This window comes from Lepidochelys kempii, chromosome 4, assembly GCF_965140285.1.
Source record: "Lepidochelys kempii isolate rLepKem1 chromosome 4, rLepKem1.hap1, whole genome shotgun sequence".
NCBI lineage: Eukaryota > Metazoa > Chordata > Testudines > Cheloniidae > Lepidochelys > Lepidochelys kempii.
The window spans coordinates 73,626,909-73,915,266 of NC_136383.1; the positions used below are offsets into that span (position 1 = coordinate 73,626,909).

Genomic DNA, 288,358 nt, shown 5'->3' on the forward strand with positions numbered 1-288,358 from the left:
GGCTCTCAAAACTTCAGCCTCTACCTTTGAATTAACTAATTCCTTCTGTGAATTAGCTAATTCTCCCTTTAGCTTTTCTTATGCCTCAGATAACTTTTCTGCTTTCATCTTCCATTCATTTATCTCTGTTCTAAAATAGAAAAAGAGGAATTAGTAAACTAACTCGTTTCCTCAGCCTTAAACTATTTATTTCCTTACATAAAACTCCAGCCACCATTTGCAAACTCTGTAAAGCAGCTCACTTTTTCTCCTTTTCACTAGGCTCTCCTGAGAATTCTTTTTTTCTCAGGCTGAACCCATTGCTCACACAGTTGCTGGTAAGCACCAGGTCCAGTGAACGCATTTTTCTTTCCAAGGACCGCATCCTACCTTTCTAACAATCTTCTAAGTTGTTTCCCAACATTATTTCTAAAGTATTATATTGTGCCTCAGTTTCCCTTTTGCTGTCATTCTAATTTATTCCTTGCTTAGCTAGGCACTGGTCTCAGGTATAACCACCTATGTTTTTTTAAGGAAGTTGGGACTTGGGTGTGGCCAGGGTTATAACCCTGATCACTCCGGACTTACAAATTCCTTTAATAAAACTAAATTATTGACAGAACATGGGCTATAACTCTAGTTCTAACCCTTCTTCCTGTGCGGGGATTGGGTTGGGGTTACAAGTGCCTCGTGATAAGGGTGTTGGTGCAGAAGAGGCAAAGCTAGCTTTGCCCTTTATGTACCAATCCTTTACACTGGCTACAATCCTCGCTGCCTCTTATGCCACCGATCCTATTCTCACCTCCCTTTTACCGATCCACACAGGGCATCAGCTATTCGTTAATATAGTGTGATCCTCCATTTTGATGTTTTCTAATAGAGAATTATTGTGGTGGCCATTTTGGATTTTTAACTATAAATGATCATTACTTATTTAAAGCCCTACTTCTAAAACTAACTATATTTTTATGCAAGCTAAGACATTATGATACTGTCACCCACCATTATTATTCAACTCTGGAGAGGTGATTTTCACAATGTTTTAAAACCCCCTTTTCAGTTTTCCTGCAGATCTCTATCTAAGCTGCTGCAAGAGTTTTTTCAGAGCAGCTAAAACAAAATCCATTGTATCTGTGTGACCAAAACCAATGGCTGAGTTCTACATAAATGAAGCTTCAAGGGGATGGAAAGTCCAAAAGAAGGTAAGAACAGCATGAGGTCATTCTGCTTCTTTGGGAGGGTGGGGGAAGTCATTGAACTTTGGAAGATATATGCAAAGACAGAAGCCATCTTTGGCATCCATTAGACCAGTGGTTCTCAAACTTTTTTTTTTTTGTGGACCACTTGAAAATTGCTGAGGGTCTCGGCGGCCCACTTAATGATCTTTCCAAATGTTGTTTGTACCATTAGCCAACTATTGTAAAGTGCTTTGGATAAAAGCACTATATAAAAAAACCTCTTAATAATTAACTTCTTTTGTTCTACCTTTATAATGCAATGGATGTGCTCTCTCTCCCCCACACACACAGCAGCCCCCGAGCTGGGGTTGGGAAGGAGCCGGAGGGGGGGGGGGGGTTGTCGTCTCTCCTGCCACAGCAGTCACAGATCTGAGTCTGGGAAAGAGGGCCAACTCTACCCAGCAGCTGCAGCCCAGGACCTGGGGAAAGTTACCTCTTTCTCTGGTCGCCGCAGCCCTGCATGTCCCAAATTCCCCCCCACCCCCTCTTTTCACCCTACTAACCTCTCCCACCTACCCCCTATTCCCCCCAAGGCCACCACCTCACCTTACATGTACATCTTCTCCAGGGTCCAGGCACCTAATTAGTGGAGCCATGCAGGCATGGATCCACTAATAAGGTGGGTGGCCCTTCATTCTCTCATGTGCAGCTGCCCAGGTGCGCACCTTAGAGGGAACTATTCGTGAACCACCTGAATGGAGCTTGCGGACCACTGGTGGTCCACGGACCACAGTTTCAGAACCTCTGAATTGGGCAGAAGGGAACAAAGCTTTTGCAATCTGAGCAAGGTAAGTCCTTCAAACAAGGTGGCAGGAGTTGAAGTCTCTGGAAACTGATACAGGTGAGAAACCTGATTAGGCAAAGATCTTCCACCTTGTAAGACAAGGGAACCAGTCTCCTATACTTCTGTGGAAGGTCCTGACTGAGCGAAAGTTAACCATGGCTAGGAAGAAGAATGACCGGTCTAAGAAACTATCTTGAACAAAGTCTGTGCCTTGCAAGATTATATTTTAGATTCATGTTTTAAACTTACTTTTTTGTAACACTATCTAACTTTATTCCTTTATTTGGCATCACTTAACTTATGTCCTATTTTTAATAAATTATTTTTATTGTAAACCAACTCAGTACAGTGTTTATGGGGAAAGGTGAATGATTACCATGAAACCTTACTACAAGGAATTCTCTCTCACATATTTGTCTGCTAGGTCTTGCCTACATGCTCAGGGTGGAGCTGACCACCACATTTGGGTTCAGGAAGGACTTTTCCCCTACTGATCATCTCTTACACATATGCATTAATGCAGGGCCAGCTCCCGCCCCCAACGTCTGTTTCCCATTAGTCTAGTATTCCCGCAAGTATTTTCACACTTTCATTTGCATCACACTCACGTACTGTAAAACTGCATGAAGACAGCAGGCCACCCTCCAGACACTCACTCCTGGACACCTGCTGCCCTTGCCTAGTACACCGCCCTCCGGCTGGCGCTGTCACCGTGTGACCGCCTCCCCGCCCTGCCGCAGCGAGCCCCACGCTTAGCTTGGAAGCGCTCCGGGGCAGGGGCTCTCTGCTCCTGCGGGACCCGCAGCCCTTCCCACAATGCACAGCGCAAGGCTCGTTTCACTAGCGCCATGACGTAAAGGGCTTAATCGTACGGGAATGCTGGGCATGCGCCCCAAGACCGCCCCAAGCTCCCCCTGGTTCCCCCGCCCCTTCACGCACAGCTCTTCTTCGTCCGCCTCCCCAGCTGCTCCGTTGCTACGGTAACTAACCCCCGCTCACCACGTGCTCAGATTCGGGCACCGCCTCCTCCTGCCCCCCCCCCCACCCCCGGGACGGTCAAGCGGCTCTCTCCAATCAGCGTGGGTCCGGGCGGAGGAGGCGGGCCCCGCTCGTTGCCTGGGTGACGGGTTTTGTTGGTTTCAGCCCCCGGCCCAGGGGACAGTGGCGGTGCGGGAGCGGCCAGGTAGGAGCTGGGGCCGGTTGGGGGGCGGCTGCTGGGTGACCGCTGGGGGGGCTCGCACTTGCCGTGGGCAGATGCACGGGCCGGGGCCGGGGCGGCGGCTCGGGGTGTCCGTGCCCGTCGGGGGTTTGTGTTTCACATCAGCCGCCTCCGGCCAGCCTGGAAGCGCTTCCTTCGCCTCCGCTCGGCGGCGCCGGGTGCCGGGGGAGGGCGGCCCGGGGGAAGGGTCTCTGATTGGCAGCCTGTCGCACCCCCCCCCCCCCGAATTATTTTCTGATCATCAATAAACTTTCTTTGGGGGACTTTGTGTTCCGCCCCCCCCCCCCCCGTGGGAGTCGCAGGGCGAGAGGGTGGCCGGGAGGAGTGCCTGGCTTCAGAGATACTTGCTGGGTTTGCAGGGAAAAGAGGGAGGGATAAATTTTGTGATGTATTTGGGGAGGTTACTGGATCTATGAAGATAGGTGTGGTAATCTGTGAGTGTCTTGTATATTGTTGTCTGTTGGGTTCCATTGTTGAAGCTGATCGTGGTCTCCAGGAAGTTGACGCTAGCATGGGAGTGTTTGAGAGAGAATTTAATGGACAGATGGTGGTTGAAATTTGTGGTGAAAATCTGAGGGAATTTAAGTCACCTGTCTAGAGGATGAAAATAGCATTGATGTAGCTCAGGTATATCCTTGGTTTTGTGGTGTGCTTGTCTAGAATTTCTTCTTCAAGATGGCCCATGAAGAGCTTGGCATACTGGGGAGCCATCCCAGTACCCATGGCAGTTCCCATGGTTTGGACAAAGTGTTCGTTGTGGAATGTAAAATTGTTATGGGTAAGGATGCAGTGGATGAATTTGGAGTGGATATCTGAGGGCTGTCCATTGTCTTGTAAATATTTGAGGCAGGCAGCTATGCTACCATTGTGAAGGATGTTACTGTATAGGAAAATGAGGTCCAAGGTGACAAGGATGATGTTCTGTGGAAGATTGTTAATGTTGCAAAGTTTGTGGAGGAAGTCAGTTTTGTCTTGGAGGAAGCTGGCCCTTTGCATGATTTGAGGATTGTTTCTACGAGTCCAGATATCTTCTGGAAAGATGTCCAGTTTTGATATTAAGATTGAATGCAGTGATGGAGAATGAACAATCCATGAAGGGATGTAGTGCAAACAGTAAATTCTTCTCACTGTTTAAAATCTGTTTGAATTTGTCTCGTTTAGACTTCTAGCCATTGGCTCGTTTTTACACCTTTGTCTGGTAGATTGAAGAGCCCTCTATTTAAAGTGAATCTTCTCCCAGACTAGGTACATGGATTATAATCAAGTGATCTGTTAATCTTTTATTTGAGAAGATAAATAAATTGTTTTTCTGTCACTGTAAGGCAGACTTTCCAGTCCTCATAACTCAAGTTGCAAAAAGTCAAGAAATGCAAAACCAGTCATAACTCAGTTGCTGTTTGCTTATGCAGAACAACTGTTCCTATTTGTTTCAGCATGATGTATTATTCTGTATTTTAAATTGTGTACTGTAAAATGTATACTTTGGGGAAATTGGTGAATTTAATTTTTGTATTATTATTTTATATTTGTATTGCAGTAGTGACCAAAGGCTCCACTCAGGATCTCAGTCTCCTAGTGCTACTTGCTGAACAAACACACAAGGAGCCATGGTGCCTTGAAGAATTTACAATTAAACAGACAAGATATAAACCTAGTAATAGAGATCATATAAGCAAAATGTCAAAGGTACATGTCTAGTTCTATGGTGTATGGTTGTGGTTTTTTTTTGGTTTTTTTTTTACATTTTCACCTGAATGCCATCTCCCTCCTCTTTTGCCTTTCCTTCTCCATCCTTCTGTTTCAGTTTCTGGATCATGTTGATCCAGTGGTCCAGATCCTGACCCCAGTGTGGCCCATTTGCACTGGTCTGCCTATGCAAAGGGGGCATAAAACTGAAACAAACTAGTAAGAGAGGATTCCCCTGGCATGAGGAAATTTTCAACAGGTATGGTCCCTCTACCCCAAGTAGGAGTTCAGACTGAATGTGGCTAAAGTGAGCTTCGTTCCAGCAAAGAATGGCTGATGTAACAACCCCACTGTTACAAGTTAGCATAAGTTAGACAGGCCCTGATTTGTGCCAGTAGCTGAGCTGTGCTCCAGCATTAGGAAGAAGGCAGAGGTGGTGTACAGCCACCTTTTTCCCCCCACTTGGGTTCTGTACTAAAACACTCCTTAGCTGGGCCAAAGGATCAGGGCCAATGTATCCTCCTTCGCCTTTCCCTGTCATAAATTCAGACTAAGTGTGGAAGGATAAGGGAAAAATGCCTGTGAGCTGGTGCCTCTGGTTCAGTTACTGAAAGTGTCTACAGACATCAAACCTCCTCCTGCATTTTTTGATGGCTGCTCCAGCGGCCTTCTATACTGTGCAGGGAACAGGGTGGAAAGGCTTTTACCTCCACTCTGTGGGGCTGCCTTTCAATGTCGGAAGCCAGCACAGCTTCTTCTTTTTTGGAGTCCAAACTATATAGTATTACTATTGCATGAACACTTTTTCATTTAGTTATATTTGTGGAGAAAAGGGAATGGATTAACCGTATGCTACCTTGCTTTTGCACTTGGGCAATATTTAATGTGGAATTCCAGAAGGTATTTCTGCTTTTTAGACAAAAAAGAATTTTAAATTGGTACATGTTACATACCCCTTGACAAGAAACTGTAGCATGTATAAGAATCAGTAACTCAGGGTTCTACATTTCTATTCATGCATTAAGCACATTTTTCTGTTTAAAAAAGGTACATTCTAATGACTGAGCCACAAAATAAAAACATCCTGTTTATTGCAGAAGGGAGGGGAAACAAAGGAGTTATGAAAACATTTATATAGTAAACATTCATATAGTTGGAGGTATTTATTATTCAAAATTTAGCAAGGCTGAAATTTACCCTTCTCTAGATAAAGATATGTGATTTGTATGCAAGAGATTATACAGGGTTTGACAGATAGGAGTTATACATCTATGCTAGAGGGTTTTGGGTGTGCTGACATTTCTCGACTCACTTGAGAACACAGAATTTAGCAAAACAAAATGGCCAATAGAGTCTTGTTTTTAGTTTTGAAAAAGTAAAAATATTTAATACACAATTTGAAAGATGCGTGGGAAGTGGTTAGCTCAGCACTGCATACAAATATTTTTGTGCAGTAGAGAACACATTGCTTTGCCATATGAAATGTATCAGACTTCATAGTATTACATATTTTCCTTGAGAAACAAGGTAGGTGAAAGTCTGTTTTTAATTGGACCAACTTTTGTCAGTGAAAGAGAAGCTTTTGAGCTTACGCATTGCTCTTCTTCTGGTGTCTTCAGGAGTGTAAGCTCAAAAGTTTGTCTCTCACCAGCAGAAGTTGGTCCAATAAAAGATACTACCTCGCCCACTTTTTCTCTCTAATATCCTGAGACCAATGTGGCTACAACAACACTGCATGTTTTCTTTTAGAAATATTCATATTTACATATGGGAAGGATAGTACTGGTGTAGACCCTATTTTATTATTAAAATTTATAGAGTAGTATCAAGTGGCACTGATCCAGGCAGAATTTCCATTCCCATTGTGGAAATTTAAAGGTAACATTCTTTGATAATATTTCTATTATTTGCATGTTATATTTCTGAAAACCATATCCTATTGTTGATTTTTGCACAAAATGTCAACTGACTTTACTGGGAGTTCTGCACATAAATCTGTATCAAGATATGAAAGGAGTGTGATCAAAAACAGTACTTGAAAATATAAAAAGTCTGAGGATACATCTAATTGTATTATAGTTAAGTCCCTGCTGAAATTGCAGGATCATCATGAAAAAATTGCAGCTAAGTTGCAGATAAGCTATGGAAAATTATGGAAAAGTAATAATGGACCTTATTATTTGTGGTAATGAAGTACATTATTACTTTTCTGAGATTTTCCACTGGTGGCTTCCTGGCTCCGGCGGAGGTGTGGGGGAAAGAAGCCTGATATTGAGGATTCTGCAATATCGCAAGTTAAGTAGGGTCCTAATTATAGTGTCTTCTGACCACTTGTGGGCTGACGGTGGTGGAAAAATGTTTAAAATATTTGTTAGTCTACAAAGTATGTGTTGACCAACATTTTTAGAGATTGAGAAGTTGTTGAATAACATTGCTTTTTTTTATTTGAGGGGGAGGGGTTTTTAGTTACTGCTGATAACGTATGGATTTTCATGAGGTGTTCTTTTGCTGGACAGTGTTTGAGATTTACCTGGCCAAATTCATTTCAGATGCAACTCTTCTGAAGTCAATGGGATGAATTTATCACAAAGTGTCATATGAATTATTTGGGGTTATTGAAGTACCATGTCTTCCTAACTTTGGTTTGATTGATGTTACAAACCATACTCAGAGTGGAACTTACAGTAGTCACTGTGGACATTAAATTTCTTCTCTTATGGTTATCATTCTCTTTTTATGTGGGAAATTGAAACTTAATTTAGCTCAAGCATACTGGCTTTTATTTCAATATGAAAGAGAGGTTGTTTTTTTTAGGGGGGGTAGTGTTTTGAGTTTATTTAAGTAAAGGAGGATCTAAGAGGACTGTCAAGCAACTACAAATTTTTTCTTGCTGCTGCCAAATCACTTAATTCTATTTCCCTTTATCTATTCTAGTTTTGGACCTCTCTTGAAGAGGGACTGTCAGTCTTACCAGACTGAGGTGGTTTTGTAGTGTTCACAACTGGGGGAGTAGGATGAGGTCATCACTCACTTTCACTTGTAGCCTAATAGGATTTGAGTAGGGTGTCCTGAGGGGAAAAGTGTTAACTGCTTTGCCTCCCAGCTTTCAAGATACAGGCTAGTCAAGATATAGAAGTGTGTGTGTGTGTACACACGTATGTTCGTAAACACACACAGACACACAATGGAACATATGGAGATTTGAAATCACACAGCTATTTTGGTGGCTGGTGATGTAGTGAAATTAAATCCTCAATCAAAAAGGCAACTGGCCCCAAATAACTCCAGAAGAACTGTTATATCTGAAGTGGTCCTATTATATGGTCCCTAGTTAGATATCAAGGATAAATTGGGCCATTTTTCTTTAGTTTGTTAGTAAAGAACACTGCCAGTGCCACGTTCTCACTTTCCAAACCTCTTCTCCCAGCAAAATCTTTCTTTGTAGTAAAGTGCAATTTATATAATGAAGTGAAATCCCTTCTAAAAATGTTTCTATAATACAGGTAGCATCTGAGGAGGAGATGGGAGGAGAGAAACTCAGTCACAAAAGTCTTGTACCCACGACACTTGCTTTATGTGCCCAGTTTTCAAGAGACCAACTCCCCCTTTTTTAAAAAAAAAAAATTTAGCATGAGCTAAGGATAAGATGTGACTTTTACCATTACTTTCTCAGATGGTATGTGACTGGAAAGAAAAGGTATGTGCCAACGTACAAGGAGTACAAACAAATCCCTGGTCATCTGTTTGCCGAGTGCTGTAGAAAGCAACTAAGAAACAGAGAGAAATACTGAAAAGTCTATTCTCCCTGAAAATTGTTATAGGAAAAAGCAAAAGCTATGTTATTTGTTTTGTGTGTCCCCACCACTGAGCACTTCCCAAATATTTAAAAGTAGGAGCTTCAATAATAATATCTCTTTCTACCTTCCCAACCTATAGGAGAAATAACTTGTCTAGTTTCTATGATATTTGTTTGTGACTAAATGGGTGTGTTGTCCACATGTGTGAAGACATTATTGAATAAAGGCTCCATCCAAGAAATGAGTTTTGCGATTGGTTCTAGAAGCGATACCCAGGGTTATTTTTTTTTTTTGAAGGAATGTATTCCATACTCTGTCTAGCACCTGTGAAAATTTGGTATTCTGTGCTCATAAGTCTCCCCCTATTGGTTGACAGTGAATTGAACATAGCTGTAGTGGGAGATGATGATGATCGTAGAGGAAGAGAGGATCTCTCAGGTTGCTGGAGCCAATCCCATGGAGAGACTTTAGTATCAGGGCAGAGAATTTGAGTTGGATTTTGTATTTAGTGGAAGATTCTAGTGCAGAGAGGAGCTTCAGGATGACCTGTGTTGCTATGCACATGGGCTGCTGAATTTGTAGTTACTCTGGAGGTCATGAATGCACGAATCGCAGTGTCCAGTTCAGAGTTTCATGGGATTGGAGTACTGTCTTCTAGCGAATAGCAGATGGAAGTGGATGATTTTTGGTGTCATGGTTGTTTGAGCATCCAGTGGCACTGAAGAGTTTAAAAGGACCCCTTAAAGATGCTGAACAATTCTGAGAAGAGATGCCTTCTGTAATTTGTTATGTTATGTGGGAAACAGGTTCTTCAAGGATCTTCTGTCTTCCTAATAGGATCACCCGAATCTTGCAATAAGAAATCTGGGAGATGGTGCACTTTATTTTTGTATAAAGGAGATGTAAAGCTGGATATAATCTATATACTGTTGGCACTTCAGTCCATTTTGTCTCATCAGCTCTCCCAACAATTTCATAAAGATGTGGAATAACATGGGGGAGATGACTGAGCCTTGTGGGACTCTGCATGTGAGTGTTTTGTAGCTGAAGATAGTATTTAAAGTTATTTTTTCCTTTTTATCAAAGTTTTTTTTCTTTCTTTAGATATTTGCAAGATATGCTGTTCTCTGGGGGCTCATTCCTGTTCCCAGTTAAATAAGTGGGAATAGTATCAGGCCACATATTCTCATCTGAACATTATCTTCTTAAATCAGTGTCAGATACTGGACATTTTCCCCTTCAAGAAAGACATAGTATTATACTTAAGATATGCTTTTAGTGTTTCTTCTTTATCTTTATATGTCATACATATAACATGCTTTGAACATTATTAAGAATGCTGTGGCTTGGCTTGACCAGACTGCATACGCCAAATAAAGGTCATACATGCAGAACACAGTAGTTCTTTCTAGGGTTAACCACACGAGATAACATATTTAAACACAGCACCTAGTGTAGACAAGGATAGTTATGTGGTGCTTAAAAAAAGCATTAACTAAAGGATGTTAGTTAATTTTGCACATAGGAATTTGTACCAATTTAACTAAATCTGTTTTAATTTAACCAAAATTAACCATTTGTTAAAATGGTGCAATTTATGATACAGGAAAAGGTCATAGACAAACCCTGTAAGGACAGCACAACATAATGTATGCAACATGACGAACTTACTGAGACAAACTTATCTTTGTGGACTAGACTGGATCAGTACTCATTCTACAGAAACCAGGACAGTCCAGCATTCAGTTGTATACAGAGGAGATAGTTATTTAAACAGCCCCAAGCTAGGACCAGCATTTCAGATCTAGTATACACTAAATGAATAATTTTGCTCCATATATAACATGCAGTCTTGTACATAATGGGTTTAACTATTTTATAATAAACTTTCCTGATTCTTAAATATTCTGTATAACCATAATAGGGTCAGCACCCACCTCTCACAAGTGCCTCCTTGTGTGCCAGCAGTCTCTCCGTTTGTGGAGTGGGGTGGCACCCACCTCTCATGAGCACCCCGGTGGTTGATGGTTTCTTTGGTGGGTCTTCAGTGACTTAGCCCTCCATCCAAGTCTCACACACTATCTGCACATGGATCAGAACAAATCCCTTCTGGGGTATACAGTCTTTACCTCTCCCAGCCTGATATGTGGTGTACCCTCAGAGCAGGTGTGGCCAACCTGAGCCTGAGAAGAAGCCAGAATTTACTAATATACGTTGCCAGAGAGCCACAGTAATATGTCAGCAGCCCCACATCAGCTCCCCCTCCCCGCTCCCAGTGCCTCCCACCCCCGGCAGCCCCACTGATCAGCGTCTCTCCCTCCCTCCCCATCAGCTGTTTTGTGGCGTGCGGGAGGCTCGGCGGGGGAGGGGAAGGAGTGAGGGTGTCACGGGCTCAGGGGAGGGAAGGGGTGGAGTGGGGACAGGGCCTGTGACAGAGCCAGGGGTTGAGCAGTGAGCATCCCCCGGCACATTGGAAAGTTGGTGCCTGTAGCTCCAGCCCCAGAGTCGGTGCCTATACAAGGAGCTGCATATTAACTTCTGAAGAGCTGCATGTGGCTCTGGAGCCACAGGTTGGCCACCCCTGCCCCAGAACTTCCTCCCTGGAGACACTGTCTACCTGCAGCCTTCCCTGGGCTCAGTCCTTACTGAATCCCAGCAGCTAGCCAGGAGCACCTTCTTAGCTCCCCTGGTCCCTGTCCACACTGCTGCTCTTTCAGTCAGCCAGGAACACAATCCTCTCCCAGCTCCAGGCAGCAACTGACTGACTCCGTTTCTGCTGCTCCTTTTTATATGGGCCTCCTGGCCCCGATTGGCTGTTTCCCCTGCAGCCACTCTAAGCTGCTTGGAGCATCTCTCTTCTGCTCCTCTCTGGGATGGGATGGGGCAGGATCCTGAGACCTTCAGCAGAGGGCTTCTGGGCCTAGTCTACCTGTCACAATACCCTTCAGAGAGTTTGAATGAAAATTACTGTTAAGCAGGAGTTGCAATTACATTGTATGAGTATGCATACATATACACAAACATATATATTTTACTTTCTTCCCAGGTATTTAATATGGAAAAAATAACACATAGACTTATACAAAAGCCACAACCAAAAATATGTACCAGGATGTAGGAATGAATAAAAATACATTTTTCATAGTTGAAGTGAAATAATGGGGTTTTAGCAACATGGAAAGACATTGAAAATATAGGGGAAAATGTAACAAGGCCTTGAAAATAATAGATTAAAAAGTTAAAAGGAATGTGACAAGACAAGTTTTGGAAAAATGCTGAGCTGAAAATGTGACTGATAATTAGAGGCTTCTCTTTTTCTTATCAGGAATTGTTCCAAGTAATGTAAACAGTTACCTTTAGTGTATCAGTGTTACCTTAAAGTAGGAGACCCAAGTCATAAATGTCTTGTCTACTCAAGGAAGGGAAAGGGGTCAACCCCAAACTTCCCAAAACTGGATCTTTGCTAAAGTTAGCAATTAGCAATGGCATAACTTGTCTGTTAAAGAATAACTCTTAAAAGATTCATTATTAGGTTGGAGCCAACGAGTCCAACATGGGTTTGAGCACCCATGGCCTAATCATGCTGTAAGTACCAGATCTTTATTTATAACTGTATGTTGTTATGGCTGTGATGATTGCTTAGGCACGGAAGGCACATTTGATGCAACTGGATAAATACAATTTGGCCTTCGAATTTAATAAAGGAATTATGATTAAGGCTGCGAGTTTGACATGGAGGTCACAGATTCCATGACTTTCCAGGACCTCTGTGACTTCTGCAGCGGCTGTTGTGGCTAGCCTGGGGGCCGCCTGAGCAGCTAGGATGGGAGGGGGTGAAGGCCCTGGGCAGCATTTACCTTGGGGGGGGGCCCGGAATTGGTGACATGTCCCTCCCTTCCTCAGCTCCTAGCTCTGCATCCTGCCTCTGCACACAGGCACCAAGCCTGCAGCACCCATTGGCCATGGTTCCCAGCCAATGGGAGCTGCGGAGCTGGTGCTTGGGGCAGGGGCAGCGCATGGAGCTAGGAGCTGAGGGAGGGACGGACATGTCCCTACTTCCAGGAAGTTGTGAGGTGCCAGCCCCACCCACCCACCCCCCAGTACCAGCAGGAGTACCAGCAGGGGTCCCAGGCTGCCCCGCCCCCAAGATTTAGTCTGGGGTGTATAGTAAAAGTCATGGCCAGGTCACGGGCCATGAATTGTTGTTTACTGCCCGTGATCTGGCCATGACTTTTACTAAAAATACCTGTAACTAAAATGTAGCCTTAATTATGGTTAAGTTAATAATGTCTGGTGATATCCTGCATAAACAATAATATGAATAAGCTTCCAGTACAGGCAATAAATTACACCTGTGCAAATTCACTGATGGCAGTGGTGTTGGATGGGTGTTGCTGAGGACTTAATCAGAAGACAGTGGGGTGCCTCAAATGTAATTAAAGGTCAGTATCGCCTGTGGAACCTTTAAAACTTCTTACAAAGGTGCAAGAATAAAGGAGACTGGTTGGCTCTGAGTCCTGGTTGGGTGGGCACAGTTGGCAGTTAGGAAAAAATGTTGAACTGTAAACTGAGTGCATTTGATCTGTAATTATTGAGAAAATTACATGGAACGCTATGGTGCCATTATCACAGAGTTGCTTTTCAGAATAGAACTTCACTTTAAATGATGCTTTTAAGGTATTGTATTTATTTAATACAATATTATGTGTAATAATACTAATTAATAATACATTCCAGGAATTGTACACATCTATCTTCTAGACTTTTGCCATTGCTGGAATTTATCATGGGTGTATACATTCTAATTTCAATGCATTCAAAACAAGTTTTTGTGTTTACTTTTTTCAGTATCCTGCTCTTTAAATATTGACATTCTGAATTTCTTTAGCACAATATTATGGGTAAAGAAGGATCACAGATGATTTTTAGGGTAGAAAAGCATTTTTTAACCCTCAAAGCAATGTTAGGATTTATGAATGTATTTTGTTATGTTCTTCATCAAGAAACAGTTAATCTCTAATTTGCACTTGTTGATTTCAAAATGTCTCAACAGAGATATCAAAAACCTTCTGTAAGATGCTATGCTTTGATATGAGGTCATTAATCTGAGGATAGTATTTTGTGCTATTGTAATGTTTCGGGGTTCAACCCGGATGAGCGAGAGATTGTGTGACAGCCTGCCCTGTAAAGGTGGGTGTCTTAAATGCTCTGTACCTATGTCTCACTGCCTAGGCACCAAAAGCCAGCAGAGGAGCATGTAGTTCCCTGAGTGTCTGTGTGCTGTGTAGCCCTAGTTCAAGTGCTGTGACCCCCGAGGAGCCTGCCTACAACACAGCAGCTTGGGTTAATGCTTGCAGGGTGACCCCAGTACATTTCCCCCCCCCCCCGTCCTGAATTTCCCCCATGCCATCTGTCCTGAAGTGTCTGGTCCTCTCCTGGCACACTCAGGGAAACAATATGGACTATAGTTCCTTTAAAGGGACAAATGTACAGTTTATCAGTTTAACTGTAGTGACAATCCTTTCAGTTTAAACATAGCATTGAGCTGGATTATAGTAAAAAGCCAAGAAGTGTGTTAAAAACAACAAAAATAGGTTAGGTGATACCAGTTAGAAGGGATTGAAGCATAAACATATGCTTTCTAATGGTTAAGATCTAACATAAGCTACAGACTTTGCTCAAGGTAGTTTTCTCACCAGTCATTCTGGCAACTTGGCTGACCAGACCCTCTGGCCAGGACCCAAGGCACAGAGCAAAAAGTGCTTGGGTCTTTTGTCTCGTCAGGTGTAGGCAAAAGATGGAATCTCTCTGTGTGCCTTATATTTCCAACGGGATTTCTTTGTCTTAAAATTCAGAAAGACCTCCTAGAGATGCAGTCTCCTGTGTCTCTCTGGGGTATAGGAGCCATGTTAATTCTCTGTCTCTCGACTACAGGCTCAGGATAACTCCCGCTGGTTTAGTGTGTATAGCTTTGTTTATGGCTAATATGTAAATTGAGGTAAATCCACATTCCTTTGTGTAGGACAGTCCTGTTCATCCAGGTTAGGCTGTTTTTGTGTTAAACATGTTTTCTAGTAACATTATACAAAGGAAATTCATAACTTCATATGTAAGGTTAATACGTGCATTTTACAATGATATTAATAACCAGCATCTTATTAGCTTTCATCTGATACCTCACAAGGCATATTTTGTACAAATATTGCAGAAGTGTGTATGGTGTAAATACAGGGGTGTGTAGGATCACAGCTAGAATTGGGCATATTTTAAAATACTGTTTAACTGTGTTGAAATAGAATTAGACAAGATGAGGCTAAGTTTGAACTCTCACCAATTTTTCACTGGTATAAATACATTGAATTTATTGGCGGTATTCCTAACTCTCAGAAGTGGAAAGCTGGATTGAGTCCAGTGTCATTAAATTACAGACACTACACATCATGTTGGAATTATTTTAAGAAACTAAATAGCTAATTTTCTCTAGAGAAATTAATTATTTTGCTTCATTTTTCTAAAACATAGACAGTAGCAGTAGATATCTTTGACAAATTATAAAGTTTGTAATAATAAATGAATAACAGATTTAGCAACATAATTAATCAACCAATAATAAATGATCTAATACTCTCTTCTATCTCTCTTCCAAAAATACCAACCCAACTTTTCCAAAAGCATGAGGATAATAGATGGGTTTTCCAGTGTGTCCAAAGTCAACATGGTTATTTTGGATCAAGGAGTGAGGGTGAATTCCAGAGGTGAGGGGGCCCTATCAGAAAACATTCTATTGACAGGTCCTGCTTTCATATACAAAGCCGCTCCAACTTGAAATGCCTTTGTGTATCCAGGTGTTACTGTGTCACGTGGAGAGAGAGGCCATCTCTCAAGTACGTAGGTCCCTTGCAATTTGTCTTTATAGCTCAAAATAAACTGTAAATTAAACTACATACAGAAAACAATAGGCAACTGATGAAGATCATGGAGCACTTGTATAATGTGCTTGTGGTGAGAATTTGTAGTAAATAAGAATTGGGTAGATCTTAGTATTCTTTATCAGCTTCGGTTTCCACACTGATTTAAAGTGTGGGTCTATGTAGAGTGCAGTGCAGCAATCTAATCTCAGATTGAGAACGGCATAGTTGATGGTATTAAAGTGTCCAAACAAAAGAAATGGTTGCAACTTCCAGGCTAGATGTATATTGGAGAAGTTGTCCTCTCCACTGTTTCTATATAATTATGTAATAAATAAATTCAACAGTGAAATTCAGATTGTGTGAACTTTACTAACAAATGATGGGCATATATTTTAATTCTAAACAGCAGATATAATTCTTACCATGGTTTCCAACTGCTTTCCCCAGTCTACCAACTTCACCTCAGTTTTATTTTGAGTTTCAATCTACTCTCTCTTATTCATGCACTAGTCATTCTCAGACTTGGGGGCCAGGTACTCAACTGCTCCATCTGGGTCAGAGAAGCGTGAGAGATAGGCACAGACCCTACCTTGGGTTGACTGAGAATTGGTGTACCTTTCCCACTTTCAGGCATTATAGGGATCAAATTATTATAGATTTAATGGCTCCAGTGGTTCCACAATAATAGCTGTGAGGTAAGCTTGGTCAGACTTGGCTGGAAAGTTCTGCTTTCGTCCATTCTTTCATGTAGAGGAGTTCCTATGGAGGAATCCTAGCTTTAAAATTGGTGGCAGACGTTGATGTGCAGGGATTTGATGGAGAGAGGAATTAACTGTGTTGCTGCTGATTGAGAATGATAAATTTAAACCATTTGTAGATCTTCCTCAACAATTTGACTTGCCCTTCTTTGGAGCAGGGAAATATCTCCAATTAAACATTTACTTACAAATGCATTTGGACCTCCAGAACTTCCAGGACTTTTATTATGGAAGTAACTTTCTGGATTTACGTGGCCAGCCATATCCTTTGACAATTTCTGATCCAAAAAACACTACCAAAGATTGAAAATTGTTCAAGTTGCTAGGAATGTTGCTAGGAATAGAGATTTGGATAGACCACTATCTCCAACCCAGTGGAAAACAATTGTGTCTAATATTACAAAAGCAACTGTAGACCTGAGACTACAGCTTATTCACCAAATGACGTTTTTTCAAATATACTTGTTCCCATATAAGTTAATGGTAATGGGCCTCATAAATGCTGACCGCTGTTGAAATGTAACTCCCTTGATGCTACACTACCTCATATGTTTTGGGAGTGCCCCTGTATCAAGAATTTCTTGTATGAGATGGGTCAAATGACCAGGGCCATCCCTAGCAGGATGCAGTGCCCTGGGCAGAAGTGACAGATTTGTCTCTTCCGGGACTGACTGTGCTGGTCAATCGCACCAGCCCGTAGGGCCCGGGGGGCCTGGGACGGAAGTGACGGATTTGTCTCTTCCTGGGACCAACCACGCTGGCCAATTGCACTGGCCCGCAGGGGCCCCCAAAGCGTGGGGCCTAGAGAGGTCACCCCGATTCGCCCTACCCAAGGGATGGCTCTGCAAATGACCAGTTTGATATTGGACACAAAATTGGAGCTCTCCCTCCTTACTTTCATTCTTGGACATATTCCTGATATCTGGAGGTTCCCTAGTAACAAGGTGATGTGGTTCTAACCTGTAACTTGGTTTGCTAAAAAATTAATTCCATAAAAATGCAAAAGTCATTCCCCATCAAATATTGATACTTGATTCAGTGATACCTGGTATCCCTGAACCCCATCAAACATTGATACCTGGCTGAACTTGCAGCTAAATAGAATGAGTGACATTCTGCAGAAGGAATGCCCAATAAATTCAAAGCAATTTGGGCTGACTTGTTAGAGGTCTGTGATTAATGCAGTCCCTGAAGATAGATATGTCACTTCCCCTCTCTTCTCTTTATCCTAACCCTCTTTACTTAATTTGTATATTATGATGAATTTTCTGTTTTGATATATTTGTTAAAGTTGAAAAAAATTAATGAAACAATTATATATAAAAAGGGACATAATCAAATTATTATTAAATTTGTAAAATGAAATTCACCTTGATCCAATCAATAACACCACATCTAGGTTCTTTAAAAATCTAGGATTGAACTAAGTATAGGGCTCATTATGACACAGTGTCATCCTCTGTTTCACTAACTATGGGTGTGATCCCACAAATTGACATAAAATGGGACTACTCACTGTATTAGCACAACTTTGTACAAGCACTGTGCCCCTAACAGATGTTTGTGTGATTGGGCCTGTAGACAGAACCACATTCCCCTAGAATCCAATGGAGGTGGATCTCTGGATGTGGGAAGGACAGTGCTGTGAAGGTGATGCTCCCCTTCAGTGTCAGTGTCCTCCTCGAGACTTCAAGCCATAAGAGTCCCATCTCTTGTGAACACAGAGTGGTTATTCAGGGCCTATGTTAATGCAAAGTTTACAGCTGTACAAAAGACAAGAAAATCAAACTTATTTTTCCAAACCAGCCATAATTCAACACCCTTGCATATGTGTGGTAATTTGTATTCCTGAATAAGGTGGCAACTTTGCCTTAAATGATATCTGATATGCTAGGCACAAATGCTCTGTGACGTAATTGTGGTGGTTGTGGAGCTATAACTTTGGATTTCTTAAACTTTGTACATATAAATCCCCACCAAAATGATGGGTTTAACCATAGTTCTTTGCATTTTATTTCTTCTATCCACAAATAATACTTTGAATTTACATAGCTCTTTCATCAAAAATGAAAAAAAAAAAGAAAGAAAGAAACAATGAACATTTGTATAAATACGCTACTAGGTTAGTATGTAATGTGTATACAGTAATTTGTTCACATTGCATTGTTCCAAATGTTTTGTATAGGATACCCATCCACTCAGCTTACCTCAAGAAGTCTCCAAGATGAGAGAGTTTATTTCTTGAATGACATAGAGCCTAAACCTAATCCCACTGAAGACAATGGAGTTTTGAAATTGATTTCAGTGAAGCAAGTTCAAAGCTAGATCATCCCTTTATATATACTTTAATTGAGTTATTTTACATAGCTCAGTCACGTAAAAAGGGAAAAGTCAAAGTAGCTGGCCCATAAGTAAGCATAGAATATGCCCCTGAGTTTAACTTTCTAAAATGGTCTTTAAAATGTCTTTTTTTCCTATGTTACACAGGCAGTTTTATAAACTCATATTGCAGTGTCTGTGACCTCAGAGTAATAATTCTCCATTCCTGACATGTGGTTTTGACGATTAATAATAAACATACCCTTTCTAATTGATTGAAAAGAGGCAATCAGAATATCAGTAATGTAAGGTATATACTATATAAATAGTAAGAGTAATGTGAAGTGTTTGTTTAGCTTCTAAACTGTAATTGGTTCATCAGAATTGTTTCCTGTATGAATTAAGGTCACGATCCTGTAAGGTGCAGTGTGTCTTACCCCACTGATTTCAAAGAGAATTTAGGGTGCTTAGAATCTAATAGGATCTGAGACATAAACATAGGCATGTGGAATGTCTGTTTGATCACAGGGTTTATCACTATGGTGACACTAATTCCAGAATTAAGCAATTACTTCAGTATTTAAGTGAACATGATTTGTATGTTTTGTATTCCTTTTAGAATGTCAGGAGTACATTCAAAAGATTGTGTATTTTAAGACTGAATATGAGTTTTTAATTTGCTCAGAGGTGTGTATGATGATAGTTTATTAACATTATGTTAACCAACTAAAATGGAAATGAATTAAGTTTTTCCAGTGTGGTATATTACAAGAACTATTATACCAACAGTTCTAAAGCCTGTTCTTAGAGAGAGGGGGGAAAAATGATGATTAAAAGAAATGTAAGAATAGTATCAAAATTCTTTTTTGAATTAAGTATTTTATAAACTATGTATCTAAAATACTAAAAGAAGTTAACCTTCTTTAGGCTAATTTAAAGAGTTTTTTGTTTTGTTTTTGGACTTACATTAACCCATCTTCATATTTTTATTTATTAATTAGGTTATATTCACCTTAAATGAGAACATTGCATGCCATTTGATTACAAAAAGTTTTTGTAAAAATTAGTTTTGACAGCAGGTCAATGAGTGAATGAATATGTTTATCAGTATTTCTAATGTACCCTTGATGTATTGTCTGAGAAGGAGAGCAGTTCAGGCTATTTTTCCCTTTATTATTTTTTATATTTATTTAATTTAGTCTGAAGCCTTCTACTGTATTTAGCTGCATATGGGTACAAGAAGTCATCAGCAGTTAGAACTTCCACACAATATCCTGCCCCCTATTTTAACTTGAGCTGAAGATATCACCACTAGTTGTGTTGAAATGATAATTCAATTTCTGTGTTCATTCAGTCCTTGTCTCCCTGCTGAGACTCTAATGAAAAGTGGGCTTTTGTAATGGTGCCTTTTGTGAGGAGATGCATTTGCCAAACAAGGACTGGATTGAGATCAGAAAACTCATTTTGCATAGGTCACCAGGGCATTGTGTAGTAACAGGCATAAGTGGTAACAACTTGTGGTCACTACTGAACTAATTCAGAACTGAACCAATGATTTACATGAGACAGGTTCTGGTTCCAGCTTAAAAACCCCAGAATCATCGGGAACCCAAAATCCATTTGAAAGGGCAAAGCTGACAGTCTGCAAAAACAATCTTTTCTAAACATACCAGTATTACTTCAAAGTATGAATAACTAGAAGGGGAGGGGAGTAGCAAGCATTAGCAATATGTAAATATGGATATGTTGTGTTTCGTTCACATTCTAAATCTTTGTTCTAAGGAATATATTACAGCTCTCATTTAAAAGACCTAATGCTCATTTCCATGTTAGGGACTGTGGTTTGCTCTACACCTAAAACTAGTTTGACCTAGCTACATTGCTCAGGGCTGTGAAAAATGTCATGCCCTGTATGACGTAGTAAGGTTGTCTTAGTCCCCTGTTGCTTATTTGAATTTAAGAATGATTCAAGATTATCAGTAACAGGCTCAGATGGAATTACTTACTAAAAGATTATTATTATTAATCCTAAAGAGCTGGTCTCTGTCTCTCTCTCCTCTGTAACTGGTGGGATGTTGGCAGTCTGCACTCTCCAAACTAACTTCCAAACCTGTGTCCTTTTATAGGGCGAGACAATGAAACTTATTTTTGGAGGAAAATATACTTTTCCACAATTAATTTTACCCTGTGTTCTGTTTTCCTAATTACTAATGACATTTCTTTTATGCACCTCAGTTTACCTGGTTGATAAGCAAAAAGGAATCTCTAATCTGGTCATTATTACAAGCATCTGTGAGAGCCAATGTGCTTAATGAATTAAAAACATCTTTCAGTGAGTCATTATTTCATCCATTTGCATTATTTCATCCATCTGAAATAACAACTATTCCTTATCAGTCACCCAGTTTTGTATATAATGTACTTGTGTAGACACTTTTCATTAGTTTGAGGGTTCTCTTCCTTGGACACCTGGACTATATTAGTGAAGTTAACATAAAAAGTAGGGTTAAAAGTTTATACACAGTCCATTATTAAGTTCATTTTCCTTCCATCCATTAGGTTCAATTGAAGGACAAAGAACTTTTTAGTTTCAATATATATAGGTAGGGGCCTACCAAATTCACGGTCCATTATGGTCAATTTCACAGTCATAGGATTTGAAAATTGATAAAGTTCACATTTTCAGATGTTTAAATCTGAACTTTCAGTGTTGTAACCTTGGGGCTTGCGACCCAAAAGGGGATTGGGGGAGCGGGGGTGTCACAAACCTGTTGTAGGGAGGTCATGTGATTGCCACCCTCACATCTGTGCTGCCTTCAGAGCTGGACAGAGTGGGGAGGAAGGCGTGCAGAGCTGTCTGCAGCCAGGAAGATACCCAAGAGCAGCCCTGCAGGAAAAGAGCAAGTCCTGCCCTGCCCCAGCCCTGCCTGGACTAGCAGCTAGGAGCCCCCTTTGCTGGGGTGCTCCCAGCATCACAGGGAAGATCAGATTCAACTCCATGAGCCTCCTCCAGCTTCAGGAACCTCTGGGTCTGCTGCACAGGCCCAGAGCGTTCTGCAGCAGGGGGAGGCACCTTGAGTTGGGTCTGGTCTCATCCATCCCCCCTCCCCACCTCCAGTAGCTGTGCAGGGAATGGATAAGTCCTGTCCCTCCCCAGCCTAACCAGAGCTAGGAGCCCCTTTTGCTAGGGCGCTCCTAGGAACAAGGGGACATCAGATTTCACTCATGGTCCGTGTTGCGTTTTTCATGGCTGTGAAATTGGTAGGGCCCTATATATAGGGTACTAAATATATCAATACACAACATAAAAGGCTTTTGGTTGGCACATAAAAGAATTATGAGAATTTAACTTAAAAATAGTAAAGTTAATATTTACTAACACCACTGTAGACGCAGCTAGATTGAAGGAAGAATTGTAGGTTGATGTTAATTCTGTGGCCTCTTGAGGGGGTAGATTTACTAGAGCAATGGAAAAACCTTGACTGTCACTGTCGTAAGTGTGTATGCTACAGCTGCAGTGCTTGTAGCATAGATATACCCTGTTTCTAGATACCTACCTCTCCCTCAGTCCAAGATGTTTGGGTTGTGCTGCTTTTCCAGCATATTCTTTTCCAGACATATCCATAAAGGCTCCAGTGAACCCCTCTCAAGATTTCATCCCTCCCGGCTGAATAGAATGGAGGTATAGCTCTGCTTCCTTTTTCTCTTCTTAGCTCAGGATGAGGGCGGCAGGGAATAGCTCCCCCACTGTCTTTAGAAATAAATCTGAAAAGGTTGCATTCCTGCTGTGAGAGAGCTCTTGCCTTGTTGCTAACAAAGTTCACACATTGTGACTATGCCTCAAATTTGCTCACTTTCTTGGAAGCACCTTTATACCTCAAGAGTACCTGGAGTGACTTAAATAAAATACATAAATCTTAGGTTAATCTTTCTGCTGAGCTGGTTCTAAGGTTTTTCCCCCAATGTAGGACCTGTCTGCCCCCTCTCAGTTCTTTCTGCCTCAAGAAGACACAGAACTTGTTTATGCTACAGGTTTGAATCTAAGGGTATGTCTACACTGCAGTTAAAACCCCACAGCTGGCCTGTGTCAGCCCAAGCCCTGAAAGACTAAGGGCTTGGCTACACTTGCGAGTGAGAGTGCATTAAAGGAGCCCCGGGCGCCCTAGCTCACTACCCGTCCACACTGGCAAGGCACGTAGAGCGCTCCGACTCCGTGGCTAGAGCGCTCCTGGTACTCCACCTCGGCGAGTGGAATAACGTTTGGTGCGCCCACGCTGGAGTGCCGTGGCGCCAGTGTGGATGCCCTGGTCTGTTGTTGCTCTGTGATCAGCTTCCAGAAGTATCCCACAATGCCTGTTGTGGCCACTCTGGTCATCACTTTGAAGTCTAATGTCCTGTCCTCAGGTGACCAACTGTCAGACCCGCCCTTTAAATTCTCTGGGAGTTTTGAAAATCCCCTTCCTGTTTGCTCAGCCAGGTGTGGAGTGCTCTCAGCAAATCTTTCCAGGTGACCATGCCTCCATGCGCCAGGCGGGCCCTAGTATGGAGCAATGGCGAGGTGCTGGACCTCATCAGTGTTCGGGGGGAGGAAGCTGTCCAGTCGCAGCTGCGTTCCAGCCGTAGGAATTAAGATACCTTCGGGCAGATATCAAGGGACATGATGGAAAGGGGCCATGACCAGGATGCACTGCAGTGCAGGATTAAAGTGAAGGAGCTGCAGAATGCTTACTGCAAAGCCCACAAGGCAAACAGCTACTCTGGTGCTGTCCCTGCGACCTGCCATTTCTACAAAGAGCTGGACACGATACTTGGGGGTGACCCCACCTCCATTCCGAGGACCACCATGGACACTTCAGAGCCGAGTTTAACAAGGTAGGAGGAGGAGGAGCAAAGTGGGAGCAAGGGTGCTGAGGCAGAGGAAGACACCCTGGAATTCCTAGATGCATGTAGCGAGGAGCTGTTCTCAAGCCAGGAGGAAGGTAGCCAGTCACGGCAGCTGGTGCTTGGGGAAGGACAAACACCAGAGGAGGTTTCTGGTAAGCCGCTTTTATTTTGGGAAGGAAGTTATTCAGTGCGGGCTCTTGTGGGCAAGGAGGGTTAGGGCTGCATGCATGCCTAGATGCGGAATAGGGCGTTAATGTGCTCTCTCAGATCGCGGTAATCGGCCTCAGTGATCTCTTCAAAGGTCTCATCCAGAACTTGGGCAATACGCTTGCGCAGGTTTCTCGGGAGAGCCACTGTGGTCCTTGTCCCAGTAAGGCTAACTTGTTGGTGCCACTGTGCCATGGGGGCGGGGACTATTGCTGCACACAGGCAAGCTGCATATGGGCCAGGGCGGAAGCCGCACTGCAGTAGAAGACCCTCCCTTGCTTCCCAGGTCACCCTCAGCAGTGAGATATCTTCCAGGACCAACTCCTGTGGAAAATATGGGGACAGTGTTCAGTATAGGGGCCCCCTGCCACTGTTGGCTCTCTCCAAGGCACAGAAACCCAGAAGACAGTACAGCCATGAAACAATCAGTCACGCTTGACCCTGTGCTTACTCACCATTTTGGGGCTCCGGTGGGTTATGTGCGCTCGCTTTGGGATGGGCAAATTATGCTGTTGTTTAGACTGTGCTTGCCCTTAAGTACTGGGGAATCATTGCTCTGCCTGGTGTGAACAATGCTGCCTCTGTTAAGTGTTGGTTGCATTTTGCCTTTACAGATGCAACCTTGAGATCTCAGCTGTCTGTATTATCACCAGCCGAAAGACTCCAAAGAATCAGAAAGAGGCCACGCAGGAGCAAGGAAGACATGTTGCATGAAATAATGCAGCATTCAAGTACTGAAAATCAAAAAGTGCAGGAGTGGCGGGACAGCGAAAGGAGGATCTGCCTGCAGAATGAGGAGCGCTGGCACAAAAGCGCGGTGCTCTAGCAGCAAAGCACGGATCGGCTGATAAGCATAATGGAGAGCCAAGCAGACTCTATCCAGGCGCTCGTAGCCATGCAGGTGGAGCACTACCGTGCCCCCCGACCCCGGCAGCCCTTGTCCCAAAACTCTTTCCCTTGTGCCCCCATGTTATGCTATACAAAGCACACAGGATCTTTTATAAGAGAGAAGGCAAATACGCCATATTTCTTGAAAATACAACAGCATATGCTTTTCAGTCACACACGCATATACGTATCATGCACACAGTCCTGCCAGCTGATGTTTTTATAGTTACCAGTCTGGAGTGTGGCCAGCCAGACTGGGCGCAGAGGGGAGCCGGGCTTTGTTGGGCGCGATCCGATGCTTTTGGAGTAGTGGCAAGACGAACCCAAAATCCCATGGCAAAGCACCCTGTTCTTATAGTTCTTTTTCTGTGCTGAAGTCTATGGATTTTGCTGTGTCAGTCTGTGACAGGTTACTCCTTAATTAGTGTATTTTTTTATGTAAACATTCCAAAACACCTCCGAGAGGGTTATCCTGTCCTGGTTCCGATTTAATCAATTGTCCTGTCTTTAGGGGTGCCAGCCTTCACTTCAGGGTCGTCAATTTGCCTTTCCTTCATTATGGATGCGCGTTGATGATTTTCTGGTGTCATTAGGTCTCTTTACTCCTTTTTCCTTGACCATCTGGTTATAACAATTGCTTTCACACCTTATCTTTTCCTGATGCATGCATTCCTCATTCACACAATCTTTTTACAGAGACCTTTGAGAATACAAACAGTGTCTGTTTATTTTGAATCTCCTTAACATAGACACAATACAAGATCCTATCTTTTACTTACTAAACCTTAAAACAAAGAAATGTATATTTAACTAGAGTGCCTAATTTGTAATACATATAGGAAACCATAGTAGACATAGCTTATCGTAAAACAAAAGGGTGACCATAATCAGTCATAAGGACTGTTTTGGTCTGTCCCTGCCTTAACATCAGTAAAGACACTAGCAGTCCCTCAGGTGCATTCCTACCAATGTCCCAGAGGGTCATTCCTTTCTGCTATTCAAAAAGGGTGGCTGATAAAATGAAATCAAGACATACATTAGTACCTCTATTCTTATAATACAATTATAAAATCCTCCTCCTACACCCATGTCACCTCCAATCCACTTTCCCCAACATCCGGGTTCTTATCGCCACCAGCTGCCTCCAACACCTGTAGCTTCGCTACCCAGCCCTGAAAACTATGACCCTTACCCACTGCACTCAACCCCCATCACCAAGCAGTATAGCCACCCTGAAGTGCAGCACTCATTACACAGCACTCCAGACAGGAAGGCTGAATATGATAACAGGACATACGCAAATCTGTGATTTTACCGTTCCCCACCCCATCTCCTTGCCCTTTCTGTTTCCCAAACAGTTGTGTTTCTTTTCAATAAATGAATTTTCTTTTCAATAAATGGATTTTTTGGCTTTGAAAACATTATTTATTATTGCATAAAGTAAAAGATACCTTAGCCCAAGAAAGAAACAGGTACTGCCAGTCAGCATAGCAAACACAGATTCCTACTAACATTGGAACCACTGCACTTCACTCCCTTTCAGGGCACCAGCCGTTACTGGTGGCTTTCAGCCTCAAATTGCTCCCTCAAGGCATCCCTAATCCTTGCAGCCCCACACTGGGCCCCTCTAATAGTCCTGCTCTCTGGATGTTCAAATTCAGCCTCCAGGTGTTGAACCTCCAAGTTCCATGCCTGAGTGAATTGTTCACCCTTCCCTTCACAAATGTTATGGAGCGTACAGCATGCAGATATAACTGGGGGGATGCTGTCATCGGCCAGGTCCAGCTTCCCATACAGAGAGCGCCTGCGGCCCTTCAAATGGCCAGAAGCACACTCCACAGTCATCCTGCACCGGCTCAGCCTGTTGTTCATAGAATCATAGAATATCAGGGTTGGAAGGGAGGTCATCTAGTCCAACCCCCTGCTCAAAGCAGGACCCATCCCCAACTAAATCATCCCAGCCAGGGCTTTGTCAAGCCTGACCTTGAAAACCTCTAAGGAAGGAGATTCTACCACCTCCCTAAGTAAAAGGACTGCTCCTTGCTGCTGTCAAGGCCCCCTGTATAGGATTTCATGAGCCATGGCATTAAAGGGTAAGCTTGGTCTCCAAGGATCACAATGGGCATTTTGACTTCCCCTACGGTGATCTTCTGGTCTGGGAAAAAAGTCCCATCTTGCAGCTTCCTGAACAGCCCCGTGTTCCAAAAGATGCCTGCGTCATGCACCTTTCCGGGCCAGCCTGCGTTAATGTCAATGAAACGACCATGGTGATCCACAAGCACCTGGAGAACTATAGAGAAATACCCCTTCTGACTAACGTACTCGGAGGCTAGGTGGGCTGGTGCCAGAATTGGAATATGCGTGCCATCTGTCGCCCCTCTGCAGTTAGGGAAACCCATTTGTGCAAAGCCATCCACAATATCATGCACGTTACCCAGAGTCACGGTTCTTGTGAGCAGGATGCAATTAATGGCCCTGCAAACTTGCATCAACATGATTCCAATGGTCGACTTTCCCACTCCAAACTGGTTAGTGACCGATCGGTAGCTATCTGGAGTTTCCAGATTGCAATAGCCACCTGCTTCTCTGCCATCTCTGCTCTCAATCTTGTGTCCTTGCACCGCAGGGTGGGGGCAAGCTCATCACGCAGTCCCATGAAAGTGGCTTTTCTCACCCGAAAGTTCTGCAGCCACTGCTCATTATCCCAGACTTGCATGATGATGTGATCCCACCACTCAGTGCTTGTTTCCCTAGCCTGAAAGCGGCGTTCTGTGGTGGTGAGCATGTCTGTGAATGCCACAAGCAAACTCGTGTCATATGCGTTACTCGAGTCGATATCATCGTCGGAGCCCGCACTGTCACTTTGGATCATAAGGAATAACTGGACTGCCACATGTGACATGCTGGCGAGACTCATCAGCATACTCCTCAGCTGTTCGGGCTCTATTCCCGCAGACCGAAAGGGAAGACAGAGCACGCAGTACAAAAAACGTTGAAAGACGGCACCAAATGTGGACGGAAACACAGGGATTGCTGGGATGTGAACCGATGCATCACGGGGTTTTGGGACAGGACCCAGAATGCCCGGCACCCCCTACCCTCTTCCCACAAGCCACAGCACCAGAATGGGAAGAGGTGCTCTGTGGGATAGCTGCCCATAATGCACCACTCCCAATGCCGCTGCAAGTGCCGTAAATGTGGCCACGCCAGTGCGCTTGCAGCTGTCAGTGTGGACAGACTGCAGCGCTTTTCCTACTGCGCTCTCCCAATGCAGGTTTAACTCAAAGCGCTCTATATCTGCAAGTGTAGCCATGCCCTACGTCAGATAAGGGCCTGTTTAATTGGAGTGTAGATGTTCAGGCTCAGGCTGGAGCCTAAGCTCAGGAACCCTCCCCACTTCTGGGGTCCCAGAGCCTGGGCTCCAGCCCAAACCTGAATGTCTGCACAGCAATTAAACTGTGCCTTAGCCCAAGCCCCTTGAGCCCAAGTCAGCTGGTATGGGCCAGCCCTGGGTGTTTAATTGTAGTGTAGACATATCCAAAAAGAACCAGCCTGCTCTGTGTGACTAAATGAGTCTAGGAAATAGTTACGTAGCATCCTGGAATCTGATATTAGTTACATACCCCCTCAAGAATTTTTGGAATCAGTACAAATATGTGTTAATCACATCTGGCTCCAAGTAGATTTGTATTCAACCCAATTGGTTTTGGTTTGCAAAAGTTAGTGTGAATGAGCATCTTTGTGTTCATACATCTAGAGTTTTGTTTGGAGTGTCCGGTTTGTATTGCTCCTAAAACATGAAGCAGAATTCACTCCTGATTATTGAGTTTTGTCTTGGTTCACATAGAAACCAAATTAATCTAGGAGTTTCAACAGATTTTGGTTTCTGTGTTTCTTAGTAAGGGAACTTTTTGTGCAATCTGCATTGTTTCAAGCTTGTGACTAACCTGGAAACCAGTTCTGTTTTGGGGAAAGGGGGTGGGGGGTTGTCAGGTTTTGTTTTCAAATATTTTTTTGAGACCAGAGAGGAGATCCAGTATTATTTTTCAACTAGAAGTCAGTCCTTATTCCTCTATCTAACAGATAAAAGGAAAGAAAATGATAAAAAGGTAACAGAATGATATAATAATCAGTTGTGGACTCCACACTTAGTGGTTGACTTATGAATCTTGTATATTCTTAGAAGCTAAAAAAGAGAATCTAAAAACTGTCTCTCATTTATGAGAGGAAAATGGCAGCTCTCCTTGTCAAATAAATGTTGCTAAACTTAAATGGTTGAAAAACTTTAATACAACTACATCAGATACATCTCTAGAACTGTCACTTCAGAACAGTCTCCAACTTTGCAGTCCCTTCAGCACACACGTCCACTAGATAGTCTAAATTGATCATCTTGAAAAATATACGGCATAGTTCAAATTGCATATAGAAAGACTATATTAAAAGAATGTTAAGGTTGCAAAATCCAGCATTCAAAAGTTAAGAAATTGTAGAATTAAGGTTGCCCATACAATTCTAATTCAGCCCTCATGTGTGCATTCAATATGACAGGCATTGTTCAGTAATAAGGATCATGAAAGGCACAAAATTATTAACATCAGTTGGTATAAGACATGACACTTGGATTAATTCTGATTTGCAGCTCAGTGCACCTTTCTCCTAAACCATAAGGTGTTTTAAATAGTAGTAAAAGGATGGGGATTCATTATCTCTGCATCCTGTCCAAAGGTTCAGTTCTGGACCCAGGATCCCGAAATGGAATGTGGGAAAGCATGCTCAGTGACAATAGAACATTCAGGGATGTTAGAGGCAACCCTTCAGCAGGGTTAACTGAGCAAAAACAAACTGAAGTGTTTAACAATTATAATTTAGCCAAATCTGAGTGGATTTCTATGGGAACAAGAAAAGGCATCTCCCTGATGATCCCCTGCCAAATGTATCTGTTAATTACCCATCTAATGGCTTTATACTGTTGCCCATCACTGTAGTATATGAGTGCCTTCCACATAAAATCAATAGCAGTAGTGAAGTGGACTTCCTGGAGTCTTTCTCGCTTCTACCTTTTTGGGTAATAATCTACTTGGGGTAGGGTTTTTGTTTTGTTTTTGTTTTACATTGCAAGAGGATTATTGAATAAGATGGGTCTCACTGTTGTGACCTTGGCACTTTATTTATGTGGCTTGTTCTTCTGGAGTGAGTTGAAAATCTAGAGGATTCAGGAATCTTTGGGAGTGGACTAGCATTGGTTATTCGCTACCTTGCTGGGAAAGAGGGAGGACTCTGATCTTCATCTGCACAAGGGAGTGGTCAGACCAAGAGAGTGGTGTATTGGTGACATCTCTAGTATCCACTCCTAAGCTGAAGATAGGGTCCAACGTATATCCAACTGCATATGTACGTGCACAGATGGCCAGAGAATCCCATGGTTTCTGTGTAGGCCATGAGATCAAGTACCATTGCCTCATTTACATGGTGAATGTGGAGGCTGAAGCCACCCACGACAAGGAATCTGGTCAAATCCAGTACTACGCTGGGCAGTAGCTCTGTCAATTCCTTCCAACAACTTGACAGGGTTTCGACTTGGAGGTCTGTACACCACTAGAAGGCCTATGTTTTTCTTGTCCTTTTCATCATGTATCTTATGGATACTGTGACTCAGGGACCTCCTCTTGCCAACTAGCAGAGGGCACAGAGGGTGCACAGGGTTTTACAGGGATCCCATGGGTCAGATATATGCATAATAATTCACTAAAATATGGTATGTGAAGCCTCTACCGAGAGCCAGTAACCCACTGGTCATCATAATCATTGTGAAATATGTACAGATAATATTTAGGGAGCTGTGTCTATACTAAAAATTATGCTCTTAAGGCAGGTAACCAGGAGATGACATGTCTTGGACAGGTTCCTTTCAGGTAGGGGCTAGCAGACACTTATCTCCATGTATGGTCATTGTGTAGTGTGTGCCTCACAATCTATGCCTGTTCACACACTGAGCCAGCTGCCAATTGCAAAATCTATAAGAAAGGAGTATACAGAAAAAAACAACCAGTATGTGGGGGAGTGCCCTGGTTATGAATGAGCACAATGGAGATGCAAACAGACAACCTGGATCGTTCATCAAGGAGGCAAGCTGAGAGTGTCTCATGAAAAGAAGATCACAGCCAAGTCTGGCTGAAAATGCTGAAAGGACTTTGGGTGAGCATTGCTTTTTAAGATGTGCAAGTGTCTAGTTAAATAAGTCTAGGTTCTAGAATGCATCTTATGGTTTCATTTTATGTGTAACCATTTGTTTCCAATACTTTTACTTCCTGTCACTTGAATCTCTGTACTTTAAGAAACTTTTACTTGTTTGTACTGTAAACATAACTAAATCAAGTGTGTCATGGGGAATTGTGAACTGAGGTGAAACTGGTAAGCCAGGGTGTGTGACTTCTTTAAAAGTTCCCCAGCTATGTTCTCGGGTCTGTCTTGGCTTGATATATATATAGAGAGAGTATCCTGTGGGGACCGTCTGTACTAGGGTAAGGTTGGAGATTGGCATTAAACTATGTACCAGTGATGCAAGCAAGCGCTGGTGTTTCATCCAAGAGATTATGAATGATGCTGGTTTTGTTGATGGCCAACTGTGCATTCAGCCGCAGGATTTTCAGATTGTTGTTTTTGTTTTCCTCCTCTCTTTAATGATTTTACTGATTGAACAGTTGGCTTCAGGTGTCCAGCTTTTGGATTTATCCCAATATGGTGGTTTGGAGGAAAGTTTCCTTAACCCAGTGTTATTTGGGAGTGTGCAGGATAATTGGGTCCCACATCTTTGAAGATGCCGATATTCCAGTTTTCCAGATTTTTAGGGTCTGACAGTATTGTTCTGTGCTTTGCTGTAGTCCCTAGAAAAATTTTCATGATAGTCCCTAAATAAGTGCAGCTGACAGAGGGTGGTGTTGAAGTAATGGATTGTGGTGTAGATGGAAGGGGGCATTTCTTCCTTCCTCCTTCTCCCTCTTTGTTAACAGCACTTCATACTCCTGTGACGTGCTGTGGAGAATATGGAACTGAGTGTTGCACCTCATGGCCCAGTAGATAAATCAAAGGAGTGGGTAGCACATAGGTGGAACTATCTCTTTAAATCTGCTTGATACCAAGGGGGAGGAGAGCGAGAGGGAGAAAACAAACACTGCACTTACATGTAAAGTTATGGTGATGACTGTACTTTGAGCTCCTCATCAGCGCGGATGGCTGTGGCAGAGCCCTAGAGATCTCTGTGGCAAACAATGGATATTTTAGAGCTCTTCAAAAACAGATTTATTTTTCTGCTAGAAGTTGCTAGGCAACCTATATGTCGGAGTTGCGACCATTTCTATGTAGTATTATTTGTACCACTGTAAACCACTCTCAACACAACCAAAGCACAGATATTGAAATTGATATTGCCTAATTTATCTAGCCCCATAAAGCTAAAGTTACTTTACATTTTAACACTTCGGTTTTGTGTTCTGGAAACTACCTCTTACAGACCAATTTTATAGTCTAAAACTGAAAACAGAAAATATGTTTTGGAAAATAAATAAGAACCACTTAACAGTCTAGCTCGGTTGTTTTTCACAGCTCAGCAGTGTTTTATAACCCAGCTTGAAACATTAATCAGCTTTTATCTTAAAATACTGAAATATATGATATAGTAATGATTTTGTTTATTTGTTGTTTTCAATTTTCACATTTAGAATTTCTTAAATGGATCGTATTTGTATTCTCATTAAAAGTCTTTCACATGTTCATGAATTTACAGCTTATTATTGTAAGGGAATCATTTCACTAAGCTCAGAACTGATCTCTGTGTAGCTTGGTTTAGTTTGGGTAAATTTTAGCACAGAACCCACGTTGTCCTTACATGTGTTCAGACGCTGAGATATAGTCTTATGATTGTTTGAAATTTAAAACAATTTTGTATCATGGCTTGGATGACTTATATTTCTCACTGGTTTGATGAAGATGATTGGTATGAAGGACACCAAAGAGTAAGAATTCTTCGTTAAAATTACCATTTTCTATTTTACTGTCTTACATTTTTCTTCATTGCACTGCTGTTTCTCTGTGTTACATATACCATTAGCATTATTTGTACTGCAGTACTGAGAATGGATCATTAATATTTATTTATATGGTCTTAACCCTGGCATAAGTATATAATGTCATATTTTGAAGATTTCAGTATAATGTAATATGAATAAAATTTTTCAGTCTTGGAACTTTAGTTGGCAGATAGCTGCATTTTTATTTTTTGGTTGCATACTTTAATGTGTAGTAAATGTTGAAAGATTAAATTAAATGTTCCATTTTAGTCTATTAGAAGGAATGAATGTAATACTTAGGGTTCTAATTAACTAACTACAGCAGAGAACAGAAGAGTGGGGGAAAATCTGAATAAGACAATATTTAAGAAATAGAGCATAGAACTTTACCTAGGGTCATCTCCATGTTGTACTCTGGACATTTGTATAGGACTTTATGGAGCGAGTGACATTATTTCAAAATAAGAAGAGTGGTTGCTATGGCAACCTTTGCAAGATGTCCTGGAAAAAATGTTTAAATGTGTTTTGATAACCATATGCTTCGGGCAAGCTTGGTCTATTTCTGTTTTTCATAGGTTTAAGATAGGAAAATAATGAAAGGCACATACCTTTCTGTATGTTATGGCCTCTTTTAATGTAATTGCTTGGTGTCTTTTTCATATTCTTCTTTTAATGGTATATTTCTCAGTCATTACATCATGTTGCAGCAGGAGTTGCTGGCTTCTCTGTTTTTCAGTAGATCCTTATTAGTCAACTATATGTGTGATTTGTTAAGTGCGAATTATGTGCTCGCTGCTGCAATATAGAGCTAGAAGATTTTAATGTTTTCTCATTCTCATCTATTGTATCGTTTTCGTCACATAGTTGCTTTTGATACAGCCTCATTCTCAAGCAGCCACTCATGAGGTAAGCAGTTGTGAGATTAGTGGTAGCCATATCTCAGACCAGTAATGCTCTAACGGCAAGCAGACAGCAGGAAGGAGGCTATGCTACGGTGTGGCTGGTAACCGTCTCCTGGGAGACTAAAACAGATTCCCTACATCAGGGTTCTCAAATATTTTCGTAGTATGGGACACATCTTGATAATCTTGTGGACTACCTACCTCTCTTTTTTATCATCTACTGTGACTGTGCTGGCCATAGCAATTGTTAGCATGGCAATAGAAAGTATTTAATATATTTAGCTATCTCTTTAATTGCATTTAACATCTGAAAACTATTAATCCTAGTATCATGTGACCAGCCAGCTCTAAAAAGGTGTTAGTTTGAAACCTGTGCAATGTGTTGACTCAAGTTGACATAACTACTTGTATGATTCAACACGTCTGGCTGTGTGCTGTTAGGAATATTAGCGTATATTCAGAAGCTCTGGTATTAACATTTGGCTTTTCATTTTATTGTAGTTCTAGAAGAAAGAATTTGAAGAAGGAAAAGAATAAAATTTTGTGCTGTAGGGCTGAGAAGATATAATAATTATAGATAGCACTGTTAGAGTTGCCTACAGGGCCGGCCCACAACATTTTGGCACCTGAGGCGGGGAGCTCAAATGACGCTCCTATGCCCCCTCGCTTGGGCCAAAACTTTGAAAGGTCTCAATTCTGCCTTCTTCCTGTTCTACTCCTCTCATGGTACTGCTCTGCTACCTACCCCAATAAAGGAGAACTAACAACTTAAAATGCCTTGTTCAACATTTTTAAGTAACACATTTGCTGTTCAGGCGTTTGAAAGTTAACTTTCCTTGTCTGCATAGTAAACACTGGCATTTTTATCTGTTTGAATAATCAAAGTGGTTCTTTCCCTGCCTTGTTGATTGCAAAGATTTGAACTGCTTCCTGAAGGTCCACAGTCTGGGCCAGCTCATGCTCTATTGAGATGGTTGCAAGGCCGATAAATAAATTACAACATTTATTTCAAACGGTATGTCATGCCACCACACTAAGCCACACAGAAATTTAAAGTTATGTATGTTTCTGGTAATTCCATTTCCCTCTGCCACTGTTCTCCCATGAACAGTTCCTGTCATAGCGTTATCCTCCATAATGGCAACTATGGCATCATCTATCTTCCCAATTTGGTGTTTGATAGGCTTTATCGCCTCCACTCAACTTTCCCATCGTGTAGCAGTCAGTGGTTTCAGTGTCAGAGAGAATGTTCTCAGATGTTGCTTCAAAATTTGCAATCGGAGAGTTGATGCAGAGAAAAATACATAGATGCTTTGAATTACGTTTTAAAAATACAGCGCCTCACTAGAAGCTGATGCTGCATCACTGACTACCAAGTTCAATGAATGAGAAGTGCATGGGACAAAAAAAGCTTGAGGATTTAACTCTCTGATCTGGTCTACACTCCTCTGTTCTTTCCTCTCATGTTGGCACCATTATCGTAGCCCTGACCTCTCATGTCAGCTATCGCAATTCCTGTATCTTCCAGCATTTTAAGAAGCACATTTGTCATACCAGCTCCTGTAGTATCATCAATGTCAATAAATTCTAGAAAGTGCTCTCTAACAGTCACCTTTGCAGGGACATTTTCACTAGGTTTTGTTGTTGTTTCAAAACACGCCATTAAAGTCATTTGTTCCATATGGCTGATGTCAGGTGTGCAGTCCAGAATAACAGAGTAATATCTTGCTGACTTCAGATCTGCCACAATCTTGTGTTTGACTTTTGTTGCCAGTAACTGTATGATCTCATTTTGAATTGTTTTTCCAAGGTAGTGGTGTTTGTACATTTCTTGGGTGGTGACTCTTCTGAGATGCTCCTGGAGTACATCATCAAACTCAGCCATCAGCTCCACAGTTTCAAGGAGGTTTCCATTGTTTGGCACATACAGCTGATCTGAAGTGCCACACAGTGCTAGGTTTTGGGTAGCAAGCATTCTCACAATGGCAATGAGCCTTTTCTGAACATTTTGCCAGTAAAGAGACTCTGATGCAATCTTCTCTTGATGCTGATCATCTGTGGTGGCCTTTAACCTTAGTCTCATCTCAAGCTCTTTCCACCTATGGAATGCTCTCTAGTGATTTGCTGAGGAAAAACAAGAGGAAAGTGTGTGTGTGTGTGTGAGAGAGAGCTCCTTGTGCGGTCTTCCTCCTTCTCAGTAGAGCCAGGCATAATCACTTGAAAGTGAGTGCTATGGAAGTTTTGTGTTTTATTTTCTGTGAGGTTTACATTATGAAGCAATTGTTTTATTTTCTGTTGAACACACTAGATAGGTCCTCTTTACCCTACTTTAAAAAATGGTTCCTTAATGCTTTGCCTCTATTTCAAACTGAATATTATGGAAATTTTTGAAACACCATAGCTTCAAAACTCTCTTTTCAGGGAAGTTTGGGGTCAAAAATTAAAACAAACTCTAATATTATATGAAATGTGCCATGTTGAATGTCAGGAGGAAGTATTTACAATCAGTCTGATAACTAAAAGCTCGACTCAACTGCATCTCTGTAAGTATTTTAAATAATCTCCATGCTTTGCAATTACATTTAGAATCTCACAAGTTCCCTTTAGTATTCAGAAACCCATAGCAAATTAATGAATTTTGTGACTGTAGTGAGTGAACAAGTACAGTTGGTGGGGGATGAAGGCAAAGGTGACATAATAAAGTGTACATTGTTCATTTTTTTGACAAATGTATTTTAGTTTTACTTTATAATACTTCATAGTATACATTATTTTACAAAATGTACTACTGTAAATGTGAAGACTTAATGAGATCTCACTACAGCACTTTACTCTTAAGCTCTGTGCTGAGAATTTAGTAGACTGGATATATTTTAATATGAAAAAAAAAAAAACGAGGAGTCCTTGTGGCACCTTAGAGACTAACAAATTAATTTGGGCATAAGCTTTCGTGGGCTAGAACCCATTTCATCAGATGTATGAAATAAAAGATACAGGAGCAGGTATAAATACATGAAAGGATGTGGGTTGCTTTACCAAGTGTTAGGTCAGTCTAATGAGATAAATCAATTAACAGCAGGATACCAAGGGAGGAGAAATAACTTTTGAAGTGGTACAAGAGTGGCCCATTATAGACAGTTGACAAGAAGGTGTGAGTAACAGTGGGGAGAAATTAGTACTGGGGAAATTAAGTTTAGGTTTTGTAATGACCCAACCACTCCCAGTCTTTATTCAGGCCTAATCTGATGGTACCTAGTTTGCAAATTAATTCCAGTTCTGCAGCTTCACGTTGGAGTCTGGTTTTGAATTTTGTTGTTGAGGAATTGCCACTTTGAGGTCTGTTATTGAGTGACCAGAGAAATTGAAGTGTTCTCCTACTGGTTTTTGAATGTTATGATTCCTGATGTCAGATTTGTGTCCATTTATTCTTTTGCGTAGAGACTGTCTGGTTTGGCCAATGTATATGGCAGGGAGGCATTGCTGGCGTATGATGGCATATATCACATTGGTAGATGTGCAGGTGAATGAGCCCTGAATGGTGTGATTGATGTGGTTAGGTCCTGTGATGGTGTCCCTTGAATAGACGTGTCGACAGTGTTGGCACCAGGGTTTGTAGCAGGGTTTGGTCCCTGGGTTGGTGTTTTTGTTGTGTGGTATGTAGTTGCTGGTGAGTATTTGCTTCAAGTTGGGGGGCTGTCTGTAAGCGAGGACTGGCCTGTCTTTCCAAGGTCTGTGAGAATTATGAAGTATATGGAATAGTGAAATGCAGCTCACAAAGATTCTGCTATATCAGTCAATATTTTACGTGTGCAGTTTTTAGTTTGCTAATGCAAACTTTAGTATAGAATTTAGAAAAGTATGCAAACTTCAACCTAAATGGACCATCCCTTTAGAATTAAAAATATTGACTTCTTTAGACAATTAATTGTTCTGTTCAACTCTAGAAGAAATTCAGAATGATCTGGACAAATAGGAGAAATGGTCTGAAGTAAATAGGATGAAATTCAATAAGGACAAATGCAAAGTACTCCACTTAGGAAGGAACAATCAGTTGCACACATACAAAATGGGAAATGACTGCTTAGGAAGGAGTACTGCGGAAAGAGATCTGGGGGTCATAGTGGATCACAAGCTAAATATGAGTGAACAGTGTAACACTGGTGCAAAAAAAGTAAACATCATTCTGGGATGTATTAGAAGGAGTGTTGTAAGGAAGACACGAGAAGTAATTCTTCCGCTCTGCTCCGTGCTGATTAGTCCTCAACTGGTGTATTGTGTCCAGTTCTGGGCACCACATTTCAGGAAGAATGTGGACAAATTGGAGCAAGCCCAGAGAAGAGCAACAAAAATGATTAAAGGTCTAGAAAACAGGACCCAAGAGGGAAGATTGAAAAGATTGGGTTTGTTTAGTCTGGAGAAGAGAAAACTGAGGGGTGACATAACAGTTGTCAAGTACATACAAGGTTGTTACAAGGAGGAGGGAGATATGTTGTTCTCCTTAACCTGTGAGGACAAGAATAAATGAGCTTAAATTGCAGCAAGGCCAGTTTAGGTTGGACATTAGGAAAAATGTTCTAGCTGTCAGGGTGATTAAACACTGGAATAAATTGTGTAAGAAGGTTATGGGATCTCCATCACTGGAGGTTTTTAACTGCAGTTTAGACAAACACCTGTCAGGAATGGTCTAGGTAATACTTAGTCCTGCCTTGAGTGCAGGGGTCTAGACTAGATGACGCCTTGAGGTCACTTCCAGTCCTATGATGCTATGATTTAAGACAGTGTTTCCCAAACTTGGCATGCTGCTTGTTCAGGGAAAGCCCCTGGCGGGTCAGGCCAATTTGTTTACCTGCCACATCTGCAGTATGTCCCTCAGCCCGCACCGCTTCCCGCAGCCCCCATTGGCCGGGCACAGCAAACCGCAGCCACTGGGAGCCACGATTGGCCAAACCTGCTGACGTGGCAGGTAAACAAACCTTTCCCTCAACAAGTGGCATCCCAAGTTTGGGAAAGACTGATTTAAGAGATTAAATTAATTTATTGGCTTTCAGATTATACTTGTCCTGAATATTTCAGTGTTGAGCCCCTGGTACCCTGCATTATCCCTTCTAGAACCGGTACATTTAACATCTGAAAATCAGTTGGGTCTTAATTTTTCTTTGCATCCTCCAGTTCCTTTGGAAGAGGGGTAGTATACCAACTGCACCGTTATTCCTATGTGAAGCTTACTCCCACTGAGGATGGGGGAGAGTGGAAGTGTGTGGAAAGGCTGACTGGACGGTTACCCAGACACCAGTGTTGTACCAATAAAATAAAAACCAGCAGGATCTTATTAAAGGGAAAAAGGCAAAATACCACATTTATTGTGAATACAGAAAGAATCATAGTAAGCAGTTAGTTATAGCTATAACATTCCATTCAATCTCATATTTATTCTCACATTCATTCATACAAACACACACACACACACATACACACACACAGGTTCTGCAAGATTGTTATCATAGTTACCAGCCTTAGAGTTGCTCATGCCAAGCCACTGGCCAGGTGGCCTGGACATGAGGAGGGAGCAGGGCCTTGTCAGATGCTCATCTGATGCTCCTGGAAGTTGGTTTGCAGAATCAGACCCCAAAGTTCTCACTTTTTAGAGTCTATTTTTATAGGAATTTCTTCCTATGCCAGTCTATGGGAATTGCTTCATCATGCTGTTGCTGAATCAATCAGCAGATAGCACATTCCTGACGGCTCCAAGATGTTATCTTGTTCTTTGGTTCTCCCATTCTTGAGGCTGTTGGGTGGATTCCAGTCTGCCCTCTGGGGGGTCCTCTGGTTATTTCCACTTGACGCCTTCTTCAGCCGATGGACACTGGATTCTTAGGCTGGCACCTCCCTGATCATTCAGTTATTATCCACACCAAGCATCCATCCACATACATCCTCTATCTCTATTTTAATCACAATGGTTAATACAACAAAAGGGTGGGGAGTCTCTGGGTGCTGTTTCTGTTGTTCGAGTATTGCTTTGAGTCTCTCTCTCTGTGAATTGCTTTGAGAACAGACTCTGTCTTAGAATGTACTAACACAATTAGCAGCTTGCAAGTTTCACACATAGAGGGAGAGAAACAGTACCAAAAATCAAGAGACCTCTTAATTAGTAATACCCTGGAATTGAAACTATGGGGAATCAAACTCATTTGTGATTTTAATACAGAACTTCTTTAATATGATCCAACACCAGGATGGATAAAACCTTTTGTTTGGTGTTTGTACAGATGTACTAGCACAGTGGGGCTCCTAGGCACTGTGCTAATACAAATAATAATAAAATGATTTTTAAAAATCACTTATTAAATTTAGATTCAATTTAATAATAAACCTATCTTAAAATTTAATTTGAAATTATGACAACTTACGTTAAGGCTTAAACTAACTATAATCTATTAAAATAATTTAAATTAGATAAAAATAATATTAAGCAATACATGTTTGCTGCCAAGTTTCATTGTAAGTCAAACCACTGAAGTGGTGGAGGTCACAAGCTAAGCATCTGCAACTGGAGTTGGAGTGCTCAACCAGCTTTTGATGTCAGCAGTCCCTTCTGCAGGTGAAGAAAGAATATTTTCTTCATTTCAGTTTATTCAGCTAGTTCAGTGACTAGTTCATTCAAAGTTAAGAAACTGATTAGGAATTGAAAATTCAGGAAACATTGTTTTCCTCTCCCAATCTGTGAGTAAAAATTAGGTGTGTGAGGATGACATCTACTAGTTTTAAAATCCTGAAGGATAGTGTGACCTTAGAATATCAGGGTTGGAAGGGAGCTCAGGAGGTCATCTAGTCCAACCCCCTGCTCAAAGCAGGGCCAATCCCCAATTTTTGCCCCAGATCCCTAAATGGCCCCCTCAAGGATTGAACTCACAACCCTGGGTTTAGCAGGCCAACACTCAAACCACTGAGCTATCCCTCCCCCGTAAACAGTCAGTTCAATTTTCTAACAACAGACAATACTTCCTTGGTAGAGATGGGTGAATTTTTTTAGCAAATAGTAAATTTGCTAGAAAATGCATTTTTCAGGGCACCAAATTTCACAAATTTTGGTCAAATTCCACTCATAGTTTCAGCTGAGGGGGTAAAAAGTCTTTTTTTTCGGGGGGGGTCGGGGTCAGAACAGTTACACTCAGCCATTTTGAAACAAATTATTTTGACTTTTTTGTTTTGAATGTTTTGATTCAGCCCATTAACCCAAAAGTCACTTATTGACTTAGCTCTATTTCTTTGTTTAATAAATCAGATAGGTTTAAATGCAAATCATGTTTTGATAAACTTTCTGATAATCATTTTTCCTACGTATCTAGCATGTTTAATGTAGTTTTATTTAACTAATAAAAAAAAACTTTAAATTGTTTTTGAGCATTTTTAACTGAACACAAACTTCCATCAGAAAAGAGACTGACAGAATCAAAAATAACAAATTATCATCTGGTAAATAAGAAATGCATGAGTCATCATTTTCTAACATAAGAAAAGTGTAAAATTTCAGAATCTGAATAAATGTAAGTTAATCTCTAGCGTTGCTTAAATAAACTTGTATAGTTATAATGTATCCCTCTGATTAGACAGAAAGAAAAAGAAAGGCATAAAATTTAATGTAAAGTTTATATGGTAGTTACAAATCAACATGTTTTAATGGTTACCAACCAATGAGAATCAACCTTTCTTTAAGAAAATAACTGAAAAAATGCAAAACAAGATTAAAATCGATTATTTTAATTAACATTTCCTGCTTGTTGATTTTAATTATGATTTAAATCAGTCATCCTGTCAGAGACCCCTGGATTTCCCAGTAATTTTAGGACATCCATGTTGCTAAAGAGGCAGACCCCTGTATCTCTTCTATGTGTCAACTGACTCCTCCCTTGCAAGAGATGATGCACCTGAAACTGCGTGGTTCACAATGCATGTTTTACTCTCCCATTACTTTGTTCACAGAGGTGGGTATCAAGGCCCTCTGTCTTTAAGCAGATATCATCCTATATCTCTATCAGAAGTATGAACTAGATCTTTTAACTGTTATGTTGTCATTGACATGCTGCCAAAAATTAATATTTGTAGCACCAAGAGCCAACTGTTTGGATTCAGAAGTTTATTTTTGAGTATCTATATGTATGCCAAATGTAAATTATTAAAAGCAAACATTTCCTATATGGTCAACACAATAATTCTCGTTTAGTATTTTTAAGTTTCCCAACAGCTGGGAATAATTTGTTTGTGTAATTGGGAGTCAGTGACAAGGGAGTCAATAGAAGGGGAGATGCATTCTATATGGAGATTCAGAAAATGGGGCTTTGGATAATCAGTATCCCTTTGTATAAGTGTATCATAAAGATATAGTATATTCACATTCATGCACTCACACAATAATGTATATATCAGTATGAACAAGATATAGATTCCTCATGGGTCAAAATCACTGGTAGATTGAGGATGTGCAACTGTATTAATTGTGCACTCTCTTGCTCCCTCTCTCTCGTGATATCTATCTATCTATCTTTGCAAAAAAGTAGCCTTTTCAAGTCCAGTAAAGAGGCATGACTGGCACAGTACAGCATGCTTTATGTATTTGTGCGTGTGTGTGTGTGTGTCTGTGTCTCTCTCTCTCTCTAGATAGACACATACACACATGCACACACATATACACCCTGATAAATAAAGGATGTTGTACTGTGCCATTCATGCCTCTTCACTGGACTTAAAAGGCTACTGTTTTGCAAATAACGGTGTAGTACAATCTTGAAAAACAGCAAATAAATGAAATACACAGAGTACATGAAATAGAGGAAAAAGAGTTAGATTAAAATTAAAATGGTACCTCTTAAAGAGCTGCAGTTGCCAGGCTACTGACACTGCCGTTTTGTGTGTGTGGTGCGACACAATGCTCAGGCTTTTCTTCTGCATCCTTTAGTAAGTCTGCATTATTCTTTGAACATCAGGGTTTAGTTCCTTTATCTGTTGAGTAAAGTGATTTCTTTCTACATCCATATCAAGAGATGGTGTATTTCGAGAGCCACAAGGTTTTGGAATGGACATGGAAATTCTTAAGTGGTTCACAAAAAATTATACCTATTCTAAGCTACAGATAATATAGGCATGTATCTATAAATAACTATATAGCTGTAGCCATTCGTCCAATCAATTTTGTCATATGTGTTTATGTTATTTAATAATAGTATCTCTAAGTAAACAGACTTTCAGTTTAATGCTAGTTTCTATATTTAGTAACTAGGAAGGACTTATTATGTTTCAGCTCATGTCAATTAAAAAGAGAAAAGGCTTCGGCTTTTCTCTATCTCCTAGGAAACTGTAGACATTCTTTAATAATAGCTTCCTTAGTACTGTGTACATTTTACATAATTTTTGAGAAAGCAAATTTTTTCTGCATAATTTACATGCTATATATAAATATAAAATAATCATTTATATTTTGAATAGAAATGATGAGTTTAACAGAGGATGACTGAAAAATCAACATTGCTAAAGATGTAACGTAACAGTTTGGATATATTTTTCTAATTTGCTGCCATTTTGTTCACACTGATGTTCTGATGAATGCTGCTTTCTGTCTCATTCTATGAGCATGTTTGACTGAAACCTGCAATGTCTGAGGAAATCTGCAGGATACTGGCTTGATGTGTGGTGTTGATAAGAGACATAATAATCCTTGTAAAATATGATTTAATTTCTTATTAGCTGTAATGGATTTCAGACCAAATACTTCCTTTATAATGAAATAAAACTGAAGTATTTTGCAAACAGACAGTGTCATCGAAACTCTTTATAAATAACAAAAAACAACCAAAAAAAAAAAAGTCAGCAAGTTTACAAGAGATCCTAGAGAGTAAAGTTTTGAAGTACTTTATACATTATAGCTCAGAGTAAATACTAAAATATTCTGAAAACATGGATTTCAATGTAAATGCAAAACAAAAATAGTAAAAACAACTGTGTAATGATTTAATACAGGAATGATGCTGTTTAAGCGTGTGCGATTGTCTTAACAAAATTGTAATAAATCTTAAAATCAAATGTTTTCCTTTTAAATATGCTGTTAAGAGCATAATTTCATTTTGAGAACATATTTTAAGAAAATCACTGACTTAGCAAAGTCAAAAAATATAATATTTTCAGATGACCTGGCTCATCTTGTTGCTGAGTCACCTGTTGCTAAGTCTCTCTAAAATGTATATTTCTATCTTTTTGTAAAGTTACTGTTTGCCTTTTTATAAACATATTCAGAAAGAAAGAGAAAGTACAGCCAGATTCATATTGCAAATAGAAGCACAGTAGTTAATGTGATATATATTTTGTGATATGGACACACATAAATTGTGAACTAGACTGAAAATAAAACTCATTTCACAGCCATCAGATGGCAATGACTCTTGGTCACCATTAATCTGGCCTTCATGCACGCCAGCAACCTAAAGGCTTTGCATCTGTTAATGATACATTCAGCTACCCAGACTTCTTCTTTGTATCATTTAAAAATACAAAGTTCTATGTACAATACACCATGCAAGCACATTGAAGGAAAGAGTGGGGCTGTCTCTAATGCATAATTGCTGTTTTCTTGTGGTTGATGAGGGTAATCTTCAGCCCAGTGTGAGAACCCCTTCCTTTCCCTGCATGAGCTCTGGAATGGAGCTTTAAGCCTTGGAAGTCTCCCTGTCTTTAGGCCTTTAAATTTATATTTTCCTGCTGACTGAATTTCAGTGAGCCAGGGTATAATCCAGCTAAAGGGAAAGGGAACAAGAAATGTTGTTAAAATGAAACCTTTACTTAATACTTTACATTTCAAATGCTTTAACTGTTTTTCCATCTTTTCTGGATCTTAAATAAAAGGTTACAAGGATTTTTAATGGTGTGTTTGCCATAGTACTAAGCAGGCTGAGATATCTTTATATCAAACCCTGGACCTTGTTTAACACTGTTTAATGTTCGACAGTGACTAGGTTATTTAACTCCTTTGGCTCATTTATTCCATCTAACTTTATCTGACAGGCCGCTAGCCCAAAGGGTTACACCACCCTAGAGCACTCTACTCCTAGCAGCGGCAGCCAGTCCTCTTTGCTCCCAACCCCATGCAGCTGTAGCTACCAGGCCTCCCCTTTCCGTAATAATGATGTTGGCTCTGCAGACTTAAGCAGTTGACGTTGCATCAGTTGACACTTAGTTTGTATTTGAGAGGTTATCTTTGTGTAAGAGCTAGAGACTTTAACTTATTTTTTAATGAAAGCTTAGGTCCTGCAGAAGCTGATGGCCCACACTTCAGGAAAGAGTCCTCCTTGCCCTACGTGAGTGAATTTTGCAAGCCACAGGGTGAACCACTTCTTTAGGAATCTTTTCTCCGAGCTTTCCAGTCTGATTTCACACTTTCCCTATTGTACTTGGTTGCATGTTAAAGTAATATTAGGACAGTCTTAATGTGGAAAATAAACAATAAACTCACTGTAATGTGTTACACCCTTATTTTGTATCAGTGCTATTTATTTCCTTTGCTTTGACTTTACCCTGTCAATGCTTAACTAATAGTAATTAGTACTCAATCTCCCCTTAAATACCTGAAGCCCCCACTACTGTAATCTCTCTAAGGGCTTGTCTACACTTGCAAGTTTTGTTGCCAAAAACTGGATTTTGGCGACAAAACAGCAATAGCGTACAATACTGCAAGGTCACTTCTTTAAAAAAAAACAAACCCTAGTTTTGGCAACAAAAAACTTACACCCCTGCGAGAGACTTTTGTCTTTTCCCCTCCCTTTATTGTCGACAAACAGCCAGTATAGAAACCGCAGGGGTTTTTTTCAATTTTATTGGCCTCCAGAAAGTATCCCCTAATTCCCATGCTGTCACTCTGGTCAGTGGTTTGAACTCCACTGCCCTGCAGCCAACCCACCCCTCCCCCTTGCAAGCCCCAGGACTTTTAAATCTCATTTTCTGTTTGCTGGCTTCCCAGAGGAGCTTCCCAGGTGTCTTCCCAGGTCAGCATGGCTGACTATCGCACCAAACGCACTCCTGCTTGGACCACCGCTGAGTTGGATCTGATCAGTGTATGGGGAGAGGAGTCTGTTCAGTCGCAGCTGCGAGTGACCCATAGGAATCAGGACACATATGGGCAAATTTCTCAAGGCTTGTGCTAAAAGGGCTATGATCGGGACACGCAGCAGTGCAGAGCGAAGATAAAGGAACTGAGGCAGGCGTACCATAAGGCACGGGAGGCGAACCATCACTCCAGTGATGCATCTAAGACCTGCCGCTTCTATAAGGAGCTGAATGCTATCTTCAGTGGTGACCCCACTGCTGATTGCCGTGTGGATACTTCGCATGCAGCTGAAAGAGGGGGTAACCTGGAGGCTGAAATCGTGGATGAAGAAGTCAAGCTAGAAGAGGATGCGGTGCTCCCAGCGGGGTTGCCCAGTGGGGCAGACAGTTAGGAACTTTTCTCCACTCCGGAAGAGCTCAGTGGGGAACAGGAAGCAGATGAGTCTTTGGGTAAGTTGCTGTGGCTTGTGTTGGGAATCGAAAAGTGTGAGGCAGGTAGTGTTTTCTGTGAGCTGGACATTGCCTTGTGTAGCTAATCTGCATGGCCAACCAGGGTGTCAATGGACATCGAGACCTGCAGGGAATCCTCCAGAGAGAAGCTCTGGAAAGTTTCCAAGAGGTACTTGTTAATCCTCTGCCACAGATTCCAATGGATTGCAGCCTTGTTAGCTCCCCCATTGTAGGAAACTACTATGCCATTTAGCAATCACTGGAGCTGACTCACCATGATTGGAGTGCTCGCAGAGCTGTGTGTTTGCCTAGAGTCTCAGAGAGAAAGTGATTTCTACTAGCAAAATGCCCTTTTTACTAAAAACAAAAGGAGTACTTGTGGCACCTTAGAGACTAACAAATCTATATGCTCAAACACGGCTGCTACTCTGAAACCTGTCACTTTTTACTAAAACGTTTCATTCGTTTGCTGGAATGTAACAATCCCTCTTCTGTTCAGCACAGACCTTGAAGAACACATCACGCACCCCTGCGGACTGGCTGCGGCAGATAAGAAAAAAACCTAGGCACAGCAAAGAAGACGTGTTCCGCGAGGTTCTACAGCGTGATGAGTCAGACATGGGAACAGAGAGAGTGCTGGGAAACTGAAAGGCAGGACAGAAAAGAGAGTGCTGCTTTTGCTAGGCAAGAGACAGCGCGGATGATAAAAGTTATGGAGGATCGGACAGAGATGCTCAAGTCATTGATACAGCTGCAGACTGAGCAGATCTGAGTTAGAGCGCCACTGCAGGAGATTCACAATTCTTTGCCAGCCCCACCCTCCTCTATGCCCACACATCCCTTTTCACTTCACAGCACTCCTGAGTTTCCCCATCACTCCACCCCCTCTCACAGCTTGCACAATGATCACTGGAGCAACACACAGTTGTGAGGTTTTACCCTTTTTAACAATAGATAAAGGCTAAGGTATTTAATGGTACAGAATTTTTATTCTGTGTGCAGCATGCGGCTATGACCATGGGAATATTATCCTCAGTAAGGTCTAGTCTGCCATTTAAACACCTCCAGCGAGCTTTCAAACGGCCAAAGGCACATTTGACTACCATGCGGCACCTGCTCAGCCTGTTGTTAAAACGCTCCTTGCTGCTGTCCAGGTGCCCTGTGTAAGGTTTCATGAGCCAGGGCTGTAAGGTGATCCACAAGCACCTGCAACACCATGGAGAAGTATCCCTTCCTATTGATGTATTCAGAGACAAGGTGGTCTGGTGCTAAAATTGGAATGTGTGTGCCATCTATCGCCCTGCCAGTTAGGGAAACCCATCTCTGCAAAGCCATCCACTATTTCATGCACGTTTTCCAGAGTCACGGTCCTTTGCAGCAGGATGCGATTTGTTGCCCTGCACACTTGGAGTAATATAGCCCCAAAAGTGGATTTTCCTACTCAAATTGATTTGCAACTGAGTGGTAGCAGTCTGGATTCGCCAGCTTCTACACACCGATTGCAACACGCTTCTCTACCGGAAGGGCAGATATCAATCTGGTGTCCTTGCACCACAGGTCGGGGGACAGCTCAGCACATAGCTGCATGAAGGTTGCTTTATGCATCCTAAAGTTCTGTACCCACTGGTCGTCATCCCACACCTGCGTGACAATGCGATCCCACCAAACCAATATTTCCCTATCCCAAAAGTGACAGTCTACTGTATACAGCTGCTCTGTGAATACACAAAGCACTGATAAGTTGCTGCCATCCATATCACGCTCGGGTGCCTGTGATTCATCCTTTGCTAACTTTGTAACTCTGCGAGTAACTGTGCTGCCATGTGCAATGTCCTCACGACAGCTAACAGTGCATAGGAGAGAAGTGCAGGATCCATCCTCTCTCACTGCAGATTTTGGCGTGCACTACAAAAGAATGACCGTTGGAAAAATGGTGCGAAAGGAAGACAGAGACCTTTGGAGGGGTGGGACACAAAGCGGTGCAGGACGGTACATTTTGCACATCCCAGGATGCACCGCGCTCCGTTTCCGCATTCCCAGATGGTGACGGATGGTGTCGCCAGGCACTGTGGGATACATATCCACAGTCCATTCCTCTTGCTGTCGACAAAGGTGCCCAAAATGTGGACATGATCTGTTGACAGAGGGAGCAAATGTAGACACACTTTGGCAACTTCGTTTTTGTCGATTTTTCCTTGGTGACATTAGTTTCATTGAAAACACTTGCAAGTGTAGATAAGCCCTAAGTCACTTTGGAGTTTGGATCTGTCATCATGTGTGTTTGCTATCCCTCCAGTTTTGGTATCCTCTGCAAATTTAATCCTGGTTGAAATTATGCCAGAGAAACGCACAAAAAGAAAGGCATGAAGCAATGAAGTTGTGTGTTTTGGAATCCCTAAAGTGTCCTAGTCTGGATTAGTCCTACACTAGTAGGAATTTTCACTGCTTGGAAACTAGAGAGACAAGATGGGTGAAGTACTGTCTTTTATTGGACCAACTTCTGATGGTGAAAGAGACAAGTTTTTGAGCTACAAAGAGCTCTTCTTCAGGCAAGCTTGGAAAATGACAGATGCTTCATACTAAGACCGAAATGGAAGCACTTGGAAGTGCTCTGTGGACTAATGGTGGCTGTGAAACGCCACTGATCTAGAGTGCAAAGGATTTCTCTCTCTGTCTCACCTCCCTCCCCTCCCCCATCACTTGGACCATTGATTAATTCATATTTTTACAAAACCTACTATTTCTCATTTAAAAAATTAAATGGGGGCACATGGTCAACTCATGAAAAGTGCCTGTGGATGGGAATTGCACAGCTAATGCACCATGTGTTGAGTTGAGAATATACTTCACTGTTCTTAAAGAACTGTCAAAATATTTTAATCTTCATATTAAATATAAGTTCTATGTATTAATAGAAATGAAAATTGTTTGGGAATTTTTAAGGCATCACTACACTTCATTAGTAAACTGTATCTTCCAATGAGAGTGTGATTGAGGTATCATACCCTCGTTTGTTTTACGCTGCAGTAATTAATTTGTGCGGAGGAATAGAGGTTAAGTGGTTTGTTTTTTGCAATTGCTCTCAGTATAGCAAAGATGATTTATGTGCAGATGTGTGCTGTCTTGGTCATGGGGCACTATATGAAGGGTATGAATGGGCTTAGTCACTATCTCATCCCTGACAAAACTAGTAACTCAGACACAATAACAAAGCATAAATCTCATCTCAAACTTCTTTCCTGAACTTGGTTTTCCCTGTGCGACCTATTCTCTCCACAGAGCCATTCCCATAATGGTTCAGCAGTACTTCTGCAGCTTTATTCATGTGTCTAATACCTACTAACAAGGTGGGTCAACAGGAGAGTCTTGTTACAAAACGTAAGACTGTGTCCACAAAGATGTTTAATGATACGTTAACATATGTCAGTTGTCTTCCTATTTATTTTTCCTGATGCATTTTAAAATCTTTTATTGTAGATGTAGAATACTGAGAAGATATGAAAAATTACCTTTTCATGGCTCCAGAGGGAAAGAGTAGGAATTAAATAATTAGCCCGTAGTGGTTTAAAAATTCAAGAAGAAATATATGTTGCTTAATTTATTTTACATTGAGATGTTTGGCACACGATGTATTTTACCTGCACATTTTTGTGGGGAATTAGATTTAAGAATAGAAAATGTTGAATTTTACTACAGAAGATAAAAAGAAATACTGGGACAGATCCTCAGCTGTTCTAAATCAGCATAGCTCTATTGTCTTCAGTTGTCTCTTCCTGCATGTATGTTTGCCAATGACCTTAAACCCCTTTCCTTGCATAGTATGACTATCTGTGTGGTTTTATTCCTGGTATATTCATTGTATCTTAGAAAACATATGACCTTGATTTATAAAATTAAAGGATATATTTTTAAACATACTGTTGAACGAAAGTGCATTGTTAGCTCATTAAAAAAGTGTCCTGTCTCTATTTCTCAGTTCCATAAATTTATTTTTTATAGGCAAAGATGTCACAGGTTAAGCAAGTGGGCCTTTTAGCTGCTGGATGTCAGCCTTGGAATAAAGATGTATGTGCTGCTAGTGGGGACAGATTTGCTTATTGTGCCACACTTGCTATTTATATTTACCAGGTAAGATTACTTTTTTCTCAAAAGACTACTTACTTTAGAACATTGTTCTTTGCTTTCTCCTTCACGTTCATCCCTTTCAAAAAATGTTCTTGTTGTAGTTTTGAAGTGTGATTATAGTCAGAAAAGTGACTGTGTAGAACTGGCATCTTTTTACTCAACAGATCTACTTCAAAACACTTAAAAACAATATTGTTACAATTTGTTACTCAGGTCAGCTTTGCAGAGCCAGTGTAGGTATGAGAGACGGAGCAAGATTCCATGCTGGCTTGTGCATCACCATCAGAATTGTGTAGCACTGATAATAGGGTGACCAGACATCCCAGTATTATCAGGACAGTCCCGATTTTAACCCATTTGTCCCACTTTCTGACTGCACATCAGTCAGAACACCCTTTGTCCCGCTATCAGGGAGGACTGCTCACCATCACCGCCAAAGTCCCAGGGCTGGCATGGCGGCGCTTCCTGGGGAAGCTCCCGGCGACTCGCACGCCCTCCTGCCCACCAACAGGAGTCTGCAGAGCGGGCGGCTCCTGGGCACAGAGGCGGAGGGGGTCTCCGTGTGCTGCATCAGCTCCCTCCTGCCCAATCAGAGCTGCGGGGGCCGGGCTTGCAGGCGCAGGTGTAGTGTAGTAAAGTGCTCTCTGTCGTAATGTGCTACTTACGGTGTACTGAGCATGCTCAGTTCATCTGAGCATGCTCAGTACATCTGCTGAAGCCACTGCCCTTCACCCTGCCCTTATTAGCTGTAGGATTCTGCGGACTGCTTTTGACAGGGGTTAAAAAGTGGCAAAGAAGGCGAATCGGAGCAGGGGGGTGGCCAGGGTCTGAGCGGGGGGGTGGAAATTTACTGGTCAGGGGGGTCAAGCAGCTGGAGGCAGCATTAGGAGAGGGGCTAAAGGGCAAAATCAGGAATGAGGGGGGGAGGAGGAAGAGTTAAGCCCAGGAGTGAGGCTCTGGCAGAGGGTGTCAGAGGGCAAAACCCAGCACAGGCAGGGGCACAGGGGGTAGCATTTACCCCAGTGGGACTGAGACACCAGTGCTTTGCAAAAATGATGGGGGGCAAAGGGGCTTTTTTTATTTCCCCTCTCAACATTGGCTTCCCAGGGCTGGGTTCTTAAAGGCACAGACATCCCAATGCCTAGTCAATGCAACTCCTCTTTGTCTTATCTAACCTACTGAGGCTATGTCTACACAACAAAGTTCAAAGCGTTGCCGCAGGTGCCAGTGCTCCTGGTAATCCACCTCAATGAGGGGATTAGCTCTGAGCACTGGGAGCCGAGCCTATCCACACTAGCGCTTTAAAGCGCTCAAACTTGCTGGGCTGGGGGGGGGGTGATTTTTCACACCCCTGAGGCAGCAAGTTAGAGTGCTTTACCTTGCCAGTGTAGCTAATCCCTGAGATTTAATTCAGTGAAACATTTAACATATATCCCCTCAGAAACAAAGAATCCCTTATCACTGTATGATTGCAGAGTCTCCTAGCAGTTTCCCAAGTTTTTATCTGCTGCTGGGATTCCCTGAATTCCCTGAATTTTTAAATTTAACTTTTTCTTCTCATTTTAGAGCTGACTGAATTTCTGGCCTAGTGTCAAAACTTTGTTCTAAGTCAATCCACCAATGGGGATTGCAGTTTTGCAACTGTTATTTTGCCTTTCAGTTTAGCCCTTAGTGTTTTTCCTCATGCCATTGTGTACAACTTGATTCTCAAATATTCAATAAAGGCAGTATACTATCTCCTATAATGTCTTTCTTCCTGGAAAAAAAAATATTTTTGTAATTTTTGCAGAAAATTAGAACTGCCATCGTGGGTCAGACCAATAGTCCGCCTAATCTAGTATCCTGTCTTGTGACTGTGGCCAATGCCAGGTGCTTCTAAGGGAATGATCAGACCAGGCAACGACTCACTGAACCATCCAATTGTCCAGTCCCAGCATCTGGCAGTCAAAGGATGGTTTAGGGACATGTAGAGCTTGGGCCTGCATCCCTGATTATCTTGGCTAATAGCCAATGTACTTATCCCGAGGGACTGATCTAATTCTTTGTTCAACCCATTCATAGTTTTGCCTTTCAGAATATAATGAACACACATCTACAACCCTAAGATGCCTTTACAACAACAAGAATTCTAAAATCATGAGTTATACACCCTCGAGTCAAGAAATTTTAATAAATACATGATATCTTTTTTTTTTATGTGCCTCTTTGTTCCTGAGCCTGTAGGGTGCAGTAAGGCCAGTTCCAATGCCTTGAGCCTAAACACCTGTATGAATCTTAGTCTACCCTCATACTGTTCCTGTTACCTCTCCCAAACATTTAATATACCTAAGGCCATATCTACACTTTAAGTGTGTGTTAACTCAAGTTATGTCAGCATAGAGTCACTACGGTTACTATGTCTACCCCCAACCCTCTAAACCCACCTTGCCTCAGTGGCTACTGCCAATCATCATCTAGCCCCTGCTCACTGGGGCAGACTGCAGTCTGTAACGGCCACTCGTCATTAGCAAGGGGTTAGGACCTGCTGCCTTTGCCTATCCCCAGGCTGCCCCTCTGCAGCCGCAGTACTTTTTCATAGGCCTTCATCAAGACCTGCAGCCTGGGGGTTTACCAGGCTGGAGCTCCCCTTGCCCTTCCCCAGCACTGCTCCACTTCAGGTACCTTCCTCCCCTTCCCACTCCAGGGCTAGAGTGAGACTTCTCCAGCTTCTGGCCCACAGCCCTCTTATCAGGGCCAGCTGGGCCCTAATTGAGCTGGCCACAGCTGTGGCTGCTTCCCCCAATCAGCCTAGCTTGGCTGCTTTTAACCCGTGCTTATTGGAGTGGGGAAGCCACCCCACTACAGGCACAGACACAACTTATAGTGATATGCCCCGTGAGGGTTAATGTGTATAAATTAGGTATGTTGGCAACAAGAAGAAAGTCAAGGAAAGTGTGGGCCCCTTACTGAACGAGGGAGGCAACTTAGTGACAGAGGATGTGGAAAAAGCTAATGTACTCAATGCTTTTTTTGCCTCTGTCTTCACGAACAAGGTCAGCTCCCAGACTACTGCACTGGGCAGCACAGCCTGGGGAGGAGGTGACCAGCCCTCTGTGGAGAAAGAAGTGGTTCAGAACTATTTAGAAAAGCTGGACGAGCACAAGTCCACGGGGCCGGATGCACTGCTTCCGAGGGCGCTAAAGGAGTTGGCGGATGTGATTGAAGAGCCATTGGCCATTATCTTTGAAAACTCATGGTGACTGGGGGAGGTCCTGGATGACTAGAAAAAGGCTAATGTAGTGCCAGCCTTTAAAAAAGGGAAGGAGGAGGATCCGGGGAACTACTGGTCAGTCAGCCTCACCTCAATCCCTGGAAAAATCATGGAGCAGGTCCTCAAGGAATCAATTCTGAAGCACTTAGAGGAGAGGAAAGTGATCAGGAACAGTCAGCATGGATTTACCAAGGGAAAGTCATGCCTGACTAACCTAATTGCCTTCTATGACGAGATCACTGGCTCTGTGGATGAGGGGAAAGAAGTGCACGTGTTATTCCTTGACTTTAGCAAAGCTTTTGACATGGTCTACCACAGTATTCTTGCCAGCAAGTTACAGAAGTATGGGCTGGATGAATGGACTATAAGGTGGATAGAAAGCTGGCTAGATCGTCAGGCTCAATGGATAGTGATCAATGGCTCCATGTCTATTTGGCAGCTGGTATCAAGCGGAGTGCCCCAAGGGTCGGTCCTGGGGCTGGTTTTGTTCAATATCTTCATTAATGATCTGGAGGATGGTGTGGACTGCACCCTCAGCAAGTTTGCAGATGACACTAAACTGGAAGGAGTGGTAGATACGCTGGAGGGTAGGGATGGGATATAGAGGGCCCTAGACAAATTAGAGGATTGGGCCAAAAGAAATCTGATGAGGTTCAACAAGGATAAGTGCAGAGTCCTGCACTTAGGATGGAAGAATCCCATGCACTGCTACAGACTAGGGACCGAATGGCTCAGCAGCAGTTCTGCAGAAAAGGACCTAGGGGTTACAGTGAACGAGAAGCTGGATATGAGTCAACAGTGTGCCCTTGTTGCCAAGAAGGCTAACAGCATTTTGGGCTGTATAAGTAGGGGCATTGCCAGCAGACCAAGGGACGTGATCATTCCCCTCTATTCAACATTGGTGAGACTTCATCTGGAGTACTGTGTCCAGTTTTGGGCCCCACACTACAAGAAGGATGTGGAAAAATTGGAAAGCGTCCAGCGGAGGGCAACAAAAATGATTAGGGAACTGGAACACATGACTTATGAGGAGAGGCTGAGGGAAGTGGGATTGTTTAGTCTGCAGTAGAGAAGAATAAGGGGGGATTTGATAGCTGCTTTCAACTACCTGAAAGGGGATTCCAAAGAGGATGGCTCTAGACTGTTCTCAGTGGTAGCAGATGACAGAACGAGGACTAATGGTCTCAAGTTGCAGTGCGGGAGGTTTAGGTTGGATATTAGGAAAAACTTTTTCACTAGGAGGGTGGTGAAGTACTGGAATGGGTTACCTAGGGAGGTGGTGGAATCTCCTTCCTTAGAGGTTTTTAAGGTCAGGCTTGAGAAAGCCCTGGCTGGGATGATTTAGTTGGGGATTGGTCCTGCTTTGAGCAGGGGGTTGGACTAGATGACCTCCTGAGGTCCCTTCCAACCTTGATATTTTATGATTCTACAATTAGATTCCAGGGCCTTGTACCATCCAGAAACATATGCAACAGCGACAGGTCCTACTTTGCTAAAAAAGGGACATCTGATGTAGCTAATTGCTACAGATAGCAGCCTCAGGTACGTGTGGTGTGAGAAACTGCTGTCTGTAGGAATTAGCTTCGTCCGATTGCAGTGTTACAGGTAGCACATCCCTGCAGATGGCAGTTTCTTGTGTGTGTGTGTCTGTAAATGCTATCTGTAGGACCAGGCTACCTGCAGCAGTGTTAGGTACTACTTTGCTAAAAAAGGACATCTGCTGTAGCTAATTCAAGCAGTCTCACATGTAAAACCAAACTGATAGCTTTCTTTAACAGTGTAACAAGCCTTGTGGATGGGGAGGGAAGTGGTTGACATGGTCTATCTTGCCTTTAGTAAGGCTTTTCATACGGTCTCCCATGACCTTCTCATAAACAAACTATGGAAATGCAACCTAGATGGAGCTAAAATAAGATGGGTGCAAAACTAGTCGGAAAACAGTTCCAATAGTAGTTATCAGTGATTCACAGGTGGAAAGGGCATAACGAGTGGTGTTCTCCAGGGATCAGTTCTGGATAAGTTTCTATTCAAAATCTTAATCAATGATTGAGATAATGGCATAGAGAGTACAATTATAAAATTTGTGAATGATAACAAGCTGGATGCATACAAAATGGGAAATGACTTCCTAGGAAGGAGTACTATGGAAAGGGATCTGGGGGTCCTAGTGGACCACAAGCTGAATACGAGTACTGTGGAAAGGGATCTAGGGGTCCTAGTGGACCACAAGCTGAATACGAGTACTGTGGAAAGGGATCTAGGGGTCCTAGTGGACCACAAGCAGAATATGAGTGAACAGTGTAAAGCTGCTGCAAAAAAACAGATCACTCTGGGATGTCCGCTCTACTCCGCGCTGATTAGGCCTCAGCTGGTGTATTGTGTCCAGTTCTGGGCACCACATTTCAGGAAAGATGTGGACAAATTGGAGAGAGTCCAGAGAAGAGAGAGAGGAAAAAAGTAAGGTCTAGAAAACATGACCTATGAGGGAAGTAGCATCTTTTTACAAAAGCTGTTTCTTACAATCTGTACGTATAAATAACTACTACAGATAGCACATTTCTACACACACCAATTTCACATACACTATAGTGCAAGAAACTACTACTGTAGGCATTTGCCACATCAGGTAGCCGTTTACTACAATAGCAGTTTCTTACAATCTATAACATATCAGTAACTGTTGGAGATTATTACATGGAGCAGTTTAATACACTACACCGGCAGTGAGCAGAGAGCCCTCCCCCCCCACCCAACCCAACCCAATCCTAGGAGCCAGAGGGACCTGCTGGGTGCTTCCTGGGAGCTGCCCCAGGTAAGCACTGCTGGGACTCCCCACCTCGCTCCCGGGCAGGTCCCTCTGGCTCTTAGAGTCGGGGCGAGGGGGCAGGCGGCTCTCTGCGCGCTGCTGGCGCCTTCAAGCCCCACTCTACAGCTCCGTCAGCTCCCATTGGTATTTTTCCTGGCCAGTGGGAGCCACAGAGCTCGCACTTGTGGTGGGTGCAGCACGTGGAGAGTCTGGAGACCCCCCATGCCACTCTGACCCTAGGAGTCAGAGACCTCCCAGCAGGGCTGGTGACTGCAGCCAGGGAAGGGGGCAGGATGTGATAGAGTGAGTGTCTGGGAGATGTGTGTGGGGTGCTGGGCTTTGAGGGTGTGGAGGGCGCTGGGCAGTGGGGGAGGTTTGTGTGTTTTGGGGTACTAGGCAGTGGGGGCCTGTTGGGGGTGCTGGGCAGTGGGGGAGATCTTTGTGTGTTAGGGCACTGGGCAGTGGGGGTCTGTGTGGGGCATTGTTTAGTTGTGGTGGTGGGGCTGTGGGGAAAGGCACTGGGAGGGAGGGAGGAAACCTGTGCCCTTGGCCCCGTGGCTTCTGCTGGGGACTGGAGCTGGGGCCTTGAGTCCTTGCCCCGTGACTTGTGGTGCGGGCTGCAGCAGGGGCCATACACCCCTCTTGCAGCTTCCTAGGGCTGTGCGCCCCCTCTCATGGCTCCAGTTGGGGCTGTGCACCCGTGGCTCTCTTTCCCCCCCCCCCACACACACACCACCCCCTTCGCCCAATCAATGTGTCCTGATATTTCACTCTTGCGATCTGGTCACCCTAACTGATAAGGAAATGTCAGGATTAGATTTACTTGCATGCTCTCCCTTAAATGAAACATAGTGGGGAAACAGGAAGTGGGCCCCGGAGGGTTCCTGGTGTATTCTGATGAGACTGAGCTGGTGTGGAGTGAGTGCAAGCTGCATTTGTTTGTTTTTTATATTAACTTTAATAAAACCCCAGTTTTAAATCCATCTCTGGCTTGGGAGTGTAACAATTGTTCATAATAGGATAAAACATCTCTGCAGCAAATAGAGTACGTGAGGTGCATATTATGGAGCGGAAGTGAGGGGATAAACTGAAGCTTTGCCCACTGCCTCTGGGCTGTGGAGTACTAACCATTGCTTCTACTGCCAAAAAAATGAGTATTAAAAATGACATACAATATATAGTTAAAATTATAGAATCCATGAATACAATATGTAGTCCAACGAAGCCTTGTATATCAGAGATTCTCCCTGGGTCATTTCCCCTTCTTTGCTATACTAAACCAAAAAAGCCAGCTAAGGAAACTGAACCACAAAATATACATGAAAGTAATATTAATAGTTTGACTTAAGGTGAAAAAATCAGAGTTAAATCTTTACGAAGTCTTTAATCAATCATGTTCTGTTAATATGAGACAAACGTTGGTTGATCTTACACACTATAAATGCTGGAGCTTCTGGATTTGAAGGGTTGGATACACATTAGTGGCACTAAATAAAGGTTCCTGGAGATTATGTTGATTGCTCAATATTGCAAACATCCACTGAGTTCATTCAAAGCAAGATCAGACCCACTGTATTTTATAAATCACTATATCATGAGTAAATGTTTTAGGTTGCTTCAATAGCTTTCCATTAATTCCAGTGTCAAATTGTTATTTGTCTATGATTAGAGAAAGGTTCCAGGCATCATAAATTCTGTTCCAGCTCTGCCACTGATTGGCCGTGTTACGTAGGTCAAATATCTTTGCGCTCCAGTTTAGCCATCTGTAAAACAGGTGTAATACCTGTAAAGTACTTTAAAATTCTGATATGAACAGTGCTATAGAAATGAAATAAAAGAAGTTACTATATGAAACACATTGAAATATTTTTAGGGGGGAGAGGAGGGGCTTAACTGAATATTGACATCTTTTCCCTGCAATTAAAATTTATATGGATCTAGCTTATTAAAGTTGCAAATACTCAGACTTGTTAAATGCAGTGGAAATCAAGTTGTAGTCTTTTAAGTATGGTAAGCTTCATATTCTTGTCCATTAGTGACTTGAGCTGCTATACTATGCAACTTAGCAATAAATGCCATAGATATTAAGTGAGTTTACTGAAATTTGAGTATCTAAAATAAATTTGTGTATTTTTTTTCAGTTGGATCACCGATACAATGAATTCAAACTCCGGGCAATTATGTCTGAGCATAAGAAGACAATCACAGCAATAGCTTGGTGTCCCCACAACCCTGACATGTTTGCAAGTGCCAGTGCAGATAACTTAGTGATCATTTGGAATGTGGCTGAACAAAAAGCTGTTGCAAAACTGGACAGTACAAAAGGTATCTGAGACTCAGAGGTTTATTTCTTATACCTCTTCATCTTTGAAATAGCAGAAATACTCGCAATGTACTAAATGTTGAATGGTTGGTAGAGAAGGTTTTAGAAGTTGAACAGTTATACATGGAGCACAAAATTCTTTAGCCTCCCTTCTACTGTAGTTCATTGTAGAATATGATAAAACACAGTGTTTTTGTACATTGTTCTGAACTATATAGTAATTGCTGAAAAACTGAACTTTTCCACTCTTCTTACAGCAAAAGCAGCCTTTCAAAATGCCTTATACTCAGGGCACATTTACTTGTTTGTTTTTTATTGGCAAGTAAAATAGTATCAATTATCACCAGTCATCATAGTGAAATGTAGGCAGTTACGATTTATGACTTGGATGTGAATTTTCATGGCAGTTTTGCAAGGCTGAACACAAGTAAAATCTGGTCTACAACAAAGGCTGCTGTTCAGATGAGGCCATTTACTAATAATGATCACACTTCAATTCTAAATGGTAGGTTTTGGTTCAGTTTAGATAAACATCCTAATGTGCAGCTAGCTCTTCTCAAAAGTATGAAACTGTTCATCCTATTCTCTTCCAAATGTGTTTTCCAACAGGCTGAGTGTAATAACTTCCCCTGCAACAAGCCTGAGTTCCTTCCCTGCAACCAGCTAGTGCACCCCAGGTGCTTTTCTGCAAGCAGTTTCTCCAACATGTACCTTCTACGATCCTATACCTTTTCAAGTTCTGTTAGGTCCAGAAGGTCTGGCAGCCTCTCTTGGGTTTCTCAAACTTTCTGGTGCTCTGAGGCTTCCCATTTTGTTATTTTCTAGAATATATGGCATGCCTTTGAAAACCTTACGCACTGTGAGATCTAAAGGTCACATGAAAGCACAAGTAGTGGGCAGGGAAATCTGAATTGATTCAACCCTGATAAAAATTTTACTTTTGCTCAGGATATGGGTTAAAATCACTACTGGTACTTATTTTTTAAGGACCAGTTTATCAATCCTAAATAATTACTGGATTCCATGACTGACTTTGAAAGAGATGGTTTTCATATCCCATTTATGTACCTCCTGTGTTGCTCAACACTTCTATTTTCAGACGTAAAGGGTTTTAACACAAACAGTTTATTAACTTTACACTCATATCAGATATCTCTGATGCTACTGTTACTAAAATGTACCTAAATAAAATGTGCATGAGAGGCTTGGGGAAATGTAGATTATCGAGATTGTTCTTTGATCACACCTTTCAATCTAATTTTTATGATTATGTGGAGTATTGCAGTGTGTGAAATGCTGAGGTCAAACCTACAACTTGGGATACTTGAAGTTAGGTGCCTATGTCCATATTTAAGCATCTAAATAAAAGTAATCTGATTTTCAGAAGTGCTGAGCGCCTACAGCTCCCACTGATTACAAAACTTTAAAGTTTAGGTGCAATTATCTGCTCCTGTAGTCTTAGACCAGGTGTACACTACAACTTGTTTCGGTGTGAATAAGCCACTCCCTGAGCGACATAAGTTACTCTGACCTAAGTGCTGATGTGAACAGCACTATGTCATCAGGAGAACTTCTGCTGACATAGCTACTGCTTTTTGCAGAGGTAGGTTTATTATGCCAACGGGAGAGCTCTCCTCCCGTCAGCATAGAGTGTCTTCACCAGATTCGCTACAGGGGTGCAGCTGCATCGGTGTAGCTGTGCCGATATATCGCTTCTAGTGTAGACTAGCCCACTGTGATTAGAATTCCTGGTTTTTTTTCAAAATGTAAATACATTTTGTAAAAGTTTGCATGTAGTTTTGTTTTTTAACTGATTAATAACAGTTCATTACTCTTACTGTAAGGTAAGTAATTATGTAAGGATGAACATATAGCATATAGGAGCAGGCTAATCTCCAGTCATATACATAATGCCCTTTGGCACTAGTGGAAGGTAAGCATGTTTATCACAGTATAGTCTGCTGCCATGTAGTATATAAAATTTTCACTCTTTGAAAATGCGTAAGTAGAGTTTACTTTTATGCCATACCAAGTACACACAATTGCCTATGCTTAGACTGAAGTCTGTTAAATATTTTTAACATATTACTTTACTAGTAATTTAAGATCCGTAGCTTTTCAAGACCAGTGTCAGTAATGGGCTAAGAATATTTGATAGATAGCATTCTAAATTTCAAATGCTAGTTCTTACACTTTTTCTTTAAATGTTTCAGGGGTTCCTGCCTCACTTAGTTGGTGCTGGAATGCAGGTGATGCAGTTGCATTTGTTTCCCATAGAGGCCCATTGTATATTTGGACTATCTCAGGACCAGACAGTGGGGTAGCTGTACATAAAGAAGCACATAGTTTCTTGTCAGACATTTGTCTATTTAGATGGCATCCAAAGAAGAAAGGAAAAATAGTATTTGGACACACTGATGGAAGTCTTTCTATTTTTCAACCAGGTAAAACTGTACTTGATAAAATAATTATTGACCACTGAACGATTTTTGTTGTTATATTCTCTAGTTTAGATTTTATAAAAACTTTTATATAAAATTTGTTTAGAGTATAGTAGTGTTCCTGCTCACTGCATATGACGGAAATACATCTGATTAGCTCAAGAAAATTGAGAATCTTTTGTCTTTATATTTAATCCTATTTGGTTATCAAATCAACACTGCATCTTTGAAATGTGTATAATAAGCTGATTCTGAGGGTATGATAACAACCCTCTACTCTAAACTTTTGATCTGCCACTATACTGATGTTCGCCAGGAAGTTCTGATCTCCTAATTTTATTCATTTGGATTGTTATTTGTTGAATGTTCTAACTGTTTGAATGTTCAATCCTCTTACCTTTTTTTTTGCTAAACAAATCAGCAATTGTGAACCCAGATCTAAGATTCTGTATCCCATTAAAGCATAGTAGGGCAAAGAACTGTCCTTTTAATTTATCTGTAATGCACCTAGCACATTTTTGGATGCTTTATAAATAGCACAGTGTTGTATTAAATGCACATTCCTTAAAGGAATATGTGGAGATATCCTTGGGAGTTAAGTAGTTAATTCTCTTTTTCATATGTGCCTCACTGCTTGGTGAGGAAAGATGACCCTCTGTGATGACCAGTTTTGTGTCCCGGGGTATGTATTTTTCTCTTGCTCTGACAACTGACTTTGAATATTAGGGGAGGAAGAATCTCCTCTAAACCAGATGTTAGTTTTCGGACAATGCTAAGAACCATGCTAGAATTCTTGTATTTCTCCTGCTGCTGCTCTTTGTACCAAATTAGCACTTCCAAAGGCTATACTTTCTCTGATACTATGTGTTACTTCCAGGAGTGCTGTCTCAGCCTAATGGAAAGCATCAATAAAATGAAAATATATGATTTACTGTTGGGCCATGTACACACATGTGGGTTTGGCCAAAATGATTTGAAGGTGAAAATAGGAGTAGTAGATTTGGGAATTAGATATTTCAAGAATGTAAGAAACTTGCAAAGGTAAGTAGAACTCTGGCTAACATGGCGAACAATAATGTGAGTTTTTACCACTTGATGTTGTCAAAGTCAGATTCAAGACTCACTGAATTTGTCAGACCACTCTGTTTATTAGCAAAGCGCTTTGCCAATGCACCCAGATATATGTGAGCATCTCTCTTAGGCTCAAGCTAACTTATTTATACAAATAAGCCAAAGCCAATTTAACATAAGAGACAAAAGGAAGCAGAAACTGACAAATATACATACATATCTTATATGCATACTAACGTTTACCAATCTCCTAGCTCAGTAGGAGCTCTAAGTTAATTAGTTTGAGGACCCATTGTCTCACACTCCTTAATGTTTCTCTTCCTGACAACTATATTTCAACAAACCCTTCAAGTAGCATTTCTTTAATGAATTATAATTTCAATATAATTCATTCTACTTTTACAATGTCAGCATTATTCATTACTCTTGGGGAAATCTCAGTTCCCAGCAGCATAGAATTGACTTCAGATTAAACCAAGGGGAACAGTGGGGGGCAAAAATCCTAACTTGTTTCAAGACTGATCTTGATAAGTATTTGGAGGGAATAGTATCAGGAGATTGCCTACAATGACAAGTGTCCCATCTGTGACTGCTAGTAGCAAAAATCCCCAAAGACTGGAAATTGGGCCCTAGATGTGGAGGGCTCTGAGTTACTACAGATAATTCTTTCCCAGGCATCTGGCTGGAGGGTCTTACCGGGATGCTCAGGGTTCAACAGGTTGCCATATCTGAGGGTAGGAAGGAATTTTCAGCCAGGTCAGATTGGCAGAGACCCTGTGGGTTTTTCGCCTTCCTTTGCAGCATGGGTCATTTACTGATTTAAACTAGAGTAAATGATGGATTCTCTCTAACCTGATGTCTTTAAATCGTTATTTGAGGACTACAGTATCTCAGCCACAGGTGATGGGGCTATTACAGGAGGGGATAGCTGAAGTTCTGTGTCCTGCAATGTGCAGGTCAGACTAGATGATCATGATGGTCCCTTCTGGCCTTAAAGTTTGTGCGTGTAAACACAGAGGTACAACCTACAGTTTTCTGATTAGGATTGTTTTGGTTTGAGTGAGATCATTATTACAACTTGGACTCATTCACTGGAACCTTTTTCTATAGAGTAAAATCTAGCAATTTTACATCACTCTGCTATATCTAAAATATAAATTCCACACTTTTGCATTCAAGCAGAGAATATAATTAGTTAAGTCTCGTACCCTGCAAACAGTTTAGCATGTGAGTAACTTTACTTACTGGAATAGTCCCATTATAGCAAATAGGACTACTCACAAGAGGAGAGTTAGGCTGTGCATAAGTGGATCAAACCCTTAATAAGAAGGTAAATACCAAATAGTTGCTAGGAAACCCTAATTAAGACAGTCTGAGCCAGAAGATAGTTTAGCTCTCACTGAGGATTGCTCTGATTTGAAAAATTTGCTTACAATAATAAATCTGAATATTTGAATTCACAGGATTTCTTGGATTGGCAACTGTGATGGCTACCATTGTATTACTATTATGACTTTGAAAAGAGAGAAATGGGTTGGTTTGTTTTGTTGTCTAAAAATGTAGCATAGAGCCAATAGCTGATTTTTACCCTTCTATTGATGCCACAAACACAGCCTCCCCAGGTCAACACCACACTGACCTACAGATCCAGGCTTTTCCTGTACATGGTGGAATAGCTATAAATAGTTTCCAAAATGGACAAATTTTATGATCCATCCATCTCATAAAGAAATAGACTTGACCAAGCTCACCATCTACTGTAGAAGATAATACAAAACATAATAAGGTTATATACAAGAATGGTTCATTGATACCCTGAGATCTTGGAATTCTGAAACCAGTGCAACTGAAATTAATTTTCCTAAAATAAATATTGGAGGTGTGCTGAGTTGTTTTAATGAAAAGTGGTGCATAACCCGGCCATGACTGTAGAGGCGATACATAACTGTTGATAATGGGGGGGGGGGCATAATTTATAGGTTCTGTGGGGTATGTGACCTCCCCACAGAGGTTTTCAAACTGTGAGGTGTGTCCCCTCGGGGGGGGGGGGCAGAGGAACATTTGGGGAAGGGGGCAAGTGGTGACGCTAGGTGACTCAGGCCCCAAGCCCTATGCAGTGGGCTTGGGGAGGGAGCGCCACCTTCACCCCCTGACTCATCACAGTGGGCCACCCAGTCTGGGTTTGGGGGCAAAATCAAAAAATCAGGGAGGGGGCATGTTCCCCACCGTGCTTCCCCCACACGTCACCTCTGCATGGTTGGACTATTCTGTTAAAACTGATAAGTCCATTTTATTTTCCTTGGTGGGTGTATGCACACCCTGGCAATGCTGGTGGAATGGGAACTGATATGGTTTTTATCAAATCTGGATTCTGCAATTAGAAAAATGCACTCTATCAAGGCAAAGGTTTAATCAAACATGAAAAATGCTTAGTCCACTTGAATACAATGGCAGATTGGACTGCAACAAGGAAAAGAGAAGCTACAGGTAATTTTTTGCTATTTTTACATTTCACATTTATATTTTCATGTCCTTTTGCTGAGATTCACCTTCTAGTGTCAAATCAGGGGTCTAGACCCGAGTCCTGCACAAAATCATGTGTATAACTCCAAATCCTTAACCTATCTTAAAGCCTTCTGTTTAGCACCTATAAACTTTAAATCCCTTATCTTGAGGAAAACTCCAAAACTTGATGTGGTAGATCCAGCATACAATTTTTTTTACTGTTTTTATGATTTCAGTTTATTAATTTGCTCAATATCATTAATGAATTATGAATTTGATTATATTTATTTCATCATAACTTCCTTTTTCAGATGCCACAATTGCTGCTTTGGTGTCATCCTCACAAATCAAAAGAAAAATGTACTAATTAAAACCTTCCAAAAATGAATCAGTTTGCTGTGATAAATGAGTTGCTTCTGACAGGAGATCAAGATATAATAAACTTCAAGGACGTAGATCTTACTCTGAACAACTCATTAGGAATTTTCATCAACCTACTTAAGTTTACTGTAGGACAAGATTCAACATTCAAGGATGCTCTGAAAACCATTCAGAAAACTGTGAAGTACACTTCTGCTGAAATTCAGCATGAAATAACTGATATAATGAAGAAGGTTTTGAAAGATATTGTTGAAGCTATTCAGAAAAAATAGCAATGTTAAGTTCTTCTGCCTGAAATGTGACACTACAAAGGCTGCTGTTAATGTAGAAAATGTGTCCACTGTTTTACACTACTCTGTTGAGTTCAAAGCCAAAAAGAGATTTATTGGAGTGGCCCGATAACATGGCCTCACTGCTGAAGATATTACACAATACATTTTGAAAGACCTTCATGAACTGTCTTGACCCTCAAAATACTTTGTTCTTGCTTTGATGATGTCAAAGTTATATCGGTGTGCAAAGGAGGTGTTACAAATCCTTTTACAAGAAAGATTAAACAAGCAAATACACGCACTGGTTGAACCACCAGCTACATCTGGTGGTCTCTCATGTGTCTGACAGGAACTCAACAGTGGCTGGCTTGTTCTCAAACTGTAATTTTCTATATAGTTTTTTTTTCACAGGCATGAAATGAGTATTCTGTATAAAGGCTAGCACCTGCAAAGACTCATAGAAGCAAGTTGGACTGGTCACCTGAAAACCATAGAAATAATTCACAATAATTTGGAAGAGATTCAGAGTATTCGTCGGACTTTGTGAATGAATATGGTGCAAGAGGGATGTTGGAAGTTACACAATCACTCAAATTCTTGTTCTTAGCTGAGGTTATGAGAATGATTTTGAAGGTTTTTGCTCATGTGAACAATTAGTTTCAGAAGGAAGTAATGCACCCTGCTAAAGGAGTTTAATTGATTACTATTGCCCGTGAAGAACTTCTTCAAACGTCTCTGTCTTGTTGACTTTTTCCCAGACATTTGATCAAAGTACCATGTTGTGAAAGATGTGTGTGATGAAGCATCAACATTAAGATGTGCCCCAGAAGAGCCATGGTATTGCCCGCAAAATTTCAAGAGTCCATGGTCACTGAGCACTTACCAGAATTCCAAAGTGTAAATGAGCATCAGAGGTCCCAAATTTGACAAAAATTGATTGATGAAACCAGTGAATTGCAAAGGAGATTTTCTGAGAAGAATTCCAAGTTATACAAAAGGTTGCCAGCAGTCTATTTCACCAGCTCTCCAGATATCTTGAAATTGGAATCACTGTGTGCTTTGATTTACTTGCTTGGATTAGATACTGAGAAGGTGACAGTTGAAATGGCTGTATTTAATGCACTGGTAGAAGAGAGAAATTGCAAGGGATTTTAAAAAAGAAAAGGAGTACTTGTGGCACCTTCGAGACTAACAAATTTATTTGAGCATAAGCTTTCGTGAGACTAACACGGCTGCTACTCTGAAACAAGGGATGTTAAGTTTCAGAGTAGCAGCCGTGTTAGTCTGTATTCTCAAAAAGAAAAGGAGTACAAGTGGCAGCTTAGAGACTAAACAATTTATTTGAGCATAAGCTTTCGTGAGCTACAGCTCACTTCATCGGATGCAGTCAGTGGAAAATAGAGTGAGGAGATTAATATACACCCAGAACATGAAAAAATGGGTGTTATCATGCACACTGTAAGGAGAGTGATCACTTAAGATGAGCTACTACCAGCAGGAGAGCGGGGGGGGGGGGGGGGAAGGAGGAGAAGGAGGAGATAGTGATAATCAAGGTGGGCTATTTCCAGCAGTTAACAGGAATGTCCGAGGAGCAGTGGGGGGTGGCAGGGGGAAATGCTCAAATAAATTGGTTAGTCTCTAATGTGCCACTAGTACTCCTTTTCTTTTTGCGAATACAGACTAACACGGCTGCTAATCTGAAACCTGTCATTATGCAAGGCACTGCATTTAGCCGTATGGAGTGGAAATCTATCAACTTCATGAAAAAACTTGTACAGATACAGACAGACATCATCTTCCTTTCCAAATGCGAACAGATGGACATCGTACCAAAAGGACTGAAGGTAAAAAATCCATTACCATCTACATACCACACAGAGTATGCTGACAGCTTGTGCTACATGCTCTCAAAGAAACTGCGGAACCACCTGATCAACATCCTCTACAGCAAACGGGGAAAGATTAAAAATGAGCTCTCAAAACTGGATACTCTCATAAAAAAACAACCTTCCACACAAACTTCCTCGTGGCTGGACTTACTAAAGCTAGATAAGCCATTTACAACACATACTTTGCTTCTCTATAAAAGAAAAAGGACACTAAACTATCTAAACTACTACATGCCACAAGAGGCCACAGCAATGGTTCCCTTAACCCACCCAGCAATACTGTCAATCTATCCAACTGTACTCTTAGCCCAGCAGAAGAATCTGTCCTATCTCAGGGCCTCTCCTTCTGCCCCTCCACCCCCACGAACATGATACAGTTCTGTGGTGACCTAGAATCCTATTTTGACGTCTCCGACTCAAGGAATATTTCCAACACGCCTCTTAACAACATACTAATGCACAGAGATCTTCCTACCACCACTACAAAAAGAAGGATTCTAGGTGGACTCCTCCTGAAGGTCGAGACACCAGACTGGACTTCTACATAGAGTGCTTCCACTGACGTGCACGGGCTGAAATTGTGGAAAAGCAGCATCACTTGTCCCATAACCTCAGCCGTGCAGAACACCATGCCATCCACAGCCTCAGAAACAACTCTGACGTCATAATCTAAAAGGCTGAAAAAGCAGGAATTGTCATCATCATGAATAGGTCGGAATATGAACAAGAGGCTGCTCGGCAGCTCTCCAACACCACTTTCTACAAGCCATTACCCTCTGATCCCTCTGAGGGTTACCAAAAGAAACTACAGCATTTGCACAAGAAGCTCCCTGAAAAAGCACAAGAAGAAATCCGCACAGACACACCCCTGGAAGCCCGACCTGGGGCATTCTATCTGCTACCCAAGATCCATAAGCCTGGAAATCCTGGGCGCCCCATCATCTCAGGCATTGGCACCCTGACAGCAGGATTGTCTGGCTATGTAGACTCCCTCTTCAGGCCCTACGCTACCAGCACTCCAAGCTATCTTCGAGACACCACTGACTTCCTGAGGAAACTACAATCCATCGGTGATCTTCCTGAAAACACCATCCTGGCCACTATGGATATAGAAGCACTCTACACCAACATTCCACACAAAGATGGACTACAAGCCATCAGGAACAGTATCCCCGATAACGTCACGGCAAACCTGGTGGCTGAACTTTGTGACTTTGTCCTCACCCATAACTATTTCACATTTGGGGACAAAGTCAAATTAGTGGCACTGCTATGGGTACCTACATGGCCCCACAGTATGCCAACATTTTTATGGCTGACTTAGAACAATGCTTCCTCAGCTCTCGTCCCCTAATGACCCTACTCTACTTGCGCTACATTGATGACATCTTCATCATCTGAACCGATGGAAAAGAAGCCCTTGAGGAATTCCACCATGATTTCAACAATTTCCATCCCACCATCAACCTCAGCCTGGACCAGTCCACACAAGAGATCCACTTCCTGGACACTGTGGTGCTAATAAGCGATGGTCACATAAACACCACCCTATACCGGAAACCTACTGACCGCTATTCCTACCTACATGCCTCCAGCTTTCACCCAGACCACAGCACACGATCCATCGTCTACAGCCAAGCTGTACGATACAACCACATTTGCTCCAACCCCTCAGACAGAGACAAACACCTACAAGATCTCTATCAAACATTCGTACAACTACAATACCTACCTGCGGAAGTGAAGAAACAAATTGACAGAGCCAGAAGAGTACCCAGAAGTCACCTACTACAGGACAGGCCCAACAAAGATAATCACAGAACGCCACTAGACATCACCTTCAGCCCCCAACTAAAATCTCTCCAACACATCATCAAGGATCTACAACCTATCCTGAAGGACGACCCATCACTCTCACAAATCTTGGGAGACAGGCCAGTCCTTGCCTACAGACAGCCCCCCAACCTGAAGCAAATACTCACCAGCAACCACACAACAGAACAACTAACCCAGGAACCTATCCTTGCAACAAAGCCCGTTGCCAACTGTGTCCGCATATCTATTCAGGGGACGCCATCATAGGGCCTAATCACGTCAGCCACACTATCAGAGGCTCGTTCACCTGCACATCTACCAATGTGATATATGCCATCATGTGCCAGCAATGCCCCTCTGCCATCTACATTGGTCAAACTGGACAGTCTCTACGTAAAAGAATAAATGGACACAAATCAGATGTCAAGAATTATAACATTCATAAACCAGTCGGAGAACACTTCAATCTCTCTGGTCACGCGATTACAGACATGAAAGTTGCGATATTACAACAAAAAAACTTCAAATCCAGACTCCAGCGAGAGACTGCTGAATTGGAATTCATTTGCAAATTGGATACAATTATCTTAGGCTTGAATAGAGACTGGGAGTGGATGTGTCATTACACAAAGTAAAACTATTTCCCCATTTTTATTTCACCACCACCCCGCCCCCCCCACTGCTCCTCGGACGTTCCTGTTAACTGCTGGAAATGGCCCACCTTGATTATCACTACAAAAGGTTTTCTCCCCCCCCCCCCCCCCGCTCTCCTGCTGGTAATAGCTCATCTTAAGTGATCACTCTCCTTACAGTATGTATGATAACACCCATTTTTTCATGTTCTGTGTGTATATAAATCTCCTTACTGTATTTTCCACTGAATGCATCCGATGAAGTGAGCTGTAGCTCACAAAAGCTTATGCTCAAACAAATTGGTTAGTCTCTAAGGTGCCACTAGTATTCCTTTTCTTTTTAAGGGATTTTAAGAAGTTCTTGGTGCTGCCAAGAGATTAAAGGAGGCTTTCCTGTCTATTTTTGAAATGTCTATAGTGGTGTTGTTAGGAGCATCAGCTGCAGTTTGTGAGAATTCCTTTTCTTGTTTGAAAAGAATTTTATCACACCAAAGGATGAGCATCACCCATGACAGAAAGAGAAACCTAATTCTCCTGTCGTAGGAAAGTGATTTGAGTTAAGAACTGAATCTGAATGCCTTTGTGGAAGAATTTAGATGCCATTATCCAAGGAGATTTCAACTTTAGTTTCATGAACAGTCTTTTAGGTACACCTCACTTTCATGTTAAGATCTATATTTTTATATTTCTGAATCTTTGAATGTTGGAATATTTGTTATACTGAACAATCACATAAATATGTATCTTATTTTTCCTTATTTCATACAAAGAAAATAAAAAAAAAATAATCCTCTGACTGAGACTATGGTTTTCACTAAGTACATGAACTTTTGAAGGCAAGCACAACAGCACCTCTTGTCACGTAGTCCTCTACCCCATGTCAACATGCTAGCTATGGGCCTGAGATGAACTAACAGAAATGTATATCAATTTATGCACCTAGTCACTGTTATCCAGTCTGACGTGTATTATTTGCCCCGGCAGCAGCAGCAACAGGTGGTGTTTAATTCTACCACATAAGTACCATACACTTCTAAGTTATAGTGTGAATTATTTTAATACTCAGAGAAAAATGTTCCCCAGTGAACAGACGTTTTGATTCAGTTTTTTAATGCTAATTGAAGTAGTTTTTGTTCTACATCAGTCAGTAAATGAAATCCATCAGAGGGATAACAGATAGCTTTTAGTGTTTGTCAAAATGTGACAAATTAATGGCATTCTTAGTTGTCAAAATTCAAAGGTAGATAAAAGCTGAATAACTTTAGAGATAATTAATTAATTCATTGTTTCTAGGGAAGTAGCACAGCATGTTTGTTTGTTTGTTTGTTTGTTTATTTTGACTAGGATACCATCACTTTGAAAAAAAAAAAAGATTTGTATTATCTGTGAGTGGGATTGTTTTTTGTAATATCAAAAATCAGCGCCAGCTTTCCATAATATGGATAATGACTATCATAACACAAGTTACTGGGCTCACTGCTGGGGTAGATGAGTGATATTTGATGAACTGATATATACTGGATGTCAGTCTAGATGATGTAAGGGTCCCTTCTGGTATCATACTCAGACTTTATTTGTTATTTATCCACTCTTGAATTTGAACAAATGATGTAACAAATATAATTGACCATTTACATTTGAAAAAAAGATTATTACTCTGATTCATTATCACTGTCTTTCTCTGGGTTTATATCACTCTTCTTTTCTTCGCTCATATTTTATTTTGTTTATGCAGATGTATTTACCTAAAACTAGCTTGCATCTGGGGCCTGATGCTGCAAACCCATGAATGAGGGTTTGCAGGATCTAAACCTGTAAACACGAACAGCCATTTCACTCTATTTTTTCCATTATTAAGATAAAAAGGAAGCAGTGGAAATGTCTGCTGGCGTCAGAACGATATTTGTTAGTAAGTGCAGCAGAGGATGTACTACTAGCTTCCGTAGTACAGCCTGTGGAAGAACCTACAGAGTGTGTTGGGGAAAAATATGGATGGTTTGCCAGCCTAAGCAGACACAACAAAACTATGCATAAATCACTGTGATTGAGAAACATTATATCTAATTTAAGGTGGTCTGTTGCCTTTTGCTTTTAAAGGTTCTAAGAGTCAGAAACATGTCCTAAGACCAGAGTCTCTTGAAGGGACAGACGAGGAAGATCCAGTGACAGCCCTGGAATGGGACCCTCTGTCGACTGACTATCTTCTTGTTGCTAATTTACATAATGGCATTCGACTAGTTGATTCTGAGTCTCTCTGCTGTATCACAGCATTTAATTTTCCTAGTGCAGCAGCATCAGTTCAGTGCTTAGCTTGGGTTCCTAGTGCTCCTGGAATGTTTATTACTGGAGGTAATCTTTTCTTATTGTTTATTGTTGAATGGTTATAAATATAGCATTGAATCTCCAAAATAAGTACTCATGTTTAATCTTTTTTATACCTCTGACTTTAATGTCAATAGAAACAGAAATATTTTAACATATTCTAGAAAAAATGAATGCATAAAAACGAAGCAAAGAAAATGACTCCAAACAGTTTTCCATATTTTGTATCTCTTTTTTCCATGAGAACAAATGACAGAGGGTTTATGGCCAGAAACTTTCCTGTTTTTTATTTTAATCCCTATAATGTTTTCTTGATGCAAGCAGCTTTGCCATGAGTTTATCAGCATGGATTACAATTGGCTGGGGGATGGGCCTTCCCCACTCCCCCGCTTCCATTTCTGTTGTTTTTGGAGCTCACTTGTTCCAATCCTTTCTCCTTTCTGAACCTGAGAGCAAAGGGGAAAATGTGGCTGAATTGTGGGAGAATTGTTGTAGTAGTAGAGAGAGAGGAAGAGTGAATGAGAGAATATTTTATGCTGTTTTGATAGGTTTACCCACTGTACTCAAAGAATGAACATCTCTAATTTAAAGTAATATTATTGTGAAGATGAGAGAGCCTGCTTGTAACATTGAATTAAATGTATAATCTTAAAATAATGTTTCACTTTTTGATTAATTGGGTGCTTAAATTATGTACATTGTTTATGCAGAAAAAACATTAATAAATGGAGCTTTTTTTTTAAATCTCAGATTCTCAGGTTGGAGTGTTACGTATTTGGAATGTTTCACGCACAACACCTATAGATAATTTTAAATTGAAGAAAACGGGATTCCATGGTTTACATGTGCTCAATTCTCCTCCAAAGAAAAAGTGTAAGTATACATTTTATTATTGTAATTCATTGCAATGGGTGCAAGTTAAAATAATATAGTCCTTTCTCTTTGTGTCTGATCCTGTACACCCTAAGCAAAACTCCCTGCCTTTGGATCTACTTCTGCAGTCCTTAATCAAAACAGCCATTTACACCAATGCATTTTTGGGCAGACTAAGTGCTATCAAATCAAACCTTTTGTTAAATTCTTTCTTATTAGGCACAGGCAGTCCCTCATGTAGGAATACTACAGTCTTGCTCCCAACCCTGGTGAAGTACGATATACGTTCTCTGTTTATAACAGATACCTCATAACAATATGCAAAGTTTGTAGCCCCTTAGAATAGCTTTATAGAGAAGGAACACAGTAAACAAGGTGAGGCAAGGTTGGTGAGATAATATCTTTTATTGGACCAACTTCTGTTGGTGAGAGAGGCAAGCTTTTGAGCTTATACAGAGATCTTTGTCTGGTTACACTTGACGCTGTCTGGAAGCTTCAAATCTTGTCACTCACACCAACAGAAGTTGGTCTAATAAAAGATATTACCTCACCCACCTTGTCTGTCTAATATCCTGGGACCAACATGGGTACAACAACATTGCATACATGTAAAGATGTGTAATGCAAGTTGTGTATTGATTCCAGTTCTCTAGCCTTAATAGATTAATAGTACAAAAATCAGAAAAGACATTTTGTTGAACACATAATCTCTTACCATGAAAGAGAGAGACTGAAAGGGAAGGTTACCTATTAGCATGTCATCCACTTTCTCCCTTTTATTCTATGAATTCTTCAAACGTCCTAGAACATGTTTTTGCACTCTTTCATCAGCCTAGAGACAGTGTTTTGAGAATGTAACTAGATTGCTGTTGCATCAAATTTAAGCTTCTTACCTCCACCTTCAAAGCTCCATATACTTATCCTCCCTTGTTCAGCACACATTGTTCCTGTCCTCTCCACACTGTTGACTTTCCCACTCTCATCTGCCTGTTTATCAATTTGTCCCATACTCATCTCCCTGCCTTCTTCTATGCAACCTCTATGCATTGTACAGCTTCCAAGTTACCAAGGCATAGACCCATATTTAAGTTCCTTTTAGAGACCCACTTCTGCCCTACTACAGAGAATGAGTCTAATTATCTTGTTGTTCCTGGTTCCTCTAACCTCTTCCTAGCTGTTTGTTTTTCCTTAGACTATGAAATCCCTTCTTGAATGTCTGTACAGCACCTAGCACATCTTGGGCATTTCCAAAAACAAATAATAAAGATGCTAATATTAGCCTTATTTAACTCCTGTTCTTCTGTTTTATGTCAGCCACCATTTTTCTACCACCAGTACCAATTCCTGTCACTTTTGTTACTGTTACCTTGATATTTTGAGGGACGCTATCAACTTAAATTTTTTGAAGAAGACTAATTTTCAAAAATTGTGGATTCTGACACAGCACCCTTTAAATGGTATAACCTGTTATTTTTTAAAAGTTTCTTGAATATTTTTCTAAGGGATTTCTCTTCTCCCCTGTTGATGTTTAGAAGGGTTTATTGGGAGACGCACAATATCAGATATACTCAGGCCCACCCTCTCACCCTGGAAACCTTCCTACTTGTCAACGTTAAATAGGCAAATGAATTTTACAAGCCCTGATGTGAAGTGATGTAATTGCTACTTGTTTTTAAATATGAAAAAAAAACAAAATATGTTAATATGTTTATATCTTTGTATTAAGCACTTTCATCACATTCTCCTACTAAAAATCATCATACATCATCTACCAGTGAGGCCGTTCCACCCCCAACTCTAACCCAAAACCAAGCATTCTCTCTTCCTCCTGGCCATGCTGTCTGCTGTTTTATGGATGGTGGAGTGGGACTTTATGACATGGGAGCCAAGAAATGGGATTTCCTTAGAGATTTGGTATGTCTCCTTTGCCTGTCCAATGTTTTGAATGAAATAATAATTATTAATATACATACAGCATTTTTATGCACAATAATCAAGGACTGAGCATAGAGCCTATAGTGTAGTGTGCAGGCAAATCAGCTTCCATAAATAAAAAGGAGCTGAAGATTTAGAAACCTTATAATAACAGCTCTAGAATGTTGAACTTAATTCTTCACTACAAAGGAAGACTGCCAAATAATGTAGGGCCCAACTTTGAACTACCTTAAAACTAATATTATTTAGTGAGGGAAATACTTCATATTTTAAGTATCAGTTTAACTCTTCCCATCTCCCCTCCTCTCTCACCTCACAAAAAAAAAGAAGTATTACTCCTTCAATAATGGATGAAGAAAAGGAGTATAATAGTTATGTGACCCTTTTTATGCTGCATGTCAATTATCCAGCTAGCACATGCTGAAAATAGTGCTGATGAGTTCACTGATGATGCTCTTAATAAACAAGGAGATAAAAAATGCAGTGTCATGTTGGATTTAAGTAAAAAACTAAAAAGGAGTATTGAGGAAAAAACAGTCTACTCAAATGAAAAACTCTTAGCAAAGCAGGCAAATAAATATTGTTTTCAAACATCTCATAGTGTGATCCTGCAGTCCATATGCAAGCAAAGCATCTAGTGAAACCAGTGAGTTATGTCTGAGTAAGCACTGTGAGAGAACCTATGAAAATGTCATAGAGAAATAGAAAGTAAAACAAAAATGTAAAACTACTAACATTACTTCATAATGTCTTTTTTCAATGATCAGGTAAGAATTAGAATTAGCAAAGCAGTTTCATGCAGCAAAATGTTGGGTCACACTGTGGGTGTGTTTGCAATGGGAAAATTCAGAAATGTAATTCTCTACTGCAGAATTACAGCTCCTTTGGTAACAACCTTGGAAGCTGTAGGATAGATAAGGCACAGGCATTTTTACTACCAGGTCATCTAATCCTGGATTATGGTACGCCACTGGTGGAGAATTACAGGTCTGGGATATTAGAAGTGTAAACAGACATTAACTGTGTATACCTTAGCTCATCCACCACTGGAGATATTCCAGGAGTTTGGTGGAACTTCACCACTTAGTGTTAGTGATTTTGTTAAAAATGGTTTTAATATTTTTAAATTAAGAAAACGAAATATAGTTTATTAAACAAAAGCTTGTTTAAATATACAGACGATTACTGTAAGTATGATTCCAGCATCCATCCATGTCCATGAAAATGGAAGCAGAAATGGGAAACCAGAAAAGAAACTGTTAGAATTCTTGCTGATTTAATCTGTAAGCAGCCAGTTTGTTTATTTCCATTTTTATGGAAACAGACATTATGTCTGAAAACAAAATAAGGGTTTGAAAAGAATGCTTTGGAACTTTCTCTACAACTTATTTTTTCACAAGTCCATTTTCGCAAGAGCAAAAGGTGTCCAGCTACTGAGAATAGTACCTTAGAACTTTCATGTCAATTTCACATACTTGTTTTCCAAAAAGGTCATAAAACAAACACATTTGGAAGAAAAAGAACATAACATAAGAAAATTGAATTTTAAAATAGAAATGACTTCGCATTTAGGTACAGCCCAATTAATAACACTTCAGTCATAATGACTGATGCACAAAGCCAAATTCTGCTCATTTACACCTGTGCAATTCTACAGGGGGTTGGCAGTGTTAATTTCCCCAGTGTGCACAGGTGCTGCTTGGAGCAGAATTTGACCTGTGGCATATTCTATTTTGCTGGGTTTTTTTTAATCCTTTGGAATGAGAGAGAGAGAGAGAGGAGAGATCCAGATGCTTATTATACCTTTTACTATTAACTGATTAGCTGAAAAGTATGGCTCTGTTGGAGCCTGTAGTTGGTTTGGTAGGTTTTATTTTAGTGTCTTGCATTCAAGTGAAGGATCATTAGCTTTTTCTGTTATATTTTTCACTCACATAGTTTTCAGTTACTTAAAACTCAGCAATTCATTTGCTTTGTAGTAAGACTTCTAAAGAAAATATAATGGTGAAAATAGGTTAAACATTTTTTTTAAAATCTAGAAATAAAAAAAGTGTTTTTGGCAATTTAAGGAATTAGCTCTCAACCTTTCAAGACCACTGTACCCTTTTCAGGAGTCTGGTTTGTCTTGTGTACCCGAAATTTCACCTCACTTAAAAACTGCTTGCTTACAAAATCAGATGTAAAAATACAAAAGTGTCACAGAACACTGTTACTGAGAAATTGCTTACTTTCTCATTTTTACCATAGAATTATAAAATAAATCAATTGGAATATAAATATTGTACGTACATTCTAGTGTGTAGTATATAGAACAGTATGAACAAGTCATTGTCTCTATGAAATTTTAGTTTGTACTGGCTTCACTATTGCTTTTTATGTAACTTGTTGTAAAACCAGGCAAATATCTAGATGAGCTGGTGTATCCTCTGGAAGACCGCTGCGTACTCTATGGGGTATATGTACCTCACGTTGAGAATGACTGGTTTAAGGGACTATGTAAATCTCTAAATTGCATGCTAAAATATTAATATAAAATGTTAATATAGACATAAAGATGTTAGAGAACTACAGTAAAGAGGAGTTAAAACTACAGAAAATAGGGTTAGTTTATCAATTAAATCAACTGTGTTCATGTAAGAAATAAATCTTTAATGTACTAGTACTCATTGTTTTTATTCTCTCATTTTAGGGACATATTGAAACCATCTTTGACTGTAAATTCAAACCCAATAACCCTGATCTTCTAGCTACAGCATCATTTGATGGGACAATAAAAGTTTGGGATATAAACACTTTAACAGCAGTCTACACCTCACCTGGGAATGAAGGGGTCATTTATTCTCTTTCTTGGGCTCCAGGTAAGAGTATTTGATTTTAGGCATAAATATTGTTATATGATGATTGAAATTTCCTGCACAAAATGCAGTTGATCTGATGAATTCAAGTAAATGCTCATGTAATTCTCAAGTTGGCAAGCTGGAATGTACATGCTATTCTGTGGAGCTGTCCATCTGTAAGGAAGAATCCTTCCCTCTCCTCAGCATCTATTTGTAAAATGCCCTGACTGCACCACAACCAGGGCATTTTTGCTTCACTGGAGTGGAGGCAGGATTTGAGAAACCTGTGCAAGGGCTTTCTTCATGTGTTCATTGTGGATCTGAAGGGGAGAGGCTACCTACCAACAACAGTTGATCTTAGTGATCCTCTGGGAGATGTGTCCCCAAGCCCATCTAAGGGTGCTGTTCAGTGCTTTTAACTTAGGCAAAACTCCCATTGACTACAGTGTCAGTTTTGCCAAACTGCTGAAAAGGGCCCTTTGGGGGAATCTTCCTCAAAATATCATGTCCACATAGCTATGCTTGCTGCTAGAGAGTCTTCCGGGAACAGGAGGATGAATCTTTCCCTATCCAACAGAGCAACAGCAGAGCTCTTCTGTAATTACGACAACAGCCTCAAATCTGCAGCAGTTACTGCTTAGGTCCTGCCAACCACTCCTTCACCCTTACACAGGGTGACTGGAATCCCCCATTCTTTTCTTTATGCCCTGCATTAGTAGTACTAGGAGATAGGTCATTATCAAAAACAAATAACATACAATAGAAACGTATTTGTAATTTGATTTGTGGGAAAGAAATAACTTTATCTGAAAGAGAAAATGTTGATCCCTTTCCACTTTTTGGCTTGCATCATCCCCCAAATTCATTAGCTCCCACATGTACAATATTTGCCAACATTTGGATTTGATCTGGAGAAAGAACTTTGAACATACTGATTTCTCTTTTGCCTCCTCCATAACTCCACCTACTTGAATATCTTTTCTGCTCCCCGGGGTCCCTCTCCAGATTTTCTCCTCTTAGCCCCTTAAGTATAATCCAAAATTTATTGTTTCTACATCGTATGGGTGTTTTCTATATGAGACATGCATGGTTAACAGCAGCAGTTTCTGTTCTGGGATTGAGTCACAATGGTGAGGAAGTGGAGTCTTGTGGTTCTGTGCCTTAATTCCCCATTGTAGAATATGTACAGTAATGATTCCCTACATCGTAGGAGTACTGTGAAGATGAATTCACAAATGTGTTTGAAGTACTCAGGTATTACAGTGATGGGGACCTATAAGGATAGATAGTAGTGGAATCTGATGGTCCAAGACTGGAAGTAATTTAAAAAGAAAAGTGATTGCTCAAGTGTCCTCACATCTGTCCTATGTGTGCCCAACTATGAGAGAGAGAGAGCACTTTTTCTGCTGTGTTCTGCTGTTCAGACAGGTTTAAAGTGAAACTACATAATTTTATGCAGATGCTTTAAGCACTAGACATTGTGGGGCATTTACAGTTTCAAAGAAAGCCTGTGGACAACTAACTGCTGTCAGGTGTTACATCTTGTCCTCTCTCTGCATTCAATGCAGGGGGTTGGGATGGGAGTTGAGCTCGTGTTTGCAACCAGTCAGCGTCTACCTTGCACAGCGGTGCTTACAGTAGGAGGGTAGAACACACAAGGCTTTTGTTGGAACTGCTGCTTCTGAACTAGTGTCAAATCCCCTGCAAATGCTGGGCTCAAATTGTGAGGGTACGTTGCTAATCTGCTGTTGCTATCATATGGTTATGTATTTCTTTAATTAAAATGAAAAATTATATATGTAAAAATAACACTGACCCTGTACTCATTATAATGTGTCTCTCATGTCTGTTCCTCAAAGGGGATTTGAACTGTATAGCTGGTGCAACCTCCAGGAATGGTGGTTTTATCTGGGATGTCCCTAGAGGCAAAATGGTAACCCGGTTCAGTGAGGTGAGATGCGTTTATTTTGCTTGGTTTCTTAAATGTAAGCTAGTGGCTCCATCTAGTGCTCATCTAGATAAAGCTGGATCAGTGTTTGTATGTTTTAAAGAGGTATTTAACTTAACTTAAAAATATAGCCAAGTTTATTACACCCAGTCTGAGCTCTGGAACAGGTACAACTCACTTCCTTAAATTGGTTTTGTGACATGCTAGGATCCATCACTTCAATATCATTGCTTTACTAGTGACTTACAGAGGATCCAAAAGCAAAGAGGAATATTTCCTCTCAAAAGCGCACACATTCTATTTTATTCTAGTCTATTTTATTAATCTTTGGACTCAAAAATATATCAAAATATAATGTGGTAGTGATGATTGCTAACAGATATAAAACTGAGGTTTAATTTTTAGTCCTAAGGCCTCACTCCAGAATGACAATGCTGCATTAGCAGTGCACTGTGAATTAATTATTGATTTAGACCAATGTTTCCCAAACTGGGGATGCCTGGCAGGCTTTACCTGAACAAGCGGCGTCCCCAGTTTGGGAAACACTGAGTTAGACTTATAAAAAGCTGTAATAAGTGCCCCTCTTATGGGCTTGCATTACTTGGAATCTTAGTGGTGGTCAGTACAGCACTGATGTAATTTGCTCCTGGGATAAAGCTCTGTTTAATAAACTGGTTGCATCATTTTGCATTAACTTCATTTTCCAAGTGGTCTCAATGTGTAGCCCCATGTAGACCGCCTTACAGCAATCTAATCTGGAGGTGACAAAGACATGGATAACTGTGGTAAACTCAGCATCAGAGAAAGAAAAAAGTTGTCTTCTTCTCAGCAGACACAGATGGAAAAATAAAGTTCTTGACCACAGATGCCACTTAGGCATCCAGAAGTAGCCCAAGATCTAAAAACACGCCTAGTGTGCACACCTGTGTTACAAGTTACCTTTCCTCAGTGAGTGGTGTTGATATATATTCCACCAACTTTTCTAGCTGCTTCACACAGACCACTAACTTTCTCAATCTTGTCCAAGTTAAGTACCCAGCAGCCAGCTAACCCCCAGCCAAGTTCATATGGACACAAAGTGCTCACTCTGCAGTTGTGACTCTCTGATCCTGTAGAAGGTTCTGGAGCAGGCCTACCCACAGCATAGTTTAGAGTATCTGGGGATCACTAGAGCACAGTGGGACTCCAGCCGCACTCCCTTTTTCCTGGTCACATAGCCTTCATGGCCCAACAAGGCTAGGGCCTCATTACTGTGTAAAAGTGCAGTGTATATACGGTACTTAGGGAAATGGAGCTGAATCCTACTTGCAAAACCACAGAGAAGTCAGTAACTAAGAGAAAAGGGGGTGAATTATTTCTTATTGATAGGTATTTTGCATTTTTTGAAGCATGGAAAGAATGGAATCTTCTGCATTGCCTGGAGTCATAAAGATTCCAAAAGAATAGCGACCTGCAGTGGTGACGGATTCTGGTGAGTGTCATGTTGAAAAGCAATCCGGTATTTGGGCAGGTGAACTTTGATAGCACCGTATATTTAATGTTTAAGATCTTGGCATAAATAACTATTGGATGTGTTCTGCTTATATATATTAATATAAAGTTACATAGCACTACATCAACAGCAGACAACACAGTAGCAACAGATGCATATATCATGCCACTTGCTAACAAAAATGCAGTATTGTTTCATGTTAATGGTATGTGCACTACGGCTTGCATTATGATCAAGCAGGCGTAGGTATGGAACTCTAGTTCCCCCTAGCTGTGAAGAGACAAAAGGAGGTGTGGCCAAGGAGAACATGAGAATGTTCAGGCACAGTGGAACCATTTCCTTAATGTTTGTTGGTTGGTGTCACACTTGCCTAGGGAAGTTATGGAAGCTCCTTCACTGGAGGTTTCCAAAAGAGGCTGGATAGCCATCTGTCTTGGATGGTTTGGACACAACAAATCCTGCATGTTGGCAGGGTGTTAGATTAGATGACCCTTGTGCAGGGGTGGAAGTAAGGCGGTACGGGTTGGTACTGGTAAAAAGTGGTCGGTGGTACCAGCCCGTACCACTAACTTTAAAGCACTGCCATGGCAGCGCTTTAAGGACCTTGCTTAAAGCGCTGCTGCTGCAGCACTTGAACATCATTGCCCCTTTTGCCACCCCCCGGGCTGCTGACAGGAGGGGGCCAAAAGGAGCAGCTGCCCCGGGGCCGGCGATTTAAAAGGGCCTGGGGCTCCAGCCACAGCTGCCGCTACTGCCCAGCCGCGCCCTGCCTGGTGCCCCACCCCTTCTGGGAGGGCTGGAGCTGGCCCCCGTACTGGTAAGAGTTCAATTTTACTTTCACCCCTGCCCTTGTGGTTCCTTCTAATCCTACGGTTCTATGATCTTATGTCTCTAAGGAAAGGTATACTACCTCTAACCAGCCCTTGTATTTGGGGAAGCACAAGGACTATAACTGTGGCCTTTGTGGGGGCTGCAAAGATGGGAAGCCTTCTTCTGTTCTTCCTTCACTTGTGCACTTCTGCAATCTGACTCCTTATGTTGATTATAGATGCACATAAAATCAATTTTGACCTCGGTTGTCCTACTGAGTATGTTGGGTTTTTTTTCTTATTACCATATTGTAATTGATTTCAGTATTATTCGAACTATTGATGGCAAAGTTCTTCACAAGTACAAACATCCAGCTGCAGTTTTTGGTTGTGATTGGAGCCAAAACAACAAGTGAGTAATAGTTAATTGAATTAATTAATTAACAACATTTACAGCTTACATGAATGACCATCAAGATAATGCAAAGGTATTTAAAATGTGATATCAGTGTATTGACCTAGTTTTGTAAAGGCAAAGAATCCTGGGACCATACTGTAAAAGGCCAATTTACTCTTTCTTATTTATAGACATTATTATTTAACATGAGCTACACTGCCATCCTTGATGTGCAGTTCTGTCTCAATAATAGGACTGTAAAAATATCATTAAATGTCAATCTGGGTGCTGAGGATAACTTCAAATTCTTTTCCTTATGCAGCATCGCCAGTAATATAAAATCTGCAGACCAAATATTCTGCCCTCATTGAAGGCAGTGGGGATACAGGTATAAAAGACATGTTTGGCCTTTAGATCTTGTGTTACTGGTGATGATGTATGAGAAGAAAAGAACTCCACTTCGCTCTGAAATCTGCAGGGCTAGGAGCATGGAAGTCAGTGAGAGACCCAATGCCATGCTTATGAGCCATTTTTCAGAGTAGACCTGCACTGCAAGTCTACTTTGGGGTGCAACGGGAGGCAGAGTGGGACAGGAACCAGTGGCTTGGCTTCCAGAAGAGGAGAGTCTTCAAGACTGTGAGTTTTTTGAAAAAGCTCATGTCACGGTTCCTCCCCCACTCTGAACTCTAGGGTACAGATGTGGGGACCTGCATGAAAAACCTCCTAAGCTTATCTTTACCAGCTTAGGTCAAAACTTCCCCAAGGTACAAAATATTACACCTTGGACTGGCCGCTACCACCACCAAACTAATACTGGTTACTGGGGAAGAGCTGTTTGGACGCGTCCTTCCCCCCAAAATACTTCCCAAAACCTTGCACCCCACTTCCTGGACAAGGTTTGGTAAAAAGCCTCACCAATTTGCTTAGGTGACTACAGATCCAGACCCTTGGATCTTAAGAACACTGAACAATCCTCCCAACACTTGCACCCCCCTTTTCCTGGGAAATGTTGGATAAAAAGCCTCACCAATTTGCATAGGTGACCACAGACCCAAACCCTTGGATCTGAGAACAATGAAAAAGCATTCAGTGTTTTACAAGAAGACTTTTAATAAAAAATAGAAGTAAATAGAAATAAAGAAATCCCCCCTGTAAAATCAGGATGGTAGATATCTTACAGGGTAATTAGATTCAAAAACATAGAGAACCCCTCTAGGCAAAACCTTAAGTTACAAAAAAGATACACAGACAGAAATAGTTATTCTATTCAGCACAATTCTTTTCTCAGCCATTTAAAGAAATCATAATCTAACACATACCTAGCTAGATTACTTACTAAAAGTTCTAAGACTCCATTCCTGTTCTGTCCCCGGCCAAGACGACTACAGACAGACACAGACCCTTTGTTTCTCTCCCTCCTCCCAGCTTTTGAAAGTATCTTGTCTCCTCATTGGTCATTTTGGTCAGGTGCCAGCGAGGTTACCTTTAGCTTCTTAACCCTTTACAGGTGAGAGGAGCTTTCCCCTGGCCAGGAGGGATTTCAAAGGGGTTTACCCTTCCCTTCATATTTATGACACGCCCCCCAAATCTCAGCTAGGGTGAAACACTGGCTGGGATTTCTTCCTGGAGCTCTAGGAAAACAGAGTTAATACGACACATGCATCTCTAAATATACTACCAAGTACATAAAGACTAACAATATTTTCCACATCTCAAGGACAATTTTAACCAGTTGATTCTGGGAAACTTTTACGGGAGAGTGCATCAGCCACTTTGTTAGAAGCTCCTGAGATGCGTTGGATGTCGAAATCAAAATCTTGGAGAGCTAAACTCCACCGAAGAAGTTTTTTGTTAGTTTCTTTGACGGTGTGAAGCCACTTTAGTGCAGCATGGTCGGTTTGCAGGTGGAAACGCCGTCCCCAAACATATGGGCGTAGCTTTTCCAGAGCGTAGACAATGGCATAACATTCTTTTTCAGTGACTGACCAGTTGCTTTCCCTCTCAGATAGTTTTTTGCTGAGAAACACTACAAGGTGGAATTCTTGATCAGGTCCTTTCTGCATTAAAACTGCTCCCACACCACGCTCGGATGCATCTGTGGTTACTAGGAACGGTTTGTCAAAGTCTGGGGCCCTTAGTACAGGGTCAGACATGAGTGTCGCTTTAAGCTTGTTAAAGGCCTTCTGACACTTTCCGGTCCACTGAACAGCATTTGGCTGTTTCTTTTTGGTTAGGTCTGTCAGTGGGGCAGCGATTTGGCTGTAGTGCAGTACAAATCGTCTGTAATAACCGGCCAAGCCTAAGAAGGATTGAACCTGTTTCTTTGACTTTGGGACAGGCCACTTTTGGATAGCATCCACTTTGGCCTGTAGGGGGCTGATAGTTCCTTGACCCACCTGGTGTCCAAGGTAAGTCACTCTGTTTAGGCCTATTTGACACTTCTTAGCCTTAACAGTTAGTCCTGCCTCCCTTATGCGCTCAAGGACTTTTTGTAGATGTTCCAGGTGGTCTGCCCAGGAATCCGAAAATATGGCCACATCGTCAAGGTAGGCGACTGCATATTCTCCTAATCCCGCTAGGAGACCATCTACAAGTCTTTGGAAAGTGGCGGGTGCATTTCGCAGCCCGAAAGGGAGTACATTAAATTCATACAGCCCGAGATGTGTGATGAAGGCTGACCTTTCCTTGGCAGATTCATCTAGCGGTACCTGCCAGTACCCCTTGGTTAAGTCCAAGGTAGAGATGAACTGGGCCCGTCCCAGTTTCTCTAATAGTTCATCAGTGCGTGGCATTGGATAGTTGTCTGGGCGAGTTACAGCATTTAGCTTACGGTAGTCCACGCAAAAACGTATTTCCCCATCTGGTTTGGGAACTAGAACCACTGGAGATGCCCATGCACTTTCAGAGGGGCGGATTACACCCATCTGTAACATATCCTGGATCTCCCGTTCTATAGCAGTTTTAGCTGGAGGAGACATCCGGTAAGGGTGGACCCTAATTGGGTGAGCATTACCTGTGTCAATGGAGTGGTATGCCCGTTCAGTCAGTCCTGGGGTGGCTGAGAACGTTGGCGCGTAGCTAGTGCACAGCTCCTGGATCTGCTGTCGCTGCATACGCCCAAGGGTCATGGAGAGGTTCACCTCTTCCACACCACCAGCACATTTCCCTTCGTAATAGACACCTTCAGGCCACTCAGTGTCGTCTCCTCCCTGGGCTGTAAACTGACAAACCTTTAATTCTCTGGAATAAAAGGGCTTTAGAGAATTAATATGGTACACCTTAGGCTTTCGGTTGGAGGTGGGGAATGCTATGAGATAATTAACAGCTCCCAGGCGCTCCTGGACCACGAATGGCCCTTCCCACGATGCTTCCATTTTATGGGCCTGGAGCGCCTTTAAGACCATGACCTGGTCTCCTACTTTGAAGGAACGCTCTCTGGCATGTTTATCATACCAGGCTTTTTGCTCTTTTTGAGCATCCTGTAAGTTTTCTCTAGCAAGGGCTAAAGAGGTTCGGAGGGTGTTTTGTAGGTTGGTTACAAAGTCCAGAATGTTAGTTCCTGGAGAAGGTGTAAATCCCTCCCATTGCTGCTTCACCAACTGCAATGGCCCCTTAACCTCACGGCCATATACAAGTTCAAATGGGGAAAACCCTAAACTGGGATGTGGTACAGCTCTGTAGGCAAAGAGCAACTGCTGTAATACTAGGTCCCAATCATTGGAGTGCTCATTTACGAATTTACGTATCATGGCCCCCAAAGTTCCATTAAACTTCTCCACCATGCCATTTGTTTGATGATGGTAAGGAGTGGCAACCAAGTGATTTACCCCATGAGCTTCCCAAAGGTTTTCCATAGTTCCTGCCAGGAAATTAGTCCCTGCATCTGTGAGGATGTCGGAGGGCCAACCTACCCTGGCAAAAATGTCTGCTAGTGCCTGGCACACACTTTTAGCCCTGGTGTTGCTTAGAGCTACTGCTTCCGGCCATCGGGTGGCAAAATCCATGAAAGTCAGTATGTACTGCTTTCCTCTGGGTGTCTTTTTCGGAAAAGGACCCAGAATATCCACAGCTACTCGCTGAAATGGAACTTCAATGATGGGGAGTGGCTGGAGAGGGGCTTTGACCTGGTCTTGGGGTTTTCCCACTCTTTGGCACACCTCACAAGACTGGACATAGGTAGAAACATCCTTGCCCATTCCCTCCCAGTGGAATGACCCCCCCAAACGGTCTTTGGTCCTGTTCATCCCAGCATGGCCACTAGGGTGATCATGGGCTAAGCTCAAGAGCTTGGCCCGGTATTTAGTTGGAACTACCAACTGTCTCTGAGGATGCCAGTCTTCCTGGTGTCCACCAGAAAGAGTTTCCTTGTATAAAAGTCCTCTTTCTACAACAAACCTGGATCGATTAGAAGAGCTGAGAGGCGGTGGGTTGCTCCGTGCCGCCGTCCAAGCTCTCTGGAGGCTTTCATCTGCTTCCTGTTCGGTCTGGAACTGTTCCCTTGATGCTGGAGACATCAGTTCCTCATGGGATTGTGGACCTAGGCTTGGTCCCTCTGGAAGCGATATAGGGGATGGAGCTGTTTCTGTTGACTGTGAACCGCGCTCCGCTGGTGCACTATGTTGGGATTCAGGCTCCGGCTGAGCCTCTTGTGTAGGGTTATCGGCTGCTGCCAGTTCAGGTTCGGTGGGGCCCTCTGGTGTTGAGGTTGCAAGTACTGGATTCAGTGCTGGCACGGGGTCTGGTGTTGGTTGTTTGGCTGGTTCCGGTTCTGGGACTGGTTCCGTCTGGGTCTCTGGGACTGGATCCACTACTGCTGTTGCAGACATTGGCCTGGGGTCCGGGTCCATCACCTCTGACCGGGCCCTGATAGAAGTTTCCGGAACAGAGCTAGGCCCCACGGCTTGTTTAGCCTGGCTGCGGGTGACCGTTCCCACCCTCTTGGCCTGCTTCACGTGATTGGCCAAGTCTTCCCCCAACAGCATGGGGATGGGATAATCATCATAGACTGCAAAAGTCCACATTCCTGACCAGCCCTTGTACTGGACAGGCAACTTGGCTGTAGGCAAATTGAAAGAGTTGGACTTGAAGGGTTGAATCGTCACTTGGATCTCTGGGTTGATTAAATTGGGGTCCACTAAGGAAGCATGGATAGCTGACACTTGTGCTCCGGTGTCCCTCCACGCGGTGACCTTCTTCCCGCCCACACTCACAGTTTCCCTCCGTTCCAAGGGTATCTGGGAGGTATCTGGGCCTGTGGACCTCTGGTGTGATTCCGGTGCAATGAACTGTAATCTGTTGGGGTTCTTGGGGCAGTTGGCCTTTACATGCCCCAGCTCATTACACTTAAAACATCGTCCAGCTGACGGGTCACTGGGGCGAGGAGGGTTGCTGGAGAACAGGGTGGTGGGATGATAAGGGGTCTGGAGGGTTCTTTGGGAGGTAGGTGGGGCTTTGGGCGGCCCCCGGTAATAGGGTGTGGTCTGGGGTGGTCCCTTCTGGTCTCCGCTCCAACTGCGACCAGTTTTCTTCTTCTCTGCCACCTCCACCCATCTGGCTCCAATCTCTCCTGCCTCAATTACAGTTTTGGGTTTCCCATCTAGGATGTATCTTTCTATTTCCTCAGGAACACCCTCTAAGAATTGTTCCATTTGCATTAGGAAGGGCAAATTTACTGGAGATTCAACACTTGCTCCTGATATCCAGGCATCCCAATGTTTCACAATGTGGTAGGCATGTCGGGTAAATGACACGTCTGGTTTCCACCTTAGGGCTCGGAACCTCCGACGAGACTGCTCGGGTGTTATCCCCATTCTGACTCTCGCCTTGGATTTAAACAGTTCATACTTGTTCATATGTTCTTTAGGCATTTCAGCTGCCACCTCAGCTAAGGGTCCACTGAACTGCGGCCTCAGCTCTACCATGTATTGGTCAGTAGAGATGTTGTACCCAAGGCAGGCCCTTTCGAAGTTTTCTAAGAAGGCCTCAGTATCATCACCTGCCTTGTAGGTGGGGAACTTTCTGGGATGGGAAGTGGTATCTGGAGAAGGATTGCTAGGGTTTGTTGGTATATTCTGCTGGGCCTTTATCCTCGCCATCTCCTCCACATGCTTCCTTGCCTCCATTTCCCTCTTGTGGGCAGCCTCCTGTACCTCCTTCTTCAGCCGCATGAGTTCTATCTGTCTTTCATGTTCCCTTTGTTTTTCCTCAGCCTGAAATTTGGCTAATTCCAGCTGTAGTCGAGCTGAGGATTTGGCCATTCTAACCTCTCTGTTTTTAACTAACTTTACACCCGAGGTTTAGAAATAAACAAACAAAACGTGGCTGTAAAATTTTGCTGTGCTGGAATAGAATACCTATTCTCTGATAGTGATTGTCAGCCTACAGAAAAAGACAATTCCCTTGTCTCTGCTCTGGGCCCAAATTAAAGCAAAAAACCTCCAACTACTTGGAAACCTGCTTACCCAGCCCAAAGAAAAAAAAAATTTCTTTTCAAACCTGTGCTCCTTGTAAAACAAAAAAAAATCAAAATCCTAAAAAAAACCCTGCCACTTTTGTCTCCAGGCAAATGGGTAGAGCACACACCCCCTATTTACTTTTAGGAAGAAAAGAAAAAAAAAACCTCTGGGTTGGAAGACTGTGAATTTCCCTGCAGGAGTTAAGTACCCTGCCTCCAGGCAAAGAAAACCTGCAATTCACAAGATAATCCCCTTTTGTCTCTGCTTGGCCACAAAGCAGAGAGAAACCAAGCTGCTTTCAGTTTCAAAGCTGCTTCCTGGACTTCCTAAAAATTCCTTTTTAAAATCTGTATTTCTAGTTCAAAAAATCTCAACTGGATCTCAAAATGATTTCAGGTTAATCCCACCACTGTGCCACCATGTCACGGTTCCTCCCCCACTCTGAACTCTAGGGTACAGATGTGGGGACCTGCATGAAAAACCTCCTAAGCTTATCTTTACCAGCTTAGGTCAAAACTTCCCCAAGGTACAAAATATTACACCTTGGACTGGCCGCTACCACCACCAAACTAATACTGGTTACTGGGGAAGAGCTGTTTGGACGCGTCCTTCCCCCCAAAATACTTCCCAAAACCTTGCACCCCACTTCCTGGACAAGGTTTGGTAAAAAGCCTCACCAATTTGCTTAGGTGACTACAGATCCAGACCCTTGGATCTTAAGAACACTGAACAATCCTCCCAACACTTGCACCCCCCTTTTCCTGGGAAATGTTGGATAAAAAGCCTCACCAATTTGCATAGGTGACCACAGACCCAAACCCTTGGATCTGAGAACAATGAAAAAGCATTCAGTGTTTTACAAGAAGACTTTTAATAAAAAATAGAAGTAAATAGAAATAAAGAAATCCCCCCTGTAAAATCAGGATGGTAGATATCTTACAGGGTAATTAGATTCAAAAACATAGAGAACCCCTCTAGGCAAAACCTTAAGTTACAAAAAAGATACACAGACAGAAATAGTTATTCTATTCAGCACAATTCTTTTCTCAGCCATTTAAAGAAATCATAATCTAACACATACCTAGCTAGATTACTTACTAAAAGTTCTAAGACTCCATTCCTGTTCTGTCCCCGGCCAAGACGACTACAGACAGACACAGACCCTTTGTTTCTCTCCCTCCTCCCAGCTTTTGAAAGTATCTTGTCTCCTCATTGGTCATTTTGGTCAGGTGCCAGCGAGGTTACCTTTAGCTTCTTAACCCTTTACAGGTGAGAGGAGCTTTCCCCTGGCCAGGAGGGATTTCAAAGGGGTTTACCCTTCCCTTCATATTTATGACAGCTCACATTAACCATTTGGTCATGTGCTTCATAGGAAAAACTGTATGCTGACGTATGGAATCATGTGCCACTGAAGCTTAGCAGATTTGGCTTCTTCTCATGGCTGAAAAAAAAGCATTATTTAAAATTTACATCATGTATTTTCATATGCTTCATTTTAAAATAAAACCTTGATTGATGTCCCACTTGTGAACAAATAATTTAGAAATGGGTCATGTTAGTATTTAACATCCATAAATCAGAACACACAATTGTACCTCTAAACAGGAGAGTTCCAGTTCTTCAAACTAATAAAGATTCAACAGGTTTCCCATTTGAGATCATCAGAAAGAAGGTGAGGAATAAATGGGAAACCTTGATGGTATATCCACACAGCAGCTGGGGGGATGCTTCCCAGCACAGGAGGGTAGACACACGCTAGCTCTGCTTGAGCTAGTGCAAGTCTTTCTACCCACAATGGGAAGCACCCTCCCAGTTTCTGCATAGACATACCCTCAGTATAGCTAAACTTAAAAAAAAGATGCATTGTGTCAGTGATGCAACTGACTTGGAGAAACATAAATGATTATGTTTAATTTAGCAACACTGATAGGGGCAGAGGTAGCTCAGTGGTTTGAGCATTGGCCTGCTAAACCCAGGGTTTTGAGTTCAATCCTTGAGGGAGCCATTTAGGGATCTGGGCCAAAAATTGGGGATTGGTCCTTCTTTGAGCAGGGGGTTGGACTAGATGACCTCCTGAGGTTCCTTCCAACAGATATTCTATGATTCTATAAAAATATATATAATAAAATATATTCCATTGGAATAATTACAAAAAGTTAGAGCATTTGTAGTGCGTAAATCCAAGAACGGTGTAAATTGGTTACAAAAGGAACAAAAAACACAAAGTCTGCATAATCTTTCCTGAGTGCATACAACTAAAAAAAAATCTATTTGGAAAACCAAGTTTGTATATTTTCTATACAAATATAGACTATGAGCAAGTGTTCCCATAAATATTGGTCAAAATTTTAATGTTTGGCTTTGGGGGAATAATTTTTCAGATATTTGTGAGAAGCTGCAAATAGATAGGAAGCAGAGGGGCCCCTTCCCCATAGAAACTTCAGTGTGGCTAATTTGGCTGTGGCTTCTCCCCAGTTTCCTATAGCTTGTTCTGATGGTGGTCCAGCTTGTCTTAGCGGGGAAACAGAAGTGTCTGCTTCTTTCTGGCCCTTTCATGTGGCAATAGCAAGCCACTTTGTTTCCTTTCCTCCTTGTGGTCCATTCACGTCAAACTCCCCTGTCAAACCATGGGACAGACCTCATCTTACACAAAGAGGTGATTTTAAGAACCCTGGAAGACTTCAGTTTTAAAAGGTGTCTACAGTCTGTGGTGGATAATTTTCTCCCTCCTAGTCTTTGCTAGTATTTTAATATGATCAAAAATATTTGCTTAGAAAAGGCAAACATGAATATCATCATGTAGGCTAACTTATTTTAACTGATAATATAAGAAAAAGATAATTTAGAGTGTGATCTTTAAACTTTCCAGAAAGCACTTTATTTTTTCAAAATAAGAATACTAAACAGCTTTTTTAAAAGTAATCATTTGCAGAACACAGTTAATTGCCAGAATATCTGTAGGAAACGGAGATAACAGTTGAATTGCTTTTTTAAAAAGGAGTGGACTGAAATTTCTTTACATCTGCTGAATCAAACGTTTATGTTCTCTCTGCAGTGCTTGCTCATACTATGCTGATGATAGCACCTTATTAACAATATATAAAAGCAAAAATAATATCTGATCTGTTGTGTTTGTGAGGTTATGAGGTTGACTTAAATTGTAATGTTGAATTTTTAATACTAATCTTGCAGCAATCTGAGTGAATGCTGGGGGAGAGAAAACTGCAGGGGAGTTTGGCAGTTGCAAATGAGATTGTCATAGCTGCTGGATGTGGGTGGAAAGGGAAGGTTCATGGGTTCAGCAACTAGGAGGTCAGATTGGGTGCAGTGAAATAATGGGAGAACTGGACACAGCTGGATAACTTTTCCATAAGGAAATGGTTAAAAATAAAATACATAGTGATGGATATGTGACTTTATCACTTATTTTTCTGTCACTATTTGACCTTCATTTCAAATACCATTTCCATTTATTCTGTTTTTTCAAGTACCGTTTCAATTTATTCCTTTTTTTTAAAATTCTGTAATTATATACATAGCCTAATCCTGAGCACAACACATACAGACAGTATTATTATTTAAAACCTTGTTTTGTAAATATGGCAACCAGGCTTTAAGGAATAGCAGAGAAAAGAACAACAGGAAACAGATCAGTTCATTTATTTTGTAAATTTTTCCTTTAGGCAGAGTTAGTGATAGGTGCAAAAAATTATTCTGTTGTTACTGTGTACTCAGTAGATTTACTGACAAATAATGGGCTAGATTCTGGTGTAAATTTTATAGCTCCATTGAAATTCGTGGAACTTTGCCTATTTACACTAGCTGAGGGTCTATCCCACTGTTTGTAGTTGTATATCATATACTAAAGCATAATTTTAACTGTTAGAGATTAAATGAAAAAAGCAAATACAAGTCAAATTTTCTGAGATATACATTAAAAGGCGTGCTACATTTGTATTTTTTCGAATTAAAAACAATATATTTCTACTGACTCCAATAGCTGATGATTGTACTGTTGTCATTTTGCAGAGATATGATAGCCACTGGATGTGAAGATAAAAATGTTCGTGTTTATTACCTAGCAACTAGCTCTGATCAGCCACTGAAGGTTTTTACGGGGCATACCGCAAAGGTGTTTCATGTAAGGTGGTCTCCTCTGAGAGAAGGAATCCTCTGCAGTGGTTCTGATGATGGGTGTGTATTCTTAGATTCTGAGAGAGACTTAAGGTCTCAAGTTGCACTGGTGCTGACACTATTTAAAAAAAACCCCAACATTACTATCATTGTGTCTGTGAATAACATTTCAGGTCCAAACTGTAGCCCTGCCTCCTCCACATTACAGATCCTGGCTTGGCTCCATGCCTGAGGAGCAGTGCTAGTGTCCTGAGGAAGCCATGTGACAGATACATGACTACAACGCTCTATACTCTACCCAGATAATGGAGTCAGTGACTGCCACCTACCACTTAAAAATTATATTGGGATGATACTAAATACTCACATTGCATCCAAGACCCTGTGAGTGGAGGGAATAAGATTCCCTTGTGTGACTATCTAGAGTATGATAGACTGAATAGCATCTGTGGATGGCCATTGTAGGTGGGTGGTAAAAAGGGCAGTATGTAGGAGAGGACACTTCAAAGTTATGTGGCAAGACCTTTCCCTTTGAATTTCTGCTTGGAAGTCATTCTGAATATTGTTATGCTCCTATAAGGCTTACTCAGAACAATTTGAGTTTATTAGTGAGAAGCATACCATAGAAATTATACATAAACACACAGTAGGATCTTTCATTTTACAAAGGCAAATAAATATGGTAATAAGCATAAGGCTATAAAATACAAGTACCTGTCATGACGTATATTTTAAACAAAGGTATTGTCTGCCCAAATACTTATATTGACAGAATTTGGCAGCATTTTTTGAGCGTATTAAACCTGTACTCCACAATTTGTGCTCTGAGCATGTTCTTTTCCATATTAATTTTAAGATGTTGATTTTGACCTATAAAACTCTAAATGGCCTGGGACCTTTTTTATCGAGGAGTATGCCTCTCTTTTGTGGCAAACTGCCATAGTTGTTGTCAGCAGAGGCATCTGAGATGAAACCCATTCAATATAAGAGAGAAGGGGCAACTGGCAGGATATTCCCCATTAGGGGGCTTGGGACTTCGGAACTGACTTCCTCCCTCAGTCCATAACAGCCTGAGTTTGGTAGCCTTCAAGGTGCACTGCAAGACCCTCTTTCTTTCCATAGTTTGTAAGGAGTGTAGAGCAGGCCTAGGTGTAGGCCTGAGATTGTGCAGGGCAGGAAAGGAGGGCTGACTTGATTTAATTTAATACATTATTTATAGTGATAGACTCAAGAGCTCAATCTGTTCAGTTTAACAAGTTTAGTTAAAGGGTGACTTGATTGACAGTCTGTAAGTACGTACATGGGGAACATATATTTAATAATGGGCTCTGCAATCTAGCACAGGGATTCTCAACCTCTTTCTTTCTGAGTCCCCCCCCCAATATGCTATAAAAATTCCACGGCCCACCTGTGTCTCAACTGGATTTTCTGCATATCCAGTAGGTTAAAAGCCAGGGCCAGTGTTAAGGGGTAGCAAGCAGGGCGATTGCCCAGGGCCCCACACCACAGGGGACCCTGCAAAGCTAAGTTACTTGGGCTTTAGCTTTCAGCCCCATGGAGCAGGGCTCAGGCTTTGGCTTTCTGCCCTGGAACCCAGCAAGTCTAGCGCTGGTCCTGCTCTCTGATTTATTTTGGTGGACCCCCTGAAACCTGCCTGCGGCCCCCCAGAGGGCCGCGGACCACTCATTGAGAACTGCTGATTAGCAGAGAAAGGTGTAATATGACCCAATGGCTAGAAGTTTAAGCTAGACAAATTCAGACTGTTAATCAGGTGTAGTTTTTTTTAACAGTGAGAGTAATTAACCATTGGAACAACTAACCAAGGGTTGTGGCGGATTCTCAATCACTGATAATTTTAAAATCAAGACTGGATGTTTTTCTTAAAGATATGCTCGAGAACAGTGGTCCCCAAACTTTTCAGTGTTGCACCCCTCCTCTTACTCCTGTCTGCAACCCCCCTCCCCGCCCAAACTGGGGCTGGGAGTGGGGCCGTGGCTCCGGAGGATCGGGGGTGGCAGATGGGGTAAGAGGGCCAAGGCTGGGGCCACAGCTGGGGGCGGGTCTGGGACCAGGGCGGGAACAGAGCCCAGCTAGTGGCTGAGGCTAGGGGTGGTGGTGGGGATGGGGCTGGGACTGGGACCTGTGGCTGGGAGGGGAGCCATGGCCAGGCTGTGGCAGGGGCTAGCTGCTGCATCCAGGTGTGGAGCTGGGGCTGGGCTTGGGGCCAGGAGCGGGGATGGAAGCCAGGGCCATGGGTGGGGCCGGGGCCAGGAATGGATCTGGGGGTGGAGTGGGGCTGGATGATGCTCCCTCCACACTCCCCGGGAGGGCTGGCCCGAGCCCCGCCACCCACCCTCCCCAGAATGTTCCTCTGTGCCCCCCCTAGAGAGGTGCACCCCACAGTTTGGGGATGTCGAGCAATTATTTTGGGGAAGTTCTATACCTGTGTTACACAGGAGCCCAGACTGGATTATCACAATGATCCCTTCTGGCTTTGGAATCTTTTAATCTATGAATTTCAGTTATATTTTTGCTGTCATGGTATATTTGAATTGAACTGATGGGTCTCTTTATTTTAGTGTTCTTTTAACAAAGTGTATAGGGTGCCCAAAGCATTGGATAAAAGCTCTTGTATTACAGTGTGTGTAAATCTAGGTAAGTAAATACTCCATGTGAAATATGAACTTCAGAATTTTGCTGAATGTACAGGTGTGTTCATGTTTTGGTATATTGATGGATATATGCTTTTTGTGTCTTGTTTTCAGCACTGTTCGAATATGGGATTATACACAAGATGCTTGTATAAATGTTCTTAGTGGACATACAGCACCAGTACGGGGACTAATGTGGAATACTGAAATCCCTTACCTATTAATATCGGGCAGCTGGGACTATACAATTCGGGTGTGGGACACAAGAAATGGAACCTGTCTAGACACAGTTTATGATCATGGTGCAGATGTATATGGTAATATAGTTTTAAATGTTAATGTTTCCATTCTTATTTTGCTAAAATGTATTTGTGATACCTTAAAAGTCCATAATATATTTTCCTTAAAACTAATTAGCAGATAAATTTAATTGTCTGAATAATGTTTAAAATGGTCTCTCTATTAGGATTAACATGTCATCCTAGTCGTCCATTCACTATGGCCTCTTGTTCTCGTGACTCCACTGTGAGACTTTGGTCTTTAACACCTCTGATAAACCCTCTCCAAATAAATATCCTGGCAGACAGATCTTGGGATGAGATCATTGGCAATACTGGTAGGTAAATTATAAATTCTGTTACTTTCATTTGATTTGTGTTAGACTACCTTTAATAAAATGTTTGTGTGCAAAAACATTTGTGTTGATTAGATCGTGCTGTGGAACCAGGTGCTCCTCCCTTGCTATGTGGTAAAGTATCCAGGGATGTTAAACAGGAGGTGGACAAGCTGATTGGTAATCCTCGAGGGAAAAAACTAAGGTGGTTTTCAGAATGTTTGTCAGTAAGTATTCCACATCAACATGTTGCGCGTGCATATAGTCCTTAAATTAAACTGCAAAAGAAAAGTTTCTTCTTTCTTCTCCCCTCCCCATGTACTATTTCCCTCAATATAGGTTCAGAATATGCAAGGAGGACTTCTGCTTTGTGATAGTTTGTAGATGGAAAAATGTCCCTCCTAGAGCTGATTTAAAAATTTCAAATGATATATTTCCCCATCAGAAAATATTGTGTAATCAGAATCCTAATTTTCCACTGCAGTAGATAAATTTCAGTAGAATTTTCCATTGAGAAAATCAATAAAATTGCTTTAATTTGTCCACCCAAAATTAAACATATTGTTTGTTTGTCAAAGTGAAGTGTTTCAGGTTGGGTTGAGTCTGCATTAAGCTCTACGGTTGTCTGAGCTGCTTCAGGACAGTTGTAATTCCGGGTCACCCAACCCCCCCTTCTCACCTACTGGCCCCATTTGTTTTAGTCAAAAACATAGAAACAAAAAATTCTGAATCAGAATGTTATGGAAATTTGTTCTGCAAAAAATATCAATATTTTGGTGTTTCCTTTTGATTTGGGATTAAAAGAAATGTAAATATATCATAATTTCTCATGCATCAGAAAGTCTCTGGAATTTTTTTCATAAGCTCTCGTCACTACTAGTAAAGTCTGTCCAACTTGAAGTCCTATTCCTAAACTCTTAGGACTAGAATTGGGACCCAGTGCTTGCTCCCAGTTCAGACATTAAACTTATGATACTTTTATCTCTAAAAAGGCTTTTCAGATTACTTTAATGGTGTTTTAATATTTTTTTAGTTTTAATTTAATCTATCTCTGAGCCCTAGACTCATGGTAACCTAGGTACCTGGCTTTACAGGCAGAGGGATGCAAGAATTAGACCCATTAAAACTTTTAAAACTTCACTAAAACATTCCCAAAATAGCCTTTCTGTAATACATATGGCATATAGTAAATGAATGATGGTATAGTGATGAACAAAGGTTTTATCAGCGTTCTTTTAGGATGATGCATATCATTTGTTAGTTTGCCACATATGAGTAGTGCAACCACTTCTAACTCATGGCAGTAAAACCTCCATATGACACCATCATGTGTTCTTTATTTATGACACTTCTGCAATTTTTCATATGCTTCTTCAGTTTTCTACAGATATCCTCTCCACACATGTGGTATGTGTGTGTTCTGTATGTGTATAAGTATGTTGTGCTTTGTGGATATATAACTGACACAGGTCTCATCTTGATACACTTAACTGCACTAATAGTTCTTATTCGAAAGACTGTAGTGTGTGTCTAACCTGATAGACCCGAAAATGTTTACCTTTGAACTGACTAATAAATTCATACCATATCCTTTGCAGGTTTCATTTTAATATCTCTAGCACATTATTGTAATCTGTTTCTTTTTTTTAAATTTTTTCAGCCTCCAGGAGGCAGTAAAAATTTATGGGACCTCGTTGCTGTAATAAAAGGACAGGATGATAGCTTGCTTCCACAAAACTACTGCAAAGGAATTATGCATATGAAACATCTGGTTAGATTTAGAATGGTAAGTGGAGTATGCAGACTATGTGAAACTTGTACATCAGTAGTTTTTATTTTTAGTTATAAAAATATGAAAATCCACTGCTTTACAAAGCTGAACACTTACAATGAAAAGCAGTCACATTTTAGAAAAAAGGTAGACATTTCTTCTTTTTGCAAAAGATCAGATGTGAGGATAAAGCTCATGGACACAAGTGAAACATGGATTATTGACAGAGGCATTGGATCACATCTCCAGTACGGCTCTTCTTTCCTTGTGGACTCTCATGGGGCACTGCCCTCCAGCACACCCCTTCATGGCCCTGCAAATGCTTTGCATGCAGCACCCCCTTGGGTTCTTTCAATCAGTTACCCAGACTAGATTAATTCAAAACATGTACCCCCTTCATGGGGTCTGATTTACTAAATCTTTCTCGAAAGTGTAACTCACTTTTGATAGTCATCTCACTTCACCCCACACTCAGTCTGTATAAGAGTCCTGGTCAGCTCCCTGCCTGTTCAGGAGACCTCTTAGGCCCCCTTCCTGGAGTTGGGGTAGCACTTTACATCATCGCTTTCTCAAAATAGGAGTCCCCAGCTTTCCTTCTGGGACAGGTCAATGAAACAGTCACCCTGTTTCTCTTTAAGCCAGGAGCCACACCCCTCCTCCTGGACCTGGGTAATTCAGATAATTATTACTTCTCTCCTTAAGATAGGAGTTTCCCGTTCTCCTCTCTGGAGCTGGGTTGTAATTTAGCCAACCAGAGGCATTAGCCTCCTTCTCCTTTAGCTGGCCTCTTTTCCTCAGTTAACTCTCAGGCTCAGAGGGTTCAGCATCCAGACTTCTTCTGCTAGCGTCTGCTCTGCAATGACAGAGGAGGCAGTATTTAAGCTGGTCCATTTCCCTCACCTCATCCCCAGTTGGTTGGGTGAGACGGGAGCCTTGTCCTGCCCTCTCTGCAAGGCTCCTGGCCAGTGCCCATAAAGACACAGTGATTGGATTGCCCCAAAAAGCCCAATTATTTCCAGGACCGTTTCCTTTCTTTCGATATCTTAGGTCCTTTTATATACATCTGACCTTTCAAAATCTTGAAGGGCCATGTTACATGATGGGGATGGACTGACCCCTAGGTACCTTATTCTTTAGGGGCAGACTACCCTGTCACAAGGATGTATTGCACTGCCTTTGGTCCTTATCTTTAAGACCTTTCAACAGCTTAGCCCCTGTTAGGTTCTTGTATTTTATGACATTATCTCCCACTCTTGGCTCTACCAATGATGCATAGCCCATTTGTCCACTTCTCCCACAACTAACCACACACTTCCTTTCATGCTATTCTTACTCATGGAACAACCTTCTCATTCCCCACCCACCCCAAAGGCAGTCTGTAAATTTGATCCTTTGATTTCCTTCAAATCCCTCTTAGGATCCAGTCTACAATGATGCCTAAGGGAAACTGCCAGTAGGGGTGTCCAATTGTTTGTTAAATCCACTTACTGTGTCTGGATTATAGGGCAGGAACCATCTTTTACTTTGTTTGTGTAGCACCCAGCACAATGGGATCCTCGCCATGACTGAGACATCTAGTTGCTACTGCTACGGTAATACAAATAATACAAATTTCTCCCATCTCCCATTTTTTCCTTTTTTCTTTTGTAAAAAGCTGTTATTTCTGCCTTGTCCCGGACTCCGCCTGTCTCTCTTCTCACACATTAATAGGAACAACAGGAGTAAATGAAAGCAAAGGTTTGAACACACAGCTACTCTGTTGATTTAGTTGCTATGCAAAGGAGAACTCATGATAAACATTTTACTTGCAGTTCTCTGTACTGTTCTGCCCTGTATTAGAAGCACCTGTGATTACCCCTTATGTTGAGTGGTAAAATGCTAGATTATGGTCTGTTAAAAACAGAGAGAGCGTTTCAAAACAATGGAAAAATGAAAACATTCTAGCAGCCTGCGCTGTGGAGTCAGACTACTAACTCTTGTTATTATGCACTTTGATATTCAATGTGTCAGATAACTTGATTATGTAACCATGATGTTTATAATTGAGCACACATCTTACTCTGATAATATGTTACTGAAAAAGCAAAAGCAAACAGAAAATCTCTTTGTCTTCATAATACCCCTCAGGATCAAACTTCCATAATTACATTTGAATTAGGCACATTCAAATCACAGCTTTAGAAAAAAAGACAAAACATTGAGAGTAGGGCTTGAAACCTCCACTAACATGGCATGTAGGGTTTTTTCTGTGCAAATGCCATCAAATTCTGCAAAACTCTAAACTTTCCCCTAAAAACTTTAAAAAATCCAGCCCTTATGGTTGTGTAGATACACTCAGTTCACATTTTCAGGATTAACTCATCCTCAGTATTGGTTTCCTAAGTCTGCAGACAATGCGCTCTAACACCTATGCTGTTTGCTCTTAGGTTTCCTGAAACTACTGCAAAGTAAAAACTGTCTAGAGTGTTGTTGCTTTTTTCACTGCTGCTATTTCAGAATATTGTAGAGAACAATGAAACTGGCAAGAGTTAGGTCAGTTTTATTCTGTTGCTTCTTGAGAAACATGTAAGCACCTGTAGATGCAGGCAATGGAACTGTTCTCTGAAAGGGTCTCTTTCAGGTCATTAATCAGTGTTAAATAACGTATGGCCAAGAACTGATCCCTGCATTACCCACTTCTGTAAAGGTCTGATTCAATCTCCATCTTTAGTAGGTGGTGCTGTGAAGTCACGAATGCAAAAATTGTCACACATGCAGCTATGACTGGGAGATAGTTGAGATAAAATTAGAGCCCTTTACATGGGAGGAGGGTTAGAAAAATTCACTTTTGCCTTATTTCTCTTACTTAGTTAAGACAATGTGATTTTTGTATTTTACCTCTATATAAATAATTTCTCTTGTATACAGTTAGCACATGGGAAAATTCCTCTTCTCCTTTTATTAGTCATAACTGAAATCTTTACCTCCATTATGGTTAAAAATATAAATAGTCATGGAGGGAATGGGACATGGCAGGTTATGAGGATTCAAGGGCAGAAACAAAACCCACCTACCATAATCCTAGCCTCACTTAGATTCAGCTCCATATTCCCATCAGAACTAAGGGCCTTAGTTACCATCACCACTCCCCCTCCCCCCATTTGTGTGTTTACACAAAATGTGTGTTTAATGAGTTTTCAAAAAAATACAAGGTAATGATTTTTATGGGGTGGCATATGGGTATGTATAAGATATCAACAAGTTCTAAGAATGGAATTAAATGAAAATATATATAATCCAGACAAATATGAATCAGGATAATGGAATGAAAGAAATATATGAGTACAACTAATTAGCCATAATGCAATGGGTGTAGCAATGTAATAGCTCGGTGTAATCTCTTCAATGTTTAAGGTCTTTAGTGAAAAAGCTGTTGTTTAGCTTCTCAAATGGCACTTTTAATATTACCTTTAAAATGTTTGATTTTAATACTTACTTGTCTTAGCAATAATTGTATTAATCAGAAAGAAAATAAGCATAGTGCTTTCTTTCTTTACTAGTCCAAAGCCCAAGAACTAACAACAGTAAAAATGTCCAAATTTGGAGGAGGTATTGGTGCACCTAGCAAGGAGGAAAGGCTAAAGGAAGCCGCGGAAATACACTTAAGATTAGGACAAATTCAGAGATACTGTGAACTTATGGTGGAGCTTGGAGAGGTAAAGTACTAAACCAACTAATGAAGAACTAAATACAGTATAAAAGTCTAGTAAATACTACCTCTGCATGAGAGAAAACAAAAGAGTTATAAATCTAGCAAAGATTGATCTTCCTGCAATTTTGATGTTTTTAACATATACCATGAAACTTGGCTAAAGTAAACACACAAGGGGTTAACAAAATTGGTTGCTCAGAACAGATGACTTTTAACTGAAGTACAAACTAAAATGGTATATTTTCGGGTTTTTGTGTCATAGCATCAGTGAAGACTAAACCATGGTTATTTGTTCTCTGTTAAAATGCTGTTGCTATATCTAAGGTTGGCACTTCGTGATAGCATTTCAGGTATTCCTTATCTATTGTGTCATTTTTGCATTTAATGAAATAGTCACTTAGTTTCAGTAACTAGTAAGAAATACATCTGCTTAAAACAAAGCTAATTGCGCGTGTGTGTGTGTGTGTGTATTCCAATGCTGATCTTGCAGAAAAAACTTTGCAAACGATAAAGAGAAAATTGGATAAATAAATAAACTAACAGAAATAAATAAATTATAAAAACAGTTTGTTTGCATTTCAACATTATGATGATGGGTGCAATAATAGATTTGCTTAAAATAACTCCTAAAACAATCTTATTGAGAAATAATGTACACAACACCCCTTAATTGTGATGCTCTTTATGGTCCATAAGACTGACACAGAATTTAAAGCGTTTTGATGTTCTGAAAAAATAACTCTGTAAATCTGGCCCCAAAAGATGGAAAACATGGAACCGAACATGACATTTTAAACAGGGGTATTTATGCTCTAACAAAGCACATAGGTACCTAACTAGATTTACAAAAGCCCTAACTCACTTAAGTGGGATCTGCAGAAGTGCCCATCTGTATATTTAGGAACGTACCTCAATACCTTTTTAAATCTGGGCATTAGTTACATTCATTCTGGAGTATCCAATTTACAAGTAAAAAGTAGCACAGAATTTTTTGTTCTTTTTTTACCTCATGACAATTTTATTTTTAATGGAAAAGACATGTAATTGATTGAAACTATTTCTAAATGTAAAATTTTCATGTATAACATGTTGTATTTCAGTGGGACAAAGCACTCTCAATTGCACCAGGTGTATCTATGAAATACTGGAAGAAGCTCATGCAAAGGTAAGGCTAAAACACATTATTTTATGCATATTGTAAGTTACAATTGAGCAAAGGACCAAGACAAATATAAATAATCAATACTAGTAAAGTAAACTGTATCTGGCATCTTTTTCAACATTCCAGTGATGTTGCTTTTATTGTTCGTTAAAATTTGTGATGGAATGAGCGAGGATTTCAATAGGGATTCCAGAGAGAGAGAGAGAGAGAGCTTGGAACATTTTAAAACAATATTATTCAGTAAGTTTAAGGGTTGGGTGTAGAATCGGTGATGAGGCTTGAAATCTTTTCATGTGGTGTCTTCATGGGAGAATCTTGTATAGCTTGTAAAGATATGTCTACACAGCCTGGGACAGCAAGCTTCCGAGCCTGTGTTGACAGACTTGGCTTTGTGCTACCATGCTAAAAATAGCTGTGTAGATACAGCAGTTTGGGTTGGAGCTCAGGTTCTGAAGCCTAGAGCATGGGAGGGGAGGTGCTTCACAGCCTGAGCTCCAGCCATAGCCACAACTTCAAAGTGCTGTTTACACAGCAGTTTTTAGCAATGATCCCAAAGCTGTTGACCAGGCTGGGAGGCTCGCTGCTATGAGCTATGTAGACATACCCACCGTGTCTTGGAGTCTGGAAAGGCAGATGGGTACATCTACTGCTAAATATACCACTGGTGTGCTATAAATATATTTAACACCAAATAAAACTAAACAGCCAGGTCATTTTTAATTTCATTTAGGAGAGCTGACCAGTTAATTCAGGAGGAAAATGATGATGTCATCCCATACTGCATAGCTACTGGTGATGTGGAGAAACTAGTCACTTTTTTTACTTCAAGAGGCCAACTTAAAGAGGCTCTGCTTGTCGCACAGGTATTATTGCTGACACGGCTCTTGGTCCATATTTATCACGGGCTAATGCGTCATTGCTCAAACTGGGGGTTCCAATCCAAAAAGGGGTCACAAGCTATTGTAAGGGGGTCACGAGATAAAAAAATGTTTTTGGGAGGAGAGCAAGCTGGGGGAGGAGAGGGGTACAGCAGTCGCTACTCTCTGACCACCCAGCTCTGAAGATAGCGCCACCAGCAGCAGCAGCACAGAAGTAAAGCTGGCAGTATCACGAGTATGCTCCTAGGGGTATGTACAGTAATTTACGATCACTTCTGGGGCGGGGCCGGAGGTCATCCCAGCCTGAAGTATTTTCAGAGGCAGGTCCAGCAAAAAAAGTTTGAGAACCCCAGAGCTAGTGAGTAAATACTTTTGGAGAGGGGGTTAATTTAGTGATTCGTTGCTGACCTTTCCGCATTAAATCTGAAATGAAGAGTATATTTAATGGGTCAGACACATGCACTTCTGTTAAATGGCCAAAAATCCCAACCCCACATGTCACTCGTGTATTCAGCTGGCCAACTCTGACTTGGAAACCATGAAAGGGGTCTCATACTTGGAGATTTTATACCTCATTCTGTTACATGGAAGTAATTGACAAAATTGCCATTGATTTTAATGGGTACAGGATTGGGCCACTGTTAGGATGATTCTGCACTGTTCTAAATGCTATCCTATCTTTCAGAGGATCTTCACAACAAATAGTTTGATTAATATAAATACAAAAAAAAAAAGCAGGATAGTGAATGTATTCAATGAAACTATGCAGCCAAGTGCTAAAAATGTGCTCCTAAAATTCAGAATATTGCAGAAAATGTACAGTTTTAAATACCTGACTTTGTTAATGTGTTCAGTGTGACTATTAGGCCAGCTCTGAAAATATTTGTTCCCCATTTTTGCCTTCTTTGTGCCACCCCAAATTCGTATTTGAGCTCATGGTGCAGAAGGGATATAGGATCATGTCTGTAAGATGATGTTTAGAAGACAGAATATTTTACCTATTTTTTCCGCTGAATGTCAGCTCTCTCTTGCTTTATTCATTGCAAGTGGTTTCCATTGATTTTAAAGAGCTTACATGCATAAATAAGTAAGATGGCCCTAAGGCTTTATCTTGGGCCTGACTACCCTAGAATGCTTTTGTGATCTTAGCTTAAATCATTGTGAACTATTGATGCATGTTTTGTTTTGTTTTTTAAATCCCATGTGTTCACATTGCTTTTGTTCAATAGTTGTTATACTCTGAGGAAAAAGCTTAGATGTATACTTATGCACAGCCTAATTATTTTCCTTGAACCTTAAAGCAATACAGCTAGGATTGATCTTTTTAGTTGTTTGGCACTGGGAAACATCACCATGATGCTTTTGCTGTAGTTCATAGCATTGTTGGCCTTTCTTGTTTTGAAGGCTTAATCAAATAACAGTTTTAAGCAATAAAATCACTAAAGGCTATATTGAGCATTTTGATTCAGCCGTGACTGTTTAGTGGCATATAGCTGCATTGCCCCAGGTGGAGTCCAGGAGGAATTGTCACTGAGTCCTGGGCTGCTCCTGTCTTACTCCAGGTGGGAAGTAATTTTCTGCAGCCCTGAATTTTCACAGGCATCCATCTCTGCTGGCAGGCATATTGAGGAGCAGAGCCACGACTCTGCTTATTCTTCATTCTTTCCATTTGCTTCTAGAAAAGGGAGTATCTGTCATGTAACCCCTGATCTCCACCATTTCCTTGGGCCTGAAATCTGGGAAGACCTACTTCAACTGCATTAGGGATGTGGGGGTATCTTGCTTCCTCTTATGCCCCTGCATGGCTGAGAAGGTCCTGGGAACAGAGTTGTTCTAAACTAGTTTATTAGTTAGAATATTTCCTTTACAGCCCTCAGGTTTCAAAAGGGATTCTTTGTCAAATTATCTGGTTGAAAAAGTATTTTATGGTTGATGGATTAATTTGTTGGTTTCTAGGCAGCTTGTGAGGGAAATATGCAAATCTTACAGCTTTCAGCATCAAATGGATCTTCAAATCCTGAAGGAAATTTGGAAGATTACAATGAGTGAGTCTATAGAGAAGTCACTTCTTTTTAAGTTTTTCAGTAAATTTTTTAGTGCAGAGTATAAAGCACAATTACTACACTGGAAGTCTTGGTACTTGGATTTGACACCAGTAGTGTGGAGTCTAGGAAACAGACATTTGTATGCTCCCATACTTAGTTAATGCAGAGTCTGCTAATAATTAACTGCTACTGCATTAACAGATCCCATCAGTGAATGTTAGCTCCTGGCTCCAAATAGATTTTTCCAGATAAATTAGGCTTGAAATGCTTCTTATGACTACTTTTTAGACTTATTTAATACCAACAGAACTGTCTTAATTTTCATGACACTTAAAACTTTACTAAAATATGTTTTAGTAAGTATCATCAGGTTAATGGCACATAACCCCTCCCCTGCTCCAGAAGGCAACACTGCATTTCACCAAAGAGGAATATGCCACATAGTGAACACTATTGGCCAAATTTTCAAATAGTGAAGGCTGACAAGCTGTCACAGGGTCCACTCACTGCTGGTGGTGCCTGCTCCTAGCCATTCTGGAGAATCAGCTCTTTCCAGGTTTAAGGCTCCCTTCTGCCTGCTCGCTGCATGCCCCGCCGCTACTCTTTCTCATGTGTGGGTGTGCTAGACCAAACTCCCTCCTCCCAAGGAGTGAACTGTGCACTACCCTCAATAGCCCCAGATAACCTCCATTCACTGGAAAGTGACTACAGACTACTTCCCTGCACTCCTCTCTGCTATCAGCCCCCTGGCTTTATAGAAGCCCTACCTGTTCCTGCACAGGTGAGCTTCCCCTAATTAGGGCTGTCCTTTCAGCCTTAATTCTCCCAGTCTGCCACCTAATAGGTGAATTGACCTATCTGGCCTCCATTAACCCCTACAGGGAGAGTGTCGGGTGGACTCCCCATCAAACGTGCCCACAATAAAACCCGTGAACATACCCGTGTTTGCACCTACACTGAAAAACATAAATCATGTAATATTTGCACAGCTGGGCATGTGCAAGTGCAAGCACGAGTATCTGCTTGTGCAGTTATCTGATTTTCATAGTCAGGCTTTTGAGCAAGCAGGTGGATGCTGAGGTAAATTTGAATGTACACAGTGAGTGACCTTCTGAAAATGTAGTGCTGTTGCTCCAGTTCTGAGGACAAATGGACAGACATGGATTGATGCGCACGTAGTAAAATCAGCATCCTGTAAATGCACAGGTGCTTATTCGAAGTAGCGCTTAGTATTTGTTAGAGCTCTCAAGCGATTGAAAAAATGAATTGTGATTAATCATATCATTCAAAATATTTATCACGATTAATCACGCTGTTAAACAATAATAGAATACCATTTGTTTAAATGTTTTTGGGTGTTTTCTACATTTTCAAATGTATTGATTTCAGTTACGACACAGAATACAAAGTGCATAGTGCTCACTTTATATTTATTTTTGGTTACAAGTATTTGCACTGTAAAAATGATAAACAAAGAAATAGTATTTTTCAATTCATTTAATACAAGTACAGTAGTGCCATCTCTTTTTCATAAAAGTTGAACTTACAAATGTGAAATTAATACAAAAAAAGAACTGCATTCAAAAATAAAACAATGTAAAACAGGAGACATACAGGTCTCCCCGAAGGAGTTCAGTCAAAAATTTAATTCACACATTATTTTTTTAACAAGCATCATCAGCATGGAAGCATGTCCTCTGGAATGGTGGCCAAATCGTGAAGGGACATATGATTGTTTAGCATATTTGGCACATAAATACCTTGCAATGCTGGCTACAAAAGTGCCATGCGAATGCCTGTTCTCACTTTCAGGTGACATTGTAAATGAGAAGCGGGCAGCATGATTTCCTGCAAATGTAAACAAACTTGTTTGTCTGGGCGGTTGGCTGAACAAGAAGTAGGACTGAGGTGGACTCACAGGCTCTAAAGTTTTACATTGTTTTGGTTTTGAGTACAATTATGTAACAAAAAAATCTATATTTGTAAGTTGCACTTTCACCATTAAGAGATTGCACTACAGTACTTGTATGAGGTGAATTGAAAAATACTATTTCTTTTGTTTCTCATTTTTACAGTGCAAATATTTGTAATAAAAAATAATATAAAGTGAGCACTGGACACTTTGTATTCTGTGTTGTAGTAGAGATCAATATATTTGAAAATGTAGAAAAACATCCAAAAATATTTAATACATTTCAATTGGTATTCTATTGTTTAATGATATATTGCGATTAACCGCAATTCATTTTTTGAGTTAATTGCGTGAGTTAACTGTGATTAATTGATAGCCCTAGGATCTGTATAACTTTAGGAGCCCTAATCATGGACCAGGACCGTGCTAGGTTCTGTACAAGCACAATACAAAAAGACGGTCTCAGCCCCAAGGAGCTTACAATATAATGGGACTAGACATTTGTGTTTCTAGTCCTCCACTTCGATGCAGTCAAAATTCAGGACCCAAAAAATAGCTTGGTCTGATTATGTTGCTGAAGTCTAGTGCTGTTGATACAATGAATAATCAGAATAGAGTGGGTCAGTAACTCCTCTGGTTTAGTTGTTAGTGTGCTCAACTGTATTCGGTTCCCTTACTTATAAAGATTGCAGGTGTTTTCGTTATTACCTTTAGAAGTGTTCTTGCAGAATTCCTGTTTTGTTGTTACAGACTTCTTCACAGGGTCAGTAAAGAATTGGCAGAGTGGTATTTCCAGGATGGCCGTGCGGTGCTTGCAGCTTGTTGCCATCTAGCTGTTGAGAATATTGAGGTAATATTTTTTCTTTATTCTGTACAAAGGAAAAGACCAATAATAGGTTATTTTTTATATTGCCAGCTGTAGCATATTTTCAAAAACAGACTACATTTATGTAATTTTTAAAATACATTATTTGCATTTAGTATGACTTTTTATTCATTCACATTGATAGATTGAAATCCTGGTTCCATGAAAGTCAATGACAAAACTCCCATTGACTTCAGTGGGGCCAGGATATCACTTTTAGGCAAAGAGAGAAATTATTTTATGTAATATTATATGAATAAATATAAGTTCTAAATATAGGGAAATAGAAATATTAGTGTTTACTGTTTGTGTTGAATAGGGATCTTATTGTGCTACATGAAAACACACAGGAAAATACAAGACTTGCACTCTAAATAGGCAAGACAGGCAAACAGTAATGTTAAAAATACATTTCTTGTTGGTTAATTTATTTTTTAATTCACCTTACTTCGAACCATCACTATCATCTCTCTCTCACTCGGTCCCAGTGCTCCACCATTACTGTCCCATTGTGTCCTTTTTCCACTCTGGCCTCCCCACAGAGATATATTGCAAAATAGTGGGTGATGAGGAGAGAAAGCAGACAATCAGTTGGTGGCTATGTTATAGCATAACTAGAAGTGTTTAAAAGTCTTGTGGCCTCTCCTATCCTCTGCAGTCCTTGCTGGCACCTTAGTTGCTCTTTACCCCAAGGAGAGGGTGGGATGAGGATGGGGAAGCTCCTACCTCCACTCTGAAGTCTCCTGGACTCAGGAGCAGGGGGGCAGCCTGGTTTCTCTCACCCCTGCAGTCTATGCTGGGAACTGAGAATCATAGATTCCATTGAAACAATATTCATTTATATTTGTTTTCTAGACTGTTTGACAGGACAAAGGATGATGTTAGAGTTTGGGCCAAAGGAAAGCAGTTCTGTTCGTAAAAAGATCACAGATATGTGGTAGACAATTATTGAGTCCTCTCAGAAGCAGAACTTTTAAGTTTTAGTTGATGTAATTAATGCATGTTTTGTCACTCTGTAGAAAGCACAATCTCACAAATGAATGTAACATGCTAGTCACAGTGAATCCTAAAAAGTGCTTGTGTCACTTACTGATATGATTTTCTTATTGAGCAAGCTTGCCATGGCAAACCTGATTCGTGGAAATGAACTGGAGTTGGCAGTCAGTGTGGGTACTGTCTTAGGAGAAAGTGCAGCGCAAGCAACACATTATGCTCTAGAGTTACTAGCAAGAAAATGTATGACAGTAACAACATGGTAAGAATTTCTTACTCCAAAGAAGATTTTTTTTTCTAACAAAACACAAAGTTGTTATAACTGACAGAAGTCCATAGGATGATATGAATAAAGCTATCATTTGGAATCCTCTGTAGTTCTATAAGACAGACGCAGACAGAAATGAGATACAAATTGAGATATCATTTAATATATACCAGGTCGAGATGGTGAAATCTGGAATATATAATGCAGAGAAATAGTATGCCAAATGAGATATAGGCCCTTATACTGAAGTCTTTATTCAGGCAAACTATTAAAGGCAGTTAGTGTTTTGCTTAAGCAAGAATAGCAGTATCAGACCTGTAATGCATAAAGAACCCAAATGTTCCTCAATTCCTCATTAATCTCAGAAAACAGACGCATGCGTACATATTGTAAATAAGTAAGCAGGTGCAGTGTTTCCTCAATGATTACCAAACTCTTAACTTGTATTTGAACAGGTAAAGCTCCTTCACTTGCCCCAAATCAAGTTTTTAAAACTAATTTAATAAAAGTGAATAAAAATAGTCACTTGGAGAAAGAAACTTAACAAAAGTCACTTGGAAGAAGTAAGGCCAAAAGTGATCCATAGGTGAAGAGTGAACAGCAGCTTAGATAAAAATTTGTGATGTGGTATTTAAAAGGATTGCAAGGCATAAACACCCAGGAGGGAGAGGGGTAATTTAATATGGCACTGCAAATATAGCTGGGAGAGTTGAGAAGTTATTAAGATCCCACAGAATTGCTGTTTGACTTTCTCCGGGAGAAGGAGGCCATGCCTTTGTGTCATCCAAGGAAATTTCACAAGGTCCTGTATTACAATGTCCTCCATGCACTGGTTTTGCTGTGGCAGGGTACAGTTTTGCCTTATCATTCTGTGATAGACAGCACAACATATAATGGGAGAAAAAGATGATGCCATATGCAGGATCAGCCTTAGGCATGGTTTTAGGACTTGTATTTTGTTTAGAGAAATAGGAATTAATGTGGGACAGTCAGTCTGTTTTTAAAAGGATCTAACAACTAAGTTTTTGTTTTGTTGTCAAAGTTGGTATTTGATCACGCAGTTAGAGATACACCAAGAGTAGCCTAGTTGACCTCCTTTCCACAGGAGAGTAGGTCTAGTTTAATCAAAGAAACCGTTGCAGGAACATTGATTGCATAAAATGATTGGTTTATGGCTCTTGTCTTTACAATGGTTTGGCATGTCAGCACAGCAAAAATTTTGACAAAACTGTTCTGGCATGTCCACATACAACACATCTTACAATAGTAGTTGAATCCCTGCATTCTAAGGGCATGTCTACACTTACCTCCGGAGCAATCGATCCAGCAGGGGTCGATTTATCGCATCTAGTGAAGATGCGATAAATTGACCGCTGAGCGCTCTCCTGTCGACTCTGGTGCTCCACCGGAGCCAGAGGCGCAGGCAGAGTCGACGGGGGAGTGTAAGCAGTTGACTTACCGCAGTGAAGACACCGCGGTAAGTAGATCTAAGTACGTCGACTTCAGCTATGTTATTCATGTAGCTGAAGTTGTGTAACTTTGATCGATCTTCCCCCCACCCTTAGAGTAGACCAGGCCTGAGATTCCTGATTATTCTTATTCTGTAGGACACACCATCATTTTGGGCACAGTTGCTTTTGTGTAACTTCTGAACAGGAAACACTGCAGATAGAATTAGGAAGATAGATGAAATGGTACAATTGTAACACTTTGTAACTTTCCCATGCACACTTAGGGGTTGTCTACACAAACAATTAGACTACTAAAAGCTGAGTCTCTGAATCTATTCTGCACTCGCCTGCTGAGGTCTAACTGTATGTACCCTGTTTCAGAGTAACAGCCGTGTTAGTCTGTATTCGCAAAAAGAAAAGGAGTACTTGTGGCACTTTAGAGACTAAGATTCACATTAGCAGTTCATTAGAGCACTTTGATCTAGTCTGCTTTGAAATGGGACTAGCTGAAAGCACTCTAACAAACTCTTAATGCATGTCAGCAGGGTTCACAGGAGCAGTTAGACCACAGAAGGGTAGCAGGGTAGATTCACACCCCATGTTGCCACATCTAATTGTTCATATAGACAAGCCCTTAGAAGAAACCATTGCATTGAGCTAAAGACCTCATCCCAGTTAATACAACCAACGCTTGTCAATATTACCGGGACAACAGTTGTGTATACATTATACAGTCTTTGTAAACTCAGTGTTCAGAATTACAGTTGTTGCACAAATTTTTAGACAGAGATTGCTGCAACACAGTTCACCACCCCTTTCAGATAGTACAAAATAGCAATAGTAAATACCTATGCTATACCTATATCTCATTATAGTGAGAAGCAGAAATCCTGGCTGCTCGAACATATATGGAACTCCCTTTACCATTAGAAATCTTTACTTTTCCATAACTCAGTCTAAATTTAGAAATACCCACTGTTCTTCTGAAGCACTCTTCTTTTGCTATAGTGCATTTCTCAGAATACTGGAAGATCCCTGATTAACTTATAATTCATAGATTCATAGATATTTAGGTCAGAAGGGACCATTATGGTCATCTAGTCTGACCTCCTGCACTACGCAGGCCACAGAATAGGTTATTGATGGAACATTTTACTATACATTCGTCCAGTGGTATTCTCTCAAAAACAAACACAAAATATATTGGGAAAATTATTTTGAATGTTTGATAATGTCAGCTTAGTTTTGGTTTGTGCCCATCACCTCCTACCACTCCTAAAATGGCACTTCTTTCCCGTAGATGAATCCTAATAATATTTATTTATTGAAAGCTTAACTCCTACTTCACTGGCCTCAGTTGCACTATTTTTGCTAGATCCTGAATTTCTTTTCAAGATTGGTTCTTGAAAAACATTTCAGGTAACACAGTTTTGGATGACAGAGACCTTTGTATTAAACAGTTGTTTTCAATGTATGGTCTCAACTGACTTCTACCAACTTTTTTAAAAACAGTTTTTCCCTGCTTAGGCCAGCACATGCCAGCAAAACTATGTTATGGAAATAGTTTTTAGGAACTGATCTTGAAAGCCATTTCAGGATTCCACAAAGATTGCATTCTGGGTATGGCTTCTGTATATCTTGGAAAATTAGCTGTTATATGTTGAATGACACAAGCTGATATTCCAAATAGCTTGTTGATTCAATTTTGCAGCGGGGGTTAGAATCAAGCCATTGGTGTAATTTGATGCTGCTGTTTCACAAAGCCAAATTTATCTGGTTGTTGGAATGGTTGTGCTGTTTGTTCAGTAATTTGTCCCCTATTTAGTAAACAAAAACTTTTTTTTTTTTTGCTCATTACTGTTTCAATATCTTCCTTTTAGCTTTCCATCTCTTGGATACAGGTACTTTGTTGTTTCTAAAGAGAGAGATTCTAAAAAATCCATTGAAGCGCTATGATTTTGGCATAGGCTAAAAATAATCTTAAAGTATAAGTTTCTTTGTTTTTTTCTAGTGTTGATAAAATATGTATATAAATGTTTTGTAAAACGGTAGATGGGTAGAAGTTGTTTGTAAAGCAACAATTCACTAACATTTTCAAGTGACCACATAACTCTGCAAGTGAAGAGTAAACACATTAGAAGAATAAAAATATAGGGATTTGTATCACTCTGTCTCTCTGTTTTTAACTGAATGTACATTTAGGGTCATATCTTAAAGGTATTAGAACTATTCTAAATCAGGTAGAGCTGGAAAATGAAAACGCACCCCTCAATGGAAGGGAGTGATAAGAAAATGGCAGAATAATGACTAGGACATGCCAGCTTCCCTGGCCCCATCAAAGTATATAGTGCGAAAATTCAACAAGAAGACATTGCACCCTATTTGAGGAGCATTTGAACCTAAATGGTCCTTTTCTCCAATATGAGTTAGAGTGCAGGGAATGAATGGCACCCTTGCTTCACCTCCAGGTGCATTATGCTCTTTGGCAGATGGTAACTGTCCTTATACAGACATATACTTGATACTCTGTGGAAATGTGTATGTGTGGAGAACGGCCTCAATCTGCATTTGCTTGAGGCTAAATTGTGCATTTCCCCATATTTCCCAAAGGTGTCACTCCTGTTTCAGTTCCTGTGTATTCGATTCTGGCCTAATTAATGAATATTTACAATTACTGGCAAAACAAATGTGGGGATCGTAGACTCAGGAACATCAGTCAGAGATAGCTCTGCTGATGAAGAGAGCTAAATTTTATGGCTAACAGCTCCTATTCCCTGGGTAACAAGTGAAGTGTTGTTCAGACCTGGAGGAGTGCCTATTTGGTGCTTGTATTGGTGCAAGGAACAGGCACAGAAAACTGGGGAAAGAGCAGGAGCCAGGATAAGGAAGTATTGGGCACATAAAATAACTATTTAAAAATTTTGCTGTGTTAATTATTTTATAAATAAATATTCCCTATAAGCTATTTTATGTAAGATGAAGTAAAAATAATAGAGGGTGTATTTTCAGCAGTGAGATTCTTGTAAACGGCAAATCCATGTGCACTGGGCTGAAAATGTGTCCCTGTTTCCTGTTTTAAAATCCCATCTTGTAATTACAAGACACTTTTCAGTGAGCTTTAGTGCTGACTAATGTTGATTTCATGAAGTTCTGGGAGCTTTGCACCTTACCAACTTCCTGGAGTTGAACTAGGGCAAAAAGAGGCAGTACTCTCTTTATAAGCCTCATGTATCACACTAATAATGTAGGCTTACTGGACAGATCACCCTTTTCCATTTCCCTAGCAACAACACATATTTCTTCAGTGTAAGAGGAAAGGCGAGTATAAAGAAAACAGTCCTACCTCTGACACTGCATCTCCACCATTACATGTCATTGAGAGTAACTGCCACATTTTCTGTTTGCACAGGGACTTGGCAGCAGATCTTCTCATGATGATTCCCAATAATGAACTGCAGTTAGTAAAGCTATGTGCCTTCTATCCTGGATCCACAGCAGAGATAAATGACCTACATGAAAAGGTACATTTAAGGGGCTTTTATTAATAAAAAAAACCCCTCATTTTACTATTCAAGTAAACGTTTGTATTGATTTGTTTCTTAATATGTAGATAAATTCATAACACTTAAGGACAAATTCATTCCTAGCATGAATTTGGCCCCAATAATATGTTGTATTATCATCTCTCATATCCATTTTTGTTCTGTTTAATCTGCATAATACTTTTACCATCAGTTTATGCACAATAAGAAATGTGTATTTGGTTTCTGGTATGCTATAAAGGCAATTTGATGTAGTGACCATCAGACTGGACTGGGACTCAGGAGACGTAGGTTCTATTCCCAGCTTTGCTGCTGGCCTGCTGGGTGACTGTGGGTAATTCACGTTCACTTCTCCGTGTCTCAGTTTCCACATTTATAAAATGAGAATAATGGGATTTTCCTTCTCTATTAAGCATTTGGAAATCTGCTGATGATTAGAGCTTGGTGGTGGCTGTTCTTATTATGTGTGCAGTAGCAGACTAAGGCCAACTCTATAAGAATCCGGATTCCCCCCAGTGCAGAATGTTTCCAATTGCTCATGGTCATAAGAGTCATCTGTAAATAGGGCTTATAGTCTCCTTGTCTCTGAAGTCATATTAAAGAATGCCTCCTTCCCCCACTACCCTGATCTCTGTGGTACTGCGTCTGGTGCCCACTGGCTCCTTTGCCTGTCAGACTTCCTCTGCAGCCTGGAAGAGTCTGCTTCCTCTGACTACTTTACTTTTGACTCAGACTACTCATCTAGTCACTTCTTAGACAAAAGGTTTGTCACAGAAAGACCTCACAAAGTTCTGAGACACTGAGGCTGACATTCACCAGGCATTTGGCATACTGACTCTACCAGTATGCATCCCTGTACACGGGATCAAAGTGTACTCTCCTAGTGGTGAGTTACATGTCCGTGAAAACAATCTTTATTACATTTAAATAAAGAGAATGATCTTTTCTTCATATCAGAGAAAATCTGTTTTTGTTATGCTTTATGGGAACTTCCATAGTTTCTTGAACCTTACCATGTTCAAACAAAACTATTTATTTCTTGTGTAAAACCTTTGTTTTCTAGTGTAATCTACCAGGTGTAGAAGAATGTATGCAGCTAGCAGAGACTGCTCAGGCAAATGGAGACATATTTGAAACCATAAAATACTATTTGTTAAGTACAGAACCAGAAGAAGCCCTTCCTGTTGGCATTCAGTATATTAAAGGTAGGCTTATGAATGGAAGAACCTGATCTCAATGTAGTCATTTGTTTGGCTTCTTTCTGCTTGGTATTTACCATTTTCATTTTTTGTTTGTATTTTTCAACAGAACAAATTAGTAGCTCAGATTGGACTTTGGATTCAGTGTGTCCCTTTCTTGATCTTCTAAGCTGTATACGCACTGAAAGATTAGTGCTGCATAAATGTAGTGAGTGAGTATGTTTCCCGTAATTATAAAACTGAAGCTTCCCTCTTTTTTAAAGATTACTCTTTCTCCTTGTTTACAGTCGTGTTCTGCTTCTTTCCTACAGCTAGCAATCACTTGGATATCTTTACAACATAGCTCTCAGCTTAGACACCTGAATAAAAATAACAAATACAACCATATGATCTAATCCATCAGCCTTAACATGGGCAAACTTCCTTTGAGCCAATGGGTGTTCTGCAAATGTTGGGACTGAAGGTTAGGTCCTAAATTCAGATTCAGGCCAACCTATCTGCATCTGTAGTAGCAGAGCAGGATCTTGAAGGGACAAATGCAAGATCTTCTCTGGTTGAGTTTCACTGAATTGACAAAGGTGTTGGGAGAACTTCAGGCCACAACCTGTGCATTCCCTATTTTGGGTAGTTATCGAGAAGGTTGTGGTGAGACCACTATCACAATATCTAGCTTCCTCAGAACTCATTGACACTCTAGTCAAAATGGGTATAAACCTAGGTTTAGTACACAGGCTGCACTTCTTGCATTTAATTTTCCCTTTGTGGTAACAATGATCAGGTATTCTTGCTAACTTCTAGATCTGTCAGCTGCCTTTAAAACTGCTGATCATGAAGTGTTGCTGACCCATCTTTGGTCTGAGGCAGGAATTGCTGGGGTGGAGATTGCTTTTTCTTGGCTGAGAAGACCCAAAGAGTTGTAATAGGCAATTATTTGTCAACTGTAAGGGCACTCTCTTGTTGGGTCCTGCAGGATTCCATCTTATTGCCCCTCTTGTATCAATGTGTATATTTGGTCTATTGAAGGAGTTAGTGAAGAGAAGCAGATGGTATTATTTTCAGGCTAATGACCTTAAAGTTTGTCTCCAACTCAAATGATCAAGCTGGAGCTGTTGAGACTAATGCAGGGTTCAGGTGAAATTGGGGAATGGATGAGAGCAAGCTGGCTGAGGCTCAATCCAGACAAGACAGTTGATGCTGGTAGGTTGAGAGAAACAACCCAAAGAGTTAGTGGAGATTTGATTTGCACCAAAGAGGTGGGTGTTCAGCTGCCATTGTTAAATAACTAGAGTCTGGCTAGACCAAAGATTGCATTTAGAAGTGACTGTCATGATCAAAAAGGTGTTTTACTATCTACGTCTGGCCAGATGAGTACGACATACTCTTTCAGATTCAGATATAGCTACTATCATTCATGCCTGTGTCACTGCAAGGTTAGACTATCCCAGTGCAGTCTGTGGGGGATACATCTTAAATTTAATAGGCAGCTGGAACTGGTGCAGAAGGTAGCTGTCTGGTTGATAACTAGACCATTCTGTAGAGAGCACGTGGCTCTGCAGATAGATTTTAAGGTGTTGGCTTGAACTTATAAAGCCTTAAATGGTCAGAGTGTAGCTGAGCACCTCTGTTTCCAGGATACACTGGCTTTGTCTGCACTACGCAGCTTTTAGCGACACAGCTGTGCTGTTAGAAGCTGAGCTGTTAAAAGGCGCGCACGCAGTGTAGCTGTTTTTTGTCAGCAAGAGAGAGCTTTCCTGCCAACACAAATCTTCCACCCCCAACGAGCGGCAGTAGCTTTGTTGGCAGGAGAGCGCTCTTGCCAACAAAGCGCTCTTCACGTTGGCGCTTTTCCTTGACAAAACTTTTGTCTTTTGGAGGGGAGGTGGGGGGGGAGGAGTGTTTTCTTAACACGTCTGAACGACAAAAGTTTTGTCATTCACTTGCCAGTGTAGACAAAGCCACTGTTGCAAGCAGGATCACCAGAGACACTGATGGTAAATCTGCGTAACAGAGAGAGCATTTTCCATAAGAGCCCCAGGGATCTGGTATGCCCTCCTGCTGCTGGTCTGAACTGCCTGGATTTAAGAACTTAAGGAGTACCCTGCAGTGCCTAACGCTCTGTCTACACTGCCAATTGAATGACAAAACTTTTGCCGTTCACAGGTGCTTAAAAAAGCCCCCATGAAAGACAAAAGTTGCAGCGGCAAGTGGCAGTGCAAACAGCTCGTTGTCGGCAGAAGCGCTCTCCTGTCAACACCGTGAACTCCGCTCCTAGGGGGTGGAAGTATTTTGTCAGCAAAGTGCTGACAAACAGTGTTTACACTGCCCAACTTTTAACGACATGGCCGTGTAGCTGTGTTGTGTAGACAAAGCCTAAATGTTTTGCCTGGTTTAGAGAATAAGGGAGTTTTATTATTGGTTATAAATATGATATAATGCATTCAGTTTGCCTAATTGACATTATCCTGCCTGACTGCATAAAATCAGAGGAGGCTTTTGTGGGGGGGAGCAAATAGGAAACAAAACAATGATAGAGAAAAGGCTCCTTCAGGGAATAACAGGGGAAGCTATTAATTGGGGAATGCCCCTGCATGCCTCCATCCAGGCTAACCAGGATTACATTTCCCAGACCTAACCCTACAATCAAAGGGAATACTAAACCTTTAAGAGTTTGTCTATGCTGCAGTCAGACACCCACAGCTGGCCTGTGGCAGCTAACTTGGGCTTGCAGGGCTCAGGCTGCAGGGCTATAAAATTGCAGCTTGTTGCAGGGCTATAAAATTGCAGCAAATTGTAGATGTTCAGGCTCAGACTGGACCATGGGGTCTGGGACCCTGCAACGGGGGAGGGACCCATTGTGACAGATTTTTGTTACCAATCTGCCTGAGGGCATCAGGTGATTAGGCTGAGGCCACAGGATTGTTGGGGGCGGGGGGGAAGATGACCGAGCACATTAAGCAACTGAGTTTTAAAGTTTTATTGATAAAATAATAAAATAACAGCGGAGAGTGATGGGTGCTCCCCACGTCACTTAGAGGAAGGAAGAAAGCGTTAGTGCCCCAACCCACTTTCATACTCACACCCTCACTACCCGAGGCTGGCCAGGCCTGGATGTAACGTTAGAAGAAGAGGGGGAAGGATGGACAGGAGTTCTGGCCTGTGCGCACAGGTTGTTTAGGGTTCGCTGCCAATCTTCAACTTGCTTCAGCTCTTAGGAGGGTTTTAAACCTTAGGATTTTTTGGGGCATTTTGGTTCAGGACTTTTGCTCCCCTGAGCTTTTCGTACCAGTCCGAGACAGCCTTTGGTGGCTTTTTTGGTTTTTTAAAAACATCCTAGCTTTAGGGACACTACATTAGTTTTATTTTTTGTTGGCCTTCACTGTTTTGCTTGGTTTTGCAGCCACTGCAGGTTTATGCAGTTGAATTTTTCTTTTTTTGTGGCTGGTTGGAGTTGGAATTTAGGCTCCCTCCCCGTCTTTCTTGGCAGGCCGCCGAGCGTTGGTTGTGTGCTGTGGCCTTGAGCTGGAGCCAGCGTTTTATTTTTGGACTGAGCTAGCCGAAGTGTTGAGTTAACTTGTTCTCTGCTCTCTTTCTCCTTCCCCCTTTGGCCTCTTGCAGCCTGCAAAAGAATCTTTCACTCCCCACTCACACCTTTGACCCTTCCCAAATTGCCCTACGATGCTTGCAACAGTGTTAGCAATATACAATGCTGATCTGCCTCCCCCAGGGGACCCCCTGGGGGGGTGGGGGCCCTTGGGGTGTGACACCACAGCCTGAACTGCAACCTGAGCCTGGACATCTACACTGCAATTTTATAGCCTTGCAGCCTGAGCCCTGTGAGCCCAAGTGAGCTGACCCAGGCGAGCCACTGGTGTTTTACTGTAGTGTAGACATAGTCTAAAACAGTGTTTCTCAACCTTTTTGATACCAGGGACCATCTTGCTGCCTTTCTAAACTGTGTCAGGGAGATTTTAGGGACTGGCGCCACTCCACAGACTGACTGGTCATTGAGCAACGCTGGTCTAAAAGACCCTGGTGGAACAAAGAAGGGGAGGTGTGAAATATCAAAGGCTGCCTGGTGGAGAGTCTCTGATAGAGGGAGACTCTGCAGCAAGCAGGCTGTTTCTCCTAACCCCAAGATTAATGAATTTATCAAAGCTTGTAAGGAAATGTTAAGAGTTAGGTAAGGGGAAATATACATATAGACCTTCGTTTTTACCCTTTGCTCTGCATAATCTGTACCTTTTGAGTGAATGAATATGTTATGATTTCTTTCGAAGAAGCTGTTTTTGTCACTTTTAGTGACTGCTGTTGCAGGCTCCTGGAGGTAAAGAGTTTACAGGTGCCAAACCCAGTTGACCCTGTCATATTAACACTCTTGAGAAAGAGATGTTGCAACCTAGAGATCCAGTTCCAAAGTGACTGGAACACTGGATTCCACCCTGGAGACGGGTGCAGGGGAGCCAGGCCTGTCAGGAAGGGATGCACCAAGAGGAACTAAAAGGGATCTAAAGTGCAACTTGCCCGGTAACCATGGCCCCTGCTTTTGAGGAGAGGACTGAAGTACTAACTAATATGTGAGGATGATACTGTTTGTATGTGGAGCTGCAGCCTACTGAAAGGAGTGAGCTGTCTGAAATTTTTACTTGAGTTTGTTATTTTAAACAACTGAAAATGCTCAGAGTCCATGTGTGGCGCCTTTTATTCTGAAGTATGAGAAAAAAATAAAAATCAATAAATGGAATCGGTGTTTAGCACATGAAATGTAGTTTACAGTTATCTGGTTTAGAACTTAAATGTAATCAACCAGGCAGCACACACATTCCCTACAGAAATACACAGATCAAGCAATATTTTAAATTATTTAGTAGAGTAATAGTCTGTTTAAAGTTTCTACAGATGATTGAAAAACTCTGATTACTTTTGATCCTTTTCTGTTTTTAGAGTTCGGAATGAGCTGCTGATATTGTCTGGTTACATTGGTGCTTTACTTGCTATTAGAAGACAGTATGCTAGCATTGTACCTGCACTTTATGAATACACAAGGTAATATTAATTATTTACCTACTTGCACTGCAGTAGCACCCAGAAGCCTTGGTCAGGATTATGGTACATAGTAAGAGAGCCCCTATCCCCAGAAGCTTATCAATCTAAAGTCCCATTCTTGCAATGAGCTCATGTGGATTTACTCCTGTGCTCACCCAGAGCTCTATTGGCTTCTTGCATCACACAGGCACAAGGGTCAGCCTGAAAGCAGAATTTGGGCCTCAGTCAAACTGTGTGAAAGAAAAGATTGTCCTGAAAGAAAAGATTGTTTTTATAAGTAGATAGATATTCTAGATCTTGTCCTTGCTTTATCATAAGTTATCAATTATACTTTGTAATTTTATTTGACTGAAATTGATTTGAGAAATAATAACAGGATGAGATATTCTCTTTTATAATAGAAACAAGAAGCTAAGGAAAAATAGGTAGGTAATAACCTATTTGTGGCAATTCAGACATCAAGCTCTGAGGCGTCCTGGGACTCACAGAAGCCATATAGGTTTCAGAAGAACAAGGACCATCTAAAGCTGTATTTCTTTAGCCTGACCCTGCAAGACCTATAAAATCCACCATAATCTGACCTCATAGCTTTTTATGCTCCAATCCAACAAAACACATAAGCACGAGATGTCCCAGTAAAGTCAAATGGCCCTGGATATATGCTTAAACATAAGTACATGCATGCTTGTAGAATCAGGGACTGAGTAAATTGAAAAGCTGTCCCTCTTTTCTTGCTCTGGTATATGTAAAATTAGGTCCAGTGTTAGTTTTCTGAAAATTCCTATGTCCACATGTACTCAGTCAAGACAAGGTTGTTTCAGATATTGTGGAAAATCACATTACTCTGACCCACTTAGCCGTCCAACATCCTCAGATATTGTATTTATCATTTCAGCATACATCAGTCAGTACCAAGACACACAATTCCTATAAGATTCAGTAAATGTCATTTTAAAAAAAGCATATACAGCCTTAAAATATAGGCCTCAAAGGAAAACTCTGCCATTAAATTAAGATAATTATATGTGAAAATATAAAAACTAATCATTCATAAATTTAACTCTAGTGGTATAGCAAAAATATCCAATTTTATGGTCAATTCAACATTTACTCAGACAGATTGATACTGCTAATTTCTAGTTTATTTTCCCTTCAATTCTAACAATGTATATTTTCTTGATTTAAATTTTTTCTGTAGGAAGATATCTTAATTCATTTTTATTTCTTTTTTTAGTCAGCTTTTAAAACGAAGGGAGGTATCTGTACCCCTGAAAATTGAACAGCTTTCTGAGGAACTAGATGCTTGGAGAGCTTGTACTCAGTTAGTCAACAAGTATGTGTGAAATGTAAAGTTATCATAATAGAAATTACTATGATTTAAATATGCTCATTGTAAATAAAATGTTTTATCCCATTTTTTCTTTGTAGAGTATGAATATGTCAATTTATATAAAAATTAAGATACTTCATTTTGAAATAATATTGTTTTTGTTCATCTTGAGGTATACTGCAAATGAAATGCATAGCTTAAAATGAAATATATTTTACTCACAGATCTACTGATGAATTGTCATATACCCTTCCATCCGAATCACAGAGAATGGTTTATTCAACATTGGTATCACGAATAAAAGAAGAACCTCTTAAAGGAATTATTGGACTGGATTACGTCACTGGGTCTAATCTTCCTAGTCACTCAGATGTTCACATCTCTTGTTTGACAGGGTTAAGGATACAGGTACCATTTTATGGAGCCTGAGTGCTTTTTTTGGAACACTTAATAAAATAACAATTACTTTAAAGAGTCAAACCAATTGTTTTCAAGTGAAGAGGTGGAATAAAAATTGAAAATTGTTGAGGCTTGCAGCATTCTCAAAAGAAAACCTCTGAGGAAGGGGAATATTGTTGGAATATTGCTCGAGTACCCTGCACTGGCAAAAGCTGCCATTTTGTCTTGAAGGACACTGTCTTAACTACAGTAGGCTATACAGAGAGAAAAGAAAAAATTCAGGAGGAAAAAATGTTTGAAATCCCCAATTGGAGCAGTCAAAAGTTTTTAGTCTGTATAAGGAATAGAAATTTCTCTTAGCACATGCTCTCTCATTTTTAATGTATGTGACCTATTGCCAACCTTACCGTGGTTTGACTTGAAAACAATTAAAGTTTTATTTTAGACTTCACACTGTCCTTAATGTGTTGTGTTATAATGTGCATTTCTAGAATGCCAACCACTATAGTACCCAGGAGCCATTACATGAATTAAAAACATACATCAGTGATCCTTCAGAGGACAGTTCTCGTCGTCTCCCCATAATTTAATAATATAACGGATACACTTTCAAACATGACAATCAGCTTTCAATTACATTTATCACATATACAGTGCTTTGTGATCAAAGTAGTTAACGTATTTTAATCCTCACTACATCCCTGTGAGGTACGTATCATTATTATTGCCATTTTTACAGATAGGGAAACAGAGACTCTCAATTCTGCCAGGCATGTTTCTCCAGACCATGCTGCAATTTGAAGACACTCTGGGCTTGTACACTCCAGCGCTTACTTTGGTATAACATAAGTCACTCAGGGGTGTGAAAAAGCTACCCCTCCCCCCCCGAGTGACAAGCTCTCCCACTGACATAGCTACTGCTGCTCAGAGAGGTGAAGTAATTATGACAACAGGAGAGTATACATACTCAATAGCCACACAGGAAGAATTCATTAATGATAAGATAGTTTGTAAATATGACAGAATTATTATTTTAAAATGTATCTAACTCAGGAATTTAGGAAATATGAAATTTGGGCTTGCAGATTTTTAGGACACATCTGTTTACCTGATAAGTATAGCATTATAAATTGAGTATGACAGTTTTAATCAGACTTGATTACAACAGGTATAACTTTTTAATGTGGCTGTAGCTATCACATAAATTAGCATTGTATTCTCGATTCATTTTCATATCAGATGAAGTAAAAATGTGCATTTGCTAGACTGCATCTCTTCTGGAAGTATGGGGACATGATGTGTATCTTTTTCCTCCCCTCGAACATTCACAGGGTCCAGTGTTTTTCCTTGAAGATGGAAAATCAGCTATTTCACTGAATGATGCTTTGATGTGGGCCAAAGTGAATCCCTTCTCACCATTAGGAACAGGAATACGACTCAACCCATTCTGATAAGACTTTTTCCTCTGTAGTGCTTAAAACAAGTAACATCCAGCAGGTTAACATTAATTTAACCTTGATTGTTGAAGGACAGAAAGATGGCAGTTGATTCTTCCTGAAGGACAGTTATTTGAATTTTGCAAAATGTAAGTGAGAAAATGAAAAATGGATTTTTATAAAGTTATATAATAATCCAAAGAAAAAATGTCCTTACATAATTGACAGCCATGGTTGTTGTTTTTTTTTAAGACAATAATACTGATGTCACACAACATAAAAATATTTCAGTAAATTTTGGTGAACAAAATTTGGTGAAAAAAGCAAGTAAAGAAATATCTGAACATTACCAAAATACTAGGGTAGCTGAAACTGAAATTCATAAGACATTTTTAATACATCAGTACGCATTTATTTATGCTTTTATGAATTGCCACTGAGATACAGCTGAGTTTCATACATTCTGTATTCCCTTTTATTTGTATCTAATACTTAGTAAAATGTGATTCTAAAGAGTGATAGTGTAAATTAAATGACAACATAGTCAAAATACTTCAATTTTTAATTAAAAAAATCTTTCCATACAACAAATATTTAAGCTTTAACAGGAAAAGAGAAGTCATTTTGATGAATATCTAGATTAGGATAAATTATTATATTTTCTAAGTCCATCTTTAACATTCCCCCATTATATTTTAAATGAGCACTAAAATGTGTTTTATGAACCTTATTTTTTTAATAAATAGCTTGTAAGTAATAAACAGCTTATTTAATGAAAATTATTGAAATACATTATGTAAATTAAAATTCTTGTTTTTTAATTTTGTATAGATTGTAAAAAATTGTATGGTATTGAGGAACTGATACATAAATATGTGGGCATTGCTTTATTTAGTTAGATGGTTAATTCATGTCTAGTATTATGTACACAAATGTCCATGAATGAATTGAAATCTGAAGGATTGACTCAACTGCCACTCTATCCTTTAAATCTTTGGTAATATACTGAAGGTTTATACTGCTGTACTTAAATCTTTTAAATAATTATAAATATGTAGTATAACTGCATCAATTTGTGGAAGTTGTGCCTTAATGTGGAACCTCAGACAAATCTATTCCCTCTTTAGACACTGAGGAAGATAAATTATTTTTTCATTGTTAGGTTTAGAGTATAAAAATTGAGTCAAAGGGCACTTTTTACATTAGAAATATGTCTGCTAATAGTCTTTGTGAACAAAAATTATGTTGTTTTTGCTTTAACGTAGTCCTTACCCTATGTGGGGGAAAAAACATAAGACAAAATATTGTAAAGTGTGCATTTACTGTTACAATATGTAGTCGCAACTGTCAAAACATAGCTGCATCAATGTTTCCCAAAATAATTTCAGGTTGTTTGCTAAAATGTGATTTCATTGTCAAGCAGAACTGCTCAACTATAGTTATTTCCCCTTTAAATTAAAAAAAAACATTTCTGATGTCTTCACCTTCAAATAATTGTGTTTTGTTCTGTACCGTGTCTGAATTTCTCTATAGCTTTCCAGGCAAAAATATTTCAAGCCATACAACTTTTATACTCTGTAACAGGTGCTCTGAAAAAATCTCTTGTAATCTTAATGTTCTTGTAATAAGTGTTAAACTAATAAAATGTCTCTACCAAAGTCACATGTTTGTCAAAATGACGAAAAACATGTCAACTACTTGATATGTTACTAAAAATTAATATCAAAGATTGTAAAAATCAATGTACAATAGTTCAAGATACAAAAGGACACCAAGTATAACTGTCTAATTTATTCAACTCATCACATCACAATGTGCAAAAAGTTTGACCACATCGTCATTACCCATCTTGCACCAATGCAATCTGTAAATTGGAAAATTTCACTGACAAAGAACTTGAAATATTAAAAACAATTCAATCTAGTAAGTAATCAAGTCTAGGAGGAGGCTGACCTGTAAAAGCAACTATGGTAGCAAGTCACTGAAGGAAGCTGTCTAACAATGGGGAAACTACAGAGATGTATATTTTAGATACTGTTTTGTTTAGTGATGATTTCGCTTGTCACACTTCCACAAACATCAGATTTCCAATATGTACTTTGTTTTGGCATTTACTAGAAGAAAATAATGCTCTAATTTAACAGACACTGAAACCAATCAGGCAATTCGCTCCCAATGGATATGGTCAAAGAATTATAGAGATAAAGTTGATCTTGTACGTTTTCAAAGTTGAGGTCTCTTCAACACTTTTTTTCAGTGTTCAGTTAGAATCCTTTTGGCTAGGTGCCTGGAGCTGCCGCATTTATACATCCACAGTAAAAGAGCATCTGTCAGCTTGTTTCACCTGGATTTCTTTGAAATGAACGCCACTTTTGCCTCTGATTTCTGGACGTCCTCGGTCTAAGAAAAGAAGCAATTGAATAATGCACCCATGTACTTTTGCTGCTGATTTATTATCATACAATTTAACTATAAAAACATGTCCTTTGCAATACAATGAAATTTATCTCAAACTGCCAACCACAAGTCTTGTTTACACATAAGGAGTGTACCCATTTAGCTATACTGGTATATAGTTAAACCGGTTGGTTGTACAATCCCCTTAGTATGGATGCAGTTAAATTGGTATAAAGTTGCTTATACCAATATAGCTTATTTCCATTGATATAAGCACCTTTAGACTGATAGAACTGCAGCCATCCTAGGAGCTGGACAAATTTAGCTATCCTGATAGAAAAAAAAAATCACACCTCTAACCAAAACAGTTAAATCTCAACAAAAACTGCAGACCAGACCACAGTATACCTCAAACTATCATAGGAGATTTGTTACTGGACTCTTCTATAATACCATGATCAAGATTCCACATGAAATCACTCACTAGGAGACTCTGCTAATCCACTTCCCATTTCTATTGGAGATTGCAAAGAACAGCTGAACTGTGATACAAAAGTCATTTAGACTATTTAATACCATTATCACAGTATCTGAGGGCATCACTCCAATACATTTATCCTCACGACATCCCTGTGAGGCAGAAAGTACTAGGTGACAGAAGTGAGGGTGAGCTGTAATAATTTATCAATTATACTTTACATGTGTGTCTGATAGAGGTTTACTAGATGAATTCAAAGGGTCAATTCAAGAATAAGCTACCACCACTTAAGGGGCCTGTTAGGGTAAGCACGGTTGATCCAGGGTACTGGAGTCCAGGATCTGATCTGGCAGTGGGAGAACTGCACAGTTTCATCCCACAAGACACTGCACCTGAAGGGGTGCATTCAGACAATGGAGGGGAAGAAAGTGGTGCTAGTCCTGTAACCATAACATTACTACCCCCGTTTTTTTCCCCTCACAAACAGGGACCACAGACATAGAGACCTGCCAAAAATCACACACAAAGTTTGTTGGAACTGAACCATTGGGGAATTGAACTGTTGTCTCCTAAGTACTAGAATAGAGTTCTAACTGCTGGACCTCCTTCCAACTCGTATCCACACTTGCACAGCTCTGACCAGTTTAAACACTGGTCCACTGTGGCCTTCGAACATACAAACTGTCTTGGAACCTTTTCCATTTAACTAGTTACAATTTCTTAGGGGTTTTACATATCCACTACTTTTTTCTTGGTGAGGAAAAGCTTCAACTAATATTCTCAAAGGTTCACTGTCTGCCTTCAAGATATAAATACAAAGGCTATCTATGCAATCAGGGCCACGGCCTACTGTTCTTACTCAGGCAAAATACCCATTGACTTCGTTGGGAGTTCTGTTTGAGTAAGGACTGCAGGATTTGTCCATTGGGGAGCAAGTAAAGAACATCTGTTACCATTACACTGGAGAAGGAACTGCCTTCAGACTGTGCTACTAAGTATGGTGGAAGTTCTGAATCATAAGCCAAAACACTATGGTGTGGAAGAAAAGCAATTTCGACTCCTGAAATATAAGCAGCATCTGTAGATGCTGCCACTGAGGCTCAGAAGAACTTTGTGGAAGCAATGTAGTTAGTTTCTAATAAGGTCCAACAGTTTTAGTAAAAAGACCACTTATCCATGTAATCAATGTAAAATAAAATTTAAAAAAAAACACACTCCAGTGGAAGAGACTGAAATGAAAGCTTACTTGATATAAAAGAAAGTTTCTCTCTCTTGATGTTAACCACACTCCCAGAGGGGTCTACAGCAGCTGGATGACGAACTGCACGCTCTGCCAAGCTTGGTTTAATGTTAAACCGCTCTTCAAAACACAATTACAATTCATTCATTCATTACAGTCCACAGTCATAGCCTTCATACAATTCTTCAGTGATTTTTTTTATTTAAAAGACACTCCCAACTATAAAATCTAAATAAAGAAACCAAGATCATCACAAACTCTAGCAAAAGAAAAAAGTGCTCTGGCAAAAAATACCGTAATTTTATTCTGCAAAAGCTATACACAAGGGGACACACAAAATAAGTTTATGTGGTGGTGGGTTGTTTGTTTGTTTAAGAGGCTATGATATGTTTTAGCAATCACATTGTGGGAAGAGTAAGGATATGTCTACACTTAAACTGCTACAGCAGCAAAACTGCATCTGCTCCACTGTAGACATTACACTGATGGGAATGGTTCTCCCATTGACAAGGGTAATTTGTCTTCCCAAGAGGCAGCTTCTAGGTAAATGGAAGAATTCTTCCTTTGATCCAGTGCTGTGTACACTCAGGTTTTGGTTGGCATAGCTATGTCTTTCAGGGGTGTACATTTTTCACACCCCTGACCAACGTCAGGGGTGTGAAATTCCCAGTGTAGACCAGCCCTTAATCCGAGATAGGTCTTATCCTTAAATAAGCATAAGAAGCTGTTTTGCAACAGATTACAACGTGCTTCTCTGAATAGCCAGGTGTATTAGTGCTGAGTTTGGCCAACTAAATAAAACACTTTGAAGAACAAAAGCAGTATTATTTTTTTGTTCTCATTTATTACTTGACACAGAATATCTGCTGTCATTATAGAAATCCAAACTTTTTGACCCACAAGTTTAAATTTAGACAGATTTTGACCATGTGTCTTTTCTACTGACAATCCGGACTGATGTTCCCATTTGTGCCATATCAATCTGAGTCCTGTAATACTTTCAAACTTTAGCTGTATACTCCTAGAAAATGTTGCTTAGAGCAGCTAACTTAGAGCTTAAGGCACTGAACATGTAAACACTTACTTGTGACCGGGGGAGAGGGGAAGAGGGCTTAGGCTACCCCCACATGGTGCCATGGTCACCGTGCCCCAGTGGGATGCTGTGGGAGTAACTGTGTTCCTCAGATGTATAAAGTGGAGAGTAGGAATAAGGAGGTGATGTTACCTCTGTATATGGCTTTGGTTAGACTGATTCTGGCATACTGTAACCAGTTCTGTTGTCCACATTTTAAAAAAGATGTTGAAAAACTGAAAAGGGTGCAGAAAAAAGGCACAAAAATCACTTGAGGGATGGAAAAAATGCCTTACAGTGTGATATAAAGAGCTCAAGCAGTTTAGCTTATCAAAAAGAAGATTTGAGAGGTGACTTGTTACAGTGTATAAGCACCTTTAGGAGATGAAACTACCAGGTACTAAAAGGGATATTAATGTAGTGGAAAATGGCATAAGAACCAGGAAGCTGAAACCAACCAAGTTCAAATTAAAAAATATTTGTGCCATATTTAGAACAGTAAAGGATGGTTAACCATTAGAACAAACTACGAACGGAAGTGGTACATTCTCCATCCCTTGATGTCTTCAGATCACGACTGGATACCTTTCTGGAAGATATCCTTTAGTCAAAGAAGTTATGGCACTTCATACACAGGTAACTGGGAGAAATTTAACAGCCCTTGACACACGGGGGTCAGACTTGATGTCTTATGGTTTCTTTTGGTCTTAAACTCTATGGATCTATGGTAGTAAAGTTAAACACGTGTCAGTGTTTGCAGGATCAGGGCCTCAAAGAGTAAAGATCAGCTGCGTTTTAGCAAATTCACCTAAGATCATAAAAAGTGAAAAAGAATTAAACAGAATAGTTAAGCAAGCTCAAAGTATGTATTTCACCTTCCACTCTTGAAGGCTTACTGAGAACATTTGAAATATGGGCCAACTCACCGCATTCCCCAGGCCCACTGTCCAATTAAGTTAAATTAACCTGATAAGTGAAAAACTTAGGTTCAATAGTTCCCTGTTTGTATGTTTTTACTAGCAGGAAATCAATGGAGTACCAAGGAAAATCTCTCTGCTCCAGAAACACTTAAACTATTTAGAGTTAAGCCAGCTAAAGTGATCATGGCAGCAGCAGCTTTTAATGCAAAGGAATGGCAAAAAGTGAATGAATCACTTGTAAGTAATATGGCAATGGTGGAAACTTTATCTGTTATTTCAGCTATATTCCATCATTATATCACTAATATTAATATATCATCTAAGTATCACTGTTCACTTTGAATGCAACTGGCTGAAAATGTTTCCTCAAATGATGTAATCAGAAAGTGGTATGATGTTTTCTTTATAATTTCCTAAGCAGTTGCTAATCCTCTTCATGTTACTCACACCAATAGTTCCACTACCTTCAGTGGGGTGACAAGTTGTAGTTAAAGCAAGCATGACTTGGCCCAAAGATCATTCAAATATTTGCCTGTTTTCCATTTTCAATCATCAGACTAACAAAGTAGGACAGTGAACATGGGAAACAATCAGTTGCACTATGTACATCAGTTTTTTATACTTGCTTTGAAAAACCACTCACTTGGGTTCTCTTCCCTCTCTACCAGTCTCTGTTGCATATGCATATTGATGATAGCATTAACCTTTTGTCTATTTTTGTTAATGTTGGGCTCTATCATTATTTCTGTTAGCTTAATGTTGTTCTTGATAGCCTTTGAAGCTGTTGACCTGGCAACCATCGGTAACTGCTCCTGATAATAGTGGTCTGTAAAGTCAACCTCATCCTGAATATTTTTAATTCTGGGGGGGAGAAAAAAAAAGCAAAATGTTAATGAGTCAGTTACGTTACTACTAATAAATACTGAACACATTATTATACTCAACACTTTTCAAGATACTGGTTACATATTACTAAAGAATTCTTACAATTCCATTGTGTGGAATTTATAAATGGGGAAACCTTGACACAGAGATAAGCGATTTGCCCAAACCCACAGAGACAAGTCAGTGTCCCGGCCAGGAAAAGAACACAGGAACTCCTAGTGCTCAGTCCACTAAACCAAAACTCTCAAACATTTTTCCAAAGTATGGACCATTCTTAAGAGAAAGTCTTCTGTGAGCCATCTCCACTCACATTCCGATTCATGATAAAACACATATAAGTCACAGCTGAAGCCAGAGAGCACCAAGAGCTTTCTACAGCTGTCTAACCTGGAAGCCGAACATGCAGACACTTGCTGATGCAAGTTACTTCACTCAAGTAATCATGTGACTAAAGCTGTTCACATGCATAGGACTCTCCACATCTGCCTAAAGATTGCACAGCAATCGGCACTTCAGGCTAACCCCCTATGGTGTGGACTATAAGGGAGGCTAATGTAAGGCTACTTATGTCAGCCCTATGCCACTCCCGTGCTGGGGAAATTCTCTTGCAGCTCACTTATGCCCTCTATATGCCACCAGGGTGAGTCATGGGGCCAAAGTGGAGAGCAGAATTTGGCCATATGAACTTATAAAGCTTGATTATTAGAAACTCATTGTGTTGTCTTGTAATTCTCTTGGTGGACGGTAACACTTAACTCACATATCTCTGAAATCCACTGAAGGGATCAGGGGCATCCATACAAATCTCCCTTAACACCATTTTGCTGCCTGGCCCCAGAAACCACACTGACAGTGGCTTCCCTGATTATGGCTGCCGCTGTAGCCCTCATCAGCGGAGCTCTAAATTGCAGAGCAGTAAGTCGGTGTGTCATAAATATAAAGGGAAGGGTAAACCCCTTTGAAATCCTTCCTGGCCAGGGGAAAGCTCCTCTCACCTGTAAAGGGTTAAGAAGCTAAAGGTAACCTCGCTGGCACCTGACCAAAATGACCAATGAGGAGACAAGATACTTTCAAAAGCTGGGAGGAGGGAGAGAAACAAAGGGTCTGTGTGTCTGTCTATAGTCTGTCTTTGTTGGGGATAGACCAGGAATGGAGTCTTAGAACTTTTAGTAAGTAATCTAGCTAGGTATGTGTTAGATTATGATTTCTTTAAATGGCTGAGAAAAGAATTGTGCTGAATAGAATAACTATTTCTGTCTGTGTATCTTTTTTGTAACTTAAGGTTTTGCCTAGAGGGGTTCTCTATGTTTTTGAATCTAATTACCCTGTAAGATATCTACCATCCTGATTTTACAGGGGGGATTTCTTTATTTCTATTTACTTCTATTTTTTATTAAAAGTCTTCTTGTAAGAAAACTGAATGCTTTTTCATTGTTCTCAGATCCAAGGGTTTGGGTCTGTGGTCACCTATGCAAATTGGTGAGGCTTTTTATCCAACATTTCCCAGGAAAGGGGGGGTGCAAGTGTTGGGAGGATTGTTCATTGTTCTTAAGATCCAAGGGTCTGGGTCTGTAGTCACCTAGGCAAATTGGTGAGGCTTTTTACCAAACCTTGTCCAGGAAGTGGGGTGCAAGGTTTTGGGAAGTATTTTGGGGGGAAGGACGCGTCCAAACAGCTCTTCCCCAGTAACCAGTATTAGTTTGGTGGTGGTAGCGGCCAGTCCAAGGACAACGGGTGTAATATTTTGTACCTTGGGGAAGTTTTGACCTAAGCTGGTAAAGATAAGCTTAGGAGGTTTTTCATGCAGGTCCCCACATCTGTACCCTAGAGTTCAGAGTGGGGGAGGAACCTTGACAAGGTGCTACACATTTTGTCTACAGTAACATACACAAGGTTCCACGGTATGCTGAGGGGTTAAGAATCTAGCAGAACTAGATCGTCGTCAACTCCATTCACAGAATTGGGGTTCTGCTGGGTTGGGGAAAATTAAGCATGTTCTGAAGAAGCAGCACTCCCTCTTGCACATCCCCCCGTTTAGCTCAGTGGGCATAAGCTCCTTTACGCTCACAGAACTGGAGGAGAGCATATGGATTTATGGTTTTATACTTATAAACACCATCTGTTTTATTAATGGGTTTGCTCTTTATACTATTCTTATTTAGTGAATTTCAGGGCTGCTAAGAAGCATGCTGATAACCACTTTAAAGAGATCCTAGGTAATACTATGTGCTCTGTAAGCTTTCACACACAACACTAATTACCTCACTGTCAATTAAACAACTTTGCTTTTTCAATGAATGAACCAGAGCAGGACTGTGGTGATTTTTGTGATGTGGGCAAAGGTTTACTAGGAATTTAAATGTTATTTCTCTCGTGAAGCAGGCATCAGATCCTGGCCCTACTGAAGTCAATGGCAAAACTCCCGTAGACTTCTCGCCAAGGCTTCAGAAATCTGAAGGTTTTGAGTAATATTTAGATACTACTCATTAATATGCTACTAAAATGAATCCTTTACAGAAAACCTGATACATAATATGCTTCTGTAAACAATAGCACCCACCGTCCGTTTGTCAGCATTGAGTAGATGTCTTGTACCAAAATTTCTGCTGCTCCCGGTTTACAGTGAATTGTCCCATCTATTAGTTCTTGGACAGGCTTCAATTTTCTTCTGGAAAAAAACTATAGCAAAAAATAAAAACAGAGAGCATTTCAGTTCCTATTAGTTGAGAGGCACAGGTCTATCCTTCCATGCTATTTACTTGACGTGTGATCACTCACTTTGTTTTCTCTCAGCCCCCTTCCAATCCAATCCCACTCAAACCCTCACCCCTTAACCAAAAAGGAACAGCAATTAAAGAAAATATGCAATATTATGGGTGAGAACTGGAATCTAAACTGAGCAAAAATTCAACCAAAAATTCAATACAAAAACCGCAAGGCCAAGATTTAACCTTGGGTGCCTCACCATGCGCACGGCCCGGCGCCGGGAACAAGTCACCGGGGCTGGCCAGGTGCGTGACGTGTCGTCCGTTCCTCCAGCGCCATCCCCGCGGAGCTCGGCAGCGGCCCCCGGGACTGTCCGCAGGGACCCGCGGAGCGTGCCGGGCTCAGCCGGGCTCCTCCCGCGGCCAATCAATACCTGGGGGAGGGGGGCGGAGCGCCAAGGGGCCGCCATCGCTGCACCAACTTTCCGAGCCCGACGCGCCCGGGGCCATGGCGGGGCAGGGTTCGCACGGAAGGGAACCTCGAGCGCTGGGTGCTCGTTACCAGGCGCACCGTCCCCGCTCCGAGCCGCTGCCCGGGCTCGTGCCCCACGGCGGGGCGGCCCCCTCACCTGGCCGAGCTGGGACCAGTTGCTGAGCTTGGTGGCCAGCGAGGCGCCGTTCTCGTAGCTGTGGCTGTGGATGTCCTCGGGGTAATACCAGGAGAAGATCTCGGCGATGAGGTAGCCGTTAGAGAAGTCCCTAGAGAATAACGACAATAACGGTAAGGCGGAGGGCGGGTGGCGCGCGCGGCGCCGCGCCCGGCTCGGAGCTGCCCCGCCCCGCCCCGCCCCGCCCCCTCTCACCGTCGGAAGTTCCTGGGGAAGAAGCTCAGGTCCAGGCTCTGCAGCCACCTCAGCACGGCGCGGGGCAGCCCCGTGCGCTTGGGGGCGTGCGAGTACGACATAGGGGCGCGAGAGGCTGGGACTGCCCGCGAGCCGCAATAGGTCCTCTAGCCGCTGACCAGTTACCAAGCAACCGCCACAAACTATGGAAGTAGGCGGGGACTCATTCGACTCCGCCCACTGCCCACAGATTCTCCCAGGATGACTAGGGCGCGCACGTGCGCCAGGCAACCCGTGAGCAGTTTTGCCTGAGTGCGCACGCGCCGTGGTCGTAGCTGGAAGCCAATGGACGGCCGGCAGTAGCGGCTGCACGAAACTCTGAGCTACCAGCACGTTATTCGGAGTCGGCGGCTAGCGCTCTACTGGCCGTGCCAGGGGGCGCCATCCTACCACACAGGTCCCCAGGTAGGCGCCTGCGGACCGTCATGTGCCCGTGCCCCAGGTGTTAGCTGTGAGCTCCCCGTACGCACCAACAGCACCCCCCTGTACAGACCAGCGTCATGCACATCAGTTACAGCTCCTCTGGGTGTTTTAGTCTTGATCAGTTGCTACTGTGTTTACGCGTCTAGAAACAGCAGAATTAATTCATCTGAGATGTGGTACAAAAGCACATGCCGGCTGTCTAGAGATCTGATTCTATCTATTTAGTCTCTTTGCAGTGTTCTCCCTTATTTTGCTAGATATCCAAAAACATTAAAAAGTTGATTTTTTTTAATACTATCTAGGTTAAGAGCTAATGATTTTACAGCCATTAGTGAAATTATATCTGTGCATCCACCTCTTCTCTCTAACCCACTCAATTTATCTGAGTATTAGCCTTTTGGCTCGTCTCAAGACATGCATCGTGTTGACTGCCAACAATCATGACTTTGAAAAGGACACTTAGTCACTTTTAAGGATCCATTCACCATGTGTTTGTCCACCTTAGTCACGTACATTCTGCCGTCTTACTGCACTATCTCCTTTCTTATTTCTTAGATCTTGCAATCTTATTCCAAGATTTTTTTGTAATTAGGCCATATCCTGAATTGTTTTACAAGCAAAAAACCCACTAAAGCCAATGGGCTTGAAAGTGTATTGATTGTACAACTGTGGTGTTATGTTCTGTCCAAAATGTCTTGTATGGTTCAGACACAACAAATCCTGCATTTTGGCATGGGGTTAGACTAGATTACCCTTGCGGTTCCTCCTAACTTTCTGATTCTACTATTACATTTATTTTCCCCCCTCACACTTGACCACTGTCTGATTTTTACTTCTAGATATTTAACTGGCTATAACAGCAGTATTGATCAGTCATTCCATTATCAGGCTTAATGTTTGCAGATTGCACAGAACTTCGAAAATGGGAAATTCTGCATAAGGGTAGGTGACCGGGTATCTGGTTTTCGACCGGAACATCTGATTGAAAAGGGACCCTGGTAGTTCTGGTCAGCATCGCCAACCGAGCCATTAAAAATCTGGTCAACGGTGCTGCCTGGCTAAGGCAGTCTAATCCCTACCTGTCCTGGGGCACGATGCTACACCCTGGAAGCGGCCAGCAGGTCCAGGAAGCTCCGCACGCTGCCCCCTCCCTGAGCACCAGCTCCACACTTCCATTGGCTGGTTCCAGTCAATGGGTGTTTGGGGGGCGGGAGGGGGGCGGTGCCTGTGGGCGAGAACAGTGCACGAAGCTTGCTGGGCCCCCCCACCGCCTAGGACCTGGACCTGCTAGCCACTTCCAGGGCACAGTGCAGTGTCCCAGGACAGGCAGGAAGCTTGCCTTAGCCCCCCCGCTGCACTGCTGACCAGGAGCTGCCCATAGTAAGCCCGCACCCCACCCTGAGCCCTAAACCCCCAGCCCTGACCCCCCAAACCCAGAGCCCGTTCATGAACCCCAAAACCCTCATTCCCGGCCCCAGCTCTGAGCCTGCACCCCCAGCCTAGAGCCCTCAGCGCCCCTACCCCCCAACCCTAGTGCCGCAGGCCAGAGGCCCCTCCCACACTCTGAAACCCTCATCCCTGGCCCCACCCCAGAGTCCTCACCCTCTCCCTCACCCCAACCCCCTGCCTCAACCTGCAGCCCTCTCTCACATTCCGAATCCCTCATCCCCACCCCCTGAGCCCCCTCCTACACCCCAAACCCCTCATCCCTGGCCCCACCCCAGAGCCCATACCCCCACCTCAGAGCCATACCGCCTCCCACACTCCACCCCACTGCCTCAACCCACAGCCCCCTCCCACATTCTGAATCCCTCAGCCGCACCCTCCCAGTCTGGAGCCCTCTCCTGCATCCCAAACTCCTCATCCCCAGTCCCACCCCAGAGCCTGCAACCCCAGCTGGAGCCCTCACCCCCTCCTGCACCCCAGCTCCCTACCCCATCCTAGTGCAAGTGAATGAGGATGGGGAAGAGCGAGCCACCGAGGGAGGGGGAATGTAGTAAGCAGAGGGCAGGGCCTCGGGGAAGGGGTGGGGCTAGGGTGTTTGGTTTTGTGCGTTTAGAAAGTTGGCAACCCTACATAAGGGCCTGCACCCACTGGCAGCCAGCTTCCCCCAAGCCCCACCGACCAACTCCTCCTCCTCCCCCCTCTCAGCACCTCCCACTCGCCATGATCAGCTGTTTCCAGCAAGCAGGAGGTGCTGGCGGGAGGTGGAGGAGTGGGCATGGGGCGGAACTGGGCAGGAAGAGGCAGGGTGGGGGTGCGAAGAGGCGGAGTTGAGGCTTGGGGGTGGAGCCATGGGCGGAGCAGGGGGTTGAGCACCCCTGGGGCCCGGAGGAAGCCAGCGCCTGCCAGGGCCTGATTCTGAGAGATCTTGAGCACCTCCTCTGCTGCCATTGAAGTCAGTGGCACTGACACAGGGAGCAGTTTCTGCGTGATAATTATAGTCATCCTAAATATGTCTTTACTAATGTCATATTACAATAAATTCTGCTCAGTTGAAAGGTGTAAATTTTGAGAAGCTATGATTAGCCTGGGTCACCCAATCTTTGCTTAAATGGAAGGGCTGTGCCTACTTTGCAGAAAATGGAGCAGATTGCAGTTGCTCCTGTCTCAGCTACGCAAATGTAGCCGATGGAAGTAAAATGTAGTCATGCTGGTTGGATCCAGAGGAAGCATTGCATATCCTGAAATCCATGGCCTGTGACTGCCAGGGCAGCTGAAATCTGCTCCATTAAATGCAAAATAAGTGAAGTCCTCATATAAAGATAAAGGAAGCAACACTGAACTGTTTAGAATTGGTCAATAAGCTGACTGTCCTTGCTGCTGGAACAATTAAATTTTCTTAATCCCAAACATACGCTTGTACTTGCTTGTATCAGTCATTTTATCTTCCTGCAGTTACTTCTCTCTCATCATGAAATCATGGAACAATCTGAATTCTTCAAAGCAAGATGTGTATGTAGAGGAGGGTTTGAGTTTTTTTTAAAAATCATAGTTACATCCTGTTGGCGTGGATATGCATTGCTCATCTGCATATTTACTTGCTTTTCGGAAGTTATTCTTATTTTCCTTTCGGGAGACTGAGTTATTTTCACTATTCTGTTTTTAAGGTCTCTTGGAAAGACTTTTCCTGGTACACGTAGCAGACATTGGTCCCTATTGCAGTTCGTGCTTGTTTGGTGGAATATATGTTCTGTCTGATTTCCTGTAATTTGTGTATCCCATCAAGGCTGTCATTTGCAGGGGAAAATTACTCCACATAGATTTGGATTGATGCTTTCTCATTCTTGAATTTATTCTTCCATGCAAGTGTTAAAGTAGCAAAAGAAAATCTCTTTTACATATTGTTTAGCTGTACTGCATTGAACTATTGAACCCATTGAGTTTTCTATTCACTGTCTTCTCACTTGAAGAAGGACTAATGTATCTCAGCAGGTTTTTATTTTTTGTCAGTGAGAGAAGCATCCAAAAAGTCAGCTGGTGGATCAGGACAGTTGCAGACATGCAAGAAAAATAAGCAGTGTCAGGATCTCTAGGAATCCAAGTAGGACTTAGTCCCAGATCCTCAAAGGTTTTTAGGCACCTATCTGTCTCTTAGGCACTTAAGTTCATGATTTAGACTCCACTAACATTTTCAAAACTGCTGCTCAACTGCCATTTACCACATAGGATCCTAATTCCCCTTCATGCCTAAAATCCTGCCAGTTGGCATTCACAAAGACTCCTAATCCCTGATGCCTCCCCACAGCTAACGAGCAACTCAGAGCTCTAGCTTAAGCTGAAGCACAGGAGACCCTGAAGTAGGATTCTCAGTCTAGGCAGGGGAACTCCTATATCATCAGCAGGGCCCAATCCTGTATTGTTGCTGTGAGCTCGCCTAAAACTTGATACCTGTCAGACCCCAACCACCAGTAGCGGGTCACAGCACCCACACAGACGACAGCCAGGGACACAGGGAAAGAAGTATCGAGAGTGATCAGGAGAGAGAAAGAGAGGATTTTGGCTGCTAGGGCATGGACTTCATGAGCAGGTGACCTGGCTTTGTTACCCAACTCCAGGGGAGGGTTCCTTGCTGAGGATTCCTAGTGGAAGAAAGTGCCTATCTGTTGCTTGACAGTGAGGCACACCAGGTCAACCACTTAGTTGACAACTTAGTTGACAACTAAGCCGCTCTCCATTCCCTGCCCCTCCTCTCCATATTTTACTCCTGGTTAATATAGGCAGCTCCCCATGCAGCTTGCTGGCTTCTGAGGCTCCCTTTCGTAGGTGCCTAATTCTCCCCATGCACTCTACGGAGTACCTAGCTTGGGGCTGACTATTCTACCAGGTGGCAAGGCGCCTAAGGGGTTAGGTGTTGCAACACTTAGCACAGTGATTCTTAAGTACCTTTGAGCATCTGGGCCTTAGCCTGATCCAAAGCTTATTGAAGTTAATGGGTGTCTTTCTAGGAACTTCAGTGGGTTTTGGATCAGACCTTTGGAAAACTGGGTGGCAGCTTATTTGAATGGAAGAGGGGGCTCATTATACAAGTAGAAAGGGTAGTTAGTAGCTGTGATGGGATCTCTGGGGTGCAACCTGAAACTCGGGTACCGCTGTGCCCTCTTAACTCTCCAGCCTGAGCTGTCTCTCACAATGCTTTGCTAGCGCCAAGCAGCAAGTCCCTCCAAGCACTGTTATCACTCAGCACAACAGCATGTGGAGCCCCACACCCAGCTAAATGGCATGAATGCTTCCAGAGCCACTCACGAATCACACAGAGAAAGGTGTCAGCCAGTCCCCCTGCAGCTCTTCAGCCTTGCACCTCAGAGCTGTACCATCTTGCCCTGATCAGAAGCCTGACCAGTGTAAGTTTATTGCCCAGCCCACCCCTCCCTCAATGTGGAGAGGACCTACACTAGCCCTTGTAACCTGAGCTGAGATTTCCCAAGCACTTCCAGCAAAATACACTGTTTTAGGTAAAATATAAAACAGGTTTATTAACTACAGAAAGATAGATTTTAAGTGATTGTAAGTGGTAGGCATAAAAGGTCGGAGATAGTTACCAAAGAAAATAAAAGGTAAGCGCACAGTCTAAATTTTAAACCTTATTAGACTAGGCAATATTTAGATCAAGCAATTTTCTCACCCCACTGGATGTTACAGTTCATAATACAGAGGCCTCTCTCTCCAGCCTGAGACCAGTCTCCTCAGTTGAAGTCTTCCGTCTTTCCAGCATTTTTGTTGCTTCCAGCGTAGGTGACTGAGGAGAAAGGCCAATGTTATACCAATAAAATAAAAACTAGCAGGATCTTATTAAAGAGAAAAAGGCAAAATACCACATTTATTGTGAATACAGAAAGAATCATAGTAAGCAGTTAGTTATAGCTATAACATTCCATTCAATTTCATATTTATTCACACATTCATTCATATACACACACAAACATATGCACACAGGTTCTGCAAGGTTGTTATCATAGTTACCAGGCTTAGAGTTGCTCATGCCAAGCCACTGGCCAGGTGGCCTGGACATGAGGAGGGAGCAGGGCCTTGTCAGATGCACATCTGATACTCCTGGAAGTTGGTTTGCAGAATCAGACGCCCAAAGTTCTCACTTTCTAGAGTCCATTTTTATAGGAATTTCTTCATATGCCAGTCTATGGGAAATGCTTCATCATGCTGTTGCTGAATCAATCAGCAGATGGCACATTCCTGATGGCTCCGTGCTGCCAGATGTTATCTTGTTCTTTGGTTCTCCCATTCTTGAGGCTGTTGGGTGGATTCCAGTCTGCCCTCCGGGGGTCCTCTGGTTATTTCCACTTGACGCCTTCTTCAGCCGATGGACACTGGATTCTTAGGCTGGCACCTCCCTGATCATTCAGTTATTATCCACACCAAGCATCCATCCACATACATCCTCTATCTCTATTTTAATCACAATTGTTAATACAACAAAAGGGCGGGGAGTCTCGGGGTGCTGTTTCTGTTGTTACAGAGTATTGCTTTGAGTCTCTCTCTGTGTGAATTGCTTTGAGAACAGACTCCGTCTTAGAATGTACTAACACAATTAGCAGCTTGCAAGTTTCACACAAAGAGGGAGAGAAACAGTACCAAAAACCAAGAGACCTCTTAATTAGTAATATTCTGGAATTTAAACTATGGGGAATCAAACTCATTTGTGATTTTAATACAGAACTTCTTCAATATGATCCAACACCAAGGCCTGATGCCACTGTCCCTTTTTTTATAACCCCAGTCCATGTGCCTGGGAAATACTAGCCCAGACATGTCCTGCTGCCGACTCACAAGGTTGAGCAATCGCTCTGGTGTGGTCTTGTGAAACTGTCACTGAATTGTAAATCCCTTGTTTACTATTCCGCTGCTGGTGATGGCCCACCTGGGTGTTGGTCACTTCCTTTGTTGTCAATGGAAAACTCATAAACTTACAACATATTTCAGTAACAATCATACAGCAAAATCTCATAAGTTCGTACACACTATCAAATATACATATTTTGACAAAACAGTGGACTTCAGCAGATCATGACCTTTCATATGATAACTTATATGGCATGTATTGTATGAAATATATCATAATTATGTGATGGATGATTATGGGGGTTTTAGGGTGCTGCTTTGAGTGCCACAGTAGCATTTAGAGATAAATTATTTCAGGCACCGGCTCACTCTCAAGCGCTTATTATAACTCAGTGATTTTTTCTGTTTGAGTAATTAAATAAAAAAATAGAGAGTCTAAGAAGAGTCTTTCTTTGCTCATTTTGATACACATTTTATTGACAGTCTCCTAAGGCATTAACCACTTAAAATTACTGAAGAGTGAAGATGCTGAAGCTGTGGCAGCATGTGCAGAGGTTACAGGTCAATACCACAGGACTGCCACCGTCCAGTTGTCTAGTGGAAATAACAATAGCTATGAAGGAAGTACTCTGCATTTTAGTAAATAAAAATCACAGGAAACTGAAAAGAGAACTTTTTTCAGTCAGACTTCATAGCTGGAATTTGCTAAAATATGTTACATTCATTTCAGCTCAGTTTTCTCTGGAAAATAAATCATATATTCCCTGAACTTCATTCTGAAACACATTATCATTGTTTTATAGAGTTTAAGGCCAGAATGGACCATTAGATCATCTAGTCTCACCACCTGTATATCACAGTCCATTCATTTTCATCTAGGTACATGGGCAACGCATGAACCACTGGCTGGGGAAGGCTAGCCCCCAGCTCTGCCCCTTCCACCTGTGGACCCGCCCCTTCCACGCACCCCAGAAGTTAACTCCCACCCACGGTCGCTGGCCCCTGCCCCAGGCTGGCTAGTGTCAGCAGCCCGCAAGCCCTGGAAGCAAGAGCGTGCACTGTCATTGCTGCAGCCTCCCCAGAGCTCCGGAAGGGAGAGCGCGCCATAGCACCTCTGCAGTCTCCCCCTCCCAGAAAAGGAGAGCCCGTGGTGCCACAGCCGCCCCCGCAGCCCCAGGAAGGCGGGCAGCATGGCCCCAGCCCTTGGAGCTCAGCAGCACTGGTGAAGTGTGGGTGGGGACACACCTGGCTGTTTGGGGAGGCACAGTCTCCCCCAGCCTCCCCTGACCGCTGCCCATGTCTAGGTACTTCTACATAAAGCCCAAAGACTTTTGTTAAACTAAAGCATTTCAGTCCTCAGGAGTGTGTGTCACAGGCAGAGAGCAGGAGAGACCAAGTTGCCACCAATGCCTGAAGCCCCCACCATGGCAGAGAATTGATGAGATGAGATATGCCCATTCCAGCAGCAATCTATGCCCCATGCTGCAAAGGAAGGGAAATCCCACCCAAGGTTGTAGCCAATGTGACCTGGGAGAAAATTTCTTCCTGACCCCTGGCAATCTGTTTGACCCTGAACATGTGAGCAAGACACACCTGACATAGACCAGGCATATAGAAAGAGGATTCTCTAAACACCTCTGACCACTGTTCCACACCGGCTGCTGTCCCATCTCCAGCTGTGACCAATCTTTGATACTTCAGGGGAAGGTGGAAAAAAACCCAGAATACTTAAAAATAAAAAATTGTATGGGGTGGAGGGGACAAATTCCTTCCTGATTCTTGTAGCATGGAATTTGATTACAGTTATAGTCTTAATAAGAATTGCAAGTGTTATAAGCATTTTGAGGGTAATGCAGATAATCTCATTCTCGTGGCCTATGAAGGAATAGGATGAACAGTGGAACTCAGACTCTCAGATTCCAAGGCCAGAAGGAATTACAACCTTCCAGCCTGACCCTCTCTCCCCTCCACACAGGCCATAGAATTTCTCCCCAAAATGGATTAAAGCATGTCTTTTTAAAAATATCTAATATCATTATAAAGATTTAAAATGATGACAAATTCACTCCCTCCACTTGTAAATTGTTTCAATGTTTAATTACCTTCACAGCTAGGAAATTACATCTTATTTCAAGGTTGAATTGATCTAACTTCAAGTTCCAGCCATTGGATCTTGTTATGCCTTTGTCAGCAAGATTGAAAAGCCCCTCCCTATCAGATTTCTTTTCCATGAAGTACCTATGACAATGCTTAAATAATTTGTTGCCTTCTCATCAATAAACTGAATTCCATAAGCCAGCGTTTCTCAAATTGGGGTCCACGGACCTCTGGGGGTCCCCCAGGGTACTTCAGGGGGTCCACGGGCCCCGCTGAGAAACTTCTCCCCCTCTCTTCCTCCCTCCCTCAACTCCTTCCCATCCCTCCCAGCATGCCAGGGAACAGGCTACCTACCTGCCCTGGCCCCGTGCTGCTCCCAGAAGTGGCTAGCACATCTCTGCAACCCCTTGAGGTGTGGAGGGGCAGGGGGGCTCTGCGCGCTGCCTCCGCCCCGAGTGTCGATTCCACAGCTCCCATTGGCCAGGAACTGCAACCAATGGGAGTTGCAGGGGTGGTGACTGTGCGCAGCGGCATCCTGCAGAGATCCCCCTGGCCCTCCCGCTTATGAGCCGCTGTCAGAGGATTTTCCAGTTGCTTTCAGGAGCCGCCTGAGGTAAGCATTGCACAGCCAGAGCCCTCACCCCCTCCCACACCCAAACTCCCTCCCAGAGCCTGCACCCCCTCCTCCACCCCACACTCCCTCCCAGAGCCTGCACCCCACACTCCTTCCCGCACCCCAATCCGTTGCCCCAGCCTGGTGAAAGTGAGTGAGAGTGGGGGAGAGTGATTGACGGAGGGAAGGGGGGTGGAGTGAGCAGAGGTGGGGCAGGGGTGTGGCCTTGGAAGGGGTGGAGCAGGGGGCAGGGCAACGGTGAGCAAGGGGATTGGGGGTCCCCAAATAATTTTAAATGAAAAGTGGGGTCCTCGGATTGCTAAAGTTTGAGAACCGCTGCCTAAAGCAATCTGACGTTGTAATGCTTGTTTTCCAGCCCCTTGATCACTGTTGTGGCCCTCTTTTGAACACTCTCCAGTATTTCCCCATTTTCATGAAGTTCAGACACCACAACTGACCATAGTATTTTAGTAACTTTCTTACCAATGCTGTGTACAGGGGCAAGATCACTTCCCTATTTCTACTTCATAGTTCTTTTTTATACATCCAATCATTGCATTAGCCCTTTTTGCCACAGCATTACATTGAGAGCTCATGTTATCTATATTGACCCCAACATCTTTTTTGAGTTACTGCTTTCCAAGATGGTCTCCCATCCTGTAGGTATAACCTGTGTTCTTAGTTCCCTGATATATAACTTGTCCTTTGGCTGTATTAAAACACTTGTTGACTTGTGACCATTTAACCAAGTGATTCAGATCACTCTGTAACAGTAACCTGTCCTCCTTATTATTTACATCTCATTATTATTAATTATTTTTAATTAAATTACTTTAGCTCAGGCAAAATTAGCTTCTGTGTCCATAATTAATTCAAGTATTGGGGCAAAATTGCTTTTTGATAGTTTGAAATGTGATACTTTCAAACCTATATATATATTACCTGTTTATGCTTGTAATTTGAATATGTTAGGGGAGTGTGTATGTTGGACGGATATTACATCAAAATGATCTTATCTGTTTGTGTAGAGTATCAATTTGAGACATGTAAAGGAGTCATATGAGATGACTTACGGATTTGATGCCCTAATACAATGCTTGAGAAAGGTACTGTACTGTACAGCCCCAGAAACTGAAATCTCCTTATCCACTTGACAGGTACAGCATGGGCAGCAAACAGTTACCTCAGCCCATTTACTCATTGGCCTATCCACTGAGATTGCCAACAAGAGTACTAATGGAATGTGGTATATTTTGTCATGTGAATACCCAGTAGAAACATTACTGAGACAACCATGCTCAGGTCACGAAGATAATTGGATACATATCCAGTAATAAGAAAATGTTTGCTTCTTTTGTGACGTAGGCGGAATTTAAACTGATTATCCACAGGTCAAAGGCTCTCCATCATATTAGCCATCTGGTCTCCCAAAGCCATGATTATTGAAAATATCTGTTTCAGAATCTGAGGTGAGAGGAAGAAATGAAGTCCTAGTAAAGGGAGAAGAATTTCCAAGGCATACAGGTGGTAAACTTAACAGAAGTGATTCTTTATTATCTAATATTTTAATATTAAAATATTAAATATGTAATAGTTTGGATAATACAAATTTATTTCAACTAAGTTTATTAGCTTGCCACCTGTGTGCCTTTGGAATTTTTCTCCACTTATTAGATTTTCATGTATTCCTCAAACCACAGACTCTGAAAAAGAGATATTTTCATTAACAGTGCATTTCAGAAAGAAGTGCAGTTGTTAACTGTACATGAATTCTGCGAAGCAAATGGAAGAGTTGGTGGAATTTATATGAGTACCTCTTATCTTATTTCAGAAAGGTAACTGCCATTTTTAACACAGTAGTGCAATTGGCAGGGTACTCTGAGACTCAAGACTACTCCTGGATGCACAGGTAGCATCTGTGGCCAACAGAATTTTGTCCAGTTGTGCTTGTTGAGAGAAGTGCCCTAACTCTTGTGGACCTTGCCATAATTATCTCTGCTTTGGTCACCTCAACACTGTTGTAATGCACTCTACATGGAACTCCGCATTGAGATCTCTCAGAAACTGAAGTTAGTGAAGATTCAAGAACACTGCAGTTTGTCTCTTAAGTAGAATGGGAGCATGTTAGCAACAGAGGCAGAGAAAAGCCAAGGAATGATATACAATTCTTTAAAGATTTCCCTTCTACAAAGGTTGCTCTTTCAGTCAGACATTTTGTGAAATATTTGCACCATGTGTGTCCTAATTCTCCACCCCAGAAAAGGAAGTGATATTTTCAAATCAAAGACAAGTTAAAAGAAATGAGCGATAATCTTTACAACAAGAAATGTGTCTTTATCCAGGGGACAAATCCTAAAGTCCTTCCTTCTTTTCTGATTGTTCCTTTCTCAGGAAAACCAATCAATGGGAGGTTTCAGAGTAACAGCCGTGTTAGTCTGTATTCGCAAAAAGAAAAGGAGTACTTGTGGCACCTTAGAGACTAACCAATTTATTTGAGCATGAGCTTTTGTGAGCTACAGCATCCGATGAAGTGAGCTGTAGCTCACGAAAGCTCATGCTCAAATAAATTGGTTAGTCTCTAAGGTGCCACAAGTACTCCTTTTCTTTTTGCAATCAATGGGTAAAGTAAAGGCTAGTGCAAAACTGAGGGATGATTTCTCCCTGTTCCAGAGACCTGGTGGCTCAGTGGAGAGGGACAGCTGGTAAGGCACTTGTTGGAGCTCTCTGATCTACGTCATCTGGCCCCAGTATAAGTTAGAACAGTTTCTTCTCCTATGCTAGTGACACTTCTGCCAGTTTTAAGCCAGCTAAGAGTTTCCCTTCACTGGGGGAATTCTTGTCTGTCTGACTCTGCCCAGAATGCAGCCACTTAGGCAGCACAGTGAACAGAGAAAACAGGCCTGACTAAGGATGTCAGAATTTCATCATAAAGTATATTTGTACCCATGTATGATTATAGTGCAATATAAATAGGCTTGGAAAGATTAGCTTTTTATCAGTAAATGTCAATTTCACCATACACACAGAGAACCCCTCAAAATATTTTGATTCATAATAATCAAAATTTACAAATAGAAGAGTAAGAAAGATGCTCTTTGACAACTTATTAGAGTTTGATTTATGGATATTTACTTTCTATATTTTGACATGTGATGTTGACTTTGTTTTTTAACAGCTATAAAGCTTTAACTTTCTGAATCTTAAGTCTACTGTCATTAAATAATTAATGTCTGACCCTCCCCACAATTTCCCATAACAGTGAAAATTTAAATTGATAAAAATAAACATCACTATTATCAGTCAAAATAAAAAAAATCTAATTCTGCCAAGCCTAAATATAAAGGTTTTGAAAGAATAATAAGGGCAGAGCAGTCCAGCTGACACCTGCTATAAATAACTGTGGAACAATGGTTCTAACTGACATTTAGGATAGATTCCATAGTTTACTGTGGCTTCCTTCCACAACCATTGCTATGTAAAGAGAATCTATTTTGCAAGTTCTGAATTTTTTTACTGCGGTGTTTGGATTGTTTCCGAATGATCTCACTAGTTTCATGTTGTTAGTTCTGTTGAAGACACAATTCTGCTGGAGATGAAATTAACATAATAAATGATTTTGTAGACTGCCTAAAACAATGGGAACCCAATCCTTTTCCCCTGTGCAATACTGAAATATAAACAATAATTAATGAGAATAATCTGTGCATTCTTAAACTCCAAGGTAGTTCCCACAATAATCTGTACTTCTACTGTTTAAATCCTAGGTACGGTACCCCACTCAAAAAGGGAGAAAATAGTTTGCTGTAATTTCATGTGCTACATTTAATGGGGGACAAGAGGTATCTCTGCTCACTCATCACAATCCTTCATGTTTCTTGTGATGACTATATTCTACGAACAAGAGAATCAGCATATGAAGTTACTGGATCAAATTCTGATCTCATTTATACCAGTGTAAATCTTGAATAACTCTACCAAGTCAGTGATGTTACTCTGGATTTACACCGATGTAAATGAGATCAGAATCCAGACCACCTTTTTGTCATATATCCAAATCCTTCAGATTTAAATCTTTCTTGCCCTTACAGCCAGGCTGTTAAAAAAGAAAAACAAGCAAGAAAGCTAAATAGAAAACTGTAAAAAATACAAAGTGCAGTTTACTTTTGATGTCTGATCCTGAGTCCCTGGAAAATGTTTAGACTTCTTTTCCTTCCTTTGTGAGACTCTAATTTTACTATTGGTTAGTTAGGTAAATGTTAATTCTAACCCTGGATCATTGTTCTCTTTTCATTTTAGAGCTTGTCTTTTTTTATCTATATACTAAATTAAGCTTAAGTGTTCAGTTGTTTCACCTGAGCTACACCTATGTAATCATTCTTTATATTACAAAAAGAACAGGAGTACTTGTGGCACCGTAGAGACTAACAAATTTATTAGAGCATAAGCTTTCGTGGGTTACAGCCCACTTCATCGGATGCATAGAATGGACCATATAGTAAGAAAATATATATATATATCTATATATACTGTGACAGGGTCAGGCCAGATGGCTACAGGAGAGTAATAGGACGCAGATATATTAGCCCCAGGTTAAGTAGGTCCCTTTTCCCTGGGTAAGGTAACAGGGAAGGTTCCAGAACAATCAGGAACCTTCTGGAGACAATTAAGACAGGCTGATTAGAACACCTGCAGCCAATCGAGAAGCTGCTAGAATCAATTAAGGCAGGCTAATCAGGGCACCTGGGTTTAAAAAGGAGCTCACTTCAGTTTGTGGTGCGCACGTAAGGAGCTGGGAGCAAGAGGCGCTAGGAGCTGAGAGTGAGAATGCATACTGTTGGAGGACTGAGGAGTACGAGCATTATCAGACACCAGGAGGAAGGTCCTATGGTGAGGATAAAGAAGGTGTTGGGAGGAGGCCATGGGGAAGTAGCCCAGGGAGTTGTAGCTGTCGCACAGCTGTTCCAGGAGGCACACTAGACAGCTGCATTCCACAGGGCCCTGGGCTGGAACCCGGAGTAGAAGGCGGGCCTGGGTTCCCCCCAAACCTCCCAACTCCTGGTCAGACACAGGAGGAGTTGACCTGGACTGTGGGTTCACGAAAACGGCCAAACTGAGGGCTACCGTGAAGCTCCAAGGTGAGCAAATCCGCCAAAAAGTGCAAGGCCCACCAAGGTAGAGGAGGAACTTTGTCACAATACATACAGAGAGGGTGAAAGTTGCCATACAAACTGTAAGAGACTAATTAATTAAGATGAGCTATTATCAGCAGGAGAAAAAGCTTTTTGTAGTGATAATCAAGATGGCCCATTTAGACAGTTGACAAGAAGGTATGAGAATACTTAACTTAGGGAAATAGATTCAATATGTGTAATATCCCAGTCTCTATTCAAACCCAAGTTAATGATATCTAGTTTGCATATTAATTCAAGCTCAGCAGTTTCTCGTTGGAGTCTGTTTTTGAAGCTTTTCTGTTGCAAAGTTGCCACCCTTAAATCTTTTACTGAGTGGCCAGAGAGATTGAAGTGTTCTCCACTCAGATTAAACCAAGGGGAACAGTGGGGGGCAAAAAGAACAGGAGTATTTGTGGCACCTTGTAGACTAACAAATTTATTTGAGCATAAGCTTTCATGAGCTACAGCTCATTTCATCAGATGCATGCAGTGGAAAATGCAGTGGGGAGATTTTATATACACAGAGAACATGAAACAATGGGTGTTACCATACACACTGTAACAAGAGTAATCCGGTAAGGTGAGCTATTACCAGCAGGAGAGAAAAAAAACCTTTTGTAGTGAAGTGAGCTGTAGCTCACGAAAGCTCATGCTCAAATAAATTTGTTAGTCTCTAAGGTGCCACAAGTACTCCTTTTCTTTTTGTGAATACAGACTAACACGGCTGCTACTCTGAAACCTGATAATCAAGATGGGCCATTTCCAGCAGTTGACAAAAATGTGTGAGGAACCGTGGGTGGGGGCGGGGAATAAACGTGGAGAAATAGTTTTACTTTGTGTAATGACACATCCACTCCCAGTCTTTATTCAAGCCTAATTTAATGGTGTCCAGTTTGCAAATTAATTCCAATTCAGCAGTCTCTCTCATTGGAGTCTGTTTTTGAAGTTTTTTTGTTGTAATATTGAGACTTTTAGGTCTGTAATCGAGTAACCAGAGAGATTGAAGTGTTCTCCGACTGGTTTTTGAATGTTGTAATTCTTGATGTCTGCTTTGTGTCCATTTATTCTTTTGCGTAGAGACTGTCCGGTTCGGCCAATGTACATGGCAGAGGGGCATTGCTGGCACATGATGGCATATATCACATTGGTAGATGTGCAGGTGAACGAGCCCCTGATGGAGAGACTGGGAGTGGCTGGGTCATTACACAAATTGAATCTATTTCCCTGTGTTAAGTATCCTCAAACCTTCTTGTCAACTCTCTAAATGGGCCATCTTGATTATCACTACAAAAGGGTTTTTTCTCTTGCTGATAATAGCTCATCTTAATTAATTAGCCTCTTACAGTTTGTATGGCAACTTCCACCTTCTCTATATGTGTGTGTGTGTGTATATATATATATATATATATATAATCTTCTTACTATATGTTCCATTCTATACATCCGATGAAGTGAGCTGTAGCCCATGAAAGCTTATGCCCAAATAAATTGGTTAGTCTCTAAGGTGCCACAAGTACTCCTGTTCTTTTTGCGGATACAGACTAACACGGCTGCTACTCTGAAACCTTTATATTACAGTTTCTAGAGTGTAGTAGTTCCAGTATCACTGATCATTCATTTACTTTGTTTGCTGATAGTACTTAATAAGGGTCTGATCCTGCAAATAATTATGCACACTTATAATCACATTCAGTTCAACAGAGCTGCTCACAAGCATTAAATCATTCACCTGAATAAATGTTTGGTGGATCTGGATGGTGTGTTCCTCCACAAACTGAAGATGGGCCTTTTGAAGTAGTTTTGAACAATGGGGCAGGTAATGAGGGGCTAATAGGGCTAAGCCTTATCAATTAATAAATCCCCTCTTTTTCTTTAAACAAATGAAAGTTGTGTTTCCCTCTTCTTTTTCTTTTCCCAGCCTCTCCAGCAAAACAATGGAGGGCAGGGTGCAAAGGAGGGCAGGAGACTGGCTGGATGGAAGGAGAGGCTGGCAGCTTCCAACACCTTCCATTCAGCAGCACCACAGAGTGCAATCAACAGAGGGAGAGTTGGTGAGCCTACTGGCTTTTAGATCCTAATAGAGTTCATCTTTCTATTAAACATATAGAGCAGTACAGAGATCAAATCATGCTCACAGGCTGTCTTTCTAGTCGTATTTGGGACAAATTCAGAGAAGCCCCAGAGTTCATAGAATGATTCATCAGGCACAGCCCTAGTGCATAGCTCCACTCCCAACTCAGGAAGCTTGAGTGGGTCCTAGTGGGAGGAAATTGAAGCAGAATGAATTGCTGGCCAACTTGTTATTTCAAGGAGGTAGCAGGTAGGAGCCTTTGACCTGGAAACGGTGGATGCAAGGGGAAAAAGGCAGGCTTTTGACTCAGATACTGGGAGATGGAAGTATGGGCAGCTGGCTGTTTTTCAAACAGGAATGGAGGCAAGGAGCTGAGCAGAAAGTGGCTGCTAGATCATCTTCAAGAGGAATAGAGGAGCTGTAGTGGGATTTACTGCAGAGGAGCTGTTAGGGAGCAGGGAAGAACACGCCTCCACATTTATTATTTGGTTTTATTTGGGATAACTGATTTGTGCAGAAGGTATGGAGGTTCAGAAATGTCCCACCCTACAATATATTGTGGGCACTATTTGTCATTGGCTATGAATGTATAGTAGCATTTTGTTTATGCTGAGACCTTTATATAATCTTCAATCTGTTTGGTTTGTGTTATTGCAACTCTTGCTTTAAATGCTGTAATTCACTCTAGACAGTGCCATATGGCATGTACACTTGAATGTAACAATGCCTACATTATTAAATCATTTTAAAACAAAAATAGAAAAATCATGGAATTTTGTACAGGCATTATAATATCTCAAAACCTCAAGTCAACCAGGCCCTGATTAAATACATCATAAAATACTCAAGGAGCTGACTGAGGAGCTATCAGAGCCATTCGTGATTATCTTCGAAAAGTCATGGAAGATGGGAGATTCCAGAGGACTGGAAAAGGGAAAATATAGTGCCAATTTATAAAAAGGGGAGTAAGAACAACAGGGGAATTACAGACCAGTCAGCTTAACTTCAGTTCCGGGAAAGACAATGGAGCAAATAATTAAGCAACCAATTTGCAAACACCTAGACGATAATAAGGTGATAAGTAACAGCATGGATTTGTCAAGAACAAATCATGTCAAACCAACCTAATAGCTTTCTTTAACAGGGTATGGGGGGAAGCAGTAAATATGGTATACCTTGACTTGGCTTTTGATACTGTCTCACATGACCTTCTCATAAAAAACCTATGGAAATACGACCTAGATGGAGCTGCTATAAGGTGGATGCATAACTGGTTGGAAAACTGTTCCCAGGGAGCAGTTATCAGTAGTTCACAGTCAAGTTGGAAGGGCATATCAAGTGGGGTCCCATGGGGATCGGTTCTGGTTCTGTTCAATATCTTCATCAGTGATTTAGATAATGGTATAGAGAGTACACGCATAATTTTACAGACAATACCAAGCTGAGAGGGGTTGCAAGTGCTTTGGAGGATAGGATTAAAATTCAAAATGATCTGGACAAACTGGAGAAATGGTGTGAAGTAAATAGGATGAAATTCAATAAGGACAAATGCATAGTACTCCACTTAGGAAGGAACAATCAATTGCATACATACAAAATGGGAAATGAGTGCCTAGAAAAGAGTACTGGGGAAAGGGATCGGGGAGGGGGGCGGGTCATAGTGGATCACAAGCTCAATACGAGTCAACAGTGTAATGCTGTTGCAAAAAAAGCAAACATCATTCTGGGATGTATTAGCAGGAGTGTTGTAAGAAAGACACAAGAAGTAATTCTTCTGCTCTACTCCGCACTGATTAGACCTTAACTGGAGTATTGTGTCCAGTTCTGGGCACCACATTTCAGGAAGGATGTGGATGAATTGGATAGAGTCCAGAGAAGAGCAACAAAAATGATTAAAGATCTAGAAAACATGACCTTTGAGGGAAGATTGAAAAAATTGGGTTTGTTTAGTCTGGAGAAGAGAAGACTGAAAGGGGACATGATAACAGTTTTCAAGTACATAAAAGGTTGTTACAAGGAGGAGGGAGAAACGTTGTTCTCTTTAACTTTTGAGGATATGAAAAGAAGCAATGAGCTTAAATTGCAGCAAGAGCAGTTTAGGGTGGACATTAAATTCCTAATTGTCAAGGTAGTTAAGCACTGGAATAAATTTTCTAGGGATGTTGTCGAATCTCTGTCATTGAAGGTTTTCAAGAGCAGGTTAGAGAAACACCTATCAGGGATGGTCTAGATAATACTTAATCCTGCCTTGAGTGCAGGGGACTGGACTAAAAATCCTCTTGAGGTCCCTTCCAGTCCTCCAATTCTATTAATTGTGAAAATGCACAATCAAATCTTCTCACATATATTTCAGTGAATGGAAATGAGAGATTAGATCTTGCTTTATTTGGTCCCTAAATGTCTTTTTGAAGCATTCAAAAAGCCAGGGAATAATAAATCCAAATGCTTCTTCATTCAGGATCTATCTTCCTGCAGAATCCAAGTGCACAGCTCTAATCCAGAACCCAAAAGTGGTTATTTAAACACCAGGAGTGAAATCCTGTCCAAACTAAAGTCAATAGTAATTGTCATTGACTTCAGTGGGACCAGGATTTCACCCACATTTTCTTTCAGGATAATAAACACTATGACTTCCATACATGCCCACATGCTACAAGGATAAGCACCATATAAAGTTCTACAATAGGTATACAGCTACATTGCTTTTAAAATATCTATTGATATGTATAATTGCTGTTTCTCCCCTACTTAAATTAATTTCATGCTTGTAAAAGATGTCAGATTGACAGACCTGCAGATTACTGTGTATCCATAAAACAGGTTCAGCATGGGCAACAGAACTGCAAGCATCCTCACGCTGCTCCAACATGTGTCTTGCTTCTAGCTTTATTTCCAGACCTACTCAGTCTCTGGTCTTATTCGGGGGGGGAGGGGGCTACAAACAGTTGCCAACAGAGGTAACAGTTCCAAACATGGTGGTGATTGTGAGTTTGTGATGTAGACATGTTTTCTAGAAACTGGGCTGTGACAACCAATTCATTTCCCTGTTCTTTGTTCCCTGCTGCTTTTCATGCAATGCACTGTCAACTCTGGAACCCCTTGCCAGAGGGTGTTGTGAAGGCCAATACTATAACGGTGTTCAAAAGGGAGCTAGATAGATTCACGGAAGATAGGTCCATCAATGGCTATTAGCCAGGATGGGCAGGAATGGTGTCCCTAGCCTCTGTTTGCCAGAAGCTGGGACTGGGTGACAGGGCATGGATCACTTGATAATAACCTGTCTGTTCATTCCCTTTTGGGGCACCTGCCATTCGCCACTGTCAGAGGACAGGATACTGGGCTTCATGGACCTTTGGTCTGACCCAGTATGGCCGTTCTTATGTTCCTGTAAGATAAAACCTTTTGGTTATTACTGATCTAGACTGGATTCAAACAAACAGCGTAGAAGACTCCATATCTCATTTCCCTAAGCCATGTACACTCTTTTTTTTATGACTTTCTATGTTGAGTTTTACAGAGCTTTAGTGGAAAAGAGCTCAGCTCTGTTTGTGTTGGACTCCCACAGATGAATCCCCTAATACTTTTTACATATATTTTGTTCTACAAATGTAGTCCTATCTCCAGGTATCCCTTCCTTTGCAATTGCTAATACCTACGGAGTCTCCCTTGTGGAGAGTTGCCCTCGTACAAGAACTTTATCCCAGCATTCCCGGTGTGGGGTGGGGATAGGTATCCCTTTAAATTTGGCAAAGTCCAGCAGCTGTAGCCCTAAAGTGGCTATTCTGTAACTGGCTGTTATTGCATCTTCCACTTTTCAGTGGGTAAGTATTCAAAATTCCTGTTGTGGTTTTTTCCTTCTCTTCTACTGAGAAAATCATATATTCGCACATGTCTAAATGTTTCCATTATTGTTTCTGGGGAAAAAAAATTAAAAAATTGATTTGCTTGAAATGTTCCATGAAACTTTTTGCTTTTTCATCAACAAAGCTATTTACTTTTAGAGGGGGGGAGAGGGGAAGAAGAACCTCTCACTCACTCTTACATTTTTTACTTACCCACCCTTTTTCCAAAAGAAAAGAGTAAAAAATCGAATTTTTTTCTCACTAAAATAGAATTAAACTTTTTGAAAACTTTTAAAGATGTTGTGAAGTGAGTTTTTTGACAAATTTCAGCCAAATGATAACATTTTTTGGAGGGGGCAGGTAAAAATGTTCATTGCGATTGAAAAGGCATTTTCCATTGAAAAAGATCTTGCTGGGAAGTTTTTGACCAGCTCTCGTTAATTTTTTTGTTAGAAATGTAAATGTTATATGTAACTATCAAAATGTATTGAATATGAGTTGCTGTGGTTGTAATCAGGTAATGAATTGTATACAATATATGATCATGATTATTATTATTATTTATTTGTATTTTTATAGTGCCTCTGAGCCCTAGCTATTGACTAGGACTCCACTGGGCTAGAGGCTGTACAAACACAAAACAAAAATGACAATCTCTGCCTCAAGAATTACAATCTAAATTTAAGACAAGAGACAACAGATGGCTACAGACCACAAGTGCTGGAGAACAAGGAAACAATGAGGCAATAGTGCTCAGCATGATAAGCTATGTTTTGAATTGTTTGCTTGCTTTTTTTCTGAGAAAATAGGACACCTCTGGCATTGTGTAAACCAAGGGAGAAAAATCTTGTAAATCCAGAGCTACTGACATGTACAACATGCTTATTTAACTGTTTTCACTTCTTTTCAAGGATGGGATGGTTCTTTGTCTAAATGTAACCTGACATGAGTTGCACATAGCAATCTGCACAGAACAATGCATGTTTACTGTCACTTTTTTAAATTACATGAAAATCTGAATTATATTCCATGTAATCCATGGCAGATTTGAAGCCTAAGAAGCTAGTTTATCTAGTTTTGAAGAGAAAAGCAGTGCCGATATAGGGGATGGATTCCAGAAGCCCATAGCAAAGAATTTCCCTATAAAGGAATACAGATTAAAAATAACACTATGATTGGGAACAACTTCAGAACTGAATGGGCAGAAGCTTTTGAAAAGAGGAAAGCAACATTCCTCTTGTCTATTTAATCCAAACAGAAACGTCAAAAAGACAATAGGAAGAGGGTACAGCACTCATCATGTTTTTCTTTTTTGGGATCCAGACTATGGTGTTCCTTTGAGGAACAGCTGTATTTTCATTCCAAAAGAGATGATGTGATAAGAGAGCATAAATGGCAATTCAAAAAATATAAATTCAGAACAGATGTTGGGGATGGTGGGTTTTTTTCCCTTTCAAACCATATGTATCAAATATGCTATCATGTCAGGTTACAGGGACAAGGCACAGATAATCAGACCGCTTCATGGGTGAGAAGGAAAAGCCTGAGTGGAGATGAACCCTATGTGGAATGGCTTTCGAATTTTTACCAAAACATAGTTTATTCTTGTGGCTAGCCTGCCTTTGAATCTTCCTCAGAATTGGAATTTTGTATTAATTGCATGAGGTTAAGTGCTTTGGTTTAGGTTAGTAGAAACAATGAAATTAAAACATTTTAAAGTGTCCTAGGATAAAACTTTCACATGTAGCAAGGAGCCTATTTCTCTTGGCTGCTTTCAAAAATTTTACCCCTCTCACTGATTAATTTTAATATAATACATAAAACAAAAATGTTTTACCATCTTATGAATTAATGTGTTATGATGTTTTTCTGTGATTCATTCCGTGTACTGTAGACACAGTCTGAATGTCGAAGAGCAAAGACAACAAGGAGTCCGGTGGCACCTTAAAGGTGTTACACCTTAAGGTTAACACCTTAAAGGTGTTAAAGGTGGCACCTTGTTGTTTTTGTGGATACAGACTAACACAGCTACCCCCTGATACTTGACACCATGAAGAGCAAAGAGATATTCAAACAAACAGGCATCCAAATTGAAAAATGACTTTTTGTAGAAGGAATCATTTTGTTTCTCCTTTACAAATGGGGCCCATCTCTGTATAATTTATTAAATTTAAAATACTAAAGTAGGATTAATCCAAGAGATTTAGAGAAAACTTTGTGTGGTGCTTTTGTTTCATTATTACAATGTAATATCAATATTTTGCATTAAGATTAGGTGTTTTCACTTTCTATAAAGATTTATGCCAAAATTTTCAATAGGTTGCATAGGGCAAGTGACTGTTGCCTAGTCAGGACTTGGATTTTCAGAACAGCTTTCTAGTCAGGCCCAAATGCCCTGATTAATACAAGAGGATAGTATCAGGACACAGTTAAGGAGCCAGCTGCTCAGTCAAGATTTTCAAAAGCCACAGGTTTGACTAAGTTAGCAGGTGCAGTTGTTACCATTCAGTAGTCTAGCCATTCCTTTGTTCTGCAAACCTGGGATCATCAGTCCATTCTGATTAAAAAACCAAACACGCAGGAGAGTATGAGTGAGAGTGATTCTATTGGTTTCTATTGGCAGCCGTGTTAGTCTGTATTCACAAAAAGAAAAGGAGTATTTGTGGCACCTTAGAGACTAACAAATTTATTTGAGCATAAGCTTTCGTGAGCTACAGCTCACTTCATCGGATGCACTATTAGAGAGCAAGCCCGCAAGATAGCGACTAAGCAACAGCTGTTATAAGGGCACTGGGGAGAAGGGTTGGGACAGAGGAAATAGGAGACTAGCAGGGAGAGTGGGGAGATAAGGGAGATGGCATATCTTGAGACAAATGAGGGAACACAACACCTGACCATGCTAGGATGGCATATCTTGAGGAGGAGGAGGAGGAGAGCCAAGCTTGCCCCAAAGTTTCCAATACCATCCATGTTCCCTCTGAACCCAGGAAAACTTACAATTACCTGACTGAAATGCAGGCTCAACCCCAAACCATTATACACTTTTGTGATTAGTGAAGATGACGTACAGAAGTTTTATTATCAAGGTCACCACAACCTTGGGCATACTAGCCACTGGGTCCTCACAGAGGACCATTGGCATCAAACCAGCTTCTTAGAAGTTCAATGCCATGATGAAGCCAGTGACTGAAACATTGACTGAAACAAGTGATTATGAAGGAGATGAGTTTGCCCGCTGTCCAGAATAGATGGCTCTTATGACATACTGGAAATGGTACATGCAGAAAAGTCAGATTGCTCACCATCTCCTGCAAGAGGCAGGGCACACTGCTGGTTTAGGGTGCCCTTTATATGAGTAAGGGTTCAAGGTATTAGCAGGGGAGCCAATGGTAGAATCAAGGTCAGGCAACAGTGGTGCTGATGTGAAGACATTTTATGTTTCCTTTTCAGGGATATGCCAAAAAATATGGCTTCTGAGTCTCCAATTAACTGTGGAAGTGGTGTTGGAGAGGAAGGGGGAAACCACCTCACCTGTCCATATTTTTGAATATTGTGTAAAGCAACTCTAGAACTGTGTGCGGGGGAAAGGGAAGGAGGGGTTGAAATGAGTTCTCATCAGTTGTCATTTATGAATTGCCTATATAGGAAAAGCAAGAAAGAAAAATTGAGAGACCTATTTATTTTTCCAACTTATAGAGTGCACCTATTGCCATGTATTTCTAGGCACAAATAACAGACATTTACAAATATACAATAATAAATCCAAACTGACAAACTCAACAATACTTGTAAAGGAACTCTGTTGGGGTTTCAGATGTATCAAACAGATTATAACGTACAAATACAATTAATTAACTTTATCAGCAAAATAGCTAATTAGTAAGTGTTAAGCTAAAGCTAGCTATACAATCATTTCCCAGAGTATTAGCACACTTCATTTTACTCAGTTGTATTAGCATGTTGGCACCGAGTCGTTCAAGGGCTCCCAAATATTGTTACATCATGACTCCTGGTGTCAAAGACTTAGTATGGTAATATGTAAAAGACTATTTCCCCAGAAGTTCTTCCTGTGGAACATTCGGTATACAGACAAAACAGTACTTGTTCAAGTTTCTAAATTTTATCTATACTGTAAAAAATCCTTCAATATTGTTGGCAACTGAAGTTGGGGGATAAGATGCAGTCTTGCTCTTCCGATGCAATTTCGGATACATAGTCGGCAGAGCTGGCAAAGAGAGCATGGAGTAGCTACAAACAGATAAGAGATTTAATTAAGTAAATGTTGAGTATCCTTAGGAGTTTACAACATGGGGTATATTTAATATTGTTAGGGAGTACCTAAATAAACGTTAATTTTAAAAATTCTATATATCAGTTGACCTTATACAGTATAGTCTCTCAAAGATATACAACAATAAAAATTATGCTACTCAAATTTTATTAATGATCAAAGAAACAGAAAGGGCAAGGAAACTTATATTTAAACTAAATATCCAGAAGAATACATAGTAATTAACTCATGTTGTTGTGTTTATATAGCTAATAATTTTTAATTTTAAAAAATTGTGTTCATGAAAGATCCTCTGCTGACAACTCCAGAGATTGAAATTCTTTTTATTTATAGTATAGGTACAATATATGCTACACAAATGCAAGTTTCACCATCAATATATTTCAGTCCTTCCCTGTAGGGACCACTTTCAGGAGTTAAAGGGAAGTTCACCTTTCATGCCCATTCAGTTTTGGCCTCTTTGCTGAGGTTTCCGGAAATGCTGCTGGCTGTGATTAGTGTGTGTTAAGGACATCTGACTACTAAAAACTAGACCAACAGCCTTCAGATGGTGATACTGGATTGAATTAGTGCCAGGGACGCACAGCTCCCTCAATGGTCACCATTAAAAATGTATCAGTTTTCGCTTATAGAGCTAGCTACTCCTTTAGAGTACTGTGTTATGAAAAAAAGGTTGAGGGGTTGATTTGCTCACAGTCTAAGTATCTACATGGGGAACAAATAGTTGGTAATGGGCTCTTCAGTCCAGCAGAGAAAGACATAACAAGATCCAATGGCTGGAAGTTGAAGCTAAACAAATCCAGACTGGAAGAAAGGCTTTTTTGTTTCGTTTTGTTTTGTTTTACAGTGAGGGTAATTAACCAATGACACAATTTACCAAGGGTTACGGTGGATTCCTCATCACTAATAAATTTTTAAATCAAGATTAGATTTTTTTAAAAATAAGATATGCTCCAGTTCAAAAGAATTATTTTGGGGAAGTTCTATTGCCTGTCAGACTAGCTGATCAGTGGTTCCTTCTGGAGTTGGAATCTATGTATCTATGACAGAGCATAAGGGGAGCAACCCTATGTGCAAGGATAGGAATTCTACCTGGCCATCACACAGGCTACGTGGGGAGGAAAGGTGAGGCTACTTCTACCCTCTTTTCCACTGTTCTCCACATATAAAGGCCAGGCAGAATCTGGCTCTGAGACATTATTATTATGATGATGTGTCAGAGCTGGAGGCTCATGTTAGATTATCACTGATGTCTTCCCTCAGTTTTGTGGTTCCAAAGCAGACCTTTAACATCTATTTAAAGTAGTATTTTTGGTGATTATGTTTTACTTAACAGCTTAAATAAAGACAAGGTTGTATATATCAACTCTTCTTTCTCAGGCAGTTAAATTCAACTATAAATATTTACTCCATAAAGAAAGTTAGAGTACAAGACTTTAATCTAAAAAATATTTCCCACAGGACAGTTTTGAAGAAAAAAATATAGGGCCTGATTCCAGAAAGTCTCTCTCAGATGCATAGTCTTTAAGAGTAATAATTCGGTGGTTTTAAAGCTACATAACAATTTATTAAAGTAATATTTTTGTGACTGTATGACTCAAAAATTATTCTGATTTTAAAAAAAAATCTAACGCAGTACTGCTTACTCAGTAATAGAATTGTTCCTCTTCCCATTCTCTAAACAATTGAATGCGACACATCTTTCCATTTCCATGAACTATTTTTTAAAAAGGAAATTTAAAAAATCCAAGTTTTTCTTTAAAATAAGCTGCATGTTAGCCATACGTTGAAGCTACTAGTTTTTGTTGGTTTCTGTTATCACCTGTTAAACCGAGGAGGCCACATCTTCAGCTGATATAAATTCAATAGTGCTCTGTCCACTTATGTCACCATCTGAAAAACTGTCCTATTTAAAAATCTTTTCGATACTTTACAAAGCTGCAGGTAGAATTTTTAACTGAGTGTAAACAATCATTTTTAAACCCATTATCAGACAGCTTTTACTGATTCAAGTTTGTCCAAAAACAAAAACTATGTATAGAATGATGAACAAAAGTATATTTGTCCCACTTACCTTCATGCAGAAGCAACATTCTCTCCACCAAACTGCTTGGGGCAGCTAAATCTATGGGCCGTTCAAAATCTGTATTCTTGGCATTAATGTCTGCCCCAAATTCAAGAAGCAAATTTACTATCTCTGTACTGGGTTGCTGAGCCGCTGCATGTAGTGGAGTGTCCAAATACTTTCCTTTCTGTACATTAGCTCCTATATACATATATTGGAGAGACAGAGACAAATAGATGAATTAATGTTGTCAGTTATAAAAGGTAATGCTTTAAAATCTGGAACAAGGTTTTTAAAAATAAGCGTCTGAAGTTACATTCCTAAATTTATAAATATATATATCTAAACAAATGGTCAGAATTTCAAAAGTTCTAAGCACTCAGTGGTCAACGTGAGCTGCTGGGTTGGGTCCAGGATGGGTCACACAACCCCTTATATTTAACTGGTTTAAAAAACATTCTATGGCTTTTAGAATCAAATTCCTTTTAACTCTCCTCTTCCCTCTCGAGCTCAGCCTCTGTGCTTTGTAAGCAGATATACTGGTATAGAGAAGGGGCTTTAAGGATAAAAAGAGAGGTACACAAACTGCTGAAAAACATTGCTGAAAGGGCAATGGCATCTTATGGCTCTATACCCACTTTAAACTCTCACTTTCATAGAATCATAAGACATGTAGAGCTCAAAGGGACATTGAGAGATCATTTAGTCCAGCTCCCTAATCTGAGGCAGGACCAAGTATACTTAGACTATCCCTGATAGGTGTTTGTCTAACCTGTTCTTTAAAACCTCCAGTGGCGGGGATTACTTTTATCCAAGCTAATTTGGGAGCTATTTAACTTTACTAACTTTATTTTTACTATTGAGTGAAAAGAAGAAAGTGGCTAGTGGTGCTGAAAATGCTTGATATCAGACCACTCAAGGTGGATGTTTTCTTTCTTCAACCCCTGTCATAAATATAAAGGGAAGGGTAAACCCCTTTGAAATCCCTCCTGGCCAGGGGAAAGCTCCTCTCACCTGTAAAGGGTTAAGAAGCTAAAGGTAACCTCGCTGGCACCTGACCAAAATGACCAATGAGGAGACAAGATACTTTCAAAAGCTGGGAGGAGGGAGAGGAACAAAGGGTCTGTCTGTAGTCGTCTTGGCCGGGGACAGAACAGGAATGGAGTCTTAGAACTTTTAGTAAGTAATCTAGCTAGGTATGTGTTAGATTATGATTTCTTTAAATGGCTGAGAAAAGAATTGTGCTGAATAGAATAACTATTTCTGTCTGTGTATCTTTTTTGTAACTTAAGGTTTTGCCTAGAGGGGTTCTCTATGTTTTTGAATCTAATTACCCTGTAAGATATATACCATCCTGATTTTACAGGGGGGATTTCTTTATTTCTATTTACTTCTATTTTTTATTAAAAGTCTTCTTGTAAAACACTGAATGCTTTTTCATTGTTCTCAGATCCAAGGGTTTGGGTTTGTGGTCACCTATGCAAATTGGTGAGGCTTTTTATCCAACATTTCCCAGGAAAGGGGGGGTGCAAGTGTTGGGAGGATTGTTCATTGTTCTTAAGATCCAAGGGTCTGGGTCTGTAGTCACCTAGGCAAATTGGTGAGGCTTTTTACCAAACCTTGTCCAGGAAGTGGGGTGCAAGGTTTTGGGAAGTATTTTGGGGGGAAGGACGCGTCCAAACAGCTCTTCCCCAGTAACCAGTATTAGTTTGGTGGTGGTAGCGGCCATTCCAAGGATAACGGGGGTAATATTTTGTACCTTGGGGAAGTTTTGACCTAAGCTGGTAAAGATAAGCTTAGGAGGTTTTTCATGCAGGTCCCCACATCTGTACCCTAGAGTTCAGAGTGGGGGAGGAACCTTGACATGGTGGCACAGTGGTGGGATTAACCTGAAATCATTTTCAGATCCAGTTGAGATTTTTTGAACTAGAAATACAGATTTTAAAAAGGAATTTTTAGGAAGTCCAGAAGGCAGCTTTGAAACTGAAAGCAGCTTGGTTTCTCTCTGCTTTGTGGCCAAGCAGAGACAAAAGGGGATTATCTTCTGAATTGCAGGTTTTCTTTGCCTGGAGGCAGGGTACTTAACTCCTGCAGGGAAATTCACAGTCTTCCAACCCAGAGGTTTTTTTTTTTTTTCTTTTCTTCCTAAAAGTAAATAGGGGGTGTGTGCTCTACCCATTTGCCTGGAGACAAAAGTGGCAGGGTTTTTTTTAGGATTTTGATTTTTTTTTTTTTTGTTTTACAAGGAGCACAGGTTTGAAAAGAAATTTTTTTCTTCTTTGGGCTGGGTAAGCAGGTTTCCAAGTAGTTGGAGGGTTTTTGCTTTAATTTGGGCCCAGAGCAGAGACAAGGGAATTGTCTTTTTCTGTAGGCTGACAATCACTATCAGAGAATAGGTATTCTATTCCAGCACAGCAAAATTTTACAGCCAAGTTTTGTTTGTTTATTTCTAAACCTCGGGTGTAAAGTTAGTTAAAAACAGAGAGGTTAGAATGGCCAAATCCTCAGCTCGACTACAGCTGGAATTAGCCAAATTTCAGGCTGAGGAAAAACAAAGGGAACATGAAAGACAGATAGAACTCATGCAGCTGAAGAAGGAACAAGAAAGGGAGGCAGAACAACACCAAGAGGCTGCCCACAAGAGGGAAATGGAGGCAAGGAAGCATGTGGAGGAGGAGAGGGAAAAAGAGAGGAAGCATGTGGAGGAGATGGAGAGGATAAAGGCCCAGCAGAATATACCAACAAACCCTAGCAATCCTTCTCCAGGTACCACTTCCCATCCCAGAAAGTTCCCCACCTACAAGGCAGGTGATGATACTGAGGCCTTCTTAGAAAACTTCGAAAGGGCCTGCCTTGGGTACAACATCTCTACTGACCAATACATGGTAGAGCTGAGGCCACAGCTCAGTGGACCCTTAGCTGAGGTGGCAGCTGAAATGCCTAAAGAACACATGAACAAGTATGAACTGTTTAAATCCAAGGCGAGAGTCAGAATGGGGATAACACCCGAGCAGTCTCGTCGGAGGTTCAGAGCCCTAAGGTGGAAACCAGACATGTCATTTACCCGACATGCCTACCACATTGTAAAACATTGGGATGCCTGGATATCAGGAGCAAGTGTTGAATCTCCAGTAAATTTGCCCTTCCTAATGCAAATGGAACAATTCTTAGAGGGTGTTCCTGAGGAAATAGAAAGATACATCCTAGATGGGAAACCCAAAACTGTAATTGAGGCAGGAGAGATTGGAGCCAGATGGGTGGAGGTGGCAGAGAAGAAGAAAACTGGTCGCAGTTGGAGCGGAGACCAGAAGGGACCACCCCAGACCACACCCTATTACCGGGGGCCGCCCAAAGCCCCACCTACCTCCCAAAGAACCCTCCAGACCCCTTATCGTCCCACCACCCCGTTCTCCAGCAACCCTCCTCGCCCCAGTGACCCGTCAGCTGGACGATGTTTTAAGTGTAACGAGCTGGGGCATGTAAAGGCCAACTGCCCCAAGAACCCCAACAGATTACAGTTCATTGCACCGGAATCACACCAGAGGTCCACAGGCCCAGATACCTCCCAGATACCCTTGGAGCGGAGGGAAACTGTGAGTGTGGGTGGGAAGAAGGTCACCGCGTGGAGGGACACCGGAGCACAAGTGTCAGCTATCCATGCTTCCTTAGTGGACCCCAATTTAATCAACCCGGAGATCCAAGTGACGATTCAACCCTTCAAGTCCAACTCTTTCAATTTGCCTACAGCCAAGTTGCCTGTCCAGTACAAGGGCTGGTCAGGAATGTGGACTTTTGCAGTCTATGATGATTATCCCATCCCCATGCTGTTGGGGGAAGACTTGGCCAATCATGTGAAGCAGGCCAAGAGGGTGGGAATGGTCACCCGCAACCAGGCTAAACAAGCCGTGAGGCCTAGCTCTGTTCCGGAAACTTCTATCAGGACCCAGTCAGAGGTGATGGACCTGGACCCCAGGCCAATGTCTGCAACAGCAGTAGTGGATCCAGTCCCAGAGACCCAGACGGAACCAGTCCCAGAACCGGAACCAGCCGAACAACCAACACCAGACCCCGTGTCAGCACTGAATCCAGTACTTGCAACCTCAACACCAGAGGGCCCCACCGAACCTGAACTGGCAGCAGCCGATAACCCTACACAAGAGGCTCAGCCGGAGCCTGAATCCCAACATAGTACACCAGCGGAGAGCGGTTCACAGTCAACAGAAACAGCTCCATCCCCTATATCGCTTCCAGAGGGACCAAGCCTAGGTCCACAATCCCATGAGGAACTGATGTCTCCAGCATCAAGGGAACAGTTCCAGACCGAACAGGAAGCAGATGAAAGCCTCCAGAGAGCTTGGACGGCGGCACGGAGCAACCCACCGCCTCTCAGCTCTTCTAATCGATCCAGGTTTGTTGTAGAAAGAGGACTTTTATACAAGGAAACTCTTTCTGGGGGACACCAGGAAGACTGGCATCCTCAGAGACAGTTGGTAGTTCCAACTAAATACCGGGCCAAGCTCTTGAGCTTAGCCCATGATCACCCTAGTGGCCATGCTGGGGTGAACAGGACCAAAGACCGTTTGGGGGGGTCATTCCACTGGGAGGGAATGGGCAAGGATGTTTCTACCTATGTCCAGTCTTGTGAGGTGTGCCAAAGAGTGGGAAAACCCCAAGACCAGGTCAAAGCTCCTCTCCAGCCACTCCCCATCATTGAAGTTCCATTTCAGCGAGTAGCTGTGGATATTCTGGGTCCTTTTCCGAAAAAGACACCCAGAGGAAAGCAGTACATACTGACTTTCATGGATTTTGCCACCCGATGGCCGGAAGCAGTAGCTCTAAGCAACACCAGGGCTAAAAGTGTGTGCCAGGCACTAGCAGACATTTTTGCCAGGGTAGGTTGGCCCTCCGACATCCTCACAGGTGCAGGGACTAATTTCCTGGCAGGAACTATGAAAAACCTTTGGGAAGCTCATGGGGTAAATCACTTGGTTGCCACTCCTTACCATCATCAAACAAATGGCATGGTGGAGAAGTTTAATGGAACTTTGGGGGCCATGATACGTAAATTTGTAAATGAGCACTCCAATGATTGGGACCTAGTATTGCAGCAGTTGCTCTTTGCCTACAGAGCTGTACCACATCCCAGTTTAGGGTTTTCCCCATTTGAACTTGTATATGGCCGTGAGGTTAAGGGGCCATTGCAGTTGGTGAAGCAGCAATGGGAGGGATTTACATCTTCTCCAGGAACTAACATTCTGGACTTTGTAACCAACCTACAAAACACCCTCCGAACCTCTTTAGCCCTTGCTAGAGAAAACTTACAGGATGCTCAAAAAGAGCAAAAAGCCTGGTATGATAAACATGCCAGAGAGCGTTCCTTCAAAGTAGGAGACCAGGTCATGGTCTTAAAGGCGCTCCAGGCCCATAAAATGGAAGCATCGTGGGAAGGGCCATTCGTGGTCCAGGAGCGCCTGGGAGCTGTTAATTATCTCATAGCATTCCCCACCTCCAACCGAAAGCCTAAGGTGTATCATATTAATTCTCTAAAGCCCTTTTATTCCAGAGAATTAAAGGTTTGTCAGTTTACAGCCCAGGGAGGAGACGACGCTGAGTGGCCTGAAGGTGTCTACTACGAAGGGAAATGTGCTGGTGGTGTGGAAGAGGTGAACCTCTCCATGACCCTTGGGCGTATGCAGCGACAGCAGATCCAGGAGCTGTGCACTAGCTACGCGCCAACGTTCTCAGCCACCCCAGGACTGACTGAACGGGCATACCACTCCATTGACACAGGTAATGCTCACCCAATTAGGGTCCAACCTTACCGGGTGTCTCCTCAAGCTAAAACTGCTATAGAACGGGAGATCCAGGATATGTTACAGATGGGTGTAATCCGCCCCTCTGAAAGTGCATGGGCATCTCCAGTGGTTCTAGTTCCCAAACCAGATGGGGAAATACGTTTTTGCGTGGACTACCGTAAGCTAAATGCTGTAACTCGCCCAGACAACTATCCCATGCCACGCACAGATGAACTATTAGAGAAACTGGGAAGGGCCCAGTTCATCTCTACCTTGGACTTAACCAAGGGGTACTGGCAGGTACCGCTAGATGAATCTGCCAAGGAAAGGTCAGCCTTCATCACACATCTCGGGCTGTATGAATTTAATGTACTCCCTTTCGGGCTGCGAAATGCACCCGCCACTTTCCAAAGACTTGTAGATGGTCTCCTAGCGGGATTAGGAGAATATGCAGTCGCCTACCTTGACGATGTGGCCATATTTTCGGATTCCTGGGCAGACCACCTGGAACATCTACAAAAAGTCCTTGAGCGCATAAGGGAGGCAGGACTAACTGTTAAGGCTAAGAAGTGTCAAATAGGCCTAAACAGAGTGACTTACCTTGGACACCAGGTGGGTCAAGGAACTATCAGCCCCCTACAGGCCAAAGTGGATGCTATCCAAAAGTGGCCTGTCCCAAAGTCAAAGAAACAGGTTCAATCCTTCTTAGGCTTGGCCGGTTATTACAGACGATTTGTACCGCACTACAGCCAAATCGCTGCCCCACTGACAGACCTAACCAAAAAGAAACAGCCAAATGCTGTTCAGTGGACCGGAAAGTGTCAGAAGGCCTTTAACAAGCTTAAAGCGACACTCATGTCTGACCCTGTACTAAGGGCCCCAGACTTTGACAAACCGTTCCTAGTAACCACAGATGCATCCGAGCGTGGTGTGGGAGCAGTTTTAATGCAGAAAGGACCTGATCAAGAATTCCACCCTGTAGTGTTTCTCAGCAAAAAACTGTCTGAGAGGGAAAGCAACTGGTCAGTCACTGAAAAAGAATGTTATGCCATTGTCTACGCTCTGGAAAAGCTACGCCCATATGTTTGGGGACGGCGTTTCCACCTGCAAACCGACCATGCTGCACTAAAGTGGCTTCACACCGTCAAAGAAACTAACAAAAAACTTCTTCGGTGGAGTTTAGCTCTCCAAGATTTTGATTTCGACATCCAACACATCTCAGGAGCTTCTAACAAAGTGGCTGATGCACTCTCCCGTGAAAGTTTCCCAGAATCAACTGGTTAAAATCGTCCTTGAGATGTGGAAAATATTGTTAGTCTTTATGTACTTGGTAGTATATTTAGAGATGCATGTGTCTTATTAACTCTGTTTTTCCTAGAGCTCCAGGAAGAAATCCCAGCCAGTGTTTCACCCTAGCTGAGATTTGGGGGGCGTGTCATAAATATAAAGGGAAGGGTAAACCCCTTTGAAATCCCTCCTGGCCAGGGGAAAGCTCCTCTCACCTGTAAAGGGTTAAGAAGCTAAAGGTAACCTCGCTGGCACCTGACCAAAATGACCAATGAGGAGACAAGATACTTTCAAAAGCTGGGAGGAGGGAGAGGAACAAAGGGTCTGTCTGTAGTCGTCTTGGCCGGGGACAGAACAGGAATGGAGTCTTAGAACTTTTAGTAAGTAATCTAGCTAGGTATGTGTTAGATTATGATTTCTTTAAATGGCTGAGAAAAGAATTGTGCTGAATAGAATAACTATTTCTGTCTGTGTATCTTTTTTGTAACTTAAGGTTTTGCCTAGAGGGGTTCTCTATGTTTTTGAATCTAATTACCCTGTAAGATATATACCATCCTGATTTTACAGGGGGGATTTCTTTATTTCTATTTACTTCTATTTTTTATTAAAAGTCTTCTTGTAAAACACTGAATGCTTTTTCATTGTTCTCAGATCCAAGGGTTTGGGTTTGTGGTCACCTATGCAAATTGGTGAGGCTTTTTATCCAACATTTCCCAGGAAAGGGGGGGTGCAAGTGTTGGGAGGATTGTTCATTGTTCTTAAGATCCAAGGGTCTGGGTCTGTAGTCACCTAGGCAAATTGGTGAGGCTTTTTACCAAACCTTGTCCAGGAAGTGGGGTGCAAGGTTTTGGGAAGTATTTTGGGGGGAAGGACGCGTCCAAACAGCTCTTCCCCAGTAACCAGTATTAGTTTGGTGGTGGTAGCGGCCAGTCCAAGGACAACGGGTGGAATATTTTGTACCTTGGGGAAGTTTTGACCTAAGCTGGTAAAGATAAGCTTAGGAGGTTTTTCATGCAGGTCCCCACATCTGTACCCTAGAGTTCAGAGTGGGGGAGGAACCTTGACAACCCCACATACTGTAAATCAACAACCAAAAGGTTTCCCCTAACAAAAAATATGTCTGAGCATAAAGTTAAAATTAGAGTCCTGTAACAAGAAGCTGTAATAAATGAAGGGGAAAGAGGGTAGTTCCCTTTTAAGGACACCCAGCCAGCCAGTTAGCTATAAACTAAGTTTATAGCCAGTTAGCAGCTTATAGCTGCTCTTTACTTGCTTTACCTGTAAAGGGTTAAAAAGTCTCACTGCTATGAGACAGAAAGGGAGCAGTTACGCTGTGAAAACCTTGGGCCAGGTATGAAAATGTATCAGTATCATACCTAGAAACTGTCCTCATCTAAAACTCCAGATATTAAGTAGATCAGGAAATGTCTAGGAAGACGCAATTAGGTTTATTCCTTTTATTTCTTTATGGCTTGTGGACTCCTTTGTGCTAACCCCAGGTGTTTTTGTTTTGCTCGTAACCTTTAAGCTGGACCTCAAGAAGACTATTTGTGATGCTTGTAGTTGTTGTTTTTTAAATCTAGGAAAAGTCTAAGTCCCAGATGTATTTTCTTCTTTTTTTATTAATAAAATTGATCTTTTTTAAGAACAGAATTGGATTTTTGTGTCCTAAGAGGTTTATGCACATATTATTTATTTAGCTGGTGGCAACAGCTGATTTCCTTTGTTTTTCTTCTGAGCTCTTCCCCAGAGGGCAGGGTAAAAGGGCTTGAGGGTACCCCATAGGAAGGAATACCCAAGCGTGCCTTCCTGAGTTCTCAAAGGGGTTTTGCACTTGGGTGGTGACAGCATCTAACAATCCAAGGTCAGAGAAAAGCTGTAACCTTGGAAGTTTAATACAAGCCTGGAGTGGCCAGTATTAACTTTTAGATTCTTGCAGGTCCTCACCTTCTGCACTCGAAGTGCCACAGTTGGGAATTAGCCTTGACAAAAGCCTAGTTTTGTTTAGCTGAGTACATCTTATTGTAAAAGTGGGCAGTATAAGAATATATTAATATTTTAAGTAAATAAACTTGTACCTGCATAAAGGAGTTTTCGAATGCAATGGATCTGCTGTGAAACACAAGCTACATATAGAGATGTTCCCAGATGAGGAATGTCTTGGTCAACATCTATGCCCCAGGAGATCAGCACTTCCAGACATTCGCTGTGACCTGCCAACGGAGTATGAAATAGTTTGCTTGCCTCTTCAGTTAGACGTTCCATTTACGAAACCTGATACATTTCTTAACACTATGTAATATAATTTGTCAACTGTTTTATGTATGCTCAGAAGCTAGTTTTTTACCTCTACTGGCTGCTTCATGAGTCGGTGAAGGGAGACATGACTCCCACTGAGCTTTGGCACCATACTCCAACAAAAGCTCTGCACAAGACGCACTACCTCTTGAACATGCATTAAATAACGGGGTCACTCCATCAATTGTTGTAGCATTTACCTAGAATAGAAAAGATATGTCTAAGATGGCAATGAAGTAAGGGATGCATTCTTAACTGATAGTGTTTTAGAATAAGGTATAGTTGAAATATGCGTGATGCATCAACAAATTTACACTATTTACCATAACATTGCTTTATTGCACTCAACTTCTGTACAGTTCTTATCTTCCAACCCCACCCCTTGTTATTTGTTGAAATAAACGTACCATTATACATGCTAAACTATATCCTAGAAAACATAACTGACCATAATACTAAATCTAAATAAGTGGCCTGATTTTCAAAAGTGCTGAGTACTCAGCAGTTCTCATTGACTTCTAAGTTCTAAAGTTTTCTTTTCATTATGGAAATTTCCATTAGCACTCCCCAATCTCTATGATCATATGATTCTTTCTTGGCGCTCCACAAGCTCTAAAATTAGCCTATAACCATGAAGAACTAGCGTTCTACTCCACTCCCAAAAAACTCAATTTAAAAAAATTAAATTGATAAGTATTTTTTAAAATGTTTAGGTATAGGGGACTCTCTTTAAAATGTTCCTCATGTGCTAGTCCCCATTTTAAGGAGAGGGAATTTCTCTGGAAGCTTTACTACTGTATAGTTGTGTGTGTGTGTAGAAATAGCATGGTACTTTTGAGAAATGCAGAAGCATACCTAAATACTGTAATTGCATACGCTTTTATTTGTAAATCTTGTGCTCCCTTTTCCCTGTTCCCCTCACTGTTTGTTTGTTTGTTTGTTTGTTGCTCTCCCTTGTTGTGTCTTGTCTCATAATTAGAATATAAGATCTCTAAACATGTCTTTTTCTCAATTTTTGGAGAAACATGTATGGGTTCTGTAGAAACAATAAATTTGTGGGTTCTATAGAAATAATAAATATACATTCAATTTATAATGCTTACGTTGGCCACAGTTCCTCAATTTTATGTCCAATTTCACTCTTGCTTTCTCCCCTGTTTTTCTCCTTTTTCTCATCTATTTTCTGTTCTCTCTTCTGCCCATCTTCTGTGTGGTGTCTAATCTTACCCACACATTTTATGTGATCTTTTCTCTCTTCCCTCTACTTCTGCTGTCTTCTCTCTCCTCCATTATGCAACGATCCCATCAGTCTCCTTTGCTGTCAGTCAGCAAAGACTTTTAAAATAATCAACTGTTACTTAAAAAAAACATAAAAGGCAAACCTACTGTTGTTAACAAAGGAAACCAATATAGTGCAGAGCAGGGAGAATGTGGAGACCTTTGGATGAAAAATCAAGGAATAAATCCCTTTCAATTAGACAAGGTTACTGCAGTACTTTACATATGAAAAAGATACTTACATTTGCCCCTGCTTCAAGAAGGATTCTTGCACACCCTACATGATCTCCCAGGCAGGCTTCATGCAGTGGAGTGACTTGGTCAATTGTCAGAGTATCCACATTGTAACCCTAAACAGGATAGGAACAACACACAAAGGTAAGACAAAAGCTATTCAAAGATGTTAAGTCTTCATCATTGTTAGTTGTAAGCACCACAGTTTATTCGAGCTGGGTGAATAATGGATTTTTTCAGTTCACTGGCAATTTTAAAAAAAAATGTTTAGCTTCAGGTTGAACCAAAAATGACATTTTTAAAATTTTTCAGTGAATCAAAAAGTAATTTAGTTTTGACTCAAAAATGTTTCATTTCAGTAATGTTGAAACAAAATGTTTTGTTTTGTTTCACCCTGAAAATTTTTGTTTCAATTTTCAGGCATTTTGATAAAAGAAAAAGAAAGGAGAACTATTTACAAAACGGGGAGAGGAGAAGGTGCTAGTGTCCTTTAGCTTAAATTATTCGCCCGCCTGTTACGTTTATAGAAAGCAATTATATTGCCTCTTCTTTTTGCTAGGCTTAGCAAACCAAGCGCTTCCAGTCTCCTGACATAAAATAGCCCCCCTAGTCCCTTGATCATCCTAGTAGTTCTTCTCTGCACCTGTTACAGTGTGAATTTATCTTTCTTGAATATGGGTGACCAGAATTGTACAATGAGATCTTACAGTGCCTTGTACAATAGCATTAAAACTTCTCTGTTTCTACTAGAAATGCCTCATCTGATACATCCAAGAATTGCATTTGTCTTTTTCATAGCTGCATCACCTTGGTGGCTCATAGTCATCCTGTGGTCGACTCCCACACCCAGGTCTCTCTCCTGCATTACTTCCAAATGATAAGCCCCCCAATTAGAGGCAGAAATTCTTATGATTAGATCTTAGGTGCATGATCTTGCACTTTGTACTATTGAATTTCATCCCATTTCTTTTACTCCAGTCTTCAAAGTCATTTGGATCTTCCTGTATAATATTCCAATCCACTCTTGTGTTGACAATGCTACACTGAGGCCAGCTTTGCATCATCAGCAAATTATTACATTGGCTTACACAATATACTTTCTGTAATACCGTTTACCAGTGTTCCAGAAAGGGCTCTTATTTGATACCATATTATAGTACTTAACTGCCAAGTAGCAGGTTTGCTGTTACACTAACAGTAAAACTCCTGATTTTACTTTATCCCTCTGCTGTTACAAAATAATATTCAGTGTGTCTTTTTTTTTTTTTTTTTTTTTTATTGCTGCTGTGCACTGGGCTATTTTCAATGAATTTTTCTGAAGAACTCCCAAGTCCTTCTCCTGATCAGTAGACAGGATGATTTCTTTGTTTAGAATATACTAATCCTTTCTCCCACAGAAGGGCTAGATATTCAGCTGGTGTAAATTGGCATAGCTGTATTGAAGTCAATGGATCAACATCAGTTTATATGAGCTGAGGAGGGAAGTCTGTGCAACTATGCTGATTTACATGAGCTGAGGATAAGGGTTACGTGCCTGTAGGCACAGCAGAGAGTAAAGGCTGGTGTATAAATTGTGCCACATAAGGAGTAACCCCAGGATGCAATGTGCCTCTAAGGCACTATTCTTCCTTAATTCTCCGAAACAAGTGCTTTACTGCTCTTTTTTACAAAAACAAATAAATAGCAACCATAAACAAGCAACATTTGCAAGGAAACAGTTTTCATAGGTTTAATCTACCAAGGCTTCACAACAAATATATTTTAGAAAATGCTTTTAAAACCAGTGGGAAAATATCTTGAAATGTCTTTAAATTTTACAGCATCAAAAGCTCCCAAATGAAAATACTTCTGCATTATTCACATGGAGAGGGTAACAAAATAATCATGTTAAATTTACCTTTTGTTAGGTTGTCATTAAATAAGATAAAAAAGGAAAATTGTTTTAAGAACCACTTGGGTATTACCTGTGACAGTAAAGTTTTTAGAGAAAGGAGACGTCCTTGACTAGCTGCCTCATGCAGTGGTGAACGATCTGCCCAAGAACCTACAGAATAATAATATTTATTGAAAAAATTACAGGAATTAGACTGATCTTAGAATGCACAGAACAAAGCAGAAGTGGTTATGCTGAAAATAAAGTCAAAGGTTCTATGAAATGAATTATTCTCTTTTTGGATGAAGTGTCTTAAATACATGTATTCTTTCCTGGACACTAAAAAGAGCAAACATGCTACATTGCTAATTGTAAACATCTAGGCTGAGTAATTCTGCAGTATGAAAGAGAAAGCGTTCTACGTGGTATTTTTTATTAATGCATTTTAACAATTTCAGCAATATTCATGGTATTTGTCTACCAGAGCCTTTTATATTTTCTACAAAATGTTGTATAGGCATATCAAAATCTACCAGCTTCAACAGGAAACATAGACATATTGGATTGAATATTTGAAGTTAAAATGGGGACCACACACACCTTCTGAAACAGTCCTGAAAAGAAGGAAACGCTGTTTTAAAACAAAAATTAACATTAAAATGTCTATGGTTGATAAGACCAATCTGAAGCATCTAACCCCCACTTCCCACGTGAAATCTACATGTAAGTCCCTTACAGAGAATTCCCATGGTAGAAATAGATTTTTAGGGCTAAATCCTTCCCCATGGAACAAATCCAAGCAGATGTGCTTCTTGATGCAAGGATATTTTACGGGGCTTGGAAAGAAAATCCTAGCTTCCGCTCCAGGACACAGAACCCCTTTGTTTCTTCTACTGAAGCCCAGAGTGTGCCCAGTGCTGTTGTGACCCTGTTCTACAGGGTTCAACTCTACTGCATGGGCTCTCCAGTATACAGGCAATGAGAATCCCTTCTCAAAACTACTCGTTTTCCTCATCCAGCACAAGTAAACCAGTTCCACTGTATCTTATGCCTTTTGTGGCTGAAGAGAAAGAGGTGGCATTTGCCTCTTGGTTTCTAAATGGGAAGGAGTAATTGAGAACTCACTTTACCTTTTTTATGTGTAACTTGGAGATGATGCACAGTTTGAGGGTTCTGTGAAAATGGTGCTCATATTCTTATTGAAGAAAGGCAGACCACTGATTTAGGGGTAAATCCAGCCCTCACTTCCACAGCCACAGAGGGCCCTAGCAGCAGAACTGGTTCAGTTCTGTTTCTTTGTGTAGGGCAGGGGTAGCCAACCTGTGGCTCCGGAGCCACATGCAGCTCTTCAGAAGTTAATATGCGGCTCCTTGTATAGTGTTGGATCATATTAAAGAAGTTCTGTATTAAAATCACAAATGAATTTGATTCCCCATAGTTTAAATTCCAGGGTATTACTAATTAAGAGATCTCTTGGTTTTTGGTACTGTTTCTCTCCCTCTCTGTGTGAAACTTGCAAGCTGCTAATTATGTTAGTACATTCTAAGACAGAGTCTGTTCTCAAAGCAACAACTACTCACACAGAGAGAGACTCAAAGCAATACTCTGTAACAACAGAAAAAGCACCCAGAGACTCCCTGCCCTTTTGTTGTGTTCATCTCGCTTTATTAACAATTGTGATTAAAATAGAGATAGAGGATGTATGTGAATGGATGCTTGGTGTGGATAATAACTGAATGATCAGGGAGGTGCCAGCCTAAGAATCCAGTGTCCATTGGCTGAAGAAGGCGTCAAGTGGAAACAACCAGAGGACCCCCCTCTCCCACCAGAGGGCAGACTGGAATCCACCCAACAGTCTCAAGGATGGGAGAACCAAAGAACAAGATAACATCTGGCAGCACGGAGCTGTCAGGAATGTGCCATCTGCTGATTGATTCTGCAACAGCATGATGAAGCAATTCCCATAGACTGGCATAGGAAGAAATTCCTATAAAAGTGGACTCTAGAAAGTGAGAACTTTGGGGTCTGATTCTGCAAACCAACTTCCAGGAGCATCAGATGAGCATCTGACAAGGTCCTGCTCCCTCCTCATGTCCAGGCCACCTGGTCAGTGACTTGGCATGAGCAACTCTAAGCCTGGTAACTATGATAACAACCTTGCAGAACCTGTGTGTGTGTATGCATGAATGAATGTGTGAATAAATATGAAATTGAATGGAATGTTATAGCTATAACTAGCTGCTTACTATGATTCTTTCTGTATTCACAATAAATGTGGCATTTTGCCTTTTCCCCTTTAATAAGATCCTGCTGGGTTTTATTTTATTGGTATAACAATAGACACCGACTCCGGGGCTGGAGCTACAGGCGCCAACTTTCCAATGTGCCGGGGGATGCTCACTGCTCAACCCCTGGCTCTGCCACAGGCCCTGACCCCACTCCACCCCTTCCCGCTCCCTCCGCTGAGCCTGCCATGCCTTCACTCCTCCTCTTCTCCCCTCTCTCCCTCGCCTCCTGCATGCCATGAAACAGCTGATCGGAGGTGCGGGGAGGGAGGGGGAGGTGCTGATTGGTGGGGCCGCCGGTGGGCGGGAGGCACTGGGAGCGGGAAGGGGGAGCTGATGGGGGGCTACTGACATATTACTGTGGCTCTTTGGCAATGTACATTAGTAAATTTTGGCTCCTTCTCAGGCTTAGGTTGGCTACCCCAATGTAGGGAGTCAAGATTTGAGGGGCTCTGTAGAAATCCTCCTACGCCTTTTTGTGGATCCTCTGCAGCTCACTTCTGTGAGAGTTTCAGAATAGCAGCCATGTTAGTCTGTATCCGCAAAAAGGACAGGAGTACTTGTGGCACCTTAGAGACTAACAAATTTATTTTGAGCTAAAAACTTATGGTCAAATAAATTTGTTAGTCTCTAAGGTGCCACAAGTACTCCTGTTCTTTCTATGAGAATGCCTCAGCTTAGGAGAGCCGCAGAATGCTCATGTTCCTACTGGCCTGCAGCAACACTGCAGACACTTACAACATGGGGAGTTGTAAGTGTCTGCCTAATTGTGTGGGGTGGGTGCAGGATTTAGGATTTGGTCATAATTTGCAACATTTTGCAGGAAATTTAGGTTTGATTCTCAGTCCCATTTTCTTACTGCCTAGACTCACTGATGCAGGAATACCACAAAAGCAGTATGTTCAGCACATGGGGTCAGATAGACCACCATGTCTTTGTCATTTAATAACAATCCCTTGATTGATTGATTTTTATTGAGTAGATGCTGTGACTACCCAGAGAGTATTGCAATCAATGTGAATTGCAATGGAACTTCAGTTCAACCTGTTGAACTATGCTATTGATTTGTTTGGTGATTGTTGTTATATTGTGTTGAAACCATAGAAAGTTTACAGCCTGTAGAAAAAGTTTACAGCCTCTCCCCCAAAACACTTTTTCCTTTTTTATTCTCCCTCTGATCATCTTGTTTCTAAGTGGTAAACTTGTTATTGGAATTAATTGTATGAGAAAGGAGAACAAGAAGTTCTAGACACAAGGTTTTGTAATATTATTGTACAGCATCAGATATATTGCAGACATACTTTTCATCAAGCTGAATAGTTAATGTTGTCTGTCTTAAAATGGGAAGCTTCTACAAATTATCTGCCCATTTTTACTTTTTATGTAACTACTTAACAGTTGCAAAGGAATATGTTGCCTTACCAGTCTGTTAGGATTCTTTGAATGTGTCAATAACGTAGTGGATAAAAGTGAAGCTGTTGACATAATGTATTTAGGCTTTCAATTGACCTTTGACAAGGTCCCTCAAAGGAGGTTATTAAGAAACAGTGTAGTCATGGGGTAAGAGGAAATGCATTACCGTGGATCAAGAACTGGCTAAGAGAGAGGGAAAAAAAAAGTAGAAATAAATTGTCAACTTTCAACATGGCAAAAGGTTAACAGCAGGGGTGTCTCAAGATTCTGTTCTAGGATTGGTGTTTAATATATACATTAATGATCTGTAAAAAGGCATGAGCAGAGATCTGGAAAAATTAGCATTAACAAAATTACTTTGGGCTTGTCTACACTTAAAACGCTACAGTAGCACAGCTGTGCCACTGTACCGCTTCAGTGTAGACACTACCTATGCTAACACAAGGGATTCTTCTGTCAGCATAGGTAATCCACCTCCCTGAGAGGCAATAGCTAGGTCAACAAACAAATTCTTCTGTTGACCTATCACTGTCTACACAGGGACTTAACTACACCGCTCAGAGGTGTGGATTTTTCAGACTTCTGATGGATGTAGTTAAACTGAACTAATTTTCTAGTGTAGATCAAGCTTTAACAAAGTCAAGTCCAGAAAGGACTTTGAGAAATTTCAGAGGGCTTTACCCAAGCTTAGTGAATTGGCAACATGATAACATATGAAATTGAATGTTGATAATATGCAAAGTAATACCCATTAGAGGAAAAAATACAAGCTGCTGATATATCTTACTGGGTTCTAAGTTAACTGTATCAACTCAGGAAAACACTTGGGTATTAGTGTGGACTGCTCAATTAAGACTGGGCTTTGTCTACACTAGCACTTTTGTTGGCAAAACTTTCGTCAGTCAGGGATGTGACACCTCCCCCTCCCCCGACCAACATGAGTTTGGACAGTGCTGTGTCAGTGGAAGATGCTGACATAGCTACCGCCGCTCGTTGGGAGTGGTTTAATTATGCTGGTGGGAGAGCTCTCTCCCACTGTCATAGAGTGGCTATACAGGAGACCTTACAGCAGCACAACTGCAGCAGTACAGCTATGTTGCTGTAAGGTCCATAGTGTAGACATATCTGCAGTTGTAGTGGGGGGAAAAGCCAACAAAGTATGAGGATACATCAGGAATGGGAATGGAGAATAATATGAAAAATATGATGCTATTTGGTCTCGCCTCAGTCCCCGGAAAAATCATGGAGCAGGTCCTCAAGGAATCAATTGTGAAGCACTTAGAGGAGAGGAAAGTGATCAGGAACAGTCAGCATGGATTCACCAAGGGCAAGTCATGTCTGACTAATCTAATTGCCTTCTATGACGAGATAACTGGTTCTGTGGATGAAGGGAAAACAGTGGACATGTTGTTCCTTGACTTTAGCAAAGCTTTTGACACTGTCTCCCACATAATGACAGGTTTCAGAGTAACAGCCATGTTAGTCTGTATTCGCAAAAAGAAAAGGAGTACTTGTGGCACCTTGGAGACTGGCCAGTTTATTTGAGCGTAGGCTTTCGTGAGCTTCAGCTGTAGCTCACGAGACCTTGTGCTCAAGTGGGTTGGTTGGTCTCTGGGGTGCCACGGGTACTCCTTTTCTTTTTCTCCCCCAGTATTCTTGCCAGCAAGTTAAAGAAGTATGGGCTGGATGAATGCACTATAAGGTGGGTAGAAAGCTGGCTAGATTGTCGGGCTCAACGGGTAGTGATCAATGGCTCCATGTCTAGTCGGCAGCCGGTATCAAGCGGAATGTCCCAAGGTTCGGTCCTGGGGCCGGTTTTGTTCAATATCTTCATAAATGATCTGGAGGATGGTGTGGATTGTACCCTCAGCACATTTGCAGACGACACTAAACTGGGAGTAGTGGTAGATACGCTGGAGGGCAGGGATAGGATACAGAGGGCCCTAGACAAATGAGAGGATTGGGCCAAAAGAAATCTGATGAGGTTCAACAAGGACAAGTTCAGAGTCCTGCACTTAGGATGGAAGAGTCCCATGCCCCGCTACAGACTAGGGACCGAATGGCTCGGCAGCAGTTCTGCGGAAAAGGACCTAGGGGTGACAGTGGACGAGAAGCTGGATAGGAGTCAACAGTGTGCCCTTGTTGCCAAGAAGGCCAATGGCATTTTGGGATGTATAAGTAGAGGCATTGCCAGCAGATCGAGGGACATGATCGTTCCCTTCTATTGGACATTGGTGAGGCCTTATCTGGAGTACTGTGTCCAGTTTTGGGCCCCACACTATAAGAAGGATGTGGAAAAATTGGAAAGAGTCCCACGGAGGGCAACAAAAATGATTAGGGGACTGGAACACAATAGTTATGAGGAGAGGCTGAGGGAACTTGGGATGTTTAGTCTGCAGAAGAGAAGAATGAGGGGGGATTTGATAGCTGCTTTCAACTACCTGAAAGGGGGTTCCAAAGAGGATGGCTCTAGACTGTTCTCAATGGTAGCAGATGACAGAACGAGGAGTAATGGTCTCAAGTTGCAGTGGGGGAGGTTTAGGTTGGACATTAGGAAAAACTTTTTCACTAAGAGGGTGGTGAAACACTGGAATGCGTTACCTAGGGAGGTGGTGGAATCTCCTTCCTTAGAGGTTTTTAAGGTCAGGCTTGACAAAGCCCTGGCTGGGATGATTTAATTGGGGATTGGTCCTGCTCTGAGCAGGGGGTTGGACTAGATGACCTCCTGAGGTCCCTTCCAACCCTGATATTCTATGATTCTATATAAATCAGTGGTGTGCAATACTTGGAAACACCTCATCTCAAAAGGATATTGCAGCTTAGAGGGAGTTTAGTGATGTGTGATGAGAATGATTACAGCCCTGGAAAAGCTCCTATGAAGAGAGATTGAAAAGACTGAGATTGCTTATTTTAGAAAGAAGGTAAATAAGAGGAGACATGACAGAATCATATGAAATGAGTGGTATAGAGAAGGCAGATCCGGAGTTGCTGTTTTCCTCTCATAACATAAGAGCAAGGGAACATCCAATGAAACTGAAGGGTGGATAATTCACAACTGATAAAAGGAAATATTTTTTCATCCAACACATGATTAGACTGTGGAACTCTCTGCTGAATGATATCACTGAGACCAAGAATTCAGCAAGATTCAAAAAGAAATTGAATTTTTAAATGGATAGCAAGAATATTGAGTTATATTAATAAATACTAAAAAACAAAGTTTTACAAGTGATATAAAACCTCATGCTTCAGGTCTTAAACCTATCTTGAACTCACAGGAATTAGGAGGGGACTTCCCTATCCAACGTCAACATACTATGAAGCTTCTTGCACCTTCTTTTGGAGTATGTGGTGCTAGCCACTGCCTGAGACAGGATGTTGGATCAGATGGACCACAGGTCTGAGCCACTATGGCAGTTCCTATTTTCCTATTAAGACAGCCATAATCTGTTATTCATTTTGGATGATTTGCTATAATTGGTGATACATATCCTTTCTCTGTATAATTTAATTGAAGGTTAAACACATTTTGCAATTCTTATTTTTAGTGACAATAGCCAAGAGTTAAAAAAGATGACTAGTGATTTTAGGTGCTTTAACGTTTCAGTAACCAACTGGAGACATCTTGAAGAGTTCTGATTTTCAGAAAGTGCTCACTGTTCACCCCCTCAAACTCAAGCTCTTATAAGGTATTTAAAACAGGGTACACAAAATTACCATCACTTTTGAAAATCTTTGGCCAATATTTATCTTTTGTAGAATAAATAACTAACACTAAAGTGAGTCAAGATCTCAAACAACGGTTACACCCACAAATGAGGTAGTAAGTAAAAGTTCTCTTCTTGTGGCTGCAAATGATTGTGCAAGAAAAATCAGAAGCCCGCATTTAGAGGCTGCTTTCAAAAGTCTGGGCTTATATTTTCATTTAAGAAAATTCTCTGCTCTCTTTGGGTGGCCTATTCCATTGCCAATATAAGATGAAAGAATGAAGTAAGAAGTACTGCAGTACTGTAGAAAAAAATCAGACAAAACTGTACGTTGCCCAAAACATAGAAACAGATTAAAAATCTTCTAAGAGATTTCAGATTGACTGCTGGTGCTATGGATATTTTATATTTACAGCTGGACAAAAAGCAGAATATGGATATGCAGGCAGAATCTCTTTCTGCAATCCATGTTTACCCCATCTTTGTTTCCCTCACCTCCCTCCTTCACATGTGCCCTCTTGGATTGCTCAGCAGAATGCCTGCTAATGTCATTACTTCAGTGACATGTGAGAATCAAATGATACTAGATTGCATTCCAAGTTCTATTTTGCACCTAGACCTTCCCTCGGTTGCTGCCCACAAGAACAGTGAAATCCAGCAGCTGATGGCTTCTGCTAAACCCATTAAATATAGAGTGCTTAGTTATGTGATTGCTTGCATTATAAACAGTGTACAGATATTAAAATTACTGCAGAAATATTCTGTGCAAATTAAGTTTAGAAAAATGTTTCCACTTTTCAAGAATTTGCTTCTGCTTCCATTGAAGTCAATAGGAGTTTTGTCTTTAAGTACAATGGGGACAGAATCAACCTCCAAATCACTATCAGCCCAGTAAAATTGGGCCTTCCAAATAAAATATAAAAAGATGTCTTTAAAAAGCAACATTCTAACTTATTTAACTCATTGCTTTCTGCTGATTTCCAGTTTTGCAATTTCTGTTATCTCGAAAGTGTTAAGAACACGAATAAATGTACTAATTCATAATGCTGTCTAAGAGCAATATTAGCAAATAGATCCTATTCAAAACCTGTTGATCTATCAGGTCTCTACTGTTGTGGTCTTTTTTTGATGCTAAACACAAGCTACCTCTCTCTATATTTAGAAACAGCACTAGTTCCAAGCCATCTGGTATATAATTTACAGGGAACAGCAGTCTACACTGTTCTGTAAACATGAGAGAGAAATAGAGTAAAAAAGAATTCATATTATTAACAGACAAGAACAAAGAATTATTTAAAAATTTCATACAGTACCTAAATCTCCATCTCCCCATGGCACTTCCAGCCAGTTGCAATTATAAATTCTACTCATTTCTTTCAGTGTGAAAATAAAAATCCGTCCCCCCTAGCTGGGGCCTATTCTTAATACACGTCAGCCATGTTTGCAAGGAGATCAGCAGCTCCTTGTAATATGAACTTTCACCTCTAAAACCTATGGCGTAAACACAGTTCTGAAGGCATCAGCTTATGCGGCCACCAACTTTTTTTCTTACTAAAAAGCAGCAACTGCCATTTAATATAACTATATAAAAATGTTAACATATTGGGAATATTAATTGTTTCTATTGGCCCTGATCCTGCAACCTCTACACCAGTGAAACTTCGAATGAAATCAGTGGAAACTTTGCCTGAATAAGGACTGTAGGATCAAGCCTTAATTACCCATCTTTTACCTTGTGGAATGAGATGAACTTATGAATAATAAATTATTTTACAGATATCCACTCAAATCATTATAAATATATAGCCTAGTGAGTGAAGATAAAGGCAGTGATCACACAGGCTACTTTGTTATATTGAATTAATACTTTTAAAAGCAAATAAGAAAATTGCTGCTAGTTTGTGAGCTAGCACAAGCAAATGTTGTTCTCATCAGTAAGAAAAACAGGATTTTGTCTCTCCCCACTCATGCCCCTCTTTCTGGCTATCTTCTTGCAGCTCACTACTGACTGGTAGAGGTTCTTAATTATTAGGTTGTTAAATTGAATGTAGAGCTACATTTAGTATTTTTTTTCCAACTTTGAATGAACAAAGCAGGTTGACTTTTTAAGGAAACTGATTTGAACCTTTTCTTTTTCACATACCAAAGCTTGAAAAATATTCAGGTTACCCAGTGTGGCATTTTTCAAAAATTATCATTATGATTATCAGCAATCAGGTGGTACCTACAATGTGCGAGGCACTGTCCAGACACACCAGAAGACACATTTTTGCCAAGGAGCATTTATAATCTAATAATGAATGTAAGGAGAAACAAATGTATTTTTTCAGTGGATTCTGCTGTAGCAAGCAATCTTGGTCTAAAATGTTAGTGAACAAAAGGTAGTTGGAGGAAAAATGGGATTTGGTTTTATGAAAAAAGTGGCAGTTCTGAAGCCATTCAAAAGCTAATGGCAGAAGCACTGTGAAATAAATCATCACAACTTACTCTAATGTAAGGCCTGATCCAAAGCCCACTGAAATCAATGGAAGCCTTTCAGTTGACTTCAACAGGCTTTGTGTCAGGCTCTCACTTCCAGTCATTGCAGTTAAATATATTCTATTATTCTGTTTTATGGTTTATTAAAATGTGATATCTAAAATTTTCATATTTGGCTTATGGGTTCCCGTATGCAGGGTTCTCATGTTAAACAGGATGCTGCTTTAATGCACATGGCAAAATTTTAGCATGAGACCAGGAAAGTCACCACCTATGATTTTCTTCAAAATATTTGTTGGATTCCTCATAAAAATATTTTCATGGTAGGGCTAGCCACGTGGTTTTAAACCTTTTTTCATTTGTGGACCCCTAAAAAATTCAAATGGAAGTGCAGACCCCTTTGGAAATCTTAGACATAGACTGCGGAACCCCAAGGTTCCACAGATCACAGGTTGAAAATCACTGTTCTATGGTAATGACAACCTTTGCAGACCTCTTAGACAGAGCCATCCGTAGCCCACAAGTTGAAAACCATTGGGCTAGATCATGAATTTACCACAATCCCTGGGTAAGAGGCAGCAAGGTTCTTTCCACTCCCCACGTCTGCCTGCCCACATGAATGGGAGGGGGAGTAGTCTCATCACTGAGGCTTTGCTCCTCCCTGTGGTGTGAGCAGCCCAGATAGGACATAAGGCAGCACCAATCCCAGGCCATGATTCGGCCCTTAGTGCCATCTGTTAGAGTATCTCAGTCATTTACAAGCATGGACCACAAAACTCACAATAACCTGCATTATTATACACATTTTTAAACAACAGTTAAAGAGATAGGCATAGAGAGATTAACCAGTTTGTCCAAAATCAAACCAGAGGACTGTGTCAAAGCCAAAAATAGAATATAGATCTCCTGACCTCCAACTCTGTGCCTAAACCACCAAGACTACCCTTTCTTCCCCACCAGTACCTGCTGGTCCTTCCTAGTGCTGGCAATACAATGGATTACTCTTAATCCTGATGTAGACTATCCACACACTCCAGATAAAATTTCCTCATCCAAACCAAACCATGTTTCTGTGTTTTGCCCTTAAGAGATTAAGACTGGATAGACAGCCTGCAACTTTCTCTGCTTCTTGCCCATTCCTCAAAGGCCATACCTAACCTGGAGAATGCAATATTCCATCACAGAGATGGGTTGAAGTATCAAAATCTGTGTCTGAACTTCCCCAAACTTAAAGGATGTTGGTGTACAGGGTTTTGATTTGGTTGATTTCAAAGTTTACTGTCTGTGATCAGAGCTCGTAAGATATGAAATGTCTTTGGGGCTCATGTCTGCTGGACTCCATTAGCTGAGCATTGTGGGGCAATCCAGGGGATTTGTTGGGGGAAGGGCAGAATGGATTGAGAAAGTACAGGGGGAAACAGAGGTTCAAAGGAAAGTCACAGGGACATCTTCCAAGTAAAACACTTTGCTTTACCATTATTATAATTTGTAGTGATGTCATTACTAAAGGATCAGGTCGCAGCCCCATGGTGCTAGGTTCAGTACAAATATAGTAAACAGCAATCTCTGCTCCAGAGAGCTTACAATCTAAAAAGTAGTCCGTCTTAGCCATAGCCAAGTGTTTAAGGCCAGAAGGGACCGGCAGGTCATCTGGTCTGACCTCCTGTATATCACAGGCCACCAAGACCATCCAGCACCCAAACACTAAGGATTCCTTCACAATCCTTATCTAAAGATGGGCCAAAGAAGTAGTATTTCGCTCTCAGTTAGTTTGAGCTAATGTTTGGGGTTCAGGATGAAGACCAAATTAGGGCTGTTTCAAGTATGGATCTGACTGTGCTGTTCATACAAGATGTTGGCACTGAATGGTGGAAATCTCACAAGATCAGATAATCTAGAATGGTGGAATTCTCATGAGATTAGTTATTCTTGTAAGACTTCTGCTATTTTAGTATGAAATCTCCCTAGAACTACTGTTTTTTCAAGACACCACGCCTATCCAAACTGAACAAGAGAAAAAAGCCCTTCCGCTTTTGGATCCAAACTGTTAGGCCAATGCTAACAACCAAAAGTTAGAAAATGCCAGTGCATTTCTTAATGCGGTTCTACTGTGCATGTGCATTGAGATACAGTCTTTAATTGCATCATCACATACTGTACTATTTTTTCCACAAGAACCCTGCTTCATTCAGTGAATAGGTCGTTGTTTTTTTCAATCCTCCACATTCCATCTGTGGCCCAGGTTTTATTTAATACACACCTTCACTGAATACAGAAATATTTATTTTCCCCCTGGTGTTTCTATGGTGCTCTCTCCATAATATCCAAATCCTTCGCAATCATTAACAAATTTAATAACCCTGAGAGAATCGATGGTATTATTTTCCCTATTTTACAGGTGGGGAAGTGAGGCAGAGAGAGATTAAGGCCAAAATTGCCAAAAGTGTCCACTAATTTTAAGAGCCCCACCTGAGATACCTATGGTCTGATTTTTTTCAGAGTACTTAGTATTATATTGCACTTTATATATTCATCACACAGCTCAAACCAGTTTCAATAGCACTTTGGCAAATCTGGACCCAGGTATAGCTTATTGGGCACCCAGAAAATGAGGAACACACAGTTAGTGGCCAGCTGTGAAAATACTGCTTTAAGTGACTTGCCTAGGATTACTGTGGCAGAGGCAGGGATAGAATCCAATTCGGCAGGATGGCATTCAACATCCTTAACCATCCTTTCTCTTCCTACAAAGCCCTTCTTCATTCTTTATGAACGTTCCAAATTCTTCAACAAATGAGGCAAGACTACAGACTACAGCCTCTTTTACTACACTGTCCTGATTTGTTCCTAGAGCACCATCCATCCTATGCACTGAATGAGGTAGGCATCCTGTGGGGAAAATATGTGATCATGCAATTAAACACTGTGTTAGAGTGTACATGCACAAAGGGGTCAAATTAATGTTATACAGGCAACCTTAATACTGGCATTCCTAACTTTTGAGTGCTTGGCTTTGCAACCTTAACATATTTTTAACAGTAGATTTTTTTAATGTCATCTATTTTTAAAAACCTGGAAAATAAAGAAATTCCATCTTCTGGAAGCATACTGACCCCCAACTTGCGTCATCAGTAGGATTGGGACCTTTAGATCCACATTACAGACCTTAAGCTAATGGAATCACTGCTAGCAATATGGTAGTAGTAGTAGTAGGCTGTTATCTTCTATGCGGACCAGTCATTGGAGGGGGAAGAGAAACACACTTTGCCTGTGAGTTTCAAAGCTATTTGCTGATAGCAGAGGCAAGTTGAGACTGAAGACTCCTAGGTTCAATTTCAGGTTCTGGAAGGGAGTGTGTACTCATGGTTATAGACCCTTCGGCCCCAGCCACCTATCTGTCTCTGTCTCCCTCTCCTCCTATCCACTCTCCCATTGTGGTTCCTGCCCCCTTGCCACTTTGCTCTTATCCAATCCCCACTCTGGCTCCCTCCCCTTCTGTTCCTATATACTCCACATCTCCTGGATCCTGGCCATCTCCCCCCCTGCAGCTATATACTACCCAGCCCCCAACCCCCTGGTCTCTGCTCCTATCCAAACAACTCCACTGGGTCCTGCACCCTCCTCCTCTGCTTCCACCCAACCTCTGGCTCTTGCAAACTCTCCTTCTTCCCAGTTCCTCACCCCTATGAATTCCACTGTGCTTGCATCTTCCTTCTTTTCCCTCACTACCTGGGCACCAGCAAAAGAGTAACAAAGGGCAGTGGTCCTGCTCTCAGTTCCAGTGTCCATTCTACAGTGGCCTGGAGAAGCAATTGTTGGGAAAGTCATGATCGGTCCCTGTAACCCTAGGTTGGAGCATTCACTCTATGGGGATGGCACATGCACAGTCCCTCATATAAACTGTGAGGGTATGGATCATGCTCAGTGTAAATGAAATCTTCAGAATATTTAGCTGCCAAACTATAACTAGTGTCTACTGGCTATGTGCAAACTGCAATTTTTCAAAGCCATAACTTGGCCAAGTTTGGGTGAATTTTCACAGTGATTGCAAAAGATACACCCCCCCCCTTGCAAAATTTTAAGTCCCCGCTCCAAACCATGTGGGTAACTAAATTGTTGCAAAAAATTTTTATAAAATATATTTTTGCTAACCTCATTCTTAATCTGCTGAACCATTTTTGCTGAAATTTTCATAAATAAGACACCTTGAGGCAGATGCCCAACATGGGAAATTTCAGCCCAAATGGTTAAAGTTTGGCAAAGTTATGAGCAACTGAAACAGGGTTTCATAATGGCAAGTGTCAGACAACCTTATGTAAAAGCAGCCTTACCAGTTCCTCCTATAATCATCTACTTGGTGGGAGATAAATCTGTGTATAATCTGTTGCAGCATTATCAGATGTAATAAATAAATAGATGCTTTTTCTGATGTGTTTGTGACAGGTATGGAAATATCCTGGACAAATCTTATTGAATTAAGTTAAAGATGTCACGCTGTCTGGAGTGGCTCATAACTGTGAGTGCCTATCTCAGGGCAGACTGTCAGAAAACAAGAGCAGCCACCCCAAACTGATGGTAAATTCTAATATTAGATTTCACCAAGCCAGTAACAAATGTGAAAACCTAGATCCCTATACCAGTCTTACCATGGAGTCACAGACAGTCCCCATAGCCTCTCCAGCGTATCTTGCCACCCAGACAAACTGAACTTAGTGATAATGGTCACATAAACCAAAAAATCACGCAGATCAGGTTTCTCCCAGTCTCAAGACACCAGTAACTTACCCCGATCAACTGATACTCCAGATCTTACACCAGTGTCAATGCTGGCAGCCAATTCTATGGTAAATTTATAGTATAAGTTTATTAGCTAAGAAAAAAGAATGAGAGTTATTGAGAGATTAAAGAAGGTAAAATATAATAACAGGTGAGTCAAAGTTTGTAAGCCAAAATGATAGCAGAGATGTAGTAATTTGCAAGTTTCCCAAAAGTCTTCTCAGGGCTACCAAGAATAACTGGGGATCTCAGTTTTCTTGTTCAGTTATTCTACCCATTAGAATCCAAACAGTCCAGAGATAAATGATCTCTCTTTGAATCAGTACTTGTAGCTTCTTTTCATAGACAACAATCTGACAAGTGTCTGTACCGACACAATGCCAATTGCTTTGAATTTAGCACTCTTCTTTATTTGCATTCGATGAGTTAGTTAGTCACAGGGATATACATAATGTAAATGTCTGCCATTATAATAGGAATAGATAAGTAAAAACAATACAATTAACATCTCCTTTGATCTCTATTAACACACAAGTGAATTCGCCTGAACATATACTAATACATTTAACTTCTTTGATATTCACACACAAGTGAATTGGCCTATGGCTCTGGCCTGAGCTGGTCTGTCAGCATCATAAAACTCTTAGGACATCATTGTATTAAAATGCAAGTGTTTAAATATTATCATGGGATAATTCAATGCTATATAATGGCAGATAGCTAAAAAGTGACAAGTTTTTAAAGTGCTTATATACCAATGCTAGAAGTCTAAATAATAAGATGGATGAAGTAGAGTTCCTCATATTAAATGAGAATATTGATATAGTAGGCATCACAGAAACTTGGTGCAATGAGGATAATCAATGGGACACAGTAATACCAGGGTACAAAATATATTGGAAGGACAGAACAGGTCATGCTGGTGGGGGCACTATATGTGGAAAAAAAACATAGAATCAAATGAAGTAAAAATCTTAAATTAACCAAACTGTACCAAGAGGTGATATAGCTGGACCGCTTGGTAATAGTGACTATAATATAATTAAATTTAACATCCCTATGGTGGGGAAAACACCACAGCAGCCCAACACTGTAGCAATTAATTTCAGAAAGGGGAACTACACAAAAATGGGGTTACTTTTAAACAGAAATTAAAAGGTACTGCACCAAAAGTGAAATCCCTGCAAGCTACATGGAAACTTTTTAAAGACACCATAATAGAGGCTCAATTTAAATGTATACCCCAAATAAAAAAACATAGTAAGAGAACCCAGAAAGTGCCACCGTGGCTAAACAACAAAGTAAAAGAAGCAATGAGACACAGAAAAACATCCTTTAAAAAGTGGAAGTTAAATCCTAGTGTGGAAAATAGAGAGGAGCATAAACTCTGGCAAATGAAGTGTAAAAATATAATTAGGAAGGCCAAGAAAGAATTTGAAGAACAGCGAGCCAAAGATTCAAAAAGTAATAGCAAAAAAAATTTTTAAGTACATCAGAAGCAGGAAGCCTGCTAAACAACGAGTGAGGCCACTGGACGATCAAGATGCTAAAGGAACACTCAAGGACGATAAGACCATTGCGGAGAAACTAAATGAATTCTTAGCATCGGTCTTCATGACTGAGGATGTGAGGGAGATTCCCAAACCTGAGACATTCTTTTTAGGTGACAAATCTGAGGAACTGTCCCAGATTGAGGTGTCATTAGAGGAGGTTTTGGAACAAATTGATAAACTGAACAGTAATAAGTCACCAGGATCAGATGGCATTCACCCAAGACTTCTGAAGAAACTCAAATGTGAAATTGCAGAACAATTAACTGTAGTCTCTAACCTATCATTTAAATCCGCTTCTGTACCAAATGACTGGAGAATAGGTAATGTGACACCAATTTTTAAAAATGGTTCCAGAAGTGATCCTGGCAATTACAGTCCGGTAAGCCTGACTTCAGTACCGGGCAAAGTGGTTGAAACTATTATAAAGAACACAACTGTCAGACACATAGATGAAGGTAATTTGCTGGGGAAGAGTCAACTTGGTTTTTGTAAAGGGAAGTCATGCCTCACCAATCTACTAGAATTCTTTGAGGGGGTCAACAAGCATGTAGACAAGGGGGATCCAGTGGACATAGTGTACTTAGATTTTCAGAAAGCCTTTGACAAGGTCCCTCACCAAAGGCTCTTAAGCAAAGTAAGCTGTCATGGGATAAGAGGAAGATCCTCTCATGGATTGGTAACTGGTTAAAAGATATGAAACAAAAGGTAGGAATAAATGGTCAGTTTTCAGAATGGAGAGAGGTAAACAGTGGTGTCCCCCAGGGATCTGTACTGGGACCAGTCCTATTCAACATATTCATCAATGATCTGGAAAAAGGGGTAAACAGGTGGCAAAATTTGCAGATGATACAGAACTACTCAAGATAGTTAAGTCCCAGGCAGACTGCGAAGAGCTACAAAAGGATCTCTCAAAACTGGGTGACTGGGCAACAAAATGGCAGATGAAATTCAATGTAGATAAATTCAATGTAAATGCAAAGTAATACACATTGGAAAACATAATCCCAACTATACGTATAAAATGATGGGGTCTGAATTAGCTGTTACCACTCAAGAAAAAGATGGAGTCATTGTGGATAGTTCTCTGAAAACATCCACTCAGTGTGCAGTGGCAGTCAAAAAAGTGAACAGAATGTTGGGAATCATTAAGAAAGGGATAGATAATAAACAGAAAATATTATATTGCCTCTATGAAAATCCATGGTATGCCCACATCTTGAATACTGCGTGCAGATGTGGTCGCCCCATCTGAAAAAAGATACATTGGAATTGGAAAGGGTTCAGAAAAGGGCAACAAAAATTATTAGGGGTATGGAACGGCTTCTGTATGAAGAGAGATTAATAAAACTGGGACTTTTCAGCTTTGAAAACAGACAACTAAGTGGGGATATGAAAGAGGTCTATAAAATCATGACTGGTGTGGAGAAAGTAAATAAGGAAGTGTGTTTTTTTACATTTTCTCATAACACAAGAACTAGGGGTCACCAAATGAAATTAATAGGCAGCAGGTTTAAAACAAACAAAGTAAGTATTTCTTCACACAACGCACAGTCAACCTGTGGAACTCTTTGCCAGAGGATGTTGTGAAGGCCAAAAAGAACTAGATGATAAATTAATGGAGGATAGTACCATCAATGGCTATTAGCCAGGATGGGGCAGAGATGGTGTCCCTAATCTCTGTTTGCCAGAAACTGAGATTGGGAGACAGGGAATGAATCACTTGATGATTTCTTGTTCTGTTCATTAGGTCTGGGGCACCTGGCATAGGCCACTGTCGAGAGACAAGATACTGAGCTAGACCTTTGGTCTGACCCAGTATGGCTGTTCTTATGTTATGTTCTTACGATGGTATGTAACTTCTTTTAAGGGAGAGACAGGACAAATGTAAACACTAGGAAGTATTATGTGCTTCAAAGGACTCTTTAAAATAGTGGAGCAGAGAAGACGGAACTTTCAGTTGAGTGGGGTTCCTAAGAAATACTTCGGAAGAAGGGAATGGAAATTACTCACTTCCGGAGCCATCCTTTTGAAGCTGCTCCTTGAAGAGAAACCTAATGGTCTGGCTGATTACCTATTCATGATCTCTTCAAAGGCGCAAACCTGATAAAGGAGGGATACAGTAACTCATGGGGGAGCTAGTCCTGAGAGAAAGCTGTTATGAACTGGGGACCACAGGAAAAATCCCTAATCACCAACCAGAGCCCTTCTTGGAGTTAGGGTCTGGTCTCTGGTTAGGTTATTCACATGTGAGTAGGTTCTTTTATTGTTTTTACTGTTTTCTGTCTAATTCTTTTACCTTTAAGAATAAAAGTGTTCACTTAGGAAGACTGTGTGGTAACTTATAACTGTTGGGAATTATACATTATTAGTCTCTGAAGAGAAAGCATAATGCAGATGCAGGCAGCGTGCCTTGCTGGAGGATGTCATGATATAGTCAGAGGCCAGTGCAACCTGAAAACACTCTGGTCAGGAGGCAGAGAGTCGCAGATCTCTGACTCTACTCCAGAGAGGTGATGGCTGAGGAGACTAGAATGGGTGCCCTTGTTGAACCACAGAGGGGGAATACAGGTACATTTGCCCTGAACTGCCCTGACAGTGTTTATATACCTTAGTCCAAAATATCTATCAGGAGCATTGAATTCCCTTTTCCAGGTTTCTACATATGTACCACCAATGGGTATATTATTAGTAAATGCTTATTGTTAATAATTATTATTTATTTTATTTATTTATTAGTATACTGTTGCCCTTAAATAAATTAGAAAGCTTTCTTTAGGATTTAGGGAAAGTATAGTAGCTGCTACTTGTATTCTTGAATATATCTTAATTCTCAATATTGACAGTAGTGAAAGTTATCACCATAACACTATTTTAAGTATTCTTCTTACCTTTTGCTCCACTTCACAACTGTGTTATAGATATATATATATGTGTTATATATATATAATGCCAAATGTAGTTGACATCCCCTTCAAGGTGTAAATTAACTGTCAATACTTTCCATTTTCCCTTTATGTCTTTTTTCTCTGTTTTTTTAACATATTTTGTTCTATCAAACACTTGCTGATTTTTTTTTCTAAAATCAACGCTGCTAAATTTTGATGTCCTTAGTCTCCTTTTTTCCCTCACTTTGATCCTAATTAGAGTATTATTAGTATTTTAAAAAAATACTCTACCATGTTTATGCCTCCAATCATATATGTTAGTTCAGGCTCTGATAAGTGTTTTATTTTTCTAATATCTGCTTTAACTATCATGTAACAAAGCAGTTCGATAATATTCCCATCATGCCCTCAAGCTTATTGATTAAAATATCCTTTCTCAAAATGTCCCAATGTATGTCCAGGTAATTTTAAGTGCCTCTGCATTCTATTTTTTTCTTTTCACAATTTTTCTTTTAATTTTAGTATTCAGCATCTTGTTACATTTGAACAGACAATCTGTGGTAAATTCCTAAAATTAACATACTCTCTTCGGTATCTTTAATCTCCAAAATTTCCTATCTTTTAGTTACTCCAAGCCTCTCTTTACATGTAGTTACTTATCCCTTTCCATTATCTGATCTCTTGTAAACAGTCAGCCCTCAGTATTTAGTTACATTGACTTTTGCTTCCCCGCAACAATTTGCATTAAGCCTTGAACACTTGCGCCACAACTAAGGCATATAAACAAGAAAACGTACAGTGGATGAGTTTACATTACAAAATGTACAATCAAAAATTATAGCTGCATTATCTCTGTAGAAACTCATGCAAGTGTAATACACTACTGGTAATTAATATAAGCATGCCTTTACATTACAAATCTGATTACTAAAAAAATTCAGTTTAAAGTTAGTACACTGCAAAACTGGGTCAACTTGGTATATTCTAATGCACTGTCAGCTTGTGAAATGGCTGCTATACTAACCTTGGCTGGTCAGAATACCCCAGCAAGCTTTTCGTTTTGCAGGACACTCCCCTATACTTTCTAGGCTTCTTTTTAGGAGATTCTGGTTAGTGCAGCTCCTCTGAATAGCAGTACTTGTGATCATAATTTGTTATTTTTTTCTCCTGCAAAGTCTGTGTATCATTAGTGCAGATGCTCTAGTCAGAGGAACATCCACGGATGGATTTGTAGCTACTTTTTTTCCCCTTTCAGATTTTCACAGAGGATCTTGTTGTACTTACTGTAGAAGGCTACAACACTGAAATCCACAGTGAGTGCACAGTGGGGGAAGGGAAGGAAAGCTCTAGCATTTTCTATTTTTAAAATGGAAAAAGAATCAGCTTAGCTACAACATGAACCTTAACTATTTACATGATTTAAATGGAAAGGTGGTGTTTTTTTTTATTAGACCAGAAAAGCAACTGATTCTTAAAACACAACACAGTTCATGCTTTAATATGAGGTTTGCATACTAAGCAGCTCAAATTAGAAAAAAATTATGAGTATGTTAATAAAAGAATTATGGTTCTGATAAATGACAGCCTTAAACAGTGAACCCACCCCCCTCAGTAATAAATACTGCCTCATGACTGGCTTCTGTCACCTACAGCTCTGCAGTTGGTAAAGAATTTACGTAGAACTTGGGAATTATCCAACAAATGCAACACTAATTGTGTATGTAGAGCACAGTATTGTGCAGCCATAAACTAGAAAACACTTCCTGAATAAACAAATGCTTTCATATGGCAACAGAAACGATGTAATTGATTACTTTGCAGGTTGTATCCAGATATGAAAGTAAGGTTATAATCATTTCAAGGAGTCCTGAGTCACTAGTTTTTGACAACAGTATAAATAGTAACAAGGACAACAAACTTGGATAAAGACTTCTTTATGCGTACTGGCTTGTAATGCTGGAAACAAATCTGCATGGACAAGGAAAAGGACGCAACTGATCCCTGATAAAATAACAGTGTGGATTAACCAGAGCAGTGATCTTATTACAGTAGTAATATGTTGACATACTGTTTAAAAAAACCCAACTTTTCTCACGGTCTTGTTTTATTAATGTACAGACTAGCCCATTCATCAACACTTTTAAAATAACACTACTACTTTGCATTAATATTCTGTCTTTTATTTGTGATTCTCAAGGTACTTTACAAATATTAATCAATTAAGCCTCAAAACACTGCTGAGATGTTGGAATTATACCCAGTTCACACATAAATTCACAGAAATAAAAATAAGCAAGTTAGCACATCAGAGTTCTATATCAAATGTAGAAACATAAGATGTGTGTAAATTAAAGTTTATGCGACTGTCCCACCACTCAATGAGCTGTTCTTATCTGTCTTGAAATTAAATTGAGTTTAGAAATCAAATTTAATTTTTGCCTCTTTTCCCTATATTCACCTCAAACAGAACTTCTAAAAAAAATAAAAATTAAGGGCTAGATTAAAGGTAGTTGGTACAAGAGAGTAAGGGCTAGATATGGCAGAGGGCACAAGGGATAGATCCACAAAGGGGACTGAGGAGTGGGTCAGTTTGGACCGCTGTGCGGAGCCCCGGACCCTCCACCTGATTTGGGCACCCAGTCCCCACCCAGGCTTACTCCTACACTGTTGCTGGTGGCGGCACTGCCTTCAGAGCTGGGCTGCTGGTGAGCAGTGGCTGCTATGGGAGAGCTAAAGAAAATTTTGGGGTGGCCCCCGCAAGCCTCCCCCTAGCACATCCCTGGCTGCCTTAGTCACCCAACAGGAAATTGGATTGCTAACCGTTCAGGACTCCCAGAATTAAAGATTAACCTTTAATTTAAAATTATGTCATGTGATGAATACATCCAACCAAAATTGGCAACCCTAATAGGAAATGCAAAGGGGGGGAGCCAAAGTCCTACCTCCCAAAAGGAGTTACGCATGTACTAGAGATGCCTCCCTCTGTTTGGGATTCAAAGCTGTGAACCTTCTCCTGGTCTAAGGTGCCTAAGCCAGATCAGCCATTTTCACAAAAGACCAAGGTGGGGGTAATCCTCTCCGCCCATAGCCCTGTGGTTACAGCCCTGACCTCCAATATGGGAGGTGTGGGTTCAAATCTCTCTTTTGCCTGATGAGGAGCGGGGATTTGAACCCAGGTCTCTCACCTCCTAGGAAAATGTCCTAATCATGGGATTATAGAACATTCTGTGGTAGGTGTCTCTCTTTCTCTTCCCCCCCGATGAAGTTGTTCTGTTTTGTATAAAATATTTAAATAGTCATTGGCCAAGAGAGCGTGGAATAAGACTGACTATAGTCTGGTGGTTAGGGCACTCACTAGTGAGGGGAGATACCAAGGTTTAATGCCCTGTTCCTCATCAAGCAGAGGAGGGATTTGAGTGCACGTCTCCCACATCATCCTGGGTGACTGCTCTAACCACTGGACTATTCGGTAAAAAGGGGCAGCATTATCATTATTTTGTATGAGGCCCAATCCAGCATGTGGCCTCTGAGCACACCCATCCCACTGGCAAGGTACAGGGGGAATGTTTAGTTTGTGGATCCAACCAGGGGTTAGCCGTGGGTTAGAGATCAGGCACCAGGACTCAGGCAGCTTCACGCATGTCTACGAGTAGATATTTAGGCATCTAAGGGATTGTACTGACAGAAACATAGGCACTTGGAGAATTTATGCACCAGCCAAGCAGAGATTTTGAGGACCTACATTTTTGAATTAGGTCCCTGAAGTGAGTAAATGCCTAAATCCCTTAATGGATCTACCCAAGGGGCCTTGCACATTTGCACTAGAGGTATGCGCAACCTTGAGCCTCGCATTCTTAGTACACAAGGACCCCAAAGGAACTGGAAGTGAGAGGGACTATTCCTCCCATGCTAGCCAGCAGAACAAAGGTAGTGCAGAGGAGTGTAGGTGCTTCATTCTCTCAAAGATGTTGCAGCCTCTGCACAGGTGTTTTCCCCTAAAGGTGCTCTGACTGAATGAGCCAGAGTGCCTAAGGGACCGCACACAAAGAAGGACATACCTCCACATCCCACAGACCAGGGCTTTGACTATAAAAGCCAGAACAAAGCCCTACACTTGATGGAGGGTGGGTGCATTATAAATTTAATTTTAATATTCATAAAGTTTCTTGTTAAATTGTCAATATTCTTCAACAACTAACTGAATTATACACGAGAAAGAAAGTCAATAATTTCCCCATATTTCATGACTTCGGGGCTTTTCTCGCTTTCACAATCACTTTTGACAGGTGCTTTTGGGAGGAAGAGGGGACCTGCAGGTGAATTTGTCATCTGGGATGGGAGGCTGTTGTTGAGGGGGGCTGTTGGTTAGGAAGGAAGTCCTGTCTTATGTGCTTTTGGGGAAGTATTGAGTGCATTTATCAGCTGAGAATGAGGTTGGCTAGCTTCTCAGGGTGGTTGAGCAAGTAGATTTGGTAGCTTAGAAGGAATTCAGGTTAGCTTGTTTTCCATAGATGTTCTAACCCTCTGCTATGTTATCTATGTCATCAGCAGCAGAGGGTGTGGCTAGCAGTAGCAGCGGCAAGGAAGTCCACAGACACTGTCTACAGATAGAACATGGCAGGCAGCTGCTGCTGCTTCAGAGGAGTTGACTTAGGGGAAGTCAGAGAAGCACCTGCTCTCCCTCCCAAAGAATTTGGGCAAAGAAGCAGGAAGAAATTATGTGGGAAGGGAGGCAGGATGGCTCAAAAAGCAGGGATGCTGAGAGGGATATCTCCTTTCCCATAGATAATTGATTAGTTAATTGATATGACTGTCATTATTTTCTACCAACTTTATCCACATATTTTAGATCCTCTGGAGGACATAAGAATATAACACACAAAGAGATGCAAATATTCTCCTTATTGCTTTATAGGATACAGAGTTCATCTCACACAGTATCCTTGACGAAACTTGACACAAGACCAAATGGGTTAGCATATAACTGTTTTGCTTATGGGCAACAGCCATATTGAAGTTCTGAAATGGATCTTTCGAGACTGGCATCAAACTCTTTTCAAAAATAAAATTAAAAAAGGGGAAATGACTAGTAGTCTAAAGTTTTCAGTTGGAAACATAAAAGAAAAGCACACAGGTGGTACGTGTATAGAGGAGAGATGAAATTGTGGTTAATCACTGGGACCCAGGCCACCTGGGTTTCATTTCCAACTCTGCACACACTTCTTGTGTGATCTTGTGCAATCCCTTCTCAGTTTCTCTATCTTTAAAACAGGAATAATATTTCCCTTTCTCATAGGGCAGTTGTGAAGATTAATTCATTAATGTTTGTGAGGTGCTTATATACTACTCTGAAGAATGCCATATAAAAGACCCTTAAACATCTTTGAAATCCTTTAACAAAAGTATTTAATTAAAAATCCATTTATGAGTACTATATATTCAGCTGTTGTGATGGACAAGCAATTAACTAATTATTTTTATGGCAGGGTTGTCTATGACAGTGATGCTGTAACCATCAGAGCAAAAGAATCTAGGGGAAGGGACAGAGACTGAAACATGTCAGTATGGAAATTGACTAGAGGATGTTATTCATAGGTGTGGAATTTTGACAGTATTGATTTTCCTTATCTAACTTGTAAACATGATATAATTCCCTGGCTCATATTCCTCTCAAAATGTTGGCTTCATTTCATTTTCTTAACCCAAACGTGAAACTATTAGAAAAAAATGAAGGCTTCTTATATCAAGCTTTTTTTTTTTATATAGATTGTTATGGAAAAGAAATGCCAGTGCAAGTTTAAACATTTCCATGGAAGCAGAAAACTCATATGTTTATTTTATGGATGCAGCTGTGTTCCTGTCAACAGCTGTGAAGTTGTAAAGAAATTATTTCCCATCCATTTCAGTTGGGAAAGCATTCCAGTTTGAAAGAAGTATTTAAGACAAGCTTCAACAAGTGTTTAAAAACTGAAATTTTGTTTGGGTATAACTTTCTAGGAAAATGGGATTTTTTACTGTTTTTAATAAAAATAACAAAGGATGAATTCTGTAAAGTTTTGTGCCTTGGTACATGCTGGAAAAAAGTAAGTTTCTAGCATGCTAATTGTTGCCTTATTCTAACTCCAAATGAACAAATGACATTGAAATAAAGTGAGCTTTCTAAATAGAATCCTTTAGACAAGCTATTAAGATCAATGCACATATAATTTAAAATACTTTGAACATTTATGGTATACTCCTTGCAAAATCTGAGTGCTTTATAGATATTCAAGAATTATGCCTCATAGCATCCATGCAAGGTAAGTATTAACCCAATTTTAGTAGAAAAACTGAGGCAAGGAGACACTGAGTCTTGCCTGTGGTCACACAGAAAATTTGAGGCACAGTTGGGAATGGAACCTAGATTTCTCAACTCCCAAAAGATCATTTTTCCTTCTTAATAGCAATGACGCATTGAATTTACATACCACCAGCATTGTGCCTAGCGAAGGAGTGAGATCCCCTGATCCTGGGGTCATTGGGCACTGGCCCATGTGGCTAGTACATGACAGACAGCCTTCAGGCTTTTGGGGATCTATTGGACATAGGGTGTACCGGCTATGCCCTCTTTTCCCAAACTTATTTATCTAGGTATTTATATGGCCTTCATGACCATTGTGTCTGAGTATCTTGTGGGCTGACCCCTGAGGGAATCAAGCACCCAGTCTACCTGTGGCAGGCTCTGCTAAGGAGAATGAGCCAATTCAGATCCACCTATAGCTGAGCGATACTTCATGCAGTAAGGAGCACCTTCAGTCAGGAAGCCCCAGAACAGAGGAAGCTCCTGAGGAGAGAGAGGAAGTTACTCCCATTGGTGTCTCCCTGGAGAAGAGAGGCTCATAGGGAGAAGGAATGGGCCCAGAGAGAAAGCGTTCCCAGGCAAGGGACCAGAGCAGCTCAGGAGAACTGAGCATGGGACCTCCTAGGGATGTATGACGGACTGGCAGAGCAAAGAGGAATGCACTGTCAAGGGAAGAGTGGCATACAACCAAATGCCCCACAGAGGCCCAAGCTCCAGGCAGGGAATTCAGCCTGACGGTGCTTCAGGGCAAGTCCTAAGATTGATTAATCCAGGGCAGAGAATTTGCGATGGAGTGGCTTACTGAAGATTTTATTTGTTTTCATATTATACTTTTCTGACAAATAAATGAGACCCTCCAAAGAGGGCGCTCTTTAATAGTAGAAAAGCTTGCTTGGACTCATTTATACCATGGGTGAGGGGAAACTGAGCCAGTTGCTCACCTGCAGTGCCATGCCTGACCACTCGTGCTGTGCTGGGGTGACCTCAATGGCATTACACTAAGCCTAGGTATATTAGTGATTTTATCCTCACAACATCCTGGTGAGGTAGGGAAGTATTGTTATTTCTACTTTGCATATGGATAACCAAGGCACAAAGAAAGTAAGTGATATTTCCAGGGCAACAAAGGAAGTCTATGGGAAGGAAGTCTAGAAATTAAACTTAGATCTCCAAGTACCTTAACTACAAGACTGTCCAGGAAAGGGATAACATAGAAGCCAAAGATCTCTCTAGTTGAAACAGGGGAAAGCTCAAGTGTTCAGATCAGTTAGTTTAGGGCCCCTTTGTGATACTGGATGAAGACAAAGTGACTAGGGCCTCAGTCTGCTGCTTAGAGGGAAGAATTTCATTAAAGCCCAAAAATTAAAATGCTGATTATAAATATTTTATAAAAATTTCTGACACCCCATCTGCCTAGAAAATTAGCAAAAATAGATTTTGTAAAAACTACACCATATATTTAAATAAACACACAACATGAGCTTTTCCTAGTGAAATCAATGGTAAAGAATTTTTTTTCTCTTTTGCTTTCTGTAACTCCTTTCATAATGACAAATACATGGTTGTTTCTGTAGAACAAGTGGGTTTTTCCAGTATATAACTGGAATGTTTTATTTTAACAGGCCTTTGTCATTGTTGGTAAAGCAAGAGTGTGGGTTCTGTAATTTAGAAAATTTCTGAAATTTTCTTTTAAGCATGTAGTAATACATGAGATTTAAAGTTTGGACAATTGGCATACATTTAAACTTTTTATTGTATGGGAGAAAATTAAAATCCCAATACATGAATGCATCACAGTTTGACGCAAATGCTGTCAGGCTGGGTTGTATGTATAGAAATAACCCAGTGATCAAATCTGTCAATGAATTAGTGAATTACTTCCAAATTGTAGTAAAACAAGAAACTAACTAACTATGCATTTTACATTAAAAATCGTAACCTGCAAGGAGCAGGGTTTTCAGAGAAAAAAAAAAGCTTTGCTTTGACTGTTACACATTTAAACATATATGGTATACGATGGCTTATTTGAAAATATCATTCCTAAATTCCTAGTACCATACAGATTGCATTTACTGTTCTCTCCCAGTACTGAATCAAATGAGTAAGAATCGGAAAAGACAAGACAAATCTGTGAGTGTTTGATATAGTTTAATTTTAAAAAATCTTATTTAGCACTAGATTATTTACATGGATGTCGGATGCTAAAAGTGGCTAAATAAGGTAGCAGTAGCTTCTCAGGACAAACTGAAAATTCCTATAAATAAAAATGTTCTGCTGTCAGAAAAGTGATATTCTTTCTTTAAGTATCATATTCAGATTAAAAGGGGTAAAATCAGAAATCCTTTCAACTGTACAGTAAATCCTGGACATATGGGCCTCAATCACAAGGCTTCTAAATATATGCAACAACTGTTTAAAAATCTCATCTTCACAGTAACGTGCTACCAATGTTTTATCAAGGTGGTCTCTCAGAAACTTTCTCCCTTACACCCAGATCCAGCAAAGCACTTAAGCATGCAAGTAAACCATTTGAAATAATGGGGTTATTCATGTGCTCCCATAGGAGCTGCTGCATACATTGATTTTAATTGTCCATATAAGAGGTCTACACTACGGAGTTAGGTCGATGTAAGGCAGCTTACGTCACTTACTTACTTACTCTGTAAGTGTCGACACTATATTGCTCCCACCGCTGTAATTCCCCCACTACACCAACCTAATAACTCCACCTCCACGAGAGGTGTAGCACCTAGGTCAATGTAGGTAGGGTGACACAGTGTCTGTATAGACACAGCACTATTTACATCGCCTGTCAGCTCTGCGTCCTGCCTGGCGCTGAGAGCCTTGGCTCTCATCTTGGCACAGAGCTCCCACCTGCCTGGTTCTGAGCACCCGGGCTCTCAGCTCCTCATGGAGCTCCCAGCTGGGAGCCTGGCTGCCAGGCACTGAAAGCTGTCAGCAAACTCTCCTGGTGAGTACATGCACTTAGGGTTGCCAACTTTCTAATTGCACTAAATGAACATCACTGCCCCACTCCTGTCCCAAGGCCCCACACCTTCCCACCCCTTCTCTGAGGCCCCACCCCTGCCTTGTCCATCCCCACCATCATCTGGGTTGAGGCCAGAAATTAGGGGTTTAGGGTGCAGGAGGGGGCTCCAGGCTGGGGCAGGAGGTTGGGGTGCAGTCTCTGGGGCAGGTCTGGGGATGAGGGTTTTGGGGTGTTGGAGGGGGCTTTGGAAAGGGGGGATAGAGCCGAGGGGTTTGAAGTGTGGGAGGGGGCTCTGGGCTGAGGCAGAGGGTTGGGGATACAGGGGAGGTGTGGTCTGTGGGCTCTGGGAGAAAGTTTGGGTGCTGGAGGGGGCTCCGGGCTGGGGCAAGAGGTTTGGGTGCGGGCTGCAGGAGGAGCCTCAGGACTGGGGCAGGGAGTTGGGGTGCAGGGTGGGGGAGAGGGCTCAGAGCTGGGGCAAGGTGGCAGTGCTGGAGGGGGTGCGGGCATCAGGAGGGAGTTTGGGTGTGGGAGGGGGCTCCGGGCTCGGGCAGAGGGTTGGAATGCGGGAGAGGGTGCTGGAAACGGGCTCTGGGCAGCACTTACCTCGGGAGGCTCCCTGGAAGCGATGACATGTCCCTCAGCTCCTAGGCAGAGGGACCAGGCAGCGCTGCACAGTGCATACTGCCTCCACAGCTCAATGTCAATGGCTGCAGTTCCCAGCCATTGGGAGCTGCAGAGCTGGTGCTCATAGTGGGGACAGCGCGTGGAGCCCCCCTGGCTGTCCCTCCACCTAGGAGCTGATGGACATATCGCTGCTTCCAGGAGCCATGCAGAGGCAGGTAGGGAGCCTGCCAGCCCCGCCAACTGGATTTTTAATGACCTGGTCAGCCATGCTGACTGGAGCCGCTAGGGTCCCTTTTCAACCCAGCTTTCCAGTTGAAAACCAGACACCTGGCAACCCTACATGTATTACTGACAGAAGGAAGGCAGTGTGGACATGAAAAACTGCAGTAATTACTGCGGTATCTGTAAGTCGACCTAACATAGGTCAACTCAGTAGTGTAGTGAAGATAAGACCTAAATCCATAGAAAGGTTTGTACTTTGTTCTCATTATATAAAGAGAATATTGATCATATAGCAGAGTGTTGAACTTATATACTTTGAAATGGATTGTGGTGTGGGAAGCCCTTTTAGGGTGGTCTGGAGTATCTTCCCCAGGAAAGTTTTGTTTTGTTAAATGTTTGATACTTGGCGCAATCTGGTTCACTCCAGAACCAGATTGCTCTCTTAAGAAGTGTTTTTGAGTGCCAGTCTTCTCTGGCAGGAGTGATTTAGCAGTGTCCAGAGAGGGCGATGAACTCCATTATGAAATATCTCTATTTCAATGTTTTACTCAATCTGGTATCAGATTTGTAAAAGGGAGCAGCCCCTAAGAGCCTCATTGTTCAGCAAATTATCGATTCCTAATCTACATTAAATACTTTGACACTACTAACTATATATAATCAAAGAAAAACAAAATGCCAAATGTTGGTGCCTTACACTGAGCAGTGTGATAAATAGGTATTCCATACAACATTCCTTTCATTACCAAATGACTATTGTATCTAGGAAGCTAGTAAAGGTGTTATATGGCTTTTATTAATAGAATTATGATCTGTGTGGAATGTGAGTTGAGAAGATGCCTTGTGCTTATTTTTCTCCCCTACCATCTGTTGCTAAATGATGTTATCAGTTGCAAATTGTTAGAATAGGGTAGTAGGAAAACATTACTCTGTTTAATCATTCACTATGGTTTAAAAGCAGTCAACCTTTCCAGACAGTGCATCTCCAAAAATGAACAACATTATTTCTGATTTATGACCATAGGGGAAGGAAAGGTGCGAACATACCTTAAAACTACTTTTGCATTCTTATGATCCTGAGAAGAGCTGGGGGGGGGCGGCTCCCAGTTTAAATCAGAGCAGTCTCAAGGATGTTCTAACTTTGCCTCCTTGGCACTTAGGTTTACGAAGAAAACCTTAAAAACGTGAACTGAGTGTAAACTGATTCAGCCTAGTCTACCTGATTATGCAGAGCCTGATGCAATCGCTCTGAAATGTATGAATCAACTCCATTCATCTCAGTAGAATGTCAACTTTTAAATTTTCATTGTTAGGCTTCTGTTATGCAGAGAGGTACTGGTGAGTGCTTGGATCACAAATCTCTTGGAGATTACATGTGAACAGCACCCTTCAATTAATCCGCTTTCACAAGATAGTCATACATTTTCAACCCAAAATTCTGCAGTGCATTAACATTTTAGGGGCACCTAGTTTAATGTAAAAACTAACCTGCAAAGAACTCCAAAAGAGAAATCAAAGAACCCACAGCCAGAAAAAATATAGCGTGAACCGAAAAATAACTGTGGAAATCTCCTACTTTAACTTAAAAAGAACACAAGTACTTGTGGCACCTTAGAGATGAAGTGGGTTTTAGCCCACGAAAGCTTATGCTCAAATAAATTTGTTAGTCTCTAAGGTGCCACAAGTACTCCTGTTCTTTTTGTGGATACAGACTAACATGGCTGTTACTCTGAAACCTACTATAACTTGTATCTGCAACTGATACAAGTTACTGATTCCTTTCTGCCCCAGTATGTCATGAGTACAGATGGTAAGAGATTTTTCATCAAAGCGGTTTTGCCTCAGAAAATGCTATTTTGAATCAATACAATTTTTTCACAAAACTCATCAATTTTGGCAAAAAATTTCTGATGAGACAAAAAAATAACTTTTAATTTAGGAAAATTTCATTTCAGAAAAATTTCAAAATCTTGTTTCAAAATAAAATTTCATTTTGAAATTTATTTAAACTTGTATTTAGTCTTATTATCTTTACATTATTCCATGTCATCAGTAGTAGTACATGTCATATCATGACATTATGAAATGATGTCAGGTCATAATATACACTACTAATGGCATGTTGTGAAATGTAAAAAATAAAATACAATAATTTTCAAAATGTTTCTGAAATGAAGTTTTCCTAACCTAGCATTTTTGGAATTTCCATTTTGTTAGTAACTTGAAAATATTATGGTTTTGTTCAGATCTGGGATGAAAACAAATTTTGATATTTTGAAATTTCCCATGAAACAGAAATTCCAAGTTCAATCAGCTGTAATCATGAGCCTATTTCCTGATGCAATCATTATAAAAGTAGAAGCCTCTCCCCGTCCCACCACACAGTTCACAGCTGCTGAATTTATATTCACTGGTGAGTTTTCAAACATTTACAGCTATTAATATTGCTTATATATTCTAATTAAGTGACCTCTTCTGTAGTAGTCTAAGGAAATAGTAAAAATATGGCTTCAGTTTTCCCTTAACAGATAGCTATGCTGCTTCTAACTTCAGCTATAGTTATCAAACCCAACCTTAACCAAAAAATTGGGGGGGAAATGTTTTGGGTTGACCCAGAATGGATTTTGTTTATTTGTTTGTTTTTCTTGGCAAAATGAAAAACACAAATAAAATGAAACATTTTGTTTAACCTAAAATGAAATATGGTGTTTTTTATCCCTTTAAAAATCATTAAATCTAGCTACATTTCAAAATTTTAGAATTTCTTTTGATTTTTCAGCTGAAACTATTTTCCAAATTCAACTATTTGCAAATATTTTGTCAACCCGAATTTGTATTTTTTGCAAACTGTTTGTCCAAAAATTATGCTCAGCTCTACATCAATCGCATAATTTATTTCTCTTTCCCCAGTTGTCATTTCTTGCTTTATTCTTAGCTTATGAGCTCTTAAAGGAAGGACATTCTGTTACTTTATATCCAGACAGTTTCTAGCACTGCACTGTAGGCACTTGTTAAGGAAAAGTTAGCACATGTGACTCCATTTTGGTTTGGGGCCCACCATTGTCTAAAAGCAAGCACATCATGCACCAGGAGGAGTGTTCCTTAGATACTGCATTCCTGTGAAAATCCTCCTCCTTGTCTCCAGCCTGCCTTGACTCCCGGTATCTGTTCTTTGTCTGTCCCTAACTCCCTGTCTCCTGGCCTTTGATGTGAGGCCTCCCATCCTTATAATAAAAGTTACTGATGCATCGCTTTAGGACCATGCTGTGTAAATTAACATACTAGTTTAGCACGAGGAATGCACCAAGCAGGGATAGGTGGTAGATAAGGGAAGGGTTTGTCTATTGGCTAAGGCTTCCGATGCACGAGGGCAACATGCTTTGCTAAAAGGTATATAACCTTTGTATAATCTGTATTCGGGGTCCCCTCCTGGCTAGCAGCAGGGCACCAGGATCGATCGTCATAAACTTAGTATCTTTGGGAACTCTGCAGTTGTGGACTTTGTTTATGTGCCTCAGCCTAGATTCGAACTGTGCGTGACCTATCAGGTATAATTCGTAGCATTTGTGTGCGTGTCCTACCAGGTGTAATTCATAGCATTTGTGTGTGTGTCCTACCAGGTGTAATTCGCAGCAGTTGTGTGCGTGTCCTATCAGGTATAATTCGTAACACGCTACAATAATAGAAATAACTGTTAGCTAAATTTTCATAGGTACTGAGCACCTGAGCTCTTATGTACTTCAGTGAAGTCAACAGGGATCTACAAGAATGCAACAATGTGCCCTCAGACAGTCACTTTCAGGATTGGGGTTTAATACTTTTTTTTTTTGTAGATGACCAGGCTAGTCAGCATTCAGCAAACTTTAGTTCATTTGCATGCTGCCATAAATTGCTTTGTTTTTCTGGTTACATCTTTAAAATGTAGTCTAAATGATTGTGATGCAAAGCCTTATCATTTTATTTGCTAACGAGCAGTGGGATATTTAACAATTAAATTGACAAAGTACTTTGTCAACATCTTATATAACTGATGAAGGAATCATAAGAAAACACAAACTATTAAAATGTTTTTGAGTACAGAAAAATAAAGAATGTATATTCTGGGATAATTTCAAGAACAATATTAGCAAATAGTTAAATGAAAACATAGTGTAATGCAGGAAGGTGCTAATGGCTGCCATGGAGCAGGTCTTTGATCTACAAATCACAGACCTGGTTAAAGTCAGTGGGTGTGCTAGCTACCCTTTGTTCTGGCTAAATAAAGGAACAGTTGAGCCCCTTTAACTAATGACACAGCTGAAAACAATAGAAGCCACTGCCTAAGGTAATGGTCCACATGACAAAGTCTGATGAGAAGTTCAGTTGTCTAGGATCAGGGGTTCCCTGGTTGCAGCAAAACTGTGTAAGAGACTTTCTGGATAGGAATCAGGAGTTGTTCTCCCTATCCAGCAGAGATATAGGGTGTACTGCACTGGTCCAACGTAAGACTGCTGCTTCGGGAAACGAGCCCATTAAACAGCCACCTCATTGTTAACCAACTGCAAAAAGGGAAAGGGCTTTACCAGCCACTGTAGAAATTTATCAGGAAGGCATAATTGACCCTTCAACTAGTCCTTGGGCCTTACCCATAGTTCTGGTTAAGAAAGAGATGGCAGCACTAGATTCTGTATGGACTATAGAAAACTAAATGAAGTATTCTTTATCCATTACAGTGAATGGATGATACCTTGGATGCTGTAGTAGGTTCAGTCTGGTTTTCCACACTGGATCTTAAAAGTGATACTAGTAAGTGGAAGTGGATCCAAAGCACAGGGAAAATACTGCTTTCGCACAAGGACAAGGCCTGTGACCACTTAAAATTATGGCTTTTGACTTGTGTCATGCAGCAGACACATTTGAGAGGCTTTTGGCTAAGGTATTGCATTGTATATTATTATACTTAGCCAAGGGCGCCGGACCCTTCATAAACAGGGGAGGGGCATGAGGCCCAGCCCCTCTGTGACCCCACCCCAGCTCCCCCTGCCCCCTAGCCAGGCAAGAAGCCAGAGCCTGGCTGGAGTAACACACACCCAGCCTGCTGTGGGGAGCCTCAGACCCTCCACCTGCCCTGGGTGGGAGGCCCAAGAGCAGCCCCTGACCCATGTCCCCGCCCATGGTAGGTGAAGGGTCCGGGGCAGCTCTCACCTCAGCCTAGCTCCGGCGGTGGCAGGGACTCAGGGGGCTGAAGAGCAGCAGCTGGGCCGAGGTAAGAGCTGCCCAGGGGGCCTGGGCCACTGTGGGGAGCCCCGGACCTTACACCTGTCCTGGGCAGCGCACCCCAGTGGGCAGGAACACAAGCCAGGGGTTGCTCTTGGACCCCCCACCCCCTGCCCAGATGGGCTGGAAGGTCTAGAGCTCCGCACAGCTGCCCAGGCTCCCCAGGCGGCTCTTACCTTGGCCTGGCTCCAGCTTTCAGCTTGGGTGGAAGAGGAGGGGAAAGGGTCTGGCGCCTGCCCTGAAATGTGGACAGGCCAGGCTCTATAACTTTCAAAAGTGGGAGGTCCATGGCCCCAACTGGCCCTCCTGTTCCAGCGCCCTGTACCTAGATCAGCAGTTCTCAAACTTTAGCAACCTGAGGACCCCCATTTTGATTAAAAAAAAATTGGGGACTCCCAACCCCCAGCCTCAGCCCTTGGCCCACCCCCTTCCCCAAGGCCATGTCCCTGCTCACTCCATTCCCCCTCCCTCCATCGCTCCCTCTCCCCCACCCTCACTTTCACCAGGCTGGGACAGGGGGTTGGGATGCGGGAGGGGGTGAGGGAGGCTGTGCTTACCTTGGGCAGCTCCCAAAAGTGACGGGCACATCCTTCTGGCACTGGCTCCTGGGCGGGGGGGCCAAGGCGTCTCCACGCGCTGCCCCTGCCCACAGGCACGGCCCCTGCAGCTCCCATTGGTTGCAGTTCCCGGCCAATGGGCACTGCGGAGTCGGCACTCAGGAGGGGGGCAGCACACGGAGACCCCCTGTCCCACCCCATCCCCCCGCAGGGCCGTAGGGACATGGTGATCGCTTCCGGGAGTGGCATGGACCCAGGGTCTCCGCGCCTCCCCCTCCCTCCCAGTGCCTCCTTTACCCTGGGGAACAGCTGTTCCTTAGCGTGAAGGAGGCGCTGGGAGGGAGGGGGAAGAGTTGATCAGCAGCGCCCGTGGACCCCAGTTTGAGAAACGCTGACCTATATAATATCGTGGTGCATGCTAAAACCTTTGAACAGGAATGGATACATTTACAAACGATCTGTGATAAGGCTAAGATTTTGTCACAGATATTTTTAGTAAAAGTCATGGACAGGTCACAGGCAATAAAGAAAAATTCACTGAAGCCTGTAACCTGTCTGTGACTTTTACTAAAAATATCCATGAGAAAATGGGAGCGCAGCCAGGCAGTTGTGGGGACCCGCTCGGAGCTCCAAGGTTCCCCTCCCACCTGTGAGCTCCAGGGTACCCCCACCAGGCAGCTAGGGTACCCCGCAGCTCCTGGCCAAGGCAGGCTGAAGTCACGGAGGTCACTGGAAGTCACGGATTCTATGATTTCCATGACCTCAGAGTAAAAATCATAGTCTTAGTGATAAGTTTAAGACTGCCAATCTAAAACAGAACCCAAAGAAATGTGATATGTTCCAAAAAGAAGGAACCTATCTTGGACACACAATCTAAATTCCCACCACTAGCAAGAAAACTGGCTGGCTGTCCACCAGGATCTGCAGAGGGACTCTACTGCCTGCTTCTGTTCCTGCAGTTCAACCAGACGCCTCAACATGTCTTCTTGGTCCTTCATAATCCTAAGCATCTTATCCTGTGCCACATGCTTTTGCTCATTGGAAGCTTTCCTGCTCTCCATGTCCATGTCTAACTTCTCGGACAGTGAAATCCTCCATGCTCTCAGCTCTGTGTCAGCTATCCTGGAGACATTCATTAGCTCGGTGAACATGTCCTCCCGCTTTCTTTTTCTCCTCCTTCTAATCAGCGAAAGTCTGCTTTCAGGTGTTGATGACATGCCGAAGGACACATTTCCAGCTGTCAGTCATGGGAAAAAATAAAGGTGCCATTGTACATGAATAAAATGTTTCCATAGCAAGGCCATTTTCATAAAAAAAAAATCCCTTATTACTCTAGGTGCAAGCCATAACATAATCAGAGTCCATAACTGTTCACTGTGCCGTTTTGCTGCTCCGGCCCTGGTGAATAAGCCCCCCCGGGTCCTGGGTGAGCACACTTTTAATGAAGTTTACGGCAGGCTCATGTCGGGAGTAGAGGTAGCTAGTCAAACAATGGCCCTTCCCCACAGCACCACGGGAAGTTGTTTATGAACAGGGCTGGGGGGAACGTTTTCACTCCCAAATTGTGGAATCTCTCATGTGGGGCCCCAGTTCCCTATCATCCATTTTAAACTACTTGCCAACCCATGCAGAGCACAGTAAAGGCACATAAGTAGCCGCGTGGTTTGGTGATCCGGAATGTGTGGGTGTGGGGTGGGTCTACATGTCCTTTTTTTCTTTTAAGAGCACTTTTAATGAGAACTTCCCTTATTTCCCCTTGGCGACCTTATGTGATATCAGTCTCCTGAGGGTAACAGAGGCGGAAAGGAAGGAGATGCTGCAAGTGTCTGGGTATAGACACTTACGATGCTATGCTGTGTACCACAAGAATGCCCGCAGAATTAATTCAGGAGTTGTGTGGGAAAGTGTCCTACCATGGTGGAAGAAATAAGACTGCCCTGCCCAGAAACCATCTGCAAAGGATTGCAGAGTATCTCTATGAAAGTTTCCTAGAGATAGCCATGGAGGATTCCTGGGCTATCCCAGTCCACAAAAACAGTCTTTTCCAGGGGCCACCCTCTGCATAGCTGGAGCAGCCTCTTGTAAGCAAAGAACCACAGCACCTTGCTTTTTCTGCAGTAAACATGCAATACCACCGAATGTGTGTGCCTGCTAAAGTTTAACTGGACTTTGATTGTAACTGTTTTCTCACCAGAGGTGCCTTCCCCAGCATCACGGTCGGCCACCATGATGTCCTGTGACCCACAGGGCTCCAGGGTTAAAAATATTTCCTTGCTCTCGGGGAGAATGGATCCATCGCTCACCCGTCTCCGATTCTCCTCCTCATCCACCATAATGTCCTCCTTGTTGTCCCTAGACTGAAACACCTGTGAGGTGTCCACTTTGCTTCTGGGGGTTGCTGGTAGGGTCATCCTCAAGAATTGCATGCAGCTCATTGTAGAACCAGCATGTGGGGGGTTCAGTCACCAGAATGACTGTTCGCCTCCCTTGCCTTCTGGTACTCTTGGCAAAGTTCTTTTATTTTCACACGGCACTGCTGTGTGTCCCTCGTGTAGCCCTTCTCCTCCATTCCACGAGCAATCTTTACATAGATGTCAGCGTTTCTTCTGCGGGATCAGAGCTCTATCCGCACACAGTGATGAGATCCACCACCTCCTGTGCAGACCAGGCTGGAGCGAGTTTGGGGCATGTAGTCTCCAGGATCAGCTGTGCTCAAACTGGTGTTAGGATATAGATATGCAGGCCTGCCTGTATAGGCCTATACTTTAAGAACTGTTTCCTGTGTACCTGGCTGCAGTGCAGCAGAGTTGAGAATGACCTCCAGGGCTTTCACAGATGAGCATCATGGGACATCACCTGGAGACCAATTAAGTTGAATTACACAACACTGCATCTGCACTACCTTGCAGTTGACCCATGAAAATCGAATTAAGCACTATGTCTCTTGCAGAGGTGGATTATAGAAGTCGACATTAGAGGCAATTTAGGTCGGTGTAAAGGACCTGGTAGTGTAGACACATACATTAACAAGTCGACATGAGGCGGCTTCCTTCTACCTAACTTTCTAGTGTAGACTAGGCCTAAGTATGGCCCTGAGAAGATGCAGAGAGACAGAACTCCTCAGGGCACAAAACTGACTGGAGAGGCTGACTGCTGTTGCTGCTGTTTGCTTGTACTGTGTTCAGGAAAACAGGACTGTATATATATTCTTTGTAAATAAACAGGATTTCACCAAGAATATACGTGACTTCTATCATCATTTCTGCTCTTAGAAGTAATCCTGCAAGGTCCCAAATACTGGCAACTGCTGAGGCCAAAGGAGCAACAATATCTACACACACGATAACCAAGGTTGCATATTAGTGACACCCATGTCTTTCCTGAAAAAAGTCATGGCAGTCCACTAATGAGCAATACTTTTTCCATGATTATTTTCATACAAAAGTGGCTCAATTATGTCAATTTGGTGGAATATGAGATTTTAAAATGGGATAAAACTTTGTGTGCTATGACTTTTCATTTTCTTTTGTAACTAGAATCATGACTTTACACATTTTTGCCCTGAAAAATAACCAACCTTGGGTACACTTCACCATGAAGAAGGGGAAAACTAGGCATAATCATCTAAACTTATAGGCCTTGGCCCTGCAAACACTTAACTAGTTAGTGCTACATACCTGAGCAGTCCCATTGAATTCAATGGGACAACTATGAGAACAAAATAAGCATGTGAATGTTTGGAAGATCAGGGCCAAAGTTAAAGAATAATCCAGTTAATGGGAACTTTATAATAGACCTGATCCTTCTCTCATTGAAGCCATTTTTTGAAATGAGAGTTTTACCATTGACTTCACTGGGAACAGAACTTAAATCTTATTTTAGGACATTAACTTTGCTATTTGAAATGGATGACTCAGAAAAGAAAAAGTATTTTTAATTTCTTATTCACATTTGACTTCTAGAAATAGAAATTTGTTCAGTCTGTGACTACTGTAATTTATACATGCATGTTTATATTTTTGAAACTCTGATGCTGAGCACCCAGATGAAGCTCAGAAGTCCCAAAGCAACATATGTTACACATTTGTTATTTTTAACTCAGAGACTACCTTCCATTTTTTTAACAAGAGACCTGCTCTGTTTACCACAGCCCCTCACTATCTATCTCCTTTCATTAAAACAAATCCACTTTCACCAAATTTAACATCACTAAACTTAAATTACAGAATTCAGTCACATTCTCCCCCACTAACCTCCTGGGAATAATTATTTTTTTAAATTAACCCAAAATCACCGTTAAAGTTGTGTTGCAGACAAGAGCTAAGAAATCCAAAGTTAAGGACGACATATTGTTCTGAACAAAAAACAATGTTATATAAAATAACTGCTCAGTGCAACAATGTGAATTAAGGACATCATTACCCTTCACCTTAAATATACATGTTCTTTGAGGCCTTTTTTTGGGTCCATCAACTAGTGACATATAAAAAAATAAACTGAAAAATAGAAAGTCCATCACGTGGAACCATACTGACACCCCCCCACACCCCGCCCAATGGGTCACTTGCAGAATTGGGACCTTTAGATCAGCACAGACCTCTTTGCCATTTGAGCTAACAGTCACTTTCAGCAATAGTAAATCATTATCCTATATGGACCAGCCATATAGGAAGATGCAACCCGTATTTTGGCAGTGGATTTCACAGATGTTTGCTGATAGCAAAGGAACAATAAGACTCAGGACTCTTGAGTTCAATTCCAGATTCTGTAGGGGAGTCTGCTATGACAGTTAACTATTCTTACCCTATTCCTCCAAGCCTGATTCCTTCTACCCCTATTCACTCCAGCCTGACCCAGTCCTCCTCTCTCACCCAGCTCCTGTTTCAGTCCCTCACAAGCTCCTCACCCCACTGCATTCAATTCAGCATACTTCCTTTCCCTCCATGCTACATGAGTGCTTGGAGTGACCCCAGACAGATATAGGAGCAATTGCAGGGACACATCATCTCTGAAGTCCTGAGCTGAGCAGGAGCATGGTCATTCACTCTGTGGGGATGCTGCAGATGCAGTCTGGTGGGCACATAGACTGTGGAGATAGAACCTGCTTAGTACAGATGGACTCTTTGGAGAATAATGCTGCCAAACTAACAAATGTTTGCTTGAGCACATGCACACTGCAATTTTCAGAGGCTTACAACTTGGCCAAATGTGGGTGGATTTCTATGAGGATGCTAAAAAGCCCATCTCTGACACCTGGGTGACCTTCCTGCCAAATTTCAAGTCTGTATTCTAAAGCATGAAGATTCTAGAGTGTCTCAAAGAAATGGTTGTAATAATTTTAACATGGGCAAAGCAACATATTTTTGTTCTCAGAAATGTATGAACTGATTTTGTTGAATTGTTCTAAAAAACTTCCTGGGTCAGATACCTGGCATAGGAAATTTCAGCTCAATAGTTAAAGTTTAGGAGTATGTATGCAACTGAAAGTAGGGTCTTGTAATGGGAAGTGTTAGGCAACCTTAACTATAGGAGTCACTAGCAGAGCTGCCTATAATAATTCAGATTTATACAGTACCTCACATTAATCTACAATTTATAAACTATGTTTTCTAATAGATATTAGAAAGTCATTGCTCTGGAGTTTTCCTTCTTATACATTTTTTGTTATAAACTATATCAAACATATAAAGAGAGCTAACAATTAGATTTTCTGACCATAGTAGAACAGATTCTGCTACCCATACTCATAACGTGTGGAGCTTTTCACAGAGAAAAATTCTAGTTAAGGTAAGGATGGAAGAATATGGCCCAATATAAACAAACTAACACTGTTGTAATACGAGCTATCTTATATTGGGGGGAAAAATCACACACAACTTGGCTTAATGGAAATATTTTTTAAAATCACATGAGCAGTTAAATGATTAACTACAACAAGAATAAACCAATGGCAATAAACTAAGATACAGTAATAAGTACACACATACCTTGCCCTTGAGGAATTCCATAAAATTCATCAGCTATCCTTGCTGCCTCTTTACGGTTCCCTTTTACAATGTAGAAGTGACTGAGGATGGCAAGGCTGATTTTCACAAAAAGTTTAAAACAAAAAAGTGAAAGTATAGTAAAGTAGACATTGGATAGTTGCTGGGCAAAAGGGCGACTTTCCTCTATGACAGTCATTGCTGCACCAGAGTGTTTGTCAGTGTTTCGGTACAATTCTCAAATGTGTTGATAAGATCATGTGGCTCCAGTCAGGCACTCCTCAGTGCCAGGAACAGCTGGTCCTGAGGAAAGAAAATATCAGCTGGTCATGATGCTTGCTGCTCAAAATATGAGGATTATTTATACTGTACATAGTATTAAGTTCACTACAGCTCGTGCTGACCTGATGGTATTCAACTGGAGCGGAATATCCACAGAGTTTCTGACAGTGACAGTTTCCAAGATTCTTCCATTTAAAAGGTCTATTTCATTCCAGATTTTGCATTTTTATTTGTCTAGTTTTTTCTATTTTTACTTAAAAAACACTGTCAAAAGCATTATTTTAAGACTCGTTTGTTACTCAGTGTTGCCAACAAAAGCTCTTTGTAACCTTGAATATGAAATCAATTTTCCTCCAGATATGTTCTCTCTGTTCCTAATGTACATTTATTTGTTATTGTTAGGTTTCTAGGATATAGGACTGCTGCCATAAGTTTTTCTAATATCCTATCAGTAAAGCATTTTTTCTGAAATATATGGGCTTTGCAAACAGATAAGAAAATGAAAAGTAGAATAAATTTGGGCCATACCAGTTTAGTGGCTCTTTAATTCAGGAATGTCAGGAATAGTGACATGCTGCTCCAAAGTACCTGCTATGCATCTAGTATGTATGGTTTACATAATTTAACTGAAATAATAAACAGCTGACAGGAGAAACAAATTCTATATTGCTTTTACAGTTAGATCTGTTGCACAGAATATTTAAAAATTCACAGGAAAAAAACCCAGTAAATATACTATAGGGAATGATCCTGCACTGGCAAAGAGAGAAACTAGATGAGCTAATAAGTCTCTTCTATCTCTGATGTCTACGATACACATTTTTATTATGCTGTGCCATGTTATTTTATATCTGTGATGTGGCAGACTTACATCTTGACCTATTTTGAACACATTCCTTACATTCTTCAAAGATAACTGATTTGCTCATATACTGTAAACCCATTACTCACACTGATCAGCAGTTCCATTACTGTGAGTAACTGCTCACGAGGAAGCAATGACTTCACAATGTGAGACAAACTGAAGATCAGCAGGATAGCTCAAGATTCTTCTATAAGAGACACAATGCAAAAATAACATACGAGGACAGAACAGCTGAGGATCTCACCCTACTTTCTCTTTGTAAATTTTTTAATAAAAAAATGAATTAATATCTTTAAATGTGGTATGAAATTATCAACCCAAATATATACTGTAACTTCCTACTCTTTCAGAAATTTTAACAGAGGCCTTTTGTTAAATATATCAGGTCAGGTTACTCCTTTAATTTGCTCTAATTTGATGCACATAATATGGAGAGACTAATACCACTGACTGGAATCTGTCACACTGTAGTACGTGTGAACTTCCCCATATGATCTGCCAAGCTATATTAATCTTAAAACTGAAACACCTTTCTATTCCATTCCTGGCTCTTTTGCACAACAATTAAAAATCATACAGAATTCTATATGAATTTTAGAATGGTGGCAAATGTGGAGGAGAGACTAATGGCGTAATCCATAGCCCACTCAATTCAATGTAAAGATGCCCACTGACTTCAGTGACCTTTGGATCAGGCTCTTAGGCAGAACCACCAAACACATTTTCAGATGAAACTCAAAATAGAATGTCAATGCATATTTCCAGAGGAAAAATGGCAAAATAATGTATCTACCATACCACCTAGCTGCCGGACTAAGTTGTTAAAGTGAAAAGTGCAATGGCTTCTGAAAAAGGGTTGCCAACTTTCTAATGGCAGAAAACCAAATGCATTTGCCCAGCCCCTTTCCCAAGGCCCTGCCCATGTCCTGCTCCTTCTCGGAGGCCCCACCCATGCTCACTCCATCCCCCGCCACCATTGCTCGCTCTCCCCCACCCTCGCTCACTTGCTCATTTTCACTGGGGCTGGGGCAGGGTGTTGGGGTGTGGGAGGAAGTGAGGGCTCCATTTGGGGGTGCGGGCTCTGGGGTGGGGTCAGGGATGAGGAGTTTGAGGTGCAGGAGGGGGCTGTAGGTTGTGGCCGAGGGGTTCAGAGCCTGGGAGGGGGCTCCAGGCTGGGGCAGGGGTTTGGGGCTTGGAAGGGGGCAAGGGCTTCAGCTGGGGGTGTGGGCTCAGTTGTGGGGCCTGGGATGAGGGGAGTGGGGTGCAGGAGGGGGCTCCAGGTTGAGGCAGGGGGTTGGGGAATGGAAGGGATATGGGCTCTGGGCTGGGGTCCGGGCTCTGGGATGGGGCCAGAAATTACGGGTTCAGGGTATGTGAGAGGGGCTCCAGGCTGAGGCCAAGGGATTCAGACTGCGGGAGGGGGCTCAGGCCTGGGGCAGGGGATTAGGGTGTGGGAGGAGGTTCTGAGCTGGGGAAAGGGGTTGGGGCATGGGAGCGGGTGTGGGGTGCAGACTCCGGGAGGGAGTTTGGGTGCGGCAGGGGGCTCAGGGCTGAGGCAGGAGGTTGGGACAAGGGAGGGGTTTCTGGGTGCAGGCTCCAGGCATCACAGACCTCAGGCAGCTCCTGGGAAGTGGCAACATGTCTCTCCGGCTCCTAGGCGGAGGCATGGCCAGGAGGTTCCGTGTGCTGCCCCCAGGCGCCACCACCCATAGCTCCCATTGGCCACAGTTTAAGCGCCACAGTTCCCAGCCAATGGGATCTATGGAGCCAGCGCTCTGGGTGGGGGCAGCACATGGAGCCCCAGTGGCTGCCCCCAAGCCAGAGGGACATGCCGGCCACTTCCCGGGAGCTGTGCAGAGCCAGGCAGGGAGCCTGCTAGCCGTGCTGTGCCGCTAACCAGACTTTTAATGGCCCGGTCAGCGGTTCTGACCAGAGCTGCCAGGGTCCCTTTTTGACCGGGTTTTCTGGTTGAAAACCAGACACCTGGCAACCCTGTTCTGAAATCTAATGTGTGAAGAAACCTCTGTGGGAAGAGGGGCGGGAGGAGAATGTCTGTTTGAGAATAAATGTCAAGCCCTTTCTCTGCTTGGGCTTTTAATTTTATCTTAAAGAGAGCAAAGTTTTATGTTTTTTTCTGAAGAAATTTGAATGTATGCAAAATCACAGGAATAATTAGAGAAAGCAATGTACAAATAATGCATTTTATCTAGAAAATTATACTCTGAAAATATACTTCAGTTTCTTCTTAAAGTTTGTTCATAAATATTTCAGCAACCAGCTAGCATAAATATTGCTTTCCTAATAGTATAGTGAGAAGTGTCGGTGAGTATTTGGGAAACTGCCAGATGAAAATCCCTCTTTATATTTGGCATATTGTTATCTGACACTGAATTGAAGTGACATGTTTTCCATAGGGATAAATGTGCACTATGTTCCTAACCACAGCTGCCAATTTCCGCTTCAATCATTAAGAAACAGAAATTATATTTTCCTTAATCATACATCCAGTGTTTGATGTTTCATACTCTCTTCCTCACCTTTTCATGGTGTTATAAAGAATGTATTCAATCAGATAATCAGTACTTATCAGTAAGGCTGCGAGTCTATCATGGAAGTCATGGATTCCGTGACTTTCCATGACCTCCATGACTTCTGCAGTGGCTGGTGCTGGCTCAGCAGCTTGGGTGAGTGGGAGGGGGCTCAGTGCTAGGGGCAAGAGGTTGGGGGCACTTAACTTGGGGTGGGGGGCTCCCCAGCGCCCACTGGCATGGCCCCCCTGCAGCTCCTAGGCGGTGGAGGGGCCGGGGGGGTTCTCCGTGCCCCATGCTGCCTGCATCTGCAGGCCCCGCCCCCACAGCTCCCATTGGCTGTGGTTACTATTTAATGGGAGCTGCGGCAGCCGGCACTTGTGGCGGGAGCAGCAGAGCCCCAGCCCTGACCCCTGCCTCCGCTGCCTAGGAGCTGTAGGGATGCAAAGCCAGGTAGGAAGCCCCGCCAACCACATCAAACACCCCCTCTCCCCCAGCACCAGTGAGGGTCCTGGGTCATCTCCCCCAGCACCCGCGCCACCACCAAACCCTCCCCCCACCCCACCCCCTGAGCACCTGCAGTCCCCCACCCAAGTTTTAGTCAGGGAAGGTATTTTTGGTAAAAGTCATGGACAGGTCACGGGCCCATGAATTTTTGTTTACAGCCGTGACCTGTCCATGACTTTTACTAAAAATACCCATGACTAAAACGTAGCCTTACTTATCAGTACTTACACAGTTCAATGGTCTGAAGCACTTCTGTTTTTCCAATTCTCCATTCAGAACAACGAAGAAGCACAATTTGCTGATGAAGAGGATTGTTTTCCTCCTGGTGGAGCTTTTCAGTTTACTCTATACAGTTGCACCCCAGGTGTACTCTCTATCATCCCAGCTTCTCCCTAATTTCAAGCTCTACAAAAAACCAGAGTATTCTGTTAATAAGCAAAAATCCAACCACAATAGCTATTAACTATAGATGGAGCTAGTAGTGACATCTATAGTTAAAGTTGCCTAACACTTTCCATTATAACACCCTGTTTACAGGTGTTTGTAACTTTTCCAAATTTAAACTGTTGGCTTGGAATTTTCCATGCTGGAATTTTCCATGCTGCCTCAGACTGAATTTTTTGTGAAAGTCTCAGCAAAAGCAGCTTAGCTCATTGCAAGAATTTTTCTTGCAGCTATTTCCTCTTTTGCTATATTTTGTTTTTAAGTGTTTCTATTGAATATTGACAGGTTTCAGAGTAACAGCCGTGTTAGTCTGAATTCGCAAAAAGAAAAGGAGTACTTGTGGCACCTCAGAGACTAACCAATTTATTTGAGCATAAGCTTTCGTGAGCTACAGCTCATTTCATCGGATGCATACTGTGGAAACTGCAGAAGACATTATATACACAGAGACCATGAAACAATACCTCCTCCCACCCCACTCTCCTGCTGGTAATAGCTTATCTAAAGTGATCACTCTCCTTACAATGTGTATGATAATCAAGTTGGGCCATTTCCAGCACAAATCCAGGTCTTCTCACCCCCCCCCCCCCCCACAAACTCACTCTTCTGCTGGTAATAGCCCATCCAAAGTGACCACTCTCTTTACAATGTGTATGATAATCAAGGTGGGCCATTTCCAGCACAAATCCAGGTTTTCTCACACAATGCCATCCACAGCCTCAGAAACAACTCTGACATCATAATCAAAAAGGCTGACAAAGGAGGTGCTGTTGTCATCATGAATTGGTTGGAATATGAACCTGCTTGGCAGCTCTCCAACACCACTTTCTACAAGCCATTACCCTCTGATTCTTCTGAGAGTTACCAAAAGCAACTACAGCATTTGCTCAAGAAACTTCCTGAAAAAGCACAAGATCAAATCCGCACAGACACACCCCTGAAACCCCGACCTGGGATATTCTATCTACTACCCAAGATCCATAAACCTGGAAATCCTGGGCACCCCATCATCTCAGGCATTGGCACCCTGACAGCAGGATTGTCTGGCTATGTAGACTCCCTCCTCAGGCCCTACGCTACCAGCACTCCCAGCTACCTTCGAGACACCACTGACTTCCTGAGGAAACTACAATCCATCGGTGATCTTCCTGATGACACCATCCTGGCCACTATGGATGTAGAAGCCCTCTACACCAACATTCCACACAAAGATGGACTACAAGCCATCAAGAACAGTATCCCCGATAATGTCACGGCTAACCTGGTGGCTGAACTTTGTGACTTTGTCCTCACCCATAACTATTTTACATTTGGGGACAATGTATACCTTCAGAACAGCGGCACTGCTATGGGTACCCGCATGGCCCCACAGTATGCCAACATTTTTATGGCTGACTTAGAACAACGCTTCCTCAGCTCTCGTCCCCTAACACCCCTACTCTACTTGCGCTATATTGATGACATCTTCATCATCTGGACACATGGAAAAGAAGCCCTTGAGGAATTCCACCATGATTTCAACAATTTCCATCCCACCATCAACCTCAGCCTGGTCCAGTCCACACAAGAGATCCACTTCCTGGACACTACAGTGCTAATAAACAATGGTCACATAAACACCACCCTATACCGGAAACCTACTGACCGCTATTCCTACCTACATGCCTCCAGCTTTCACCCTGACCACACCACACGATCCATCGTCTACAGCCAAGCTCTGCGATACAACCGCATTTGCTCCAACCCCTCAGACAGAGACAAACACCTACAAGATCTGTATCACCTGCGGAAGTGAAGAAACAGATTGATAGAGCCAGAAGAGTTTCCAGAAGTCACCTACTACAGGACAGGCCTAACAAAGAAAATAACAGAACGCCACTAGCCGTCACATTCAGCCCCCAACTAAAAGCCCTCCAACGCATTATTAAGGATCTACAACCTATCCTGAAGGATGACCCAACACCCTCACAAATCTTGGGAGACGGGCCAGTCCTTGCCTACAGACAGCCCCCCAACCTGAAGCAAATACTCACCAACAACCACATACCACACAACAGAACCACTAACCCAGGAACTATCCTTGCAACAAAGCCCGTTGCCAACTGTGCCCACATATCTATTCAGGGGACACCATCACAGGGCCTAATAACATCAGCCACACTATCAGAGGCTCGTTCACCTTCACATCCACCAATGTGATATATGCCATCAGGTGCCAGCAATGCCCCTCTGCCATTTACATTGGTCAAACTGGACAGTCTCTATGTAAAAGAATAAATGGACACAAATCAGGTGTCAAGAATTATAACATTCATAAACCAGTCGGAGAACACTTCAATCTCTCTGGTCACGCAATTACAGACATGAAGGTCGCTATCTTACAACAAAAAAACTTCAAATCCAGACTCCAGTGAGAAACTGCTGGATTGGAATTCATTTGCAAATTGGATACTATTAATTTAGGCTTAAATAGAGACTGGGAGTGGCTAAGTCATTATGCAAGGTAGCCTATTTCCCCTTGTTTTTTCCTACCCTCCTCCCCTCCCCAGACGTTCTTGTTAAACTTGGATTTATGCTGGGAATGGCCCACCTTGATTATCCTACACATTGTAAGGAGAGTGGTCAGTTTGGATGAGCTATTACGAGCAGAAGAGTGAGTTTGTGTGTGTGGGGGGGTGAGAAGACCTGGATTTGTGCTGGAAATGACCCACCTTGATTATCGTGCACATTGTGGGGAGAGTGGTCGCTTTGGATGGGCTGTTACCAGCAGGAGAGTGAGTTTGTGTGTGTATGGGGGTGGGGGGGTGAGAAAACCTGGATTTGTGCTGGAAATGGCCCACCTTGATTATCATGCACATTGTAGGGAGATATTCGCAAAAAGAAAAGGAGTACTTGTGGCACCTTAGAGACTAACCAATTTATTTGAGCATGAGCTTTCGTGAGCTACAGCTCACTTCATGTGTTTCCACGGCATGCATCCGATGAAGTGAGCTGTAGCTCACGAAAGCTCATGCTCAAATAAATTGGTTAGTCTCTAAGGTGCCACAAGTACTCCTTTTCTTATTGTAGGGAGAGTGGTCACTTTGGATAAGCTAGTACCAGCAGGAGAGTGAGTTTGTGTGTGTGTGTTTTGTGGGGGGGGTGAGAAAACCTGGATTTGTGCTGGAAATGGCCCACCTTGATTTTCATACACATAGTAAAGAGAGTGGTCACTTTGGATGAGCTATTACCAGCAGAAGAGTGAGTTTGTGTGTGTGGGGGGGGTGAGAAGACCTGGATTTGTGCTGGAAATGGCCCAACTTGATTATCATACACATTGTAAGGAGAGTGATCACTTTAGATAAGCTATTACCAGCAGGAGAGTGGGGTGGGAGGAGGTATTGTTTCATGGTCTCTGTGTATATAATGTCTTCTGCAGTTTCCACAGTACGCATCCGATGAAGTGAGCTGTAGCTCACGAAAGCTCATGCTCAAATAAATTGGTTAGTCTCTAAGGTGCCACAAGTACTCCTTTTCTTCTCTTGAATATATTACTTTTAGATACATTCTTTTAAAAATTGCATTTGCACCTATGTATTACAGCTTTGAGAAAATAACTTCCATCATCCTCTATTGCTTTAAAATGTCTTTTTTCCAGTTGATACTAAATTTAAGTGAAGAACAACAACATGAGTTGAATATATTGCCATTTTCCATAATAAGTTTTTTTTTCTCTCTCTCTTAAACAGTCACCTCTTCTTGTTCCCTGGGCCAGACCAGTTGCCAGCTCATGCCAAGGCCTGTCGGCTTCATTGAACACTGACAAATACAGGAGTACCTGTGGCACCTTAGAGACTAACCAATTTATTTGAGCATAAGCTTTCGTGAGCTACAGCTCACTTCAGAGTGCCACAAGTACTCCTGTTCTTTTTGCGAATACAGACTAACACGGCTGTTACTCTGAAACTGACAAATACGTATCTGGAAACCAGTTTGGCTCACCTATGTGTTAGTATTGTTAAAATAGGTATTAGATTTATAAAAATGTCTGCAGACTTTGTGAAATGCTTGTAGGTTGCTGCATGTATTACTCTTATTTATAACATCTGTTCCCTATGTTATAAGCTAGTGTTTAAGTGTTTGCTCTGTACCTATAGAAGTGTTTGCTCTAAAACTGTAAACCTCACAATCAGGAGAGAATAGGGTTGCCAGACGTATGGTTTCTGTTCAAAATCCATTTGGCAGCACAGCAGAGGCCTGGGGCTAAGGCAAGCTCCCTGCCTGCCCTGGCTCCACGCAGCTCCCGGAAGCAGCTACCCGATCCTTGCGGCCCCAAAGCGCATGGGCGGCCAGGGGGGCTCCGCGCACTGCCCCCACCCCAGTGCCAGCTCCACAGCTCACATTGGCCGGGAACTGCGACCAATGGGAGCTACGGGGGCAGCACCTGCAGGCACAAGGGCAGCGCACGGAGCCTCCCTGGCTGCCCTGAGTCTAGGGGCTTCCAGGACCTGGCGGCCATTTCCCGGAAGTCACAGTAAGCACTGATGGAACCCCACAAATGCAACCTCCTGTCCCAACCCTGAGCCTCCTCCTACACCCCAAATCCAACATCCCTGGCCCCACCCCAGAGCCCACAGCCCCATCCAGAACCCTCACCCCCCCTGCACCCCAATCCTGCCCCAGCCTGGAGTCCCCTCATGCACCCCAAACCCTTCGTCCCCACCCCCACCCCAGAGCCCCCAGCTGGAGCCCTCCCCTCAACCCAACCTCCAGCCCAGAGCCCCCTCCTTCTCCCTAAACCCCTCATCCCAGGCCCCACCCCAGAGCCCACACCCCCATCTGGAGTCCGCACCCCCTCTCGCACTCCAAACCCCTCAGACCCAGCCCAGAGCCCCATCTTGCACTCCAAACTCCTCACTCTGGCCCCACCCCAGAGCCTGCACCCCCAGCAGGAGTACTCACCCCCCACACCCCAACCCTCTGACCCAGCCCGGAGCCCTCTGACGCACCCTGAACCCCTCATCCCTGACCCCACACTCCCAGTTGGAGCTCAAACCCCAACCGCTTGCCCCAGCCCGGTGAAAATGAGTGAGGGTGGGGGAGAGCAAGTGATGGAGGGAGGGGGGATGGAGCAAGCGAGAGCAGGGCCTTGGAGAAGGGGCAGGGCAGGGGCAGAGCCACGGGGCAGGGGTGTTTGATTTTGGGCCATTAGAAAGTTGGCAACCCTAGGAGAGAAGCATTACCAAGTATGAAATACTAGCTTATCACAATTAGTGTCCTCTCCTCTCTAACAAAAGAAGGCCCATAGAGACCAGACAAGCCACTGTGGAACATCAGTGAATAAAAGACTTCGTTGATTGCTCTCCCCACTCATGAAGGTCTGGTCTACACTATGGGGTTAAGTCGAATTTAGCCGCGTTAGGTCGATTTAAAAATGACTGAGTCCACGCAACCAACCCCGTTCCGTCGACCTAAAGGGCTCTTAAAATCGACTTCTGTACTCCTCCCCAATGAGGGGAGCAGCGCTAAAATCGACCTTGCTGGGTTGAATTTGGGGTAGTGCAGATGCAAATCAACGAAATTGGCCTCCAAGAGCTATCCCAGAGTGCTCCAATGTGACCGCTCTGGACAGCACTATGAACTCCGATGCACTAGCCAGGTACACAGGAAAAGCCCCGGGAACTTTTGAATTTCATTTCCTATTTGGTCAGTGCGGCAAACTCAGCAGCACAGGTGACCATGCAGTCCCTCAGAATTGCAAATGAGCTCCAGCATGAACCAAAAGGGAGACACTGGATCTGATTGCTGTATGGGGAGAAGCATCTGTGCAGGCCAAACTTTGATCAAAAAGAAAAAATACAAATATATTTTTCAAAATCTCACAGGGCATGTTGGACAGAAGCTACAACAGGGACACACAGCAGTACCACCTGAAAGTTAAGGAGCTCAGGCAAGCCTACCAAAAGACAAAGGAGGTAAACGGTCGCTCTGGGTCAGAGCCCCATACATGCCACTTCTATGATCAGCTGCATGGCACTCTGGGGGGGACCCTACCACTACCCACCACTGTCTATGGACACCTGCAAGGGGGGAGTCTCATGCAACAGGGAGGAGGATTTTGTGGATGAGGAAGAGGAGGGGGAGGAGAATGCTCAGCAGGCAAGCGGTGAATCCATTCTCCCTGACAGCCAGGACCTTTTCGTCACGCTGGAGCCAATACCCTCCTAAGGTGGGATCCCCGACTCTGAAGCTGGAGAAGGCACCTCTGGTGAGTGCACATTTGTAACTATAGTACAAGGTTTAAAAGCAATAGGGTTTAATGTTTGATTTGCCCTGAAGAATTGAGATGCATTCACGGCCAGTACAGCTACTGGAAAATTCTGTTCATATGTCTGGGGATGGAATGGGAATCCTCCAGGGACATCTCCATGAAGCTCTCCTGGCATGTCATAAATACAAAGGGAAGGGTAAACACCTTTAAAATCTCTCCTGGCCAGAGGAAAATTCTTTCACCTGTAAAGGGTTAAGAAGGTAGGATAACCTCACTGGCACCTGACCAAAATGACCAATGAGGAGACAAGATACTTTCAAAAGCTGGAAGGAGGGAGAAAAACAAAGGGTCTGTGTCTGTCTGTGTGATGCTTTTGCCGGGGACAGAACAGGAATGGAGTCTTAGAATTTAGTAAGTAATCTAGCTAGATATGTGTTAGATTATGTTTTCTTTAAATGGCTGAGAAAATAAGATGTGCTGAATAGAATGGATATTCCTGTCTGTGTATCTTTTTGTAACTTAAGGTTTTGCCTAGAGGGATTTTCTGTATTTTGAATCTAATTACCCTGTAAGGTATTTACCCTCCTGATTTTACAGAGGTGATTCTTTTTTACTTTTTACTTCTATTAAAATCCTTCTTTTCAGAAACTGAATGCTTTTTCATTGTTCTTAAGATCCAAGGGTTTGGGTCTGTGGTCACCTATGCAAATTGGTGAGGATTTTTACCAAACTTTCCCTAGGAAGTGGGGTGCAAGGGTTGGGAGGATTTGGAGGGGAAAGAGGTTTCCAAACAACGCTTTCCTAATAAATAAACCCAGATAAACGTTTGGTGGTGGCAGTGGAAGTCCAAGGGCAAAGGGTTAAATAGTTTGTACCTTGGGGAAGTTTTAACCTAAGTTGGTAAAAGTAAGCTTAGGAGGTTTTCATGTAGGTCCCCACGTCTGTACCCTAGAGTTCAGAGTGGAGAAGGAACCTTGATATGGCGGTACTCTGAAAGCCTTTGCAGAAGGTTTCTGGGGAGGGCTGCCTTATTTCATCCTCCACGGTAGGACACTTTACCACGCCAAGCCAGTAGCAAGTATTCTGGAATCATTGCAGCACAAAGCATGGCAGTGAATGGTCCTCAGTTTTGGTCACATTCAAGCAACATTTGGTCTATATCTTTCTGTGTTAGCCTCAGTAGAGTGATATCATTCATGGTCACCTGGTTGAAATGGGGAAATGTTTGTAAGGGAACAGTGAAAGGACCCCATTCATGCTGGGCTGTTTGCGGTTGGCTAAAAGGGATCATCCCAGAGAATAGCCACGCGGTGGGGTGGGGGTAGGTGTGTGCTGCATATCCACCTGAAAACCGCAGCCCCTCCTTTTAAATGTGAAACCCAGATGGGTTGGGTTTCACATTTAAAAGGAGGGGCTGCGGTTTTGGGAAAGGTTTTTTGCTTGTTCTGGGAAAGGAGGGTGCTGCAGTTTGAGAACATTCCCACATGTTATGAAGGTGTAAGAAGCCAACCCTATGTACCAAAAGGCTTACCATGGCTGCCTGGAAACCGAATTCTGTTGCCCAGCCATGTGTGATGTGTCACCATAGCAGCAGGCGCTCAATATAAAAGGCAAAATGCGACCTTGTACCTAAAGCACATGTGCTGTGAATTGCTTGATTCACTGTGAAAGAGTCTCCCTTTTGTTCTCAGAAATGTATCATCTTAAATTTTACTCTCCCTTTTTATCTCCCCTCAGGTGCAAATGTTTCTACGCTCCCCCTATCATCTCTCTCCCTGAGGTTATCACAGATTAGAAGGCAAAAAAAATGCACTCGCGATGACATGTTTTCCAAGCTCATGCAGTCCTCCCACACTGATAGAGCACAGCTTCATGCATTCAGTGGCAGAGGCCAGGAATGAATTAAGTGAGTGCAAAGAGTGGAGGAAACATGCGATGCTGAGGCTAATGGGGGAGCAAACAGACATGATAAAGCAGCTATTGTGGGAGCAAACTGACATGATGAAGCATCTGTTGGAGCTGCAGGAAAGCCAACAAGAACACAGACTCCCGCTGCATCCACTGTATAACCGCATGCCCTCCTCCCCAAGTTCCATATCCGCCTCACCCAGACGCCCAAGAACGCGGGGAGGGGAGGCTCTGGGCACCCAGCCACTCCACTCCAGAGGATGGCCCAAGCAACAGAAAACTCCCATTCAAACAGTTTGATTTTTAGTGTGGCTGCAATAAACAATGTGGTCTTGTCCTTCCCTCCTCCCCCACCGCACCCAGTCTACCTTGTCCATTCTCTCTTTTTTAAAAAATTAATAAAGAAAAAATGCATGGTTTCAAAACAATAGTTACTTTATTTCGAAGTGGGGAGGGGGTCAGCTTACAGGGAATTAAAATTAAAAAAGGGGGCGGGTTTGCATAAAGGAGAAACACACACAACTATCCCACCAAAGCCCGGCCAGTCATGAAACTGGTTTTCAAAGACTCTCTGATGCGCAGCGCGCCTTGCTGTGCTCTTCTAATCACCCTGGTGTCTGGCTGCTCAAAATCGGATGCCAAGCAATTTGCCTCAACCTCCCACCCCGCCATAAACGTCTCCTCTTTACTCTCACAGATATTATGGAGCACACAGCAAGCAGCAATAACAATGGGAATGTTGCTTGCGCTGAGCTGTGACCTAGTCAACAAACAGCGCCAGCGAGCTTTTAAATGTCCAAAGGCACATTCTACCACCGTTCTGCACTTGCTCAGCCTATAGTTGAACTGCTCCTTACTACTGTCCAGGCTGCCTGTGTAAGGCTTCATGAGCCATGGGAGCAAGGGGTAGGCTGGGTCCCCAAGGATAACTATTGGCATTTCAACATCCCCAACGGTAATTTTCTGGTCTGGAAAGTAAGTCCCTTCTTGCAGCTGTTCAAACAGCCCAGAGTTCCTAAATATGTGAGCGTCATGCACCTTTCCCATCCATCCCATGTTGATGTCAGTGAAACATCTTTTGTGATCCACCATTGCTTGCAGCACCATTGAGAAGTACCCCTTGCGGTTCACGTACTGGTTGGCAAGGTGGTCCGGTGCCAAGATGGGGATATGCGTTCTGTTTATCGCCCCGCCACAGTTAGGGAACCCCATTGCAGCAAAGCCATCCAGTATGACCTGCACATTTCCAAGAGTCACTGGCCTTGATAACAGAACGTCAATGACTGCATTGGCTACTTGGATCATAGCAGCCCCCACAGTAGACTTGCCCACTCCAAATTGATTCCCGACTGAGCGGTAGCAGTCAGGTGTTGCAAGCTTCTACAGGGCTATCACCACTCGCTTCTCAACTGTCAGGGTGGCTCTCATCTTGGTATTCCTGTGCTTCAGGGTGGGGGAAAGCAACTCACAGAGTTCCAGGAAAGTGGCCTTAACGCATGAGAAAGTTTCACAGCCACTGGGAATCATCCCATACCTGCAACACAATGCGGTCCCACCAGTCTGTGCTTGTTTGCCTGCCTCTGCTCACTCCATCCCCCCTCCCTCCATCGCTCGCTCTCCCCTCACTCCCCGCTCACTCACTCATTTTCACCGGGCTTGGGAGGGCGTTGGGATGTGGAAGGGGGTGTGGACTCCGGGAGGGAGTTCGGGTGCAGGAGTGGGTTCTGAGCTGAGACAGGGGATGGGGGCACAGAAATGGGCTTGGGGTGCAGGCTCTGGGCAGCTCTTGTTGGTGGGTTTGCGGGGGCTCCAGGAGGCACTGATGTCAGGCGGACCCTTAAATAGAAGTCACACCAGCGCTGCCCTGGTATTTTCTGGCCTCAAATGCTGCTCTATCTGCCATGAATCCTGGATACATGGCTGGGCCAGAACACTGAGGACAAAAGTTTTTCCTGTTCTCTGGAATGCAAGGGGTGGGGGAGAGGGAGAGAATTCCACGCAAGTGACACACACACATATGCCCCTGGCTCGCTGCACCCCCAGTGTATTCCATATCACAGCAACTCCAGGGAGAGAGCTGCTGCAGACCCCCTTCTACTCCTCCTGCCATTTGTAGTGACCCCCAGCCCCTCTCCTTCGTCCCCCCCAGCCCAGCTGTTGGCTGGGGCCTCCCTCCGACTCTGCTCGGACCCATTCCCGGGGACAGCAGCCCAACTTTAGCCCCATGCTTCTACACAGCCCATTCATCCCCAGGAGGAGACTGACAACCCCACAGCCCCTTACCTGCTGGTCACAAGGTCCAGAGACAAGCCTGCCCTGGCCCCCTCCTCTGACGCAGGCTGCATGCAGCCTGGGAGGAGCTTGGCCACCCCCTCTTTCTGCTCCCACTGGCCGGGAAGCAGCAGGCCAGACACGGAAGAGGGCTGAAGGCACTTTCTAAAGGCCACAATGCCAGCTCTGCAGGGAGCCCCAGGCCATCAGGGCAGCAGTTGCCCAGGGTTAACCCTGCTGGCCTGAGCCTGCAGCCGAATGCCTTTCCCAGCTCCTCCGCTGGGATCCACCGGGGTTCGCACCGCCCCTGAGCTCCACAGAGAGAGCTCCTGCAGGTCCCCTCTTCATCCCTCCATTGCCAACTGGATGTTTAACAGCCCAGAGCTGCCAGGGTCCCTTTTTGACCAGACGTTCCAGTTGAAAACAGGACACCTGACAACCTAATGCTGGGGACACCCATGGGCATAGTTTGAGGAGACAGGGAGGATATTGCCCCCCAAACAAAGAGAGGTGAAGTACCACTGCCCTCCCACCCCCATTTGTGTGAACGCAGAGCTGCTCGGATGAGGGAGGGTGCCGCTCAGCTCACTAGCTCTGCAGCTGGCATCCCTTCAGTGGCAGCAGCAGCAGGGACTTCCCCATTAAGCAGGCCTGATGAGAGCCCCCTGCACCTGGACCACCCCGACGAGCTCCCTGCATCCAGACCTCCCACCCCACTAAGACCCAGACAGCTGCACCCAGAACCCCCCAGCTGAGCTCCCCACACCCAAACCCTCTCTGCTGAGCCCCATCCCCCCACACCCAGAGCTCCAACCACTTCATTTTGACCCCCCTGCAGAGTCCCATTACCTCTGCACCTGGCCCACCCTGATGAGCCCCCACACCCAGACCCTCTCTGCTGAGCCTTATTCCCCCACACCCAGACTCCCGCACTGAGCCCCAACCACTTCACCTGCAATCCACCAAAGAGCCCTGTGCATACAGATCTCCCACTGAGCTGCCTGCACCCAGACTGCCCCACACAGAACCCTCACACCTGGATCCCCCCTCATTAAGTCCCTCCACTCTTGGATTCTGCTTGGCTGAGTCTGCCTGCCCACCCAAATTTGGTGCACCTGGCACGGAGGAGCAGGAGAGGTGTTTCTGGGGCAGGCCCGCCCTTGCGCTGTGTCAGCGTTAGGTGCAGCCTCCCTGCCAAAGTCCCTGTCCCGGTGGGAGCGGGGAAGCAGCAGGGTGATCTCCCATCTCTGTGCAGCCAGTGGCCTGTGCTCCCCACTGCCATGCTGGAACCTCCACATTCATTTATTGACAAATAAAACTTGCAGAATTTTAAAATGTGCTCAGAATTTTTATTTTTTGGTGCAGAATTCCCTCAGTAGTAAGTCTTTGTCCAACCCAGTTTTCATTTGTGAGAAATAATTTAAAATTACTTTTTCACTTACAGATCAAATTGAATTTCAGTCAGTTTAAGTCACTTGACTTTTTATGCAGTTCCTGCTTGTTGTTAAAAATACTTTTGCTAATTTTCTTAGCTTTAAGATGTAGATGCTCATCCCTGAAGATAAAAACAACATAGTTCTGACTTAAATAACTATATTCCCAGACAATAGTGTTACTGTCATAGAGGATTTAGATATCCTATGGCATTTCTAAGAGTTATTAAAATGTTCTCATTTAATGAACTTTCAAAATAATAAAAATTAACTGAAATACATTTGCAGGCATCAAGTTCTAGATTTCATACTTCTCCAGTTCTTATATACCACTTTACAGTATTTTTAAAGTACCACCACTTCACACTATACGCAATGGATAACTGCCAGTCACATGGTGACAGATTCCATCATAACTGTTTGTCTAATATCAAACAGTCCCTGCTATCAGCAACGTCATCACATGAATGTGTTTGGTCTACTTAACAACTCTATCTACTCATTTACAATAAGATCGTATAACATAGGCACTGAACTTTTATCTGTGCTAGAAAACTGGATTCGTTAAATTGAACTGTTTGTATTTAAACAGGTTAAGCAAATGGTTAAGTGTATCCACACCAACCATTCTCAGTTATGTTAAGAACCTTTGCAGGTATGGCCCAGGCACTCAACTAAACCATCGCTCTCTGGATAGTTATTGCAGCACAACTCCCAAAAGTAATATATTCTAGGAGATTTTTAAAAAGCTACCAGTGTACTGAGATAGTAGTGAAAAGACTAGAATGGTTTCAGCTAGTGTGCATCAACACTAGAACTAAAACAAACAGTTCAGACTAAAACAGTACCTAAATCCACTAACGCAGTCTTAGCCAAGTGGTATTAGTACACCTGTTAAATTTTGGAACACGTTGTGTTTGATCACTTGTTTTAGAGGGAGCAAATAGTATTGAATAAAGTACATTTCTCTAGAGTAGATTTAACTTGAGATTAAACCCTTCATGGTCTGATTTTCAAATTGTACATTTTTAAGCTCAAAAGTATGTGGATTTTTTTCTGCGGCTCATCCATCAGGACTGTTCTTTTAAACTGTTATAAGGTTAAGTAATTTGTTTCTCACTTGAACCTGTTAATTTGTTTTAAAAAAAAATGAGTAATATTTGAGTCTCATATTTGTACTGTATTACCGTACTGCCAAGCGATCCCAATCAAATTTGGGACCCTATTGTGCTGGACACTGTATAAACATAAAATAAATGACATCCTATTTACTTTAAACTCCTCTTCCTACAGGTACTTGTGTTCACTATTTATAGATGGTCTTGGAACAATGTCCACAATAAGGAGCTCCATACAGGGGTATTGTTTTATATTTGAGTACTTGCAATTCCATCTGCAGAGGGACAATTCCTAACCTACCTAGATCTTCAGATCATTCTGAATCTCTAAATATTTTGATACTTGTACACCTATGTCAACTTTTTAAAATGTCTTAATGCTTGCTAATCATCCTGGTGACATTCTATCCTGTCAAGCATTATTTTGAGTGAAGCCATGAATTGTGACAAATTAGGGGTGAATTTGCTTATTTTGGTTATCATGTCCATAAATCTCTGTAAGCTCTCCTTGTTTTGCAGGTCTTTCCGTTTATGCAATTGCCTCCACCTTTCATGGGTCCTTTCAAACTCCTCTGTCACTTAGTCCATCCTTGTGATCTAAATTTATGCAGCTCTATCTGACATTTGTTACTGTTCAATTTAAGGTTATTTTCTTTGTCAAACTACAGAACATTACATATTCTCATTGTGTTAATTATTTTCTTCCCAAAAATCAACAGATTGTCAACTATTACTTCCACCCTTTCCAGATTCTGGAAGATTAAGGATATGTTGCTTTGCTTTTGCATGAGGTATATCAATCTACCAAAAGGAGAGTTGAAGGTGAAGAGTTTTATATTTTCTGTTTCAAGTCAGGGCTGCCAAAAACTTTGGCGTGCAACCCAAACTGATACTAACTACTCTGGCATTTTGAAGCCAAGCCATGACCTCCACAACTATTTTCTCACATTTGCTGGCCTTATTAAAATCTTTTGGACCTCCATCAATCCTTAACTTATCCAGTTTTACTTAGTAGGTCTTTAGATAATTGACAATGGTATCATCTTGTATATGGTTTAATGTAAAGTAACATTTTTGCTTGGTTCAAATTATTTTTAACTTTTTAAATAACTTTGTCTAGTAATTTGCAGTCCTTCATGATCCTATTGGAATTTATTGTACATTTCCAATAATTCTGTTAGATCTACCACATGTAGGAGAGGGCAGGATTTCAATCTCTCTGATTTCTCTTTGTCATAAATATAAAGGGAAGGGTAAACATCTTTAAAATTCCTCCTGGCCAGAGGAAAAACCCTTTCACCTGTAAAGGGTTAAGAAGCTAGGATAACCTCGCTGGCACCTGACCAAAATGACCAATGAGGAGACAAGATACTTTCAAAGCTGGAGGTGGGGAGAAACAAAGTCTCTCTCTGTCTGTCTGTGTGATGCTTTTGCCGGGAACAGAAAGGAATGGAGTCTTAGAACTTAGTAAGTAATCTAGCTAGATATGCGTTAGATTCTGTTTTGTTTAAATGGCTGAAGGTTTTGCCTAGAGAGATTCTCTATGTTTTGAATCTAATTACCCTGTAAGGTATTTACCCTCCTGATTTTACAGAGGTGATTCTTTTTTACTTTTTACTTCTATTAAAATCCTTCTTTTCAGAAACTGAATGCTTTTTCATTGTTCTTAAGATCCAAGCATTTGGGTCTGTGTTCACTTATGTAAATTGGTGAGGATTTTTATCAAGCCTTCCCCAGGAAAGGGGGTGTAGGGTTTGGGGGGGAAAGACGTTTCCAAGCAGACTCTTTCCCTGTTCTATATTTGTTAGACTCTTGGTGGTGGCAGCAATAAAGTCCAAGGGCAAAAGGTAAAATAGTTTGTACCTTGGGGAAGTTTTAACCTAAGCTGGTAAAAATAAGCTTAGGGGTTTTTTTCATGCAGGTCCCCACATCTGTACCCTAGAGTTCAGAGTGGGGAAGGAACCTTGACACTCTTCAATACCACGTGCTTGCAGGAAAGTATGGAGCTATCTTCCAATTCTCAGTCATGTTATCTTCCAGAGTGACAGAGGAAAAGGTGACTACATTTACCCATTTTTGCCAAATATTTAGTTACCTTTATTGTGTGGTGTCAGAAGTTATGATTGGTGCTGGTAATCGGCTCATTTTTATTTCCTGGCCTTAATTACATGACATGAGTTAGACTTAAAAGATTATACCACAGTCACATGGCAGGGTAGCTATCCTACTATTAATGTTTTTCTTTAAAATCCCTCCCCTAAGAAGTATCAGTTAAGTGATGACAGACTCAGCAAAACATATCCTGGCTTGAGAAAAGGAATGACAATCTCTAGTTAAAAGCTATTGGTACTTTGACAAGAGACCTAAAAATACACTGTGACAGAGAACAAAGAATTGACTCAGAGACTGAGATACAACCACAGCGAGGTAGATCAGTGAGTCAGGCTTCTTGCCATGGAATGCAAAGCACAATGAAGTGTGAAGGTCTCAGCTAAACCAGTGACGTACAAAAGCACTTTACCTTATAAGGCTTTGTATGCCATGTAGTGGGCAAAAGCAAATTAGCTTGATGCTAAAAATGTGCTGTCTTTGGCTCCAAAGCATATTTAGAACCAATTTTGGTCAAGTTAATTTTATATACATTGTAAATCAGGAATTTAAAAAAAAATTCCCAACACTTACTGGCCACAGGACTAAGCATATTAGCCCTGGTGAAAACCTGTGCTCCCATGCTCCCCTCCCAAATAGATCAGTTCTCCCATACCCAGTATCTCTTTCCAGAGTATCTTCTTTACCTCTGAATATGTCACCAGCTGCCTGCTCTGCCTCCCTCCTTTGAGTAGATTGAGCTTTTCTTCATAAGGATAGGGAGGCCGACCACTGCCACAATTTCCCTTCCAGCTAAATAGGTGCTCTCCTATTATTTCCTACATTCTCCAGCTCCACACTGAGTAACAAAGTGGGGCTGAGAAGGAGGTAGGAAGCAGAGAATTCCCTATTCAGCCCACAGAGAGGACTCCACATGGCCATCTGCCTGCCCAGCAGTAGCTTAACTGCTGCTAGGAATGATTTCACTACAGTAGAACCTCAGAATTACGAACACTTCAGAATGGAGGTTGTTCATAACTCTGAACAAAACGTTATGGCTGTTCTTTCAAAAGTTTACAATTGAACATTGACTTAATACAGATTTGAAACTTCACTAGGCAGAAGAAAAATGCTTAGCTAACCATCTTAATTTAAATAAAACAAGCACAGAAACAGTTTCCGAAGCTTGTCAATTTTTTAAAACTTTCCCTTTATTTTTTAGTAGTGTACTCTATTTGATTTTTTGTAATCTGTCTCTACTGCTGATTGAGTACTTCTGGTTCTAAATGAGGTGTGTAGTTGATAGGTCAGTTTGTAATCCTGATTTCCTAACTTTGAGGTTCTACTGTACTTTACCCTTTCCACAGCTTCTGTTCTGGAGTCCTTTTCTCCAGCTGCTCATAGTATTCCTAAACAACAGCAAAGGAAAATGTGATATTATACTTGACTATTTCATTTCTACCCATAGGGTTCTAAATAGCAGCAGTGAATTTGACCATTGTCTTGTTGGTTTCACTGATGTTTAGTGTGAAAGCTATAAGTAGGGCTTCCTGTTTGTCACGGAGGTCGCAGAAGTCACGGATTCTGTGACTTTCCGTGACTTCTGCAGCGACCAGTGTGGCTGACCCCAGGGCCACTCAAGCTGCTGCTAGAGTGGCTCTGCAGCCAGCCACTTGGGCGGCTCTGCAGCCAGCCGCACCGGCCGCCCAAGCAGCTGGCCCCAGCATCCACCGGCTGGTGCGGCTGGCCCCGGTGGCTCCCGGCAGTGGTACCTGGGGGGGCTGGAGTAGCCAGAGCTTTAGTGGCCCCTGAGGCGGCCCCCGGCAGCTGCTGCTCCGGTGGCCTTGGGCAGCTGGTGCCGCTGGCTCTGCCCCTTCCTCCGCAGCAGCAGCCTGCTGCAGCAGCAGCTGCCCCAAGATTTAGTCAGGGGTATTTTTAGTAAAAGTCATGGACAGATCACATGTGAATTTTTGTTTATCGCCCATGACTTTTATTAAAAATATGCGAGATTAAATCGTAACCTTAGCTATAAGCAGCAGCAGAGCCACTGAAGCTGTCTGTCTACACACACAGGACAGCATTGCTTCTGTTCACATTTGGAAGGTCATCTTTCAAACAGTTGACCAGAGAGATTGAAGTGTTCTCTGACTGGTTTTTGAATGTTATAATTCTTGACATCTGATTTGTGTCCTGTCAAGGTTCCTCCCCCACTCTGAACTCTAGGGTACAGATGTGGGGACCTGCATGAAAAAACCTCCTCAGCTTATCTTTACCAGCTTAGGTCAAAACTTCCCCAAGGTACAAAATATTACACCCGTTGTCCTTGGAGTGGCCGCTACCACCACCAAACTAATACTGGTTACTGGGGAAGAGCTGTTTGGACGCGTCTTTCCCCCCAAAATACTTCCCAAAACCCTTTACCCCACTTCCTGGACAAGGTTTGGTAAAAAGCCTCACCAATTTGCCTAGGTGACTACAGACCCAGACCCTTGGATCTTAAGAACAATGAACAATCCTCCCAACACTTGCACCTCCCGCTTTCCTGGGAAATGTTGGATAAAAAGCCTCACCAATTTGCATAGGTGACCACAGACCCAAACCCTTGGATCTGAGAACAATGAAAAAGCATTCAGTTTTTACAAGAAGACTTTTAATAAAAATAGAAGTAAATAGAAATAAAGAAATCCCCCCTGTACAATCAGGATGGTAGATATCTTACAGGGTAATTAGATTCAAAAACATAGAGAACCCCTCTAGGCAAAACCTTAAGTTACAAAAAAGATACACAGACAGAAATAGTTATTCTATTCAGCACAATTCTTTTCTCAGCCATTTAAAGAAATCATAATCTAACACATACCTAGCTAGATTACTTACTAAAAGTTCTGAGACTCCATTCCTGTTCTGTCCCTGGCAAGAGCAGCATACAGACAGACACAGACCCTTTGTTTCTCTCCCTCCTCCCAGCTTTTGAAAGTATCTTGTCTCCTCATTGGTCATTTTGGTCAGGTGCCAGCGAGGTTACCTTTAGCTTCTTAACCCTTTACAGGTGAGAGGAGCTTTCCCCTGGCCAGGAGGGATTTCAAAGGGGTTTACCCTTCCCTTTATATTTATGACATGTCCATTTATTCTTTTGCGTAGAGATTGTCCAGTTTGGCCAATGTATATGGCAGAGGGGCACTGCCGGCCTCCCTGGTCACTCAATTTCAGACCTAAAAGTCGCAATTCTCCAACAAAAAAAAAAAATCAAAAACAGACTCCAACGAGAAACTGCAGAATTGGAACTAATTTGCAAACTGGACACCATTAAATTAGGCTTGAATAAAGACTGGGAGTGGATGGGTCATTACACAAAGTAAAAACTATTTCCCCATGCTATTTTTCCCCTACTGTTACTCACACCTTCTTGTCAACTGTTTGAAATGGACCATCCTGATTATCACTACAAAAGTTTTTTTTCCTCCTGTTGATAATAGCCCACCTTAATTGATTAGTCTTGTTACAGTTGGTATGGCAACCCCCATTTTTTCATGTTCTCTGGGTATATATATCTTCCTACTGTATTTCCCACTGCATGCATCCGATGAAGTCGGTTTTAGCTCACGAAAGCTTATGTCCAAATAAATTTGTTAGTCTCTAAAGTGCCATAAGTACTCCTCGTTTTTTTTTGCTGATACAGATTAACATGGCTACCACTCTGAAGTGAGCTGTAGCTCACGAATGCTTATGCTCAAATAAATTTGTTCATCTCTAAGGTACCACAAGTACTCCTTTTCATTTTACTCTGAAACCTGTCAGTATGGCACAAATACTCACCCAAATCAAACTGTGCTCAGGACAATAGACCAAAACAATAGCAAATCAAAGGACAAATCAAAACCAGCAAGCCTGACTGCTACAGAGCCACCACACTAGAAGCCGACCTACACAAAGTCTTAACTTGTATTCTTAGGGTATGTCTACACTACGAAATTAGGTCAAATTTATAGAAGTCGTTTTTTTAGAAATCAGTTTTATATATTCGAGTGTTTGTGTCCCCACAGAAAATGCTCTAAGTGCATTAAGTGCATTAACTCGGCGGAGTGCTTCCACAGTACCGAGGCTAGAGTCGACTTCCGGAGTGTTGCACTGTGGGTAGCTATCCCACAGTTCCCACAGTCTCTGCTCCCCATTGGAATTCTGGGTTGAGATCCCAATGCCTGATGGGGCTAAAACATTGTCGCGGGTGGTTCTGGGTACATATCGTCAGGCCCCCGTTTCCTCCCTCCCTCCGTGAAACCAGCAGCAGACAATCGTTTCGTGCCTTTTTTCTTGAGTTACCCATGCAGACGCCATACCACGACAAGCATGGAGCCCGCTCAGGTAACCGTCACCGTATGTCTCCTGGGTGCTGGCAGACGTGGTACTGCATTGCTACACAGCAGCATCAACCCATTGCCTTGTGGCAGCAGATGGTACAATAGGACTGGTAGCTGTCATCGTCATGTCCGTCATGTCCACGCCTGGGCAGACATGCGCGCAGGGACTAAATCTGGAGTGACTTGACCAGATCATTCTCTTTAATCCTGCAGTCAGTCCTATTGAACCATCTTATGGTGAGCAGGCAGGCGATACGGATTGCTACCAGACCTACTGTACTATCTTCTGCCAGGCAGGCAAGAGATGAGGATGGCTAGCAGTCCTACTGCACCGTCTTCTGCCGAGCAGCCATGAGATGTGGATGGCTTGCAGTCCTTCTGCACCGTCTGCTGCCAGCCAAAGATGTAAAAGATAGATGGAGTGGATCAAAACAAGAAATAGACCAGATTTGTTTTGTATTCATTTACTCCCCCCCCATCCCCCGTCTAGGGGACTCATTCCTCTAGGTCACACTGCAGTCACTCACAGAGAAGTTGCAGCGAGGTAAATCTAGCCATGTATCAATCAGAGGCCAGACCAACCTGCTTGTTCCAATAAGAACAATTACTTAGGTGCACCATTTCTTATTGGAACCCTCCGTGAAGTCCTGCCTGAAATACTCATTGATGTAAAGCCACCCCCTTTGTTGATTTTAATTCCCTGTAAGCCAACCCTGTAAGCCATGTCGTCAGTCGCCCCTCCCTCCGTCAGAGCAATGGCAGACAATCGTTCCGCACCTTTTTTCTGTGCGGACCCCATACCAAGGCAAGCATGGAGGCCGCTCAGCTCACTTTGGCAGTTAGGAGCACATTAAACACCACACGCATTACCCAGCAATATATGCAGCACCAGAACCTGGCAGAGTGATACCGGGCGAGGAGGCGACGTCAGCGCGGTCATGAGAGTGATCAGGACATGGACACAGATTTCTCTGAAAGCATGGGCCCTGCCAATGAGTGCATCATGGTGCTAATGGGGCAGGTTCATGCTGTGGAACACCGATTCTGGGCTCGGAAAACAAGCACAGACTGGTGGAACCGCATAGTGTTGCAGGTCTGGGACGATTCCCAGGGGCTGCGAAACTTTCACATGCGTAAGAGCACTTTCATGGAACTTTGTGACTTGCTTTCCCCTGCCCTAAAGCGCATGAATACCAAGATGAGAGCAGCCCTCACAGTTGAGAAGCGAGTGGCGATAGCCCTGTGGAAGCTTGCAACGCCAGACAGCTACCGGTCAGTCGGGAATCAATTTGGAGTGGGCAAATCTACTGTGGGGGCTGCTGTGATGCAAGTAGCCCACGCAATCAAAGATCTGCTGATATCAAGGGTAGTGACCCTGGGAAATGTGCAGGTCATAGTGGATGGCTTTGCTGCAATGGGATTCCCTAACTGTGGTGGGGCCATAGACGGAACCCATATCCCTATCTTGGCACCGGAGCACCAAGCCGGCGAGTACATAAACTGCAAGGGGTAATTTTCAGTAGTGCTGCAAGCTCTGGTGGATCACAAGGGACGTTTCACCAATATCAAAGTGGGATGGCCGGGAAAGGTACATGACGCTCGCATCTTCAGGAACTCTGATCTGTTTCAAAAGCTGCAGGAAGGGACTTTATTCCCAGACCAGAAAATAACTGTTGGGGATGTTGAAATGCCTATAGTTATCCTTGGAGACCCAGCCTACCCCTTAATGCCATGGCTCATGAAGGTGTACACAGGCAGCCTGGACAGTAGTCAGGAGCTGTTCAACTACAGGCTGAACAAGTGCAGAATGGTGGTAAATGTGCATTTGGACGTTTAAAGGCGCGCTGGCGCAGTTTACTGACTCGCTTAGACCTCAGCAAAACCAATATTCCCACTGTTATTACTGCTTGCTGTGTGCTCCACAATATCTGTGAGAGTAAGGGGGAGACGTTTATGGCGGGGTGGGAGGTTGAGGCAAATCGCCTGGCTGCTGGTTACGTGCAGCCAGACACCAGGGCGGTTAGAAGAGCACAGGAGGGCGCGGTACGCATCAGAGAAGCTTTGAAAACCAGTTTCATGACTGGCCAGGCTACGGCGTGAAAGTTTTGTTTGTTTCTCCTTGATGAAATCCCCCGCCCCTTGGTTCACTCTACTTCCCTGTAAGCTAACCACCCTCCCCTCCTCCCTTTGATCACCGCTTGCAGAGGCAATAAAGTCATTGTTGCTTCACATTCATGCATTCTTTATTCATTCATCACACAAATAGGGGGATGACTACCAAGGTAGCCCAGGAGGGGTGGTGGAGGAGGGAAGGAAAATGCCACACAGCACTTTAAAAGTTTACAATTTTAAAATTTATTGAATGCCAGCCTTCTGTTTTTTGGGCAATCCTCTGTGATGGAGTGGCTGGTTGGCCGGAGGCCCCCCCACTGCGTTCTTGGGCGTCCCTGGGTGTGGAGGCTATGGAATTTGGGGAGGAGGGCGGTTGGTTACACAGGGGCTGTAGTGGCAGTCTGTGCTCCAGCTGCCTTTGCTGCAGCTCAACCATACACTGGAGCATACTGGTTTGATCCTCCAGCAGCCTCAGCATTGAATTCTGCCTCCTCTCATCACGCTGCCGCCACATTTGAGCTTCAGCCCTGTCTTCTGCCTGCCACTTACTCTCTTCAGCCCGCCACCTCTCCTCCCGGTCATTTTGTGCTTTCCTGCACTCTGACATTATTTGCCTCCACGCATTCGTCTGTGCTCTGTCAGTGTGGGAGGACAGCATGAGCTCAGAGAACGTTTTTTTTTCTCTCTAATCTTCACTAGCCTCTGGGAAGGAGAAGATCCTGTGATCATTGAAACACATGCAGCTGGTGGAGAAAAAAAAAGGACAGCGGTATTTAAAAAGACACATTTTATAAAACAGTGGCTACACTCTTTCAGGGTAAACCTTGCTGTTAACATTACATACATAGCACATGTGCTTTCGTTACAAGGTTGCATTTTGCCTCCCCCCACCGCGTGGCTACCCCCTCAACCCTCCCCTCCCCGTGGCTTACAGCGGGGAACATTTCTGTTCAGCCACAGGCAAACAGCCCAGCAGGAACGGGCTCCTCTGAGTGTCCCCTGAAGAAAAGCACCCTATTTCAACTAGGTGACCATGAATGATATCTCACTCTCCTGAGGATAACACAGAGAGATAAAGAACAGATGTTGTTTGAACGCCAGCAAACATACACTGCAGTGCTTTGTTGTACAATGATTCCCGAGTACGTGTTACTGGCCTGGAGTGGTAAAGTGTCCTACCATGGAGGACGCAATAAGGCTGCCCTTCCCAGAAACCTTTTGCAAAGGCTTTGGGAGTTAATCCAGGAGAGCTGCAAATGCCAGGGCAAATTAATCCTTTCACATGCTTGCTTTTAAACCATGTATAGTATTTTAAAAGCTACATTCACCAGAGGGCCCTTCTCCGCCTGCCGGGTCCAGGATGGGTTCGGGGGGTACTGGCTCCAGGTCCAGGGTGAGAAACAGTTTCTGGCTGTTGGGAAAACCGGTTTCTCCCCTTGCTTGCTGTGAGCTATCTACAACCTCCTCCTCCTCCTCCTCTTCTTCTTCGTCCGCAAAACCTGCTTCCGTGTTGCCTCCATCTCCATTGAAGGAGTTAAACAACACGGCTGGGGTAGTGGTGGCTGAACCCCCTAAAATGGCATGCAGCTCATCATAGAAGCAGCATGTTTGGGGCTCTGACCTGGAGCGGCCATTCGCCTCTCTGGTAGGTTTGCCTCAGCTCCTTAAGTTTCACGCGGCATTGCTTCGGCTCCCTGTTATGGCCTCTGTCCTTCATGCCCTGGGAGATTTTGACAAAGGTTTTGGCATTTCAAAAACTGGAACGGAGTTCTGATAGCACGGATTCCTCTCCTCATACAGCGATCAGATCCCGTACCTCCTGTTCAGTCCATGCTGGAGCTCTTTTGCAATTCTGGGACTCCATCATGGTCACCTCTGCAGGTTGCCACGCTGGCCAAACAGGAAATGAGATTCAAAAGTTCGCGGTTCTTTTCCTGTCTACCTGGCCAGTGCATCTGAGTTGAGAGTGCTGTCCGGAGCGGTCACAATGGAGCACTCTGGGATAGCTCCCAGAGGCCAATACCGTCGAATTGTGTCCACAGTACCCCAAATTCGACCCGGCAAGGTCGATTTCAGCGCTAATCCACTTGTCAGGGGGGTGGAGGAAGGATATCAATTTTAAGAGCCCTTTAAGTTGAAATAAAGGGCTTCATCGTGTGGACAGGTGCAGGTTTACATCCATTTAACGCTGCTAAATTCGACCTAAAGTCCTAGCGTAGACCAGGGCTTAGGGTGTTGAAGACCCATTTTTCCTGCTCTACCCAGGGAGTTTGATTTAAATATTGCTGAACTGGTGCTGACACCTGCTGCCAGCTACAAGTATTTTTTTCCTACTGCAAGCCAGGCCTAGCAGACTTCCTTAGGAGCACAAGGAAACGTGCAATGCTCGCAGACTCTCCAGAACACAATCAGCATGTGTAACTGGAGTTGGTAACAGACACCCAAAGCGCAGTGAACAGAGAAAGGGCTCTGCCATCACTGTGACACAAGAGAGATTGACAGAGAGAGAAAATCCCAAACCCAAGGGACTGAGAGGCTGGTCATTAATAATACACATATTCAAGGAGGCTCGCCTCTAAAGCTCGAGGGCTGGCGAGCGAAAGCAGAGCACGGCGTGGAGCTGGAGGGTGGGTGCCAGCCCGGGGCTCCCAGGCGGCGGGGGGCAGCGGGGCGCGCTGTCGGTTGCGGGCACGCGCAGGGGAGGCCGGGTGAGGGGCAGCCGGATGTCCCGCCTCCCCGGCAGGGCGCCGGCGCGGGTCGCGCGGCTCCTCCCCACTGGCTGGGCGGGCTCAGGCGCATCCGGCCCGGCCTCTCCTCTCTGCTGGTGCCGGGGGCTCACGCGCGGAGGCGGTGGCTGCAGCTGCTCCTGGCCCCGCAGAAACCCGCCGCCGCCGCCTGCCCCAGTTGCCGGCGGTGTCCGCCCGAGGGGCTGCGGCAGGGAGGGGCCGAGCGGCCGGGGCCTGCGTGGCTGAGCGGCGGGGCCGGGCGGAGAGATGAACACGGTGTTGTCCCGGGCCAACTCGCTCTTCGCCTTCTCCCTGAGCGTCATGGCGGCGCTGACCTTCGGCTGCTTCATCACCACCGCCTTCAAGGAGCGCAGCGTGCCCGTCCGCATCGCCGTCTCCCGGGTCATGCTGTGAGTGCGGCCCCGGGCACCTCCCCTTCCCTGCCGGTCCCGAGCCCGGTGCCGGGGTCTGCGCGCACACGGGGCCCCGGGGCTGCTGAGGCACGGAGCCAAACTCTCCCTGCGGGGAGGGGGAGCAGCCGGCGCCCCCTGTCCGGGGCGATAGACAGGTGGCTGTGGCCGCACCCAGCACCTGTACACGAGGGGGCTGGGGTATGGGAATCTAGGGGGGCTGCCTGTCCTGATTTGTTTTAGGGAGCCGTTAAACAGATCGTTTGCCATCAGTGCCCCCCGCACCTCCCCCCTTCTCCTCTCTGTAGCTTGGGCCTAGAATAAGTACAGTCAGTGTCTGCCTCTTCCGTTTCCTTCCTGCGCTCTCTCTCCCCCCTGGCTGGGCCAATGAGGGAACCCCACGACAGTCAACTCTGCTGCAGTGGTGTCCTTCCTCCTCCTCCTCTCTGCCAGTTCTCTGTGTGAAGGCTGTTGCAGTGCATAAATTGCACGCAATCACACACACCAAGACTCCTGCTTTATATGAAGGCAAGACATATTGACAAGGGGGAATATTCTCTCTTGAATTCAGATTCCTTGATTGGCTTCTGTCAGACTTAATGCTAGACCTTTTTCAACATGCCACCTTCCCTTCTTTAATTGGTGTCTTGTAAAAAAGTGTGATTGGCTATATAAGAATAGGTATTGACTGACTTTAAATGTCTCTAAACATCCTTCATCTCTGTAAGCCACATTTTTTAAAACCGAACTAGTAACCCAGTCAGAATTGAATTGGAGCAGCATAATGAGGATCTCTCTACTCGCATCTTTTTTTGATGGTTTCTTTCAGCCAAACCCCAGTTTAATGTGTGGATTCTTCCTGTAACAGATTGACAGTGACTCTATGCACCTGTCATATAGGTGCATATAATGTGAAGATGTTAGTTTGTGTGAAGGGAAGGAACAGTCTGTAGTCAGCCTTCAAAACAAAACTTTGGGCTTTCTTAGCTTCTTTCTTTTTGAAGTAAGGAAGGCACTAATCAATGTGGCAGACTTAATTTTTTGTTTTTTAAAGCTCAGGGACCTGAGTTTTCTGTTTTTATGCCTGGAGATTTGAGTAAACTCCGTTTCAGTCTGCAGCACATGTTAATGTCAGGTTCAACGCTCCTGAAGTTTTGGTGGCGAGGTTTATCCATTGTCAACTAAATTATGGCATGATGACTTAATATTGTGGAGAGAGCATAAACTTTCAACCAATGTAGTATTTTTTTGTTTGAGGATTGTACGTGCCAAGGGAGAACTTTACAATGTGTGTGTGCAGCACAAATATGAAATCAGGGTTAACAGGTGGTTAATGTAGATGGGCTGAGGGGCTCTTTGTGATGTCAAATCAGGTGGTATGACTGAAAATAGTAGTTACTACCAGAATGACTGACTTTGCTGCTGCAGATGTTCAAATTGGTATTGACTAGTTGGTGATGGTTACATATGCTTGACTAAAATCAAATGAAGCACAGTTGAGCTTCCCATGTCTCCGTAGGCAGGAAAAAGTCCATAAATTATTACTCTTATTTATTGTTTGAATTCTAGTAGTACCTAAATGATCCAATCAGGATACGGGCTCCATTGTGCTAGGAAGTGTACAAACAGTAAAACAGTGTTCTTGACCTGAAGTGCTTACCATCTGATTAAGACAAGATACAATAAATGGGTGTATCAATCAATCAAAATGGTAGAAAGTGTACAAAGAAAACCAATAAGAATGTTCATTGACTTAAAACAAGTAATGCAAACTATGCTAATTTTGTGTTCTTGCTTTTTATTTATTTATTTATAGAAAAAATGTGGAAGACTTCACTGGGCCTAGAGAAAGAAGTGATCTAGGATTTGTTACATTTGATGTTACTGCAGATATCCTTTATAAAAACACTAATGCTTAAAATATAAATTTTGCTATATTGTTGACACCACTTCCATAGTTGTTATGATTGTAATGTATGAAACCAGTCCTCCAACATTTAAACCAGAAGACCTTAAGAAAGTAAAAAGTTTGAGGAAAGCCACGTGCATACCCAGCTTTAAAGTAAATGGAATTAGAGAATGTATTGGGTGAGGCGAGAAATACGGCAGAAGCTCAGAGTTACAAACATTTCGAACAACCTGAGGTGTTTGTCACTCTGAAATGTTCATAACTTTGAACAAAATGTTATGGTTGTTCTTTCAAAAGTTTACAACTGAACATTGACTCAGCACAGCTTTGAAACTTTACTATGCAGAAGAAAAATGCTGCTTTGCTTTTTTTATTTAAAGTAGTTTACATTTAACGGTACTGTACTGATTTGCTTTTTTTTGGTCTCTGCTGCTGCCTGATTGTGTACTTCTGGTTCCAAATGAGGTGTGTGATTGACAGGTCAGTTCATAACTCTGGTGTTCGTAACGCTGAGGTTCTACTGTAGTTCTTATCGGATGAGGAGATTGCCAAGACGGTTTGTGGCAACCTCATCAGCAAAGTTCAGAGTCCTCAAACCACCATTAAATCTAATCAGAGTGTAGTCATCAATAATGTGTGACGTGTTTAGCCACAGCCGCATTTAGGATTCTCTGTTGGTCCCAGGTGTGAAGGCTGGCTGCCCATTTACCCTGGCCTGTTTGAAATCAGGTCAGAAGGGCCCATGAGCAACGTGGCAAATAAAGCTGGGTATGCACGTGGTTGGGTCAAGAGACTGGTATCTGACATCAACTGCAGCCCATTCTTCACAAACATCAATGTCGCAGAGAAGTCTGGGCAGGACAGATAGGCCCACAATGGTTGCCTCAATGACAAGGATGCTCTTAGGTGGTTGAAGTCATCTGTGTATAGTGGTAGGCTCAGGGTTAGCCCTGATGATCTCAATCATTCTTGCTGTAGCATTGTCACGACAAATGTTGCGAGTGATATTGCTTAACATGGAGAGCCATGGTATGGGTGTAGGTCGGTAAGGAGAGAAGTAGTTAATCATAGGGATTGCTTATGTAATGTATATTTTATGAATACTTAAAGATCTATGACACGGGTTTCAAATTCATTCTGTTAGGAAAGCCTGGATTACAAAGTTAAGGACCTATAATATGGGTGGCAGTAAAGATCAAGGGCAGACATAGTAAATAAAGGACCAAAATATTAAATATCAGTTGCATTTATCATCACTCACTGGAAATAATTTATTGAGCAGTATACACAATTATATCAACTTCTGTCTTCTGTTTTTCTCCCCATCTTACTTTCTCCCCTTTCTCTCTATCTTTGATTGCCTGTCTCTTGTGTTTCTTTTATTTTCCCCTTCACTTTCTTAATGGTTTCTAGTCTCTCCTCTCCTCTCTCCCCTTCTGGCTCCTTATCCCACTCTTTTTTTGCCCAGCCAATCCCAGTTCTCCCTCTGTGCCCCAGCTCCTTGCAAGAGCTGTCTCCCCTCTACCTCGCCCCTAGTTCCACTCTCTTCCCCAACTTCTCATCTGATCTCAGTTGTCAACCCCCAAGCCAAGTGTTTGAGTCCCTTCCATTTCCCTGACCAGCTCCCAGTTGTTTTGCCCAACCAGTCGCAGTTTCTCCCCCCAATCCCTTCTAGTACTAGTCTCAGCAGACTCCTTGTCCCAGTCTTTCTTTCCCTTTCTCCTGGTCTAGCTTTTGTCCCTTCTGCATTTGAATCAGACAGTTTTCTCTTCCTTTCTTGTCTTTGGGCCAGCAGGAGGGGCACAGGAGAGACAGGTTCCCTGCTCTAAGTTCTGGTGCCTGGCCCAGAGCAGCTGGGAACAGTCATTACAAGGAAAGTCTGACTTTGCAACTGAAAACAGGGTATTATGATTGGAAGTATCAAACAAGCTTAACAATAAGAGGTGCTACTAAACCTATCTATAATAATACCCTTAATATAAAATAATTTAAAACTATAGTTGAAATATAGCAACTTCCAAGATATTCAAACACCTCTGAAATGTTTAACTCTTGGGAAGACAGGGCAGACAAGGTATGTTTCTTTGAAACTAACAGATATTTTATTTATGTTTTGGCTCCACTAAGTTGCAGTTCTGAGATTCCTTTGTGTATTTAAAACCAATCCTTAGTATTTTTTTAATTACTTTTGGTTATTCATATACTTTAAATTGGTCTTGTCAACAGAGTAGCAAGGTGATACTATATTAAAGAACATCATTTCGTAAAGGACTCTTAATCTTTCCTCTCCTGTGTAGGAAATGTTTTTCAGTGGGGCAACTAGGGTGGGGTAATATTTAAATTCTGAGATGTTACTAAGTTGCAGTGTCAAATACAGCACTCTTAGATAAGGCTGCAAGTTTGTCATGGAGGCTTCCATGACTTTTGAAGCGGGCTGCCAGAGCAGCTGAGGCAGCCCCAGGGCCAGTCGCACTGGCTGCTGGTGGGGCAGTCTGAGCCACCCACTCAACCCCCAGGAGTAGCAGGAGACTTCTGGGTTGGGGGTCTCAGGGTTGGGGGTTGGGGCGTGGGAGGGGGTGAGGGCTCTGGGAGGTGCTTACCTTTGGGGGGCTCCCTGGAACGGCAACGCATCCCTCCCTCGGCTCTTAGCTCCATGTGCTGCCTCTTCACGCAGGCACTGCCCCTGTAGCTCCCATTGGTGGTGGTTCCCAGCCAATGGGAACTGCGAAGCTAGGAGTTTAAGGAGGGACATGTCGGTGCTTCTGGGAAGCCAAGTAGGGAGCCTACCAGCTCCACCAAACCCCTTCCCACCAGTACCAGCAGGAGTCCTGGGCTGCTCCCGCCTGAGCACTGACCATGCCCCCCTGGATCACCCCTCCAGAGCACCTGCGCCCCCCCCCGGCAGCACTCACAGTGCCTCCGGTCTGTTCCCCCCCCACACACACCCCAGCACCTGGGGCGGGGGCCTGGGCCTCCCCCCATGAGCACCCGCAGCACTCCCAAGATTTAGTCAGGAGTATAGTACAAGTCATGGGCTGGTCACGGGCCGTGAATTTTGGTTTACTGCCTGTGACCTGTTCATGACTTTTACTAAAAATACCAATGACTAAAATGTAGCCTTACTCTTAGATGCGTTCAAAAAACTATTTCTTATGCTTTTAAAGAGATACTGATAACCTTTAATTTTTTTCATATTGACTAAAAGAAAAATTAGTTCCTGTTAGAACACCCTTTAAGTAGTATGCCGTGTAGATCAGATAACGTCAGTTATGTTGAAATGTAGGAAAATATCTTAAACATTATAATTATATTGTACTTGGATTATGAGATGATCTATGTTGGAATATGGTAGAAATATCGTTTAAAAATAAAATTGGTATACCATTTTCCTTAACTTGCTCACATCTGCAAACTATATTTGATTGGAATGTTAAACAGTTATTTCTGTATTTATCTGCAGAATATTCAACAAAAAACAATGTAAGTATGAAATAGAAAATTTAAACAATTAAAATTATTTGGTGTAGCTGCTATTTAACATGCTGTAATCATCCTATGAAAGATTATGGTACAAAAATTTCACATTACTTTGACTTATTCCTGCAATCTTTGACTTTTGCTTTTGCTGATATTTAATAGTAAGAATTGCAAATGTTACATCTCATGACTTTCTGAAATAGTGATGTAGCTAAAATGCCATACAACTTTCGATACATAGCCCTTTGGCGCCATTGTCACTTAAAACTGCTGTTCTCAACTGTTTCAACTGGTACAGCTATTTTGCCACTGTAGAGAGGTCACAATTTTCCTAAAATGATTTTTAAAATTCATTCTCAAGACTACGTCACTACCTAATCTGTTTTTAATGACTATTTAAATAAAATAATATTCCATCTATGCTGGTAGCACAACTGCACTTCTGAATCAATTTTTAGAATTCTCTGTTTCATTAGTTAGGCTTTAAGAGTCTATATTGTTTTATATTTCATAAGTTCAGTTTATAAACAGCCAACTCTTATAAATTGGTACATTATAATGATATACTTTAGTCCCTTGTTCAAATTGTATCAGAAACTCGGAATTTTGTCTGGTGTCAACCCCAATATGGCAGATCATCATTACTGAATAAGTAATTCAGAAGAGATACATAAAACCTCTTACGAATTCAGGACACCTTACTGAGGTGCAGTTATTCTTTTGGAATTATACTTACAAATCTGAATACAGTAATATTTCATAAAAAACACTGAAAAATTTGTACAAAATGATAGGATTTGACTTCAGTACAACTCAAGTCTTTCATTCTTGAGACAATGTCCAAATAAAAGTTATATAGTTTGAAATCACTTTTACTTTTGCAGTTGTAATTACAATTAAACACTAGAATCCATCATACTTTCTCCTGGTATGTCTTTAAAATCTGCTATCCTTAAAATAAGGTTCTGTCAGGTCTGTTATCTCTACCATATTTAAATATTTTAGTGGCAAACCTCTGTTCTTGTGAGACATAGTTCTATTACACTTGGAATCCATAAACAAAGTTTATGCTCTGCAATTTGTTTCCTGAATCGGTAATGCTTTGTAATTTCCAGTGATCAGATATACTTAATTGTGTTAACTCAGTGATTAATTTTAATTGTAGGCCCTGAACCAGGTTGTCCTTTGGGACAAGATCATTTTGAGAGGAGATAGTCCAAAGCTGTTACTAAAAGACATGAAATCAAAATACTTTTTCTTTGATGATGGAAATGGTCTCAAGTGAGTAAATTACATTTCTTTATAGTGTAGCTCTTCTGTACTCTGGATATTTGTGTGTTGCTGAGGTAGGAGTGGGAGAGAGGTAGGTGGGGGGAATATGAATATTTAACAATTTTAGAATATTTATTCTTTTAAATTTTATAATTGTTTCAAGACTATTACATCTTCATAAATCAGCTGATGAGATGTGCTATGTGGTAGAGATCCAGACCTCCACTGTCTACCCCCCAATTCACTGGGCTGAAAAGCAAGTGGCTGCCAGAAGCACTTGGCTGCCAGGTTTCAGCCTGTGCCTGCAGAGCTAGGGTCATGTCCTGCAAGGTGTGGAGAACCCTCAAATACTTTGCAGGAAAGGTATCTGGACTCTAGGTCATATTCCATGCAGTAGGTTTGTGCAGATACTGTAAACCAATGCAAACTGTGTAAATTTAAAATGCCCATTATTTCTGGCTCACAGAAAAGTATTCATATTCAAGGTAACTTATGTCTTTATAAGCTGAGTATTTCTTCTGATGATCTATTTTGATTTTACAGGGGAAACAGAAACGTCACTTTGACTCTCTCCTGGAACGTTGTACCAAATGCTGGCATTCTACCTCTTGTGGCAGGATCAGGACATGTATCTGTTCCATTCCCAGATACTTATGAAACAGCAAAAAGTTATTAAATTATTATACTGAATCCTAAGCAACGTATTTTTATACTTGTATATTATGAATAAATTTTATCACTTTCTTCTCCTATCCCCTGCAGCTCTCCAGTCAAAGGTACTTGATTTCTTTGGCTCTAATTGAGCAGGAAAAAAAAGCTGAAATTTAGACTTTTTTTTTTTAATTTTAAATAAAACACTGATGCTGAAACTTACGGGAAAGGTAAACGGATGGTTTAAAATTTTTGTAAAACTAACTTTTTTTGTTGGCCATGTGGGTAGAAAAATATGTTTCTTATAAATAAACATTTAAACCCAGAACATAGTCTGATTATTTTAAAATTTATTATAAAAGTTCTTTATGTAATCCCTCTGAAGCGCCATGCACAAATTTCAGTGTTGTAGCCAAAAATGTAGTACTTGCAGGTTCATAGGCACTGTGGCTATTGTATTGTATTCTTCAGCTGAATGCTGAATTAGGGTAGATTGTTTCTTTGTAGTAGCATAAAAAGCCACTCTGTAGAAATTGTTGTTCATTTTCCATGAGCCATCAATCAGGAGTATTTTAGTACTGTTCCAGCTCAAATTTGATATTGGTTGAATAGAAATCCTTATTTGAAAGATTTATGTAATATTCATTGATTTAACAAGAGTGTGCCATTGATTTAACAAGAGTATGTGTTTTGTGTTTAAAAAAAACACGCACATCTTTTAAGAGCTGTTTACAACATAGATACCAGTAGAAATCATAAGCAGGATAAAACAGTGGAAAAATACCTCTCGCATATAAATTGGAATTTTTTTTGCTTATTTGAAAAAGCTTAATATTAACCAAGTGTGCATTTTTTTCACACTTGTACAAATAAATAATTTTGGATTAATTAAAGTCAGAAGATCATCTTAAAGCATTTAGGATGTGTTGTGCAGTATACAAAATAAAAATGTGTTTAAAAAAAATATATACAAAATATATGATTTTCTTGTAAAATATTTGGAATTCTTGACTTTCAGTATTATAGACAAATAAAATTAAAATATAGTAAAAGTGTGAAAATAAAAATTAGACTTTCATGGGAATAAATTAAAAAGATTGGGACTACTTAGCAATGAGACAAATAGGATGTAGAATAGTATACAAAATGAATTGTGTACAGAAGGTAAAGGGGCCACTGTCCTTCACTTTTTCACAGTACAAGCACAAGGAGACATTCAGTGAAATTGGAAGGCTACAAATTAAAAACCTGATCAAAGGAAATATTATCTTGTACAATTCATAGTAAGTCTGTGAAGTTCATTATCCCAAGAGCTGAGGTCAACAGCTTAGCAGAATTTTTAAAAGGATTAAACATTTATATAGATATAAAATCATAGTCAATTTTACTAGATAAGATAATATAAAACTGCATGGGATACTTGGGTTCAGCAAGGAATATCATTTTTTGGGCAGATTATTCCATAATTGTCCACTATGAAATATATTTCTCCTTCCCCCTAAAGTATCTGATAGCAGTAATTATCAGAGACAGGACAGTAGATTGGCCATTGATCAGATACTCTATGGCAAACCTATGTTGTGAGTTGACTCCAACTTTTTTTTAAAAAAGGCTTTCAAACTGTTTGTATGGGGCCACCTTTTCCTCCCTGCATCCTGTTCCTTGTGAGGAGGGATAACAGCATAGCCTGCCACCCACATACCGTTAGTATGTGCAGAAAATTCTTGCTCTAATTCTGTGAATCCTAGGTCATCCATGTGGAGTGGCAATAGGGTGACCAGGTGTTCTGATTTTTTGTATGGACAATCCTGATATTCAGGGCATTGTCTTATATAGGCACCTATTACCTCCCCACCCCCAGTCCTGATTTTTCATACTTGCTATCTGGTCACTCTAAATGGCAACTTAGTGTCTGCGCTGTTACTGGCTTTTCCTGTTGTGTGGCTTCTTCCTCTTGTGAGAAGGGTAGAAAGTGGATCACACCTCAATGCATATAATTAATAGCATTATTTAAAAGGGCACTGGACTATGTGATAAAAGAAATCTGCATAAGAATCTACATAGGACAAGATTTAAAAGTGCCTTGATTTTTGGATTCCTCCTTTTTGTGTGTTCAACTTGTGACACTTTAAAGAGCCCAGTTTTTTCAGAGGGTGGGTGCTCAGCACTTCCCATTTCCAAACATCAGGCCTTTTCAAGATATCTTAGGTTGGGTACTGACAAAATTGTTGCTCTTGAAAAGCTTGACCATACAGTGTAAAGCAGCTGATCTGTAGCTCTGCGCTCAACTATACAATATATCTTTGTATTCACGTGTTTCTTTGGAGGGATTGTTAGTGGGGTTCTACCAGCCTGATTTCTGTACACTTAATGTGTTTGCTCTTGTCTGCTTTGCTGCAGAGAGAAACACCTCACAGTTTGGGTCGCTAAAATACAAATTTTGTACTGTGAGCATTTTTAAAAATGCATCTTAATAAACTGTTTTAACAGTATTCCTAAGTATAAAGAATCTTACCTTGTTGATACAGAATCTTGTAATTGCTAAAATTGATAGATGTTAATGAAGTTAAAGCAATGTATACGAATTTCAATTATGTTGTCTCAATTATATGAAAATATTTTGCCCTTTTTTGGTGGTAAAGGAATATCACTTGGTCTCTGCTTCTGCCATTTGTTAACTAAGATTAACATTTACACACACAACAAAAAAAATCAAATTGATAAATTGGTCTATTCTCCTGGCCTTCCTAAAGGATAATCTGTCCTTTCTATGTATCTGAGCTTCTTTCCTAAAATGGCTTCAGAATTTCAGCTTAAACAGGAAGCTTCCCATTTCAGTTTCTTTCCTAACTTGAATTGCAGGAAAGAAAAGTCTTGTCATATCTAGATTACTATATAGGTCATAATTTTCCAAGATGTTAAGGAGAGACTTAAGGCTTCCTGGCAAAGTGGTTAAGAGCTTGCATTCAGAAAGCTTCAAGTTAGCTGTAGTTCCTTCCCTGAAAAGGATCAAAGTATATTCTACCAGGTCTCTTGTTTGGAGTGGAGTTGTGCCTCTGGAGGAACTCTACAAGATTACCATTTAGAAGTACTTTATACAAGTATATAAAGCACACCATTTGAAAGTTACGGCAGCAGCTGCTGCAGGATGCTCAGACCAGTGATCTGTTACTGAAGCGCCTCATCTCAGAAATTGTTCTTTCCCATTCTCTCCAGTTTTGGCATATTCCTGGCTTTTCTTCTCCAGTACTTTATCTAGCCTCTATCTTTGGTCTCTATTATGCCATTATTTTTACAGGGACTGATTTACCAAATCTACTAATTGGTGTCGAGACTGGTGCAAATTTTATGCCTTTATCTGTTAACTTGATTTGTGGCCTGGTTGAAATAGCACATGTATCCATACAGGAGGAAGGCACTGCAGTCGAGACCCAGCCATGATCTAGTTACAGGGTATAGAAATTCTCACCTGGGTTCCATCAGAACATATAGTAGAGAGATGAGTCTGGAGCCAGAAGAATCCATTCTACTTTGGTATAGCTTGCCCGGTATATACTGAGGAAGAGGAAAACCCAGCAGTCTGTGCTGTTTCAACCAGGTCACAAGAATCAAATGAACAGATAAGAATTTAAATTACTTTTTACGCTATCCGTCTTGAAACAAACAAAATAGAAATTGCAAGTCTTGTCTTACATTAGGGTTGTAATCTCGTTGGGGCAGGGATTGGTCTTTGATCTGTTTGTACAGTGCCTAGCCCAATGGCATCCTGGTCTATGACTAGAGCTCCTAGGCACTAAAGTAATACAAAAAGGACATTCAGAAAACTGTCACAGTGGCTACTTAGTGTCATACTGCCGCTCTTCCATTGAATGCCATGTCCTTTCATCACCTTCCACTGACTTTTCCCTAAAGTGATATGGTCCTGGAGAATAGACTTGAGGGTAAAATTTGCAAAAATCTAAGTGATTTAGGAGCCTTAAGTCACTTTTGAAAAATTTACCCTACTGCTTTCTCCACTTGTCCTCCAGGCACCTGTTTTCTCTGTTCAGATACTATCTTGATACACATTTTTCACAAAGCCTCCTACTGGTCATGCACTAAAGAAGGGTGAGTGGTAGAAAATATACAACTTGTGAGGCTTGACCATCTTTTGCTGATACAGTGCTTTGCAAGTCTTAATTGTATATGTAATTTACAATGTGAATTTTTTGGGAACTACCAAGTCTTCCTCTTTTTTTTTTTTTTATTATATGAGCACTCAGGTCACTGTTTATTTATAAATAGATACTTAACCATGTATAAAAGTCACTATGTTATCAGTTACAGATTTCAGCAAGTCAGAAGTTGCTTATAATTATCTGACAGACTGGGGATCGGTCTGTCATTGTCAACTCCATGTCAGTACCTGAAACGATGGGTTTCACACTCTCTGCTTTGTATTGTAACCTTCATGGGGTGTGATCTCTTGTGGGTGAAAGCAGATATTTTGAGGCTGTGATTTGACACCTGGTGGAAAGACTGTCAGAGAAGATGTGACTGGGCAATTAACTCTGAATTACTCTTTCTTGCTGAAACATTGACTTTGAATGACTTTACATAGAAGCAAAAGGGTGGGGAAGCCTGAGCTTGGATTCTCATGCCCCAAACACACATCCCTGAAGAGTTTAATCAAGGTACCAGAGCTCCCACAGCCAGGTCAGCTCTGGGGGAATATGCTTAAGTAAGTGGGGCCTTTGGAAGGCTGAGGCACTTTTTGCAGGGTGTAAGGTGGCTGTACTTCAGGGTCCCATTGCCCAAGAAAGAGCTCAAACATGGGGCCTGAACCTGCATGTGCCTGGGAGACCCAGAGCTAGCCCCAGGGATCAGTCACTACTCAGACATAGGGGTTTAGGAGAACATGGGGCCCAGGATTTGGGGCTGTTTACAATAGACTGGTGTTTGCCCAGAGATAGGACTGGGCCAGGTTGCAACATAATCTGTAACACTTTCTACTGATGTGCTTATACCTATCAGTGATGCAAACAACTCATAGCTATAATGTTGAATAATCGTTTATGAACCTTTTATAAATAAATTCCATTTTTTAATAATTAGGCAATAACTTGGTAACTAAACACTTCCACAATTAAATCCTTACACTAGTCATTCTTTTCCTCCATTTTCCATTTTGTGCAGTGCAAATGTGTTCTCAATTTTCCAGCTGCATGCACTTTTCAGAGAGGTTGGCATAGTCAATTTTTATTACAAAAATTAGAATACATTTTTTAAAAAAAGGGGGGGGGGCACTACGTGCAAAAGAGAAAAATTAAACTATAAACTCTAGTCAATGGCAATTCTTGCTCCTGATTATACCTGCTCTCTGGGGTAATGAAACTTGCACTACAGCTGGAGCTTGCGGTCTCCTTTATGGATAGATTATTTCCCAGAATTCCTGCTTACAGTTTATTTCCCATGGTTTGGCGTTCAACTGAGAACCACCTACATTTGTTAGGATGCCTTTGATAATCAGAGCCTCTCTCAATCAGATTGAAGGTTGCTCATTAAAGCCTCTGTGTGAAGTGCTTTTATTAAACAGGAAAAGAGCTGCTATCAAACAAATGTACACAAACATAACTTCTTACAAAAAAATTGGATATTCCAGTCTTCTAATAAAGACAAATAATATCCATCGAATATGAAGAAAAGATCTTAACTCTAGAAGTTTTGCCCAGTGTAAGAAGGTCCTGGAATTTCTCTAATGAAAGCACCATATCCTTAGGAGAAGGGGACTGAAGAGCCTTAAGAGGAGAGAGAGAGAGAGAGCCAATTTGTTTTTGCAGTCATGCTGAAGTACATGGCATGGAGCGTTTGGTTTCATTCTCACTGCAAGTGCGGGATACCTTTAGAAGAAGGACACTTCTCACTCGTGTTTAAAGTGGCATGTTCATAGGTCCTCTGCTGCAGGGTAGAGTACTGTATCAGGTCATCTACTTGTTTCTTATCTCACTGGGTCAGGGTCAAGACTCCTTAGTTATTGTGACTAAAGCATATTAAAAATGGAAAGTTCTACATAAAGTTGGGTGTTTTTAGTGGTATTATGAAATAACCATTTATTTAAAAAAAATTCAGGGGAACACATACATCTAGTCCTCCCACCTCTACTGATGCATGAAAAAGTAAGCATTGAGTATCTGAACATATGACTGGATCCCTACATGTATTGCTTCCTTTGGGTTTTAATCTGCTCCTTTAGGTACTGATGTTATACATAAAGATACTTTTTCTAACATTTGTGGTATACTTAACATTCCACAAAAACTTTGAATACTTGTCTTCAAATAAATTTGATGCAAGAAACCTCTGATGTATTTAATATAATTTTTATGAAGAATTGGAAGATACACTCTTGTGTTGGAGCTGAGAAATGCAGGCTGTTTACTGTTATTCCTGTTTACTATTAAAAGTGTGCGGTCAAACTGGTGAAAAGTGGTATGTGGCTGAAAGACAAGATCAGCTTAAAATTCATGTACTGAAAAAGCCCCAAACAACTTTAATTATCTCATTAACACCCTGGGTTATTGAAATTGAAAACACTTTAAAAACCTACTTTACTTTTAACTGTTCTGTCTGTTTCCTCTTTTCACAATATTCATTATAGACCATGATAATAAATTTGTTGATATTACATTTGTTTGTAACCAGCTTCATCTGAGCAGGTTGCTAAAATATTTGGGTTGGAAGCCCTGCAAAGTAATGTTACTCCTTTAAAAATAATTCTCAGTTGCAATGTTCTAAAAATAAATTTCATGGAAGCACTTCTAGTGGTGTTAGAACAATTTAGGCACAAAATTCAGGTTTGGAGGAAGCAAGCTTCCATCACATGTAACAGTGCTCCCCTACATCACTGAAAATCAGTTTATGAAAGAGATTTTTAGAAAGTCCATTAAATGATTAAAGTGTTTCCTCTCTTGTTTGTACACTTCTAGTTTTACTAAAGAATCAGGAGATATTTTATTTGCAACTATTTACACAACAAACATGCCTAAATAGTAATAAATACTCTGATTCTGCAAACACAGGCATTCTTAACTTTACACGCCTGATTTAAAGCACCCGTGTAAGTGTTTGTGGCATCGGTCTAAGTAGATAAAAGAAAGCAGGCAGCCAAGTAAAAACAGGCTCAGTTATTACAACTCCTAATATTACACCAGTAGGGAACTTTGACAACGAGAGAGCATGCTTTGTATTTTGTGTCGGGCAAAGCGAAGACTGGTTTATAAAATTAAACCCAAAATGATTTGGTTAATACTAATTAGAACTTACATTACACTTTTCATGGAAGGATCTCCACGTGCCTTTAGAAGGAAAGGTAACTCTCGTTATCTCCAGAGGCTGGCTGGTTGCTAGAGGTGGAAAGTGCTAAACTCTGCCAATAATGCCGCCTCCGCAGGTGGCCGCAATAAGAATCACTGTAGTAGTATCTGCAGCGTGGCTGTTGTACTGCAGCGTGTAATACCGCTTGCTGCCACTAGGGACCAGGCAGTCCCCCGCAAGCAACGGGAAGTAGTCCTCTGTGCGCTCAGATTATTACATGAAGAGGGGTTGGCTGTAGTTTCCACAGGAAGAAGGAGGCTCAGATACAGGATGATAATCCCAGGTTAGTTCCAGTGGTGTTGGTCATAGGGACGCCAGCCGCATTTCTTCCTTATGGTATCTGCTTATTCAAGCCTAGCAACAGGGGGGAGTTGTGAGCCTAGATGCGTTGGTGGCTCTGAATGTAGGTATGTCAGAAAGGAGAGGGTCTAGGACCTGAGTGAGGTGTTTCTGAGCTATGGATAGATTAGGAAAGGGGATGTGTGTTGGGGTTCTGAGCCTGCCAGGATAGATGAATGGAAATAGGGGGTTTGAATGGGAAAGCACTCCTGTTTAGGTAGGAGTTGGGTTGGAGGGAACTGGGAAAGGTGGGTTGGGCTGGGCTGTCATGGCTGACTACTGGGGGGAATGCTATTAACTGGTGGGAGTGTAAGACAGCGTGGAAGACTGGGGAAGGGAGCAACAGGTAAATTTGGAGAGGATGAGGTTGGGAATAGGAAAAAACAGCAAAGGGGTTGCGAAGGGATGAATACTATTTACAGTAAGGGCAGAATGGAAGAAAAGTTTCCAGTTTTTAATTCTGAGAGGAGAAAATGTGGGTGAGAGGTTGTTGGTTTTTTCATAGCCCTCCTTCCCCTCCCTCCCCCCCAGCCTCCCTTATCCCATATAGAATTGCTGCCCCATGACATTCTCCAACTAGTATCCTGTGTATGTGTGTTGCTTTGAAGAGCTGGTTACTTTCCAGGGGACTGCAGAAGGGCTCTGGTACTGGCAGTCTAAGCCCTATGGGCATCAGCCACCACTGACTATTCTCATTTTACAAAGGGGAAACTAAATGATTTGCCTAACCCTGCACTCCAATAAAATAGGCTGACAAACTTGCCTTCACGTTTCCTGCTGGGCTTTGGCTACTTGGTGGGACTGCCTAGCTTCTGGATTTCTACCCTGTCTCAGGACGAGAAGTGATTTTTGTTTCATTGCAGCCATTCTAAATAATCAGGTCTGTCACCCCAAATGGAGTAGGAGAGGGATGATGACCTGAGCCGCTGTCTCACCAGGAGTTTTTAGGGAAGAGAGTTCCTCTAACTGTCCTGAGATTGTTAGGGCTGCTTTTTAAAGGCTAGTCTCAGTTTGGATAGACTTGTTCTTCTCGTGAAAGAAAGGTGTTAGGATTTATTGGTCCAGTCTTGCAGTTAATTTCTTCAAAGAACTTTGCAAATGTTAAGGGGTGAATCCCACTTCCATTGGATTCATGTATGTGTGACTATTTGCAGCTAGGTTGCACTATACAAGTAGAGGATAAAAATGATAAAGCACTGAGTAAACAACTATTAGTGCTTGTATTGTTGATGTTTTCTGACATTTCCTTTTTATTAGTATTGATTTCAGTGGTTAGAATGTTCCTCAGTGTATTAAGTAAAATTGCTTGAACTTGTATGCATGGTTAAGAATGACCTATTCATATCAAGTCATTTGAGTTGATCTTGAGCTCATTACATTCTATAGTACATTTTGTGAGCTTGTTACTCCTAATTTACATTTATCTGTGTGTGTGTATTCTTCATAATCTATACACATGACTTGGATTATATATGTTTTGTGAGGGTAACACACCTTGAATTGTGGTGTTTTAATAAAATGGCTTTAAAACTTGGTTTGGACTAGAAAGCTAAATGCAAAACTTTCAAGAGTGCTGTGCACTCAAATCTCTAACTGAAATCAGTTGGAACTGCAGGTGCTCATCATTTCTGGAAATTGGGCCTGAAAACATTTTTGTTGCTCTTAAAAGTAGATGACTCTCAGAATCTAAGGGTATCATTACAAATGGAAGTGCCAACATGTGAATAATTGCCTTCCCCTTGATATCTTTTATTGGAATACCATAAACTGAATGCAAATATACAGTTAGAGCAAAATCCTCCAATCTAATGCACAGTCCAGACCCCTCCCCCTCCCTCGGCCCCCCCGAATAACACTTTATATCTTACGTGGAACCTCTGTATGGGATTCCTTATTTTTTTGCAAATATTGAAGGATTGTTTGGACCACAAATTGTATAATTTACAGGTAACTATAGCCACCGTGGACTCCAAATTTATACAGACAAACTACAGGATCAGTAAACTTGAACAGACCAAAACTGCTCTTCTGGGTGCTTTGCTGAAAAAGCTTCTTACACCTAAAAAGCAATGTTGCACTGACAAAAGAAGTCAAGGCACCAACTATAAGCCATGATCCTGCAGTCGCTAATGCATATACTTAATCTTAAGCATGTGAATAGTTTTCACTGCCTTCAATGAGTGGTCACATGCTTAGATTTAAGCATGTGGATTAAGTGCTTGAAGGATTGAAGCCCTAGGCTGGAATCTGCAGATAATGTTCATAGCCTGACAGCATTAAGTTGGTGGGGCTAATTGAAGGCCGGAAGAGCTGAATGTAAATTCCCTGAGATTTTGAGATAGAAAATTTATCCTGTACGGGTTGAAAAGGTGCTTGGTATCCAAAAGCTTTAGGAAACCAAAAGTTTTGGGTCAGTTCACAGAGATTTGGACCAGACCAATAAAACATTATGGGTTTTGAAATCAATGAGACTATGCAGCCTAGTAATCACTGTACCCACTAATAAATATTTGTAGGGTTGAGCTCTTGACATACAATAGAAATACAATTTTTTGTCCTCCATGTGGCACATGCTTCGTAAATAGAATTTCAGCCACTGAACATTGTATTCAAATGAACAAGAGTTGAAACAAATCTCCTTTTCTCTGGATTTGGTTCGGTGTGAATACTTGCTTATTTGGGAAACCTGAATTGACAGGTAAACTTTTGGGAAACGCAATAAGGGCAAATTCAACTGAAGGAACTGACCATTCTGTACTGTTTGGAAGAAGATATTTCAAATTTTTATCATTTTATTGCCATCAGATAAACAAAGAGCTGCATGTTACAAACAGTAGAGAACAGAGTATAATGTCAATAACACAAAGGAAGAGCTTACTTTATACATTTATAAATACTTTATACTTTATACATTTATATAAACATATTTGGTGTTGTCTGTCTTTAACAACTTAATATTTAAGAGTAGTTAAATTCTGTATAATAAACTCTTCTTCATATCCATGTAATTGCTATGAATATAAATACTAATATCATCTTGGACAACTGATAACTGCAGTATTTTTAGAGCCTAAAGTGATAGTTGGTTGATTTTTATTGTTTAGTAACCAGGAAATCTATATACATATACCTCATAGTTTCCATAAACTTCCTTCTGTTTTTTAATCCAATGTTGTCTTCCAGTAGATAGGTTCATCCTTATTTTGCATATATAATTGCAGCTCCATACATACTGCAAACATGATTGCTGTCCCTCATGCATTATCTTAAATATAGATCGGAATTAATTTTTGTTAGCAAGTGAAGGAAAATACAGTCTATAACGGGTGGGCAAACTTTTTGGCGCAAGGGCCACATCTGGATATAGAAATTGTACAGCAGGCCATAAATGCTCATGAAATTGGGGGTTGGGGTGTAGCAGGGAGTGTGGGCTCTGGGGTGGGGCTGGGGATGAGGGGTTGGGGTGCAGGAGGATGCTTCAGGCTGGGACCGAGGGGTTTGGAGGGCGGGGGGGATCACGGGGGGGGGATCAGGGCTGGGGCAGGGGGTTGGGGTGCAGGCTCCAGGCAATGCTTACCTCAAGCAGCTCCCAGAAACAGCAGCATGTTCCAGCTCCTACATGGTGGTGCAGCTCTGCATGCTGCCCTGTCCACAGGCACTGCCCGTGCAGCTCCCATTGGCCGTGGTTCCCTGCCAGTGGGATCTGCGGGGGTGGCGCTTGGGGTGGGGGCAGTGTGTGGAGCCCCTTGGCTGCCCCTATATGTAGGAGCCAGAAGGGGGACATGCCACTGCTTCCGGGAGCCGAGTGGAGCAGGGCAAGTCCCCGACTCTGCTCCCTGGCGGGAGCTTGAGAACCAGATTAAAACGGACAGATGTGGACCTCTGGGCCATAGTTTGCCCACCCTGGTCTATATTGAGTGAAATTCAGTTACTAAAATGTGCAAATACAGACTTCAAGGGGTATTCAAATACTTTTTTCTCTGATTATCTTTAAGAGGAATCTTAACATCTTGAATATAAAGTATAGAATTTGGGGCATATACTGATGAGTATTTCTCAATGAAGTTGTACAGCAGAGATGTAGTTACGGCCACCCTCTGATTGTATTTTTCTGATCGGATCTTCCGCACTCATGGAACTTCGTTTCCTAATTCTAGGAAATGTCTAACTTGTAGTATAGCTAGAAATTCAGAGAAGGTAATTAAATTTAATTCTGAGCTGTTCCAAAACCACTAGTGTTATGCCCTGGAAAAAAAAAAACTCCAATAGCTGACAGTTCTTTGGCATTCCACCTATTAAAGTTGATTCCTTCATGTCCTGGAGGGAAACCTAGTAGCCCACATGTCCAGGAAGTCAACTAGAAGTCTGACACCTGACCATACCTGTCATGTATTTCCGTAGCAGATACGGACTGGTTATAGAGTTTGATTATACACACCAGATGTATTCATCCTAAGATCCTTTAATGCTCTGCCAGGTATGGCTGGGGTTAGCTTAAATAGGGTATTTTACATAGTGCCGCCAAGTAGCTGAACAATATGATACAGTTTAGTATGCCATTACCGTACCAAGATACCTGATTTCCAATGTTCCCTCTAATTTTTTACATCCATGTGCAGAATCAATTCTGTTATGTGCACTAATATGTAGGTGATATGTGGTGGGGGTGGGGCCTAGGGGTTTGGCGTGTGGGAGGGGGCTCAGGGCTAGGTGAGAGAGTTTGGGTGTGGGGGTTGAGGGCTCTGGTTGGGGGTGCAAGCTCTAGGTTGGAGCCAGGGATGAAGGGTTTGGGGTGCAGGCTGCCCCAGGGCTGAGGAGGGAGAGCGGACTCCCCCCAGTCCTCTCTTGCCGCAGCAGCCTGTGACCATAGCAGATAGAGATTGCAAATTGATATCCAAAAGTAAGGCTCTCTAGTACAACAAAAATGTCCTCTAAAAGAACCCTAATGCTTTCTCTCCTAATACTAAAATATGGCTGACTTTGTTTAATATGATTGACAATTAGTGTCTGAAAAATATATGAAGGTGTGACTTCCCCTGAAATAAAGATAGATTAGTCTTCTCACTGCTAATTTTCACTAGTCAGAGATAGCTGGTTTGCTAAAACTAGTGACAGTATTTCTTTGTCTAGATAGATTATATTGGTCAATATGAGCTACATTGCTCTGAATTATTCTTTTAAGGAATGCAGTCATGATGCATTTTGACTATTAATAAGCAATATTCTTCCCTCAAGGGAATGATGCAAGATTTGAAAAGAGTGATAATGGTTTTTGTCATCAGCCTCTCAGCCCTGGAGATTTTTGGAAGGTCCCTTAAAAGTAGTTCATCAGTTATATCTGCTTCAAATTGTATATTCTTCATAATACTGTGGTATTTTTAGGCTCTCCAAACAATGTGTTTGCGTTGTAGGATTTCCTCCTATACATTACCATTTACAAATGTCTTATTGCGTTTTGATCACTACTCTTTTCGTAAAAAGAAAAGGAGTACTTGTGGTACCTTAGAGACTAACACATTTATTTGAGCATAAGCTTTCGTGATCTCTAAGGTGCCACAAGTACTCCTTTTCTTTTTGCAAGTACAGACTAACACAGCTGCTACTCTGAAAACTACTCTTTTTGTGTCATTACATATTTTTGAAAACATACGTCTGACTTTAAAAACTCAAAATACTGTTTTGTGGGGGCAGGCTTGGGCCCTAGATGAGATAACGTTGTCAGCTTACAGTTGAACTTAAGCTGAAACTTCTTGTTGGTGTAGAAGAAGTGGTTTTAGTTGTTTCCAAGATCAACTGCTCTGACTGAAGATGCACCAAAAAAAATGTACATAATGGTAATTCATCTAATGTATAACTTTAAATTCTTCTCACAAATCCCAGGGGAAGATTTGTCTATTGTTGTTTATTTCAAAATATTGTTGTACATGAGCTCTGATAAATTTTTTAACATGCAAGAAGGGAATCTCTGCCTAGGTGCTGGTCTTTGGAATTGCTGACTTCTAGGCAACAGCACATTAGTGTGTAATAAAATATTTTAAAGCTAAATACTTGGAGGCTCTTCCACTTTTTTGAAAATCAAATATATCCTGGATGAGAAGCCATGAACTTTGGAATGGAAAGTCAAGACTTTTACTACCTGTGTTCAGTAGCTGCTAGACATCAGAGAAGCCTTTATTTCATAAGGATGGAACTGAAGGTTTAAGCATGTTTTTCTGGAAACTGGGAGGCATTTTATCTAATTTCTTTTTAACACAGCAATACTGTCTTCCTCCAAGAAAGAGAGAATTTTTAAAATGGCTGTAATTACTAAAATCTCAATTGCTCATCAGATTTATTAGGAGATGCCTCCATATCCAGATATTAACACAGTGTGCTAGAAAACCAGAGATCATAGAAGATTAGAGTTGGAAGAGACCTCAGGAGGTCATCTAGTCCAACAACCTGCTCAAAGCAGGACCAATCGCAACTAGTGATCAATGGCTCCATGTCTAGTTGGCAGCCGGTGTCAAGTGGAGTGCCCCAGGGGTCGGTCCTGGGGCCGGTTTTGTTCAATATCTTCATAAAAGATCTGGAGGATGGTGTGGATTGCACTCTCAGCAAATTTGCAGATGATACTAAACTGGGAGGAGTGGTAGATACGCTGGAGGGCAGGGATAGGATACAGAGGGACCTAGACAAATTGGAGGATTGGGCCAAAAGAAATCTGGTGAGGTTCAGTAAGGATAACTGCAGGGTCCTGCACTTAGGACGGAAGAACCCAATGCACAGCTACAGACTAGGGACCGATTGGCTAGGCAGCAGTTCTGCGGAAAAGGACCTGGGGTGACAGTGGACGAGAAGCTGGATATGAGTCAGCAGTGTGCCCTTGTTGCCAAGAAGGCCAATGGCATTTTGGGATGTATAAGTAGGGGCATAGCGAGCAGATCGAGGGATGTGATCGTCCCCCTCTATTCGACATTGGTGAGGCCTCATCTGGAGTACTGTGTCCAGTTTTGGGCCCCACACTACAAGAAGGATGTGGATAAATTGGAGAGAGTCCAGCGAAGGGCAACAAAAATGATTAGGGGTCTGGAACACATGACTTACGAGGAGAGGCTGAGGGAACTGGGATTGTTTAGTCTGCAGAAGAGAAGAATGAGGGGGGATCTGATAGCTGCTTTCAACTACCTGAGAGGTGGTTCCAGAGAGGATGGTTCTAGACTATTCTCAGCGGCAGAAGAGGACAGGACAAGGAGTAATGGTCTCAAGTTGCAGTGGGGGAGGTTTAGGTTGGATATTAGGAAAAACTTTTTCACTAGGAGGGTGGTGAAACACTGGAATGCTAGGGAGGTGGTAGAATCTCCTTCCTTAGAAGTTTTTAAGGTCAGGCTTGACAAAGCCCTGGCTGGGATGATTTAATTGGGGATTGGCCCTGCTTTGAGCAGGGGGTTGGACTAGATGATCTCCTGAGGTCCCTTCCAACCCTGATATTCTATGATTCTAAATCATCCTAGCTAGGGCTTTGTCAAGCCAGGCCTCAAAAACCTCTATGGATGGAGATTCTACCACCTCCCTAGGTAACCCATTCCAGTGCTTCACAACCCTCCTAGTGAAATATTGTAGTTTTTCCTAATATCCAACCTAGACCTCCCCCACTGCAACTTGAGACCATTACTCCTTGTTCTGTCATCTGCCACCACTGAGAACAGCCGGGCTCCATCCTCTTTGGAATCTCCCTTCATGGCAGGGCTTTGGAGCGGAGCACAGAGCTGGAGCCTGCACAGAGCAGCTCCAGAGCAGTGGACCTGCAGGTTTTTGCCTGGAGCTGGAACGGAACCAAAGCACAGCTCCAAAGCCCTGCTTCATGGAGTTGAAGGCTGCTATCAAATCCCCCTTTTCAGACTAAATAAGCCCAGTTCCTTCAGCCTCCTCATAAGTCATGTGCCCCTCTGCTGTACTCTCTCCAATTTGTCCACATCCTTTCTGTAGTGGGGGGGTCCCCAAAACTGAATGCAAAACTCCAGTTGTGGCCTCACCAGTGCCAAATAGAGGGGAATAATCGCTTCCCTCAATCTGCTGGCAATGCTTCTACTAATGCAGCCCAATATGCCCTGAGCCTTCTTGGCAACAAGGGCACACTGGCTCATATCCAGCTTCTCATCCACTGTAATCCCCAGGTCCTTTTCTGCAAAATTGCTGCTTTGCCAGTCGCTCCCCAGCCTGTAGCTTTGCATGGGATTCTTCTGTTCTAAGTGCAGGTCTCTGAACTTGTCCTTTTTGAACCTCATCAGCTTTCTTTTGGCCCAATCCTCCAATTTGTTTAGGTCTCTCTGGACCTTATTCCTACCCTCCAACGTATCTACCTCTCCACCCATCTTGGTGTTATCTGCAAGCTTGCTGAGGGTGCAATCCATCCCATCATCCAGATCATTAATGAATATGTTGAACAAAACTGGCACCAGGACTGACCCCTGGGGCACTCCATTTGATACCAGCTGCCAACTAGACATTGAGCCGTTGATCGCTACCTGATGATCTAGCCAGTTTTCTATCCACCTTGTAGTCCATTCATCCAATCCATACTTGTTTAACCTGCTGGCAAGAATACTGTGGGAGACTGTATCAAAGGCTTTGCTAAAGTCCAGGTATATCACTTGCACTGCTGTCCCCATATCCACAGAGCCAGTTATCTCTTCATAGAAGATCCCATCATAGAAGAGCCAGTTATCTCATCATGGTCAGGCATGACTTGCCCTTGATGAATTCATGTTGACTGTTCCTGATCACTTCCTCTCCTCCAGTGCTTCAAAATGGATTCCTTGAGGATTTTTTCCAGGGACTGAGGTGAGGCTGACCGGTGTGTAATTGCCTGGATTCTCCTTCTTTCCTTTTTTTTTTTTTTTTTAGTTAGCACTATATTTGCCTTTTTCCAATAGTCCAGGACCTCCCCCGATCGCCAAGAGTTTTCAAAGATAATGGCCAATGGCTCTGCAACCACATCAGCCAACTCCCTCAGCACCCTCGGATGCATTGCATCTGGCCCCATGGACTTGTGCATGTCCAGCTTTCTAAATAGTCCTTAACCTGTACTTTCACCACTGAGGCCTGCTCACCACCTCCCCACACTGTGCTGCCCAGTGCAGCAGTCTGGGAGCTGACCTTGTCTGTGAAGACCAAGGCAAGAAAACCATTGAGTACTTCTGCTTTTTTATATGCCTCCCTAGTCATCTGTCCAAGTTTCCACTTCTTGTAAGCCACCTTTTTGTGTTTAAGCTCACTAAAGAGTTCTCTGTTAAACCAAGCTTGTCACCTGCCATATTTTCTATTCTTTTTGTACATCGGGATGGTTTGTTCTTGTGCCGTCAGTAAGGCTTCTTTAAAATACAGCCAGCTCTCCTGGACTCCTTTCCCCCTCATATTAGACTCCCAGGGGATCCTGCCCATCAGTTCTCTGAGGGAGCCAAAATATGCTTTTCTGAAGTCCAGGGTCCGTACTCTGCTGCTCTCCTTTCTTCCTTTTGTCAGGATCCTGAACTCTACCATCTTGTGATCACTGCTGCCCAGGTTGCCACCCACTTCTACTTCCCCTACCAATTCTTCCCTGTTTGTGAGCAGCAGGTCAAGAGGAGCAGGGCTCTTAGTTGGTTCCTCCAGCACTTGCACCAGGAAGTTGTCCCCAACACTGTCTTCAAAAACTTCCTAGATTGTCTGTGCACTGCTGTATTGCTCTCCCAGCAGATGTCAGGGTTATCGAAGTCCCCCATGAGAAACCAAGGCCTGTGAGCTGGAAACTGCTGTTAGTTATCCAAAGAACACCTTGTCTATCTTATCCTTCTGGTCTGGTGGTATATAGCAGACGCTCACCAGAACATCACCCTTGTTGCTCTTGCCTCTAAACTTAACCCAAAGACTCTCCAGACCTTTCTCCAGTTTCATACTGGAGCTCTGAGCAATAGTACTGTTCTCTTACATACTGTGAAACTCCTCCACCCTTTTTCTCCTGCCTGTCCTTCCTGAACAGTTTTTATATCCATCCATGATAGTGCTCCAGTCATGTGAGTTACCCCACCAAGTCTGTTATTCCAATCACATCATAGTTTCTTGACTGTGGCAGGACTTCCAATTCTTCCTTCTTGTTTCCCAGGCTTCTTGCATTCATGTACAGGCACCTAAGATAACTAGCTGATTGCCCTACTTTCTCAGTATGACTCAGGAGGCTTCCCCTGTTGCACCCTCCTCCTTGTGTTTCCTCCCAGTATCCCACTTAGGTCTCCATCCCCTGGCAAATTTAGTAGTTTAATCTCTCTTTATCCACAATGACTAAAGTAGCCCCTATTGTAAGATCAGTGTAATATAATATACATATACATAATATAGCTCTTCTCTGTTTAGGATGGAGCAGATACTGGCCCACTCAATTATTTTTTAAATTAGTAGATTCTGATACTTCTAGCTATTTCTTGTCTTAGTGCAAAGCCCACTTTCTCTTTCTTAAGAAAAGAGCACTTTTCATACATTTTCATGCACTGTTGTTAATTGTAATATTCTGTGTACAGAATTTTAAAGAATGCCAAGGAGATGAGCTGGGCATTTTCAGTTTGGTTAATGCCCCTTCTAAGTAGGCTCTTTTATGTATATTGTTGCTTCCTAGGGTACTCTCAACAGATAAGCTATTGAGTAATCAATCCGTTTTCTCAATGACTAAGTAACTGGAACAGTTGAATTTAAACACATTAAAACTGTATGAAATATCCTGTTGAGGGCAAAAGAAGAAGACTGGTTATTAAATAGCCACAGTTAACTTTAATGACTAGACCAATGTTTTACTGTCATCATAAGACCTACAGTAACTGTACAGAAATAGGAGTTTAGGGTCTGATCCAGTGTTCATCGAAATCAGTGGGAGTCTTTCTGTTGACTTCCATTGGCATTGTATCTGGTCTATACTATTTCTAGGCTGACTCAGAATGAGGATGTATCAAACTCTCACCCTGTCTTCTCCTCTTTTATATCCTTGTTATACTCACCAGTGAGCGATTTTTTTCCCCAAGCAGTATGAAATCGGCATATTGTAATATTCAAACTGTGGCACGGTCAATTTTATGTTTACACACTTTAAACTGGCTGTGTTCATTAATTGGCAGTGTTCTTATCCTGCAACCTGTTGTGTTTGGGCAGATCCTTCCCCCTGCACATAGCTTCATTCACTTCACCTTGGCGGATCAGAGCCTAAGGCAGGATGTGTCCTGGAGTGTGAGTAGAACCTGAGTTTAATCCTATTTAGCCATCTTTTGTCACATACAAGAGTCAAGAATAGGGAACATTGAGAACATAAGGAAAAACGGGTACTAAGAATGTTCATGAACTGTATCCATCTGAAAAAGATGTGGTATTTTGTACAGGCCCTTTTTAATTCGTGCAGTCCCACAGCCTACATGGAAAAGCCTAGACTGCTCACAGTTAGGCCCACCAAAGGTTAAGTTATCATAAAATTATTAAAGATGTTCCCTGTTAATATATTTATCATTGAAGCTAAAGCTATGATAATAACTAGGATATTTTTTTTTTCTTATTAAATAGTATTGCCACTTAAATTATTGCTAGTATGTAATTAAACAGTCAATGTTGCCTTTGAGTCTTTGCTGATTTCAGGGGTTTCAAACAAAGGTCTTTGTTCCTTTAAAAATCTTCAGGGTTGCTGACTTTAGGTAATATATCTAGTACTCTGATCGTTAAGTAGTTCTCTTGCTGGATGGAAATGCTATAAGAGGTGAAGAAAGTCGTGGAAAAAAAATGGCTGTTTTTCTCCATTTGAGTAAGTAAGAGTGTGCATGCACACACCTACTCTTATGGCAGCCCATAAAATGAATTGCTTGTCTTTAAAGTTATGTGGTGATTGAAAGCTGAGGGTGAAGATGAGCTCTAACACTGGCACTTGGTTCCTGATGGGGTCTGTTTTTCATGTATTCCCATTTCCTTTTCATTTTGGGATCCATTTGGGAAACAAGCTTATTGGCTCATGATTTGCTATCCTTCAAGGAGTCCTTGGAGTTCTATATTGTATGTGTGACTTCTGTTTCCAATATTTTCCCATCAGCTTTATCTTCTAATGATGTCAACACCAGAGAATTTTAGCAAGAAATTCCTACTGCCTCATACACTGGTGGGAACTCCTGTGTGCACAAGGCTTTGGCAACTTTTGGTGGTTTCTCAGAGCCATAAAGTGCTCATGTTCTCTACACTGGTATCGCTTCTTCAGCTGTACTGGTGGTATCACCAGTTGAAGTATTTTGCTAAAATTCCCTACTGTAGAGACCTTGGTTTTCAGGAATTGCAAATGGATGTCTTGTTGTCTGTCTGAGCTGATTTGTATGATGCCACTCTTGGTCTGTAGCAGTTAGGTGATCTTGAAATCCATCTGCTCTTCCAGTTATGGGGACCAAGGAAGATTGGAGAGGTATTTTGACTTCTGAAGTCTTATCTGTAATTGTAGTCAAGTTTTAAGACTGGGCTGTCCAGAAACCAGGAATCCCGGATCACAAAATTTTTCAGTTTTTCAGAATTAATTTTTGTTCTGCATTTGGCCAAACCTGAGCCCTTTCAAATATTTTCACAAAAACAAGGGAGTGCTAACTCAGGATAAACAATAGCCCAGTGGCTAGGACATTTATCTGGGAGGTGGATGACCCAGGTTCAAGTCTCTGCTCACCGGGCTAGAGAGAGAATCAGGAAGAGCATTCTCTTCCTTTCTCTCTCTGGCCCAATCAATATTGAATAAATTCCTGCTTTTCCTGATTCAGAGCAGAGACTTGAGCCTGTCTCCCACATTCCAGGTGAGTGCTGTTACCACTGGGATATTGGCTACTCTGTGGTCTCTCTCTCTGGTCAAATCCAGAGATTCCATCCTAGGACCTGAGAAAGGTTTGTCTAAACTGTCAAAATTTTGCAGGAAAAAGGTTAATCTGTATTTTGTAACAACCAAAACCCCCAAACACCATTTCATTTAAAAAATGTTTTCCCAGTTATCTCTAGTTTAAGGAAATTCCTTAGTAGCCAGAGTTTTGAGTTTTGCAGACTGCATGACTCTGCCATCTTGGATGTCTTCCTGATCTGCTCCAGCTGTTTCAGAGCTGCAAGTTTTTTATATCAAATTCAGCAGAGCAACCTTTCTTAGTACTCAGAAAGGATTCCATAGAGGGTTAGAAATAATTTCTTTCCTTTAGTTGATCAGGAAGCCAAAAATCAGCACTTGAAATAATGATCTTAATTCAGTGTGAAGCTCCCAGCAATGTTGCTATGGTAGAGGAAATGTAAAAAATGGAACAATTTAATGACTTTAGCTTGGATTTAAAGATCAGACTATGGCTGGAGGGCTGTGCAAATGTTGTTTTGTAGTTTAATATCCACTTAGGCTTTTAATAATGCTTTATTACTAATTCCAATAATAACTTTATTGCTAACAAACTTAATTTGTTTTATTTTTAAACCTGTGCATCTGTTTTCTGATTAGAACAGTATCTAGTAGTGTTTTAATCTGTTACTGCCATGTTCAGAATCCTTTCTATTCCCCCATTTTTCTGCATATCTTTTCTTCTTGCTGTAATTTGAGGGTGACTCTTACTGTTTTTATTATGAGATATCTGTATACACCCTGAGATCTTTGATAAAAAGTGTTTCATAAATAAAATTTATAATTAATGATGTACCCTTTATCCAGGAAATTGGGGTGCTGTACAATTATCTTCATAATAAAGATATTGGACTGAAATTTGGCACTTGAATCAGCAGGTGCAGCTATTATTGGCTCACTTCAGAGGGAGCCAACTATTCATTTATATGTTCACTAATTGGGTTTGCCAGCTCAGAATTTTTTTGAAGGGTCCTCCTGTCATTGTATTATTCCAATTAGCAATTATATTTTCATGATATTCTATTAGCCTGACTACAAAATCTTTAAAATAGAAGGGGGGGAAAAAAGCTCAGTTTTTAAAAACTTTAGGTTAAAGGGCACACATTTTTATAGCTTATATCTGCTGTTTGCACTAATCTGTTTTTCATATGTAGAATGCACAAGCGGTAAGCATTTTTGGTGGTGGTTGGCTTTCATGTAATATCGTTTGGTTTCAACCTTCTCTGCACAACAATTTTGTGGGGGATTTTGAGGTTAATACCTAAACTAAGAAACTATTTTTGATGTAAGTCCGTTGTTAAAACAAGTTGCTGGGGAGCCATATAAATATGAAAGACCCTATGTTTTGCCCTGAAAAGACAGTGGAAACCGTTTGATGTACTACATAAAATTTGTTTTGAGACCTTTTTGCCAGTTCACATAAATATTACCAGCAGGTGTCACTCCTTCACTTTAGAAAACAATTGAGCTCAAGAAGTGTTCCTTTTCACTTTACAAACAACAGAGAAAGCCTTCATTTTAAATTCAAATACAGTGTTAGTTTTATAATATCAGTAATCTCTTTACCTGAGAGAATTTGGATTAAAACACTGATTAAGTTTTCTCATCATAGTTTTTTTTTTTTTTTTTTTTTTACACTAAGGTGATTTACTGTCTGACTAGTACATGTGAACACCTGGAAGACATTAAAATGCAGCAATGTGAAAATAACACCCAGAGAGGTCCAAAGCAAAAGCCTAGATCCAAACAACCCCAGATTTTGGGCTTGGTCTGACCTGGCACTGAACTTTGTGGCTGGGTTCCATTGCTATTCATATTCATGGTATTACTTTTACCAAAGAGATTTTTGATAAATGGTGCCTGTGTGGCTGGTGAGAAATAGACATAAGCATTTTGGTTTAATCCGTGACATCCTCACATTTGCCTTTGTCATACTGTAAACTTGGAGTGATATTTAGAAGAGCACAGTTTACTTTAATCCCAAAATTTTGCCACAAATCTGTTTATGAGAGGAAGGATGATCTTAAAGGAAGGCTAAAACCCAGGGCTGAAGTCAGGAGACTGGGGTTTTGTTCCTGGCTCTACCAAGACTTCCTCTGAACAAGTTACAGATGGTGAAATTGAGGCACAGATTTTAAATAATATAGCAACAGTGCAGAGGTGTTCTGAAACTTACTTTAATTTACAAATTTTAATGAATTCAATTATTTGACTTTGAGATTCTTGGACGGAAGGTGTTATACAAATGTGAAGTATTACAATGAAACTTTCCTTGAACAACCACTCAAGGAACTGGCAAAGACTGAGTGCTTTACTGATGTGGTCTCCTAATAAAGGTGAAACAGTGTTATACTAGGATGTTTGAGGATACTTTGGGTAAGGAACTGATTTTTTTTGTGTGTGTTTTGTTTGCTGGCAGTTTAAAAAAAAAACAGCTTGACCCAAATTGACTTAGAAAACTCTGAAAAATTTAAATGAATCAAGAAAAGTCAACCAGAAAAGAGTTTTTTGAATCCAATGAAATATTTTGTTTGGCCCAAAAAAGGAATCATTTAGTTCCTGCGCACTTCCATATTTAAAAAGCAAAGTAAATGAAGGGCTAGGTGTACAAAGCAGCCAGAATAGACGGTATAACCTTTATCCCAGTGGATAGGCCACACACCTGGGTTGAGGGAGCTCTGGGCTCAATTCACCCTCTGCCTGATGTGGAGATGGGATTTGAGTGCAGGTCTCCCGAGTTGCTGCAGAGTGTCCTAGCCACTATGTTCTGGAATATTCTGCTGTGGGTGTCTCAGTTTGTCCTGTTGAAGCTGTTCCACTGTATAGTCATCCAAGCAGGGACGGGAACTTGGATTTCCCACCTCGAAGGTGAGTACCCTTGCAACTGGCCTAGAAAGTCTTCGTTCATATAAATATATATATATAAACTTCTTCAATAGTCATTCATATATATGCACGCACACATATATATGTATATGAATGACTATTAAAATGTTTTTACACCCTTCCTCACATCAGGCAGAGGGGGAAATTGAACCAGGTGTCTCACGTAATTGGTGAGTGCCCTAACCAACAGGCTAAAGGTTATAAGGGACCTGCCACCATCCCCTCTGAACATTTTGTAAATAGTGCCTAACTTCCCCTGCCACACCTCCTGATTTATTTTTACCAAATTTGTGTCAAGTATGAGAATAGCTTGAGGTTGACTGAAACTACATTTTTCAGTGAATAAACTATTCATCTGAAAAATATCACTCACTGCTAACTTTGGGGCAGTCTCTTGAGAGAGCAGTTTTCCTAACAAGAATGGCTTATTTAGTTTTATTAGGCCAACACCAATCTCTCTTTTGCTCTTTGGATAGGCCAATGGGTATTGAAGGTTGCCTTAAAACCATTCATAGCTTGCTGGTTAAATGCATGTGTGAAATAGAATACAAGCGGCTGCTACTTAATCTTCAAATAGCACAATACAAATAATCAAGGACAAAAGTAAGCGAACACGAAACAACTAGTATGAGAACATTGTGCGTGTTTGGGAGTGGGGAGAGGGTGCTAACATTAGTGCTACATCAACCTTTTTCAGACCCATTTAACCACTGAGGAAGTATTCTTGAATTTTAGTCAAAATTGCAGGGACGGACTAAGATTAGTTCCACACATCAGAAAACACTTGAACATACTGGATGCCTCATAAAACCAATAACTTAATTAGTTCACGTTTGGAAAATGTGCTAAGTAGAGGTACAATGTAAGGGCATGACATGCTAGAAATGTGACAAATTGGGAAGAGACCTTACACACATGACAACTTGGCTCGGTAGTTTATGCTTACAAGGGCGGAGTTCTGTATGTGATGGGGAGGAGGAGAAGTAGAGTAGAACATACTGATAAAGCACCATTTCCTCCTTATAATAAATAGAGAGGCTTTTTACAGTATATAAAATGACATGACTAATTACTGTCTGTTGAAAACTGCATGTAGCAGATTATGACTATCGCAAAACTGTCAGTGGTACTTGCTTGACAAGTCTACAGAGTAACTTAGTCTGTACATGTCTCTGCATTATCTTAAGGGAGTCCTGAATGTTCTGAAAAATAGAATGCATCCCTTTAACCAGACCGCACACAGCAGTGAAGATTGCAAGGAGTTCGACCAAAATGTTACTCTCTGTGGTTTGAGCCAAAGGTTGAAGACAAGGCAAGCAACCCTAGAGTAATACTGAAATTTAACACTCTTCTCTGCTTGCAATGTGCACAGGGTATCAAGAAAGAAGAGTACACATGGAACAGAACAATATTTCAAGATTGCCTGCAGTCAAGAATGGTTGGCAAGCCAGATGATGGAAGCCCTGCAAACCAATTAGTTCAAGTAAACTGTGATAGACCGTACAGAAAGACCCTACCTTAATTTATGGTAATGTTTGTTATAGGCACACACAGTAAAATAGGCCTGGAATTGCTCTTGACATTCATTTCAGTTTCATACAGTGCTGATGGATCACAGTATCTTTCACTTTGTTTCAGACAAATAGCTTTAAGCTAGGGGTTCTCAAACTGGGGGTCGGGACCCCTCGGGGTTGCAAGTTTATTATATGGGGGGTCACGAGCTGTCAGCCTCCACCCCAAACCCCACTTTGCCTCCAGCATTTATAATGGTGTTAAATATATACACAAGTGTTTTTAATTTTTAAGGGGGGGGGTCGTACTCAGAGGCTTGCTATGTGAAAGGGGTCACCAGTACAAAAGTTTGAGAACCACTGCTTTAATCTTGTTTTGTGTTGCAATAGTGTTGTTCAGATCCTAGTAAACTTCAGATTTCATTCGTGAATATTCTCAAATTATTCTGGTTAAACCTTTAACATTGAGAAATTAACATCAAGCCTTTTACATTATTAAATGTTTACCATTTCTCTCTCCTTCTCTCATTTGGATCCCATAGCCTCACTGAAGTCGTGGAGATTTGAATGAATAACCCACTGGCCATTGTGCGTTAGGTGACCCCCTCTCTGCTCAATCCACAGAGCATGTGGGCCTCAGATGTTTGGGATAAGCTGCTCCTGTCCAAGGGAAGCATGTAACCCAATGGTTAATGTTGTTGTCTTGAATGTACAGAGGATGTGGGTCTGTTATGACTCTTAGCTGCAGAGGCTGGCTCTCTATCTCAAGCTGTAGAAACTCTCACAACTCTAGGAGTCCCTGCTTTAAATCCAGGTGTTGGACAAGATGGCAGCTGTCATACATACAGCAGAAAAGTAGATTAAATAAATGTATGCGCACACAATGTTTTATGTATTAAAGACCTGACCCTGAAGCCTCCCTCACCTTAACTGACTTCCTTACGTTGCCTTCTGAGTGTTTAAGTGGTGTTTATCAACACAGAATTCTGAACTCAACTCCTGGAATGTTAAACAAAAGAGGAAAAGAATGCATGTATTTTCAGTCTGCCTTAGATTTGCCCCTTGCCAAATACTTGCCCCCAGCTCGTCTGATGTGGGAGTGCTTGCTGTAGCAGAACTGGAGCTGTTCCATGCTGTTCCAAATGCTAGTTGCTCAGTAACTTAAAAAAAGTACCAACGGCAAATTCTGAAACTAATCTAATCCAAGAGTAAAAAATGGAACACTTTACCGCTACTAAGTTACATGAATAATTTAAGATGATCTGTCTTCAGGAAAAAAAAGTCCTAAAACTTTGAGCATACCATGTAATTTTCTTTGGTAAAAACAAGTTTGTGCTTTAGAATATTTCCCTTGATAACCTGTTCTTATGTCATGTCACCAGATGGTGCTGTTACACTCATGGTCTTACAAGTTCTCTTTCTTAGTGTGTGAGCAAGATTATTTCATTAAGAAAATGCTGCTGTGGTGGTGGTTTTCTGATGTATTTTTCTTTGGTGCACATGTAACGAACAGCAGAGGAGTTTGCTTTCTGCCTTAATCTTTCTGACTCAAGTGAATTCTTGAGTCAGGGTGACTCCCTGGGAACTGGTGTTTGGGCTGAAATTCCTGAAAGAGGGATTTGCCTGTGTGCTATTTGTAACCACTTCCGTTCAAGGACTGGGTGTATACAACAAGTTGCATTCAGACTATACCCAGACTCTGTCACTATTTCTTTCCCAGTGAAAAGCCAACCAGCACGGCCATAACATCTTGCTACCTCTCAGTAGAGGAGTGATGCTATGTTGAAAGACAGTGCTGAGTTTGTTTAAAATTATGGCATAAACTTAGTAAAGGAAGGAATCTGTGGGCCTGATGCTATGGTATGACGTGCTGAGTCCATTCTCGTTAAAGTCCATAAAGGAACAAATTGTAGGAGATGCTCAGGTCCTGTAGCATACTTTCTGCACTTGTTTTCACACAGAACTTTAACTGATATCAAAAGGAGCTCCATAGACATAACAAGTGAAGAACACAACATAGTGTGGACTGTAGAGGAAAAATAAGCTTTCAGTTTTCATTTTTCCAGAGTGCCTGGCTATTGCACAAAATCTGGGGTCAAATGTCCCCTAGATGTACACACAGACTGTAACTCACACTAATCCTGAAGATGAGACTCCATGGTATTTAAGATCACGTACTTTCCCCCACTGAACTTAAACTACAGAGACAGAACAGGAGAAATTAGGGCTGGAATGATGCCTTGGAATTTCAAGAAAGAAGGACCACAAATTGCACAATAGAGTATTTAAATGTCATTTCCTTTTTAATGTAATGGTATTGTGAGACAAATTAACTTTACAGAATGCTGTGTATTTGTTTATGTACCACCACTGAAATCAAATGCTCACACAGTTTAACTGAGCTTATGTTATACAAGAAAGCAAGCTTCCCCTCTTCCCACATTGTTGGGGTGAAGGAACACAAAATTGCATTTCATTCTAGCTGGACGGTGCAGTTTGAAATTATTTCATTATATTTCTCAGAATGTTACCAATAGATATTTTAAAAACATTGACATTTCCATTAGTGCGTTTCATTCATGAGAACAGGGGAAATAGCGCAGGATGAGATGGTGAGAAAAGTTAGAGGAAACAATAGTAATGAGTCATAACTAGAGCCTGCATTTTATAGATTTCCTACCTTAGCAGACTTTCCTTCTGAAGGAAAACCCAAAATAATGTTTTAAGAGCCAAATTGTTTAAGAAATAGTATAGTATCCAGAACAAAGGTTTGTTTTTACGTTAAGACAAACCAATGTCCATGTCACTTAAGTTTTGTACTCCCATTTGCTTCAAAGTCTAATTCACATTTTTTTCCAGAGCCTGATTTTAAGTGCTGAGCACCTTCTGCTTAGCACTACGTGTCCTCATCTCCCTCCCATTGACTTCAACATGAGTTGAGACTTCAGCAGTGTCTTGCAGAAGGTGCTCAGTACCTCTAAGGCTCAGGCCTTCAAAAGGTTAAACTCTCTTCAGCATGATGATACTGCACAGTATAATGTCCAACTCTGAACATAAAGTCTGATATCCAACTAGAACATAATGGCTAAAAGAACAGTGTTCTCTGTGAAGTGATAAACTAATTAATTTTTGTTTTTAAATTTTTCTGCACTTTTGTAATAAGAGTGATGTTTTGGAACAATATAACTCTAGTCTATCCTGGTAAATGAATTTTCCTAGGCAGGGTGCATAACCAGCTGCACACGCTGTTTGCTAGTGCTCTTCTTTGTACTTACACTCTGGAACTAATCTAGCTAAGTATTCACTCCATCATCGGTGAGAAAGATGCTGAAGTGAACACAGATTCTTTGTACTGGAAAATGAAAATGTATGATCTCAATGGGTGAAAAGAACCACCTATCTGCTACTGGTCCTTCTTTTTGTTAGATGAATGTACAGAGGCTTTTTTATTTTCCAATAAAATTGATAGCTATCATGTTAAAGGAACATTTATCTGGCAGTTGAAACTTTTTTTTAAAATCTATATTTTAAATTTCAGTAGTGATTTAGTGTTTATGATGCACTGAGAGCACTACTAGGCCAAACTTGTCTGTTAATCCACTAAATAGGAGAAGCATACAGAGCCCCACAAATTAGTGTGAAAATGAGTGTATCGGTGCTCTTTTAACTATGTCTAGCAAAGCCCTTAAGCTGTAGTCCAGTAAAGTAAGTTCAAACCTCAAGTATGGTCAATCCTTGGCTTTTTACAGCAGAGAGTAATTTTTGACACCATGTACTAAGGATTGGTTGTTTTTTAACAATGCAAACTAATACTTTAATACAAGTCCACTGAGAATCTTTTCAAGTTCTCCGAACCATACTTTAGATTAACTTCTTTTGTAAATCAGACTCAACCCATGAAGAGCCATAACTAGATATGAATGCTGTTACTTTCTGAATATTATACCGTAAAAATTCATAAAGCTATACAGGGGGTCCCCAGTATATATCACCCCCTTATCCGTTGTTTCACATACCCATCGCTCATCAATAGGGAACATGTTCCAATTCACGGCGGTCCCAATCCGCATATCCGTCACTTCACCTTTTGCATAACTTTTCTTTGGGTGCTTCCGCTGGCGTTCAGGAGGCACTGGGAGGGAGGGAGAGGAGCGGGGATAGGGCGCACTCGGAGGAGGGGGCAGAACTGGGTGGGAGGAGGTGGGGTGGAGGGGAGACAGGAAGAAGAGTGGCAATTAATTATTTCTTATGGGAGAAAATTCCTCAGTATCCATCACCCTTTTCAGGAACACAACCCCAACATATACCAAGAATCCCCTGTAACAGCTACATAATACAAAATAGCTGCCATTATTTTCTAGTTTATTTGCTTGCTGAAAATGTTGCAGTATTTACAAGGATGGGTATATTGCATACTTGCATCCATTTTTCTATTCTTCATGTTGAATTTGTTTTTTGGTTTTAGATTCTTCTTCTGTGATCTTCTTGCTATTACACATGTTCCTTTACTCTTCCTCATCCCCACATATAGATGCATATCCATTGTTTATTAAATAACTGCAGCAGGATACAGTGGATTAGTGCAACCATGACTAGGTCATCCAATAATTCCTAAGGTTAGTGTCAGTATAATGACCCTTTAGCTGAGTAGAGTAATGCTTGCTTTCTCACAGACTGCATTTGGATTCTTGGCACTTTGTTTAGTTCAGGAATCTTGGCTGATATGCATTATGAGTTCTGGTCTCAGAAGGGTTCATTTCATATTAATGAGTTGTGATGGTTTTCACCTTGAAACTAATGAAACTAAGCGTGCATGTGTGTAAACACTTGCTATCTACAGTGTGATTTATTGGAGGAGGTGGGAAATTTTCTGATAGAATATTTTTCTGCCAGAAAATGCAGGTTTGTTTAAAGCCAAATGTTTTGCAAAGGTGTCCAATTTAACAAAATTTTGCTTTGAAAGGGGAAAACTTGGGAGGCGGGAAGAGGAAAAACATTTTGATAATATAATACCAAAACCTTTTTTGAAACACTTTGGTTTTCTGTTTCAAAATGACCTGTTTCATTTTTATTCAATAAGTCAAAATTGGAATTATCAAAATGTTTCAACCTAAAACTTTTTTTTAATTTGATTTTTGTGTGAAATTTTGGATTTTTTGTTGTTGTTTTCCCATTTTAGGACAGGAAATTTGAACTTGTGAAATGAAAAATGAATGTGGCACTTGGGCAGAGATCACAGGTTCATGTGGGACTGGAATTCACACAGGATTTGTTCAAAATGGTTCTGGTGTCATCAAATCTTGCCCATGTCTTGCCAAATCATCCCTTTCTAATGCAACTGCTGCTTGCAATTCCACCTCCTCTTGGCGTATATGATACTACTCTGCCATCTAAAAAACTTATAAATTCCACTGTGTCCTTGTATCCTTACTCTAATGGATTGAGTATGATAAACATCTGGATAGATTATCAGGAATGGAGGCTCTCTCAATCTAAAGGCCTTTATTCCCAGTCCCTTTGCTGGAAGCAGTAGCAAACTCATATTTTTTGGGGAGTCTCAGGGTTGGGGTGCAGGAGGGGGTATGGGCTCTGGGCTTGGGATGCTGGCTCTGGGGTGGGGCTGGGGATGAGGGGGTTGGGGTGCAGGAGGAGGTGAGGATTCTGGGGTGGGGCTAGGGATGAGGGGTTCAAGGTGTGGGAGAGGGCTCTGGGCTGGGGCAGGGGTGCAGGGGGGATAAGGGCTCTGAGGTCAGAGATTTGGGGTACAGGAGGGGGCTCTGGGCCAGGGCATGGGCATGGGTTTGGCATTGGGGCATGGGCTTACCTTGGGGAGGCTCCTGGTCTGTGGTGCCACAGGGCTAAGGCAGGCTGCCTGCCTGTCCTGTCTCTGTGCTATGCCCTGGAAGCGGCCAGCAGATCCGGCTCCAAGGCAAGACAGGAGTCTCCATGGCACATCTTGCTCTTGGCCACAGGCACCACTGGAAGCCAATGGGAGTGCAGAGCCTGTGCTCAGGCAGCGTGTGGTGCCCCATGGGCCCCCCACCTAGGAGCCAAACCTCCTGTCCGCTTCTGGGGCGCAGCACAGCGCGGTGCCCCAGGACAGGTAGGGATTAGCCTGCCTTAGCCCCACAGCACCGCCAACTGGGTTTTTAAGGGCCCAGTTGGCGGTGCTGACTGGAGCTGCCAGGGTCCCTTTTTGGCCGGGTGTTTCAGTCGAAAACTGGATACCTGGTCACCCTAGGTTGGAGCAAGAGATTGGCCTACCAGTAAAAGCTGAATCCAGATATGGCAGATCCAGGAATCAAGCTGAGGATTGCAGCTGGGAGTCAGAAATCAAAGCCAAAGCGTTAACCAAAATCCTAATCCAATCAGGAAGGAGCTGGAGCTGGAGCAAGGCTAGAGACAGTGAAGGCAGGGACAGGAAGAAATGCAGCTGTAGGCTAGAATGTGTTGAACAGCAACTGGCCTGCTGCTGCTACTGAGCTTAAGAATCAGCTTGAAGACTCCTGCAGCCAATCAGGTGGCACAGTCAGATAGCTTCTGTAAGGGCCCCTGTGTTTGCTGGGTGGCCAGGAGACTGGCTGTGCTGCAGGCTGGTTTGTGACAGTACTCCCGCTTTAAGGCTACCTCGTGAAAGCCATAGGACCTGGTTTCAGGAGGTATTTCTAATGGGAGGCCCATATGAGTTCTGGGTCATGGATGTTTTCGACTGACTCTCGTTGCTCTTCCAGTCCGTAGCCCTCCCACTCCACCAGATAATAGTTGCCTCAAACTTGAAGTCTAGAATTTCCTGGACCTCCTCCTACTCTTGGCCCTGGACATCTACGGGGGGTGGTGGTGGAATGGAGCAGCTGGGAAAGTGGTTCTCCATGTAAGCTTTCAGAGGGACATGTGGAAAACTGGGTGGGCTTTCAAGGATTCCAGGAAGTAAAGCCTAATTTGTTACAGGGCTAATTTGTTCTGCCCAGATACTGATAGTCCAATTTGGCTCAGAGGCGTGGATTTTGAAGTGTGTGAAGGATAACCAAGTCTTATCTCCTACAGGGTCAGCGTGGCTTGGCGCTTTCAGTCAGTATGATGTTTATATGCCTCCTGAGAGGCTTCAAAGTGTTTGGTAAGCTCTTGGTAGACCCAGTGAAGGTGGACACCTAGGTCTGCTGTGTCAGGGACTTGAGAGTCTAGAGGTGCAGCCAAACAAAGTAGAGGGTGAAAAATGTAGTTTGCGTAGAATGGGCTGTGTTGTGGGGATGCCTGTATGTATGCAAACTCTGCATATGGTAGGACGATGGCCCAGTCATCTTGATTATAATTGAGAAAGCAATGTAGGTATTGCTCGAGGACCTGGTTCCCTCAGCCTCCCCAGTTAGCAGACTAGTAAGTCCTATTTGGCCCTGATCAGTGGAGAATGACTGGGGCCAAAGCATGAACACACGCCAGCACTTGTTCTGTGGTTTCATGAACTTGTTATGGTCCTCATCAAATTTAACTAGCATTGGAATCCCCAGCTCCCTAGAAGCAGGGGTGGCTGCTGCAGTCAGGGGATGGCTTGAGCCTGTAGGGCTGCAGTTTGTATTTGCAAGGATGTAAGTTGGGCCTGTAGAGTCTGGAGGATTCCCTCAGTGTCCAGCACCACTGCCTCTGTGGAAACTGTCTGAAGGGCAGTCCAGCTACTACCTGCCCTTGTTCAATCTTTTGGGCTGCTCAGCCAAGCCGTGCGCAGTGTAGCCTACTGTTTGGAGCAAGAATCCGGCCCATCAGTTGGAGCTGAATCCAGATGTGGAGGTCCAGGTGTGAACCAACGGTCGTAGCTGAGAGTCCGAGACCAAAGCCTAAGCTGAAGGGTTAGCCAGAATCCTAGTCAGCAGGTGGAGCCGGGGCCTGAGCTGGGAGTCAGAGATCAGTAAGGAGCGGGGAGCAGGAGAGGAGCAAGGTCAGAGGCAGGGATAGAACCAAGTGCAGCTACAGGCTAGAATGTGTTGAGCACTAGCCTGCTGATGCTACTGAGCTTAAATATCTGACTGCAGAGTCCTGCAGCCAATTAGATCATTTCTGTTAGGTCCAGCTGTGCTCCTTGGTTTGCCTGGAGATTGGTTCTGTTATATACTCACACTTTGCTTAGTGGGTCAACCACAGGGACTCCTGCTCAGATACCTGGCTCCATTTCTTCAGCAGCTGGATTCTGGCGGTGGCTTGAAAACTCTCCCCCTTTTCCCTTCCCGTTATGTTTGAGGGTGCTCTAGGGAATCTTTTCCAGATCTGAATGCCACCCTGGCACATAGAGATGTGGTCACAATGGGCAGGTGGCATTTACACTTGAATTGACAATTAAAACCTGTAGCTTTCAATGTTTAAAGATGCGAAAATATACTTTGCACACATGCATGTTCACTCAAAAGTGAAGTCTGGATCTAGTTGCAGAGATAGTACTGCGTGGAGGGAAGGGATGAGAAGCACCCAGTGACTGAGGCCAAGGGTGAACAGGCACAAATGAAGCCCCAAGGAGTAATGCTAAAAAGCAGGAATGGGGAGAATAAGGAGCTTCACAGAGATATTGAAGGAGTGACTAAGCAAATACAGTGGAGGCAACTTAAAAGTACAGTCTCTCTGGGTGGGAAGGATTAGAAAAAGATAAGAAATATATATCTGTAGCGAAGACCAAATTTCAGAGAGGATGTAGATGGAAATGTAAGTTGTAAATCAGAGTAAACGGCTGTAACTTTCTCACCAAAGGGATAGAAGCATGGGCAGCTGGCGAAAATATTGTGGGGTTTTTTTTTGGGAGGGGGAGGAGGAAGTGCTGATCCTGCCCCACACACACCCTGCAGCAACAGCTCCTGTTTCCCCAGCTCCCCACTCCAGTCCATTGGCTATCACTGCTCACAGATTCAGAAGAGGCTGTCACGGCATCAGTTGATGTGTCTGTCTGCGTATAGACAGGGCCTGCCCAATTCCTGTCCCTGCCAGATATGGGGCCTCAGTATTCTCTCCTCCAGATGTCCATCTGTGTGTGCAAAATGGGTATGCTTAGGTCTGTCGTATCATTTGCATTTGCAAATCCAGGTTTTGCAGTTGGAAATCATAGATGTGCCATTTCTGTTGATGCCTTTATAGGTGTTTACAGAAAGAAAAGGAGTACTAGTGGCACCTTAGAGACTAACCAATTTATTTGAACATAAGCTTTCGTGAGCTACAGCTCATTTCATCGGATGCACGAAAGCTTATTCTCAAATAAATTGGTTAGTCTCTAAGGTGCCACTAGTACTCCTTTTCTTTTTGCGAATACAGACTAACACGGCTGCTACTCTGAAACCTGTCTTTATAGGTGTTTGATCTCTTATGGCCGAATCACATTCGTATGGTGGTATTTAGTTTAGTAACTTTTAAACTTTTTTATTAATTACTGATGTTGCAGCTGATCACCTTCATATGTATGTTGTTTGGTATTCAGAACTCATTAGGTGACCCAAATGCCATAGGACTTCAGGCAAAATATGAAATAATGTGAGGTTTTATGTACATTTTGGTAAATTCTCCCCGGTGTCCCCTTTGTCCCCTTCTGAACAACTCAACAGTGCCAGAGAATTTCTTTTGAATGAAAGATATTTTTTCCATGCTAGTAAACTTTGAAAAGTCTTCTAACTTTTGAGGTGGTATCCTCATCCTGGCAAATAAGGTCAAAATACAAGAGCTAAATTATGACGTCTAATATATATGTGCACAACTGACAGACTGTGGTGTCAAAGTGGGAATCAATTTACTCTCTCATTTATCTCAAGCAATTGATAATGTACTCTAATTTGGTTGCTCGGAATTTGATTGTTGTATGGAGGAATGGTGGTATCCGTTAGAAACCTGCTGAACTCTGCTAAGAATGTTTGTGCAAAAAGACCCTAATTATCAGATTGTTCTGTTCAAAGCTGTTTATGAAATTTAGCAGTCTTGAGGTTATTTTTAGGCTCAAGTCAGCAGTCAATTAGCTTCTTAAATCCTTCCTACAGAGACCGTTTCAGTTCTTCATGCATACACTTAAAACAAATGTTCTATTGTTCTTCTGTAATCTTTAACTCAGTTGGTCTAGACAATGTGACCCAAGAGCTGAGTGGTTCTCTTACCCCCCTGCTCACCCCCCTCCCCCGCTCTTTCCCCGGTGTGTGTATGGATTTTAAAGTCTTAGTGTTACTTTTCCTTAAAAAACTGGGAAAGCAGAACTTTGCCTCAGGATCAGCTCTGTCACTTTGGATCTTTTTAATCTCCCATGTGACTTGTCACCTCTAAAGTATTTGCTATAGTCTTATATATTCTACTGTTTTTTTTTTCTGTTGGCAAGAAAACATGCAAATCATACAAGAAAAAACATGAAAAACAGCATCCTACATGTTCTATTAGCAAGTTATTCTTGAGGTGCCCAAGTCACTTCTATATGCAAAAATCTTAGCATAGATTTTGGGGTATTGGTTACAATGTAGTTGGTAGTAAAATAATGGGAGAATCCACAGTGACATCATAAATATTTACAAGAAGGTGAAAAACAAGTAGGTGAAGATGGACTTTGCAGTCATGGGTAACAATATTTTTGGCTTTGCAGGTATCCATTAGACTTATTGTTGACTAATGAGACAGCCATTTTGTCTTGAATAAAACTTTAATCTTTCCACTTGTGAACTAATCGCTTTTTTTGCCATCTGTAAGAAAAAAAATTGTATCCTTCAAAACAACCATACTTTAGTGTATCTGATAGTGCTGTTTATAGTTAAGGTTGACTCGGACTTCGCATTATAAAATCCAGTTTTTTCCCCTGTTTTTAATATCTCAGCCCTTTCAAATTTAGACCAAGCTGTAATTTGGTATAAAAGATGTTACAAAGGAATTGTTGAAATCGGTTATCTTCTTGAGCTGTAAAGCTTCAAATAATGGTTTCAAATAAAGCCATTTGTTCTGAACATGATGTTCTTTGTCAGTATGCAGAAAAACAGGGAAAAACAACAAGTTGGCTGGGCAGAGGTGAGAGTGAGGGGTGAGAAGGAAAGAAGAGAACTTTGTGTGTATGGGGGTATACAATCTAGGTTCTTCTAGGTGTATTGTGGCTCTTGCATTTCTTTGGAATCCTTGGGGAAACGATGCCTAGTATTTGATTTGGTTCTTTGAATCCTTACAGCAGAAAATTATTTATGGAGCTTACCTAGCAGTTAGCCTTTTACGATCTAGGTCCTGATCCTGCAATGAGTTCCCTCTGGACGGATTACTGTGTCTATAAGAAACGTACTGCAGGACTTGGGGACGTGGTTTGTTTGATTGATCTGTATTCTGAACCATTCTTTTTATTTAG

The 288,358-nt window shown here is 41.8% G+C and overlaps 4 protein-coding genes and 1 long non-coding RNA gene across 13 annotated transcripts; 3 read left to right on the plus strand and 2 right to left on the minus strand.

Annotated features, from left to right (window-relative positions):
- The first annotated feature begins 3,090 nt into the window (after positions 1-3,090).
- Positions 3,091-124,445, plus strand: WDR17 (WD repeat domain 17). Of its 7 annotated transcripts, XM_073341675.2 has the most exons (31): positions 3,091-3,184; positions 4,758-4,906; positions 50,181-50,309; positions 58,504-58,687; positions 60,899-61,129; positions 71,789-72,040; positions 72,764-72,886; positions 74,613-74,800; positions 77,511-77,679; positions 79,518-79,609; positions 80,995-81,077; positions 82,233-82,319; positions 92,789-92,953; positions 95,659-95,861; positions 96,011-96,160; positions 96,254-96,384; positions 97,818-97,943; positions 101,468-101,623; positions 102,720-102,784; positions 103,512-103,644; positions 105,616-105,704; positions 108,367-108,466; positions 109,597-109,736; positions 113,074-113,094; positions 114,603-114,714; positions 115,799-115,940; positions 116,044-116,146; positions 120,876-120,977; positions 122,212-122,310; positions 122,532-122,715; positions 124,038-124,445. In XM_073341675.2, the coding sequence occupies exons 2-31, from the start codon at positions 4,898-4,900 to the stop codon at positions 124,155-124,157; spliced, it is 3,888 nt and encodes a 1,295-aa protein (XP_073197776.2). In that variant the 5' UTR covers positions 3,091-3,184; positions 4,758-4,897; the 3' UTR covers positions 124,158-124,445. The 7 variants fall into 7 exon arrangements, with proteins under 7 accessions (XP_073197776.2, XP_078708637.1, XP_073197780.2 ...); XM_078852511.1 differs by lacking the exon at positions 113,074-113,094; XM_073341679.2 differs by lacking the exon at positions 50,181-50,309.
- A 258-nt stretch (positions 124,446-124,703) lies between these two features.
- On the minus strand, positions 124,704-134,893 carry SPATA4 (spermatogenesis associated 4). Its single transcript, XM_073341684.2, has 6 exons — positions 134,703-134,893; positions 134,100-134,598; positions 133,695-133,813; positions 130,893-131,110; positions 128,264-128,377; positions 124,704-126,542 (listed from the first exon to the last, which is right to left on the minus strand). The coding sequence occupies exons 1-6, from the start codon at positions 134,801-134,803 to the stop codon at positions 126,445-126,447; spliced, it is 1,149 nt and encodes a 382-aa protein (XP_073197785.1). The 5' UTR covers positions 134,804-134,893; the 3' UTR covers positions 124,704-126,444.
- Positions 134,705-228,606, plus strand: LOC140910539 (uncharacterized). The gene is made up of 3 exons (XR_012158638.2): positions 134,705-135,146; positions 225,936-226,318; positions 228,059-228,606. It is a non-coding gene; the product is annotated as an uncharacterized LOC140910539 (long non-coding RNA).
- ASB5 (ankyrin repeat and SOCS box containing 5) lies at positions 155,807-215,679 on the minus strand. 3 transcript variants are annotated; one of them, XM_073341668.2, is made up of 7 exons: positions 215,449-215,679; positions 174,468-174,547; positions 172,512-172,619; positions 171,041-171,191; positions 170,772-170,906; positions 161,621-161,812; positions 155,807-159,503 (listed from the first exon to the last, which is right to left on the minus strand). In XM_073341668.2, exons 1-7 carry the CDS (start codon positions 215,642-215,644, stop codon positions 159,376-159,378), a joined length of 990 nt encoding a protein of 329 aa, XP_073197769.1. In that variant the 5' UTR covers positions 215,645-215,679; the 3' UTR covers positions 155,807-159,375. The 3 variants fall into 3 exon arrangements, with proteins under 3 accessions (XP_073197769.1, XP_073197770.1, XP_073197771.1); XM_073341669.2 differs by lacking the exon at positions 215,449-215,679 and adding an exon at positions 194,498-194,707; XM_073341670.2 differs by lacking the exon at positions 215,449-215,679 and adding an exon at positions 183,095-183,226.
- Positions 228,607-244,374: 15,768 nt separating the features above from the next.
- On the plus strand, positions 244,375-254,546 carry SPCS3 (signal peptidase complex subunit 3). The gene is made up of 5 exons (XM_073341685.1): positions 244,375-244,745; positions 246,562-246,635; positions 250,058-250,134; positions 251,297-251,412; positions 251,947-254,546. Exons 1-5 carry the CDS (start codon positions 244,603-244,605, stop codon positions 252,077-252,079), a joined length of 543 nt encoding a protein of 180 aa, XP_073197786.1. The 5' UTR covers positions 244,375-244,602; the 3' UTR covers positions 252,080-254,546.
- Positions 254,547-288,358: the final 33,812 nt, after the last annotated feature.

Coding starts and splice junctions, on each gene's coding strand:
- WDR17 (XM_073341683.2), top strand. CDS start 32,620: ATGGCTTGGATGACTTATATTTCTCACTGGTTTGATGAAGATGATTGG. Junction 101,624..102,719: donor TTATGGTGGAGCTTGGAGAG/GTAAAGTACTAA, acceptor GTTGTATTTCAG/TGGGACAAAGCACTCTCAAT. Junction 108,467..109,596: donor TAGCTGTTGAGAATATTGAG/GTAATATTTTTT, acceptor TTATTGAGCAAG/CTTGCCATGGCAAACCTGAT.
- SPATA4 (XM_073341684.2), bottom strand. CDS start 134,803: ATGTCGTACTCGCACGCCCCCAAGCGCACGGGGCTGCCCCGCGCCGTG. Junction 131,111..133,694: donor TCAATGCTGACAAACGGACG/GTGGGTGCTATT, acceptor TCTCCCCCCCAG/AATTAAAAATATTCAGGATG. Junction 128,378..130,892: donor AGAGAGGGAAGAGAACCCAA/GTGAGTGGTTTT, acceptor TGTGTTTTGAAG/AGCGGTTTAACATTAAACCA.
- ASB5 (XM_073341668.2), bottom strand. CDS start 215,644: ATGACTGTCATAGAGGAAAGTCGCCCTTTTGCCCAGCAACTATCCAAT. Junction 172,620..174,467: donor TAAAAACTTTACTGTCACAG/GTAATACCCAAG, acceptor TATCCTGTTTAG/GGTTACAATGTGGATACTCT. Junction 170,907..171,040: donor TCATGAAGCAGCCAGTAGAG/GTAAAAAACTAG, acceptor CTCCGTTGGCAG/GTCACAGCGAATGTCTGGAA.
- SPCS3 (XM_073341685.1), top strand. CDS start 244,603: ATGAACACGGTGTTGTCCCGGGCCAACTCGCTCTTCGCCTTCTCCCTG. Junction 246,636..250,057: donor TACATTTGATGTTACTGCAG/ATATCCTTTATA, acceptor TAACTTGCTCAC/ATCTGCAAACTATATTTGAT. Junction 251,413..251,946: donor GATGATGGAAATGGTCTCAA/GTGAGTAAATTA, acceptor TTGATTTTACAG/GGGAAACAGAAACGTCACTT.